Source organism: Haliotis rufescens, unplaced genomic scaffold, assembly GCF_023055435.1.
Source record: "Haliotis rufescens isolate VD_foot unplaced genomic scaffold, xgHalRufe1.0.p SCAF_5, whole genome shotgun sequence".
In the NCBI taxonomy this organism is placed as follows: domain Eukaryota; kingdom Metazoa; phylum Mollusca; class Gastropoda; order Lepetellida; family Haliotidae; genus Haliotis; species Haliotis rufescens.
In genome coordinates this window covers 4,373,266-4,639,830 of record NW_025964223.1, presented here as the reverse complement: position 1 = coordinate 4,639,830, position 266,565 = coordinate 4,373,266, and the positions used below count along the sequence as shown (strand labels likewise).

The 266,565-nt window shown below is 40.0% G+C and overlaps 4 protein-coding genes across 6 annotated transcripts; 1 reads left to right on the top strand and 3 right to left on the bottom strand.

Moving 5' to 3' along the window:
• The first annotated feature begins 19,319 nt into the window (after positions 1–19,319).
• LOC124133567 (small VCP/p97-interacting protein-like) lies at positions 19,320–27,202 on the top strand. The gene is made up of 3 exons (XM_046498008.2): positions 19,320–19,459; positions 23,030–23,188; positions 26,286–27,202. Exons 1-3 carry the CDS (start codon positions 19,400–19,402, stop codon positions 26,298–26,300), a joined length of 234 nt encoding a protein of 77 aa, XP_046353964.2. The 5' UTR covers positions 19,320–19,399; the 3' UTR covers positions 26,301–27,202.
• A 7,860-nt stretch (positions 27,203–35,062) lies between these two features.
• Positions 35,063–179,840, bottom strand: LOC124133566 (sodium-coupled monocarboxylate transporter 2-like). 3 transcript variants are annotated; one of them, XM_046498005.2, is made up of 18 exons: positions 179,484–179,840; positions 110,494–110,758; positions 68,740–69,120; positions 67,963–68,028; positions 62,019–62,070; positions 55,974–56,041; positions 54,926–55,080; positions 54,152–54,292; positions 53,489–53,621; positions 51,143–51,231; positions 47,938–48,053; positions 47,234–47,301; positions 46,055–46,141; positions 40,046–40,257; positions 39,725–39,822; positions 38,054–38,172; positions 37,549–37,619; positions 35,063–35,438 (listed from the first exon to the last, which is right to left on the bottom strand). In XM_046498005.2, the coding sequence occupies exons 3-17, from the start codon at positions 69,103–69,105 to the stop codon at positions 37,563–37,565; spliced, it is 1,827 nt and encodes a 608-aa protein (XP_046353961.2). In that variant the 5' UTR covers positions 69,106–69,120; positions 110,494–110,758; positions 179,484–179,840; the 3' UTR covers positions 35,063–35,438; positions 37,549–37,562. The 3 variants fall into 3 exon arrangements, with proteins under 3 accessions (XP_046353961.2, XP_046353962.2, XP_046353963.2); XM_046498006.2 differs by lacking the exon at positions 35,063–35,438 and having other exon boundaries at positions 35,896–37,619; positions 110,693–110,758; XM_046498007.2 differs by lacking the exons at positions 35,063–35,438; positions 110,494–110,758; positions 179,484–179,840 and adding an exon at positions 90,605–90,718 and having other exon boundaries at positions 35,896–37,619.
• LOC125373003 (uncharacterized protein K02A2.6-like) lies at positions 69,879–72,563 on the bottom strand. Its single transcript, XM_048383785.1, has one exon. The coding sequence runs from the start codon at positions 72,561–72,563 to the stop codon at positions 69,879–69,881; it is 2,685 nt and encodes an 894-aa protein (XP_048239742.1).
• An 11,807-nt stretch (positions 179,841–191,647) lies between the features above and the next one.
• Positions 191,648–255,060, bottom strand: LOC124133565 (ribosomal protein S6 kinase alpha-1-like). The gene is made up of 21 exons (XM_046498003.2): positions 254,867–255,060; positions 254,637–254,672; positions 231,295–231,408; positions 222,035–222,116; positions 219,842–219,922; positions 218,940–219,019; positions 217,954–218,060; positions 216,508–216,688; positions 215,476–215,546; positions 215,005–215,093; positions 214,249–214,416; positions 213,284–213,414; positions 212,491–212,541; positions 210,933–211,007; positions 209,215–209,304; positions 208,059–208,217; positions 207,455–207,616; positions 206,275–206,351; positions 205,380–205,497; positions 203,637–203,771; positions 191,648–202,581 (listed from the first exon to the last, which is right to left on the bottom strand). Exons 1-21 carry the CDS (start codon positions 254,924–254,926, stop codon positions 202,456–202,458), a joined length of 2,193 nt encoding a protein of 730 aa, XP_046353959.1. The 5' UTR covers positions 254,927–255,060; the 3' UTR covers positions 191,648–202,455.
• Positions 255,061–266,565: the final 11,505 nt, after the last annotated feature.

Sequence of the window (266,565 nt, the reverse complement as noted above, 5' to 3'; positions counted from 1 at the left end):
TATATTATATATTTTGTCTTGCACTTTGAATGTATGTATTTTTATACTGCGTGACACGCAAATAAAATACTATCTTATCTTATCTTATGATATCACATCTGTTTGTGGCGATTACACACATATACCTTACACAGAGGAACACGCCATTAGCTGACGGAGTAATCACATCTCTGTGTATCTGTAGTCCCGCAACAATGTCCATTCCCAACTCATTGTGGGATAGTTAAGCCTAACGAGATAGGTATAGCGTATGTTAAAATCGGTAATGGGAACATTTAAAATGTCTGACATAGGTAGCTGAGAAGAATCGAGTAATAAAAGCACATTGTTCTTTCAAGATTTGTAGAGTGACACTTGTGGATGTGCAAATGACAACATTTACGATACACTATGAGGGGGTTCATGTGGTACTATACATAATCACAGATATGCGAAATTATATCATTATTTCTTTCACATCTCGGAATGCCTTGGAAGTTTCCAACGCCGCTCATTTTACATACATTTTGCTTGGGGCCTTTATGTTTATGGGAATTTATGACTCCAAGTGTGTCTTGAAGTTGTAAAATTGGTAGTTATGTTCCGTTGCCAGGCCACCGCCTGCCATATAAACCTTACGCGTGTAAGAAGCAACGCATCCGAAGATAGCTTCCCAACCACCAAATGAACATGGGTTGATATACATGACACATACGACGGAGAGAGAGAGAGAGAGAGAGAGAGAGAGAGAGAGAGAGAGATTGTTTTATATATACACATCTAGATCTATATAAGTACATCTGTAATTTAAAAAAACCAACATAATGTGTAAAATGGTCGCTCTAATAGGGCTTTGAGGGACATAAATAACATTTAAAAAATAAACTATTTTATATATATTTATATTTCACGAGTGTACATACATCTACCTACCTATATATATATATATACATACCTACGTACATAATACCTCCCCACCCCCCATCCACCCAACACACACACACACACACACACACACACACACACACACACACACACATCAACCTACCTAACTAACTACGAATCATACACAAACCTACAAACAAACATTGATCCATGTGTACATACATACAACCATGTTGACATACAATCCGGGAGACTGTACAAAGAGTATAGTATAGTATAGTATAGTATAGTATAGTATAGTATAGTATAGTGATACAATCCTACAGCCACACAACCGTGCATGCAACCAGTGCTTACATCGATGCATATATAACGCCATTCAGTCATACAGCCATATACTCGTACACATATAATACACACGCACACGCACACGCACACGCACACGCACACACACACACACACATATAGAATAGGTCTTCAGCAACCCATGCTTGCCGTAAAAGGTGACTTTGCTTGTCGTAAAAGGCGACTAACGGGACCGGGTGTCCAGACTTTGTTGATGCATGTCATCGATACCAATTGCGTGGATCGATGCTCATGATATCAATCACTGGATAATCTGGTCCAGACTCGATTATTTTGTCATTTTGCAGGAATAATGCTGAGAGCGGCGTTAAACAACAAACAAACAAATCAAACAAATTATTCAGCAGACCAATCAGCGTCAACGTTTAATTATCCGGTCCCGGAATAAATGTTTCCAAGTTATTCACTCCATACAATCAAAACATGACTGAAAGCACTTAATTTCACGTTCTACTTATACGTAGATAAAAGATAGGAAAGGTTCCGAAAAAGTACGTATCCAATCCTTTAACTCCATGCATCGTAATAAACATTTAATACGACCCGTGAAGATCCGGGGTAGAAAAGGTCTTCCTTCCGCAACCCATGCTTGTCTTAAGAGGCGATTAACGGGATCGGGTGGTCAGGCTCGCTGACTTGGTTGATGCATGTCATCGATCCCAAGTGTGTGGATCGATGCTTATGATGTCAATCACTGGATTGTCTGGTCCAGACTCAATTATTTACAGACCGCCATCGTTTAGCTTGAATATTGCTGAGTGCGGCGTTAAACAACAAACAAACAAAACATACACACACACCTGTATACCCATAAAGCTCTAACAAGGAGACGCCGAAGACCCGGGTTCGAATCCGAACATGGGTACATTGTTTGAAGCCCATTTCTGGTGTCCCCCGCCGTGATATTGCTGGAATATTGCTAAAAGCGGCGCAAAACCAAACTCACTCACTCTAACAAGGAGAACTAATCAAGACCTAATCAGCTTGAAGTTGCACCATGTATTTTGGATGATTAATTCACCTCAATAGCGCACCAAATGTCGTGATGACATTATTTTAAAGATGTTACTTTGTTCTGAAAAAATTACAAACACACAAGGCGATTAGCAATCATGTGCGACACTAATTTGATAACTGAAGCTTTTGCCTGCATTGTCTCTGTCACTGAGACTGATAGATATCGATTGTGTTGGTATAATCTATTCTTATCGTATCTCTAAATACGTCACTGGGCGTTGTGATAGATTACCTGTGATCTCTTTGTATACATGCACACCAAACAATATAGATGTGGTAGTTCGCCTACGCTCATTTAAATACATCCATTTGATTGTAATGGATCAGTACCAGCACTACCATGACACTGTGTATAAAGTGCTAGTAATGTACTTGACATTGAGTAGAGGAGGGGCGGTCGGGTAGCCTAGTGGTTAACGCGTTCGCTCGTCACACCGAAGACCCGGGTTCGATTCCCGGCATGGGCACAGAGTGTGAAGCCCATTTCACGTGTCCCCCGCCGTGATATTGCTGAAATATTGCTAAAAGCGGCGTTAAACCATACTCACTCACTCACTAGAGTAGAGGAGTAGAGGATAAGTAAGACAGTTATTATTAAGACAAAAATGAATGCAATTATTCTAAAAAAACACATAAAATGTTTATAACTGTACTGTGAAGTAGGAGGGTGCTTTTTTTCAATTACTCACTGGCCATCTTGAAGAAGGTGTAGACTAATGCTTAGTCTCTGAAAATATATAATTATATAGTACTTGAAGATGAGCCAATACCCGAAACAATCTAGCGGCAAAATCCCTTGCCGCCTGACTTTCTGGATTTTGAATAGAGACTAGCTATGTTTCAGCTACATCTGAAATTTGTTGTATTACAACTATGAGTATAATATTTTGTTACGAAACACAGCCATGTATTTTCTTGTGGCTGACAATTTCATTTTTTCAGCATTCAGAACAGTCAATTAGTTGTTTCAAGCATTTTCGTGGACAATTATTTTTTTAGTAGTACTAACTACACTGGTATAAGAAAAATAAACGTGTTATTTTACACTCTACTCTTCAGGGAAATGTAAATGTTACATCGAAGATAAATTAATAAATATTAAAATCCGTTCATGAATTCATTGTAAATTGTATCTGACTGCAAACTCTTGTTTAAACTCTCGTGTATCTGATTTTTCATACAATGTTTTACTTCAGTGTCGACAACTGTGTTTTATACAAAATATCTACCTTAGTATTTACCACTGACTGCAGATTTTAATGGATGACATCGTATGACACCTGGAGCGGTATTAATATAGTCTTTACTTGTTTACCAATACAGCATCACACATTTTGTGAAAAATATGTTTAAAACAGAAATTTACAAATGCAATTTTCGCATGTCAAAACAAACAAAACTTTACTGGGAAATTTCTATTGCTTGTCAGTGGCAGCTAACTCATTGAGGCTCTCGTCAAAAGAGATGTCTAGATTGACCTCCCTTTGTTGTTGTGCTTGGAAGCTACTTCCCGGCGCTTGACACCTTGGTTACCCTCTTCTACATTCGTGACCAGCTCGTGTTATTCCGGGACAAGCCGAATAGCGACTCGTGCCCCTCTCATGGCCATTTTTGCGACCGGCTTCCGTCTTAGCAAAAACGGGCCTACTGAAACCAATTGTCAACTCGTTGCGTAAAGGTCCTCATATATTATGTTCTAATTCGCTTCGCTCAAACGAACATAAAATATTTACCATGTACAACATACGCATCTCAAGGGTTATGCCTACCGCAGCTGACAAGCGAGCAGGTTTATTAACAATCACAAATAAATACACTTGTCAAACTCGTAAACAGTCTTTCAAGTCGAATCCACGACTCCGTCAAAACCGCGTCCGTTTTCAGTTACCTGAAATATACAATTCCAAACTAAAATTGTGACCAAAGCAAACGTGATGTAACACGTTTTGCAGTTGTTATTCAGAAATTTTTGAAATTATAACCATGATATACTTATCTTAAATTAATCTTCATCTGTGACTGTTTTTTCCTCCGTTTTCCTTGGCTCAGTTTTGGGTCCCAACTGTAACTTGACCAGCAACTTCCCACATCATACCAAACACATCGTATCACTCAAATAAAAGGATCTGCCCAACGGCTCAACTTTGCCCAACGGCTAAACCTCCAATACTTTGTAACCTCAAATTCTTGAGCCAATATTTAGCAAGATGTAAAATCTGCTCGCCTGTGTAATGGGAAGACCTCGAATGGTTCAACACAGAGAGTGAACACTACACGTCACCTTCCCCCCGTGACTTTGTTACACTACATTCACGTGCAAGGTACCTGGCTGCGGCAGGCAAACTCTTACCGTATTTAACCCATAATAAATTAATTTACACCATATATTATATATATTTCAGATGCAATTTAAAGCACATCGGGACATGCGGAATTATACAATATGATTGAACACGCTTAACTGTGTCTTGGGTATATGTTTAGAAGCAAGGCATATGTAAAATCAAAAATTATTTCTGAGGGATTCTTTGACGAAAAACTTGAAATCATACGCGTATTCTGATTGGTTTGTCGTATTTTTGCACAAAACATTCATCGATAGGGGGACGAGTCTTCTTGCAGGTTACGGAAAGGGGCGAGTGGTGACAAATGCCCCTTTGACAGAGCTCCGCGAACGGCCTATTGTTATAAGACGTTTGCTGACAGTAGTTGATTCACTTCCGGGACAAATTACATTAATCGACTAGTTTCAAGAGGTGACTGTTTCTGGAAGGTTGCTGTATAAGGGCAAGATTAGGGCGACTCGAGGCATTCTACGACTTGCGTCTTATCTTCATGTTCAGAAGATATTATGACACAGGATATTCCTGACGACTTTGTGTAGTGATGCAATGTTCTAAATGCACGTCACTGTATATGGGTCTATAGTGTACATACTGCCAACTAAGACTGATGCGTGCACATGGAACTTAAAATAAGGGGATCTTTATAGTATCTAATTTAAATAACATACTATCTTCAAAAAAAGAAACGCACAGGTAGTATGTAGTTCATAGAACCTGCCTACACAAAAAAATCAGGCATATAATTGGATACATATTATTGGAAACTGTTGGTGGACTGATATTCGACAAACGGTGCGTCAAAACGCAGCCGTTGTCGATTTGCAATGTCTTAAACGGCATTGTTTTCACACTTGTTAACAAATGCCATGGAGGAAAACAGTAAAGCAAAATGCACGTACAAGTTATGGCATTCGTAACTTGTGGTAGTGGCTATAGAAAGGCAAGCCAAAAATTTGTCATTCAATTGTCAACATTTTTCAAGTTCGAAAATGCCGAGACTCAGCGCTGCCGATCGGAACATCGCCATGGGACGTATCCAGAGAGGGGAATCGCAGTCTTCTGTTGCACGCCACTTCAACGTCCACAACAGCACCATTTGCCGCCTTTGTTATCGATACACACAGTTCAAGTGCACCCCGTCCGACCAAGAGTTACCATCCCTGCACAGGATCGCTACATTCGACTGTTCAACCTACGTCATCGCAATGCCACAGCTACGGAGACTGCAGGACGCATCCCTGATTTGAGGTGGATATCGGACCAGAAGACCAGTTATCGTCCCTGTTTTGCAACAGATCCATCGACAACGACGCTTGCGTTGGTGCCATACCTTACAGCAATCTCATTAAAATCAGACCTTAGTTCTCGCTACCGCTATGAGTATATGTATTTATTGTAGTTTACAGTGGCCTTAACATTTTGTGGAAAATTTACACATTGTTTAAAACAGAAGTTTCCCTATACTCCAGATACCTACTATGCTAATGTCTTACAGAGTAAGGGTGTGATGATTCCATTCTGCAACGTTATCCTCTAGTCTGAAGCCAGAGTCCAGTAAACTTCTGTTCGGTCTAGTTATCTCAGCTAATAATCGTCCATGATAACATTAAAATCTAATGAAAATGGTGTTAAAAGACATGTCCAGGCTAGTAGGTGTGTTGCGTGTCAGTGGCTAAAATACTATTATTTCTTATCAATGAAAATGAACATAACCAGCTCGTATTACACAAAACATGTATTGCATTCAATGCATTGATATATTATGTTTCTATTGTGTATCCAAAGAAAACGATTCATGTGTGAACTTTGACCAAAACAACCTGTTGTTTCAGTTACCTATTGGCTGAATAGGTAGAAAAAACACTTTTGATATTAGTGATCGTGGATTATTGTCACAACTCCTGTGCTCCTTCAAATTATGTAGACTGATGTTAACGTAACAGGTTATGTTGTTCCATCCATATTTAACAAGTTTCCTGTTGTCACTTGAGAATAATATACACCCTTACTAGTACAACATTAAATGAAAGTAAGTGAATGTTCATGTGTTAAATATCTTTATGTCACTTGGCATGATACATAGAAGTTTTGTTATATTTTAATCAGAATCAGATAAAACTGTTATTTGCTATGTAATCTGAAAATATGAATGCCGAATAATTAAGACAAATACATAGTATGTTTTCACGCCACTTTTAGCAATATTGCAGCAATATCACGGCGGGGAACACCAGAAATTGGCTTGACACATTGTACCCATGTGTGTAATCGAACCCGGGTCTTTGGTGTCATGAGCAATCGCTTTAACCACTGGACTACCCTACCACCCCACAAAATAGGACTGACTGGTCCAGACTTGATTAATTACAGACTGCCGTCATAAAGCTGGAATATTGCTGAGTGTGGCGTTAAACAACAAACAAACCAAACCAAACAACAAAATAGACATATTCTTAAATGTTAACGAGTCCTGATCTCCTACTGCTAAAGCCCCCTGTCGTGATATTGCTGTAATACTGCTAAAAGCAGCATAAAAAAACATTTCTAATTCCTCATTCGGACTGCTAAAAGTGTTTAGATTGCCAAAGACTGGAGGAGTGCAACAGTCAGATCTGATTTTAATCGTGACAATAAGACACACATACAGATGTATCAATGCAGTTACAAATCAATGTCAAAACTATCATCAAAGTCTGAAATGCATTGGTAATCGACGGTGACGTCACTGTCTGCACTGTCATTTGCATCCTCACAACCATCTATTGAATGAAACATGTCTTCAATCGGCAGAGAACTGCACACACCACAAGCACAATGTGTTGCACAAGCATCACAACATGCATGGACTCGAGTAGTTTCCTTCAGTTTCTCCATGTCTTCAGGGTTTAAGAAGGATGACATGATGGCTTCTCTTCTGCACCCTGTACACATAGTAATTTCTTAAACTTCCTTCCCAACATTTCGTAAATGGTAAGAATTGTACAATAGTAGGGCTGCAGAAGGTTTGCCATCTCTTCCAACCAGCCCGATTTCCTGAAGTAGGTCAACAAGTGTGTCGGATAGGCCAAACACTACTACACTGTAAAATGAAACAATGTCAATACCCATTCCAAGTGCACTTGCGGCAATCACCAATCGGAGGGTACCTGTTGGACTTCTTAGGCCTTCCATGATCTTATCCTTCTGCACAGAGGGAGTAAGTGAATGGTACATGTCAACCAACTCTAGATCTACACATTCAGGTATTTCGGTGGTGATGTATTGAAATAAACGTGCGGTATCTTTGATTGTCCTGCAGTAAATAACTGCCCTGGGGAAAGCTTTCTGTTTAGTATTCAATCCATCCACAAGCCAGCACATTGCAATTTCAATAGAAGTATGGACCTTTGATACGACAAATTTAATGTTTGGCTTGTTAGGGCTTACTGAAATTTCAACTGTATCTGCTTTCAAATTCAAAACTTTTTTCACTCTTTTCCTGATTTTTAGAGTGCATGTGACACTTAAGGCCAAAACATTGGCATCAGGAAAGAGGGAACGTAGCTCCCCAATGTAGGAAAACCATTTTCTGAAGGCTTTCTTCCCCGAATCATCAGTATCTTCTCCCCTGAATATGAAAATGTTAAAAAATGAAAATGAAATTTTCTTTTAAATATATCCACAGTTAATGGTCATAAACCATGATGAAATGGAAATCTGCTTATAATGGCCCTCAGGATATTACACTGTATTATTAATTAATATTCATGAAAACCTGTCTGTCAATGACAGAAATTACAGTATTATCCCTTATGCAAATGTATGGGTTATGTAACTACAGTGACTGGAAAAAAACACCCGTTATAAGTAATAGTAGATCCAGACATTATTTTAATCACAATGCAAACTGTTATTTATTTGAATTAACATTTATTTGTAAGTACAAACCTTTATAGGCCGCTGTAATATCATCGATATTTGTCAGTTTTTCCACTTGATCTTGCATCAGAGAAACCAGCGGTGAACAAACAAGAAGCTTCTCGTCAAAATGATCATCTATCTCGCGCTTCAATGGGATAAGCATCTGAAACGGAAGAGACTTTCCATATCCTGTGGGAAGTCCTGCCATGCAATCTCGGCCATCTATAAGACACTCCAGAATTTTCTTTTGTTCGATTTTCAGATTTGGAATCGAGTACTTTGTCAAAATAGTTTCCAAAGCGTTGTCCGGTATGGAAGTCGCCATTTTGAAACCAGTGCCATAAAACTAGAGAGAGATGCTTCCTGATTGGCTAATTTCGACTTCCTGTTGGACATTTGATTGGTCGGTCGAAGTTCGCGAAAGGTCGTTCTGACATGACCCCTAATGGGATGTCTTCAGATCTTTGTTTAGCGGTAGCGAGAACTAAGGTCTGATTTTAATGAGATTGTACCTTACAGCCTTGGAATTTGAGAAACTTGAGACGAGTGTGGATTAGCGATAAATCACGATTTCTTCTTCACGGCGAGATGGAAGACAACGTGTTTATCATCGTCGAAATGAGCTTTTTGCCCAACATTGTTCACGTGAATTCGGTGGAAGTAGTGTCGTGGTGTTGGGGGCAACATCCTACACCACGAGATCTGACTTGGTTGTGGTTCATGGACATTTGACAGCAAATCGCTACATGAATCAAATTCTTCAACTTCACCTTCTTCCGATCATTGACCACCAGAGGGAGCTGTTTCAACAAGACAACGCTCCACAGGACACAGCTCGTGTCACGATAGACTACCTTCATAATGCCAACATCATCGACTTGCCCTGGCCGTCGAGATCTCTAGATCTCAACCCGATCGAACACCTCTGGGATGAACTCGATCGACGTGTACGTCAACGTCAGAACACATCGCAGACACTCCCACAACTGGCCAAAGCATTACAAGCAGAATGGCGCAGAATTCTGCAGGCCTTATGTGTCATGACAATGAACAGTTTTCAATGCCTTTGTGCGTATGACTATCGAGCTCCAAAATTTCATATTTTTATCGATGATATTAATTAAGTATTAAATTTAGGTACAATAAATTTACTAAAAATCTGTGCGTTTCTTTTTTTGAAGGTGCATTATAATATTAATATTCTCTCCAAGTTTGGGAAGGATAAAGTTTCGATGATGAATGAAAATCATTCCACAAAATAAGAGTAAGATATCCCGGTACACAATGATTGGGTAACCCCTACAGGACCTCAAATTCATGATCAACGGACAGAGGCATGCAGTGATGGACACGATATGTAGGGGTGTTTGAAAGTCTGCGTTTAGAGCTTGGCAGAATCACATCATTGTCAGAGAGCACAACCACATTTGCTACTGGGGATTGCAAGAACTGAATACACTTATGCCCCTACAGCGTCAAAGATGTCGTTTGACGAGCAAACAGATGCAGAACACACAGGAACACAGGTTTCTCCTGATTGCAGCAAGACGTCATCACTTTGCCACCACACACAGAAATGACCTGCGGAACGGCAATGGTGTTAACGTTCTATTCAGTGCGTAATCATCTCCGTAAGGTTGATCTCCGCTCACGGAGCGCATGCATTCGCATCCCACTTACCCGGCATCACAGTGGGCACGTTTTGTTTGGTCTGCAGATCATGTCCAATGGACAGACCAGGGCCAGGTCACAAGCTCCGACGTTCATGAAGTTTGGCCCTCACTCTATGATGGTTCACACAAAGTGAAAGTCAGTTATTTATTGTAAATATTCCTGTTGATATACTTGTTGATTAGTGTCAGATTTAATAAAACGTGTGAGGGAAACGTCTACTTCTGGCTTCAGCAACTGCCAGGGAGGAGAAGACAAAAGTCGGTAACTAGCGATAATATCCAGATCTAAATTTGCAGCATTAATATGAGATTTCAGCCGAATTCCAAGTGGAGGAATCAGCTTCGGTTTCTTCTGATACAGTTCTTTATGGCGAGGATTAAAAACGTAGTCATAAGCAGGATTGGAGGGATTGGAAAGTAAGTTAGTAATATATTGGAGAGACAATTTAGTACGGCGTTGTTTTAAAAAGGGTTCATCAGTCTCAACATAGAAGCTGTAAACCGGAGAAGTTCGAAAAGCACCAAGACAAAGTCTTTATCATTGATAGTCCAGCTTAGAGCGAATTAGAGATCTATAAGTGAAGGAGAGTTGTCTGATCCCTCCCCACTTTGCATTTGAGACAACGTTTAAGAACTCTAGGGCCTTCAGGCATTTTGTCTTTAAATATTTAATATGTGGCAAAAAAAAGTTAAATGATGGTCGAAAATTAATCCTAAAGATTTGTCTTTTTTTACAATCTTGACTGGAGTGCCATCTAAAAAGAGTTCTGGTTCTTTATGGGCTTTATATTTCCGACAGAAATGTATACAATTGGTCTTGGTCTGTGAAAACTTAAAGCCATTCTCAAGACACCATTTATGAATTTTATTAAGACACAACTGTAATTGGCGTTCAAAAGTATGCATATTCTTACCACGACATGAGATATCATCCACAAACAATAAGCCATCAATAGAGTCCTTTAAAACTTTTGATAGACTATTTATTTTTATACTGAACAATGTGATAGACAAAATACTGCCCTGTGGAACCCCTGATCCTGATTATAATGATCAGGTTGATCCAACACAAACTCTTAAAGTCATGTAAATCTTTAAAAAATCCATGTTTCCATGTCGTATCATAAGCTTTTTCAAGATCGAAAAAGATAGATACAGCATGCTGGTTATTTACAGTGGAATTGTTAATGAATGATTCTAAACGAACCAGAAGGTCAATAGTACTTCCATTTTTTGCGGAAACCACATTGGATATTGGTAATAAGATTATTGGTTTCTAAAAACCATACTAGACGATTATTGACCATGCGTTCCATGGTTTTACAAACGCAGCTAGGTCGATAGTTAGATGGATCAGTATGATCCCGGCCAGGTTTTGGTATAGTGATAACAATGGCATTGTGCAAAGAAGAAGGAAAGTGTCCAGTTGTCCAAATATTATCAAAAAAAAATTTAGAAGTGTAAATGTTCAAGGAGCTGATAGTGGATATTATCAGCCCCTGTTGTGGTATCATGGGCTTGCGCTAAGGCTTACTGAGCTCATGTAGTGAAAATACTTCGTTGTAGTCTTCAACATTATCCCAATTATAGTGAATAGTTTTCATTTCTTGTTGATTTTTATGTTTCTGAAATTGGGGATTATGATTGGATGATGAATTTTGTCAGTTAGCAGACCATTATCATCTTTAAGATGATAGACGCCAGAATTTGAACCCTTCCCTTTGATTTTTTGTACCATGTTCCACACCTTTGTCATTGGCGTACGGGAATTAATCTTTGATACAAAGTTTTTCCAAGACAAAAAGGGAAGCGCAACCAGTGGCTTTGTCACCTGGAGGTGAAAACGAATGATACGAATTGTACTGACGAAAATCAAATTTATCTGTATTTTTCAGGTGTGTTTCCTGTAAGATAAAAGCTGATGGTTTAAAATCTTATGATAATAACTGTATATCATTAAAATTGTTCCTAGGTCCTCTGCAATTCCATTGTATTCAATTAGTAGCTCCACTCATGGAGGTTCAACTGGGGTACGTGAACGAGTGGAAGGGACATTCCCATGTACTGGGAGGGAAGGAGTGGCCTCCATGTCCAATGGTTCAAATGGATTATGAACCGATACAGGGCATGCAACAGAAGGCTCCTCCAAGTGCTGGGGGTGTTCTGGCCTTTCTCCTATTTGCTTTTTATTCGTTTTCTTGACAGATGGGCTTCGTTTAAAACTGTTTTGAACAGTATTTCAGTTACATCACAGCATGTCAGCTTAATGTGTAAGGAAAACCCAAAGTGTTGTAGGTCTTTGACCTAAATTACCATGTTGGTGAAACCCACAAGCACAGGTTTGGTGCTGTCAAACCCAAAAATATAATCAAGTCGGCCAGTTTTGACTTGACAAGTGTTTAGTGTGTAAAGCTGACAGCTGTTTCGTTGAAAATACTTTTAACAAATTCTATCCATTTATATTATTGATATTTCCAAGGTGGAGGCCATTGTGAAGTCATCCTTGCCACTAATAAGTGAGCAACATTCACTGAACTGACAACCATAATCCCCCATTACTAATCTCAACGCCATCAGATGTGTCCAACGGGCATTCAAGCCAGTGAACACCTGCGTCGCGTGTCTGTTACATGCGTTCTCAACGCATCAGTTTTATTTCATGCTCATCTTCAATACTCACCCACAACAGGGGACTAGCAAGGGTTGGATTGTTTCCACCTGTTTATGTACAGATTCTGACGAGAATCAGTCGAGTGCTGTTGCGTCTCGCCCTCCGAGAAGGTTAGTAATGGTGGGCCCCACTACCCATTGCCTGTACTGAATCTGATACTCATGCTGCTACTACGCGCCGGGGTAGAACAGAATCCAGGTCCTGGGCCACGTACAGGGATAAAAGATGACCAGGGACCCATCACCCGTGGTAATCCTCGCCAGTTACGTTTGAAAACAGACGGTGACTCTGTAAATCTTGATTCAGTCATGGACGCCTTGAAAAAGCTCACAGACAAGGTTGACGATGTCATGAAATCGAATATTGAATTCGGATGTAAACTTGATAAGATTGACTCAACTCTTGTATCTGTTACTACTCATTTCCGAGGTGAAATTAAAATGTGAGAAGTTGGAATCGGAAAATGAGAAACTAAGAAAATATGTGTATAATCTTGAAGATAAGGTTGATTACCTCGAGAATCAGAGCAGCAATATAATCTTCCATGGTGTAGCCAGGGCGGCGGATCCCGAAACATGGGTGACTGTGAGAATGTAGTACGTGAGATCATTGAGGATAAAATGGAACTGGATGAACCGCATACTTTTATCCTCAGAGCCCACAGAATCATTAATGGAAAAGCGATCATAGCAAAGATACGGGACGACCATGATAGGAAACAGATATACGAAGCGGCAAAGAAACTTAAGAGTTTCAATATGTGGATTACGGATGATTTTTCAAGATTGGTCAGGGAAAAGCCGAAAAACCTTAAACCTATGATGACGTAAGCCAGGGAAGAAAATCGGTTCTGCGCGTTGATAAACTGATTATTGATGATCAGGTTTTTACGTATGATGTCGACAAGGAAAGTTTGACAGAATTGGACCAGCGTCGGGGTTCCCCGGCGACCGGGCCCACAATAGCGACATTGACAACGATGATTACACTGTGTCCGTGAGTGACTGTCAATTTGTTAAACTTTTTGAGTTTATGTCATGGAACATTAATGGTTTAAGGAGTAAGTTGGATAATGCTGAAATTGATTTTTGTTCACAGTTTGACATTGTGTTTATGTGAATTACAGAGACTACAATCCGCGAGGCGGTGTGGTTGTATGTGTTCGGTCTGAACTTGAGACCCGTGAAGATTTCGGGGTAGAATAGGTCTTCAGCAACCAATGCTTGCTGTAAAAGGTGACTACGCTTGTCGTAAAAGGCGACTAACGGGATCGGGTGGTCAGGCTCGCTGACTTGGTTGATGCATGTCATCGATCCAAGCTGCGTGGATCGATGCTCATGATATTAATCACTGGATTGTCTGGTCCAGACTCGATTATTTACAGAACGCCGTCATATAGCTTGAATATTGCTGAGTGCGGTGTTAAACAACAAACCAACCAAACTGAACTTGAGCGCTATATTAAGTATGTTTGTCTAGATTTCATCGATATTATATTGGTAGTTTTTTAGAAAGGTTTGTTTAGTCCATTGTATGATTACATCTTTGTATTTACATATATACATCCTACTGGCTCCTCCGTGGTAACAGATGTTAGAACACTGTAAGGCATAGAGTATCTGTAGCAAAGCTTTTTTTATATATTACTAATCGTTTTACAAATTGGAAGTTTATAGTATTTGGGGATTCAAACGCAAGGTGTGGAAATCAGTCCGATTTCGTTGTACATGATGGGAATCGGTACATATACTACTCAAAAGAAGTTAAAGAACACCAGATATATAATACACGATTTAGCAAATTGGTCATGGCATTATGGATTATACCATTACTATCATCTAACATTTGGCAACATGTTGTACCACGTCTGGGGTATTGCTGGTTCTCCTGACACTTTCTGGAAACACTTCTGCTAGTCATGCAAATGAATTGAAAACATGAGCAAAACACAGGAATATTGTCGCCAAAACACAACGCTGCACCAACACAATTTTCATGCTCAGCATATGAAAGTGGTGATGTTCATGGTGCACGTGCATGCTTTCCCTTTAAGAAGGCGATGACGATGATCGTGTAATCACACTTTCCAAAACCATGCCACAGAGACGACATCTGACTGATGTTGATTGAGGACGAGCTATTGGTTGGCTCCAGGATGTCCTTTCTTTACGTGAGGTGGGCAGAAGATTGCAGGTGTCCCCCTCTGTCATTCACACCCTTTGGCATCGTTTTGCTGCCACTGGCAGAGTGCAAGAGCGACACCGTTTTGGACGGCCAAGGTGTACCTCACAACGTGATGACTGATACCTGGTTCTCCAAGCACTCAGGCAGCGTACATCAACAGCAAACAACCTCAGGTTACAGTTAAGGGCTGTCAATAACACTGTCGTTAGTGATCAGACGGTGCGAAACCGTTTACGAGCTGCGAACTTGAGAAGTCGACGACAAGCAGTGAGACCACCTTTACGTCCAGTTCACAGAACAGCACGTCTGGCTTGGTTTCGACAACATGTGCGTTTGAACAGACAGCAATGGTCTCTTGTACTGTTTACAGACAAGTCGCGATTCTGTTTGCAGCTCAATGATGGAAGAATACGGGTGTGGCGTCGTACTGGAGAGAGATTCACTGATGCCACAGTACGTGAACGTGTCGCTTTTGGTGGGGGATCAGTGATGGTATGGGGAGGATTCAGTTGGAATCACAGGACTCCTCTGTACCATATTGTCGGGAATCTGAATGGTGCCAGGTACTGTGATGAGATTCTTGAACCCCTGGTATTGCCCACACTTAGTCAGATTGGTCAAGGTGCTATCCTTCAGGACGACAATGCAAGACCCCATCGCGCTCGGATTATCATTGACTATCACACACAAAGGCAGATTACCGTTATGCAATGGCCTGTTTATTCGCCAGATCTGGCGCCCATTGAACATCTTTGGGTTGCCTTGGGAAGAGCTGTTCAAGCTAACCATCCACCTCCTGTTAATCTCCAGCAACTGTTAGGATTTCTTCATCAGGAATGGCGAGCAATTCCACAGGCAACACTGCAGCAGCTTGTCCGATCTATGCGCAGAAGATGTCAGGACTATTGCTTCCAGGGGTGGGCATACCCGATAGTGAAGGAACAGGATTATCCTGAACTGTAGTGTGTGACTTTTGATTTATAGGGTACATGCAGTTCATATTGTTTTGCTCTGGTCAGCTGTATGCCAGCGTTTCTTTCGTCAATGAAATGTCATGATTAAATACTTATCTTTCCCAATCAGTGTTTTTCCCGTGTCCACGATTTATTTTTTTGAGTGATTTTGATAACTTATTTGGGTGTTCTTTAACTTCTTTTGAGTAGTATTACATTTGAGGATATGGACTATGTGTCTGATTCCTTTGACACTCCCAGACGAAACCGTGATAATATATGCAATGAATATGGAAAGGAACTCCCAGATTTGTGTTCAACTCAAAACATTCATATGTTGAATGGGAGATGTTCGGGTGATACAGAGGGTAGCTTTAAATGTTTTAAAGGAGACGAGCAAGTTTGGTTGATTACTGTTTATGTTCAAGTAACTTATTTACAAGACGGTGTGAGTCTGATCATTTTCCAATTGTTGTGTCATTTCAAGTACATACTGACCATAGTACAACGGAGAACGAGGCAGAAAACGAGGAAAATAATACATCGTCAGATATACTAAGATATGTTTGGAAGGACGCTGTTATTGAAACTTTTCGTCAGTTTGTAGCTGATATGTTATCACCTTATGTATCAGACAGTGACAGAGACCAGGTTCTACTTAATATCGAGTCTGCGGTAGACAAATTAGTTGATGTATTTCATATGAGTCCTGTTGTCTTTTAAAAAAGAAGTATAGTACTGTTTGCCGGACTAAGTATAGTAAGAAGTGGTACGATGATGAGTGTATGAAATTAAAAAGACAAAAGTTTAATAAACTTGATTTATTCAGAATCTCAGGAAGTAAGGAACTTTGGAAGGAATATTTTGTAATTAAGAATAAATATAGAGAACTGTGTAGACATAAGAGATTGGAGCATGATGAATATTGTATAAGTGATTCGGTCAGTAATAGCAAAAATGGTAAGTCCTTTTGGAGACGCGTCAACAATATTATTTCTTCACCTTCTGTGACAGGTGGCCCTGGTATTAGCAATGGACCGAATATTTCCAGCATGTTTTTAATTTAACTGATATACCTGTGGATGGGGACAATCTGGATGAGGCAGAAACTTTTATGAACAGCCATGATATTAATGAGTGCAATTACTGAAACGATAATGGTATGAATAATCTCCTTGATGCTGATATAACTGAAGAAGAAGTATCATCAGCTATACATAACTTGAAACTGGGTAAATCGGCTGGACCGGATGGAATCCTTCCTGAAATGGTGAAATGTTGAAGCACTTCAATCATACCATACTTAACTGTAGTTTTTAATAGGATTATGCATAGTGGGGTATTCCCTTACGAGTGGGCAAAGGGTATAGTAGTTAAGAAAGATACTATAAATGATGTCAATAATTATAGAGGAATAACGCTGATGGATGTATTTGGAAAGTTGATGACAACAGTATTAAATGATAGCTTCAAGACTTTTGCGGACGCTTATGATACAATTCCTGAAACAAAGGCAGGATTTCGAAGCGGATACAGTACAATTGATAATATATTTACATTACAGTGTTTAGCTCCAAAATATCTCTCTTAACGTCGGGGAAGATTTTATTGTTTGTTTGTTGATTTCAGTAAAGCGTTCGATTCGATTAACCGAAAGCTCTTGTGGTATTCATTAATGAAAAATGGAATACACGGTCGTTTATTGGTGGTTTTGAAGGATCTATACTCTAAGATTCAGTGTGCTGTCAGACATCAAATAACTCTCTTTAAGGTTATTTCGAATCACTGAGTGGTGTTCGACATGGCTGTGTGTTGAGTCCGTTTCTGTTCACGATGTTTATCCTTGAATTACAGTCTATGATAGAAAGTAGTGATTTGCGAGGGATTCTTTTGGAGAGGAGTTTATAGACATATTACTTTTACTATATGCAGATGATTTGTGTATTTTCGATGACACAGTAATAGGTCTGCAAAGAAAAATGGATATTTCATCCAAATTTTGTAAAATGTGGGGACTTGAAATTAACATGTCTCAAACCGAAATTTTGGTTTTGAGAAGAGGTGGTACTTTAAGGTATGATGAACGATGGTTTTTGTATGATAAACGTATCAATGTTAGTACTTACTATAGTAATCTGTGTGTTCTGTTTTCAAATAGATTGTCTTGGACAAAATGCATTGATACCCTCAAGATAAAAGTCAATAAGGTTTTGTTTGCCATTAAACAATTGCAGTTTCACTTTGTAAATATACCAGTTAACATTTTATTTAAATTGTTTGATATTAAGATAAAGCCCATTCTTCTTTATGGTGCGGAGATCTGGGGTTGCAAAGATAGTCAAATTGTCGAAACTTTTCATACTACATGTACTAAGTTTTGTAAATTTGTTTTAAGAGTTGGTAAATATGCATCAAGTACAGCAATATTAGCTGAATGTGGAAGATATGGTTTGCACGTGGATTATCATATGAAGTGTGTTAAATATTGGTGTAAACTGATTAGAATGAACAGAGACCATATAATTATATGGTCTCTGGAATGAATGATGAAAGATGTCCCCGACAGTGTTATTTGTTAATGAAGAAGCTCGATGAATGTGGTAGAATTACTTGGGCAACTCATGTTAACTATTTACTCGACATTTATGGATTTGGTTATGTGTGGCACGAACAGAATATTGGTGATGTTAATTGTTTCTTGCAGCTGTTTAGACAGCGTTTGTTGGATTGTAACAAACAAAGTGTACAGATGAAAATTTATGAGTCTTGTAAATTAAGGTATTATTCACACGTCAAAATATTGGATATGGAATATTATGTCACAGCTTTCAGAAATAGAGACCATAGACGTGTGATGTGCCTGTTGAGATTAAGTGAATTGCCTACGCGGAGTAATCTGGGCAGAAGAGAGGATATTGTTTATTCACAACGCTTTTGTCGGCTATGTAACAATGGTTGTATTGAGGACGAAGTCCATTATGTGTTTGTCTGCCCGTTTTACGCATCATTATACAAAAGTATATTCCTGTAAGATTCTATAACAATCCATGTATTAAAGAATACTTTTAGCAATCTCTTAAATAGCCAAAATGACTATACTCAGAAATGTAGCTAAGTATTTTAAGGAAGTTCTATTACTACGTACAAAGACCTAATATTATACCCTTAGTATTGTTTTCAATGTAACCTGTCTCAATTGTGTGTTACTATATAACTGAAATGTACATGGGCCAATGGTCTCCCATACATGAATAAACATATGCTTTTGTCAACTGGGGTGTGCGTGCAGCTACGCCTGTGAGTTACCTCCCCTTTAAAAACCGGATGTTTACAACTTTTACCGGAAGTAGATTCCTGCTGAAAAATTACATTGCTTCAGAAAGGAAAGTTACAAGTGTGAACCGCGTTTGGCGGACAGGAGAGACAATGGGGATGTGTCTGCCATGTTTGGGTGGCTCCGTTGAGGATTACGATCAGCCGGATCCAGTGAGTACATTGTCAGGTTATCATAGTTGCCTGTTTTATTAATAGTAATAATACAAGTGACGGCAATGGTCGATTGTCCGGATTTCGATCAGCGTACCTTTCCAGACCCGGAGTGGTGCCCCGAGAGAGGGCAGGGTCTATGTCTGATGTAGATCAGTGCTCAGTGAACCATCTACAAGGCAGGTCGGGAATACCCTCATATTGGCATTTACTACGTCAATCTAGGGTTAATACTCGAAACGACATAATGTCTGAGTCTCTTTACCGCAGTCGGCGTATATGATGAACACGGTGCCATGGTCAATTAGGTGCCCTGTTTTCGAACATTCTGTTGTTCATGTTCAGTCGCGTGCACAGACGATCAGTCAACACTGGGTTCATGTGAAGCATCCGTAAACTTTCATAACAATAGGTCGTCATTAATAATTTGGTGCCCATGTTATGATGAAAAGGAAGACGCAACTAGTATGAACGTTTCTGTAAAACAATCTAAAATATATTACATGATATTATGATTTGACAAACATTCATATTTTGTGAATAGGTTTTAAACTTTTAATTACTTTTGGAGTTTTAATGATGAGCTGCATGAATATTATCTGACATGGAAACCCCGCTTAAGGATCAACCATTCAGGTGTTAGAAACCAGGTGATGTCACTCGAGTGCAGTGTAAATTCACACACAAGGCAATGGAGGTCAGGCCTTTAATCGAAGACTCTTTTCTATCGATATATTAACTGAATTCTATTGTTAGAAGACATCGCCTGTCGATATGAACACAAATTTAAGTTTAACTGATCCCTCGGTATAGGAGCCCTGTCATCTTAACGGTTCGAAAATATGGTACATCTTTGAGAGGATATTTATAATAACACTCATTTCTGAAATCCAGAAACTCTCACTTTAGATCTAATAATTGGTTATGTTGCACATGCGTTCTTGTTTTAAGGTATTTTAAGGTTTTCTAGACAAAATGTTGGTTAAAGGTGAGGATTGTATCTATCATTTGTCCATGAATGAGAAGAGAAAAGGATCATAACACAACCACACTAACTGACAAAACTTTGACAGGTTTCCCAAGTGAAATATCTCCAATTAGCTGGGGTTACACACTGACTGGGGGGTGGGATACACAGACACTGAGGTACAGTACAGTGATGTATTATACCTAAGGGTGAAACAATGCAGCAAGGTCACGATATGATACATATCGCCAAATCGCATGGAAACTTTTTGACAATAAATATTTCAAAGCAAGTTTTAAAGATAAGCTAGCTGTAGACACATGTTCGTTGTGACAACTTGAAACACTGATTAGAACACATTTGGCTATGTCTGACTGACAAAAATGCCAGGGATCATTAAACGAGTAGTTAGTAATCTATTTCAGCAAGTGTATCGTCTTGTATCAATACAGAAAAAATGTACTGTGTGTCGTATTGTCACATGAAAACTCATGGTCCCCTTTCAGCCCTATTTGTACCCCGATCTGTAGTGATCCCAACCTGCTAGGATGAGTGTGGCGTTCATGGAACGCTGTTACAGTCTGGTCTCCAGCATGAACGCCTGCTTAGTTATTGATAGGCTGTATTACAGTTAGAGATGTTGTAGTATAATATGTAATCATATCATTGCCATGTCCTACTTGTAGTAATGTAAACTATCTTCTGTGTCTGTGTTTCTGATATACATGACATATCTATGGAAAAAAAACATATCATGTATGTGTAAATTAATGGAAAGGTAATATACAAAACACAAATTGGAAAATAGGCTTACCATATTCGACGTAATAAGCGCCCACGGCGATATTTGCTAATATATTGGCTAGTGAACAATCCCAATTAGCACCCCTTCCAATTGATCAATGTACACAAGACTTATTTATTCGCGTATAATATGCACTCATGTGTTATATGCACCGTTAAATAGGGGGAATTAAATTCTGGAAAAATATATCTGTCGTACATAAACATTTCAGGCTGTCAGCAAAAACCATGAAATTTGTCTTTCAACTCTGTTTTTACACCAAAATAATATTCTAATAAGAGACTCCTATTTCTAATTTTGAGAGCACCCAGGGCGCTTATTACGTCAAATATGGTATACTTCATATTGATGACATTATGCATTATTCCATGCCAACTCCAATGTTGCCACCTGTGCTGTGGTGGTTGTCATTTTCAGAACTGCAGATATTGTTTATTACACTCGCCCAGTTGTGTTAGTCCCATGCAATGGTCAACAAGAGCATATTTTATTATTTTATGTCCGATTCTAAGTCCATGTAAAGACCCATTTAGACAATCAATCAATCTTCATGGTACTGATGAGTTCAAAGGCCAATAGTACATCGTCTGGGGCGTGTTACAAATTCATACATTTTCTTAGTTTCATAGCATGATAAATGAACATTGATAAATTTCTCTATTTAGACTATCCTGTGTATAACGTTCCATGACTTTAATCACTTATTATGGGATGAAAAGGGGGGAGTGGTCTCATTAATAGGACTGTATCATATTTTGCCGCCACACCCTAGCCACTGTGACACTCCCCCCCCCCCCCCCCCAATTATAATTGACCAGTTCCTTAGATAATGTCCAGATTTAGCCTTTTTTGTTTTAAAAATAAGAGTGAGAGAGCTGGGTTTAACACCTCTTTGAACAATATTGTAGTTATATCATGGCATGTTGGCTTGATGTTGGAGGGAACCTGAAGTGACGCAGGTCTTAGACTTTTTCATGTTTTTTTAAAACCCAAGAGCATGCGTATGGTGCTAACAAACCCAGAAACATACTGCACACTTTTTTAAAAGAAAATACAGCTGTTTGTTTACCGGAAATCGCTGAAGGGGTACAGTGTAAATTTTTTCTGCGGATAACATTCGGAAAAGAAATTTCAAATATACTGAATCTGCTAGAGGGGGTACGCATTATACTTCGGTGCGCACTATACTCAAGAAAATACTGTAATTGGTGCGAACCGGGATTCATACCCACAATGATGGATTTCTGGCATGTCCAAGGGATGCGTGCTACTCTGTACATGACTTGGGGCACGGGTGGCCCAGTCGTCCAAGGTGTCGCAATTCTTTGTGCAGAGTTGCGTCCCCTGGGCATGCCAGAAACCTACGATTGTGGGTTCGAATCCCAGTTCGCCTATATTTTGTTTCTAGGTCTGTCAGGTCCGTGCTTACCGAAGTGGTAAACGTCTGAGACCTGTACATAACTGGGCCACCTGTGCCCCCTTTTAAAAATAACTGTGTCATATTTTCTTGTCTCCCCCACACAGTTGTTATACGTTTTGGCATCCCCTTTCATGACCCCTCCTCAATCGCACTGGATCCCCTCCAGAATAAATGAGGGGCAGTCGGGTAGCCTCCTAGTTAAAGCGTTCACTCGTCACGCTGAAGACCCGGGTTTGATTCCCGACATGGGTACAATGTGTGAAACCCATTTCTGGTGTCCCCTGCCGTGATATTGCTGAAATATTGCTAAATGCGGCATAAAACAATACTCTCTCCCTCCAGAATAAATGGTCAGTCTAATAATATTCAATTATTCAGGAAACAAGAAGACAACAGCAGGCTGAGGCAGCAATCAAACGTCAGCGGGACAACGAGTCGAGAGGGGTGAAGGATGCTGAGGGGCTGAAGAGGAAGCAGCAGAGAAAGGAGGAGATCGAGAAGAAGGCGGAGATGCAGGGAGGAGATAATGCCATGAAGGTAGCTAAAGTTGCTCATACATTCCACAGTCTAGGAGTCGAGAAATTTTGGGGCACTTTTTTGTTTTTTGTGTTTTAAGTTCGACTGACTGGAGACAAATGCCACAATGAGAAAAGCCTGACAACAATAGAATATTATAGAAACTATGAACTGTATTAAGGTTTTTGGTTTGGTTTGTTGTTTTATGCCGCACTCAGCAATATTCCAGCTATATGATGGCGGTCTGTAAAATAATTGAGTCTGGACCAGACAATCCAGTGATTGATATCAAGAGCATCGATCCACGCAATTGGGATCGATGACATGCATCAACCAAGTCAGCGAGCCTGACCACCCGATCCCGTTAGCCGCCTTTTACGACAAGCATAGTGGCCTTTTATGGCAAGCATTGGTTGCTGAAGACCTATTCTACCCCGGATCTTCACGGGCACTTTATTAAGGAGTATAGATGAAATACATACTAGTTGTGTCACATTGTGGCCACATGTATTAACATGATAAAAGGGAATGAAGTAAGCTGTTTATTTGAAGGAAAAGTTCGCAGTGAAACAAAATGGGATATTGAAATTTTGAAACAACTGTGATTTACAGAAAACAGATATTGTGTTGCTTTTCCGGCAACCAACAGCATCAAACAAAAATGGTTTCAATAATGTGTGCTCCATAGAATTTTTACAACTAATAAATTAGCACTTTTGAAGATAAATCTGTTATAAATCTGTTATTTGAACATACGTATGTGAAACCGCTGATAGCACAGCTTAATGAAATGGATAGAAAATAAATACTGACACAAAATTGAAACTATATAAACACAATGTCATACTCAGTTTTAAGGAAAAAGGAAATGACGTCATCAACTTAATTTGTATTTTAACTCAAATATACATCGACAAAAACATATGTATCACTTTCCAAATTGTAATGGTCTTAAAATTATGTTCAGTTCAACAAGTTCATTGTTTATTCAGAATGCAAATATGGAAAGTTTGCGACCTTCTGGTCCTCCTCATGTGACAACCTATTGCCATTCCTGTTGGATTTCCAGGGCTATCTTATAGGTCACACCCTATTTGTCAGATACCTTAAAATCACAAATGCCACGGTTGAGTTGTCCCACTATCCAATGCTTGTTACCAAAGTCGTAAAATAGATAAGTCCAGACCATACTCAATTTACCAGACACCTTGTGTATGTAAGACTTTTAATATACAGTCAAGTCTCGTTAATCCGACACTTTTTAATCCGACAATCGGCTTTATCCGACACTTATGATGAGAACCCGATTAAATCAGTGCTATTTAGACCCGTTAATCCAACAGTCTCACACTCCGACTCTGACAGACCTCATTTGCAACAAATTACTGAAATCCCTCATTAATCAGTCTTGTTAATCCGACCCAGTGATCAGCGTACTCCGTGGTCATCTGCCAGTGTTTTGATGCAAGACGAGTTGGCTGGTGGCCAGATTTTCACTTGTATGTTTCAACACTGTGAATAGAGGTTATCCCGCAAGTGTGTTTGGGGATGGTAAATATCCTGCATGAACATTGTATTTAGCGAGCCTTGGCAAGCTAAATACATCATGACATGGTGTTTATTCCTAATACAGGATATTTACCATCCCCAAACACACAAGCGTGATCATGGTGATAGCCTCTTTATCATATAATGCCGTTCTTTAATTCCGAAAATCGCTTTCCCCCTCTCACAAACATTACCGAAACATTGCGAGTTTTCCTGGAATGCGTGCATTAATATTTATTACATCTCAGGGTAAGTCAGTCGGACAGTGACAGTCGCCAATATAGTTCCAACTGAAATCTGTTTCTTATGCAGTGGCTAAGCAACATATACGCAAAACAACAATTGCTTTTACTTGCCTTTCGCGGCAATCCATCGGTCTGTCCGCTAGAGTAACTGTCCTTTGTCAAGGGGAAGCTACTCTAGTCATGAGAAGTGACGGCCACGTTGTTGACAGTCGGCCTGTCCTGTCATAACATTAAGACGTGCAGTCAGATGTACACACAGCGTCAGAACGAAACAAAAACAAGGTAACAATTCAAACATATTTCATCCAAATCCAACTATTTTAATTTATGGAAAAGGTGCAGAAGTCTACAAGCACAGATATGGCTACTGATCCCACTTGGCTAGGCCTCGTGCCCTCGCAAAATGGTTTCGAAATTTATATCTCCAAAGTTGCCAAAACTTATAAAAATGCCTTAGCTATGTCACAGTTAGACACTGATTTTCAGTATATTAGACTGTTCTTTTGATAATGATAGCAGTTATCCCTGTAGTTTATCCAGATTCCCAATGGTTAATGCTGACTCGATCGCCTTATTACAAGGGCGACGCCATGTTTGTTTATAAACACTGAAAGTAATCCCTACTTGACCTTTGATATTTGCATCTCTATCCGCATATGACCCCAACGGTTATCGTTTTTTTCCGTTGGCTTTATCCTGCCGAGAAACCTAACCATTATATGATAAATAGGATATATCAACTCATAAAACCACAACTGGGGTATCAGACAACTGGGGTATCAGACAACTGGGGTATCAGACAACTGGGGTATCTGACAACTGGGGAATCTGATAACTAAGGTATATGACAACTGGGTTATCTGACATTTGGGGTATCTGACAACTGGGGTATATGACATTTGGGGTATCTGACATTTGGGGTATCTTGACAACTGGGGTATCTGACAACTGGGGTATATGACATTTGGGGCATCTGAGAACTGGGGTATATGACATTTGGGGTATCTGATAACTAGGGTATCTGACAACTGAGGTATATGACATTTGGCATATCTGACAACTGGGGTATATGACATTTGGGGCATCTGAGAACTGGGGTATACGACATTTGGGGTATCTGATAACTAGGGTATCTGACAACTGGGGTATCTGACAACTTGGTTATAACCTCTTGCAAGATGTTGTCAGATCTTCACTGAGAGGTTTAAATGGCACAGGAGTAGCCGACCTGATTCTAATGAGATTGTGTTTGCAAACTTGTGTTAACAGGTGAAAAGCTGGCTTAAACTGATTAAATAATGTGTTTACTTTTTCTATTTTTACAGTGGCAAGTCGGATGATCACACCAGTTGCCTTGACAACAGATATGTTCCATCAGCAACACTTCCAGTGTAGACTTTGAGATGTCTACACATTTGTCGTACAATATTTCTATGTTTTCATAGCCCTATTGGCCTTTCTTCTGTGATTGTTCTTAGTGAAATGTTGAAATTATTTTCAACCCATGTTCATATGTTCTTGATCATGTTGACGACAGTGTTTCCTTGTATTTTCATAACTTTTCTATCATATTTTGATAATATCTTATCTCATATCTGAAAGGTGATGTGGTAACATATTTTCTTATTATGCAGTCATAGAATTTTAATTTGTTTCTGTAGTCAGAAGATACAATTAATCTTCTACAAAGTCTACCCCAATGTTAAATGTATACCATTGAGCAGAATTATTTTGTTATGCTTATTTCAATGATGCTAGATTGCCACAATGTTATTTGTATTGAGAGGACTAGTTCCAAGTTTTGGTTATTTACGCCAGAAATGAAGGGTTCGGCAGAACTCTGTGACTATTTCAATGTTCCTCAACCCATCAATGATACACACACACCAAATAAATCAGTTTGGTTTTTGTTATCCTAATTAATATATCATACTCCTATCTAGTTTGGCAAGGGTGGAAACTGGACTTTTATGGTCAGTTAACTCCCTTGCCTTGGGAAGATGCATACTCCAAACATACTCAGTTTCAAAGTTGTCGAATCATTGGAGCTAGTGTCACACAATAAACCACCAAGGTGTTTCTGTCCATCATACATCTATTTATGATCTAAATAGTAATGGGGGGCACGGGTGGCCCAGTCGTCTAAGGCGCCGCGATTAGCTGTGCAGAGTTGCGTCCCTTGGGCACGCCAGAAACCTATGATTGTGGGTTCGAATCCCGGTTCGCCCCGATTATGTTTCTAGGTTTGTCAGTACCATACCCGTGCTCGTGGGTTTCAACCAAGTGGTAAACGTCTGAGACCTGCATCACTTCGGGCTTTCCTCCCACATTAAGCTGACACGCCATGATATAACTGGAATACTGTTAAAAGCGGCGTTAAAACCCAACTCACTCACTCAAGATTTATTATTCATTTTGATCAAACAGGTAATGACTACTCCATAAAATACAGAAACAATGTGGAAGTTTCACATATATCTTCAATTATATTTAGAAATTTGTAAGTAGTTCGACAGTGTACATGACATTTTAGAAGACACTGTGTGTATACTGAAACAGTATGAGGTATGAGGTTCATATCCTTGAACATCAGTTTCGCGTTAATGTGATCTCGATTCACTTAATCTCCACTGTCATTTCAAGGTATCCCTATTGGTACTAGTTTCACTATTTCACGTGACTATAACATTAAGCTGACACACCGTGATATAACTGGAATACTGTTAAAAGCGGCGTTAAAAACCCAACTCACTCACTCTAAATAGTAATAGGGGAGAAACTCAATTATCCATATCCTTTTTCTCCTTAAGAGCCCCATATTTTACGAATATCTTTGTTGTGATATTTTTGGAAACAAAGCATAAAAGCTGGAAGAAAACATTCAAACTCAAGTTATACACAAGGAAGATAACTCTGTGTGAAATTATCTTTAGCTCTTCACCAAATGACCACCATCATGGATATTTAAGGATGGTGATGGGTATAAAACTGCTATGGGTTTTCCCCCTAAATTAACAGTTGGTGTTAAAACGTTCTGAGTCATATTTTGACCTTTATTAGCTGAGGTAACTGGACCCAACACAATTTTACAAGACTTGGGCTTCGGACAAGGAGCTGAAGTTGCAAACAGATAGGGTAGGAATTTAGGATATATATCGTAGTAAAGAGAACAGGAAGTTTGATAAACATGTAGTCACCATTCGATGAAAATTACTTCTTCCCCTCAAGCAGCTTGACTTGGTAATTTGGATCCCAATAAAGGATCACTGTCTTCAAACTATGTTCTGGTTTCAAGATCTGATGTAAACCTTATGGTCATGCATTTTGTATTAAGGAAGAGAATATGTGGATGTCAACTTCTTTATTATGAGAAACACAACGTTTCGGAGTATATGCTTACTCCTTCCTCAGGTGAATGAATGCCATGAGGCAGAGAGCATATATATGTACATAAAAGGACAACAAAATTAACAAGATAACAAAAGATGGAAAATAACAAAGGGTAGAAACTAACAAGGGAAGCCAACAGATGATTGGCGCTGATGGCTGATTAACAACAGACAACGGAAGCCAACACTTTACATCTTTACTTTGACATCCATATATTCTCTTCCTTATGTGTATCACTTCTAAATGCCTTTCAAAGACCTCATTTGGTATTGTTTATCTTTTTTGTTATTTGTTAAATCTTTGCATTGCCTGTGCCTTTTGTAAAGTTTTTTATCTATGCCATTGCTTACCATAGTAACATGACAACAATCAGTCACATGGAGTTTTGACGCGAACAGTTTCAGCCTCGATTATCCAGTGAATTATCCGTATTATCTTCAATACCCTGGATGCTTTCGAAATCATGGATTCGTTTTGAGTCAAGTTCAAATGTTGCTAAGAGTATCAACCCCCCAGATTTCACTGTCAGTACGTAATTAATACATGCAGTAATATCAGTAGTACACAGCTCACCTTATTGCCTGCAAGGTGAGGCAGCATTGGGGTAGCCTTGTGGTTAAAGCATTTACTTGTTTTACTTGTCATGCCTGAAGACCTGGGTGTGATTCCCCACATGGGTCTAATGTGTGGGGGCGGTCGGGTAGCCTAGTGGTTAAAGCGTTCGCTCGTCACGCCGAAGATCCGGGTTCGATTCCCGACATGGGTACATTGTGTGAAGCCCGTTTCTGGTGTCCCCCGCCGTGATATTGCTGGAATATTGCTAAAAGCGGCGTAAAACCATACTCACTCACTCACTCACTCTAATGTGTGAAGCTCAGCAATATTTCAGAAATATTGGTGGCGGTCAGTAGATAGTATATAATCGAGTCTGGACCAGACAATCCAGTGATTGACATCATGAGTATTGAGCATACAATGACATGCATCCTCCAAGTCACATAGCCTGAGCACCGATCCATTTGGTCACCTCTCACCTAAAGCATAGGTTGGATCGGGTGATCAGGCTAACTCACTTGGTTGCTGCATGTCATGGTATCCCAATTGCATAGATTGATGCATATGATGTCAATCACTTTATTTACAGGGGTTATTTTGTATTGTGCAGCATCAAACAACACACACCAGTACCTCGTACTTGTACAGTGGACAGATAAGGTTGTGATGCTTGTTTATTTACTGTTTGATAATGGCATTTAGATAATTTATAAAAAAGAGGTACAGTGTATAGAAAAGAAAAATTTGTCCATCTTTACATTTGTATATGTGTTTTGTCACTGCAGGAAAACAGAAGTATCCTATGTTAATCTTCACTTAACTGATTTGACATAAATGGCATATGTGTGTACGTCCCCAATCTCATTAAAATCAGATCTTAGTTCTCGCTACCGCTACCCATTACAAGTCACGTCAGAACGACCCTCATCCAACCAGAGTGTCGCTTACCAGATCATGAAAGTGACAGTCGGAATGTGTTTTCTAATCATGCAACCTCAAAATATTTAACAGGGGGTATTCCGAACGACAGTTACGGGTTTTATGATCTATACAATTTAGGCCATCTATAAGCCATTCCAGAATGTTCTTTTGATCAGTTTTAAAAGATTTAATCGAGACTACGTCAATATATATTTCGAAGCGTAGTTGCCAATTTGAAACTAGTATCGTAAAGCTCGAGAAAGCTGCCTTCTGATTGGCGAATGTCGATCTCTTGTCTGTCATTTCATTGGTCGGTCAAAGTTCGCGAAAGGTCGTTCTGACGTGACCCGTAATGGGATGTCTTCAGATCTTTGTTTTGCAGTAGCGAAAACTAAGTTCTGATTTTAATGAGATTGGTACTTCCCAGGAACAAAATTCACCGTATCTGTGTTTTGGAATTCACTATTAATTACGGTATTGGGAATTCTGGTTTGAATCTTATTCACTAGATTAGATTCCTTGGATCTCAGTTGTTTATAATGATGTTCAGTTTGTCGCATATGCTTAACCAAATTTATTGGTCTAAAACAGTGTCGACATTTGTAAATTTATTTGTTGTTACAATAATACTGATATTATCTTTCTGATTTGAAGACCAACAGTAACATGTGCCCTATAACTCCCAATTCCTTTCTGCACACACAAGTTAAGGCTTCAAGTTAGGATTTATGGGTAGGAAAACCAGTGGTACCATAATGGTTTGGGATTAAGACGCACTGTAAATGAGATGCTCAATGGCCATCTTTAAAATAGGTGTTGGATCCTAACTGAAACAAGAGAAATTCAATATTGATTCAGTGAAGCCCTATTCCTCCAGACAGTCGTCCACCTGTTGTTAGTGTTGTGTCGAGACTTTCGGGTCGACTAACAAGGTATTGCAGACACTTATTTCTTGCTTTGGCATACCATTGAGGGTGTGCTCTCATCGACTTGATGTTCTAATAAAGACACACGTTGCTGCCTTATGTTGAAGCAGACTTGGCTGAGTGTAGAAATTACGATTTCGCCAAAATGGTTTTAGACAAATTTGAATGAATCTTTGTAAAGGATATTAATGAAATGGATTAAAATCATAAAGCCAGAAAACTGTTTCCAAAACGAACGCGTGGTGGCGGGACTAGGTCGCATACTTCACTGCAGGCTTGTTGACATTTCAGGGATTGAAGCTGCCAGCAGTAATATTTCCGATTTGGGGGAAAATCTTAACTCGTGAACACCTGGTGTCGTCACTATTGGAGAGTGATTCATAAACATATGGTCATGATATTGTTGTAATCGTACAATCAAGATTTCTTATGAAATGGAAGGGGCCTTGTCGCTTTTTTTATTATCGTCTGCATGTATAATACTCACACCCCTCTCAGCTGTAAGTTTGGAAAGAATGTGTGCATTAAACACAAGAAAATACGTATTGAGAAAGGAAAACAATTTCGTATTTTATAGGGCTTGGAACTGGTGTAATACGCGTCTACACCATGGCGTCTCAGGATTAGAACAGGCCCCGAGTATTCAATGGCTGTAGTATGCTGCGATGTTTTAAGTGGTCACACTTTGATTGGCTTTCCTTGTTCTGGTTCGGACGTTGCTCATAATGTTATTCGCTGGTTTGTCGGTGTGAGATAGCTTGAATATTGCTGACTGCAGCATCAAACAAACAAACAATCCTCTGGTGCTTTAGATTTCACTCAGACATATAACAAGTTGTGTCAGTATCAGTATTTAGTACTGCAGTGCTCTATGTACTCTACTGTTTTCTATGTCTACGAGTTCATATTGTTACTATTCTTAAATAAATTCATATGTTAAACTATTTATCCTTTGTTTGTTGACCGCCGGCGTAATTATTGAATCTATGGTCAGAGAAAACCCATTTCACGATTACTTAGCATAACATGTCACCTGTGCAACTAGAATTAGAATTGGGCAGCGATTGAGTCACATTAATGCATATTTTCAAAGATCGCAAATAGAGGTCATATTTGGATTTTGAAAACACGGTGCTTGGATGCACGGGTGAGGGACGGGCGGTTCGTGATGGATAGAGGACGCCAAGGCTGTTTTAGACACACAAGACTGTATTTCTGTTGGTCAAGCACATGGTCAACACTCCTGGCTGAAGGCTGCCATTTTGGTACAAATGGAAATTGAGATGGTAAAGGAAACGAAATCGAGTATAATGAAAGTGGAACTAAACAACGTAACGAAATAAAAAAACCATTTGTGCTCAAAAGGCTTTCTGACAGATTTCACTGGGACGTTTGGGGACACCGATGGCCATGGCGTCTAAGGCACCGCGATTCCCTGTCCAGAAGCGCGTGCGTCACCTATGATTCAAATCCCGGTTCACTCCGAATGTTTCTAGGTTTGTCATGACCATGCTCCTTTGTGTCGCAGCAACCCATGCTTGCTGTACAAGGCGACTATGCTTGCTGTACAAGGCGGCTATGCTTGCTGTACAAGGCGACTATGCTTGTTGTAAGAGGCGACTAACGAGATCGGGTGGTCAGGCTCGCTGACTTGGTTGATGCATGTCATCGATCCCAATTGCGTGGATCGATGCTCATGATATTAATCATTGGATTGTCTGGTCCAGACTTTATTATTTACAGAACGCCGTCATATAGCTGGAATATTGCTGAGTGCGGCGTTAAACAACAAACCAACCAACCAACCTTAGGTCCACCAAAGTTGTGAACGGTCTTTCGTCCCATATAAAGATGCCATGCCGTAATGTAACTGAACTATTTTTCAAAGTGGCATTACACCAAACCCACTCACTAACGAAAAAAGATCTTCATGTGTTGAGAACAAGTTGTGCAAGTGTCAGCGATGCATGTTTACAATTCAACTGTACCCTACATTATATTCTTGTTGCTATTGTACGCATTTGTGGAAGACCGATTCACAAGAACACTACCTTAATTCCTATTGTCAAAACTCAGAAGTAAAATTTTATCAACATAACAAAGACATATTGGCAGAGAAAGAATATTTAATGGTGGAATACAGGAAGTAAACCTTGTGGACGATAATACATTCTATAAAGAAGATACTGGATACATTGTGATAATCTAAACAACATATCTATGTGTAAGTTGTTTCAAAACATTATTTTGCTTTCGCTCTGCCTTTTAAATATTAAAGTGTCAGACAATACCGTTATGTATGCTGTGTGCATAATAGGGTCACAAAAAGTAAGATGCAGATGAGAAAACGAGAAATCTTAAAGTGGGACTGTGCTCGGCCAAATTGGCACCGGAGGTCATTGATATCGCTAACACTTCGTTGGCCAGTATTCTAACTCAAGATCGCTGTGCAGAGTTGCGTCCCTTGGGCACGACAGAAACCTATGATTGTGGGTTCGAATCAAGGTTCGCCCCGATTATGTTTCTAGGTTTGTCAGCACCATACCCGTGCTCGTGGGTTTCACCGAAGTGGTAAACGTCTGAGACCTGCATCACTTCGGGCTTTCCTCCCACATTAAGTTGACACGCCGTGATATAACTGTCATACTGTTAAAAGCGGCGTTAAAACCCAACTCACTCTCTCACTCTAACTCAAGATTTGTTATTCATATTGATCAAACAGGTAATGACTACTCCATAAAATACAGCAACAATGTGAAAGTTTCACATATATCTTCAATTATATTTAGAAATTTGTAAGTAGTTCGACAGTGTACATGACATTTTAGAAGACACTGTGTGTATACTGAAACAGTATGAGGTATGAGGTTCATATCCTTTCGCGTTAATGCGATCTCGATTCACTTAATCTCCACTGTCATTTCAAGGTATCCCTATTGGTACTAGTTTCACTATTTCACGTGACTATAACATTACACAACACAAGTTGTCGGTATAAATACATGTCTGATATCAATATATCTAATTTCTACGAACCATAAAAGGCTTTTGTCAGAATCGACCATCATGTGTTAGAGACTATAATCATACGGAGAGAGCTGTCTTTAAGTTATCTATTTTACAAGGTACATTAAGCATTGGTTACGCTTAATATCACGGCAACCGTATAGATATCCACACCAGTGTTATATTTTGTTAAAGGAAAGATGCGATAGAAGACCCCTCAACTGGCCAACACATGTTAAAGTTCTGCTCCTTCGTAATGGACGTGGAACAGTATGTAAGACATGTTTAGGAGAACACTTTCTTAGTAAAGTACAGATTCTAGTAGTTTTGGGGGTTGAGCCCAATCCGTGATTCGATTCAACGTTGTCAGAGCGAGGCATCTAATCGCCCGCACACAACGTCAGCGATCTAACCCACTCAGCCACCGAGGCTTCCACAAAAATGACAACTGGTAGTCTAGATCACGTACTTTGTGTTCCACTCTGACAAATGTAAATTGGCACGGCTCCCATGGCCGAAAGCTATGAATACACAATGCCATTTAGAAAGTGATCAAATGTAACAAATGTTATTATTAGGATTACACTTTCTTAGTAATGTGCAGATTGGATAACACTTCCTTAGTAATGTGCAGATTGGATAACACTTCCTTAGTAATGTGCAGATTGGATAACACTTCCTTAGTAATGTGCAGATTGGATAACACTTCATTAGTAATGTGCAGATTGGATAACACTTCCTTAGTAATGTGCAGATTGGATAACACTTCATTAGTAATGTGCAGATTGGATAACACTTCATTAGTAATGTGCAGATTGGATAACACTTCATTAGTAATGTGCAGATTGGATAACACTTCATTAGTAATGTGCAGATTGGATAACACTTCCTTAGTAATGTGCAGATTGGATAACACTTCCTTAGTAATGTGCAGATTGGATAACACTTCATTAGTAATGTGCAGATTGGATAACACTTCATTAGTAATGTGCAGATTGGGATAACACTTCCTTAGTAATGTGCAGATTGGATAACACTTCCTTAGTAATGTGCAGATTGGATAACACTTCATTAGTAATGTGCAGATTGGGATAACACTTCCTTAGTAATGTGCAGATTCTAGTACTTTCTTGAGTTGAGTCCCTGTCGACCCAGTATCGTTGTCACAAGAGGTTGGTTGGTTGGTTGGTTTGTTGTTTAACGCCGCACTCAGCAATATTCCAGCTATATGACGGCGGTCTGTAAATAATCGAGTCTGGACCAGACAATCCAGTGATTAATATCATGAGCATCAATCCACGCAATTGGAATCGAAGACATGCATCAACCAAGTCAGCGAACCTGACCACCCGATCCCGTTAGTCGCCTTTTACGGCAAGCATGGGATGCTGAAGACCTATTCTACCCCGGATTCTTCACGGGTCCACAAGAGGTTGGAGATGAAATATTGTTCCTTAATGTATTCAAACAATTGTTTACAATATTGGCAAGGTATACTTAATACATAAAAACAAGTAGAATTTTTTTTTTTTAAATCTTTGCTTGAATGTAAATTATACTTGGCAGATATAACTAACCTATACCACAGGAGGACATTAAGTAAATTTCATTGACTCCGAATACAGAAATGTTGTGGAAGGCTTTGTGATTTAGAAGTCATGTGTCCAATATGTCTCATACCTGAAACAGAATACCATGCCCTGTACAGTAAACTACGTTTATAACGAACACACTTATAACGAACAGAAGGATATAACGAAGTGCTTTTGGTCCTGCCCTTTTGCTATATATGCTGTGCATATGCTAATAACGAACTCAGGTTATAACGAACTAAAATTAGTGGTTCCTTTGACTTCTGTATAACCGTTGTTTACTGTATATGAAATAGAACGTAATAAATTAACTTGCATAAGCAATAGTGTTCATATCGGTGTGTTCTTCAAATCTAAACATAAGGAAATCATGCTCGAAATATAAAACATTGTCTATACTATATTCCATTCTAAAGGAGATATGTGAAAGTTAAATTGTTTGATAGGCATTACTTAGAAGTTGACGAATGACAAGGTAGAAACAATTTTATGGATAACAACTTCTGTAAAACTGTGAAAAGCGACGTTTCGGTATAGATTCTTACACCGTTGTCAAGCAAGACTGAATGAGGGACATAGTACAGAATATATATAGTAGATGGAGGATTAACAGTAACAACAATTGCATACAGGAGTGGGATAACATAGGTAGGTGTTGACAACAAAGGGATGATGCTGTGACAACACGGTGGACAGAGAACACATAGGTGGAAGCCAATAGGGACATGAAGCCAATAAACAGGATAAATGATTATTGCTTGATGAGTTCATAGTAGGCGGATGGGATGAAATAGCCTTGATCTCTGTTGATTGATGACTTGTGGCTATGTGGCTTGTGTACTATGTCCCTCATTCAGTCTTGCTTGACAACGGTATAAGGATCTATACCGAAACGTCGCTTTTCACAGTATTAAAGAAGTTGTTATCCATAAAATTGTGACTACCTTGTTATGTGACAGTTGTATATCCTGCCTGTATTCGTTAATCACTTTTTCTGTAAAATATCTACAACACATATCAGATATGTGTTTGAGCCCTGTTAAGTGGTATTCCGGATGCCGCAGAGTAGGACGCCGGATGCCATGAAATGTAGATCTGGTACCGATACCAATATTTCAAAAGCCGGGTGAAAATCCCAGGCTAATCTACGTATATCAGCTGTGCACACTGATATGACTCAACACAACCTGCTCACATCCCTGCTCAAGACTCACTAATGGAAAATACGTGTTTCCTTTAGACTAACAATAATACAGGACACGGATTGCCTGTCACGCTGAGGCGAGGCAACCACTCTCCAGATCACCCAATGCATCAGCCGAAACATTTTACAGTCAGTTCACAACTTAACATGGCTGTCAAATGATTTTTTCTTAGGTTCTTTATTTTTATCCATGTAACTTTACAACCTTCTCGAGATTTGAATCGGACCACAAACGACATATAATCATGTCTAATATTTTGAGATGTTACAGTCAATGTGTAAAATGACTCCAATTTCAAAACGCCAAAATATTTAAGACATTTTACTTTTATTTCTGCATTTATTATATCATGATAACGAATTCCAAACATTTGTATGCTCTATTTCATACCCGAGTGACTGAAAATGATAGGCTTAAAAGAAAACAAAAGTCAATCTATATTCTGAAAGTTCTTTTGACTTCTTATCCCAGCATAATTAATCTAGTGTGATGTTTTTTAACCTCCTTCAACTTCTTTATAACTGTTAGTCAATCATTCGGAAAAAATATTTGCAAAATGACCGAGTAGTCAATTTACACATTGACTGTAACAGACATACCGTACTTGAACATAAATTTGGACCATATGCTGATGATATAGAAATATTTCTAGATGGGACATAGGAAAGTGCAGCTTTTGCTAATTTTAAGGATTATTCTAATAAATTTTCTGGATTATAAATTAATATTGATACAAGTTTACTATTGGCAAGCTGTAACATAAAAATATGTCGGGATCTGAAATAAGAGTGGCACAGGGGACTAATAATATATGGGTAATCAATACACAAAAGAACATGTTTGAGATCAAATGTTAGGAGGACAGGATATTAACATTGATTCTTTAGTATATGTCTTCACTTCAACCTCCATGAGGGAGGACCTTTGATAACTCTAGCATCTTTCCACTAAAACACAATCCTACATGGAGCCAATATTGGAAACCATGTATACCATATTTGAACATATCAGAAGCCTGAATCCTTCACGTCGGTATCGCCGTTGACAGGCGCCGCTTGGTATTCCTTGAAAAGATAAAAAGTTAGTTAGAATCGATTGCCTTGGGTGTAAAATAACATAGTAGCAAATAGGGTAGGAAGGCAAAGTGTGTGTGTGTGTGTGTGTGTGTGTGTGTGTGTGTGTGTGTGTGTGTGTGTGTGTGTGTGTGTGTGTGTGTTTTTCTTGTGTTTTCTGTCTAAAACATGTACTGCCACACATGCTTTAAATATTCTAACAATCACAACTTTGCATTTGTTACTTACTTTTGTTTATATCCTTGTTTGTAAATGTCTGTGCATAAATGAGTGCATACCATCCTATCACTGTCATCTTCCGCGGCAATGGGCCCACGAATTCAGATTGTTTCATTCAAAGGTTGTTATTATGATTCAGTATGAGTCTGATTAAGCCTGAACAGTAAAGGGTATTTTGCAAAGTCATGGTAGATTTCTCATTGTACCTGTTCTGGTGCACTGCATCTAAAGACAGACAGAAGGCTCTCCGGCAGACAGGGGCAAATTACGTCCAGTACCGGATGGCTGTACTTAGCCGCTCCAGGTGGTCCTTTACAAAACCGCCCTGGAAAACAAAGGAACTGAGTGAATGAACAGACGTTTACCAGATTTGTGAAACCCAAAATCACGGATATGCTACTGACAAACCTAGAAACATTATCCAAATGTCAACCAAAGACAGGGCGGTCGGGTAGCCTAGTGGTTAAAACGTTCGCTCGTCAAGCCGAAGACCCGGGTTCGATTCCCGACATGGGTACTATGTGTGAAGCCCATTCCTGGTGTCCCCTGCCGTGATTTTGCTGGAATATTGCTAAAAGCGGCGTAAAACCATACTCATACTCAACCAAAGACTGATCTAGCGTTACCGGCTGGATCTGGGGTTGTCGTTGGCGCCGACCATCTCATCCAAAACATGTTCTATGAGGAGTGGTCTGGAGAAACAGCCGACCATGGCAGTACAGCAATATTGTTCTGCCTCAGAGGGTGTGTTACAACACGTGCAACATGTGGGCGGATGGTCATGCTGCAACGTCACGTTACGTCCCTGCATTTGCAATCAGGGTAGAACATGATCTTGAACGATGTTGCCCCCGTGGCGTACGCCGGATGTTGTGTTTCCTAAACCGGTATCGTACGGTTCTGCCACTAATTGGTCTCAACCCAGGATTTGTCATAGGTGATGTGGCAGTTTTGTCTCGATTCCCAAGATGCACCAACCAAATATGGTTGTGACATCGCACGTGGGCGACCGGCCCGTGGCAAGTCGTGAGTGTTGCCCTGCTGTAGATAACACCACCAAAGAGATGATGTGTTTCGATGAACAGCACAATATCTGGTAAATTCGTTTTGCGCCTTTCCCGTTTGCAGCAAACCCACGACGCGTGGATGTTGCTTTTCAGCAAGCTGTGGCATTGCGTGAGCGTTATTTTGAAACAAAAGTGTTTTTATGACCACCTGATATAGCTAAACAACGACTGTGTGAACATCATACTTCAAACAATAACGCAAACATCCAAATTAAACGCTGTGCATGAACATGCACATGCACGTGTAAATTGTAAATCAATCTAAAGTCGAGGAGATGTCTTCATGAATATGTATTAAAAGATGCATAATGTAATTTCAGAATCAATTTTCTCTTGTTAAAGTTTATATTAAGCATCGTTACTTTTTTTCCGCTAGTGTATACACACACACATTGGCATATTAATGTCAGAGTAGACAAAATGCCAATTTTGTCTTTCTCTTTTCTGATGAAATCTTTACATCCGAAATTTCTTAAAAACCCTTTTAAAAATGAGTGAGTGAGTGAGTGAGTTGGGTTTAACGCACTTGGAACAGTATTCCAGTTATATCACGGCGTGTCAGCTTACTGTGGGAAGTGATAAAGGTTTCAGATATTTACCACTTTGGTGAAACCCTCGATCACAGGTGTAGTTCTGACATAGAAACATTATCGGAACGAACTGGGTTTCAAACCAACAATCATAGGTTTCTGACGGGCCCAAGGGACCCTACTCTGCACAGCGAATTGCGGCGCCTTCAAATTTAATTAAATTAAAACCCTTAATTGGGTATTCACTTTTGGTCATTATACTGAATAGGAGCATACATACGAGTAGCAAGGCTCACTAGTACTCCGATGCCGACGGTGACAGTCATTCCGGTAGCAGTGTAGTTGAGATAGGATAAATCATATATTGAATAGTAGTTTCTGCAAAAGAAAATATAAGCAATCTGAATTTTCGGGAACAATAATCCGTTCATACTTAACAATACCCATTATTCTAACTCAGCTTCAAACCCCGGGAATTTATGTACACGAGCAATCGAACCCGCGTCTTTGGCACGCCAATCGAACACTCGGGGCACTGTTCCTTCGCTCTTTAAATTACACGAGATGGCCTTATCTACAAAAAGCAATGATTCCCACCTACTTTTCAGATATTTCAGATTCACTAGCTTGAACGATGTCGCCTTTGGTGATGTTGTAAACACTTTGTAGATCTGTATTGTTGTAACCAGTTGTCTCCCAGTTGCAACCGTCGACGGAGGTGTAGGATGTTGGCGTTGACACCCCGTTCACATAGGCACCGATACCAATCCACAACATGAACGCCAGGGAGGTAAAGAAACCAGCGGTGGCACCCTATGTAACACAACAGAAAACTAAGGGTCTGCTTTGAATTAAAAAAACCCAACATTATATGTTACATCGCCAAGAACAATGAAGAACGAAGCGTCGTTTATTTCACGATAAAACATTATTCTATCAATCTTAATTTCTGGAGATTCGTAATTTAAATACGGGTAAATGTTTTTAAAGCTTCTACAATTTATTAACATCCTTAAAAAGGCTGCACAACATTTTGCAAGCCCTCATGGTTAATTCTCCCTGCAGTGTATTATTGTACGATAAATAACTCGTCGTTTATTTCTGAAAATAGTTTGGGAGAGAGCATTATGTTTAACGCCAGAACAAGAAATATTAAAGCTATTTCAAAGCAATTTGTATGCACTCCATGTCATGAAACCCAGTGCTTTGTAGAGTGTGTGGTGCGTAAATGAAAGGCCAGAAAGGCCTAACAAGCAATTAATTGGGTTTGTGGGACCTCTTTGAAGATATGGGTAAAGTATGTCAATACAGGTACAATTTGCGCGAGATAAATGTGCGCGAGTTATGGCGTAAGGCAGATGCGCCACGCCACTTCAAATATTGAGTCACGTTTCCATGTCTGGAGGTTTATGGAAATGTTCATGTGCGCTCCTAGCAGAGTAGCACAGCACAGCACAGCACAGCACAGCACGACCAATAGGTCATAGCTCAGTGCGGTTGTCTCCCAAAACAACTACATGCCATAATCACTACATGCTACACTTGTCACGTGAAGATCCGGGGTAGAATAGGTCTTCAGCAACCCATGCTTGCCGTAAATGGCGACTATACTTGTCGTAAGAGGCGACTACCGGGATCGGGTGGTCAGGCTCGCTGACTTGTTTGATGCATGTCATCTTTTCCCAATTGCGTAGATCGATGCTCATGATGTAAATCCCTGGATTGTCTGTCCCAGACTCGATTATTTACACATACCGCCGCCATATAGCTGGAATATTGCTGAAGGCGGCGTTAAACAAAAAACAAACAAACATGCAATTCCAGCAATATCACGGCGGGGGACACCAGAAATGGGCTTCACACATTGTACTCAAGTCGGGATTCGAACCCGGGTCTTCGGAGTGACGAGCGAACGCTTGTACCACTAGGCTACCCGACCGCCCCGTATGTTTTAAGACTAGTCCATATAAGGATGAAGGGAGCAAGCAGGGAATTGGCTGCCAACTGGACCATTAACTCTGTTGTAGACTGTAGTGCTCGTGGCATGTAGTTATTTTGGAAGGATGCCCTCATCCACGGAATACCGGCATTTGCAGGAGATCAAAAATCAATGGCATGTACAGATACTGTGTTGTCTGTCCTCAATGAACATGCTAAATTCAAAACGTGGCAACCATTGGACAAAATACACGCGCACAGACTTTCGTGTTAAACGTGTAAATGCAAATCGCCCTCCCCCAATGATTGCTTAGCTACATTCGTCTGACGACAAAGTTCGTACCTTGAAAGCGAGACCCACATTCAAGGAAGGGGAACTTGGAATTTCTAGTGACCTAACGTCACGTCAACGTCAACGTCAACAGCTTCAGGCACTTAAGGGCACCAACACTTTTGGGTATTTCAAAGATGGTCGTTTGATGACAAAACCCCTCACCATCGAAACAACATCAACAACGTTTAGCACTACAGACACGACACGAGAAAGCCGATCTTTTCATAGAAGACCGGATGGAAAAACAGTGTCACATGCTTCTATCAGCTAGGATATTGGCCGAGGCCCGAATAGTTTTTCACAAGATCCTAACACTATCAACACCGGTGTTACGTTAAACGTTGATTGTCCAAGCGAAACATTCACCTTTCCAAGTTGGAATATTAACTGACTTCGAAACAAAATTGATGATGCTGATTTTATATCATACTTACAACAATTTAAAATAGCATGTCTTGTGGAAACTTTTGTGGACTGTAGTTTTGATAATAACTGTTTAGTTGGTTATGATATTTATTATAGTCCAGAAATAAAATTATCTGACTACGGAAGGCTGTCAGGTGGTATTTGTGTCCATCAATCCGTCAGTAAATTTTGTATGTTAATTAAATCAGATGTAGATAATCTCCTGTGCTTGAACATATCAAAAGTGTTACTTACAATTGACATAAATGTAAACTTGCTATGTACATATATACCACCAGCTGGTTCGCCGTATTATAGCCATATGGTCTCAAATCATGATCATCTTGAAAAGTTTATATTAAATAATCAGTCGCAGCTTAAAGATTCTATCAGTGTAGTCTGTGGAGATATGAATGCTCGTACTGGTCAACAAAACAATCCTCTAGTCGATATACAAAACGATTTTGTTCATAGTAACTGTCCATTCCCCGAAGATGAAAACGTATGTGTTGGAGATCGGAAATCCCATGACACCGTTATTAATAAATTTGGTCAGATGCTGCTAGATATGTTGTATACATTTCAGTTGTTCATTGTCAATGGGAGAGTGTATGGGAATACCCTTGGAGAATTTACCTATTGTGGAAACCAAGGTGCGAGCGTTAATGATTATTTTATATGTTCCCCCGATTTCTTCGATTATATTAAGATGTTGGATATTGGCGATCGTCTAGAATCTGATCATTTACCTTTTGAATTGACTTGTAGTTCCCTCATATGAATCAAACATATACCAAATTAAAATATGAGGGTGTCACTAAGAAGAAACTAATATGGAATGACCAACTTTCGAACAACTTTCTGAGCAAACTACAAGAAAGTATAACATATTTTAAACAGTTAATTCTAGATAAACTTGATAATAATATTGAGGGGCCAATTGATGACTTTGTTGAAATTATGCTAAATTCAGCAGCTTGTATGAGAAAACAATTAAAACTGAACATGGATAAAACTAAAACTTTTAACTATGGATGTAGAATTGCAAGGCGTAACGCCCGCAAAGCACTACGAAGATTTAGAACTGAGAGAAATATTGCGAAAGTAGGAAGAAATATAAAAAGTTGCTCTCGGAAATACATATTTGATATGCGTAGACATAGACAAGACTAACTGAAAAAGTCTATGAACAACCCTTCTGGGTTCTGGAAACAAGTACGATCTCTTCAGAATAGTTCTTCTGCTACAGATAACATAACAAAGTCGCAGTGGCTTAGTCATTTTAAGAAGGTTTTTTCAAATGATGCAATATTCATTATGACAATTGATGATATGCAAAATTATTTTAGTGAATGCTACACGGATGTTGATGAAGTTCTGCTAGATTCACCGATTGTTGAAAACGAAATATTAGATACGATAAATCACCTCAAGAAGGGAAAAGCATCTGGTCCTGATGATGTAGTTATCGAAATGTTGAAGTGTTCTAATTTTGAATTTATGCCTTTTCTTTGCAAATGTTTCAATAAGTTATTTGAAAATGGAGTTTTGCCCAGCAATTGGTCATGTTCTATAATAATCCCCCTCCATGAAAAAAAGGTGACAGGAGTGACTCAGATAACTATAGAGGTATTTCATTAATAAGCATTTTAGGAAAAGTATTTACTACAATATTAAACAATAGAATTTCTAAATGGGCGACCATGCGTGATAAGATTCCTGAATTTCAAGCTGGCTTCAGAAAAAGTTATTCCACCGTAGATCATGTATTTACACTTTATGCACTTATACAAAAAACCTTGTATGTGGCATATGTAGATTTTAAAAAGTCTTTTGATTCTGTTAATCACTTTAAGCTATGGACATGTCTACGAAAAGCTGGTTTACGTGGGAAAAAGGTTTACTATTCTAAAATCAATGCATTCTAATGTGAGATCATGTGTTCGTTGTGAGGATAGTTTAACAGATTTCTTTGATTGTCCTTTGGGCCTAAGACAAGGCTGTATTTTGAGTCCGATCTTATTTTCATTTTTCATTAATGAATTATATTACGAAATAGCTGCCAGTGGTAAACATGGTATCCAAATGTTTCCAGATTTGAAAGAAATATTAATGTTACTTTTCGCAAATGATGTCATCCTAGAGTCAGATACTGTTGTTGGTCTACAAAGACAATTAAATATTTTTTTTTGTACATACACGAAAGAATGGAAATTATCAGTAAATTTGGAAAAATCTTAAATTGTGATCTTCAGAAAAGGCGGTCCAATATATAGCGTCGAAAGAGAGATGGTCATTCGATGGTCAGTTAGTCAATATAGTAGATCACAACTCATATTTAGGAATCTAGTTTTCACACACAATGCGTGCAAAGAAAGCTTTAATAAGTGTAATGTCTACTGCTCATAAAGTTGGATCGATGTCACCTAATATCTTCTTTAAGCTTTTTGATACCCAGATACAACCAATTTATTGCATGGTTCTGAAGTATGGGAATTTCAACGTTATGACTGTTTTGAGAAGGTTCTTTGTGTCGGATCTTCTACAACAAATTGCATGGTTTATGGTGAATGTGGTAGATACCCATTATATATTCAGATCAGATGTTTAAAATACTGGTTTAAAATCCTTCATATGCATGAACAAGGTCTCCCCAATTTAGCTTATAACACGCTTCTACATTTAGATAACATGGGAAAGAATACTTGGACATCGCATATAAGAAATCTTTTATTTTCGCTTGGTTTTGGTTTTATATGGCTATGCCAGTCAGTTGGAAATGTAAATATGTTTCTTAATAAATTTCGGAATCGGTCTATAATTATGTTCTACCAAGAATGGCACTCCACTTTAGAGGATAGTTCACGTTATGAATATTACAAAACTTTCAAGACTTTACTTCAACCAGAAATATATTTATCAGTACTCACTACGGAAAACTTAAGAAAACAGTTAATTAATTATCGACTTGGTTTGCTAGACCTATTTGTAAAAGAAGGAAGAAAATTGTCCATTGAAAAAATGAAAAGAATTTGTCCATTGTGTAATCAAGAGATAGAAAATGAGTTTCATTTTGTGTTTGTCTGTCCATTTTACAATGATCTCCGAAAGAAATATTTAAAAGATTATTTAACAGCAATGTCACCGATAAACGCCTTTGTAGTTATGCTGAGGACAAAGAACGAATCAAATATATTAAATCTTTCTCTTTATATTAAGCATGCATTAGCCAAAAGAAATGAATTAATCAAACAACGTGTATATCCCAATGTGTAACATTTATGATTGTATCTATATGCCTAACTCTTTCTTGTATATGGGCCGGGGGCCTTTTGTACAATAAACTTCTTTTGACTTTGACACCCCACAGCTTGTGTGGCCCTGGATTTGTTTAGAATGTCAAACACCCAGGTACTGCTTTTCCCAACCTATTGGAAACACCCTTAGTTCAATCCTATTGGACATCTGTGGGATAAACTCGATCGTCTTGAAGCATCCAACAATCTCACCAACTCTTTGCAGTGAGTGAGTGAGTGAGTGAGTTGGGTTTAACGCCGCTTTTAACACTATTCCAGTTATATCACGGCGTGTCAGCTTAATGTGGGAGGAAAGCCCGAAGTGATGCACGTCTCAGACGTTTACCACTTCGGTGAAACCCACGAGCACGGGTATGGTGCTGACAAACCTAGAAACATAATCGGGGCGAACCTTGATTCGAACCCACAATCATAGGTTTCGGGCGTGTCCAAGGGACGCAACTCTGCACAGCGAATCGCGGCGCCTTAGACGACTCGGCCACCCGTGCCCCCCGCCGCCAGATGACAAAGGCTACCAAAGTGATGCCATTTGACTTTCGATGATTTGCGATATTATTTATATTAATCGATATGTATATATTAATCGATATGTATATATCTCATGTCCTGTACGTACAACAGAATTTGCGCAGGGACAGAACATTCCGAGGACAAAGAGTCCGAACAGTGGGCCATCCATGATGCTCTGTATCGAGTAGCACATCTGAAAGTAAGTAAATGCTATTATTATCCATCACGTTCAATAAAGGTTAGTGAACACAACTCCATAGAGATCGCACTGTGTAATGCAGACACTATTATGACGTAGTACAGCAACCCATGCTTGCCGTAAAAGGCGACTATGCTTGTCGTAAGAGGCGACTAACGGGATCGGGTGGTCTGGCTCGCTGACTTGGTTGATGCATGTCATCGATCCCAATTGCGTGGATCGATGCTCATGATGTCAATCAATGGATTGTCTGGTCCAGACTTGATTACTTACAGACCGCCGTCATATTGCTGGAATATTGCTGAGTGCGGCGTTAAACAACAAACAAACAACAAACACTGTCGGCGCTTTGATAGCACCGTGAACTACTCGCCACATTTGGTAATATAAAAGCAAGGACTGGTCGGCTTGTAATCAGCATAATGTGTCTGAGTGGGTAAACCATATTAAACAGTGGCATGGTATCTCAGTGTGCTTGCACAAATAAAACCGACATTTATCCGGACATCCGATGGAAATGCCCTAAAACTTTTAGAAAGCTTAAACACACACACACACACACACACACACACACACACACACACACACACGTGTATGCATTTCTCTATATTAAATGAGTGAAATAATCTTTGGACGCGACGTTAAGCCCCATTTCACCTCATCCCTCTTTCTAGACTTTCAGGTAAGTTAAGGAGGGACCAATCTGTTTCCTTACCTGAAGGACCGCCTCCAAGGTCTAGTGGTAGAGCGTCCGCCCGGAGAGCGGAAGGTCCGGGGTTCGATCCCCGCCTGCCTCATACCAAAAGACGTTAAAAGATGGTACTTGTTGTTACCCTGTCTGGCGCTCGGCATTAAGGGGCTAAAACAAGGACTGGTCGGCTCGGAGTCAGTATACTGTGTCTGAGTGGGATATTCATGTTAAACTGCGGCATGGTATCTCAGTGAGCTAGCACTATAAATCGGCATTAGTCCGGACTAGTACAAGCAGCCACACACACAAACACACACACGTGCATGCACGTCGCTATATAAGTGCAATAATCTTGGACGAGACGTTAAACCCCATTTCACCTCACCCCACCTTACCTGAAGAATATTTCCAAAGGATGAAACGAGGTAGGCGACAGCTAAACTCACTGCTCCACACAGCAGGACTACAAGAAAATGATGACATTTGTCAACAGTCTCCATGCGGCGGAACTAGGATTACATGGGTTAATAGAAGTCACCATCCTTACTCACACTCCGGCGCAGTGGTGACGTAGCATAACACCACTGCCACAGGCTAATTTGCATATCACGTGACCAGACTTTTCTCTTGTTTGCAAACAGGCGCGTTTTATTCTGAAATCAGAACATACTGGCCAAACGCAAGCCCTTTGGTGCGCTTTACATATTGTTTTGCATAATTATATAGATATGGTACTACAACTACAACGGTGAGGTGCATGACGGTATATCTTTACATCAAAGTGACGTTATCGCTAGCTTTCCGTATGGCTTCGATGACAGCACGTGGAGCCGTACAACCAATGTAAACAAAGGATAACTACACAAATGGAAATAGTACTTTTCGTTTTAGGATATATTATCAGTGAAAGTTAACCATTCTATGACATATGTTTATTTAAATGTGTAGAATTGTAAAAACTGAAACAGATGAAAAACACATGCAATATCTTGAATGGACTGTGAAAGATGTGACGAATTGTCGCATGGCGTGACCCGTGACAGAGGTACTATGGCGGCTGCCGACTTCAGGGAACTCTGGGTAGGAGAGTGATCCTTACCAAGGCATTTGGAGACAACGGTGGCCCGGAAGTCCGTGATTCTTGTGCAGCAGAAAACCCGGATGTAATCTTCGAGAATGACAGCTGCCAGGGCGTTGAGACCTGACGAAAGGGTGCTGGAAAAGGGAAAAATTGGTCCTTAAATCTCATGGCTATCATAACGTCTTTACTGGAATATTTTTAATCCTATTACAGTTGACTACGGTTATAACGAACTCGAGGGGGCCACTAATTTTAGTTCGTAATAACCGTAGTTCGTTATAAGCATACATACAGCATATATATAACAAATGGTCGGGACTAAAAGTAGGCTCGTTATATCCGTCAGTTCGTTATAAGCGTGTTCGTTATAAACGTAGTTTACTGTATCTGTAGATTCGATGATTTCCAATGATCCGTTCACATGTTTTCACCCCTACTTTCCCGTTAACGGCCAAAGAAATATGTTTCGGCGGGTAACTGAGACTAGTTATTCTCTGGCATTAAGGTTATATTTACTTGAACTGGGTCGATGTTTCTGCTGGTAGACTGACGTCCCCCAGTTGATCATAAGCTCAGTAGCATGTATTAATTCAGCCATCTACAGTCAACAAACTGCCCACCCCCTGCCACACACACACGCAACGTTTTCATTTGCGCAGTGGAATCTCTGTACTTGTTAACAGTACTGGCAACGTCTTTGACTTTCATATATTAATGCAAGGTTAAGCACATTTCTCGTAACTATTTCAAACGAGAATTAAACGCTAATTTGTTTCGAATTAAACTATCATTTTAATCGAAGTACCCATTTTATTCACAATGGATGCTGTATCACTGTCTTTTTAAGATCCATTGATGTAATTCTCATGTACTGGACCTGACCATGTATACATTCGTCTGTGTTAATGGTGTCTGGATGCGATGTGTATGTACTTTTTATGTCAAAAATATCACAAGACCATTGTGAAATTATTTTGTTTATAATAATAAGGTAATGTAGGTTCATATTTACCCTGGACACTGATCTCAATACTATAACAGGTCTTGTGAAGAAAAACTCAGGCAACAAATCAACCCTTATCTTTTTGTGTAAATTTCCAGGTGCCATCGGTAGAGCAGGATATGTGTACCCTTTTCGCGAACACCCGGTATCATCACTGATTTTCGGTGATCAATTAATATAATTTTCATCGCTAGTTTGCCTTTTACGCCGAATGGAATCTGTTTAGGCGGATAACAGAGACCTTTCTTCTCTGGCGATAACGTTGTATACAAGACGACCCCCCCCCCCCCCCCCCGCCGTTATGGTTACACAAATTGTCGAGCTTGAATCGATTTCTATTCTGTTCATTCCTATATGTTTCTTTCAACTCAAACAAATATGTTCAAATCATAATATCAACGCCAGAGAATAATCAGTTTCCATTATCTGCCCCTAAATAATCCGTTGGGCATAACAGTAAAATAGTGATGAAAATTATATACACAAAGAAAAAAGTTAAGCACACCCCTATTTCTGAACCATAACAAATGGCAAAAATCATGGCATGGGATGATTGACCACATGAGCTGGGCGATACCAATGTCACCGGACAGAACAAACATTTCACAACAAATAAAGACGATATTGGTGAGTTGTGATTGAAATTTACTGACAAAAACATCATGGTAACACAGGTACTGTTTTTTACCTTAGACAATACCTTAAAAAAGTATGGAGCTAACGAGTTACGTTTGATGTTTCATGTGAAAATGTTCCTTAACGTCTCTACTTGACATGACACGTGAAACAGATCAGTAGCGGGTATAACCTCCACTTGCCTGGATGACGCATTCCACCCTACGTCTCATGCCTCCAGTCAGACGTTGGATCTGTTGATTGGTCAACAACAACCACTCCTGATGCAATGCTGCTTCCAATTGGCGTAAATCTTGTACAGGAGGATATCGTGCCTGTATGCACCGCCCCAGAATATCCCAAACATGTTCAAGGGGGTTCATATCTGGGCTCGTTGCTGGACAGGGTAGAGTCGTTATTGCATTGGCCCTCATGTATTCCACGACTGCATGCGAACGATGAGGACTGACATTGTCATCTATGTACTGCGGTCGAGTAGCAAGAGGGTGGTTGTCAAAATGAGGAAAGACGACTGGCCTCAAAACGTCCCGGATGGACTGAGCCCCTGTTAAGTTGCCCCTTATGGTGACCAAATCCAACCTGGAAGCATGAGAGATACACCCCCAAACCATTACCGAGCCCCCGCCGTATGCAACAGTCGATTTAATGTTCCTGGGGGTGTAGGCCGTGTTCCGGTGCCTCCAAACTCTCGTTCTTCCATCAGTGACCTGGAGCAGAAAGCGACTTTCATCTGACCAATGGACTCGTCCAAGTTCTCAGATTCCAGTTCTGTCGCGCAATACACCATGCTAAACGAGCAGCTTTGTGGTGATCTCTCAACAAGGGACGCTTTAGCCCTCAGTCCTGCTGCTTTCAGCCGGTTCCTGACGGTTCTGATGCTGAAACGACGATTGGGCAACCTCAGCTGTTTACGCGAGTACTTGTTAACAAGGGTTCTCGGTGTAGGAGACGAAGAAGGTCCCTGTCTTCGCGATGTGTTGTCACAGGGGGTCTTCCGGATCTGGGACGGTCCTGTACATCACCGGTCTGAGCATGTTTCTCGACTAAACGGTTTACGACAGTGTGATGATACCCCAAATTCCGACCAATGGCGTTACAAGACATTCCTGCGTTCTGAATGCCGATCATTTGCCATCTTGTGGCGTTTGATAATCGCCTTCGTGCCATGGTCACACAATGTCACGGAATAACTGTTTAAAACCGAGCTTAAGAAAGCAATTGTAACGTTTTGATATACTGCTTTAAGAGATACCGAGAGAAGCATGCTGCACGGGCATACCATACATGTCACGTGAGTTTTCGTCACGCATGACTGATTACATCATCTCGAGAATTCTTCCCGTAATTTTATCTTTCCTGACTGTTTCAAATATCGGGACCAAACAATAATGAAATATATTAGAGTGTGCTTAACTTTTCTCTTTGTTTATATATATGGATCATTGAATAAAAGTGATAAGGTGAGGGTAAGCAGTGAAATTGATGCCATTGATGAAATTTGTTTCGTCGGATAATCGAGACTCTGTATTCTCTGGCGTTGAGTTTTATATATTCATATATTCATTGTGATGACTGAAACCTTACCTCAAGCTCCCGCTAAAGATGCATGCAAGGAAGATGCCAGGAAGCACTCGAGTGTTCACAAATATGTCCATTGCAAACAGTGGAAGGAGCTGAATCAAACAGTGATATCATCTTTTGGGCATTTAGAATTTAGATAGAGATACAGACAAACGTGTATATTTATTTTAGGTACCTACAATCTTAAATCGGAAGGCATTAAATATATCAGTACAGGTGGAACGCTACGATCATACACTCGGCGACTTATGAGAGACAATATATACATGGTAAAATACTTAATGATTAAACACATGAATATATACACTCTGCCAAAAAAGAAACGCAAAAGTAGCAAAATCGTAAATATCTGAGAGAATTGCTGAGATCCATAAAAAAAATAATATAAAAAATGAATTGGTAATTTCTGCATGATTGGGATTGAATTGTGTAGAAAGTATTAGGTACTACAGAAATTTGGTGAAAAACACAACCACGTGAGTCTGGTGCCGAAACACACCAACATGACATGCACGTGCATCACATCACTTGTTGGGTTATAAACGCGTTGGGTTTTCATTTGCATGCGATCACAATCTTACAGCAAGTGAACAGCGGAAACATGCCACGACTGACGGAAGCCCAACGTAACCACGCCATCGCCCGACTGCAACCAGGAGAATCATCTTCAACTGTAGCCAGGTTTTTCCACGGTGCACCAAGCACCATTTCAAGGCTTAGGAACCGTTAGCAGACACACGGCACAACACGTGACCTTCCCAGATCCGGTCGACCACGTGTCACTACTAGCGCACATGACAGATTCATACGGATACGTCATTACGTGAAGGGGGGCACGGGTGGCCCAGTCGTCTAGGGCGCCGCGATTCGCTGTGCAGAGTTGCCAGAAACCTATGATTGTGGGTTCGAATCCCGGTTCGCCCCGATTATGTTTCTAGAATTGTCAGCACCATACCCGTGCTCGTGGGTTTCACCGAAGTGGTAAACGTCTAAGACCTGCATCACTTTGTTGACATGCCACGATATAACTGGAATACTGTTAAAAGCGGCGTTAAACCCAACTCACTCACTCACTCACTCACTTACGTGAAAGAACCACCACTGCCATCTCTACAACTACGGCAATACCAGGACATTTGTAAATACACTTATCTAAAAGGCTTGTTATTTATTGCTGTTGTCGCATATTTTTTACCGACTGTATTGACTTTTATGACTGTAAACCTTATCCTGTGTCAAGTTCAATATATTTTCTTAATCATTCATTGATCTTGTGTGGTTAGTTTCTGATATCCAAATTGGGTTCTATGGGTACCGATGGGTTGACTTAGGAATCAACATGATGTAACAAGTGAATGAATTGTTTGATTCAAATTATGGAGACGACACAGCATGGTCTGGTGCACTTGGGGCTTTCCTCCTACATTAAGCTGACACGCCGCGATATAACTGGAATAATATTAAAAGCGGCGTTAAACCCAACTCACTCACGCACTGATGCTCATTTTATGCCAGGGTCAAAACGACGTTGTAATGATACCATTTGTGAAGGTCAGACATTGTCCCTGTGAAATCAGGAGATAAACATACTGTGCTTTCAATGTAGAGCTAAGTAACAAGTTGATTGAACCGCGCTTAATTGAATTGGAAACGAACACGCAGCGGGATGTTTCAAATGTTGAATTTACCACGGTTCCGCCTGTTCCGTCTTTAACTCTTTACAGTGTGTTCTGACTTCTAATCGTGAGTGAGTGAGTGAGTTGGGTTTAACGCCGCTTTTAACAGTATTCCAGTTATATCGCGGCGTTTCAGCTTAATGTGGGAGGAAAGCCCGAAGTGATGCAGGTCTCAGACGTTTACCACTTCGGTGAAACCCACGAGCACGGGTATGGTGCTGACAAACCTAGAAACATAATCGGGGACGAACCGGGTTTCGAAACCACAATCATAGGTTTCTGGCGTGCCCAAGGGACGCAACTCTGCACAGCGAATCGCGGCGGCTTAGACGAACGGGCCACCCGTGCCCCTGGCGTACATTATATAGTTAACCTTTAAATCATTGCCTAAATATCTGACTACTTTGACACGAAACTTTGCAGAGCGTTATAACGCCAGAATCCGGTTTTTTTCGTGTTTTGTATAATTTTGTACATATCCGCACTTCAGTGCATATATTGCCTTATATTTAGGTCCGTTTCATACAGCGATCTTGGCGCTGGGACAAAAAGTGTTAATGAATGCGAGTTACAGTAGTAGCGCTAGATGACCATTCGGAACGAGAACTGAAGATTTATAGGATATAATACCGTCATTCAACACGGAAAAAGGCCATTGCGTTATAGAGCTCACCTCATCGGAACTAGTAATGAGGTTCTGGAATTTAAGGGGGTCACAGTCTCTGTAGAAAGCGTGAAGAACCACCCCTGTTAGTGTGCAGAACGTCACAATTACTACCAGGCCTATAGAGCTCAGCCACAGCGCCCTGAAGTGTACAATATATTGGGATAAATTTATAACATAGAACACATGATCAATAGCTGGTTTGTTTATCAACGCCGCACTATTTCAGCCATATGACGGCTGTCTGTAAATAATCGAGCCTGGACTAGACAATCCAGTGATTAACACCACGAGCATCGATCCACATGGGACACGATGACATGCATCAACCAAGTCAGCGAGCCTGACCACCTGATCCCGTTAGTCACCTCTTACGACAAGCATAGTCGCCTTTTACGACAAGCATAGTCGCCTTTTACGGCAAGCATAATCGCCTCTTACGACAAGCATAGTCGCCTTTTACGGCAAGCATAGTCGCCTCTTACGACAAGCATAGTCGCCTTTTACGGCAAGCATAGTCGCCTCCTACGACAAGCATTGTCGCCTTTTACGGCAAACGGGTTGCTGAAGGCCCTCCTGTCTCGGGACCTCAAGAGGTAGGAGTTTTAACCACCGTTTTGCCTTGCATAATATTATCTGAGTTTACGGTAACCCATTGATTGAGATACTCACGTTTTGGCCTTCCTGAGGGTCGGGCAGGACATTAGTCTCTGTACCTGAGTCTGGTTGACACCTAGCTGGGACATCCACATGATCCCGCCCCCACAAACAACAGACCACACCGAGTGACGCACCCCCGGGTTGGGATCAAAACTAGAAGGATTATAAACATGCATAATAATTATTTCATACAAAATAAGATTACCCTGAATTGTGGTCAGAACATACACTTTAACCCTTTCTTTATGTCTCATAATCTAACTATTGATAGAAATGATACGGTAAAAATGTCACGGAAAGAACTAAGAATCGATGAAGTATGTTATTGTCAAGAAAAGAGCTATGCCTGAATGTCACGAGAAACAGGACCCTTGAAGATGCGGGGTAGAATACGTCTTCAGCAAACCATGCTTGCCGTAAAAGGCGACTATGCTTGTCGTAAAAGGCGACTAACGGGATCGGGTGGTCAGGATCGCTGACTTTGTTGAATGTAGTCGATCCAAATTGCGTGGATCGATGCTCATGATGTCAATCACTGGACTGTCTGGTCCAGACTCGATTATTTATACAGACCGCCGTCATATAGCTGGAATATTGTTGAGTGCGGCGTTAAACAACAAACCAACCGCATGAGTGCGCATGTGTCTTAACGATATTTCCGAATTTGAAAGCAAAGAAGTCTTTTCAGCATATTACATTTGTTTCGGGTTCTTCAGGCATTCTTGATGGTCACAATACGGTTCTCGTCGTCTCTTCCGAAGGTTCCAGTAACAAGAATCTACTCACTCAAAGAACCGTAACCGTCCCCTCTCTTCAGCAATTCTCCATGCATTCGTTAATCCCCCAACTGCCAGCGACCCCTGAACTAGCAGAGACACCAGGCCAACAATGATGACAACCGTCTGCAAACTGTCTGTCCATAGCACCGTCTTCATGCCGCCCTGGAAATATAAGCGACAAAACACTTTCCATGATCATAAGACATCTAGTAAGAGTCCATTGTACGATTACTACCATGCCACGATCATGCGGTTTTAAAACATTATTAAATAGTGATGATATAAGGTGTTTGCAAGTAGGTGAGCAAATGTGTATATCCAAAATAAAAATAAAGACACCACAAATATTCTGTGGGAATGGCAGAATTTGATTAATTTTCGATTTGTAAAAATACATTATCTGAATTGGTAGGGGATCGTACAATTCAAATTGTCGGTATAATGCAATTTCCCTTATTGAAGAGAAAAACGTTTTTTTTATATTAAGAAAACCGATTTCCATTCACCCAACGTCAATTACTGCAGTGTTTGTTGCATACACTACGTTCGTTCATCATCCGTGAATGCATGGGGCCACATTGCGATACAGCCGCTATTTTAAACCAACTGTACAAGCCATGACGAGGCTTTAGCCAGAGAAAAAACAGCAAAATGTTCAGGCCAATCAGCGATCAGATTAAATCGATACTATTGTTCGTGTAGGGTGTACCATCTGTGCTACACTTTGCTTCATATCATTTGGCTTCCATGGGTTTACACAGACTCATTTCGTTTTGTGACCAAGCACATGCCAGACGTACAGACAGTCAGACCAAGCATATGCCAGACGTACAGGCAGTCAGACCAAGCACATGCCAGACGTACAGGCAGTCAGACAAATCGACTAAGCACATGCCATGTGATTGAGGAACGTAGGTATACAAGGCCATGAAGTATGGACTACGTTCTCGCTGGGAAGATGGGTTTTTCAGACGAACTGTTCTCACTGAACATCTGGTTCTCCACATTTTACACACATCATGAATATACCAACAAATTCACTAACTAGGTCCTACCAGAGCGGTGTAGAGGGTCACTATGATCCCTACAGTTGAGATGGACAGCCACAGGTCAAATCCAGTCACTGAAACAAATTTCAAGCCACACTCAAAATGTTTTTGTCCAAAGAGGTATGAATTCAAGTGATCTCGAATTCAATAAGTTACCAACGGGGCAGCTAAGGAAGTTCACGGCTGCACCATGTACCTCCGAACACACGATATAAATATTGGAAATGTATTTCTAACCTTTCTTGATTACCAGGGCATTGACATGTATCTTCATACTGTTATTGTCAATCCGCCACGACAAATGCTCGGGCCTCCGACTTAGAATAGAAATTCTCTAGCTCATGAGAGTAATTTCATTCAATTTCATTAAAATTAGATCTCTCGAATGGCGCGATTCAGGAAATGCATCCATGGATGATGGTTCGGGGAGGAAATTGTGGCAACCGTTGGACGGGATTTGTAATCATCTGTGGCCAGATCTACAGGGATGACGTGCTCCAACCCTGGGTGTTACCATTCCTTTGTCAACAGGAACAGGCACCACCCTCACAGCACGACAGCGCTAGACCACAGCTAGACCGCATGCTGCAGGTGTCGCCCAGGAGTCCTTGGCTGCGGACAACCTCGTCCTTCTTCCATGGCCAGCTCGCTCACCAGAATTCAACCGATTTATCACTTCGGGGATCATCTGGATCGATCTTCTGATCATGTATGGTTACAGGATAAAGAAATCATGTGAGAGAATTTAAGAACATTAACCAAATGCAAATCAAGGTCATAATAAAAAACATTGCGAAATATTTTCATTACCAACCAAAAATATACCTCATTTCATTACATTTTGAACAAAAATGCCCGAATTAATGATGATGACTTCAACTTGCAACTGATTATACACACACAAATTCAGCTAAATTCATCAGGTCATTTTTAAGTGGAATTTGTGAATGTTTATAACGTAAATAACCATTTACATATTAGTAATGTGCCTAATCCACACCCTAAAGCATGCTCAGAGCGTTTTATTTTAACCATGGCAAATGGATCAGTGTGTACTCAGTTTTTATTCTGAGCACCCTGGGGTGTATGCAACCCAAACTACCTATGAGGCGCTTGGATAACTTGCGTCAGACAAGGCATCACCAGAAAAACCATCAATGAAAACGTTTAATTTTCGCTCAATAACTTAACACATATTTGTCCAAATCAATATGAGCCCGTGGTTAGTCCAAATGGTCTTGACATCAGCAAGGAAATCAAGGAAGATTTACAGAGTGAAGACGATCCATCTCATGTGAACAAAAAGAGTAGTGAGCACAATCTTGTGTTAAACGCTATCCTGAGATTTATAAATAAAATTTATATTTATCAAGAAAATAATCGTGAGACAGTTATTCTTGTGTAAAATGTACCAGGTGTAGATTGACGTTTACCATTGTCAAAAAAATGTTAACTGTGTTGTTGCTGTGCCAAATAATTGGCATAGGGCTAAAACTAAATTTGTTTTCTCAACAAATAAATGTTATGTGTTAATTGTGTTGTCTAGTGATGGTTGGTTCAGTTGGTTTCAACAGTTGTAATAATATATACTTGATCAATAGAGAAATTTTAGTGGCTTACTACATGCACAGTGTCTCTACTCGTATTGTCCCAAAACATCCATCATTATAACACAGACTACCATATATTAGAGCAGTACACAAACGAAGACTGAAAGCTAATTAAAGCTAATTTATTTAACAACATATACATGAACTAAAACTGACAATATCACCCACTCAAAATGGCTGTCACATTATCATTTCTCTAAAAATGTACACCACATTCACACTTATCTAACCCAAAACAGACTTTTGTCATGTAACAGCTGATAACGCCGAGAAAACACGTGTGAGGCTGTTTATTTATGAGACGTAGAAGAAGACTATTATTACCCCATCTATAAGACAAAGCAGCTCTGTCGTCTCAGTAAGACGACAAACTGATACCTTATACCTGGTTTCCACTCTCTTGTTTCCAACCTCACATGTTCAGCCGTGAGAAACTAAAGGTACAATTTCACTGAATACCATGAATAATACTGTTACAATCAAAACTGTATAACACGAACAAGAAATGTTTTTGCATAACTGTTTATTGGATTTTTAAATAAAACAAAATACAACCTGAAAACGTCATTGCTACTCATTCCCCTCTGTTCATATATGGCGTGCTCGTCATGTTGTGCATCTGTGCTAGAAATAGCAAACATTTTGTACCATACTTAAGGCTCAGTTAGGACTGTAAGGAGAGCATCAGAACGTTTATCTGGAAGAATCGTGAACACACCTCTGGACGCTAATGATTCTAGAAATTGAGCTTTTTCCATCCACCTATTGTCTGTAACATTACATATTGCCTACTTATCATCCGATTAGTCTTTGTCCCTGGCAGCTCGACGAGGTAAAGGCTGCTCTTGAACTTCCGGATCTTCTGGTGCCACTTCAGTCTCTTTCATATCTTCTTTTTCTACTAGAGGTGCCTGTGCTTTAGTTTCTGACACTTTTCTTCAACAGCAGTTTCCGAGACAATCATCTGGGATCATGCCTCTTCTATTCCCTCCCCATCTCAAGCAGATTACTGGTCTTTCAACTTCTAGATGATCGTCACCACCTTGTTGAACTTCCGCCATGACTTCCAGCTCAGCTGCAACATCAATGGATAATGTGGGTAGTCCTGAAGCAGCTGAGTCTGTACTCAAGAAAGGGACTTTATCAATAAGCATGAGGTCAGCTTTGGTTTAATCACTCACAGACTTCGACTTGTCTTTTGGTATACAAGGCATAGGCTGGGGTTGGTCTTTTCTCAGTAACAAATATTCTCAGAACTGTAAGAATTGGATCAGCAGGTTTTGCTTTCTTCCAGTCGATGCTGCTCATGTCATGTCATGTCACAGAATCACTTGAAACACTGAGAAGTTCCATTAGGTTCATGCATGATAGCGAATTACAGATTACAGCTCTGATAGAATACTCTTTGATCTCCTGTCTTTCATAAACAGTATCCTGAGTTGCAGATCTGGGCAGTCTAGATAGATAGGGATTATTGTCTGTGTATACTGCAAATGAATGACCATACAGATCATCATGAAATTTGTCGGTGATGGCCCACCTGAGTGCAAGAAATTCTCGCTTGTGTGTTGGATAATTATCTTCAGAGCACTCTGCTTGCATGGGCGATCACTCTCAGTTTATCGTTCTGCTTCTGATAGAGTACTGCTCCTTCTACTAGTTGACTGGCATCTGTGTTCAAAAGTTTAAAAAGCAAGGAATAATCCGGAAACCCTAGTATCGGTGGTTAAATTTATCCTTCAATTCCTCAAAGGCTTTGTCATGTTCCGGTTCCCAGATAAACTCCTTTGCATTTAACAGTTTGCCCTTTTCATTTGAACTTGGCATTAAGTGGGTTAAAGGCTTGGAAACCATAGCAAATATTGGAACGAATCGCCTATAGTAACATGCGAATCCTAAGAACTGGGGAAGTTGGCGTCTTCTAATTCCTGATAACTTCGATCTTGCTCGGGTCAGTTTCTACTCCTTCCTCAGATATGAAATATCCAACATACGTCACTTTTCTCTTGAAAAATGAGCACTTGTCGGGAGCTAACTTCAGATTTCGTTATCTGAATCTCGGGAAAACCCTGGTAAGTCTATCAATTTGTTATTCCAGCATGCGAAATAATCAGATCGTTGATATAAATGCAGCAAATGGAAACTCTCCTATGCTTAACAGCTATTGAATGACCCAAGTTCAAGTCATTATGAGAGGAACATCTGGACATCCTGATATCAATTGTACTCCAAGCTGACGTTATTCCTCAATCAATGACTCATCCAATTCAACTTTCTCCAGTATGGATGTGACTTCACAAGATGGGTGACAGAGATCATCGTCTGCAATAATAACTGTTTGAACCTCACAGAGTATTGCCTTTGGTGGAACAACTACCGTCCATGTAGTTGCATTGGGAAGATTGACTTCAACTATGTCTGGCAACATCGATTCTTTATATGGATGAAGGTAACGGTTGTCATCGAATAATGCTTCTCCTTGTCAATATATTCCTGGATGATAAGGCTACTACTGTTGGCTGGTACGACTATGTCCATGGTCTCTGCACTCTTAACAAGTCCAGTTTGTCTTTGAAAGTTTTCTCTCCGATAACACCATGTTGCAAAAAGTAAGATACTATGGAGTGTGGATGCTTGACTCCTGCAAGAAGGTTGGTCCATTGTGATCTTTACATCTAACAATAAGAGGTGTCCATTAAAGTACATGAACCCTCGCAGTATAGCTACTTGTAGGAACAACTAGAAGTAAACCTGGCAAACTGTCCTCCTCTTGTAACCGTGGAGCAAAAATATCTACTTGTATAACACCTAAGTACAGAAGCATATTTGCATCTGCACACTCAATGTGTACGACCTCATCAGTAGTTGACATAGGAATGTGAGACAAGTTATTCCTCTAAAAATCCTGACAGAGAGTAGACACTGTTGAACCAGTGTCCAATAGAGCTGTGCAGTTAAATCCAGAGATGGACACATAAGCTTCACGAGCATCTCCAGCCAATGTGGTGGGGGTTTTGATCTCTGTCTTTGCTGACCCATGGGTTGCTGAAGACCTATTCTACCACGGATCTTCACGGGTCTATAGTATTAGTGTATTAGACAGTACCGTTAAGTACCCTCAAGAATTTTGAAAGTGTATGTCACAGTGACAGAGTGAGTGTCAAGTTTGTGAAGGGTGATAGGGTGAAGCTTGTTGAATGGGTGTGAGTACGTAAGCTGTTATTTATTAGTATATTTGTAACAGTTCTTGATTTGGTGGTTTTAGCTTATTCCACGCATCTGGTTGATGTTCCATGCTCTTCGTGATGTAACCATGAGATGCAACACCCTTCATGATTGTTTATGGATTTATTACTGAGACCCATCATTGTTGGCCACATAAAACACATTGTTAGGATTCAGGCAAGCATAACACATCATCGCAAACATACACTTTCACTTGACAAGTTCAATGTGTAACGCAATCGTTTTCGCAAATCCCGCACATTTCACCACATCGCATTCTTCAAATCATAACATGTGCTGTCACCCTCACTTCCGTTCAAAGGAACATAACACGTCCTCGCATACCGCTAATATTAAAATACGCATTGCCATATTGTAACACTTAACATAAATCAACCATTAAATCTCCCAACATTACAATATTTATCTAATACATTTATTCTAAATCTATTTTTCGGTTGTGGTATTACTTCACGCTGCGACAGGTTACATTGATCTACTTCTGATGTCAAAAGATTTTCATCAAGTTTTCTTCAGGCTATGACCTTGGACATGACTGTTTATTGTGTAAAAGGCGATGTACGCGATATATATGCACGGTATAATGTCCCCGTCTATAGACAAACGCTAAAACATCCGCATTTACATAAGTTGCTTGATAACAGCAAGCAGCAACAACCTGTTGTGGTGCGACGCACCCTTACCTGTACATGGCTCTTGACGAGGACTAGATTGACATTCGAATAACCTAGAGTACTTACATTCCGAACCCGTGAACATAAGGTAAGACTAGGTCTTCATCAACCCATGCTTGCTGTAAAAGATGACTATGCTTGTCATAAGGGGTGACTACCGGGAGCGATGCATGTCATCGTATCCCAAATACGTAGATCGATGCTCATGGTGATAATTACTGGATTGTCTGGTCCAGACTCGATTATTTACACCCCGCTGTCATATAGCTGAGTGCGGTTCAACAATAAACAAACAAACAAACTTACATTCCGATGAATGAAAGCAGAAATATTGTATGTGCAATAGTCCATGGATTTATGCAAAAGCAAGAGTGAAAACAGGTCATGTATATCATAGTGGTAAGAGTTTATAAACAGTGTAGAAAGTAACCTATGAGGATTTGGGTTAGAACAAGAATTGCTGATTTATTTACAAGCCAGAAGCTGGAATTGTTTTGATTGCCATGTAGACAAAATCTCACCTGAATAGAGCGCCAGTGAGGGTGCATACAGCACGAAAGCCATGTACAGCAGCTGTGAATTAAATATTAAAACATGATACTCAAGAACATATTGTTTAGGTGTCAAAAATATATAGGTGTTTCGTGTTTGTATAAAAAAGCTTTTAAAACAATCTGACAGAAGGTCGCATTGGGATGCATTGCAGTCAGTCCCATATTAGGGGAAGGTTGATTTAGCGAACAATGGGATGGAATGTGAACTTTAATGATTCCATGACGTCACGTCAAGATATGTGCTACAATAACTTAAGAATTTAACGTCGACTTAAGGATCTAAATTTATAACAATAAAGTGAAATGATATCTGAAACGGAAGGGTGTCACTTATTATGTGACTCAGAATGATAACAAAGCATCTTAAGCTGATCGAGCGATTCCTATTATCAAGACTGCTATGTATAGATACTTGACGTACAAGAAAACGTATCACTACCTGGATGTACTATAAGACTACTACTCAAAGACTACAATCACAGACCACACAGATGATTGAACCAAAGAACACCTACTGACATGTATACCAAGAAAAAAGATGCTGTGTGGAAAGAACAATACATTGACACACTAATCAAACCTGTCAAAACCAAGAGCCCAAACACAGCACAAGCCCACGAACAAACACTTAACTTAAAAGCTGGAGATCAAGTACGACTGTCTCATTTCAAACATAATTTTAAAGAGACTATCAAGAACTTTTTTATCATTGATTTAGAGATGATATACCTACTTATCACCTGACAGATATGGCAGACGATCTGGTTCAAGGCAGTTTTTATGAAATGAAATGTAGAGAGTTGATAGTATATCGCGAGTGGAAATCATTAAAAAAACAAGAAGAAGAGCAAATCAAAAGACATCTTTGCATCAATAAGAAATTTAGAAACTGGATTCCAGAAACCAATCTACCAGATGTATAAATAGTGTGGTCAAGAAGGTAGAGTTCAGTTTATATGCAACCATCGATGTGTCAGCATGCGTATTTGATCCACATGTTCCAAGCAGTATGTCTGGCCTTAAGACCTGATACGACATATTCGCACAGGACATTCAGAGGAGAATCTCCAGCAGCAGCAGGTAAAAACAAGCATCAAATACTCATATCCCCCGCCAATACGACATGTCCGGTTGTGTGCAATGCATTAGCTCCTGTGAACTATGTTCACTGGATCTTTTTGTAAATGGCCTAATTGCAGCAGTAAATATATAACTATAGAATAGAATATGTAACTGTATGTGTAATGAGTAAGGATGGGACGTATGGACGAACAACTTCTTTATTACAATTAGGAGCGATGGTTTCGGTGTAGGTTCTATCACCGTTATCAAGCAATTGAAGTACAGAGTATGGTTGACAAGAATATATACAGGATAGGAGGCAGTGTTTATACAGTTGGGTGGGTTTAAGATCAGTGACTCTGTTGTATTTGTAATGAGTTGTGTTATTACTTTAACACTAATGAGAGAAGTAAGGGAGTTCTTACTTTACTTAGTGATCAATGAGCGCAAGGGTCGCCATGAGGTGTACTGAGAAATACAGCGCCAATTATCTGAGAGATCCTGAAGTTTCTGCATGAAGTAAGGCAGTGAATGCAACAACCGTGTCCTTGACATTTTTGGGGGACCATACACAAAAGCAATGCAGAACTTGCCAACAAGAAAGGAAATATTCAATACTGCAAGATGACATTATGTGCCAAGTTTGGTGAAGAAATATGGTACGGTTTTCAAGATCTGCTCCGGAAACGAGGACTACCGCTATTTTCAGTCTAAGACAAAGTCGTTGCCATGGAAACTCATATATATATTTTTTTAAATCCCAAACTATCAAAAGGCACCAGTTCATCACTAGACCTATCTATGTGCCAAGTTTGGTTAAGATATCTCTCATGGTTTTTGTGTTCTGCTCCGGAAAAGAAATGTGACGGATGGACGGACGGACCGACGGACGGCACCCATTCCTATATCCCCCTTCCACTTCGTGGTGGGGGATGATAAACGGCTATGTGTTCATGAATCACTATCAAATAGCAATGAAATCAGGTGTTCGCGAAAGGTGAACGGATCCTGCCCCACCGGGGGCTCCCGTCACAAACACATGCAAATGCAAGTCAGTTGTCCACCTGAAAAAAACCGGGAACATATGGTACAATTCAAAATAGGGAATTGCATCGGACATCTTTTTTGTCACTGATGCGTCAAATTTGGAAATGTCCTCCACATGTCTGCCATAAGACTTTTTGAAAGCTTTACTGATGCTTTGAATGTTGTAACCTGGATCAAACAACTTCTGAGCAAGAGTCGCATGGCACTCTTTGAAATCTTGATGGAAAGAGCATGCTCGATTGTCTTTCAAAAATTGCGAAATGTAGACACCAAAGGCTTGAGCTGTTGGAATATTGCTCGACATGAAGGGAAAGTTGCCTATTGGAAAGTTGAAGTCATCCCCTTGTCATACAGTCTTGTTGAGAGTGTTTTGTCATCTTGAATCGGTATGCACAGATCTAAGTGTGTAACAGATGAGGCGGCCTGACTGATTTCCTTTATTTCTAGTTCAGAAATATCATAGATATACCTGAAGCTTAAGTTAAACTTCTTGGCCAAATAACCTTGTTTTGACTTAGCCAATCCGAACAGAAATTCCGATTCATATACATAAAGAGGTGAGGTGAAATAGGGTTTAACGTCGCGTCCAAGATTATTGCACTTATATAGCGACGTGCATGTACGTGTGTGTGTGTGTGTGTGTGTGTGTGTGTGTGTGTGTGTGTGGCTGCTTGTACTAGTCCGGACTGTTGCCGATTTATAGTGCTAGCCCACTGATATACCATGCCGCAGTTTAACATGAATACATCACTCAGACACAGTATACTGACTCCGAGCCGACCAGTCCTTGTTTTAGCCCCTTAATGCCGAGCGCCAGACAGGGTAACAACAAGTACCATCTATTAACGTCTTTTGTATGACGCGGCCGGGGATCGAACCCCGCACCTTCCGCTCTTCGGGTGGACCCTCTAGCACTAGACCACGGAGGCGGTCATATGCATAAAGAAACAGATCCACAAGAAAGGGGCACAATTTGTGCCCATGCCTTAATGTCTAACCCCAAATTGTACGTAGATGTTATCAGTGAGGAAGTCCAGCATTCCACATATTGTTTTCTCAGTTAACTTCAAATGGCAATTGCTTTTATTTTTCACAAATTGTTTTCCCTGAACCTCTGTAAATAGATACGTAACTGTTTCTCTGTTCACAACGTTTTGTTACTAAAGCTCCATCGATCAAGGAATGAAGGTTTTCCTTAAGTTTGTCATGTGAGATAGTGGTGTCCAAAGTTGAAAAATCCAATGCTTTGACGGAATGGAACTTGGTTCTTTTCTGAGATTGCAAAGTCAAGCATTTCCTTTTAGTTTTTAAGAACCAACCTCGTATTAATTCCACTTGTCTCAAATACTTTCTGTGAATAAAAGGAAAGTCCTTCCTTGATTAAATCAAGGTTTATTCTTCCTCAGTTAACATTCTAATCTTATATGGGGCATTTGTAACGTGTTTTATGTGTAGGGTTTGTCGTAGGAAGATTTATAACTTAATCAACAACATGTCGATTGTTGCAGTGTATCACTACTTCTCTGAGCTCATAAGACAAGAGTTACTTCAATTGTACCGTATTTAACAGTTATATGCGCCTTTCATATTTATACGAAAGTCCATAAGGACCCTAATGGTATTTTGATTTTTCTCTTTTTAACGTCGTAATAACGAGAAAAAAGTCGTAATTAAGTGTTTTACAATGCTGATGAAAGTCACCGTGATATAATGACAAAGTAATAAATAGAATTTTATTATAAACTATATTTTCTCGTAATAACGAGTTTTGAAAAGTCGTAATTACGAATATTTTCTCGTAATTACGAGTTTTGAAAAGTCGTAGATACGACCTTTTTCTCGTAATTATGACTTTTTTCTCTCTCTCGTAATTACGACTTTCAAAAGAGAAAAAACCAAAATACCAGTATAGCCCTAATGGGCTTTTGTATATTTACGCTACAGTATTATTTGATATGTCCTTTTTACCAAGTTCATTGATCAAACAATTAATGTAACGTTGGTGATGCTAACATATAATGGTTATGTTATTTGAGGCCTTGTCAGTTGGAACAACTACAAACTTTTCATGTAGGGCAGACAGACTTTGGATGACAGCTGGCTGTTTGGGCACATTCTTCGACAGAATCCATAATTATTTTAAATTTTGGTCCTAATTGGTAAGAAGTTGCTCGCGGTATTTTGGTCCATATTTGAATAAATGACGAAGGTTCTTATTGTCAACAATAGAGAAGTCACCTGTGATTATACGACATCTTTCCCCCTATTACTCATCCCCACGTAACATTCTCAAACCAAAAGCAAATAAAGTATGGCGCATGGCCTAGAATGCACTTTCTTCTTTCATCAAGTGGACAATTATGTATCGTATCATGTATTCATTCTCTGACGAAAATATATATCAGCGTAAAATAATATAAATTTCAATTAAAAGAAATTTATTTGAAATTATATAATGCATTTTTCCATACAGGTCCTTGAAGTCGACTAACTCCTCGACTTTAAGGTTGTGATTCACATTTTGCCCGTGCATGTTAATACACGGCGCACAGTTAATATTGGTTGGGCTGGTTGGTTGGTTTGTTGTTTAACGCCGCACTCAGCAATATTCCAGCTATATGACGGCGGTCTGTAAATAATCGAGTCTGGACCAGACAATCCAGTGATTGGTATTATGAGCATCGATCCACGCAATTGGGATCGATTACATGCATCAACCAAGTCAGCGAGCCTGACCACCCGATCCCGTTAGTCGCCTTTTACGACAAGCATTGTCACCTTTTACGGCAAGCATGGTTTGCTGAAGACCTATTCTACCCCGGAATCTCCATGGGTCAGTTAATATTGTTGCCTGTTGGTTGGAGCATGACACTCTTTTCAATGTGAACAGCACACAATGATAGTTAAGCTCTCAGGTGCTCATAAAAAAAATACGTTTTTGTTTAACCGTAAATAACGTTTACGCAATGCCATGGCTTGTTGAAAATACGCGTCGTAAGTATGCTGCGAACAGGAATGGCACAAAACGAAGTTGCCAGACATTTTTATGTTCATCGAAACACAATATCATTTCTTTCAAGACGTAATCTACTGCAGGCCTACACTCATGACTTGCCACGGGCCGGTCATCCACGTGTGACGTCACGTCAACTAAACAACCATATTCGGCTGGTACATCTATGGAATCAATACCAAACTGCCACATTAACAGCTCGGGCCATTCCTGGGTTGTGGCCAATTGGTGACACAACCCTACGCGGCCGGTTGAGGGAGCACAACACCCGACCCAGACGTCCAGTGATACGCTGCGATGGTCGTGCACGGGTCTACAGGCGTACAGGACAACGTTTTGGCGACGCTTGCGTTACTCAACGTCGTCAGTATGGGAGTGAAAGTGTAATGATATGGGATGGCATCAGAAATAATGGGAGAACACAACTCATGATTGTTAATGGCAATTTGAATTGCGTATGCTACCTGACATTCGAGATCATGTTCTACCATCTGTGCAAATGCAGGGAAGTAACGTCACGATGCAGCAGGAAAATGCCAGCCCACGTGTTGCCCATACATTTGGTGTAATGGTCTTTTTGAGGCAGCATAATATTCCTGTACTGACATGGCCGGATGTTACTCCAGGCCTCTCCTCCATTGAATATGTCTAGGATGAGATGGAATGACACCTACGACATGACCAGAACACGCCCGCACCTCTGACATAACATAATATATGCTGTGCAGTTACGTTTTCCCGCTAGTATAGCTTTTGTATATACATACGTCCAAACATGTTACCACTTACCACTTGTATGATCCAGTTGAGAGACGCCAGTATCCGCACTCGCTTCCCAAATCTAAGCTCGAAGTACTGTTAAAAAATATTCATTGCTTGCTCAGTATCAATATACGTGACGATAGAGCGTTGGGAGAGTTTCACCAACAACGCATGTTTGCAGTTATATAGCAGACTCGTGTAGCACACATACTGGTAAATTTTCTTAAAAAGTTGTGAAATGTATGTTTGATTACATAAAGAAATTAAAATAAATGACATCAATTTTAAGGATTTTCGAAATATACCAATGTTTCGGGAATTTGAAAAATGAAGTACATAAATTTGGCGTATTTCTTTCAAGAAGATGATAAGTACCTTAACAACGTAACTTGGTGAATGAAGTGATAGCTGTACCATAAATATCAATGACCACTGAAGCAATGCATAGTAATTACAACATAGTTACAGGATAGAGATACAGGTCTAAATAGCGGGATGTGCCGGATATTATAACACCAGCGGACTTGTACAGCCCGAGACGGAAGGAATGTACACACCACCCCCCACCACCCCACCCACACCAAAACATCTCACATTTTTTCATGACTCTCCTCAATAAAATTTCCATGAAGCCCCCCCCCCCCCCATACACACACACAAACAGGTCTCCCCTATAAATGACCAATCCCCTGTTCTCTCTATTTCTCTATTTTGTCAGACCCCAAAGTTGTTCCGTCAATGTATACAGTCTTTAGCGACTTAACAATACTTCCCTTCTTTTCTACTTCTTCACACCCTTCTTACCTCATAAACACTTGTGACCCCGAGCCTGTACAGAAAGGGTATAAACAGATGCGCCGCCCCTGCAACAGCTATGATCATGCCCACAGCAAGCCACCAGAACATTGTGTCGTGGTTGTACACTTCGGCCGGCATCCCAAGCAACGTCAACGCCGAGAGAAACGTCACCGTCACGGACAGGGCAACAGGGACGGTGCCCATCTGGCGGCTTCCCACCAGGAAGTCCGAAGGGCTATTCTTCTTCCTGTCTGTGACGGCATGGTAGAAACCGACGCAAGCTGGGATCAGGAGGGTACACCCAAACACAAGGTAGTCCTCCCAGTGGAGAGTGTTCTTTGTGCCACTGTTAATACTGTATCTACCCTCCATTGCTTTCTCCTACAACTGCAACAATTTATGATTTTATGATTCCATAATTCCGTTGTAATTATGTGCCGTCTCGTGTGTCACTTTCAATAGCTATAACACGCGTCAACGTGTATATTATAATACCATACATCTAATGTTACTTTTTTCTGGGTTGTGAGATTATATATGTTATGCAGCTTTTTGGCAATATTCCAGCAAAATCGAGGTGAAAGTACACGGGAAATGGGCTTCACATAATGTACCCACGTGTGGAATCGAACCTAGGTGTTCGGAGTTATCCCAACGCTTCATTGGTTTGTTTGTTTGTTGTTTAACGCCGCACTCAACAATATTCCAGCTATATGACGGCGGTCTGTAAATAATCAAGTCTGGACCAGACAATCCAGTGATTGATATCATGAGCATCCATCCACGCAATTGGGATCGATGACATGCATCAACCAAGTCAGCGAGCCTGACCACCCGATCCCGTTTGTTACGTGCTGTGTATACCACGTAACATCTCCCTTCCTTTGAGGAAAACAAATAAAGTAATTAAACCTTTAACTACAGGTACATTAATCCAAGAAATGAGTGACATTACCGAGTCGGTCCATATACTGGGATACAGTATGCAGTTCACTATAACATTCCGTTAAAGCACTTTCCCATAATTCCTGAATTAAAGTTCGCTGTCAACTTGCAATGACAAAATTATAAGTTTTAACTAAACAACATCAGAAACACATTATTATTCCAGTCTTTGGAAAACTGTTAAAGAACACATCCAAGAATTACAAATCAAGCCGTTTAACTGGCTTGACTACTCTCCCAGACTTTGTCTTGAACATGTCAGATTTTGGAGATGAGGTATTCTTTGGAACATCTCTTGTTGGAATGACAGAATCAGTCTGAGTATTAGAGAGGTTAGCACTAGACTGAACACATTGCTTATCCTGGATAAGTTCATCATCTCTAGATCTTCTTGGCGACTGGCAGTTTGGGAATGTTGGAATCTCAAGATTAACATCATCCTCAACTCTAGACTTTCTGGCAAGACGAAGTTGTTGTCTATTCCGTTTGAAACAGTGACCATTATCTGATCTCACAGAGTAGGTTCTTGGCTTGATCTCATCTGTCACAGTAGCTTCATTCCATTCCTTCCTGCCGGTTTGAATGGGTTGCATTCTGACAGTATCACCAACCTGTAAGGGTTTGAGAGGTCTTCCAGAGTACTTCCGGTTATGTCTCTCAACTACAAGCATCCTTTTGTCTTCAAGTTGTTGCTTGTCATCCGGACCAGAATCATGTTGAATAGTCTTTAACGTACAAGGAACCTGAGTACGTGTTCGGCGACCAAATAGTCTTTGGGCTGGACTTGTTTGTACGCCTTCAGTCGGTGTATTTCTCACATTCAACAATCCCAGGTAAGGATCCTCTTTAGCAGCTAGACATTTCTTCATCATCCTTTTAGCTACTTTAACGGCAGCTTCGGCAGCACCATTAGCTTTACTGTTACCAGGGCTGGAAGTTTCATGAGAGAAACCCCAAGACTGACTGAACTTCTTGAACTTCTCACTGGTATACTGAGGTCCTCCGTCACTGATGACGACTTTAGGTATACCATGACGAGCAAAGTGGTGCTTCAACTTGGTAACCACAACATCAGAAGTGGTTTCAGGCAGAAAGTCAATTTCAAAGAAATTGCTGTAGTAGTCAGTAGTCACAAGGTAATTCCTACCTTCAATGGTGAAAATATCTGTTCCCACCTTTTCCCAGGGATGATCAGGAATCTCATGCATAATCAGAGGTTCTGGTGATTGCTTATCACTGAAACGAGCACAAATATCACATGACTCGATATACTGTCTTATGTCACTTGACATCAAGGGCCAGAACACAAGTGTCTTTGCACGGCGTAGACAAGAGTTTATCCCCATGTGACCAACATGAAGTTTTCTCTTGATCTCATCTCTCAATGCAAGTGGGATGACAACTCTAGGTCCATGAAGAATTATCCCATCTTGAATGGTGAGTTCGTCTCTGTAACTGAAGTAAGGAGTAAGCTCAGAGGACAGATTCTCCTTATGTGTTGGCCATCCTTCCATTATAGTTGATTTCAACTTGGTGAGGGTTTCATCAGATGCAGTTGCAACTCTAATGTCATTCATGAGCTTGTCCTTGATCGGGAGATGATAGACATTATTCACATACACAGTTTCAGAGGAAGGTTTGTCAGGCAATGGCGCTCTGGAAAGTGTATCAGCAATAGGAATAGCTGTTCCAGGTAGATACTGAAGATCGAACACATATCGCTGGGTCCTCAGTAGCAATGACTGCAGTCTATTGGGAGCTCTAGACAAGGGCTTCTTGACGATAGACACTAGTGGCTTGTGATCAGTTATCACAGTTACACTTCTACCATATGTGTAATGGTGGAATTTCTCAAGACCAAAGGTCACGGCGAGCATTTCCTTTTCTATCTGAGCAAATCTTTGCTCAGTGTCAGTTAGCGAGCGACTGGCATAAGCGACAGGCTTTCCCTCCTGCATTAGTACTGAGCCAATGCCATGTTCACACGCATCATTCTCAACTGTCAGCTCTTTCTCTGGATCATAATATGACAATACAGGTGCCTTGGTAACCATGTCCTTAACCTTTTGGAAGGATTCCTGTTGAGAACTGGACCATGTCCAGGCAACATCCTTTCTTACAAGGTTACGCAGAGGAGCTAGCACATCAGTTAAGTTTGGCAAGAACTTGGACAAGTAGTTCACAAGACCAAGGTAACGTCGAAGTTCTTCAAGATTTGTTGGTGGAACCATGTTTTGAATTGCTCGGACCTTCTCGGGGTCAGACTTCAAACCATCTTTGGTTATCAAATGTCCCATGAAGGTGATTTCACTCAATCGCAGTTCAAGTTTTGATGGGTTCAGCTTGATGTGGCTCTCGCGACATCTTGCTAGAAATGCTTCAAGATGAGCATCATGTTCTTCTAGGTTCCGACCATGAATCAGCACATCGTCAGCAATACAGACGATACCTGGTAGTCCATCAAGGGCTTGAATCAACTTCTTTTGGAAGATTTCTGACGACACAGAAAGACCAAATGGCAACCTGAGAAATCGATAACGACCAAAACAGGTTTGAAAGGTCGTAAGAAGACTTGACTCCTCATCGAGTTGGACATGCCAGTATCCAGATGACAAGTCAGCTTTGGAGAAAACTCTAGACTTCCCTAGCTCATGTAGGGTATCTTCAAGCACAGGCAGAGTGTAATGCTCTCTACAAAGGGCTTTGTTTAGTTCTTGCGGATCCAAACAAATTCGAAGTTCACCTGATTTCTTTTGCGTAATTGCGATTTGGTTTACCCAGGGGGTTGGCTCACTGACAGGCGCAATCACACCTAACTTCTCCAGTCTGTCTAACTCAGTGTTCAACTTTGAGCGCAGTGCAACAGGAACACGACGGTTTGGCATCACAACTGGTCTCACCGCACTATCAACTGACAGGTGAACAACACCACTAAAAGTACCAAGTTTACCATCCAGCACATCACTGAACTTTTAAGTAACTTCAATATTGGCAACACGCTCAATATTCTTCTCATGAATTGTGACTAAGTTCATGAGTGTAACAGTTTTGACACCTAGGAGAGGTACAAAGTTCTCTTGCACAACAACAAATTCAACAGAATACTTTTTCTTGTTAGCAGGATTCTGAACAAGAATGTTTAGGCAACCAAGAGGAGTGACGTCAGTCTCATTCCACATCTTCAACTTTTTAGTTGTAGGTTTCAGACTCTTCAACTTGTCCTGGACAATAGAAGACGGAATGATATTAACAGCAGCACCAGGATCAATAGTGAAGACGACATCTCTTCCCTCCACAGTCATTCTACATTTAGCAGGCTTGTCCGTGTTTGAATCTTCATGCACAGAATTTATCCAATCTTCATCTGGAAGCTCAACATTGTTGACTTTGCTGTATTGCTTCTTACTGGGACACTTTGGTGCAAAATGATTCAGCTGGTGACACTTCGTGCACTTTTTTCCCCATGCAGGACAACTTTTACGAGCCATGATATGAGAATAACCACAGAATTTACAGTCTCTTTCATGCTGAGATTGAGGTCTCTGACTTCTCGATGGAGAATTCATCTTTTGACTTGAACGAAGAGGCTTCTTTTGCCTTGATCTCAAAGAGTCTATTGCAACTCTATTGATAGGTTCAGGTCTGATCAACTTTGACTGAACTGACGCATTTTCAGTGGCTTTACAGATGTCGATACATCTTTCTAGAGTGAGGTCCCTCTCTTTGAGCAGTGCTTGCTGAGTGTCGGGATCTCTTACTCCAAGGATGAGTCTATCTCTTATTATTGAAGAGATACAATTCTGACAATAGTTGCAGGTTTTCACAAGAGAACGGATTGATCCTAAGAAATTTTCAAATGTCTCTCCTTCCTTCTGTTTTCTGAGATTGAAGACGTATCTCTCATATGTCTCATTAACTTCACCAATAGTGAATGCTTCGAATTTGTCTAGAATTTCTTTGACAGTTCTCTCAGCTTCTGGTGTTTGAAAATGGAATCCATTGAAGACTTTTAAGGCTTCATCACCAAGTGTGTTTAGGAGCAAAGCTACTTGATATTCCCTTCCATATCCTGGCAGGTTCACAAGTATAGAATAATTGGTCCATTTCTGTTTGAATGATTTCCAATTTTCAGCAATGTTGGATTCAATAACAAGGGGTGATGGAGGTTTTATACCACTAACAGGCCGTTGAGCTTGAGGAGGATTGTCGGCCATATTTGAAGACTTGAAGCAAGGCTAGACAATCAGTGACATCACTGCTGAGACATTTGAATGATAGCAGACGAACGCACGTGGTCTGAAACACCTCGGCTTCCATTATAACATTTCAGACATAAAACTGACAGAAATAGGTCGTGGTATCATAGAGGAGTGAGAAAGTCACCTGCTGCCACCATGTTACGTGCTGTGTATGCTGTACACATTATTGGATAGCCATAGCCAACTCAGGTTAAAGCATCAACGTTTATTATAACTTGCATGGCTGACATACGCCAAGGGAAGCAACTCTTGTCACAAGAGTGCATACCACGTAACACCGTTAGTCACCTTTTACGACAAGCATAGTCACCTTTTACGGCAAGCATGGGTTGCTGAAGACCTATTCTACCCCGGAATCTTCACGGGTCAACGCTTCAACCACTAGACCACCCTATTGGTGACACTCCCTCCACCATATGGTACGACCTACTGCACGCAACACACCGCCGTTCGTTCACCCCTTCGGCGGTAAACACGTTGTCTTCCATCAGCCCTGATTCCATGAGCCCTGAGACTCCTGGTCACTGTTTGTCGACTAACCCTGTCACCTAAGGCCTTTGTCGCCGATGACGTCACTGTCAGGAAGCGATTTCGGAGGTGCAAGGTACGCAAGTACCGGTCATCATGGGGCGTGGTCACCCTGGGTCTGCCTGTTCTTGGCCTGTCAGCGATCCGCCTTGTCTGTCTGTAACATTGCATCAAGTTGGTAACGGCAACACGGGAGCAACCGAAGGTTCGTGCAATATGGGCGTGAGTGGCCCCCATCTGTACCATACCCAAGGATCGTTCACGTTGTTCGACTGTAAGTCGTGGCATTTCTTTTGTGTTTTTTTAATTATTGTGGATGTCTAACTTGACGTTGCAATCGTTTTATACCCTTACCCGCACGTGCATTTGCAGTTGTCCGTGGTGCACGTGTTTTTCACTTTTTCGCGTGTTATCTCGCAAACATGTAACAGACGATTAACATTTTCTGCATACACTATTGTTGTATTTAGGTCATGTGTTTTAGGTAGACTTCATCAAAAAAAAATCATACTTTGTCTGAAATTTATATTTTCAGTTGGTAAAGTTTCTTTTGGACGTCAGTTTATATTAAGATAATCAACATACAACTGCAAAAGTAAATCCGCAACCTCAAAGCTTACAAATATACCCCTTAGACCAGAGTTCTGCAGCATTACTTGATATATTGTTATATACATGACAAAGAAACAAAGGACCTAAAAGCACAGCCTTGTCGTACACCACTAAGGTATTCAAAAATATTCCCCAATTGATGATTCGGAATGCGGAACTAAAGACAGAAGTTTAGAATACACATTTCTTAATACTGAGATTAATCAGACCTTCACACCTTGTCTAAATAACGAATACCAGAGCAATGTCTTTTAACATGTATGCCTTTTTATATCAACCAACAGACAATAAAATTGACCTTCACTTATAGAAATATACTTCTGAACTAAACATTGTAAAATTTTAAAGTACATACTAGTATGTTATCAGTCGTGCAATAACCTTTGCCAGATCCAGTTTGTGCCTCTAGGATGATATCATGTAAATCCACAAATTGCTGAAGGCTATAATTAACAATAACACAAAAAGCACACCCATCAACGATTAACCACGATAATTATCAACTGATTTACATCTTCCTTCTTGTGTTTGTTGTTTAACGCCGCACTCAGTAGTTGTTTAACACTTAATAAAGCTTTGGAATAATCAACGATCCCAATGCAAGGATATCAGTACTTTCTGTCATGCCTAGTACCATTTCCTACACAATAGGACTGCTATGTGCCATGTGCACCAGAAGACAAATTAGCACTTAGCCAAAAAATATAAGAAATTAATTTATTTTTTTCATTTCATGTCTTTCCCATAACGCTATGCTTCAATGCAACAAATGCAAAACAGTTATTTCAAGTTACAGGTGTGTGAAAATTGTGTGAATATTCACTGAAGGGTTTGTTGTTTAACGCCGCACTCGGCAATATCCCAGCTATACGACGGCGGTCTGTAAATAAGCGAGTCTGGACCAGACAATCCAGTAATTGATCTCATGAGCGTCAATCCAAGCAATTGGGATCGCATCTTCCCGAGGCAAGAGAGTTAACTGACTTTTAAAGTCCAGTTTCCACCTTTGCCGAACTAGGCTGGAATTCCTGGGCTCGATCGTAGCGCCACCAGTGGCTATTACGAGTTATGTCCTTTCTATGCCCCTCCAATTGACCAATCAGATTTAACCTCTCGTATCACTTGCATTTGCTTCAAACAAAACGGTGGCGCCCAGTCAAGACAATCTAATCGATAATCAAGATCTATATTGTGATAAAACGAGTCTTACATCGCGAAGCGCATCAAATCACGTGAGCACCTCCATCAAAAACATGAAAAGATTTAGAAAATATCTATTGACAACGAGTTAGCGGTGTACTTGCTTTGCAAATCCTGCAGTCGACCGAAATCTGCATGACACTTTACGAACCGGATTTCGATTTCGGTGCGCGATTTTGATTGGACTATGCATAGACTCGTTAGTCCAGCCAAAATGTAACTCCATAATACCAGCCTAGTTCGGCAAGGGTGGAAACTGGACTTTTATAGTCAGTTAACTCTCTTGCCTCGGGAAGATGTTGGGATCGATGACATGCATCAACCAAGTCAGAAGGCCTGACCACCCGATCCCGTTAGTCGCCTCTTACGACAAGCATAGTCGCCATTTACGGCAAGCATGGGTTGTCGTTCTTGTGAAGAGGAACAGTAATACATTTTGTCCATTCTTATGGATTAAATACCAGTTTGTAAAACATGATTAAATATGCAAACAAAATTAGGTGACAATAAATGAATACACCAGATCATCTCATCCCTTATATTATGCCATCTGGAACTGCAGCCTTCCTACACTTCAAACCTTTTACAGCAGCTTCAATCTTCTCTTGAGTAATGTCTTTATTCAACATTTTATCAACATCATTACAGCAATCGTCACCAAATGCAGCTGACTATCATGAATATGAATTCATTTTTAGTATAATTAATAAGCTCTACATTGACATCATTAATGTTTAAAACATCCTTAAAATAATCTGTCCACTGATCCGAGTTTATTGTTAAAGTGTTGGTGCGATAACCTGTTAGTGATTTTACTTTCCCATAGAACCCCATACAGATCACAAACTCAATAATTCAGCTTTCTTTTTTCTACACAAATGTCTATAGTCGCTTCGTACTCAATATTCTAACAATGTGTCTTTGTCACCTTTTATTGTAACTCCTTCGTGTTCGTATTTATACATTCTTGAACATACCAAAAACACGGTTTGGGTTCTTAAACAAAGTTCTGTTGAACCTTTAGACCACAAGCTACTGCACATGTTGGAAGATTACATGTTATTTTATCCACAACAAGATCTATATTTATGTTTAACAGTTCACGATACTGGACTAAACAGAAGTTAGTTAACAGCTGACTCAAGCGGTCATACAATGTCTTTTTAAGACTCTCCCTCCTTGAATATGTCAGTGTACCACTATCCGCTTCACAACTAGGCCTATGCTCTGTGGACCGCCTCCGTGGTCTAGTGGTAGAGCGTCCGCCCGGAGAGCGGAAGGTCCGGGGTTCGATCCCCGGCCGCGTCATACCAAAAGACGTTCAAAGATGGCACTTGTTGTTACCCTGTCTGGCGCCCGGCATTAAGGGGCTAAAACAAGGACTGTTGGCTCGGTGTCAGTATACTGTGTCTGGGTGGGGTATTCATGTTAAACTGCGGCATGTTATCTCAGTGTGCTAGCACTATAAATCGGCATCAGTCCGGACTAGTACAAGCAGCCACACACACACGTGCATGCACTTCGCTATATAAGTGCAATAATCTTGGACGCGACGTTAAACCCCATTTCACCTCACCTCACCTATGTTCTGTGTCAGGTGTCATCGGGCAGCTAACATTTCGGTAGAAAAGGATCAGAGTCATCTCTTGTATGAACATTAAAGTCAATTAATCTAGAGAACAGATCAGCTGAACACAAAATATCATCTACCTTACTGGCACCATTTTCTTTACAAAAAGTATATGATCCAAAATTATCCCCTGGTTTTCTACCATTCAGCATATGTACCAACGGTACAACAAATCGTACCATAGGCGTTAATGACCTCATGTTTTGTATTTCTAGACCAAAGGAATCATTTGAATAATTTGAAAAAGTTTTCGAAACTTGGAATCAATTTATTGTTGTCATTAAAATGTAGTCACCAGGAAGTATGACATCATAATTAGGATATTCAAGGAGTACCTCTGATAGGCACTGTTCTAGGTAATATATGCCTTCACATGGTCTGTTGTCTGTTAATACTGAAGTATGACCAGGATGAACATACGCAAAGAAAAAAGATCTCGTGAATCAAATATTAGAAACATAATGTTTGTATAACGGGTAACAACATTAAATATTGTACCCTGTACTAACGATCGGAGAGTACCGACCGCAACACCACTTCTAAGGTTGAAATCCCTGTAGTTAGTTATACAGAGAAATTTGGAAATGCAGCTTCAATATTTGGCTTTGTGCAGTTACTCCACACATCTAAAATTCCAAAAATATCACTATAAGATACAAAAGATACAAAATCATTGTCCAGGAGTTTATAATTAAGCCCGTTCACGTCCCAACACAGAGTAGAGAATGTATTGACAAAATCAGTTTCAGTGCATCTCAGGGCCAGGCAATGGAGATTCTTTGGACAGTAGTACGTGCGGATACCTGCGCACGAAAGACGAAGGAGGAAACATCTGGCAGCTGCCTTATGTCAAGATCATAGGTAAATCAGAAGTGACAGCTGTGTATGCCACACCTAGAATTATGTGCAGCCCTTACTGTGGCTTAGCTAGTTGACGTGTTCTGCAAGGAATTAACTTTACCAGCCCAGAGAGTGACATTGTGGAGTGATTCTATTACAGTACTTGCTTGGCGACCCGTGAAGATCCGGGGTAGAATAGGTCTTCAACAACCCATTATTGCCTTAAAAGGCGACTATGTTTATCGTGAAAGGCGACTAACGGGATCGGATGGTCAGGCTCGCTGACTTGGTTGAAGTATGCCATCGTTCCCAATTTCTTGGATAGGTGGTCATGATATCAATCACTTGACTGTCTGGTCCAGACTCGATTATTTACAGACCGCCGTCAAATAGCTGGAATATTGCTGAGTGCGGCGTAAAACAACAAACCAACAAACAAACTTGCTTGGCTGAAGTCAGAATCACGTTGATACAAAGTATACGTTGATGAACGAGTATCAGAAATTCAGAATGTTACAGACTGGGCAATATGTAGACACACACAGAAATCCAGAATGTTACAGACTGGGCAATATGTAGACACACACAGAAATCCAGAATGTTACAGACTGGGCAATATGTAGACACACACAGAAATCCAGAATGTTACAGACTGGGCAATATGTAGACACACACAGAAATCCAGAATGTTACAGACTGGGCAATATGTAGACACACACAGAAATCCAGAATGTTACAGACTGGGCAATATGTAGACACACACAGAAATCCAGAATGTTACAGACTGGGCAATATGTAGACACACACAGAAATCCAGAGTTTTACAGAGCGGGCAATATGTAGACACACACAGAAATCCAGAATGTTACAGACTGGGCAATATGTAGACACACACAGAAATCCAGAATGTTACGGACTGGACAATATGTAGACACACACAGAAATCCAGAATGTTACAGACTGGGCAATATGTAGACACACACAGAAATCCAGAATGTTACAGACTGGGCAATATGTAGACACACACAGAAATCCAGAATGTTACAGACTGGGCAATATGTAGACACACACAGAAATCCAGAATGTTACAGACTGGGCAATATGTAGACACACACAGAAATCCAGAAAGTTACAGACTTGGCAATATGTAGACACACACAGAAATCCAGAATGTTACAGACTGGGCAATATGTAGACACACACAGAAATCCAGAATGTTACAGACTGGGCAATATGTAGACACACATAGAAATCCAGAATGTTACAGACTGGGCAATATGTAGACACACACAGAAATCCAGAATGTTACAGACTGGGCAATATGTAGACACACACAGAAATCCAGAATGTTACAGACTGGGCAATATGTAGGCACACACAGAAATCCAGAATGTTACAGACTGGGCAATATGTAGACACACACAGAAATCCAGAATGTTACAGACTGGGCAATATGTAGACACACACAGAAATCCAGAATGTTACAGAGCGGGCAATATGTAGACACACACAGAAATCCAGAATGTTACAGACTGGGCAATATGTAGACACACACAGAAATCCAGAATGTTACAGACTGGGCAATATGTAGACACACACAGAAATCCAGAATGTTACAGACTGGGCAATATGTAGACACACACAGAAATCCAGAATGTTACAGACTGGGCAATATGTAGACACACACAGAAATCCAGAGTGTTACAGAGCGGGCAATATGTAGACACACACAGAAATCCAGAATGTTACAGACTGGGCAATATGTAGACACACACAGAAATCCAGAATGTTACAGAGCGGGCAATATGTAGACACACACAGAAATCCAGAATGTTACAGACTGGGCAATATGTAGACACACACAGAAATCCAGAGTGTTACAGAGCGGGCAATATGTAGACACACACAGAAATCCAGAATGTTACAGACTGGACAATATGTAGACACACACAGAAATCCTGCCCATGAGTACTCGAGTCTAACTGCTGAGAGAACGTATCAGCAAATCTAGGTGGAGAGGTGGGCCAGGTTTCTAACACCAGATAGCCAGTTGCTCCTGTGAAAATAGACTCTGACAATACAGAGATGAAGAAATCTGTTATGGTTATCTAAGACAGTGTTTGTGGATGCAGCTCAGCTCCAAGATGCAGAACAGTAGACTTCCAAGGAAGTGTACATGGCTGATGTTAAAGAGTCCCTTGATGGGGCGGCCTCACCAGGAGATGCTCAACCTTTGACTGCTGAACTGTCATCTCCCAGGAATTCACAGCACTAAAATCATGTAAACGATTGCCGCCAGAAAGCAGAATCCTCCAGCTTGACCTTATTATTGATGCATAATCAGATCTGAGTAGGAGAATGCCCGCAGAGAGCCGAACCTCTGAATACAGGGACCAAAAATCCAATTCTTCTCGATCCACTATGTTGATCATCCGGGATAAAAAATTAGATACTCTTACACAATGGTCAAGAGATAGGCTACCATTTTGCACTGCAAACACGAAAACGTCGGGTTTTTCCGTATATGGTCATTGGACGGAAAAACGATATATTTTGACGTTTTCAAACCATCGTTCTTCCATCCAAATAACGTCGTTATTTGACATCGGAACTTACTGGGAGAGAACGATATCATCAAGCTCCTCCCTTTCTTGATTGACATTGTCAATCAAGCAACAACGTCTACCGGTATTTCTGCTTCTCAGATTTCATTGGTCAGTTCTCGCGTGTTAGATTACAGCCCCCAGTTTGACGCTGCACGCTTAGCGGAAGTACCGAAATCAATCGTTCTGCGCATGCGGATTGCTTAATGCCTAGTCCAAATTTTCCGTTCTGTGGATGCGCGATTTCGCGCATTGTTTCCACTATGTCACCACTATTTGACAATGATTCATAAACACAGTCTCGTGATAAGTTCGGAATCGTATAATGTTGCCTTTTATTGCACGTACTTGATCGGCACGCATTTCCCATTACCTAATACAATGATAACCGTTATAATTTTAGTCAAAATAATTAGGAAAGCGCAAGGCTCAGGAACGTCTGAGTATAGGAAAGGGATTTATACTTTCGAAAGTTATATAATCGTCAAATACGCAAACGAATATCAACCGGCTTTTAAAACTTATTTTTGTAGAAGGTGATCTTAGTGTATATTGTCAGATATTATATGCATATACATTTTTCCGATATTGCTTATTTCAATGTTTATTAATAGTTTTAAGGTTCGTCCGCCTAATTGACGGGATTCCAATTTCTCATTTGTACATGGCACTTAAGCAGTGTCCTGTTACTGTAAACAGATTAGTTTCAAATTCCAAACTGGTGATGTCTATTCAGACTAATTCCTAGTCTCTAAAACTGTATAGTTTTGAAAGATACAAGTAACTCCATTTAAATTGAAGAGGAGACCCAGTTATATGAGAGATTCCGAGATGAACCACATCAGTCTGATACACCGTGATATAACTGAAATACTGTTCAAAGTGGTGTTTAATGCGATCATCGCACTGTGGCTCTGCAACTGTCCAAATTGTGTTGTGATGTTATTTAATATGTAAAAGAAAGCATATAACACGTCCCATTCTAATTCGGGAAACCCCAAAGTCCAGAAACTCTACGGTCTTTGCCCAGTCTCGGCCTGCCCATGGGCGAAGACTGGCCAATGGGCGAGAATATATTCCTTTACTTAAAACTCATGTTTTTGTTTCGCAAATACATTAAATGTATTCATTTAAGTATCATGACACAAAATTTAACTCATTTTAACTTAATTCAACTATTTTATAGCGATATTGAAATATTTCGCCCATGTGCGAGAAAAAGGTTTGGCCCATCGGCGAGAATATTTTCCTTTGCTTAAGAGTTTTAGTTTCGCAAATACATAAAGGTGTTATAAGCATGACACATGATTCAACTCATTTAACCTTAATTCAACTATTAAAATATTTCGCCCATGTTTTCGTCAGTCCCTTTAAATAATTAATTAATTGTGTACAAAGTATATTGTATCATGTGAAATATACTATACTATATCATTACATTACTATTTAAAAAGGGCCTTTGGTTAGATGTTTCCTTTACAGAAGTTTTACAAATTTCACCTTTTTTACATATTGCAATGATCTTTAATGAACCCGGCCTTACCTCTCAAAACGTTATACATCACCCTGGGAAAGTAAGTGACACTAGGTATGCAATATACAGGTACACGTGCGCGTATTTTAATGGAAACAAAAAACGATTTTTCTTTCATTGCATAACGTCTGGCTGAATATCTCACATTCTAACGAAATCTCGAAATAATTATTTAATTACATGCGGTGTCGAACTGACCAATGGGAATTATGTTTACAGGTGATTGAGGAAAACTTGAGTGAATATTATAACACTAAAGCAACTTTTAAATGCATTGTTACTTTTGGTATGAAAATGGTAACAGTTCAGAAAAAAACAACAGCCTTCTTATGATAATTACAGTGTCAGCCTTATTTACAGGTGATTCTACAATACCTGCTCTCGGTCAATTACAATCTGCCACACCACGCGTGAATAAACGGTTATGCAGGTGTTGCTCTGGGCAAATACCTAGCCTTAAAATGTATATTTTTTTGTGGATACATGTTTTACAAATTTTCGTTGATATGTGGATATATTAAGCACAAAGACAAAAAAAAGTTTATGAAAGATGAATTAGTGCCTTGATATATTCAACGAGATGTGTATCATCGTTTAATGGGGTCATTCAATAAAAGTATGTTTGGAGGAGATATCAAAGGAGCCGCCCAATACACACAATGTCGTCCGGTGAACTACCACCCCACCCTGTCCATAAGAGTTATGTAATCGGTACACAAATATATTTGATGTGGTCAGTGTGGAAGGAGTTTGAATTACGTCCGCCACTGGCCACAGAAATCCTCAAATTATAGTAACAATCAACAAGGTCAATGCCGTAATATTACCTAGCGACGCACGTAACAACGACTGTCAATCTGTCTGCTACAGCTACCATCGCATCATCCCTGTCACAACTGGCGTATTAACAGCTTATTCAAAATATTAATTGTAGAAACGTCGTTAAGAGACTAACGTATGTCGTATACAGTCCTCATATTTGATTAAAAAAAGTAAGTTAGTCAACTGGGAATTCAACTGGTTGTTACCTTCCTTATATCAGCTAACAGCCCTGTTTGTGAAAATATTTACTAGACATAAGATTTAAAGACTAATAAAATCAATTATAAGACCGCATAGACCATAAAACCGAATAAAATATGTCTTGGTATCATCTCTTGTGTATAAGATGATGGTAATGACCTGAAATGTTATAACGTAAGATTAGGACGGAGAAACATAAAAGTGTTTTATAATACTTGGGAACATGAGCAATAAGATGTAGCAACATAAACTTGCATGGAATAGGGAAAATGGTGAAAACAAATTGAAATAGTTTTAATAAAACATTATTGTACTAAATGACTTGCAAAAGCGGTGCCCAAAATTGCTTGACCGTGTTATGTGTGTTGAAGACTGACGAAAAGCAAGTAATTGTCATGCTGTACGCATGGTTCCATATACAAATTCAGATATACAACCGGTATGAAACTGAGAACTGAGATGCCAAATACAACCTGCATTCACACACGGAAGCAATATACTTGTGTGTATGCCTTCTCCTCTGAAAAATGTATCACTAAAGTATTTGCATTGTAATAAATATAGTAATGATAAAACTTGGTAATTTGGTAGGTCTCCGACAGATATGATTTTCAGGGGTTTTACACCTTTGATTGATACGGGTTACGTACATGTAGTCTAGGCACTGTCTCTTATTATCTGCTTGTTAGAAATGTCAAATATCCTGTTATAGCACTGTTCCTAAAATAAGGCACTTTCTTTTATCGAGTATAAATAGTTGATTCGTCTTGTCACGCAGTCATTTTTACTTGATCGAATGATTTCCACAAAAAAATCCGGCAGAGAGTTTTGTATTTTATTATATACATGTATTGTTAATTGTAGAAGATGCTTACATCACTGTATCTCAGAACGCAAATCTGATAACATTCAAACATGTAATTAGTACATATTGAATTGTTACATATAATTTCCTGCATATTCCTTTTTGAACAAAAAGCCTACATGTATACTGAAATCGGTGTCCACTTTTAAAAGGCTATTAGTGCAGTCAGTCATGGTAAATGGAGAGACAATAATGTGATTAAATATAGTCTGTTGCAGAATATGCGGTATAAGTGTAGTCATTTATACATTTACACATTACACATCTACAGATGAAATACACGATATGATACGGTGCAAGAACAAATTAAGATACGGTTTCTATTAGAAATAATTATAAAATTATGGATTTAATTAGCATGTTTGAATTTTCAGGCCAACACGGTTCAGATACAGCATCGGCATACTCAACTGGAGTTCATTGTTTGACTGAGCACACTTGTGTCGGGGTTGCGATTTTTTCTTCTCTTTGTTGGCAGCCTGCCACCAACCTGAATTTTGAGAAAGGTCTCAGCATGGAACTGTTAATTTCTTCTTAATGATGTCTACAAGCTTACAAACTTGTAGATGTTGGGTCGGTTAGGACCAAACATCTTCAGCTCAGAGTGCCACTCTTCCCAGTGTTAGTGGTCCTGGAACCCATAGTGTCAAAAGGGTTTTGCACAATACGTCCATCAGATTCTACTGTCCAGCAACATTGTCACTGAATTTCAGAACTCTGGCATGATATAATAATCAAAGATTTCGAAGGTGAACGAGGGGAAAGGCAGACGCACGTGGATTTACTCTCAGGTTATTATTGTCTGGAGTTCACATTTTTGGTCATTTCATATACTAATTGAACAGAGTTCACCTGCACATGTTCACTTTAGTGAGACAGACTGTAACCAAAAATGCAATGAGCTGTAGCTCTTAATCCCTTATAACAATGACAACAACAACCAGGGTGAGGACACAGTAAGGTTAAACCGTGTCCACCAGACAATCTCAGGTGGCTAACGCCATATCTCCCATCAAGTCAGCTCTATTTTTAAGCGTATAATTATTTTTTTCAACATTTTGAATAAGAGGAATGAAAAAAAATCATATTTAACAAACCTACACATTACCAAATACAAAACTTTATAACCCTTTCTAGACTTCGTTCCAATTAACCTGGATCATTCAACTCGCTCGCGCAGGTCGTATACGACTTTAAAGTGAATACATCTACTGTGTACAAGTAACTTTTAACTGTATCATATATACTCATGATAAGCAATTATTTTCGTTCCTAATTCGAATGAGCACATTCTGAGGCTAAATCTGCAAAAGGACAGACAAAATATTTCCTTGTACAATGCAAACGATACAAACGTAGCGGCTGATTATAGAGACAATGATTGAATAATCTGCAATATATCATTTGTTCTCGTTCAATCTATTGTACATATTGAAGTGATTGTAAAGTTTCAAAGGAGTACTAAAATGTTGTGGTATTATGAATGAATTTAGAATATGAATAGCGAAAAACAGTCACCATATGGGATGTACATGTATAACTTGTCTCCCAACACCACGCTTGTGCCGAGGCCCATGGTCATAAAACTAATCGGTCCCATAAAAGGAGCAAATAGTTTCGCAGATATCCCTAATCATAAGACAGACCAGTCAAGTGTGACCAGTGTACCTGCCTGGTCTTACCTCCTAATTACTGAGCTGCCCAATACTGTCATACTGTGGGCAGAGTAAGCTGCTCCAACTCGTTGAGTGATACAGATTAACCAGATTATGATTGTGTTTGTAGATTGTGTTTGTAAGTTGCGTTTAATCTGTGTCGGGTGACGTGGCAAGATGGCGGGAGCAGGTGTGACACGAATTAGCTCTCTCACATTTCATTTGATTATCATCTAATGCCACGTCCATGGAGGTGTTATCAGAGCTATACCGATGCAAAATATGAACAGCTATGACTAAACCACCCTCAAGCCAAAAGAAAACACGAAAAAGAAAGAAAAAATCTACCTCGCCTAACACGAGTGCGAATACAGGGGACACTCCATCAAGCAAGCGAACCGCCGAGATGGACGCAGCTAACGCCGTGAGACAATCTCTTGAGACAGCCTATTCATCTCAAGTTCATCACCAACAAGTATTTACACCACACCAAGGTCAGTTTCAAACGTTTGCCAGTCCCTACATGCCATCTCAGATACCCCTACCACAGAGCCCAGATACGTCAGCCATCTTGGCCAAGCTTGATCTCATTGACAAGAAACTCTCAAAACTAGACGCTATTGAACAAGATGTGCTTTCCATCAAAACAAACATGTCCAAACTTGAACATAAAGTACAAGAAATAGACACATTGAGAACGCGATAAGATGATATTGCGGAATCTAACCAATTTATGAGTGACTGTTTCGACACGTGGACGACGGACAAGGCTATGATAAAAAGCGACATGAAGGCATTAAAAGATCAGATTGGGGATTGTGTTCCAAATTTATCAAATTTGAAGGCAGAAAATCTCTCGCTGAAAGAATCCTTGATTGATCAACATTATCGCTCAATGCGAGATAATCTAATTTTCAACAATATACCTGAGACGGAACCGGAGGCGACTCTTGAACATTGTGAGAAAATTTTGAAAAACTTCATTAAAGAACATCTGGATCTAGACGCCGAAAACATGAAGTGTATACGAGTCCACAGAATCGGCAGGCCCCTACCCCCAAGACATGCAGGAGATACTGTCAGGCCCCGTGCCCTGATAGCAAAGTTTATCAACACGAGGGAGAGAAATTCGGTGAAGGCAGCAGCAAATAAATTGAAGGGTAAACCCTTTCTATCGTGGAGCAATTTCCTGAAGAGGTGAGCCAGTATAGGCGAGAAGTGCTAATGCCACTTTAGAGAGGGGCTCGACAGAAGGGTAAGCAAGCTTACATTGTGGTTGATAAGCTGTACATCAACAGATTGCTTCAGGACGTTCACACCCCACCACCCTACAGGACACCCCACCACCCTACAGGACTCCCCACCACCCTACAGGACACCCCACCACCCTACAGGACACCCCGCAAGCAATCTGGTCAAGCATAGGAATGGGACGGTGGACACGAGTTCATGAGTGACTATTTTAGTATTTTTCACACCCATGCTTACAAGACTCTGATCCTGGTAAAGACTTTAGCCCCTGGGGTAAAAAGTCTAGATATAGCAATAGGACTAAAATTTCAGAACAATCTGATAACTCAGCTGCCTCTGCTGTTCACAACATAACTTTATTTATTAATTACTCATGTACTGACAACTATAATCCTCTTGGTGTTTCAGGTCTACCTAAGGATTGCCCGTCTGTTGATGATGTGGTGAAAATTGACCCTCTTATATCACCCTCTGATGTAAAAATAGGTACAGTTACTCCCACCCAAACTGATAATTTCTCAGAAAAATCTCCTTTTCATATGTGTGGGGCTCCAAATGATCACTCCCAAACAACTGACTGCATGAACAAGCAAGTAAGTAACAAGGACAATGATCTTGCTAAATATAATATTATTGCAAAAATTTGTAATGCAGAAAGTGAATCTCCCCCAGGAGATTATACTAGTGATAATAGTCACTCTATTTTATCATCCTCTGATGTTACAAATGGCACAGTCACCCTCACCCAAAATAATGTACTTGCAACAAAATCTACATTTTATATGTCTGAGTTTCCTACTGATCACGTGCACCCCCAAACAATTGATTGCATAAACAAGCAGATAAATAATAGGGCCAATGATATTGCTAAACATAATAACACTGCAGAGAATTGTATTCCAGAATGTGATTATTCCCCAGAAAAAAACACTGTTAATAAAAGTAAAACTATTGAAGCAATCAGGCTGATGAGGTTGATGATGACATGTTGAAATGTGACTCTAATACACCATGCCCTGTCGTTACATATGACACAGTCAATCTTATCCAAAATAATTTATTACAAACAAAATCTATATTTAATAAGTCTGAACCTCTCACTGAACACATCCAAAAAATTGATTGCATAAACAAACAGATAAATAATAGGGCCAATGATATTGCTAAACATAATAACATTGCAGAGAATTCTATTCCAGAATGCGAATATTCCCAAGGAGAAAACATTGACAATAATAGTAATACAAATGATGCAAATCTGGTTGATGATGATGATGATGATGATGTGTTGAAATGTGACTCTATTTTATCATCCTCTGATGTTACAAATGGCACAGTCACCCTCCTCCAAAATAATGTACTTGCAACAAAATCTACATTTTATATGTCTGGGGTTCCTACTGATCACCCCCAAACAATTGATTGCATAAACAAACAGATATATAATAGGGCCAATGATATTGCTAAACATAATAACATTGCAGAGAATTGTATTCCAGACTGTGAAGTTTCCCAAGGAGAAAACACTGGTAATACTAGTAATACAAATGATGCATATCTTGTTGATGTTGATGACGATGTGGTGAAATGTGACTCTATTTTATCATCCCTTGATGCTACAAATTGCACAGTCACTCAAATCAAAAATAATTTACTTGATACAAAATATTCTTTCCATATGTCTGAAGTTCCTTCTGATTACCCCCCAAATAATAGGGCCAATGCTATTGCTAAACATATTAACATTGCAGAGAATTGTATTCCAGAGAGTGAATCTTCCCGAGGAGACAATTCTGGTGATAACGATAATACTAATGATGCAAATCAGGTTGATAATGACGGAGGTGATGATGATGATGATGATGATGATGATGATGATGATTTTACAGAAAGTGATCATGCTGATGACCCTAAAATAAGAAATGATATTATTATAAATAAGTTAAAATTCCTAAGCTTAAATGTGTGTGGACTTAGAAAACGATTAGGGTACAAAGAATTTAATACCTTGCTCAAAAGTAGAGACATAATATGCCTTCAAGAAACAAAAAACTGATTCCTTGGATGACTTACAAATTGACGGATATACTCTATTTCTCCAAAATAGATCAGGAGCCCTGAGAAAACCAGGGGGATTAGGTATAGCAATTAGAAATAAATATGTAAACTATATCACTCCTACTGAGGTAAAGTGTGAGCATATTCAATGGATTAAAATTTGCAGAAATTTATTTCACTTGGACCAAGACTTCTACTTAGGCAATGCCTACATCCCGCCCGAGGTGTCAAAATATGTTACTGCTGATACGTTCTTTGAAATAGAAAAATCTATACTTGAGGTATTCTCAAATAGTGATTATGTTACAATCATCAGTGATTTTAATGCAAGAACAAGTGATTTATGTGATTATAATGTTTTTGATAAATATATAATTGATGAATTTGATCTAGATGTAAATGAGATAAGAAAAGAAATTGAGCCTGAATCTATACTGGATGACTTGAATTTGCCAAGGGTGAGGGGCACGCAGGATAGATTCAAGATAAATAACTTCGGGAATAAACTGATTGATATCTGTAAAAATCTGAATTTATTTACAGGAAATGGACGACTGGGTAGGGATAGACTTAATGGAAAAACAACATGTAAGGACAAAACTGTAATTGATTATGTCACTGCTTCTCCAATGTGCCTACCCCTCTTTATAATATTTGACATACATGAGTTCTCTCCCCTTTTCTCGGATGTACATTGTCCACTCACATTCTCTCTGACTGTGTCAATACGTATACCTAACTTAGAAAACCTGGAACCCCTTCAACCGAATAACATACATAAGGTATTGGATAAACCAAAACGTTACGACAGCAACAAAACTGACTTATTTCGCCAAAACATAAATATTGAACAAATAAATAAACTCACCCAACTAGCCCACGCAGCGCGTATCCAACAATGTGACCCAGTTTCCGTAAACAATCTCGGAGACAGCATAGCGCACGTGCTAACTGACGCTGCACGTGCGGCATTTGGTGTAAGAAGCTGTAGTGGGGAAGCTGTGTTACGTAATAAAACTGATAAACCATGGTTCGGAAATGAATGCAAAAAGGCAAGAAAAATGTTTAACAAAGCCAAACGTCGTTTTAGGAAACATAATACAGTAAAAAATAAAAGTGTTTACCGACAGCATTCGAAAGCTTATAAACAATGCATGGACAAACATATACGAAATTATAATAACCAACTGACCGAAGCTTTTCGCAAAAATATCAAACAATCGCCAAAAGATTTTTGGAAAATATTAAATAAACAACGTACATCGGAATAGAAAAATATACCGGATATTACTAGCTTTTTTGAATTTTTCAAAAAGATAAACCAGAACCCTAAACAAGATGAAGATGATTTTAATGAACATATTTTAGGCGGGAATGTAAGTGACTGCAGTATTTTGAATGATGATATCAATACCGATGAAATTTTAAAGGCAGCAAAGAAACTTAAACGGAACAAAGCAGCAAGTCTTGATAACGTAGAAAACGAGTATATCATTGACAGTGTCGATTTATTAGCCCCTTTATATACTGAATTCTTTAATTTAGTACTCGCCCCTGGTATTTTCCCTGAATCATGGTTAACAGGAATAATAAAACCAATTTACAAACAGAAAGGTGATCCATCTGACCCAAATTCGTATAGACCGATAACATTGCTGAGTTGTTTACAAGTATTCTAAATGACCGACTAAAATTCTTTTTAGAAGAAAACGATCTTATAACATCAGCGCAAGCTGGCTTCAGAAAGAGTTTTTCAACGGCAGATAATGTATTTGTTATTCATATGTTAACACAGATATTAAAAACCAAAAAGAAAAAAACTCTACTGTGCCTTCATAGACTTCACAAAAGCATTTGACACTGTCTGGAGAACTGGTCTTTGGACTAAAATGTTAAAAACAGGCATAAAAGGAAGATTCTTCAATTTGGTTAAAAATATGTATATGAACATAAAATCATTGGTAAAATCAAATAATACATTATCTGAGTATTTTCCATGTAAATCAGGTGTACGACAAGGGGAAAATCTGTCCCCCCTTTTGTTTTCAATCTTTCTCAATGACCTGGAAACCTTTTTAATCGACAACGAATGCGAAGGAATAAGTAAGTGAGTGAGTTGGGTTTTACGCCGCTTTTAACAGTATTACAGTTATATCACGGCGTGTCAGCTTAATGTGGGAGGAAAGCCCGGAGTGATGCAGGTCTCAGACGTTTACCACTTCGGTGAAACCCACGGGCACGGGTATGGTGCTGACAAACCTAGAAACATAATCGGGGCGAACCGGGATTCGAAGGGACCCAAGGGACGCAACTCTGCACAGCGAATCGCGGCGCCTTAGACGACTGGGCTACCCGTGCCCCCGCGAAGGAATAAGTATCGATTGCTTAACGGATAATGAGGCCCAGGTCTGGATACATTTGATAGTACTCCTATATGCAGACGACTATGTACTTTTTAGCGAAACCCCGAAAGGTCTACAAAACTCATTAGATGTTTTTCAAAGTTATTTTATAAGGTGGAAACTAAACGTAAATATATCAAAAACCAAGGTTTTAATTTTTGGAGGAGGTCCGGCTAAATCTTCCAAAAATATTTTTTTTTTATATATAAACGGCCTCTGGAAATAGTTGATACATATACATACCTAGGAATAAAATTCCATAGAAACAGAAGATTTGTTATGGGAATAAAAGCTCTGATTGAAAGTGCAACGAAAGCGATGTACTGCCTATTAAAAAGAGCTAGAAATGTAAATCTACCACTCGATTGTCTCCTAACTGCTTTTGATATTATAGTTGCTCCAATCCTTTTATATTGTTCAGATGTATGAGGGTTTGAAAATTTAGAAGTAATAGAAAAAACACACTTAAAATTCTTGAAACTTGCAGCCGGATTAAGAAACTCAACGCCAAATTATATGGTATATGGAGAACTTAACAGGGAACTAATATATATTAAACTGTTTAAACGTATAATAGCTTATTGGCACAAATTGACCTGCCAAAATGGCATAAATAAAATATCACACTTTCTGTACCGCTACATTATTTCTAAATCTGAGAATAACAAAACTAATTTTCCATGGATAGTGTGTGTTCAAAAGATACTAAATGACGTCGGACTAAGTGAAATATTTCATAAACCATATATATGCTCTACAAATTGGCTAGTTTCAACGGTCGAACAGATACTTAGGGATCAGTTTATGCAAAAGTGGAGGGAAAGTATGGAGTCGAGTTCAAAGGGTATATATTATAAACACTATAAGCAAAACCCAAAATTTGAAAACTATCTGTTACTCCCTAAAGGCAACTATATGCCGATATTAAAATTTCGTACCTAAAATCACGATTTGCCCGTTGAGACTGGCCGATGGTAGAATATACCAAGAGAAGATAGACTTTGTCAACTTTGTGATTCACTCTCGGTTGGAGATGAGTTTCACTATCTTTTCAGATGCGAAGCTCTTCTCCAACAAAGAATTCGGTATATTCCCAAAAAATACTACTTGTGGCCAAGTATTTCAAACTCTGTAAAACTGTTTCACCCAAAAGGCTAAAAGATATAAGAAATTTGTCCAGATATATTGTATGTCTATGTAAGTTATTAAGAAAGAACCGTTGACCCTGTCACTTGTCATGTTGATATCTTTTTGTATTTTCATATGTATATATATATAGCTGTAAACGCTCATGTACCACCGGTGGTGGTTTCTTTGAGAAATAAACTGAATCTGAATCTGAACAACCCATTTTCGGCGTTAAAGGGCGACAGCGCTTGTCGTAAGAGGCGACTACCGGGATCGGGAGGTCAGGCTCGCTGATTAGGTTGAAGCATGTCATCGTATCCCAATTGCGTGGATCGATGCACATGATGTCAATCACTGGATTGTCTGGTCCAGACTCGATTATTTACAGACCGCCGTCATACAGCTAAAATATTGCTAAGTGCGGCGTTATACAACTAAAAAACAAACAAAACTTTGAGGAATTCACAACAATCACTATGACGAGGTATGCAAATCTTGCAATCAACCTGAATCCAGTTACTGGAATGTTTCTCCTTCTTAATCTAACGTTATAACATTTCAGGTCATTACCATCATCTAATACACAAGAGATGATACCAAGACATATTTTATTCGGTTTGATGGTCTATGCGGTCTTACAATTGATTTTATAGTCTTTAAATCTTATGTCTAGTAAATAAACTGACGTCCAAAAGAAACTTTACCAACTGAAAATATGAATTTCAGACAAAGTATAAATTGTTTTTCGATGAAGTCTATCTAAAACACATAACCTAAATACAACAATAGTGTATGCAGAAAATGTTAATCGTCTGTTACATGTTTGCGAGATAACACGCGTAAAAGTTAAAAACACGTGCACCACGGACAACTGCAAATGCACGTGCGGGTAAGGGTATAAAACGATTGCAACGGCAAGTCAGACATCCACAGTGATATTGAAATACATAAATTATATAAATAATATTAATAACAATAGAAGCAACTGGATGGAGTCCATTAAGAGCTTATTAAACAGGTGTGGTCTTTCTGTAGTTTTTAATTAACCAGATTCTGTAAGTCACGGCTGGTTAGTCTCAAAAATTGAAAACATTTTAAAAGATCAATTTATTCAAAAATGGAATGTCGATTAAACTACAAGCTCCAAAGGTTGCAACTATAGAATTTACAAAACAAATTTCAAACTTGAACAATATCTTCTCTTATCACCAGAAATCTTTACTCAAATTTTAAAATTAAGAACCCTAAATAATAATTTACCGATTGAGACTGGCCGCTGGGAGGGAATCTCACGCGAATATCGCACATATAAGCTTTGTACCTCCCCTGCCATAGCCGATGAGTTCCACTACCTCTTTAGATGTGAATATTTTGACCAGCAAAGAAAAACATTAATTGATAATAGATATCTAAACTGGTCAAACATTATTTCCTTTGAGCATTTGATGTCAAATATGAGAACTTACAATCTTAAAAAACTGTCTAAATTTGTAAAACTATTACTTTCTGCACTAAAGTAAAGCACTGTTGCCATTAGATCACATTGTATTTTTGTATATATGTATGCTATTATGTTGCTCATATACCACCGGTCGGCGGTTTGAGTTAATAATAATAAAGAAGTTAAAAAAAACACAAAAGAAATGCCACGACTCACAGTCGAACAATGTGAACGAGCCTTGGGTATGGTACAGATGGGCGCCACTCACGCCCATATTGCACGAACCTTCGGTTGCTCCCGTGTTGCCGTTACCAACTTGATACAACGTTACAGACAGACAGGGCGGACCGCTGACAGGCCAAGAACAGGCAGACCCAGGGTGACCACGCCCCATGATGACCGGTACTTGCGTACCTTGCACCTCCGAAATCGCTTCCTGACAGTGACGTCATCGGCGACAAATGCCTTAGGTCACAGGGTTAGTCGACAGACAGTGGCCAGGAGACTCAGGGCTCATGGAATCAGGGCTTTTAGACCATACAGAGAACAGCTATTGACAGAGCAACATCGTCGTCTGCGATTGAGATGGGCCCGGACTGTACGACGTTGGCAACGACGTGATTGGCAGAGGATTGTCTTCACTGACGAAAGTCGATTCTGTATGTTTAGGGCTGATGGAAGACATGTTTACCGCCGAAGGGGTGAACGAACGGCGGCGCGTTGCGTGCAGGAGGTCGTACCATATGGTGGAGGGAGTGTCATGGTGTGGGGAGGGATCTGTGGGCAGGAGAGGACACCGCTGGTCATCGTTGACGGAAACTTGACAGCTCAGCGTTACATGGATAACATTCTTCGTCCAGTTGTCCTCCTACCATTTCTCCAACAGCATCCACGTGGTGTCATTTATCAGCATGACAACGCTAGAGCCAATACAGCCAGAATTGTCACTAACTTCCTCGCAGCCAACAACGTCAACGTCCTGCCGTGGCCGGCACGCTCACCCGACATGTCCCCCATAGAACACCTCTGGGACTTGATGGATCGTCGTGTTCGACAACGACCACACTCTCCAGCCAACCGGCAAGAACTGATCTTGGCCCTACAAGAAGAATGGCGTCAAATCCCACGTGACCTCATCAGACGACTGACTTTTTCTGTGCGTCGAAGAGTTTTTGCGTGTATTGAGGCATTTGGCGGTCACACACGCTACTAATGACTTGTTATTGAACGTGAGCGATTGTGTATGTACTCTGCCTATTGTCCATGATTCTGAAAGCTCGAGTTTTGTACCACATCCAACTTTGAGGGGCATTCTCGGTCGCGGTATGATTGTCATTTTCAGTGTTAATAATGTTGATATATTGATCTTCTCAATACAATTTACTTCATGCATGTATGTTTTGTTGTTTTTGAGGAAGAGTGATTTCAAACTCTGGTAAAGTTTCTTTTAGATGTCAGTTTATTTTCACAAACAGGGCTGTTAGCTGATATATAGAGGTTATCACGCGAGTGTCTTTGGGGATGGTAAATATCCTGCATTAGGAATAAACATTGTATTTAGCGAGCCTTGGCGAGCTAAATACATAGTGTTTATTTCTAATACAGGAAATTTACCATCACCAAACACACAAGCGTGATAACCTCTTTATCATATAATGTCATTCTTTAATTCTGTGCTTCAAAATCGCTTTCCCTCTCTCACAAACATTACCGAAACATTGCGAGTTTTCCTGGAATGCGCGCATTAATATTTATTACGTCACAGGGTAAGTGATGTGTCAGTCGGACAGTGACAGAAACCAATATAGTTCCAACAGAAATCTGTTTCTTATACAGTGGCGAAACAACATATACGCAAAACAACAATTGTTTTTAATTGCCTTTCGCGGCAATCCATCGGTCTGTCCGCTAGAGTAACTGCCCTTTGTCAAAGGGAAGCTACTCTAACCCTAGTCAATGAGACGTCACGGCCACGGTCAGACGTTGTTGACAGTCGGTCGGTCCTGTCATAACGTTAAGAAGTGTAGTCAGATGTACACACAGCGACAAAACGAAACAAGGTAACAATTCAAACATATTTCGGCCAAATCCAACTATTTTCATTTGTGGAGAAGGTTTCAAGCTGCAGATATGGTTACTGATCCCGCTTGGCTAGGCCTCGTGCCCTCGCAAAATTGTTTCGAAATTTATATCGCTAAAGTTGCCAAAACTTATAAAATGCCTTAGCTACGTCACAGTTAGACACTGATTTTCAGTTTATATGACTGTTCTTTTGATAATGATAGCAATTATCCCTGTAGTTTATCCATATTCCCGCTGGTTAATTCTGACTCGATCGCCGAATGACAAGGGCGACGCCATGTTTGTTTATAAACAGTAAAAGTAGTCCCTACTTGACCTTTGATATTTGCATCTCTATCCGCATATGACCCCAACGGATATCGTTTTTATCCGTTGGCTTTATCCTGCCGAGAAACCTACCCATTATATGATAAAAGGAATGTAACATCCAGTTGAGGACTGAATACGACGTACGTTAGTCTGTTTACGACGTTTCTACAATTAATATTTTGAATAAGCCGTTAATACGCCAGTTGTGACAGGGATGGTGCGATGGTAGCTGTAGCGGACAGATTGACAACCGTTGTTACGGGAGTCACTAGGTTATTAGTACGACATTGGCCTTGTTGATTGTTACTATACTTTGAGGATTTCTGTGGCCATTGGCGGACGTAATTCAAACTCCTTCCACACTGACATCGCATCAAATATATTTGTGTACCGATTACAACTCTTACAGACAGGGTGGGGTGGTAGTTCACGCGAAACGGACGACACTGTGTAAAATGAGCGACTCCTTTGATATCGCCTCACAACATACTTTTAATGAATGACCCATTAAACGAAAATACAAGATTCGTTCTCGTTGAAAATATTTATCAAGAGACCAATTCATCTTTCATAAACTTTTTGTGTCTTTGTGCTTAATATATCCACATATCAACGAAAATATGTAATACATATATCCACACAAAAATATACATGTACAGGCTAGGTATTTGCCCACAGCAACACCTGCATAACTGTTTATTCACGCATGGTGTGGCGGATTGTAATTGACCGAGAGCAGGTATTGTAGAATCACCTGTAAATAAGGCCGACTCTGTAATTAGCTACAACGTACTAATGAGAATATGAGAATTATCATAAGAAGGCTGTTGCGTTTTTCTTATCTATTACCATTTTCATACCAAAAGTGACAATGCATTTAAAAGTTGCTTTAGTGTCACAATATTCATTCACGTTTTCCTCAATCGCATTGAAACATAATTCCCACTGGTCAGTTCGACACCGCATGTAATTAAATAATTATTTCGAGATTTCGTTAGAATGTGAGATATGCAGCCAAACGTTATGCAATAAAAGACGAATAGTTTTTTCCATTAAAATACGCGCACGCTAACTGTATATTGCATACCGAGCGTCACGTAATTGCCCAGTGTGATGTATCAACGGGACATAAAATGGGAAATGAAATAGAAACTACCTAAACTGTAATGGTGTGGAAAATAACGCCAATGAATTGGAGTACACGCGCATGAATTCGTATGATAAACTGTCAAAACGTTTTGAGAGGTAAGGCCGGGTTCATTAAAGATCGCTACAATATGTGAAACAGGTGAAATTTGTAAAACATCTATAAAGGAAAAATCCAACGAAAGGCCTTTTTAAATAGTAATGTAATGATATAATATAAAGTATATTTCACATGATACAATATACTTTGCACACAGTTAGTTGATGCTTTAAAGGGACTGACGAAAACATGGGCGAAATATTTTAATAACGCCGTAAAATAGTTTAATCATGTGTCATGCTTGTAGACAGACCTTTATGTATTTGCGAAACTAAAACTGTTGAGCAAAGGAAAATATTCTCGCCGATGGGCCAAACTTTCTCGTCCAGGGCGAAATATTTCAATAACGCCGTAAAATGGTTGAATTAAGTTATAATTTGTTAAATTATGTGACATGAAACTTCTAAGAACACCTTTATGTATTTACGAAACAAAACCACTAGTTTTTAGCAAAAGAAAATATTATCGCCAATGGGCGAAATATTTCAATAACGCTATAAAATAATTGAATTAAGTTAAAAATGAGTTAAATTATGTGACATAGCTTTTCTCGCCCATGGGCGAAATATTTCAATAACGCTATAAAATAGTTGAATTAAGTAAATTTGAGTTAAGTTTTGTGTCATGATACTTGAAAGATATACATATATGTATTTGCGAAACAAAAACATGAGTTTTGAGTAAAGGAAAATATTCTCGCCCATTGGCCAAACCTTTTTCTCGCCCATGGGCGAAATATTTCAATATCGCTATAAAATAGTTGAATTAAATTAAAATTAGTTGAATTTTGTGTCATGATACTTGAATAAATACATTTAATGTATTTGCGAAACAAAAACATGAGTTTTGAGTAAAGGAACATATTCTCTCCCATGGGCCTGCCCAGGGGCCTACCCATGGGCCAGTCTTCGCCCATGGGCGACATAGTATAAATATTGAGTTTTTGAACAATTTTTTTTTCATTTTTTCTTCCTTGGCATGTTCCCATGAAAACAGCATGTTTATTTTTGTAAATACCTTTGACCGAGAGTCGGCAAAGACCGTAGAGTTTCTGGACTATTGGGTTTCCAGAATTAAAATGGGACGCGTTATATCCAATTATCCAATTGATTTGAATAGAATATACTTGCGTCAGTGTATTTTATTAACGCCCAAAACTGTAATTTAAACACATATAATAACAGATCATATACACGCATGGTGCCTTGAATTACTACTAGCTTTAATAGGCCATCCCGGAATAAAATAGTTCTCACAAAACCGAGGAACATCTGTTTTAGTTTTTTTTACAAGAAATGTATTCCAAAATGTATCCCCGTTAGATGAGAAGGTCTGTTAAAGAATTACCTCAGTAAGTCAATCACAATGACAGAGCGTCGTAATACATTTCCATCAAGTACAATACGTCAAAATGGCCGACACGATAAACGTGACGGGGGGATATTTCCGAAGTTGTCAATTAGCCTGTGGCTATTTCAAGCCTTTGTCATCACTGATCAATTGGCCGATCATTGAAAGGTGATTGTAAAGATGTGTCAAATAGATACTTAGGTAAATTCATAGATTTATAATCAAGGTTTTGACCCGGGTTTGGGAACTTGATTATACCTTAATAAGAAGAAGAGGAACGGTTACAGTCAAGCAGTTTACTGTCAGTGGTGTTGTGTACTGACCAGTGGAGATGCTTGACTTTTATAGTAATCGCCTCGTATATTTTGACTTTGAGTGATTCCCTAGTCAATTTATTGTGCATTGTCTTCATCTAATTCTTGATCACCGACGATACGTCACGAGGTAGTGATGCTGTATTATTACATAATAATAACTTCTACGCCGGTGCGACTACGGCCTCTGGACAATAGAATTCATTGAGCGCGATGGGTTTGATGGATACGTCCATCTTACATCACTGTAGCCTGCTATGTAGCTGTCAGTGTTCAGTGTGACACGTGGACGTCTACAAGATTTAATTGCTTGTAGATATGCTGTAGGTAATGAAACCTTTATGAATATTCTAATTCTATTTTTATTTAGTTAATAATTACATCAGAAAACGCTAATACTTACATAACATATTGGAACAATATTGAGTGTATTTTACACTGGTATAATTTGCTGTAGATTGTCACAACGATAGTTTGGGGCGGGGGGGGGGGTCGTTTTTTTTCTCTAGGATGGGTTGTAGCGAGGGTATCCTTGAATGGGCATGCAACCAAACTCCCTGACTTATCCCAGAGTAAGCTAAGACGCTAAGTTCAAAATTAAAGGGTCTAAATGATGATAAACAACGCTTCTGTATGAATTCGTACTTGGGAATTCCCAGGGATTTTCCCAGGAATGTGGAAGTAGTCAGTGTTTACGTCATTTCAAGAATACAGTCACGTGAAATGGAAAAGCCGTATATCTTCTAAACTTCACATTAAAAAATTAGTTACTCTAGTAACCAAATGAAACACAACCCATTATCCGATAGAGGTAACTGTGCATAGCGGAGGAATATGTTATCACAATAAACTTGGTAACATGGTTTGGTGTGACTTCTTGGCGCGTGTCTTAATTCCATTAACATGTTACATCTCCTAAAACTGGCTTATCAGCAAATCTCGCTGCACTGCGCGCGACAGATACTAGAGCAAGGCATGCCAGAAATATGAAACCTAGGATTGGCCATTAACAGTTGTTCAAGGCGGAGCAAAAAGCATCGAATTTCCGTCCATTTTACGCTAGAAACATTCGACCCTTTTCCGGACACTTTCTAGACGCTCACCAAGTAATAAATTTTAATGAAGTTTTAGTCGTTTTTCCGTCCAATAACCATATACGAAAAAAAACGACGTTTTCGTGTTTGCAGTGTTCGTACACATGGAAACTGGAGAATGGTGAAAGAAACGACACAGAGCATAACAAAAGTCAAACTAAATGATGAAATGAAATAAATGAAACATTTGGGCTCAAAAGGCTTTCTGACACGGCCGCCCCTAATTTAGTCACTAAACTTGTTAATATCTGATGGAAGTCGTTCAACTCTGGAACCAGAGTCAACGAACATCATCAGCACATTCAGGCACATTCTTTTATGTTGACAGTGGCAGCGCAAAGACATTCATCTGTTCCAGGGTAGATTTTAGTGACTCTACCAAGAGACCACTCTTAAAAGAGCTGAGGACCAGCTAACTTCATCCATTTTCAATGTTTGTCTTTGTTTCTGCCATTTTGCACAATGATGAAACCCAGGAAGGTAAAAATTGGACAAAGTGTTCCCAAATGTGGTCGACCAGAACTTGACTGTGACGCCATCTGCGTCTGCTTAAAGGTTCTTGTGGAAGACAACTTGTGGAAGAGAAGCATCATGTCAGCCTATCAGCTGGACGTTTGGTGTAACTGGTTTGGTTGGTTTGTTGTTTAACGCCGCACTCAGCATGTGTTAAATGCCCCTTAAGAGAGTCAGAGTCTACTTTATGAAGGATAGATAAATCCTCAGAGAGTAGATCACTAATTTCTAAAGCTGGCAGATAATTTTCATCAGAGGAATATAGTCTTTCATGGAAGGATTTAGCATCTGTCAAAATTTCATCAGACCCATAATAATGGAGCCATCAGATCTTTCTACTTTCTTCACAATCTTACTGAAAAAGTCTGTTTTCAAAACCACAGAAATATCTACAAACTATCTCTCCTTCATCTATCCACTTAGCTCTAGATCTAAAGTAGATTCCTTCCATTTTCTCTTTCTTCTTAAAATCAAAATTTTCAAAATCTTGAGAACTTGTTATTATCTTTTCCAAATCTTCATTTTGTTTTCGAATAGTTCCATTCCATTTTTTGGATTTTCTTTTCTTTAAATATGATAAATAGGAAATTGATTTCCCTCTTATTTCCATCAACAAATCCCCAAAACAACTGGTCCAAAATTCTAGACTGAATATCACTTCAACATATTTTACCAATATTATCAAAATTATGTACAAGGGCTGCATATTGTTGTTTGACATTTAAGACTATGTTTTTAACAGCAGAGACATAATTTTATCTTTCAAAAGTGAAGATGTAAATTTCCAATATGAACTATCTATTTTGAACAGAAGGGTCACGTCTTGGTGTGAGGTCTATGGTAAAATTGCAGAGTCCCAGGCTGGTTTTCGTCATGATTACTCCACCATAGATAATATCTTTATATTACAGTGTATTATCCAGAGATATATTAGTAAGCGTAAGGGTAGGGTATATGATTTGTTTGTCGATTTTGCAAAAGCCTTCGACAGTGTAAACCGGATGAAATTATGGTCAGTACTAGCTAATAAAGGTGTCGCTGGCAAAATGATAAAAGCTATACGGTCTATTTATACAGCTGTTAAGGCCAGTGTTAAATTTAAACATACATTTTCTGAAATGTTTCAGTGTCCAAGAGGAGTACGTCAGGGTTGTGTGTTAAGCCCCCTTTTATTCTCGATGTTTATTAACGAACTAGCTGCTGAAGTTGAACAGAATTCTGGACCAGGAATACAACTTCATCCTGATATTACAGAGATATTCCTGTTATTATTTGCAGACGATATTATTTTAATCTCAGATACTATAGGTGGACTTCAGAAGCGTATTGATATTCTAGAAAAATATTGTAATGATTATGATCTAGATGTCAATTTGGATAAAACCAAGGTGGTTGTTTTTAAGAAAAGCGGAGTGTTGTCAAGAAAAGAGATTTGGTACTATAAAGGTCTAAAGTTGGAGTGTGTGTCCTCCTATAAATATTTGGGCGTTACTTTTACGAGAAGCCTGTCCTGGTCAAGTCATTTTTCTAATGCTGGTCTACAGGGGAAAAAAGCAATGTTTGGAATTTTAAAGTCATTGATAAAAATACATCCTCTTCGATATGACTTATATTTTAAAATATTTGATATGAAAATAGTCCCAATTTTGCTCTATGGTTCCGAAGTCTGGGTTCTACACCAGAATGATGAAATGGAAACTATACATACATTGGCATGCAAGCGCTTTCTAGGTGTCAAATCGTCAACACCCAACAACATGGTTCGAGGTGAATGTGGGCGGTATCCATTATATATTTATGCATACGAAAGAGTTATTGGTTATTGGATAAGGTTATTGAGTATGTCCGATTGTCGCTTTCCAAAGAAATGTTATTATGTGATGCTTCAGGCAGAAAGTAATGGTAAAATTAATTGGGTATCAAAATGTAAATTTTTATTGTTCCGTTTGGGTTTTGGCTCTCTATGGGAAAACCAGTGTATAAGTCATCCTCATTCGTTTTTGACAGAATTTATGTCGCGTCTGAAATGTAGTTATGAACAGGATTGGCATAGTCTTCTGGTAAAGGGTAGTAAATCTTTCTCGTATCCTCTATTCAAGGTATCGTTTGGTACAGAGTTGTATCTTAGCTGTATGACCGTCAGTAAATTGAGAGTGGCGCTAGCTCGGTTTAGATGTTTTTCGCATCAGCTGTGTGTTGAAACTGGGAGATATGCTGATATCCCACGTAACAGAAGACTATGTTGTGTTTGTAATGCTGGGTATGTGGAGGACGAGTTTCATTTTTTGTTAGTTTGCTCCGGTTATAACAAGATACGCATGGATCACTTACCACAGACATTTTATGAATATCCGACCATACAAAAATTTAATATCATTATGTCTACAACTGATTGTAAATTAATTGAACGTCTAGCTATCTATATCTATCAAGCGATGTCACTTCGTAGTACATTATTGCCACAACAATAACAGCTGTGTACATCACGTCCATTGTAATACAAATGTAACTATGGGCCGATGGCCTACACTTACGAAAATAAACCGAATTGAATAATATGAACTTCTTTCCTGCTTATTAAACGCCAGGGAAATATTAATAGGAGAATAAGCAGCCAGGGAAATATTAATAGGAGAATGATCTGTTCTGTAGCCAGCATTAATGCCAGAAGATTGCACATAAGGATACAGTGACTCAGATACAAGAAAAGAAATCCAGACGAGCCTGCTTGAGTAGAGTCCTCCGCCATGTTAACTCCAGAGAATCAGGGTTATGATCCCTCCATACATTAATTAAATTCAATTCACCTATCACCTTTAAAACCTGTTAAAATTAATTAGGCTTCAAAACTTAACATCTGTTGCATCGGGAAGGTTGGGGAAAACAGCAGATACAGTCTATGGATAGGTTTATAACAGAGTTTATGATAAGATTGAAATGTATATATGAACAAGGCTGTCATGCCTCACTAACAGGTGGTTTTAAACATTGACCTAGGCATTGTCTAAAACGTCATTCTATGTGGAGCCTTTTATAAGTGTATTCCAGTGGAGACTTATATAAATGTATTTCAGGAAATAAGATTCGCCGAGAGGTAGCTCTGTTCCGTTGTTGTTTCCATACATTATACAAAGAAACGAGTCGATATGTTAAAAAACCAAGAGACGAAAGAATTGGTAAAATAGGTAATTCTGGACATATAGAAAATGGGTATCACACTTTACTTGTTTGTGAGGCTTTTGCAGTGCTGCATCCAATTTATCTTCATAAGGAACACTATGCTTGTTTGTTTGTTTGTTGTTTAACGCCACACTCAGCAATGTTCCAGCTATATGGCGGCGGTCTAAATAATCGAGTCTGGACCAGACAATCCAGTGATTAATATCATGAGCATCGATCCGCGCAATTCGGATCGATGACCTGCATCAACCAAGTCAGCCTGACCACGCGATCCCGTTAGTCGCCTTTTATGACAAGCATAGTCGCCTTTTACGACAAGCATGGGTTGCTGAAGACCTATTCTACCCCGGGGAACACTATGCACATCCCAAGCCACAGAATCATAATTTATTAGTCTGTTGATAACATTGATATTGTTAGACAGTTGGCAATGTTTGTATTCTACGGAATGCAATTGTATTATATGCAATGCAATTAAGTTTTGATTGTTGTTAACACCGTATCCAACATTGTCAGCTATATGAACAGCTATGTTGAATATGATTATGAATTGACCTTCCAATAAGTAATAGAAGTGTTAACACGTTAGGGTATTTAATTACAATCGTGATTATAGATTCAATTTAATTTTCTTTTTAAAATAACATTGATATTTTCTATATTAATATACCAGGGTATTCATATCCCGGTTTCACCTGTTTTCGGCGATGTACGAAAAGTGCACGGTAATATTATACACGTTCAAATAAAATCAATTTTCTGTTTATGGCAACAATCATCTGTCAAAGGATGTTCACTCACATTTTACTGACGACACTCTTCAAATTTAGCTGTCGCTTCCCGCCATTACTGCAGTGGCCAATATTTTTCGGCGATGACGTTTCACACGAAGCATGTATGGTGCACCGTTGATAATAACCAAAATTATGTTTTATACACAACACGTGAGTGTTTTTGGTGAAAATACGATGGAACTCAACGTAGTTCCAACAACAATTAAGAAATATTAAACTAGAAAGTGTTTTTACTCGTAAAAACATATGTCTCCCCCCACTCCCCTAACCCCCATTCATTCGTTTACTTCACGTTAAACCCCATCTGTTCATTCCCACAAAATTAATTCACAATATTTTAATTCTAGAATTGCTTTGAATTCAATAATATTGAAAAGATCAAATTCTTAAATTTCATTATAAGCAAAAGACACAGAAATATTGAAGGGGTGTTGAGTTTAGTTCTGAGACAAAGCCCATCCCAATACAGAGTCTAAGTTAAACTTGTCTCCATAAACAAGAAAAAATAAAATGTGAAAAACTTCTAAATAGCAAGAAGCACCACTTCACGGCTGGGTTAATGTGCACAAAGTTACGCGAAAAAATATTAAACGGTTTCTGAGTTATGGTCAGGAAACAAAGCTTACCCCCATTCAGAGTCTATGTTCAACTTATCTCCATGGAAACGAGAAAAAATAAAAATGTCAAAAATCTCTAAATAGCAAAAGGCACCACTTCAGTGCTGGGTTAATGTGTATACACAGTTTCGCGAAAAAATATTAAACGGTTTCCGAGTTATGGTCCGGAAACAAAGCTTACCCCCATTCAGAGTCTATGTTCAAGTTATCTCCATGGAAACGAGAAAAAATAAAAATGTCAAAAATCTCTAAATAGCAAAAGGCACCACTTCAGTGCTGGGTTAATGTGTATACAAAGTTTCGCGAAAAAATATTAAACGGTTTCCGAGTTATGGTCAGGAAACAAAGCTTACCCCCATTCAGAGTCTATGTTCAAGTTATCTCCATGTAAACGAGAAAAAATAAGAATGTCAAAAATCTCTTAATAGCAAAAGGCACCACTTCAGTGCTGGGTTAATGTGTATACAAAGTTTCGCGAAAAAATATTAAACGGTTTCTGAGTTTTGGTCAGGAAACCAAGCTTACCCCCATTCAGAGTCTATGTTCAACTTATCTCCATGGAAACGAGAAAAAATAAAAATGTCAAAAATCTCTAAATAGCAAAAGGCACCACTTCAGTGCTGGGTTAATGTGTATACAAAGTTTCGCGAAAAAATATTAAACGGTTTCTGAGTTATGGTCAGGAAACAAAGCTTACCCCCATTCAGAGCCTATGTTCAACTTATCTCCATGGAAACGAGAAAAAATGAAAATGTCAAAAATCTCTCAATAGCAAAAGGCACCACGTCAGTGCTGGGTTAATGTGTATACAAAGTTTCGCGAAAAAATATTAAACGGTTTCGGAGTTATGGTCCGGAAACCAAGCTTACCCCCATTCAGAGTCTATGTTCAACTTATCTCCATGGAAACGAGAAAAAATAAAAATGTCAAAAATCTCTAAATAGCAAAAGGCACCACTTCAGTGCTGGGTTAATGTGTATACAAAGTTTCGCGAAAAAATATTAAACGGTTTCTGAGTTATGGTCCGGAAACGGTGGGAACGCCGACGCCGACGCCGACGCCGACGCCGACGGGAACCGTGCCAAAAACAATATGTCTCCCTCCATTCTGGGGGAGACATAATGAGTCACTCCAACTGGAACATTTGAAGATACTTATGAATTTTACTCTTATACTGTTGGCACCGTGGGCACAAAGAATTTATGTATGAGTGCGGACAAATCGTAACTTCGTGCAAAATACTAGATGCACCCAATGTCAACATTTGCTGCACTCTGCCCACTTCACCAATGTGAATGTGTTAGTGTACCGTAAGGCGTCAGGAGTGAATTTCCCGCAAACACAACAGACATGGTCACGTCTCACTGTCTGTGAAACTGTCACTAGGTGGGACTACAGGTGCGCGCGTAGCTTTGGCAGCAGTACCCGCGTGACAAGATCTCTTCCCCTTGGCTTTGTTGTTATTGGAAGAATTGCATTTTCCCACAGATATATCCACGCCTGATTGGGATGGTCAGTGCATGGATCACGTTGACTGTCCCGTGTCCCCTTACGCGGATTCTGTTTGCCTACTTTATTCTGTTTATCCCGATGCGCTGTAATTTTGTCAAGTATTGTCTGGTCAGTTATTGCTTTCCCACCGACGATTTTACTCAGTGTATTTCTTGGTTTAAACGTTTTCACATTCTTCAAGACTTCGCCACCCCGACATTCCAGAAAATCTCGTGCAGCACAATTAGTATTGGCAACAGCCGCATTTCCTTCCGAATCAGACGGCCGGGGCCTGGTAAAAGACCGGGCAGGCATGACAAGCAAGTCATCAACAACCTCTGAGTTGAACTGGTGGATTCCAGATTTTCTGAAGGAATAGGCATCAAAGTGGAATTGAACACTTTACATGTTATCCCGCATATGTCGTGTTTACTGATGGCTCTCCCGGAATTTTCTCTAAGAAAGGAATGACAGGCTCTAATCCAGGTGGTCTCAAAAGGACCGTAACACCCGATATCAAGCGGTTGTAAAAGGTGACTGGTATGAGGTGGAAGAACAAACAATATGACGTGATTTTGCCTCGCCCATTCAATTAAACCAAGTGACACGTGACTCTTGTGGCCGTCGTATAATATAAGAACGGGTGAATCTGCGTCACAAGCTGGGAGGTATTTCGCCAAGTGATCCTTCATGTAGGTGCTGAATACATCCGTATTCGACCATCCTGTCTCAGACAGTGCCAGAGGCTCCAGTTGTTCCTTCAGACAACAGTTCTTCTCTCATCCGTTGACCAGGAAATACAAAATAAGGAGGAACATTCCCGCCAACTGCACTGACAGATGCAATCATTGTGACGGTTTTCGACTTCCTCGATGTCACTGTCTGTGCCTTGCAATTGACACCGGCAACAATCTTGGGGGTGTAACGTCGGTAGAGAGGCCTTTCTGTGTTTCTTTATGACCTGTGATAGCTCTTCAAAAACCTCGCAATGTTCTCCTTGGTCGCCAATCTCGCCCTTGCGGCCTCCAGTTTGCGTGGTTTCTGGACTTAAAGTTCTGGCCATCTATAAATGAAGCTGTACAACCACCGTAAACTCAATGGATGAGAACGATCCCGATATCCCAAGTGGACAGCATAGTCACTCGCAAGGTTGATTGTCTCCTGACGAGTGTAATCATAGCCATAACCCGAATGTGACTGGCCAAGAATGATTCTGTGTTGCTGTAAATAACGGCATCGGTCCCGACTTGACTGTGTCGAGGCTGACATTTCCGAGAAGACGGTCTTTAAGTGTTGAAACTGGAACACCCCGCCTAGCTGCAACCCTCTGTGCAGATACATTTTCTTCGGTAACAAGTTTATAGGCATTATCCAGGTCATCAATGCTGATATTGGATCTATAATGACCACGAACGGTCTGAAAGAACATAAATAACTATCTTGGAACCATTGGAACGAATGGTAAAATAGTATAGGAGATGTCCCGAAAACGTTTCCATACTTTTTTTTAACCGCGTGGCATCTGATGACTTCAGTCACGTGATGTATTGTTGACAAACATGGTTAACCTAGCGATTTCCATATGGAGCCGATTTTTTCGAAACCATAAAGCAATGATTTGTCTAAATGAATAATTACGTTTGATATATTACATCTAATAACATGATGCATGAAATGTAATAATGTGGCAATACAGATTTTTTATTCATGCACCGATTGTCTTTAAATGTAATATCCAGTTATGTATGACTGTTTAATAATCTCATACCAACTTTGACTGGAGTAGGTCCAATAGTTTTTTTCAGATCAGAGTGCAATCAGAGTGACATATTCCTATTCGGCTTCGGTCTTAAAGTTAGTGAACGTGGTGTTTTCAATTTCTTGAAAATAATTAGATCTACTCGAGTTGATATTTCTGAATGAACAATGGTTGTTTTTTCTCGGATACTGTTTGAACATTATATATTGAGGATATTTCATGTGTCGAGTGAAATATCATGTTTCTCTCACCGAGTGACGGGGGGGGAAGGAGATATTTTCACGAGTGGCGAGATGAGAGAAACATGATATTTCACTCGACACATGAAATATCCTATTTATTATATACTTTTGGTGTAGTTGTCTGCAGGAAGATTAAATTATTTCATTACAAATGTAAAACCTTCAAGCGTAAATTCTCCCTACATAACACACATAGACGGTTTTCCACCCTCTGTAAGTACGACTAAAAATGTAGTTCCGTCTTTGGTAAATCTTAAAAAATATAAACAAAAGTAACCAAAAATATTTGATGTCACTAAAATTCTTTAGTATAAATTTGGATATGATTATATACAAAATCAACTTCATCAAAAAATAAATTTCAAATCAATGAGACGGTTGTTCGAAGCGAAAGAATACACGCAATTCAAGTAACAAAATGGCGCTTTGCGAAACGTAAAGTATCGACTGACAAATCAGAAGAGAAATTCACAGTTTAATACAAATCATTTTCAACAAAATAACAAACGGTAAGAATCGGTATTAACGACATAAATGACCATCTGTCATTATATGACTTGTCAACGTTGAACTGACGTAAATCAACAGTTTGTGTACGAGCTGTCTCGTGTAGGCCAACATAGTTCCGTCAACGTGTCATGTTCACTGCAGTGAAATATCAGGTGTTATGTTCACTGCAGTGAAATATCAAGTGTTATGTTCACTGCAATGAAAATATCACTTTTCTCAACTTCAGAAAACTCAGTCTTTCACACTGAAGTATATAATAAAACAAGATATTAATTAAACACTTACCTCTATATATATTCGAGGAAAACAGTATTCCGATGATGGAGCTTGTGCTTGTGTCGCGTCGTCTGCTAGTAAAGAGGCGCAAAAAATGCAGCGCCCTCTATGAGAAGCTGTCAATTAATTCCGCAATGCGACCTAACGTTGTAACAACGTTGGGCCAACGTTGGGCCAACGTCCGAATACTATCTGGGCATGAGCTTACCTCTTGCTGAAATGTGTGGTCTTTGTCTATGCCAAATCCCAAGTTGAACAAGGTCCAGACACCAGCCTACAACAAATAGTTGGTATTATCTGACACCAGATGTTGTTATCAAGCAATACTCTTCTCGTAAACAACCATTGTTTTAAATGTCAATGCCAGAGAATATTAATTAACCAGCCAGATTAACCAGATTAATATGCAAAGTTAAGCTGAAACCGCGATCTCTTAGTATTCATGTCTGCAAGCTGTGACCTTTTCCCATGTGTTTGTACGTGTATTGAATTGATATCTGGAACGGTTTCTGCACACGAAGTAGACATTTTGAATTTTAGTTGTGCACACAAAGTTGTTTCATTTTTCAAAGTTTGCCTGTGTTTGTTTGAAGGGAAGGTGCAGTCGTTATGTATCTACTTTGTCGAAGCGCACTGTGAAAGACGCATCAAAATGAGGCAGCGTATATATTCACATATATTTGTACCGACTATCATCAACCAAGCATACACACGAGCTAGGACAGGTACCTTGCATCATTAAATCATGTGTTCGTGTGCTGCATAACGACCAAACAGTGATACATGTCTATGTTTCAATAAGCGAGTTCTTGTACTTTTGTGCATGATTCACTAGAGTAGAGTTCTTGTTTACATGGAGGCCCGTGGAGATCCGGGGTAGAATAGGTCTTCCGCAACCGTGCTTGCCGTAAATGACCACTATACTTTTCGTAGAATTCGTAGAATTGGTAGAATTGGTCTTCAGCAACCCATGCTTGCCGTAAAAGGTGACTACGCTTGTCGAAAAAGGCGACTAACGGGATCGGGTGGTCAGGCTCGCTGACTTGGTTGATGCATGTCATCGATCCCAATTGCGTGGATCGATGCTCATGATATTAATCACTGGATTGTCTGGTCCAGACTCGACTATTTACAGACCGCCGTCATATAGCTGGAATATTGCTGAGTGCGGCGTTAAACAACCAACCAACCAAACCAACCAACCAACTTGTCGTAAGAAGCTACTAACGGGGTTGGGTGGTTAGGCTTGCTGACGAGGTTGATGTCATCGTATCCCAGTTGCTTGGATCGATGCTCATGATATTAATCACTGGATTTTCTGGTCCAGACTCGCTTATTGAAAGACCGTCGTCATATAGCTGGAGTATGGCTGAGTGTGGCGTTAAACAACAAACCAACTAACAAACCATTCTGTCCGAGCTAACTGTCATGTACACATGTTGTAACTAATAGTGTGATAAACAATACAAATATGAAATATGTCATCATAAATAGTGTACTTTGCACGACAAATAGTAAACATCTTATAATTTAAAATGTGTACTAAACAATGAAACATGAATTTTGTTATAATTTTATTGTGCCTCACACAATAAACGATATTTCAGTCAGTGTAACAGCTGTTGTCGAATGTTGGGGGTTGGGGGTTATTCCTGCGAAATGCTGTTTCAAAAACGCTTAATTCCTCGTCATATGCATATTTATATTTGGAATGCATGTTTATGAAAAGAAACAAAATTCAAGAGGGAGTTATTTCTTTAACACTCCTACCAGGTGAAAGCTGTCATTTATTATCCACACAACGAAGCAGATTTTAGTCAACCACACACTACCCGCCATCTACATCAACAGCTATCTGCCGGCGTTCTGTAAATAATTGAGTCTGTTCCAGACAATCCAGCGATTGACATCATGTGGATCGATGCTCATGATGTCAATCACTGGATTGTTACAGACCGCCGTCATCTTGATGGAATATTGCTGAGTTAGGCGTTACGTAACAAATAAATACATCAACATTTCATGATATTTCTAGAAAGAAGGAACGTTAACTGTCTTTCAGTAATGGTTGGTTGGTTTATTATCTGAACCAACCAACAAAACAAACAAAACTTCACCATCTTTCCATCACTCACAGCTGCTTCAGCCTTTGTCTTTCCACCACTAGTCTTTACCGTAACACATTTTGGTGTTTCAATAATTTTGCATAAAAAGTACAAGTTTATCCTAAAAATTGCTGAATTGAAATAATTAATTAGAATTGAAAATTGAACAGAGAGTAATTTACTTTGTTTCTTTATAACTTTTCAAATGAAAAATGTCCTTACAATAACAAAATATGTCTTTACTGTAACACATTTCTTATAAAAATCATGTTCCGACAATGTTGCACAAAATAATAAAATACAACTTTGTCCTTCAAACTGCTGAATTCAAATATTCAGTTGGAATGTTGAAAAAGAACAGAAAATAATTACTTTGTTTCTGTATAGCTTATTAAGTGAAGAAAGTCATAACCGTAACAAAATCTGTCTTAGCTGTAACACATTAAGTGTTACAGAAAAGCTGTTACGGGAAAGACAAACATTAGATAAAATATATGTTGACTAATTAATGGTCCCTTCATAAACATCCGGGGTAGAATAGGCCTTCAGCAACCCATGCTTGCCGTAAAAGGCGACTATGCTTGTCGTAAGAGGCGACTAACGGGATTGGGTGGTCAGGCTCGCTGACTTGGTTGATGCATGTCATCGATCCAATTGCGTGGATCGATGCTCATGATATTGATCACTGGATTGTCTGGTCCAGACACAATCATTTACAGACCGCTGTCATATAACTGGAACATTGCTGAGTGCGGCGTTCAACAACAAACCAACAACCAAACGTTATTGAACTGCTACCACATGCCGAGATTGACAAGAAATCAGTGACACAAAGCCCTTGGACGATTGCAAGCTGGACAAACCGCCCGGCAAGTAGCCAATGCATTTCAAGTCCACGTAAGGCCCATATACAGGCTCCAGCAACGGTACCAGGTCACCAACACTACAGATGGCCGACCACGTAGTGGAAGACCAAGGGTCACCACCCGACGTCAGGATCGTCACACTGTGCGGCAGCATCTTCAATTTCGCTTTGTTACTGCTGCGGAAGCTGATCGACAGACCATGGGGACACACCAGCGACACATTAGTGCGGACACCGTGCGTCGACGATTGACGAGCAGACACCTCCATTGTCACAGGCCACACCAAGGACCCATTCTGACACCACGGGCAACACAGCACCAGCACTGGCACCACCAGCAGTGGCGAAGAGTCCTCTTCTCAGACGAGAGCCGTCACTGAATCTCAACAGCAGATGGCACAGAGAGAGTCTGGCTACGCCGTGGGTAACATTATTCGGATGCTTGTGTTGTTGAGAGAGACTCGTGGGGTGGTCCGGGCATCATGGTGTGGGGTGGAATTGGTCTTGCACAGAGGGTCGGTCCCCTGGACTTCCACAACATCGGTCCAGGGAGAGGTAATGGTGTCACAGCAGCTCGGTACATTGATCTAGTCTTGAGACCACACGCCGTACCTCATTTGGCACGTCGCCGCAACCACGACTTTCAGCATGATAACGCCCGTGCCAACTCTGCGAGAGCAACAAAAGACTTCCTTCAGCAGAATGGCATCAGAACCATGCAGTGGCCTTCCCTCAGTCCCGATTTAAATCCCACTGAGCACCTGTGGGACGAGATTCAAAGAAGGCTGAATGACGCCCGACCAAGGCCGACAACTGCAGCTGCACTGCGTCAGGCGTTCCTGAGAGTGTGGGCTCAAGTGCCTGTGGCTTTCATCAACCGCCTCATCCATTCCATGTATCGACGTTGCACGGCAGTCATCAAAGCACATGATATATAATCACACACGAAATACTGACTTGTGATTGCCATTTTCTCAGAGACTTGTGTTGTGTTTCACTTTAAGAACATTTGACACTTTAATTTCAACCCTGATGATCAGTTTTGCCAAGTTTCATCAGTTTCATCTTTTTAATATGTCTCAAAGTGTGTTTACAGTGTTTGGACATAAGCTTTCTCATATATCCATCCATGGTGACGTTTCTTTTTCGGTTCAGTATACTTTGAGAGATCTGTATGTAATCCATACAATAAAATATTGTTCATTCATTAAAATATTGATGGACTTTTTGGTAGGCACTTGTGGGGAATTGTCCCACCCCATTATACATTATAGGTGAACAAAGGCATTGAATTTATAACATTGGGTAATAGGCATCGTAATAATGAAATAAAATCTTTGCGTAGATCGTACTGGCGTTTATGTCATAAAGAAAAAACGAAAAACCGTGTTTTCACGAATAGACGCTAATGGCGGTCTTTCTTTGACATAAATAATTCAACGCTGGCATGGAGTCAACCCACCAACACAACCAACTACACCTATGGCGAAGGGGGCAGAGTTGCGTCCCTTGGGCACGCCAGACACCTACGATTGTGGGTTCGAATCCCGGTTCGCCCCGATTATGTTTCTAGGTTTGTCAGCACCATGGGTTTCACCGAAGTGGTAAACTTCTGAGACCTGCTTCACTTCGGGCTTTCCTCCCACATTAAGGTGACACGGAAACTGGAATACTGTTAAAAGCGGCGTCTAACCCAACTCACACACTCACTCACCTATGGCGAAATGACACAAGCGGTTGGATGATATCGGATGAGTTCGAGATATCGTGGGTACAACACGTGATGCACATGTGAACGGGTTCATGTTGATAGTGGGTTTCAGCTACACGTATTTGGCTGAATGTTTGTGTGGGAAATAATACACGGTTGGAACAATAAACGTGATAAGAATTATTTATGTTGGTCAAGTGGTGAAACAGCTCCACATAAATAGAGGTCTAGAATATTAATAGAAATCGACAAACATATTTTTCTTTTAACGACTTTCTAAATACCATTATGTACCATCCATTATACGAAATACACCTTTGTGATGTGCTTTCAATTGCAAGTGTGAGTGAGTGAGTATGGTTTTACGCCGCTTTTAGCAATATTCCAGCAATCTCACGGCGGGGGACACCAGAAATGGGCTTCACACATTGTACCCATGTCGGGAATCGAACCCGGGTCTTCTGCGTGACGAGCGAACGCTTTAACCACTAGGCTACCCGACCGCCCAAATTGCAAGTGTGAAATGATGCAATCGGTTGAATATATCTAAATGTACCGTGTAAAAAGGTGTTGAAATATGTTAGCTTGTCAAACGTATTCAAATGTATCTTCACACGCAGCCCTTTATCTATTAATATTTATATGTTTCATAGCGCCTTTTTAAGAACAAACAATTAAGCATTAAGAAACCAGACACTTCTGATGTTCAATCTTTAATCTGTAGGTTTGTTAGTACAGACACCTTTTATACCTCTATGTGAACCGGTAATTTGTGTAAGCACGTGTTACTTGTCATAAGACAAAATGGGCTTTTTTTTTACCCAGATTAGCATAGGGCAATCTAATGTTACACCTGCTCGAGTATCTAGTAAACCGGCACTCATACACTGGTCATATTTGTCTGTTCTTTAAATTGTTTGTCATTACAATAAACTACCACAACATCAAGGGAATGGATTATGAAGCGTTAGCGTCCATATAAAAAGAATTAGGGGGGACCGGGGATAAATGTAACACGGGACATTTGTAACAAGGGTCATTACTCTCAGAAGAAAAGCACAAGCAAGTGTTAGGTTATGTCGAGTTACTTCCCTTAGCCTTCCTGTTAAGGACAGCCGGCCATGATGGGGCAATCGCCACAAGGAAAAGAGCAGTGAACAATATTCAAATTTTATGCAGGCAAGTAAAAAATTCCAAAAACATCATAACATTTTTTTCATGTATGTGTATGTGGATAGTTGTGTGATTAAACTTTTGAAATGGAAACTTTTCACATTGCGCCATATTTTGAAGTAGAAATTGTGTAACTGCCCTATGCGGTAGATCTGTGACACGGGATGAAACATGGACGTCTATATTCGGGGCAATTGTATCAATACGTCCAATGCAGTTTTACGTCAATGCATATATATTTACAGTATGCTTGTCGATGGCCTGGATTGGAATATTAGTGGTGGACCTTTTCTGACGCAGCTGTTTAAAAGTGGCAATGGATTGCAAAGTAGTTCACGAAGACTGGAAACAAATTTTCTTTGTCTGTCTCTAACGAAACTTTTTCTGTCAGAACCAGATGATGACTTGCAATGGGAAATCGTTTACCTTTCAATGAACCTGGTGACTAATACATCCCATTTTGGTGTGATGTCTGTCCACATTTTGAAGGACCTTATCTTGTTGTATGAGAATCTATAGGAACCTCTATCTGTGCTTCAATGTGATCTGCTTTACTTGAAAAAGATCGAACCACTTGCAACCTGTGACGTCCAATGTTTGCCAGGAATACCACTTAATAGTCTAGTGTGGAAGATCTAAGAAATTACTAGTGAGCGTGAGCGGAGAAGAAAAACGGATCGGGGCAAAAGCTTATTTGAAGCTTCGAAGGCTGTTTCCTATGGGCAGTCAGTCAGGAGCGTCGCTAGTGACTTCGATCAATGTCACGTTACTCTGGCGCGCTATTGCAACAGAATTAAACTGAGTAAACCAGATCAACCTCCTCCAGAAATGGGATATAAACCTCACAACAAGGTATTTCCGAACGAAAACGAAATGGAACTTGGCAAATACCTGAAGCGCGCAGCAGATATATTTTACAGATTAACCCCCAAAGATGTTCTGAAATTAGCCTTTGAATGTGCAAATACCTATGGGTTAAAATATCCACACGTTTGGAATGAGACCAAAATGGCGGGCAGTGACTGGTTCGCAGCATTTATGAAGCAATAAGAAAACCACAAGCCACTAGTCTAGCACGAGCTACTTCGTTCAACAAAACAACTGTCGGTGAATCCTTTGACAACCTTGCTAAGGTGCTAGGGCGGTAACGCTTTCCACCACAAAACATCTACAACATCGACGAACCTGGTATTACAACCGTACAGCGTCCGAATCACGCTTTTGCCGGAAAAGGAAAGAAGCAAGTCGGCGCTCTGACATCACAAGAGAGGGGAACTTTGGTCACATGCGCAGTAGCACTTAATGTAACCGGGAACAGCATATCTCCCATGCTAATCTTCCCGAGAAAAAACTTCAAACAACACTTTATAAGAGATGGACCGCCTGGATGTGTTGGAACTGCTTATGGTTCAGGGTGGATGCAAGAAGACGACTTCGTAGAATTTCTAAAGCACTTTCAAAGCCATGCTAAACCATGTAAAGACAACCCAGTTCTTCTCATACTGGACAACCATGATTCTCACCGTTCCATTCGATCTCTGAATTTCTGCAAAGAAATGGGCATCGTACTTCTTTCACTGCCGCCGCATACGTCCCATAAACTGCTGCCGTTTGACAGGGCCGTCTTTGGTCCGTTTAAAAAGGCTTCAAGCAGATGTTGCGATTCCTGGATGCTAGATTGTCCTGGTCAAACAACATTCCTGAGATGGTCCGTGAAGCATTGCTCTTGGCGGCTACACCAAACAATATTATGTCTGGATTTCGATGTACTGGGATTGTCCGTGAAGCATTGCTCTTGGCGGCTACACCAAACAATATTATGTCTGGATTTCGATGTACTGAGATGGTCCGTGAAGCATTGGCCTTGGCGGCTACACCAAACAATATTATGTCTGGATTTCGATGTACTGAGATGGTCCGTGAAGCATTGCTCTTGGCGGCTACACCAAACAATATTATGTCTGGATTTCGATGTACTGAGATGGTCCGTGAAGCATTGCTCTTGGCGGCTACACCAAACAATATTATGTCTGGATTTCGATGTACTGAGATTGTCCGTGAAGCATTGCTCTTGGCGGCTACACCAAACAATATTATGTCTGGATTTCGATGTACTGAGATTGTCCGTGAAGCATTGCTCTTGGCGGCTACACCAAACAATATTAGGTCTGGACTTCGATGTACTGAGATTGTCCGTGAAGCATTGCCCTTGGCGGCTACACCAAACAATATTATGTCTGGATTTCGATGTACTGGGATTGTGCCTTACAATAGGGACATACTTGAAGAGTTTGCCCCATCCCACGTTACAGATCGATTTAATCCTATTGCAGATCCGCGTGCTTGTGTGATGCAACGAACTCTGGACAAACCCGTCCCTGATACAACAGCTGCTCCTGATGATCCTATCAATCTGACTTCAGCTGTTCCTAGTGATCCTCACCCTGGAACTTCAGCTGTTCCTGATGACTTTGTCCCTGGGCATTCAACTGCTTCCAATGTTCCTGTCCCTGGGCATTCAACTGCTTCCAATGTTCCTGTCCCTGGGCATTCAACTGCTTCCAATGTCCCTGTCACTGGGACTGCAGCTGTTTCTGATGATACTGTCCCTGGTACTTCAAGTCCAAATCAATTCTCGCCAGAAGCTGTTAAACCATTTCCGAAGGCAAAGCTGACACGCCTGTCAAACGGATCTTGATAAAAGAGAAACTAAAGGAAAAAGAAAAGAAGAAACCAAAACTAAAACTAAACCGTCTGGCGTTTAAACAAAGGAAGAAGCCCGTTAAGTGCGATTCTGACAGTGATTCTGATTCAGAAGTGAACGTTTGCTTGGTTTGTTGTGACACGTTTTCAAATAGTCGTCCAGGTGAAGAAAGGGTACAGTGTTCTTCATGCAAGTATTGGGCTCGTGAAGAGTGTACATCAATACAAGGATTCTTCACTTGTCAGAACTGTCAATCAGAGATGATGATGAAAGATGAATGTAAATTTGTTTTCCGTTCAAAGTTAATTCGTTTCATCTTTCTATTTAAGTGTATTTTCAATATTAAACGGTTTGTTACATTTGACTCTTATGTGTTACATTTGATCCATCCACCCGTTACAACTGACCCATGGTTGAGTACGATTGTAACACTTGCAAGCATCGCCTTTCATCCGAAATAATTATGTAACGACGGGACATGGAACCTCAAATGATACTGAATTTTAAAGCCACTGTGATGATGTTTCATTCAGCATTAACAAACTTGACGAGAGTTTTTCTGGTGTTGATTTGCATTAATTTAAGTTGCAAATGTTACATTTGTCCCCGGTCTCCCCTACTCCATATAGAAGATCATGTTTTTAATGTGTCACACTTTGCACTAAAACAAATTGGGTACAAATAAAATTATCATACATATATGTAAAAATGCAAAGTCCAGTGTATGAAGGCTTATTAAAACACACAACAGCAGTTTTTCTCCCAATTGCGTGGATCGATGCTCATGATATTAATCACTGGATTGTCTGGTCCAGACTCGATTATTTAAAAAAGACCGCCGTCATACAGCTGGAATATTGCTGAGTGCGGCGTTAAACGTCAAACAAACAAACAACAACATAAACGATTTTCTAGAGGGGGTATGGGGCGGTTATAACGGCCAAGCACAACTTCAAGAGGAAGGTACCACGTCGAAACTTTGGTAAATGCTACGGTTTTCCCTCGAGGAAATGTTTTCCATATTTTTCAGTAAAATGTACATTTTTAGGAAGTCGATAGGTGCGCAATTCGTTGCCATTAGGCTTACCGTTGTCTTGCCACAAGTAATCATTCCAATTATTAGTTTCCCTTTGTAACAATTCATCCTTTATACTGACAAAGCTTAAACGACATGTTTGTGATTTCAATATCCGCAAAAATTAGAAAGAGTGGTTGACCACTTTAAAAGGTTTACGTTTGGGAGTCAGGAATTGTAGTCTACGCCAAAAGCGCACAATTTCAACGTGGTATCTACGAAAAAACACGAAGACCATTCCCTGTGGACCAAATTGGGAGTCTTTGCCCAAACACCAAAGAAAAATCTACAGGCTCTATTTTGCACTGTGTTGAGACAAGTGTACTGTTGGGTACCCCGTGTACCCACACTGACTGTAACAGAATTGGCAGTACAAGACTGTCGTACAGTTTTTTAATAACGTTGTTAGGCGTTCCACCAAAACTGTTAAATTTTACAACTATCGTGGTTAAAGCCTAACTAGCAGATTTAGCCATTTCTGTGCAGAACAATTCATATCAAGATATTCATTAACCCACAAATCTAGATATTTGTACATAGGGGAGAATTTTATAGTTGTGTCTGACCAGGTCAAAACAGAAGTAGACAAAGAACAGTAAGCACTTCTAAAATCGACAATTTTAGTTGTGTTAAAATTCACACACAGTTTCCATCTAGTGAACCATGCCAGGATGATGCACAATCAAACATCTTTTGTAATATATCTTTTTATATATCTGCTTATGTATAGCACAGTCACAAAAACAAAACACTTTGGTCATATTTAGCGATTTCAGTAAAGCGTTTGATATTGTTTGACACAATAGCCTAATGCAAAAGTTCCAAAAATACATTTTTCCCAATTTCAGAAAAACATATTCAAAATTGGTCGTCCGGCCGGGGATTCCAGATTAACACGAGAACAACATTGGCCCATTATTAAAAAACATACATGTCAAATGAAGAAGGCACAATGAAGAAATTATTCTCACAAATCCGCTTATCGAAATCAAACCTTGCACTGCACCTCTCATATTGGTATAGAAGCTGTATCCCTAATCAGAAAAGAATCCATGAAGTACTTTTTAAGTTATAGGTCGCAAAAATGTTGAAGTAGAGAAAATTCCTAAGTTCACGAAATGAAAAAAGTCATATGTTTTCAGATTATACACATATCAAAATCATACTATACACTGCAACTCTTCTATGGAAGAAACTATTCCCTAAATGTGAAAAGAAGTAGTTGCATAGTTACCAATATCGAAAACAAACTTCGTCCTCTCCTTTTGGTATAGAAACTGTACCCCAAATGAAAAAAAGGATCCATTAATAGTTTTCAAGTTATAGGTCGTACAAATGTTGAAGTAAAAAGGTTTCATAAGCTACCTCGAAATGTGTCTTTATACCAATTAGGGGCGATCGGGTAGCCTAGCGGTTAAAGCGTTCGCTCGACCCGGTTTCGATTCCCGACATGGAAAATGTATGAAGCCCATTTCTGATGTCCCCCGCCGTGATTTTGCTGGAATATTGCTAAAAGCGGCGTACAATCACTTATACTAATTAATGAAGTAATTCACAGTGAGTCATTGTACAACTTCTAGTTGCCAATTAAAACCTGCATATTAATCTTTTGTTCTACTGTTTAAACCGAGGTGCTAACATGACCACCACTTTCTTGCCACAAATATTCACGGGTACAACATTTTTGCAGCATCATTACTCAGGTCTGACAATCAGTCCTAAGTGTTTATGAGTCATAAGGTTAATTCCCAGGACGATGACCACCTGATATTTTACTAATCCCCTACCGGGACGTCGTGCGAATTTTTCTCGAAATTAATCAGTGTCTTGCTCAATCCGGATTGAGAGGGGATCGTCGCCAAAGCAAAGAGTAAATAATTCAATGTTCACCAAATCAGATGCATTATTACAACGCTTACATATCCTATATGGTTTAAACATATTTATTTTCAAAAAAGTGAGAAAATGGATTGGTAAACAAGCGAAGCGCTTATGTTAATACCGCTCCATTACACATAGGACATATTGCAATAAATACATAAATGAAAGTTAGATGTAACAAATAATTTGTACATGCCAAGCTAGATGTGTATTTACAATAAATCTATTTGCAGTTAAGATCGCTGCAGCCAAGCCTGAGGCGACTGTGAATGATTTGGCATAATCTGCTTCCATAATTTAAATCCCAGTGTATACCATTATCTCCCTTTACGTGAAGCAAATTCTTAAATTGTGTAACGGTCTCTGCCCCCGTTAGGTTTTCTGGTAACATATTCCAAAGTTGTGTTGTAGCTGGTATAGATGAAGAAGATGTTTGAAGATTAGTTTTATCCTTTAAGTCATAATTTGTGTCAAGGATGTGTCCTCAGCAAGAAGTCTTATATTACTATGTGTTCCTTCAACAATGTCATTGATATAGATAATAAACAATAATAGTCCTATGACCGAGCCCTGTGGCACACCTGCCAAGACAGCTTTTGGATCTGAGCTATAGCCATTTATAAACTACCTTTTGATACTCGTATCGATTTTCTTAGTAACTATCAAACCATCTCAAAAAATTCCACAAATACCATAATGGTGTAGCTTATAAATTATTCCTTTATGCCAAACTTTATGAAAGCTTTCCTTACGTCACAAAATACAGCTCTAACTTCCTTACCTTCATCCAAAGCCTTTGCAATAAAGTCATATAAATATGTTAACTGATTTAAGGTGGAGAATCCCTGCGTGAATCCAGATTGTAGGTTAGTGAGCACATTATTATTCCTTAAATATTTGTACACATGTTTAAATATACAATTTTCAAATATCTTTGCTAAACAACTTGTGAGCGCAACCGGTCTGTAATTTGTACATTCATTCCCCCCTTCCTTCTTATGAATAGGAATGATAAGAGCTTCTTTCCACAGTGATTGAAATATTGCTCGTTTAAGAGAGAAATTGAATAGTTTAGTAGGGATTTGGGCTAAACTGTTAGCTGTGTTTAAAGTACTTTATTTCCAATACCATCAGGGCCAGTTGCCTTTGTCGTGTCCACGGACAGTAGTATATCCCTAACTTCATCTTCCATCAAAATTATATTTAGAAATGGATTTTCAACTTTATCTAATTCTTCGGGTGGAAGGTGCATATCAGGATTACATATGCGAGATTGGTCCACAAAGAAGTTATTGAAAATATTAGCAATATCCATGGAATTATCATACAACCTATCCCCAAATAGAATCGGGGGAAAGTTGTGTTTTGCAGTTTTAAGTTAAAGAAATTCCTTTACTTAACGCCACCAAGTCTTTGTACCATGAGAACTATTTGTTACAGCATCAATTTTAGATGATGTGCCTTCTTTGCCTTACGGACATAGTCGACTACTTTATTTCTTAACAGCCTAAAATTTGCCCAATCAGCTGGAGTATTACGTCTTTTAGCTTTCTTATGTTGGCGATTGGAACGTATTACATTATTGATCCACTGTGAATCCTTTGATTCACATATCATATATGATGGTATAGGTTCATGTACATTACATTATTGATCCACTGTGGATCCTTTGATTCACATATCATATATGATGGTATAGGTTCACGTACATCACATTATTGATCCACTGTGGATCCTTTGATTCACATATCATATATGATGGTATAGGTTCATGTACATTACATTATTGATCCACTGTGAATCCTTTGATTCACATATCATATATGATGGTATAGGTTCACGTACATCACATTATTGATCCACTGTGGATCCTTTGATTCACATATCATATATGATGGTATAGGTTCACGTACATCACATTATTGATCCACTGTGGATCCTTTGATTCACATATCATATATGATGGTATAGGTTCATGTACATTACATTATTGATCCACTGTGGATCCTTTGATTCACATGTCATATATGATGGTATAGGTTCATGTACATTACATTATTGATCCACTGTGAATCCTTTGATTCACATATCATATATGATGGTATAGGTTCATGTACATCACATTATTGATCCACTGTGGATCCTTTGATTCACATATCATATATGATGGTATAGGTTCATGTACATTACATTATTGATCCACTGTGGATCCTTTGATTCACATATCATATATGATGGTATAGGTTCATGTACATCACAGTTTGTAGCTAATGCGTCATGGGTCGAGGCTTTCTGAGTTAATTGAAATCATGCCAATACACGTCTTTTTGTATGCTCGCAGTGTTCAGGTATTTTTTATGTATGTTCTTACTGTTACAGGTGAAATTGGGTTTAACGTCGCGTCCAAGATTATTGCACTTATATAGCGACGTGCGTGCGTGAGTGTGTGTGGCAGTGTGGCTGCTTGTACTAGTCCGGACTATGCCGATTTATAGTGAAAGCTCACTGATACCATGCCGCAGTTTAACATGAATACCCCACTCAGACACAGTATACATACTCCGAGCCGGCCAGTCTTGTTTAAGTCCCTTAATGCCTAGCGCCAGACAGGGTAACAACAAGTACCATCTTTTAACGTCTTGTAATATGACCCGGACCTTCCGCACTCCGGGCGGGCGCTCTACCACTAGACCACGGAGGCGGTCTCTGTTACATGTTGGTGAATCACAGGCATACACTATAATTGAGGAGGTATTTACGTGGGACGAACTATTTGAAGTGTTATTAAAAAGACATGACTGTCTGACATAAGTCTGACACCAGCATTAGTTGTGTTGACAAAGGAGAAAATATTGATCATGAAGTACTTGTGAATTTTCATTCTTTGAAATGTAGCATGTTTACAGCCTTACACATGCTAATATAATTCAAACGATTCACAATGGCGAAAAGACGTGACTATTCTATTTCAATCTGTTGATTTTTTAAAAATTTCGAACACTCACTTTTTACATGTTGTGCTGTGACAACCCGAATCAATTTAAACACCGTAGTCGTACAAGTGCGCACATGTCACGTGACAACATACCTTACTCTACGTCTGTTTGTGCGTGTTGATACTTGTGTGAGATCGAAATGAGATCTTTTATCGTGTTGTGCATGATACGGATATTGTGTAAAATAACATACTCACTCAATCACTAACCTCTAAAGGTGTCACCAATACCTGTATTTTAATTTTGAATGCCTATTGTGTCATTGTCATTGTGACTGTTCAGAATACAGGGAAGCTGTGTGTGTGTCAGCGGACCGTTGTCTGTTAACTATAGAAAATAAATAAGATGATGACTGTTCACAATACAGGAAAGCTATGTGTGTATCGGTAGAATGTTACGTGGTAACTTATCAGCACAAAGAAATGTGAAAAAGAATTATGACTGTTCAGAGAACAGGCAGGCGGCAAGTCGTTCCGTTGTAACTATACAGACAAATTGAAACAAACGTAAGTGTGCCGACAGAATGTTTTGTGGTTACTGTACTGTCAATTGACACGTTGGTGACTGTACAGAGGACTGCCGGACTATAAGAGTGTGGGACATTGTGGAAGAGAGTGGCCATGCCAGGAAGTGGAAGGACTGAACTCTTAACCGTGACATTCTGAAGAAATCAATTGTATTGTGCAACATTCCAAACGGATCAGGTCTCCCATAGGTACGCCATATTATAACTTTGTATTAAATACAGATTGCAAAAAGAACACGATCCTTGATAAAAAAAAATCTCCCCGGGGTAACACGGGGAAGATAAACAAGAATGTGTCCTCAGCACCCCATTGCTGGTCGTAAAAATCGACCAAATTGGGCAACCTGTTTGCCGTGGGATGCGACCCTGTGTTGGCAGAGGAAGGGAGTCTGGTGGTTGGGGGCGACGGAACTGGCAATAGTGCTCCTTAGTCCAACACACCACTTGGGGGACGGGGGTAGAACGGGCCCGATTCTATCAATCGGCTGGTCATGTCATTCCCTGTGCAAAAAGTATTTCACTCACACTATTGGTATTTAAAAATAAATCTATTTTAAATGTTTATCATATCTATCAATCTATAAATCTTGCTTAGAGCCCTATGCTCATAAGGCGGTGGCTGACAGGTGTTTACATTGTTCACTGTATCTTCCACCTTCCTCAACTATCTGTCAACCAGATCTTCAGACTTTGTACGATCAGCTCCCGAAGCCCTGTATCATCATGGGCGATTTAAACGGTCATAATCCCATACGGGGGGAGTTCTGACAGATTCAAATATTTTAAATGAACTCAAATGGTCTGTCCATACTTATACTTACAACTATCAATCCGTCTGACGAACCACCTTCAATAAGGTGGAAGTTTACAAAGGTCGAATGGTCTTTATTCCAAACACCATTACTGAAAAACTAAAACCTGAAAGTTTCAGGAATGTTCCTGATCCTATACACCCTTTTTCAGATCTATTAAATGCTATTGGAGACGAAGGCATTCCTAAGTCTGCAAACCCTCACATACGTAAACCATGGTTGGATAATAATTGTAAACATGCTAGAAAAAATAGGAAGAAAACTGAGAAATATTTCCGCTGACATCCCACTGTCCACAACTTGAATAACGTTAACATCACGGGTGCCAAAGGGAGACGCACCTTTAAACAAAATAAACGTCCATCTGGAGGAACTATGTATCCAAAATCAATTCCCGCACACCCATGTCCAAGGTGGGGAACATGATTCAAATGATTAACGTCAAATGCTCCAAATCTGGTGTTCACCATCTCAAAAATGGTTATACACTTTAAACCACTAAATCTGAAATTGCCAAAACACTTGGTAAAACTTTGGCAAACAATTCCTCATGTTCCAACTATAATCCTCAATTTTCAGAGGTTTCAAAAACAGCAGGAAAAGAAAAAGGTAAATTTTAACTCTGATAATGGTGAGGACTATAACGAAACATTTTCACTCCATGAATTATATACTGCCCTAGGGCAATCTCATGACACTGCAGCAGGAGCCGACAACATCCACTATCAGCTCCTGAAACACTTGCCCGATTCATGTTTGGAAACGTTACTTACGTATATTTGATGAAATATGGACAAGCGACAATTTTACTCCTTCGTTGAACAATGCTATTGTTATTCCTATTCCAAAGCCTGGACGGGATCATACAGATTCATCCAATTACTGTCCAATATCATTATCTAGCTGTGTTTGTAAGACCATGGAGCGCATGGTCAACAATCAATTAGTCTGGTACTTGGAGACCAATAACCCCCTGGTGACATCCAGTGTGGTTTCCGAAAAAAGCAGAAGTACCATTGACCATTTGGTGCGTTTATTAAAAATTCCATTGTCAACAAACAACACACTGTATCAATCTTTTTCGATCTAGAGGAGACATATGATACAACGTGGAAACATGGTATTTTAAAAGATTTGAATGAATTTGAATTGTGGGCCAAATTACCTCAGTTCCTATATCAATTTTTAAACAACAGACAATTTCAAGTACGAGTGGGTTCTACCCTGTCTGATCATTTCGATCATGATCAGGGCGTCCCCAAAGGCAGCATACTAACAGTCACACTTTTCAGCATAAAAATTAATAGTCTCACTAAAGTATTGAACAATAGCATTAATGGTTCGCCTTTTTGTGGACGATTTTAACATTTCGTGTCGTGGTAAGAATATGAATACAATAGAAAAGACAGCTACAGCTCTGCCTTATCAAAATTAAAAAATATGTGAACGAAAACGGAATCAAATTTTCTATATCCCAAACAAATTGTATTCACTTTTGCCGTACATTTTTTTAGATGGTACTCCTTTCAAGGTAGCGGAGGAGGCCGAATTCATGGGCCTCATATTGGACCGTCATCTGACATTCTTACCACACATCAAATATCTAAAGGCAAAGTGTCTGAAGGCTCACAATTTGTTAAAAGTCGCTTCAAATTCCGAGTGGGGAATGGCGGCGCCCAGACAAGACGATCTGATCGATAATAAAGATCTGTATTGTGATAAAACGGGTCTTATATCGCGAAGTGCATCAAATCACGCGACCACCTCGATTAAAAACATGAAAAGGTTTTGAAAATATCTGTTGGCAACGAGTTGGCGGTGCTCCTGCTTTGCAAATCCTGCAATCGACCGAAATCTGCACGACAGTTTATGAACCGGATTTCGATTTCGTTGTGTTAGTCCAGCCAAAATGAAACTCCATAATACCAGCCTAGTTCGGCAAGCGTGGAAACTGGACTTTTAAAGTCAGTTTACTCCCATGCCACGGGAAGATGAGTTCAGGTGTGGGTCGTACAAGTACACGTGCGGGATATACAGTGCTACAATTACACTACAGAAATGTGCGATTGAAAAAGAAAACCAAAATGTAACTCATTTAATTATCCCCGCCACGAAGTAAAGTGAAATTTTACACACTGACCTTACTGGTGACGTTCGTAAACCAGTTCCAAAATTGGTGCATTAATTTTATTTTTTTACAAAGTTATGGTCCTTGCTCCATGCTTTGCATACTGCGTCAAACGGGGACACGTTTTCTTAGAAACTACTTAAGTTGTTACATGAGTGAAAGTTTGCATGTTTAGCTAAGAAATCCAAATGACACACCGTTGGCTCTGTCGTTTTAGACGGCGCAGTTCTCCCAGACGTACTAGAAAACTATGATCGCGTGTTCGAATCCCAACACTATACACATACATCACTTAGGGATTTCCTCCCACATCAAGCTGACACGCTGTGAAATGACTGAATGTTTGAAATAACTGAATAACTTCTAGCACATCACAGACAGCTTAGGTCGTAAATACACGTGCTTTGAACATGGTATTCAGCATGAAAAACTGCCAAAGAAATGGACAATTATTATTGTTATAAAAACTCAAAGTAAGCAGTTACTACTGAAAGTGCGACAACGCGACAACGCGACTTTTGGATGAATTGGTTAATTTTTACACTTCCTTCTTGTTTTGGAATGGGCGAAATGCGACAATGCCACAACGCGACGATGGCCCTTGTAGTATTCCCATTCCAATAGATATATGGATGAAATCATCTCGACTCTATGTAAAATGGTAACTTTTATAACAAAATAAAAACTATTTGGCGCCATGATTTTTATATTATAAATTAATCGAATGCGGTTTTTAAAATAATATATTTCATATCAAAGCATTAATCCCTATAAGTTTTCAAAGGAAATTACAAATGAAACGTTTCTGTACCATAAGCAGACATGATTTCGAGCTTTGAGGTGCACAGTAATAAAGCCGATTTTCTATGAATGTGAAGGAACGAACGCCCGTTCAAGATAGATTCTGTCTACCAGTATTGTTTTTGACCAACAAATCGTCTGAAAACCTTTTTTCTATATACTGACATACATTTCATATACTTACGAAAGATGGCTTGATTTGTAGCTCGTTATCACGTTATAGAAAGAGCTGTGTTACTTTGCCGCTGGTGTTGTCACCACAAGCCAAGCTACTGAACACAATATTCATTTTATTCACGCTCAGAAAAAAATTGATAGCTTTAAAGCCACGTCACGTTAAGCAAATTACACATTACATAGTACTGTCGGTACAACGTTCAACGGCAAGATTGGCGCTTCTGGTTGGTTAAAATGTACCGTGCGACCCTATGCTCTGAACGGTGTATTACAAAGGGTGTTTCCATAGTGGGGGCGGGGCGTTGTATGTTGACATGCGGCAGGCAACGAGAAGCAAACGATGTGTCAAACGGGGAATATTTCATACACTTTAGCCGTTATGGTTATATATTCGTTAGAGGAATGCCACAAAGAAATACTCCACCTTTGTCCTCAACCCAAACCAAGGCAAACTTTATTAGTTAGAGGAATGCCACAAGGAAATACTCCACCTTATCCTCAACCCAAACGAAGGCAAACTTTATTAGTTAGAGGAATGCCACAAGGAAATACTCCACCTTATCCTCAACCCAAACCAAGGCAAACTTTATTAGTTGGAGGAATGCCACAAGGAAATACTCAATCTTATCCTCAACCCAAACCTAGGCAAACTTTATAAGTTAGAGGAATGCCACAAGGAAATACTCCACCTTATCCTCAACCCAAACCAAGGCAAACTTTATTAGTTGGAGGAATGCCACAAGGAAATACTCAATCTTATCCTCAACCCAAACCTAGGCAAACTTTATAAGTTAGAGGAATGCCACAAGGAAATTCTCCACCTTATCCTCAACCCAAGCCAAGGCAAACTTTATAAGTTAGAGGAATGCCACAAGGAAATACTCAATCTTATCCTCAACCCAAACCTAGGCAAACTTTATAAGTTAGAGGAATGCCACAAGGAAATTCTCCAGTTACTGCAATAGCAATCATCTGTACCAAAGTGCTACGCCTATCGCTTATCCGAACACATGCATTTTCTCGAATATTGTCCGGATTACGAATTTCCGGATATCTGAATCTCTTTTTCACTTATCCTCAACCCAAACCAAACCAGTTACTGCAATAGCAATCATCTGTACCAAAGTGCTACGCCTATCGCTTATCCGAACACATGCATTTTCTCGAATATTGTCCGGATTACGAATTTCCGGATATCTGAATCTCTTTTTAACTTACCAGAGTCCCCCCCCCCCCCCCCCCCCCCCCAATTCTACTGAGGAATATGTGAAATGTTTGGCAAAGGTATGATTTATGAAATATCGACCGATTTATAAATACAATACATTGTGCTGTACAGACATTCACGGCATGCTGTGACAACGGATTTAAATATTGGAACGTGCATATGTAGCCCAATTAAGACCATACACTTGTTTGTGACCTGCAACATGTCAAGCAGAAACAATTAATATTGATGTTTAACTTAACCAGATGACTCATCGCTTGAACTCATTCATACGTGAATGAAAAATGTAGTTTAGATAAAATGCACGAAGAATCCTTTTCATGTGCACAATTAATGATAAAATATTTCACATTTTTATATTTATCATATAATGGGTAGGTTTCTCGGCAGGATAAAGCCAACGGATAAAAACGATATCCGTTGGGGTCATATGCGGATAGAGATGCAAATATCAAAGGTCACGTAGGGACTACTTACACTGTTTATAAACAAACACGGCGTCGCACTCGTCATTCGGCGATCGAGTCAGAATTAACCATCGGGAATCTGGATATCTGGGCATTAGGAATAAACACTATGTATTTAGCTCGCCAAGGCTCGCTAAATACAATGTTTATTCCTAATGCAGGATATTTACCATCCCCAAACACACTCGCGTGATAACCTCTATTAATTATATGTATATATTCTGCACATATTTACCATATATTCATAATTATTTCTTTACAGTTACAACATTGAAATGTCATAATTACCCATCATGTCAAGGCCAAGCTGACCTAGCAAACCTAATTGATATCAACCATATGCTATCGCCAGTGTCTACTTAAAATCCAATCTTTTGATTTCTTTACCTGTAAATTCCGTTAATGACCATTGTGTAGATATCCAGACTATGTAATTAACGCAGTTACCACCGTGTCACGGTCACGTGACACATCCTATAAGAACTCGTTTCGGCCTGTCCAATCAAATTCCTATTAGTAAATTACCTAATCTATTTCAACCAACCAAAATCGTAATAAAGGACACATTGCATGTTTTGCCCAATCAAGAGAATTCCGACGTTGATCAGTGGTGTTTCCAGTAATCTTGAAACTATAAAAAGAGGTCCGTGATTTCATATCAACACATTGAACCTCCCAAAAAATACAGGAACATCTCTTTGACTGATCACTGACTCACGGAATTCTCCCTTCTAATTTAAGGTAAGCTCACTTGTACAAACTCCATTATTTATGTAAAAATCAGGATAGAAATTTACTATTTATGATGAATAGAAAGTGGCAAATATTATGTATTTTGAGTATTTCTATATAACCTCTGCATGAATATTGTGGTGCATAAAATCTCAGCAGAAGTGAAGCAGGTCTTAGATGTTTACTACCTCGGTGAAACCCACGAGCACGGGTGGTGCTGACAAACCTAGAAACATACTCGGGGCGAACTGGGATTCGAAACCCATAATCATAGGTTTCTGGTGTGCCCAAGAGACGCAACTCTGCACAGTGAATCGCGGCGCCTTAGACGACTGGGCCACCCATGCCCCCTACAATGACATGTATCTGTTATTGTTAACACTGTGTTTATGATCTGTGTAAAATCTTTCACGGCTGCTAAATATTGCGTTCACAAGTATTTGAAAGTACAGTAAATTATAATTTAACTTAAAATTTCAAGTTAGTATCTAATAAAACAAATGGCCCAAAACGGCTTCCATAGTTTTCAAAGGTGTGTCTGGTTTTAGATGTCTGTCAATTATATTGGCATTTGGTTATATTTGTCTAGAATTTCACATGGATTTCATTCATGGTTATCTTGTTATAGCTATGGTTTCCTGTAATGCTGGATCATGAGTATTGTCTCATTCTGGAACCAGGAAGAAACTTGTTTATCACCTGACCCTGATGTTTAGCTTCTCACTGGCTAATTGCAAAGCTAAGATAGTTCCTCTTAGATACCATAGTACCAATAACATTTGTGTGAGGAGAAGCTACTTGTGATATGGATGTAAAATTTATATATATTCTTCCCGTTCCTAGATTGTTATACATTTTTTCAGGGCCATGGCTAAATGATTATATGACTACATAAATCAATCAATCATCTGAATTAACACCATCACAATCTTACAGAGAGTCATGTTCATACTTGGCGCCCTAAAGCAGTTGTAACATCCTTTAATGTTTAGAGAGTAAACTGCAGCTGAGACAAAATGGAGACCAAATTACATGACACGTTTGTACTAGTCACCTGAAACTGCTCATCCGAGTGACCTTCCCTCCTGTGACATCTGCAGGTCACAGAGCATGTAATTTTCTATTTTATACAAAATGACAAATTCATGTAAAGTCATGCAAAGTACAGTTAAACGCATGACAGCAACAATTTACATGACTCATTATACAGCATGCCTTACAGGCATCTTCACGATGTAAGTTTAATAGTGCATTTGGTTATAATGCCAATAGCACAACCTGTGTACGACAATTGTACAACATGTATACAACAATAATGAACATAATGGGCAAAGATGAGTACCGTCCATGATGTAATAAATGTGTTTCCTTCACATTGTCTGTAAATCTTTTACGTTGTAAGTAAAATGTTACCCAGTGAGGATGTAGCATGTGATGTTCATTTGCAACCATACCTGAATATAATTTAGCAGTGTATTGCATATTTTATATGTTACATTTTTAAATATGTGCAACCCAGTTTAACTATAGGCCCATGTTTTGGGTCCTATTTGGAAGCAGTTATCAAAAACATGATGCCGAACCATCTGTGTCAATATGGGTTGAAAGCAGAACGTGTTCCGTAACCATGGAGATCACCAAACACTAAATACGCAACATGGGGTTGTTTTTCCGCTCCTCATAAGGGGGCACGGGTGGCCCAGTCGTCAAAGGCGACGCAATTGGCTGTGCAGTGTTGCGTCCCCTAGGCACGCCAGAAATCTATGATCGTGGGTTCAAATACCGGTTGCTCGTGGGTTTCACCAAGGTGATAAAAATCACCGACAGGCTTCCTTTCGGCCTTTCTTCCCAAATCAAGCTGACACGCTATGATATAACTGGAAAACTGTTCAAAGTTGGGGTAAACCAAACGCTCAAACGTCATTCCTCATGAAGGGCGTGTTCACATTTCTATACAGATCTGATAGTAGGTCCTCTCACACGACCCATTTGATCAAACAAGTGTTCAATTCGGTTGATATCTGGACATCTTGCTGGCCATGGAAAAGGGTCAATAGTTTCCTGGTGCAAACGATCCAGCACAAGACCAGGTGTTCGCGAAAAGGTGAGCGTATCCTGCCCCACTGGGGGCACCTGTCACACGCACATGCAAAGGCAAGTCAATTGGTCACCTTAAAAAACACGGGAACATATGGCACACGTCAATATAGGAAATAACATCGTACATAATTTTTGTAACTGATGCGTCAAAACTGGAAATGTCCTCCACGTGTCCACTATAAAACATTTTGAAAGCTTTACTGGGACCTTGAATGTTGTAACCGTGTTTAAACAACTTCAGAGCAAGAGGTGAATGACGCTCTTTGAAATGTTCGTACAAAGAGAATGCTGAGTTGTACCTCAAAAGTTGTGAAATGTAGACACCAAGGGCTGGAGCAGGAATATTGCTCGGCATAAAGGGGACGTTGACTACTAGAAAGTTGAAGTCTTGTGGAGCGCTCTGTTCAAATATGTATCTTCTGGCATGAAAATGCACGAAATGGGGTTTGAATTCGATGGGGCTTAACTTTTGCCCAGGTGAACAGATGCAGTGCAACCTTAACATTGACACTCTAAGGTATGAGATGTGGTTTACAATAAAGTATTTCGACACAGTTCAATATCAACTTCTGACAAAATGAACAAAATGACAGATCTTCAATAGTTCTAGCATAGCAAGAAAAAGCAAGGCTTTAATCACAGCCTTGACTTACACCAGCATAGATATATCAGTCATTTCACAATTTTTACTTCTTACAGAAGTACTTACATTAGTGTACATGTTTTGTACACTTTAGTGGCATCAATAACGGCAACATCTAAACTGACAGCATATGGAACGTATTAACCAGTGCCACAAATGGAAACATAATTTTCTTAAATTGTCTTGATAGTTTTGAAACAAGCCCTTAGGAGATTTTGATGAGGATGTCACCATTTAATGAGAGAAACTGGAATACACATAGGTCTCGACCAAGATAACGCATTATGTAAATATTGTATCCGACTTCATATTAGAGTGGTTAAACATAAATATCGTTTCTTGCTCATATGCCTTTCTTTAACTGACCTTAGGCAAATACATATTCAACGTTATTTTAATTATACTAAACCTTCAATTTAGTCGTTTGTAAATCTTATGGTTTCTAAATGTAATATTACAATTGTACCGCTATCCAAAAACATATTTACAGCAATGAAGTTTATTAAGTCTTGCATCAATATTTATATCATTGGTTTGGTTTTATTATTACAATGTTTATGTACTGATATGGGGCTCTGGCAATGAAAAACTGAAAACTGAACCACTTCATTATATAATGGGTAGGTTTCTTGGCAGGATAAAGCCAACGGATAAAAACGATATCCTTTGGGGTCATATGGATAGAGATGCAAATATCAAAGGTCAAATAAAGTTAGCTGTACCAGATGACTGTGCAGCAATTTTTTCAAGGCCAGGAGAAAGTTGAAGCTGAGCTAGATCGACTTGAACAGTCTGGTATCATATCCAAGGTTGATTTCAGTGAATAGGCTGCACCCATTGTTCCTATCTTAAAAAGAAATGGCCAGGTCAGAATATGTGGAGATCACCGTGAACCCAGTGCTGCAAGATGTGATGCACCAAATGCCAAAGGTAGAAGATTTCTTTTCAAAATTGTCAGAAGAACATTATTTCACGAAGATAGACCAGAGACACGCATATCTACAAATGGAAGCGGACGATGAATAAAAAAGATACCTCACTACAATCACTTCCAAAGGACTTAACAGATATAACAGGTTGCCTTTTGGTATCAAGACAGCCCCTGCTATCTGGCAGAGAACTTTTGAGTAAGTGTTGCAGGGCATTCCAGGTACGGAAGCCATATTTTTAGATGACATCATCATCAGTGGCAGAACAGAAGAGGAGAAACTGTGACGACTAGAGCTAGTGCTGCAACGTCTTGTAGCCAATGTTGACAAATGTGAATTTGCCTAGGACCAAATCGAGTATTGTGGCCATGTGATAGACAGAGAGATACTCCACAAAATGCACAAGAAAAAGAAAAGACACAAGTCATCACAAAAGCTCCCATACCTTTACATGTATCAGAGTTGCGCTCTTACCTAGGATTAGCAAATTACTACCATTGTGTCTTACCTGACCTTGCCTCAGAACTCAGACCAGTGTATGAACTGCTAGCCACAGATATGGATTAGCAGTGGTCGACTGCTTGCGAAGCCACTTTCAGCAAGTCAAAGGAACTTGTGACTTTTGATATTGTGTTAACCAACTATGACCCAACCCTGCCGCCTAGAGTAGCTACTGATGCTTCGCCCTACGGAATAGGGGTCGTCCTATCACATGTGATGCCAGACAACAGTGAGAAACCAATTTTGCTTCACGAGCACTGAGTAAGTCTGAACGAAATTACTCAGATTGAAAAGGACGCACTGGGACGTGTATGGGGTGTACAGGAATTTCACCTGTATGTATATGGAAGACAATTCACTATTCTGACAGAGAATAAACCACTGGCAGTGATAATGAGGCCACAAAAAGGTATTCCGGCTATGGCAGGTGCAAGGATGCAGCGTTATGCATTATCCCTTGCAACTCATGACTATACAATTGAATACAGAAGTACTAAAAATCACAACAATGCGTATGGATTGTCATGGTTTCCACTTGGAAATGAAGTTGAGATTGATCAAAATTCAACCGGAGAGTAGGATGCAGTGGATTTGTTTCACAATGAACAGGTTTAGTCATTGTCCATCAAGTGTGAAGAAGCCACAGCAACTCGTCGAGACCCTGTTCTCGCACGGGTTTATGACCACACAATGTCACCTGAAAGGCTTAAACAGTATCATAGCTGAACTGTCTATTCATCAGTGTTGTGTTATGTGGGGTGTGCGCATTGTGGTTCCCGTAATGCTTCGGGAAAATCTTCTGGAAAAACTACACACAGGTCATTTGGGGGTAGTAAAGATCAGGGATGTGAGCAGGTTTTCCCGAAAAAAGAGGAAAAGTCTAGGGGGTTCTGGGGGCATGCCCCCCCCCCCCCCCCCCCCCCCCCCCCCAAGAAATTTTTAAAACATTTGATTGCATTTTAAGCAATTTCGTGCAGTTTGGACAACATTCACATCAAGAAATGTAATAAGTCAATGGCAAAAGTCAATAAGTCAAATATACTTCACCGCAAAAGAAACGCAATTTCTATTAACATCTGTGATACAAATCATATTAGCTCAGATACATTCTGTTGGGGAACTAGGTGTAAGTAAACGTTTTCCTGCATCACATCCTTGCCTGAAAAAGCAGCCGATGTTTCAGGTCTGACAAAAAACATTAGCGCAAACGCAACCTCACAAAAGTCAGTGGTAGCGGTTGCGTACATTCCTCGTGCAAATCAAGATGCACGTGCAGAATGAGGTAGCAGCGCTACATTGTCCTCAGACCTTTCTTTAGCCCGTCACTGACGCCGCATATTTCAGCAACATAACGCTCGTCCCCATACAGCTAGAGCCACCAGAGAATTGCTACAGAGACATGCATAACATCATCACCAAGGTCTCAATGATCTCTACCAAGATGGACAACCGCAGCAGCTTTTTTACGCATATGGGCCCAGATTCCCCAAGGCCTTCATCAAGCGCGTGGTGCGCTCGATGAACAGAAAATGTTTTGCCATCGTTAAGGCTTGTAATGGGCATACGAGATACTGACCGTAATCCTACAAATTGCTGGGTTATATGCCGTTGCCCTTAACTGAAAACGCTTAAAACCATTGTTAACACTGTGTTTATGATCTGTGTAAAATCTTGACATTCACGGCTGTTAAATATTGCGCTCACAAGTGTTTGAAAGTACACAGGTAAATTATAATTTAACTTAAAATTTCAAGTTAGAATCTAATAAAACAAATGGCCCAAAACGGCTTCCATAGTATTCAAAGGTGTGTCTGGTTTTAGATGTCTGTCAATTATATTGGCATTTGGTTATATTTGTCTAGAATTACACATGGATTTCATTCATGGTTATCTTGTTATAGCTATGGTTTCCTGTAATGCTGGATCATGAGTATTGTCTCATTCTGGAACCAGGAAGAAACTTGTTTATCACCTGACCCTGATGTTAAGCTTCTCACTGACTAATTGCAAAGCTAAAATAGTTCCTCTTAGATACCATAGTACCAATAACATTTGTGTGAGGAGAAGCTACTTGGGATATGGATGTAAAATTTATATAATTTCTTGCCGTTCCTAGATTGTTATACATTTTTTCAGGGCCATGGCTAAATGATTATATGACTACATAAATCAATCAATCATCTTAATAACACCATCACAATCTCACAGAGTCATGTTCATACTTGGCGCCCTAAAGCAGTTGTAACATCCTTTAATGTTTAGAGAGTAAACTGCAGCTGAGACGAAATGGAGAGCAAATTACATGACACGTTTGTACTAGTCACCTGAAACTGCTCATCCGAGTGACCTTCCCTCCCGTGACATCTGCAGGTCTATTTTATACAAAATGACAAATTCATGTAAAGTCATGCAAAATACAGTTAAACGCATGACAGAGCAACAATTCATATGAACATAAAACGTAACTCATTATACTGCATGCCTTACAGGGATCTTCTCGATGTAAGTTTAATAGTGTATTTGGTTATAAGGCCAATAGCACAACCTGTGTACGACAATTGTACAACATGTATACAACAATAATGAACATAATGGGCAAAGATGAGTACCGCCCATAATGTAATAAATGTGTTTCCTTCACATTGTCTGTAAATCTTTTACGTTGTAAGTAAAATGTTACTCAGTGAGGATGTAGCATGTGATGTTCATTTGCAACCATACCTGAATATAATTAAGCAGTGTATTGCATATTTTATATGTTACATTTTTAAATATGTGCAACCCAGTTTAACTATAGGCCCATGTTTTGGGTCCTATTTGGAAGCAGTTATCAAAAACATGATGCCGAACCATCTGTGTCAATATGGGTTGAAAGCAGAACGTGTTCCGTAACCATGGAGATCACCAAACACTAAATACGCAACATGGTGTTGTTGTTCCGTTCCTCATGAGGGGGCACGGGTGGCCCAGTCGTCAAAGGCGACGCAACTGGCTGTGCAGTGTTGCGTCCCTTAGGCACGCCAGAAATCTATGATCGTGGGTTCAAATACCGGTTGCTCGTGGGTTTCACCAAGGTGATAAAAGTCACCGACATGCTTCCTTTCGGCCTTTCTTCCAAAATCAAGCTGACACGCTATGATATAACTGGAATACTGTTCAAAGTTGGGGTAAACCAAACGATCTCACGTCATTCCTCATGAAGGGCGCGTTCATATTTCTATACAGATCTGATAGAAGGTTCTCTCACACGACCCATTTGATCAAACAAGTGTTCAATTCGGTTGATATCTGGACATCTTGCTGGCCAAGGAAAAGGGTCAATAGTTTCCTGGCGCAAACGATCCAGCACTGACCTTCAGTAAGACCAGGTGTTCGCGAAAAGGTGAGCGTATCCTGCCCCACTGGGGGCACCTGTCACACACACATGCAAAGGCAAGTCAATTGGTCATCTTAAAAAACACGGGAACATATGGCACACGTCAATATAGGAAATAACATCGGACATAATTTTTGTCACTGATGCGTCAAAACTGGAAATATCCTCCACGTGTCCACTTTAAAACATTTTGAAAGCTTTACTGGGACCTTGAATGTTGTAACTGTGTTTAAACAACTTCTGAGCAAGAGGTGAATGACGCTCTTTGATATGTTCGTACAAAGAACATGCTGGGTTGTACCTCAAAAGTTGTGAAATGTAGACACCAAGGGCTGGAGCAGGAATATTGCTCGGCATAACTACTAGAAAGTTGAAGTCTTGTGGAGCGCTCTGTTCAAATATGTATCAACTTGCATGAAAATGCACGAAATGGGGTTTGAATTCGATGGGGCTTAACTTTTGCCCAGGTGAACAGATGCAGTGCAACCTTAACATTGACACTCTAAGGTATGAGATGTGGTTTACAATAAAGTTTTTCGACACAGTTCAATATCAACTTCTGACAAAATGACAGATCTTCAATAGTTCTAGCATAGCAAGAAAAAGCAAGGCTTTAATCACAGCCTTGACTTACATCAGCATAGATATCAGTCATTTCACAATTGTTACTTCTTACAGAAGTACTTACATTAGTGTACATGTTTTGTACACTTTAGTGGCATCAATAACGGCAACATCTAAACTGACAGCATATGGAACGTATTAACCAGTGCCACAAATGGAAACATAATTTTCTTAAATTGTCTTGATAGTTTTGAAACAAGCCCTTAGGAGATTTTGATGAGGATGTCACCATTTAATGAAAGAAACTGGAATACACATAGGCCTCGACCAAGATAACGCATTATGTAAATATTGTATCCGACTTCATGTTAGAGTGGTTAACATAAATATCGTTTCTTGCTCATATGCCATTCTTTAACTGACCTTAGGCAAATATATATTCAACGTTATTACAATTATACTAAACCTTCAATTTAGTCGTTTGTAAATCTTATGGTTTCTAAATGTAATATTACAATTGTAAAGCTATCCAAAAACATATTTACAGCAATGAAGCTTATTAAGTCTTGCATCAATATTTATATCATTCGTTTTGTTTCATTATTACAATGTTTATGTACTGATATGGGGCTCTGGCAATGAAAAACTGAAAACTAAACCACTTTCTTATATAATGGGTAGGTTTCTTGGCAGGATAAAGCCAACGGATAAAAACGATATCATTTGGGGTCATATGGATAGAGATGCAAATATCAAAGGTCAAGTAGGGACTACTTTCAATGTTTACAAACAAATATGGCGTCGCCCTTGTCATTCAAAGTCAAAGATGTTTATTGTATCAAAGGCCATCGGCCCATATACAAGTTCAGATAAATACAGTGGGTGAGAATTTACAGATTGGGAGATACAACAAAAATTATATAAATATAACATTCATTTAACAATCGGTGATAATCATGAGGACTTTCTAGGGTGAGGTAATTAAAATTATGAATTTCCACTCAACATGTTATTTCGTAGTTCCATCCCATGTTTTACAAATAAAGACAGTTTAAACATTACATCGGCATCATTCGATGACAAAATAGAAACAAAAGCTATTCTACTTGTCTTAGATAAGAAACATTCTGGTATATATTTAGTACGTAATTCTGCATAATAAGGACATTCAAAGGTAAAATGTATTTCGTCTTCTATTGCAGAGTTACAGAATGGACAAATTCTTTGTATTCTTTCAAGTGATATATTCCGTCCATAGTTAATCATAAGTTTTGACAAGCCAAGTCTGTATTTAATATATCCATTTCTTAGGTGACTATTTGTTAAAACTGATAGATATTTTTCTGGCTCTAATAGAGTCTTAAATGTTCTGTACAAATCATAACGTGAACTATTTTCCAAGTTGCATTGCCACCCTTGATAGAACATATTTATTGCTATTTTACGAAAATCATTTAGAAATAAATGTTGATCACCAACAGATTGGTTAAGCCATATATACCCATATCCATGTGAGAATAATAGTGTCCTAATATGCGATACCCATGTAACCTTACCGATACTATCTAAATGAAAGAGCAAGTTATAAGCTTTTTTCGGAAGCCGATGTTCTGGCATACGGATGATATTAAACCAATATTTTAAACACTTTATTTGTGAATTAATGTAAAGTGGGTATCTTCCACATTCTCCATATATCATATTATTTGGTGTTGCTATTCCAACGCGAAGAAACTTTTTACATGCCAGTAGGTGAATTCTTTCTAAACATTCATATCTTCGGTAACCCCACACTTCAGATCCATACAATAAAATTGGCTGTATTTGAGTATCAAATAATTTGAAAAATACTTTTGGAGTAATAACTCCAAGTTTATGTGAAACAGACATTATATTAAGTAAAGCTCGTTTCCCTCGCAGTGATAAGTCAGATACACATTTGTTCATATTTAGTGTTGAATTAAACATTATGCCGAGATACTTATAACCATTAACTACATTAATTTGTTGTCCATTTAAGTACCATCTTTCCCTAAAATTTAAAGGACCCCCTTTTCTGAATACTATAATTTCTGTCTTATCTAAATTTACAGATAAATTCCATTCCTTAGTATATTTATCTAATACATTCAACTGATTCTGTAGACCAATAACAGTGTCAGATAGTAAAATAACATCATCGGCAAAAAGGAGCATAAGAAGTTCAAGGATGTCAGGATACATCTGTATACCATGCTTGCCGTTACTTGAGATTTCATAATATAATTCGCTTATGAAAAACGAAAATAACAGAGGACTCAGTATACATCCCTGACGTAAACCAGATGGGCAATCGATAAAATCAGTAACACCATAATCACTACGTACACATGACTTGATATTTGAATACATTGATTGTATTATATTAAACATCTTCCCTTGTAGTCCAGCTTTTCTTAAACAACACCATAATTTATAACGATCAACTGTATCAAATGCCTTTTTAAAATCAATAAAAGCAACGTAAACCTTGTGTTTACGACGTGTTAGACATTTTTGAATTGCAGCATATAATGTAAAAATATGATCTACGGTTGAATAATTTTTTCTAAAACCAGCTTGAACTTCCGGTATCTTATCTCTCATATTTGCCCAGTTAGTAAGCCTGTTATTCAAAACAGAGGTAAAAATTTTCCCCAGAACACTCATTAATGAGATCCCCCTGTAGTTGTCAGGGTTTCTCGGATCGCCTTTTTTATGTAGAGGGACTATTTCTGAACAAGACCAACTGTTTGGAAATATTTGATTATCAAAGAGTTTGTTGAAACATTTATGAAGAAATGGCATAATATCTAATTGGGAACATTTAAGCATTTCTATCAGCACTTGATCGGGCCCGGCGGATTTTCCTTTTTTTAACTTATTTATTGATGATGTAATTTCATGTTCAGTTATCGTAGAATTTAGTATGAATGCATCAATATCTGTAAACTGATTAGAACTGAGTTCATTTTCATCATCTAAGTGAGGAGAAAAAACATTGTCATTTGCAAAAACCTCTCTAAAATGGCACAGCCATTCTGCTTTCGTTATATGATTCTTCTGTCTGGGTTTGTTTTGTAATGATCTTATCTGTTTCCAAAAGCTAGATTGACTATTTATGCTTCTATGCAATCTTTCAACTGATTTCTTTCGTGAAATGGATTTAAATTTTCTGCAACAAAATTTATAATGATTTCTTTGTCTACAGTACACAATTCTGTTAGCGACTGTTCTTTGTGTTCTAAATCTCCTAAGTGCCCTACGTGTTTCTCGTTTCGCTTGTCTACATTCTAGACTTAGTGGTTTGTGATTGGCAAATTGTGGATTATGTCGTATTGTCTTTTTCATGCAGTTAGCAGAGTCTAATACAATGTCGACAAAGTGGCTAATTGCGTTTTCAATAGCATTATCAATTTCTTTAAGGACCATTTCTTTGTTTTCAGTAAAATTATATCTCAGGTTATCAAGAAACAAACTGGAGTAATGATCATTCCATACAATTTTCTCTGATGCTTGTGGATCCATACATGAATCATTATTGCACCTCTTACCCATATTTGGAAATCTACACATCAATTCTAATGGAAAGTGATCAGAATCAGATCGATCACCGACAGTGAACATATTGATAAACTGAAAAAAATCTGGTGAACTTATAAAATAATCGTTCACACTAGATCCATGTTGGCTACAATAAGTAAATTCCCCATTGGTATCACCATATACACGTCCATTTACGATGTAAAGTTTAAAAACATAGCATAAATCCAACAACATTTGACCAAATCTATTTACAACTGTATCCTGTGAAGTACGATCCTCAACAGGGTCATCCTCCTCCTCAGGGAAAGGGGAGGTATGATTGAAGCTATCATCATTATTGCTAATATCAGGGTTATTTCTCTCACCTGTTCTAGCGTTCATATCTCCACAGATTAAATTGTATGAATTTGAAAACATTTCATCATTATCTATTAAGAATTCTTCTACTTTTACAATGTTACTATTGGTGTTTACATGATTATAATAAGGAGACCCCATTGGAGGGATATAGGTACATAACAAATTCACATTTTTGTCAATTCTAAATAAATCTTTAGATAACGAGAGACCAATTATGTTGTCTCTATCTGCTTGTATAACATTACAGAAACTACTCAGTGATTGACGTACACACAGACAAATACCACCTGATAAACGTCCATAGTTGGATAACTTAACTGCAGGACAGTAAAAAGTATCATATCCATGTAGCCAATGTTTTCCTGGAATATTTACAACAAATGTCTCAACAAGGCACACAATATCAAATTTACTGATGTAAGTTAAAAAGTCAACATCATTTATTTTGCTGAGAAGACCACCAATATTCCAACATACAAAGGAGAACGCGTCTCTGTTGACATCAGTAACACTGTGAGCGCGAGTATCACCGGTGTGCACATCGGAGGTTCCTTGTGGGAGATGATCCGGGCCATGGCCATTGTGCTATTTCCCAGGGCGCGACTTACTTCTGTTTGGTCGAAGTCTGTCCGACATTCGGTTTTCTGAGTCTTGATTTGTAGATCCACGTTGGTCAGCCGACGTACGAGGCATCGTAACAAGCTTGCCATTCTTGAAGAAGCCGAAATTTCCCGTTCCTTTTAGGGCTTGCAATTGTTCGCGTTGACGCGTGGTTAAATCACTTCCAATTCCAAGTCCATTCGATTTAAATGTCGCTCTGGCTTTCAATGTTCGTACCTTGTCGTCGGAGAGTACCAGTTTTGCAATTATTGGTCGTGGTCTTTCACTACCAGGCTTCTTCACACCGAGGCGATGGGCGCGTGCAACGTCAGTCGGTTGCCAAGTTTTGAATGTTGCGTTTTCATTAAGTACGGCGATCGCTTTTTCTTTACAGGCTATAGATTTTTCGCCTTCATCTTCATCAACACCATAGATAATGATATTATCTCTTCGGCTAAACGACTCGAGTTTATCAAGTTCAACATCAATTTGCGAAAGTTTGTCATTTATGATATCCACTGTCTCAGCAACCGCATCGACGTCAGATTGCATTACGTGGTTCTCAGCTTCAATTTTCTTCATGTCTGATTTCAGTTCCGAAACTGATTTTTCTAGATTGTCACACTTAGTTCCGATACTTTTGACTTCTGTTCTTAGATTAGAAATGTCGTTACCTAGGTCGGATTTGACGTTTCTCAGTTCGGTAAGGATTGCTTCTTTTATGTTGTTAAGATCTTGTAGGGTAACAGGCCCGGGGTTTGTCTCCACGTCATTTGCACACAGTAGCATAAGCGCTATGACACGCTTGGGTAGCATGTGCTCGGGGTTTGTCTCAACCTGATTTGTAGACAATAGTATAAGCGTCATAACACGCTTGGGTAGCTCGTGCATCTCACCTGGATCGCATACATTTCGTGTATGGGTCAACATCATGCAGTATGTGTTTGACGTGACGTCACCAAAGGTGTTGGGTGATACCTTGTTCAAATCACCAATAATATTATGATGATCATATGTTAAGTCAACAAAGTAGCTTGCAAATATCCTGTGATATTTAACACATAACGTTCCCAAACCCATGGTTAGACTGCAGACAATAGCCACACTCAGAAGTCGATATGCGAAGCTCATACCTGGTGTCCATCTTGTCTCACCTGTGTAGCGTTCAACCTTGTCGACGTTTCTATGTCCACGGGGAGGGATGAAACACCCGATCCTTGCTCGCCAAACATCGAGCGTTATACCCATAGTGATCTAGATGCAGATTTGGATGCAGAGTTGTATTAGTGAGCCATCTTTTCGACAATATTCACAATTTTGTAGGACAGCTGAAACCTGCGACTTCTCACCTTCACACCTCACCTTCACGCATGCGCACCCATCATCAAGAATGATCTATCGGGAATCGGGAATCGGGAATCGGGACAAACTACTGGGCTAATTGCTATCATCATCAAAAGAAGAGGGTATTATACTGAAAATCGGTGTCTAACTGTGACGTAGATAAGGAATTTTATAAGTTTTGGCAAATATGTCCGAACTGTTACCTTGTTTCATTTTGTCGCTGTGTGTACATCTGACTGCACTTCGTAACATTATGGCAGGACAGGCAGACTCAAAACAAACGTGACGTCTCATAGACGAGAGTAGCTTCCCTTTGATAAAGGGCAGTGACTCGTAACGACTGATGGATTGACGCTAAAAGCAAATAGAAACAATTTGTGTCCTCAACTGTTAATTTGCTGATAAGTAGTTACGCCACTGTATAAGAAAAGGGTTTCATTTTAAACTATATTGACTGTTGTCACTGTCCGGCACATTACTTGTACTGTATTAATGTTATATGCATAATCATAATCCGATTGCTCCTTTTGTACAACCCTGCGCGCAGGCGCTTTCGTCGTAAAACCCCCGGCCTTTCTGCCGAGATCTAAATATGGCGTGTTTTGTCGTCTGCTTGCATGGCACATGGTGCCTTGGTAGTACACTAAACTGGCGACGAGGATGGAATGAAATACCCCAGAGGTAAACCCGTCCCACCTGATGAACATTTTTCTGTGAATATTTCATGTGTAAGCCTATATATTCGTTGATATTAGCAGATTTAGGACACAGCCGGACCATGTTAGTCAACGGGCGAAACTACTTCGTGCTCGTTATCTATTTGTTGTTACTGATTGTGAAGTGTTTCGCACTTGACAACAGGAATATGGTGGGCATCATAGGTCCACTGGAAATGTTTGAGCCATCTTAGAACTGTGGTCGACATATGTTGAAAGGGCAGAGCCTTTTTTCGTCGCCAACGATGTTTAGAATGAAACACGTGTAGCGACTAATATCAATCTCATGCATGGGATCTGAGACCTATTGATCACTAAAGAACTTGTGCGCCCCCTTGTGGAGGATGAATAAAAAAGATACCTCACTATAAACACTTCTTAAGGACTTGACAGATATAACAGGTTGCCTTTTGGTATCAAGACAGCCCCTGCTATCTGGCAGAGAACTTTTGAGTAAGTGTTGCAGGGCATTCAAGGTTTAGAAGCCATATTTTTAGATGACATCATCATCAGTGGCAGAACAGAAGAGGAGAAACTACGTCTAGAGCTAGTGCTCCTAAGTCTGGCAGACAGAAATCTTGTAGCCAATGTTGACAAATGTGAATTTGCCTAGGACCAAATCCAGTATTGTGGCCATGTGATAGACAGAGAGAGACTCCACAAAATGCCAGAAAAGACACAAGTCATCACAAAAGCTCCCATACCTTTACATGTATCAGAGTTGCGCTCTTACCTAGGATTAGCAAATTACTACCATTGTGTCTTACCTGACCTTGCCTCAGTACTCAGACCAGTGTATGAACTGCTAGCCACAGATATGGATTAGCAGTGGTCGACTGCTTGCGAAGCCACTTTCAGCAAGTCAATGGAACTTGTGACTTTTGATATTGTGTTAACCAACTATGACCCAACCCTGCCGCCTAGAGTAGCTACTGATGCTTCGCCTTACGCAATAGGTGTCGTCCTATCACATGTCATGCCAGACAACAGTGAGAAACCAATTTTGCTTCACGAGCACTGAGTAAGTCTGAACGAAATTACTCAGATTGAAAAGGACGCACTGGGACGTGTATGGGGTGTACAGGATTTTCACCTGTATGTATATGGAAGACAATTCACTATTCTGACAGAGAATTAACCACTGGCAGTGATAATGAGGCCACAAAAAGGTATTCCGGCTATGGCAGGTGCAAGGATGCAGCGTTATGCATTATCCCTTGCAACTCATGACTATACAATTGAATACAGAAGTACTAAAAAGCACAACAATGCGGATGATTGTCACGGTTTCCACTTGGAAATGAAGTTGAGATTGATCAAAATTCAACAGGGGAGTTGGATGCAGTGGATTTGTTTTACATTGAACAGGTTGAGTCATTGTCCATCAAGTGTGAAGAAGCCACAGCAACTCGTCGAGACCCTGTTCTCGCACGGGTTTATGACCACACAATGTCACCTGAAAGGCTTAAACAGTATCATAGCTGAACTGTCTATTCATCAGTGTTGTGTTATGTGGGGTGTGCGCATTGTGGTTCCCGTAATGCTTCGGGAAAATCTTCTGGAGGAACAACACACAGGTCATTTGGGGGTAGTAAAGATGAAATCTTTGGCGCGCAGCTCCTTGTGGTGGCTTGGAATTGACAAGGAAATTGACCAAGTTGCCAAAAGCTGTGAGCAGAACCAGAAAATGCCCAAACTGACCTACCTTCATCCATGGGAATGGCCGTCAGCACCATGGTGAAGGGTCCATATCGAGTATGCGGGCCTTTTCTTTGGACATATGTACATGTACCTTATAGCATTGATTCATGCTCAAAATGGCCAGAAGTGGTACTCACCAAAACAACAAAATCGGATAGAACAGTGGAGATCGTACGTTCCATACTCTCCAGAAACGGTATACCTGAACATATCCATTCGTAAACGGGCCACAATTTGTTCAAAAGTTGCACATGCAACCAGAAATCAGACAACAGCATCATTAATGATGGCGAGGAACCTCAGAACTCGGCTTGACTTACGGAAGCCAAATATCAGACTAACTGTCAAGACACAGCAGTTATAACAACAGTCGGGACAACACGAGACGAGACAGTCAGATGTGCAGTGCGAGAGTATTCCAATGACACTAACTGGACACATGGTGCAGTCACGAGGGACCCCTTATGTATCAAGATGAAACCACTTCTGATACATGTGTGAGACGCCACATTGATCAAATATATTCAACAACAAAAGTTCCTGTGACAACAATATTTTAGTGTATTTTTCAAACAAGTAAAGTTTGGTTTTCAATATTGTAGTACATGTATGGAATCAAGTCACAAAAACGCTACTGCTACAGAAAAGTATGCATTCCATGCAAAAGTTGACTTTTATGCAAGCACCATGCATTTCACTACCCAAGAATGGGTATAAAAACATGTGCGTTAACGGGATTCCATAGGCATTGTTTAGCATCGTGCTGACAACAACAGTTACGCAATTATTCAACATTACGAAATGCCACGCCTGTCCGAAAATGAGCGTCTGCGAGCCATTTGTATGCTTGAAGCAGGATCGAATCAAAGTGATGTTGCAAGACAATTTGACGTCCACAGAAACACCATTTGGTGTTTATGGCAACGATGGCAACAGACGAATGCAGTCAGAGACCATCCTCGGAGTGGCAGGCCACGCGTAACCAATAATCGACAAGACAACTGGATTCGAACAACACACCTACGAAATCGATTCCAGCCAGCAACAGTGACTGCAAGAAGCATCCCTGGCCTTCGACGAATCTCTTTACAAACCGTACGTCGTCGCCTCAGATGTGCAGGGATTGTCGCCAGAAGACCCTCCAGACGTCCCATTTTTACAGGAAACCACCGTCAAGCACGTCAACACTGGTGCAGACAGCGATTATGTTGGACGGCCATGCAGTGGGGACAAGTTCTATTCACTGACGAGTCTCGTTTTCACCTCAGTCACAGCGATTGACGGATTCGAGTGCACCGACATCGAGTTGAACGTTACGTCAATCATTGTGTCATGGAAGAAGATCGGTTCGGGGGCGGCAGCGTTATGGTATGGGGTGGGATTACAGCAAGACAGAGGACCCGTTTGATAGTGGTAGAGGGAAATCTCAATGGACAGCGCTACCGCGACGAGATCATCGGCCCTGTTGTTCCACCGTTTTTGCGTCGTCATGGCCCAGGCATTACCTTTCAACATGACAACGCCCGGCCTCATATTCCTCGACTTGTTCAGGATTCTCTTCAACAAAACAACGTGAATGTCATCCCCTGGCCGGTTCGCTCCCCTGATCTCGCACCAATCGAGCACATGTGGGATGAGATGGATCGGCGCCTTCGACGTCAACCACGTGTTCCACAGACACTCCAGAAACTTCGAAACATGCTCCAGCAGATATGGACAGATATCCCACAGGAGTTTGTGCGACGCCTGGTCCATTCCATGAGACGAAGATGTGTTGCAATCAGAGGTGGACACACACGCAATTGATTTGTAAATTGACATTTTGGCATGTTCATGTGGTGTTTTTTATGAAATCACGCACTTTCTGAAGTCAGTATGGCAAATTAAACCATTTGAACACTTACAGGAGTCTTTAATCTGTTGCAAACCGAAATTGTTTCAGATTTGGTAAAAAACATAACTTTGCATTAAATCTATTCAATGTCACAGGAACTTTTGTTGTTCAGTATATATAGTTCGGGGTGACCTTGGACAAAGACAGTTCAGGCAGACCTTTGGATCTTAACACACCAGTCCAACCAGACTCACAGTTCGTGCCTCAATCTGAAAACAGCCAAACCACAGAAAGCAAGGCCTGACTTGGTGCCATTGGTTAGGCAGTCCGCGAGAATTCGCAAGTGTCCTGAGAGACTTGATTTGTGACTTTACAGTGTCTTTTCATTCATAGAGGTTTATCACTAATTGACAGTTAATCGTGTTACTCCTTATTTGAGATACATTGCGTGAGTTAAGATTTGACAAAAGATCTGGCGGGCAAATGACAAAGGCTGATATATAACGTACTCCACAAGGGAATTGCAGGGAGGAATTGTACTGTATTGATGTGATATGCAAAATCATAATCCGGAGTAATGACTGCTCCTTTTCTACGCATGCCCTTGAGTAAGAGCGCCGGCCTTTCCGCCGATATCTAAATATGGCTGGTATATGGCTCGCTGACTTGGTTGATGCATGTCATCCATCCCAAATGCGTGGATCGATGCTCCTGATGTCAATCAATGGATTGTCTGGTCCAGACTCGATTATTTACAGACCGCCGTCATGTAGCTGGAATATTGCTGAGTGCGGCGTTAAACAGTCCATTAGGCAATCCATTGATTGACATCATGAGCATCGATCCACGCTATTGGGGTGGATGACACGCATCAACCAAGTCAGCGAGTCTGACCACCCGATTCCGTTAGTCGCCTCATGCGACAAGCATAGTCGGCAAGCATGGGTTGCTGAAGACCCAGATCTTCACAGGTTTGTGCGAGATGGGAAGAGATTTGTCGGGCACAAAATTGAAGAATGACATTTTATGATAAAGGGGTTATCATGTTTGTGTGTTTGGGGATGGTAAATATCCTGTATTAGGAATACTCGCCAAGGCTCGCTAAATACAATGTTTATTCCTAATACAGGATGTTTACCATCACCAAACACACTTGCGTGATAACCTCTATAAATGAAAAACGTATTTTGTAAAAGGCGTTGCGGTTTCCCATAAATACCGATTGCAATAAACGTAAAGAATATCCCCAGAATGAAAAAAACACCTTTCAATTTATTTTAATATATCTTTATCCATTATCTCCTTATATATTCGCGTTATGCGCTGAAATTTTGGCAATAATGCTACGCACTAATACAAATATAAACGGAATTAAGATCGATGAGATAGAATATCTAATTTCCCAATTCGCAGACGACACATCTCTCATATTGGATGGAACTGAAAATTGTCTCCAAAACACTATGCCAACTCTTCAAACATATGCGTCTTTTCAGGCCTAAAAATTAACACACGCAAAACGCAAGTGCAAGGCTCACAACGCTTCTCTGATGAAACAATGTGAAAAAGTTTGAATTTAGATTGGTCAAGAAAGATTTTTACTGTTCTCGGTATTTTTACTCACAATTTCGCAGAAATGGTAGAGAGGAATTACAAAGACAAACTTAAGTTTAAAAATCATCATTAACTCTTGGTTAGCACGTGACCTGACCCCATTAGGTCGAATTACTGTACTTAAAAGTCTAACTTTACCTAAACTAACCCACCTTTTCTCGAATGTACCTAATCCAATTTAAAGGTTTATAACAGAACTCGAAACACTGTTTTCGTTTTATACGGAAAAATACACCAGACAAAACCAGTATAAATATTACAATGAAACCTTATGAACAGGGAGGTATAAGAGTGCCTGATACTAAAAATTCAATCAATGCTCAAAAGATATCTTGGATTAAACGTTTGTTCCATTCATATCCACACTCTAAACTTACCACTCTTTTGATTAAAAATATAACTCCAACACAAATTGATTTTCTGCAAAAATGCCAATTCTATATTTCGGAAAAGGTTTTTAATGATAGGACCAATGTTTTCTGGAAAGATGTTCTGTGTGCACAGGCAAACGTAATAAGAAAAAAAGGAAATTCTATCAAAGAGGAAAAAGATATATTATCTCAACCTTTATGGCAAAACACGAATATAGGAATCGGGAACACTCCGGTATGATGTATTAAATCATATTATAACTGTAACAAAGCAAAACATATTCAAATCAAACATTTCCATCTCCATACCTAATTTCCCAAACATCAAACAAGAAATAACCGATTCATACTACATCGACAGAAAGATATCATATTCACAATGAATATACACACAGTTCATTTTGGTCTCTGTCACCACCTATTCGTATAAACCCACGAATTTGCACAATCCAACAATATGACACTGGAATAGTTTTTGTTTGTTATCATCTGTATATACACTTTGTAACTTGTATGTATTTAAGATTGTATGGGGACTGTATTCTGTAAACTTATTGTTTGTGTACTCCAAAAAGAAATAAAATCACAACAACAAAAAAAGGTTTCCTGGCGCAAACGGTCCTGCATTGTGCGACTTCAGTAAGACTTGTTGTTGTCATCAATGACTACGGATAGTAAACGAAGAGGATGGTTGTGAAAATGTGGGATCACACTGTGTTCAATGATCTCGTTGAGGTAAGGTTACATAGGGACCTGTGTATAGAACCCTGTGTGTCAGTCGCATAAACTAACCCAAATATCGTGGGTTTCGGAATTTTGTGGTAGGTAATGTCATGCATGAATATAATCCAATCGTGGATACGCTTGAACGTTTAAGCGATGGACTTATGAAAACTGCAATAACGCTGCTGTACGCTTTCTCACATACTGACTGCAGACACATCTGGACAGAGATGAATGAACCCTGCTGTATTTTTGCTGATGTCACTGTGAAAGCAATTACATCGAATTACGTCTTGAAATAAAAGCCATGTACTCCGACCCGTGGTACCGCGGGATTCATCGTATCGTATGTAGTTCATGCGGGACTCGCCTCTTCGTGGCTGTCTATTAATGCAAATCAGTAACAAGGAAGTACTCGCTTCTTAAACAATTTCAATTTCCTCGGAATGTTCCGCCTGCTGTAAGTAAGGAGTTATTTACGCGTTGATACTTACTTCTGTGGTTGGTAGAATTATGTGCTGTTTTTGTCCAATTCGGACCTCCATACACAACTTTTCCCTGTCCCGCGATACGATGGAGTTCTCTCCCTAGTCAAACTGAGAGCGAGGCCCGGGTTTTACTCGGCGCTTCTAATGCATAGTTAGATAAAATGAGTGACATCTGATATAGAGAACACGAATAATCATAAATGGTAGTGAGTGCATTTTGTTCCGTTTAGCGTACACAGCAAGTATCGCGAAACCCCGAGGTTGCAGGCAACATCCAATGGTGCATAAATTGTAATCAACAGAAAACATTTTATCATTTGTTATGATCGGTAGGTCATCTAATAAAGTAATGAACTTCAGCACAATCAGTTTGACGAACTGGCAAGAAAGATGAAAAGAAAGCTAAATGAATATATGTCCGCCTTAATTAGCCCCTAATTAACATATATCATGTGTCGGCATTATTAATTCCATTAAAAAAAGTTTCCAACATCGGTATTGTTATGTTTCGTTTCATTAAATTTATTTAATAATGTATGTATATATTTACACAAAGAAATACAGAAAGCACATCCTAATATATTTCAATAATCGGCATGCATTATGCAGGAATGTCTTGTCTTGCAGGAATCATCACACTGTTGTAAACTGTTTAGTCGAGAAACATGCTCAGACCGGTGATGTACAGTTGGTTTGTTGTTTAACGCCGCACTCAGCAATATTCCAGCTATGTGAAGGCGGTCTGTAAATAATAGATTCAGGACCAGACAATCCAGTGACTGACACCATGAACATCGATCTACGCAATTGGGATCGATGACATGCATCAATCAAGTCAGCGAGTCTGACCACCCGATCCCGTTAGTCGCCTCCTACGACAAGCATAGTCGCCTTTTACGGCAAGCATAGTCACCTTTTACGGCAAGCATTGGTTGCTGAAGACCTATTCTACCCCGGATCTTCACGGGTCCGAGGCATAGTAAGAGACAGAGCTCATTGTCTGGCGGACATGTCTGAGGAGGAGATAGTTGCTGAACTCCAAGATCAACATCTTACCTCTGTAAAACGATTTACTGTCAAGAAAGAGGATGGTAGGATTGAACCCAGCAACCCTTACCTGTTTACATTTGCGCTGTCATCTGTGCCAAAATCAATCAAAGCTGGTTATTTCAATATCGAGGTAGAGGTGTATAACCCCTCTCCACTTCGATGTTATACAAGTCAAAAGTTTGGACACGGATCCAAATCCTGCCGTAACTCTCCTCATTGCCCTCGCTGCAGTGAGGATTACCAAAACACGGATTGTGCCAATTGTGAAGGAGAACATCTATCTTCCTCCAATTCCTGCCCTGATTGGCAATCACAAACCAAAATCCTCAAATTAAAATATGAAAACAATATTTCCTTTTTTGAGACTAAAAACAAATTCTCAACCAGACTACATCTAAGCCATCTCCTAATATGACTTACTCAGCTGCTGTCTCAAGAAAACCACAAACAAGTTCTATTTCATATCAAACTGATCTCACAACCTGAACAAATCTGAAATCTGAACAACCAGTCCCATGGTCCCCGGTATGGTGATCTCCCTTCAGTGTCTGACGATTTCTAGCCCATTTTTTATATTGTGGTGTTCATTAATGCTTACTGTTTTTTAATATTCTCAACTAGTTTTAAATCAAGTCTGTGATATTCTAGTTATTCTACTGTCCATCGTTGACAGCTTTTTATTTAGTCTACATATATGTTTCATAAATGTAACTTCTCGTCACGATATGGCTGAAATATTGCCCATGTGACGTTAAATAATAACTCACTCACTCACTCACTGAACAACGAGTGAACACAGTTGCCGTGGAAACTGATTCTGACAGTCAGTCTACCATGACAACATCTTCTTCCCAGAACGTTTGTCAGTCACAGCCCGAGGTTGCAAATGAAACAGTGAAAACGACTTCATCGTAAAAGATCATCCAAGATCTCATCTCCTGAATATGTGCCCGTATCTGTTGAGGTTCATAACTCCTTTGAACCTCTTGAGATGGAGAACACAGGAATAGGTGTCAATCTTCCTCACGTACACGGGAAAGATCCCCCCATAGAACCTCCATGAACCAATCTCCTATATTAATTCAGTGGAATTGCAGAGGACTTGGGAATAATTTTAATGAAGTTCAGTTACAAGCACAAGTTTATAAACCATCGGCATTTAGTTTGCAGGAATCTTATCTTAAGAATACTGATGAATTTGAAATGCGTCAGTACAAGTCATATAATTCTTTTTCCCCACCAGGTGATAAAGCCACTGGGGGTGCTACAATTTTGGTGAGGCAGGCATTATCAACAGCCCTGTTTCTCTTAACTGTAATCTTCAGGCTGTTGCTATCCGTCTTACCTTACAAATGACCTTCACAATTTGTTCCTTATATATTTCTCCATCCTCAAATCTTCAGCTGTCCGATCTTCAGGATTTATTTGACCAGCCCCCTAAGCCCTGCATAATCATGCGTGATCTTAATGGACATAACCCTCTATGGGGAAGTTCAATTACTAACAGTAAAGGGAAAATCCTTGAAGATTTTTATTTCTAATAATAATCTTTGCATATTCAACGACGGCTTGAACATATATTTACATCCTGCAACTGGTACGTATTCTGCTTTAGATCTGTCAATCACAGATTCTAACATATATAATGAATTTGAATGGTCAGTCCATGATGACCTTTGTTGAAGTGATCATTTTCCGGCAGTAATTACAGCCGTTAATCCCACTGATATTCCACTTTAGCTGAACATTCTTCTTCGTCAAATTATAATCCAAAGTTTCAGAAGTATCAACAACAACAAGAGAAGAAAAAAGTTAATTTTAATGGCGGAGATTATATTGAAGTTTTGTCACTACATGAACTACACACTGCTTTAGCACAGGCTCATGATACTGCAACTGGAGCTGATGATATTCATTATCGGCTCTTAAAACACTTGCCTGAATCTTGTCTCACAATACTACTGAATATTTTTGATGATATTTGGACTAACAGGACATTTTCCTCCTTCGTGGAGAATTGCTATAGTTGTACCCATACCAAAGCCTGGCAGGAATCATACGGATCCATCAAATTATTGACTTATTTCGCATGGTGCGCATGGTGAATAATCGGTTAGTTTGGTTTTTAGAAACCAACAATCTGATTAGTAATATCCAATGCGGTTTTCGTAAAACCCGAAGTACAACTGACCATTTGGTTCGTTTAGAATCATTTATTAAAAATGCTTTTGTAAATAAACAGCATGCTGTATCTATCTTTTTCGATCTTGAAAAAGCTTATGATAAATTTTAAAAGGTTTACATGACTTTGGTTTAAGTGGCCGTTTGCCTCAATTTGTATCGCAGTTTTTAACAGTTCGTGTTGGATCAATCCTGTCTGATCATTATAATCAGGATCAGGCACGTTATAGGTATTAATAGGACTGGAATGTCATAATGTGCTACTGCCAGGGATCTTTATTTACAGAACTAAATTGAGAAATCAGTAAATAATTACACGATCAATGAACAATCAACAACATCTATTGAAACACACGTGGCTAGGTAACAATGACAAGAGGCAATACACTGGGTCGAATATGTGGCAGCAATAACACATAACAGGCCCTATACACACGAATATCCAGATTTTGTTACAGTCAGTTGTCCAGACTGAGGCACTTTCTCCGATCTTGAATCCAGGAAACAGTATTGGAAACAGGCAACAAGTCGAATATTCCCTGTATATATCGCGTCCGCACTGGGCAAGGAGATGAGGCGCACGTATGGTGTTGATGTAATTGTTATAGTGCAAATCATTTCTATACTTTTATTTTAAAAAGTGCAAACCATTTCAATACTTTTATTTTAAAAAGTGCAAACCATTTCGATACTTTTATTTCAAATAATGCAAACCATTTCAATACTATAATTTAAAACAGTGCAAACCATTTCAATACTTTTATTTTAAAAACTGCAAACCATTTCGATACTTTTATTTCAAATAATGCAAACCATTTCAATACTATTATTTAAAAAGTGCAAACCATTTCAATACTTTTATTTTAAAAGTCTAAACCATTTCAATACTTTTTTTTTAAAAGTGCAAACCAATTCAATACTTATATTTAAAATAGAGCAAACCATTTCAATATTTATATTTAAAATAGTGCCAACCATTTCAAAACTTCATGTATCTAAGATACCTAATTGGTTCAATATGTTTCCATGTGTATCGAAATTCAGTCCCCCTTTGTCTGTTTAATACATTCAGCAAACATGCGGCGCATCCCCTCTTACTGAAAGTCCGACCCGGGCAGGACCCTTAAACTCCAGCCCTATCTATAAATGTCAATTAACACTTCGTCACGTCGCCTGATCTTACGTTTGCACGTGGGTCAATGACCTTGCCCCACGTTATGTAATCCCTCTATCTACAAAACCTGACTGGCATGGTCATTCAAGGAGACGGGCCAAGATCATCCGCAGAAGCGGGTCTCCCCACCGGGGACACTGGTCACTCGGTCGCGTGTGCGTCTGTCCCATTATTATCAACTTGTACCCTTTCGACATATTTCAACCTGCCACAATAAACATGGCTGTCTTCTGTCATCACCTTATGCTACCATCTTAGGGCGAACACTTGCGCCCTTGGGACCCGTGAAGATTCCGGGGTAGAATAGGTCTTCAGCAACCCATGCTTGCCGTAAAAGGCGACCGTGCTTGTCGTAAAAGGCGTTGACCTGCCTTAAATTCCTTCGGATGAATTTTGCCCGTCATTTCACAAGACCCGGTAATTGAACGGGCCAATTGCCCGAGAAATTACATTTTGATTCTATCCGAACTACATAACCAGAGGCTCTGCCATGATAAAACCGAGTTCGTATAACAGAGTAATGAATCAGTTAACTTGCATGATAACATGTTTCTTTGTTTGTTTCTTTGTTTTATTGTTTAACGCTGCTTCAGCAATATTCCAGCTATATGGCGGCGGTCTGTAAATAATCGAGTCTGGACCAGACAATCCAGTGATTGATATCATGAGCATCAATCCACGCAATTGGGATACGAAGACCCGACCTCCCCTGGTGATCAGGAGTGAAAAATGACAGGTAAACATTCAGTTGTTCCAGCAAAGCACATCAACAGAACTCGTTTCCCTTCTATTCTTGAAACATACCAGGTGAAAATACAAATACAAAGAGTCTTGACTTAACACATGGTCAGCAGGTGATTAGTCTGCCGTTACTGGTGACGTGAAAAGATGATCTTGCTTTACAGCGTTTGTTGAAAATAACTCAACATTTTTGTATTATATTTCTTCGTTTGTTTGTTGTTTAGCGCCGCACTCTGCAATATTCCAGCTATATTACAGCGATCTGTAGATAATCGAGTCTGGACCTGGCAACCCAGTGATTGATATCATGGTTTGTTTGTTTGTTGTTTAACGCCGCACTCAGCAATATTCGAGCTATATGACGGCGGTCTATAAATAATCGAATCTGGACCAGACAATGCAGTGATTGAGGTAATGAGCATCCATCCATGCAATTGGGATCGATACATGCATCAACTAAGTCAGCGAGCCTGACCACCCGATCCCGTGCGTCGCCTCACGACAAGCATAGTGGCCTTTCAGGGGCAAGCATAGTGGCCTTTCACGGCAAGCATTGGTTGCTGAAGACCTATTCTACCCCGGATATTTTTGTATTTTAAGTTTCATACATCTCAAATGATACACAAAGATCCTTTCGCTAGTAGGATCAAAATAGCATAGATATATTTAATAGTACCTTAAATAGTGTAATTGACTATTCTAAAAGTAAAGAACGTAAGTTAATAGCATATTGAATTTGAGTACAAGTCAACATATATAATAACCCATGTACTGTTCACATTTTTAAATTTTCCGTTTTCCGTTTTTAAATCTGACCTTTGTATTACTTCTGTATGGCATCTCATTAGAATCCGCCATGAATTGTTATATGAATGCATATACTCACCAGTACTGTTTTTCGAAAATCCAAGTGACAGTCACCATGAAACACACATGATTCGAATCGTATATCCAAAAGTGCACGGGTTTTTCAATTCTAAGATATGTCCTTCACATAAACATCTCACGAGAAACCGTCATAAATTGTTACGCGAATGTCCATGCTCACCTGTATTGTTTTTAAATCCACGAGCCATTCCCCACGAATCATTCATATAGGATATCCCTTATTCTTTGCACAGCCTTGACCACACGAAACAATGCCAAAGAAAACTGTGTTATACCGTACCCTGTGTAATAAAAAATAACCGGTTCTATATCCTATAGTTGGTTGGTTGGTTTGTTGTTTAACGCCGCACTCAGCACTATTCCAGCTATATGACGGCGGTCTGTAAATAATCGAGTCTGGACCAGACAATCCAGTGATTGATATCATGAGCATCGATCCACGCAATTGGGATCAATGACATGCATCAACCAAGTCAGCGAGCCTGACCACCCGATCCCGTTAGTCGCCTTTTACGACAAGCATAGTCACCTTTCACGGCAAGCATGGGTTGCTGAAGACCTATTCTACCACGGAATATTCACGGGTCCTATATCCTATAGCAAATATGAGCTTATACGTCCTTGTGACGTTAAACTTTAACTCACTCACTCACTTATACGTCCCTCGACCTTGTTTAGAGATAATACGCCAGAACAACTCAGTCTCAGGAAAAAATTGTAAACACATGTGCGCTTATTTCTGACCTTAACAATGAGGGGAAGTCGACAGTGGACTTTGTGTGAAATACCTCGATATTTCCGTGTCAACACGGGCTGCTGGTTTGGAAGACCCGTTAAAGATGTTGTGAGTGAGTGAGTATTGTTTTACGCCGCTTTTAGCAACATTCCAGCAACATCACGGCGGGGGACACCAGAAATGGGCTTCACACATTGTACCCATGTCGGGAATCGAACCCGGGTCTTCGGCGTGACGAGCGAACGCTTTAACCACTAGGCTACCCGACAGACCCCGTTAAAGATGTAGCTGAACCCAGCTGAGAAAACGTTTTATCATTTTGAAATTCGATTCCGTTTATGAATATAAATGTTTGATAAAAAGAACCACAAAAAGGATTAAGTATATACTCCGAAACGTTGTTCCTCAAAATAAAGAAGTTGACATCCATAAATTCTCTTCCGTATGGGTATCACTTCTAAATGCCTTTCAAAGACTAGAACTAAATATATAGGCGAAATACTTGCTTGTTTTAGCCACAGTACGAGTTGGAAGCCTCGCGCGTCTGACCGCCTCGTCATTGGTGTGGTTTGGTTCTAAGATGAAATATACTGAGTCAAATTATAAACTTCACATTTTTAAAAGTAATCCCATATATGATATACAACGGACAAATGTATCAGAGAAGGTAATTTTTAATCATTAATGTCCAAAGAAGGATTTTAATTAACGGTGGTAACCATAATTTGCCATTACTGTTAAAAACACAATAAGGGCCCACAATGATAACTGGTCAAAATGTTAAAATATTAGGATTGTGAGGTTTTTAATTTGGTTCAGTATTTATGAATCGCGCACGTCGAATTAACAACCGTTTGTGTCTGGGATCGGTTGTACTCGAACTTATAAACTGTGTCAGAACAGATAGATACGCCTCTCACTTTTACTCACGGCTAACCGGTTCTCCAGTAATCGCCTGACAATGGCTACCATTCCCAACGACCCGTGAAGATCCGGGGTAGAATAGGTCTTCAGCAACCCATGCTAGCCGTAAAAAAAGACAATGCTTGTCGTAAAATGCGACTAACGGGTGGTCAGGCTCGCTGACTTGGTTGATGCATGTCATCGATCCCAATTGCTTGAATCGATGCTCATGATATTATTCACTGGATTGTCTGGTCCAGACTCGATTATTTACAGACCGCCGTCATATAGCTGGAATATTGCTGAGTGCTGCGTTAAACAACAAACCAACCAACAAACGACTCCCTCCAACCCGGTCCGTCCAGAGAGCGGAAGATCCGGGGTTCGATCCACGGCCGCGTCATACCAAAAGACGTTAAAAGATGGTACTTGTTGTTACCCTGTCTGGCGCTCGGCATTAAGGGCCTAAAACAAGGACTGGTGGGCTCGGAGTCAGTATACTGTCTGAGTGGGGTATTCATGTTAAACTGCGGCATGCTATCTCAGTGGGCTAGCACTATAAATCGGCAACAGTCCGGACTAGTACAAGCAGCCACACACACGCGTGTATACACGTCGCTATATAAGTGCAATAATCTGGGACGCGACGTTAAACCCAACCTCACCTCACCTCACCTCACCTCATTTCACCTCACCAACCCGTACTTGGCTGAGCTTTCAGCTGCAGACGACCACACGAGAGAGGTAGCTCATGTTTATGGCGGATGACTATGTGCCCCTTCCGCGGTAGTTAGTATGTGTTTTTCTTGATTGTGTTGGGACGGTGGGGTAGTCTAGTTTTTAAAGAGTTCGCTCGACACGCCGAAGACCCGGGTTCGATTCCAAATATGGGTACAATGTGTGAAGCCCATTTCTGCTGTCCCTGCCGTAATATTGCTGAACACGGCGTAAAAAAAACTCACTCAAAGCTATTAAGTACAACGTATTTCAGGACTCGACCGAATAAGGTTTCTCACCACGGCAACATAACCGACGGATGTGCTTGGTCGAAATTTAGATTTTGTCCGATTTCGTTCAAAAGTAACACGTAATACTAACATATTTTTTTGTTACTACTTTTTGAAAAGTATACGTCCTTCAAATGTCTTATTGGGTATAGTTTGAGGCTCCAAATTCTACGATGACAACGAAACAGTCCTCCGATTTGTCATGAGATATAGGTGTATATATTATTCGATTTCTTTCAATTTGAAGTGTATGTGTCTTTCGGTACATCTGACTTTCCCGTAGACGTTTTTTTTAACAATAAAAACGGAAGTCCTCTGATTGGTCAACATTTAGAAGATTGACCCTGTGATCGGTTATTAAACCGCGTATGAGTGCCCTTCCTAAAAAATGGTTCAATACAATAACCTCATTCAGAAATCCAAGATGGTCTTCACAGTCGACATCTTATCACTGTTGTGTACGAAATGCCTTCATTTCCATTACCATTGTGTTACCATGGCAACGGAACGAAATTTTCCGATTTCGTTCAAATTTGTTTAATTGAAATGTTGTGGGACTTCGAACTCAACCACATAGGTTCTGTTTTTATCGTGTCAAGGGAATGGATGCCTCTGATAGCTCCCTTAAATACTCTACACTATTTCAAATAATTTCAGATAAATAAACAGAGGTTGCGATTATGTCTCACCCCTTGCATATTGCTGGGGTACGCCTGGATATTCATTAACATTATCATACGTGTGCGGGAGGTATTTAATTCCCCTAAGGACAGTTCTAGTTAGCTTAAGGTTTTTCCATACCTGCAAGATCGCCAAAGAAAAAACTTCGTTTTTGGTATTATATATAGTTTAAACAACATATTGTTCAGGCTCCATGTCGTATTTACATGATGATTTCTGCGTATTCCCGTGGTCTTATACAGGTAACTGGATGAAGAATGTGGATTAGCATAATCTGTACCTGCATCTCCCTATTTGACGCTGAAATAAAGTACGTCTTATCCCAGAGTAAAGAAGAGCCACACACAATCCAGTCGTGCGTTACTCCATTGCGATGTGATTTCAATTATATTACAAGTTGATCGAGTGATAACTAAGGTGAGGTGAGGTGAAATTGGGTTTAACGTCGCGTCCAAGATTATTGCACTTATATAGCGACGTGCATGCACGTGTATTTGTGTGTGTGGCTGCTTGTACTAGTTCGGACTGATGCCGATTTATAGTGCTAGCTCACTGAGATACCATGCCGCAGTTTAACATGAATACCCCACTCAGACACAGTATACTGACTCCGAGCCGACCAGTCCTTGTTTTAGCCCCTTAATGCCGAGCGCCAGACAGGGTAACAACAAGTACAATCTTTTAACGTCTTTTTGTATGACGCGGCCAGGGATCGAACCCTGGACCTTCCGCTCTCCGGGCGGACGCTCTACCACAAGACCACGGAGGCGGTCGAGTGATAACTAAAAGTAGAGACCTCTCATAATAGATCACAAAAAGGTTAAGGATGAGAATACAGACGGTTATGTTGTATATCACTCCATAACCAAAACAAATCGTCCAAATTAATCCTAATACACTCTTTAAAAAAAGAAACGCGTCCGTAAAATATATACACATGCACAAAAGTTAAGCGCCACCCACCATATTTGTGAGCTGTTACTTTTGGCACTTAATGATGACTATTATAACGAGATGTACGATTGTTATAAGCCGTATATGTAAACCTCATGTGATGCAAAAGTTGTCCCAAAGCAAGTTTATCTTGTGTTCCAAAAGAATATGAGCAGAATGGAATTTGACCGAAGCCAGAAATTGAAGGATTAGAAAACATTGAAAAACTTTTTTTTTGTCATGTAACTGTCATGATATCAGCAGACTATATCAGATGTCACATAGACACCCTAGGAAGTACAGAGTCTATTGCAAGACAGAAACGTCAGTATCGTGTGTATGATCCACGGACATTGACCACAGCTTCAACCCTACGCCTCATACTCATTACAAGTCGTCGAATGCTTCTCTGAGGCAAACGGATCCATTCCTCATGAAGTGCGGCTTCAAGTCCAGCGAGATTTTGAACTGGGGGATCACGATGTCTTATTGTCCGGCCAAGAATGTCCCAGAGATGCTCAATCGGATTAAGATCCGGACTACAGGCCGGCCAAGGAAGAGTGGCAATAGCTTCTTGACGCAAATAAGCCAAACACTGCCCGAGATCTGTGTGTTCTAGCATTGTCGTCCATGTAAACAGGTCTTGTCTGAAGAGGATGGTTGTCAAAATGAGGGACTACCACTGGACGAAGAACGGCATCTTGGTATTGTTAGCCATTCAGGTTTCCACGAATTGTCACCAGCGGAAGTTTGCAGCCGAAGGAAACACAACCCCATATCATGACAGACCCCCCCGCCACATGCTAAGGTCTTCTGGATGTTCCTTGGTGCAAAACGAGTGTTACGTTGCCTCCAAACACGTATTCGACCATCAACGGTTTGTAGCAGCATTCGACACTCGTCAGACCAATGGATCCTTCTCCAGTTGGCCAGGTTCTATCGACTACGGGCACGACACCATATCAGACGATTCCGCATGTGCCTCTCAGTCAGTTGAGGACGTTTTACTGGTCTTCTGGCGTTATAACCAGCCGCTCTGAGGCGACGCCTTACGGTCATCGTCGAGAGTCTCTGATGGGTAATCCACTGCAGTGTTAAATCTGTTGAAGTGGCAAATGGACTTCGACTGACTATCCTGAAAAGACGTCTATCCTCTCTGTTAGAGGTCTTTCTTGGCCTACCAGACCTATGCCTGTCATTGACATCATTGGTTTGACCATGTTTGACAATCAAACGAGTGATAACACTGTGATGACGACCCATTTGTCTTGCAATGGCCCTGCATGACATGCCAGCATTTTTCATGCCTATCACTTGTCATCTTTCAGCGTTCGTTAACTTTCTCCTCACCATGGCTCATTTTCAACCTCTATTGGGAGGGGAATCTCACACAGGAACAAAATGCAACCACGTGTCTGAATCTTGAATTTCACTATTTATAGGGTAGGGGAACTGCAGCAACACCTATGAATATGGTGGCGCTTAACTTTTGTGCATGTGTTTATCTAACGTTCCCGCTGCAAGACATTTTAAAACTTCCATGTAGATTTTTAGTAAATTTATTGTACCTAATAAAGTCGATATATACTGAACAACAAAAGTTCCTGTGACATTGAATAAGATTTAGTGCAAAGTTATGTTTTTTTACCAAATCTGAAACAATTTCGGTTTGCAACAGATAAAAGACTCATGTAAGTGTTCAAATGGTTTAATTTGCCATACTGACTTCAGAAAATGCGTGATTTCATAAAACAAACATGAACATGCCGAAATGACAATTTACAAATCAATAGCGTGTGTGTCCACCTCTGGTTACGATGCAAGCAACACATCTTCGTCTCATGGAATGGACCAGGCGTCGCACAAAGACCTGTGGGATATCTATCCATATCTGCTGGAGCATGTTTCGAAGTTCCTGGAGTGTCTGTACATGTAGAACACTTGGTTGACGTCGAAGGCGCCGATCCATCTCATCCCACATGTGCTCGATTGGTGAGAGATCAAGGGAGCGAGCCGGCCAAGGGATGACATTCACGTTGTTTTGTTGAACAAGTCGAGCAATATGAGGCCGGGCGTTGTCATGTTGAAAGGTAATGCCTGGGCCATGACGACGCAAAAACGGTAGAACAACAGGGCCGATGATTTCGTCGCGGTAGCGCTGTCCATTGAGATTACCCTCTACCACTATCAAACGGGTCCTCTGCCTTGCTCTAATCCCACCCCATACCATAACGCTGCCGCCCCCGAACCGATCTTCTTCCATGACACAATGATTGACGTAACGTTCACCTCGATGTCGGTACACTCGAATCCGTCCATCGCTGTGGCTGAGGTGAAAGCGAGACTCGTCAGTGAATAGGACTTGTCTCCACTGCATGGCCGTCCAGCGTAGATGCTGTCTGCACCACTGTAGACGTGCTTGACGGTGGTTTCCTGTCAAAATGGGACGTCTGGCGGGTCTTCTGGCGACAATCCCTGCACATCTGAGGCGACGACGTACGGTTTGTGAAGATATTCGTCGAAGGCCAGGGATGCTTCTTGCAGTCACTGTTGCTGGCTGGAATCGATTTCGTAGGTGTGTTGTTCGAATCCAGTTGTCTTGTCGATTATTGGTTACGCTTGACCTGCCACTCCGAGGATGGTCTCTGACTGCATTCGTCTGTTGCCAACGTTGCCATAAACACCAAATGATGTTTCTGTGGACGTTAAATTGTCTTGCAACATCACGTTGACTCGATCCAGCTTCAAGCATACCAATGGCTCGCAGAGGCTCATTTTGGGACAGGCGTGGCATTTCGTAATGTTGAATAATTGCGTAATTTTGTTGTTTTTCTGAGTGGTTGTGTTCAGCACGATGCTAAACAATGCATATGGAATCCCGTTAACGCACATGTTTTTATACCCATTCTTGGGTTGTGAAATGCATGGGGCTTGCATGAAAGTCAACTTTTGCATGGAATGCATGCTTTTCTGTAGCAGTTGCGGTTTTTTTACTTGATTCCATACATGAACTACAATATTGAAAACCAAACTTTTCTTGTTTGAAAAATACACTAAAATATTAGTGTCACAGGAACTTTTGGTGTTGAGTATATTTAATTCGATATCAAAGATACAAATATGAAATTTTGGAGCTCGATAGTCACATGTTGTCGGTGTACAAACATGTTCATTGTCATGTCACATAAGGCCACAAGGTTGCGCTGAACTCAGTATCTCGTGTGACCGCCCCGGGCAGCAATCACGGCTCTGCATCTCATCGGCAATGGCTGGATAAGTGTATGAATTCTGTCCTGCGGAATCTTGCGCCATTCTACTTGTTACGCGTTGGCCAGTTGTGGGACTATCTGCGGCGTGTTCTGACGTTGACGCACACGTCGATCGAGTTCATCCCAGGGGTGTTAGATTGGGTTGAGATCTGGTCAGGGCAAGACGCTGATGTTGGCAATATGAAGGTAGTCTACCGTGAAACGAGCTGTGTGCGGTGGAGCCTTGACCTGTTGAAACAGCTCCCTCTGGCGGTCAATGATTGGAAGAAGGTGAGGTTGAAGAATTTGATTCATGTAGCGATTTGCTGTCAAATTTCCCTGAACCACAACCAAGTCAGATCACCAGGTGTTGGATATGGCCCCCACCCCATGACACTACCGCCACCGAAATTGTCGAATTCACACGTACACAATGTGGGGCAAACTCTCATTTCGACGACGATAAACACGTTGGCTTCTTTCTCGCCGGTGAAAAAGAAAGCGTGATTCATAGCTTAAACACACTCGTCTCCAGTTTCTCAAATTCCAAGGCTGTAAGGTATTGCACAAATATACTTTAAAACTATGTTTATTATAACAACTATATTTGGAGTGCTATGAAATAATTGGCATTTATTCATGTTACATTTTACATAATAAAGAAATAGAAGATTTCAGCAGACTTTTGTAACAGTTAGATATATAATACGTTCGCCTACTGTTTACAAATAAGATGATCTATACATACAAGTAGTTCAGAGTAGTTTTAAACAGTGACGGTAAAATAAATTTATCGTGAATAGAGTCAAATATGAATATATACAATTTAATATTTATGTTTCTGTTATGTCATGGTAGGGTGATTCTGAATCTCAAATATTGCTTGATATTGTTTGACAAACAGTTGTATGCACTGTCCATCGTGATACTTCTACTTAAGTATATAACAAAAGATGTTTGTTTTGTCATTTGACATGCCTTCATTGTGAACAAGGATTAGTGTGACAGGATAACTAAGTTTGTCATCTGGTATAATGCACTTCCTCGATTATCATAATTAGAACAGAGTTTGTAACTAGTTATATCCGGCCTCCAGTTAACCAAGACAGTTAGCATCAGCGGAGAGTGTGAGCAACTGGAGAAGAGGCGAGCAACTCAATGTGTTTTTTATGAATTTATGGAATTTTAATAAATAAACGAACACCTGTCACAAAAATGCAGTCGAATATGAACACACAGAATCGCAGATTTTTCTATCGTACATTTGAGGGTAAACGTGAACAAAGCTGTGCAGGATGCCTTACAGAGATTTGACTTCAGAATACACAATGAGCTCAGCTAAGTTTATTAATGATATGTTCATTCATTCGTGCAATAGATATGGCAATCATGAGCGCTGACTTTTTATGTGTTCGCAATAGAACATTTGAAAGAAATAAAATTTACTTACAAGACTAGTACACAACAAAGTGAATATTAAATAAATTGATTCACGATATGACAACATGAAATCCTATATTTGTTTGATGAAACATGTTTAAAGCAATCCAAATTGTATAATCATTATTATAAAATACAGCATGTTTATATATGTGTGTCACTACCCCTCTCACGTCAAATAAATAAATGTATAAAAATGTTTTAAAATATTTCAAAATCACTATTATTTTTACATTATAACTGACACTATGGAGCTTAGCATGTCGAGCCAACAAACTATTGTATATATGTTCACCCATAGAATTTCTGTTTAATGTGTTTGCGGTGGGGTCCAGACAATTCCCCAAATGGACAATTCCAAATACTACTGCGTAAAATATTAATGTCAATTTGGAGAAAACTACCAATTGGATTAAAGCAAGTACAATTTAATCCAAGGAAAACATAAACTATTCAATTTCAAGTTAACGTCGTTAGAAGTTATGTACAAGCATATATTGCCCATATGTGTGCTCCCATATTTGGGATAATTGTACCAAAGAACAAGAATCAATCCTAGAAAGTTTACACTTAGATTCATTATGGACTATTTGTTGGGCGACAAGGGATACAAGTCATGAGGAACTTTATAGAGAAACTAACATTGCCAAAAGAAAACACTATTTCACAAGATTGAAAACATCTCTACTGTTCGTGATTACTTTTAAAGAAATCGAACCAATTTACAGGCTACAAGTTGCTGAACAGAATGCTGTGCCAAGTCATTCCTTCCTGATACCATTAATAATTGGAATAGTCACCTGATATAGAGGATTGTACATGCCCTAACAACTATATTTTAAGAAAAGATTCATCTTTCTATTCTAAAGGTTAGAGTTTGAATTCAGTGCTTTATGGGAAACAAAATCTGTCAATTTAGCTATTTTGAATTTAGTCCATTTGTACATCCTACGTTCTTAAGAACTAATTCATAATTTAAGATATGTATTAATTATTAAAGAGTTAAATAGCTTTTCTTAATAATTGAATACCTTTCCATCAAATGCACCAAACTGTTGGACACTTGTTTGTGTTCTGTTTTAATGTATGTATGTATTATGTTTTATAATATGTATGTATATATATATTAACCAACACATATCAATATTACTTGATAAGTATAATTTTGTCTCTGGAGCAGTTTTTAGCAATCCCGATTCATTTACTGAATAAAAAATATGTTAAAAGCATGAACAATTTCCCACTCACAGTAAGACATCTCCCAAAATACCACTTTTTTGTTTTTGTAGGAATTAATAAGAGAAAGTTTGGTTGGGGATTTTTGGGATGAATGAATACAGACTGCCATGTTGTCAGAGTAGATCTGTAGATCTTAACTATCACCGGGTGTGACCATGTAGACAGGATTTCATTCGGGTTTCTGATTTTGACAATTACTCCATCAGCATACTAAGTATTGGTGCTTGGGGATATAAAATGTAACAGTTTGTTATCAGAGGATATTGATAGTGAACTTTTAGTACCAGGTAGATATGATATCTGTAGGACATATGATCCTTTCTATCTCTTTGTCAAAGGATTGTGGGTATATGTGTGGGTAATCCTCAACTTGATGGCAGAAAGTCACTCAACCAGTTCATGATTGATTTAAACAATATTTATTTCCAAGAAAAAAGAATGGGATTGGTGTACAGGTTCAACCTATTTAAACACCTCTCGCTACAAAGAACATTTAACAATTAATAAGAGTAAACTGTACATAAAATAATAAATTTAGATTGATTGTGCCTATTGTTGCAAATATTATGATGATATACAAGTCACACACAAATACACAAATACACAAATACACGCATACATAAACCGGTACATAAACAAAAAGCATACCAGCATATCACACATACAAACAACTATTTGATCGATGTAATCGTTATGAAGACACATTTAGACTTTAAATCTTTTTGATTTTGCAATGAACAAATGGACAGATTGTACAATAGCAAAGTTAGTATCAGTAGATGTTGTAGCATTTCCATATAATACTGAATCCAAGTCATATCCCTTTATATAGTAGAACATATTGTTCCGAAGATTGCAGTAGTGGCGACATGAAAAGAAGTAATGTGTATGATCCTCATAATGATATCCACAGGAGCAGGTAGTAGAATCATGAATATGTCTATGATATTTGTGTGCATTTAAATCACTGCATCCTAATCTGAGCCCGCTGAGACATTAGGAGGAACAAGATTACATAGATATTCAGGGGCCAACTTGTTAACTATTTTGTAAAATGTTTTTAATTTGTGAGATTACCGTCTTTTGGATAAGGGTGTAAGGTTAGTTTCAGAGTATAGAAACTCGTGGCTGGTACCACGAGTAGCTCCACATATTGTTCTCAGTGCGTCTAAATTTAGCCTTTCCAATACCAACGCTTGTTCTTGCGAACAGTTATCCCATACTTGGTCACAATAGTCGAATATTGGTAAAATAAATGATAAATATATATTCTGTAACGTTGTTTTCTTGACAAGCGGTATTTGAAAGTTCTAAAGCAGTTTATCATTGGGCTTACTTTATCTACTATATTATCTATATGATTTGACCAGAAGCCATCTTGCTGTAAAATTAGCCCTAGGTGTTTGTGCGATGAGACCTCTGTTATTGGAGTACCTTTCATTTTAAGAACAGGTTTTTGACTTGGGTTACTTTTTCGTGAAAACATTATGGTTTCGGTTTTGTGTGGATTTAACGTTACTTGCCATTTATTCGCCCATACGGATATCCTTTCTAGATCAACATTTAAATTAATCGCTGCTGTGTTAGGATCATCGACAATAAATATAAAGTGACGTATCGTCTGCAAAGAGACGTATATTACTGTCTATATCATCAACCAGGTCATTTATAAAGATCAAAAACAATAATAGTCCAAGGACCGATCCTTGTGGAATACCTGCCGTGATAGATTTTAACTGTGATTCTTTACCATTAATAACCACTTTTTGTATTCTATTTGATAGATAACTGTCAAACCATTTCAACAACTTTCCTCGAATTCCACATGAAGATAATTTATTAAGTAAGCCTGTATGCCAGACTTTATCAAAGGCCTTGCTAATATCACAAAACACTGCCCTTACTTATTTTCCATTGTCCAGAGCCTTTGAAATAAAATTATACAGATCTAATAATTGGTAGATAGTGGAATCGCCTGGTATAAAGCCTGACTGGAGATTGCTCAGAATGCTGTTGTCTTTGAAGAAGTTAAACACATATTTATGGATACATTTTTCAAATACTTTTGCCAAACAACCTGTTAGTGCGATTGGTCTATAATTACTGCATTCATTTACATTTCCTTTTTTGTGAATTGGCAATACAGATGTCAATTTCCATTTTGATGGAAAAACAGAATATTTAAGTGACATTTTAAAGATTAATGATAATGGGAAGGATATGCTTTTAGCAGAAACTTTGATAAGTTTGTTATTTATACCGTCAGGTCCGGATGCCTTGGTTGTATCAACAGAAAGTAAAACATCTTGAATTTCCCCTTGGGGTGAGGACAATATGGTCCAATGTGTTAGAACACTCAGTACTTACAGCTGGCAATGTTTTTGACGGGAATTCGACTGTCGTTTGTGCCTAGAAGAAGTCGTTTAAAATATTAGCTTTACATACATCATCATTATAAACCTTATCTTTAAATATAACAGCTTGAAAGAGAGTATTTGGATTTTTGTTTTTTTAGAAAGCGCTTCACCTAACTCCACCAAGTTTTAGAACCTCGGGAATTATTAATTTTTTCATCTAATTTTTTGCAGTAATTTTGTTTTGCAACTCTAACAGAGGTGACAACTAGATTTCGTAATTGTCTGAAGGTTTTCCAATCTGAGGGATAGTTTCTTTTTTTTGCAGTTTTATGTTTACGGTTGCATTTATGCATTAAACGACGGATCTCATTGTTCATCCACGGATTGTCCTTACTTCTTACCGTAATAATGCTACTGGGGACGTAAACGTCGTAGCCTTTACAAAGTATTGAAGTAAATTCTGTAACTGCATCATCTACTCCATTGATATTTATTAACTCTTTCCAATCATTACCATTGAGATCTACTAATAACCCATCAACATCGATAAGATTATGATTAAATATTTTTCTGGTATATACAAAACATTTTGGTTTAGGTATATTAATTCCTACGTACACTGGACAATGATCACTACAAACAGGGTCAAGCACACCGAAGGTCGTTACAATACTATAACGTGATACAAAGATCAAATCAGGTAGCGTACTAGAATGGTAGGTTATTCTAGACCACATGCCGATTGAAGATATTCAATTTTTTGTTTATTTACTCCAAGAAAATCAATGTTAAAATCTCCTGTTATAATTGTATCAATATTAAGGTATATGGCATTACCTAGATTTGTCATTGAGATCCCAGTATGACTTGCTTTTGTCTGCTCTATAAACATTTCCAATTATTACACTACAATTTTGGGATATGACCTGGATCCATATCGCCTCGAGTCCAATTATAGTTAATTGGTCCATGTTTTTAACGTGTAAACTATTCCTGACATATATTGCAACCCCACTACCTCTAGTGTTGCGATCTAGGCTAAACGGTAAATGATAGCCAGGAATAGAGACTTGGCTATCGGATTGCCAGGATGTAACCACGTTTCTGTAATACAGATAATATCATAGCCTTGAAACTCAATAGCTAAGAGGTCTATCTTATCCTTAAGACTGCGTACATTTAGTTGAACTATGTTCAGATCTGATAGTCTATAAGGGCCTGGATTTGGGTGGATATCTCCACAGCAGAGTAACATAATCATTTGTAGGATAGCGTGGTAGAGAAGATGTGATCTATATAGAATACCCGCATTACAAAAATGTAAACAATTATGGAATGCATGCGTGTTCTTTGAGTACATCGCTGTTGCAAATATGCCCACCGACTGCCTGTAATGTACAATATCAACCCCCATTATCGAAATTCATTTCAAGCCAAGTATTATATACTGACAGACAATCGGTGGTTGGAAGTGAAAGTGTGACGTCTTCAAAAATACATTTGAAAATAACAGTGATGATATACAAGGTAATATTTGCACAATAGGGACAGTAAAACACAAGGATTTGCTCGGGAAAATGTAAGTGATAAATATTGGTAAATTGAACAGAAAGAAGAAAGGATAAAATCAAAGTCACCATAGTTTGGTGTAGAGTAATGAGAAACTAACTGAGAGGGGGACATAATATAAGATATGTTTTCATAACAGATTGTGTGAACAGAAGTACTAGATAGATTTAATATAAAACAAAAATAGATAGATAAATAAAATAATAATATAAAGATTATATCCATAGTTATCAATAAGCTAAGCTCACGCCCGGGGCAAGTCTAGGTTCTGGCACGCCTGGATTAATTGCTCGGACTCGGCACGTGCACATGGACTGACTACTGCGTGTCGCATGTGCAAGAATTGGACGCCTGTCGCCTGCTGTGCCTCCTGTTCAACGGAGCGTGCAATATATATATTTCTAACTTGTGTTTTGTCGTCATGGCGCAATTCTATTCAAAATTCCCTACTTTACTTATTGAAAAGTATATAAACAATTCTTGACTCAGTGGTATATTATTTTACGAATTGTAAGGTCATAAACATGTTAATGATTTATAAATGTAACCGTAATGATCCGATATGTTTAACAGATATCGTGTTGTATGACGCAAATACTTAGATACGGATTTCTATCAAATGATAACATGTCTTTTTAGTGGTATTTTTTTGTACTTTCATCCCACTTTTATCCTCAAAAGCGCAATCATATTCTTGTCATTTTTTTATTTAATACGAATTACGTTACATTCATGTTACTTTGAATATAAAGTTGTTACAGACCCATGGACTGACTAGGTTCATTACATGTCATAAAAGTGCCGGGACATAATGTGGTGGCAATACATTCTCTAATTTTAATACCTGTCACAAAGGGACGGCCCATTTGGTCTTGTGCTCTGGGAATATGTTACGCAATATGTGTATTCACGAAACAACATTCAACAAACTATTTTCTTATTCCTGTGATGTTGGTGTCCTTTGGCATCAATGAACATGTAAGTAGATACAACACGGGTGGATTGATGCATTCGTACTTGGTATGAATAGATGAATTATAATTCGTTCTTAACCGCGTGCGAAATACGCATATAGTCGGAAAGCGCAAGTTAAATCCCCAATCTGGAACGTTAATTTATTGTGACTAAGGCTAATCCCTTACTTCCAGATATTAATTGACATGTCTCACCAACAACTCACAGGGGATCAATCCTTGTTTAAACGCGAGATACAGTATACTGCAGGTTAACTATACTAATTAACTAATTGAGGGTTCAATGACATTGTTTACTTAGTGCTTAAATGGTTGGGTGCTTAAATAGTGACACATAAATAAACTATTCTTCTTCTTTTTGTTTATTTTCAAGATGCTGTGTATAACTTCCTAACCAGCTAACATATGTAATTTCTGAATTCTGTTGGAACGATAATTTGGTATTGGGCCGCAAGAGCGAAACCTAGCCATAATCAACTCTAAAATCTCTTCGCTTTCGTGAAGCTACAGTACGACTGGTCAGGCTACAGTAAACATGGGATATTGCTATACCGGGACTCTCAAATTACAAGAAAAACACAGAAATGCGTATACCGTAATCACAGTAGTAATTTATTAGATGCTGAAGTATAGTATAGTTGCACAAAAGTACTCTACATTTAACAAATTTAATAACTCTAATATTTCATAGATGTACATTATAATTTCTACAAAAACAACAATAAATTTATATCGTAAAATATAATGGTAAATACATAAATACATTATATAATAAATTTGCGGTTGCTAGGCATACACGTTGTGTTCAAGTCATTCACTCAAAGTGGATCAGGTCACCAACGTGTAAGAAGATATCCTCGTCAACAGACTCTGACGCAGCGTGAGACGACACCCCACTACCACAACCACGCACAATGAATACAGACGAACTGGTAAAACAGTCGCTAGAAACAGTGTACACTCCTCAAGCTTACCCCCCTATACACCCGATGTATGCTTCGGGTCAGCCTCAATACCCGCCTGCACTTCTGCCATATCCACCACAACACACGCCTCAGCAGTCTACCTCTGCCATGGAGATGGCGGCCAACATGGCTAAACTGGATAAACTTGACACGAAACTTTCTAAGCTAGATGTGATTGAAAAGGATGTGTCAGATCTCAAATGCAACGTGGCTAGACTTGAAATTAAAGTTCAAGAGCTTGACTCCTTAAGATCACGAGTTGATGAAATTGACAAATGCACTACATTTCTAAGCGGAACTTTTGATGAATTCAGAAGTGAGAAAATAAAGATGCAAAGTGACATAAAACTACTACAGGACCAGATGTCCAAATGTGCCCCTCTCCTACACGACATAGAACAAGAAAACATGCAGCTATAGAAACTGTGATTGATTTTAAATATCGCTCCATGAGGGACCTCATTTTCTCAAATATTCCTGAAACAGTGGCGTCCCCTTCACTTGAAAACTGCGAAAAGGTGCTGAAGGACTTCATAAAAACAGAATTAGATATCAATAGTGATAGTCTACATTTCAAACGAATGCATAGGATCGGCCGACCCAATTGACGCACAGAAAACATATGTTCATAGCACATGTAAGCTTTGTACCTCCCCTGCCATAGCCGACGAGTTCCACTACCTCTTTAGATGTGAATATTTTGACCAGCAAAGAAAAACATTAATTGATAATAGATATCTAAACTGGTCAAACATTATTTCCTTTAAGCATTTGATGTCAAATATGAGAACTTACAATCTTAAAAAACTGTCTAAATTTGTAAAAATATTACTTTCTGCACTAAAGTAAAGCGCTGTTGCCATTTGATCACGTTGTATTTTTTGTATATATGTATGCTATTATGTTGCTCATACGACCACCGGTCGGCGGTTTGAGTTAATAAAGAACTTGAACTATGAACTATCTAGTAAATCTCCTCTCCTCTGTTTGAACAGCACGGGCGCTAATCTAAACTACGGTAATCCGGTGTTTTTATAGCAATTACTCATTTCTCGCTTTCGTAGGACAAATACCCCAACTTGGGTTTTCGCTTTACTGATACTAGGGAAAATTGGATTTTCGCTAACCAGGCACGACACCGATAATTTAATATCTAATTTAGAAAACATTATATAAATTATCGTCCCTCACGCAGAAAAAAACAAGCATGGAATACTCCGTTCATTTTCGATAATTGGGTTTGCATAAAAGAGGCGATTTAAGCAATTTAAGCAAGTTTTGTGCCTTGTGTAATTGTAGATGAAGAAACACAACAAATACAATTCGCATTTATATAAGTAAAGCAAAATATCAATTAAATCTGAATAAGTCAATGTGTAAATTTCTTGTTCTAAAAAGTACAGGTATTAGTATTCATATTCCACTTGTAAATAATTTGGATTTGTAACATTTTTTTAAATTTTCTTGCGTCGGTTGTACAATACATTTACAGTCGTAGTTTGTTGACTGAGCCTCCAGAAATATTTTAAACATTGCATTTTTAGCAATTTCGTGCCGTTTGAACAATATACCAACAAATGTAGTAAGTCAGTGGCAAAGTAAAGTCAAATAAACAAAGATGGCGGATGCAGTAAAATTTCGAAAAAAATGGGAATAGCTTCAGCGCACCAGGTCTGCGAGCAATACTGCTACAAACGTGCAATGTCTGACCCTTTCCCAAGTTAAAGCATATTGAGAAAAGCTTACCTTGTACTTACTTACCTTTTGTAAAACATGAGACATCAATACAATATACATCCCCGTGTTATGAGTTTTCGGACGCTGAATAAACATTCGTAGTTTTTTCACATGAACAACTGTAAAACATCTCATTCATTTATAAAAGACAACGTTATCATAAAAACAAGCCATGATCGGAGTATTTACAATTTCTGTGCGATGCCACACCCCTCGTTATAGTGCAAGTATTCGTGATAGAATACTTATGATGTCCGGAAACTTAAGATCAGACAATAATAGTATTGTGTTATGAATAATAATAAAGGCATGTTTGGTGCTGAAAGCTCTGATCAAAAACAGGACAATCCGCGACGGTTTTTCGGAGTATTTTCTTTTAAATCTTTGATTATATATATTTACGCGTAAGATGAATTTTCCGAGGACTACTGTTTAAAAAAACTCGATTTTCCGCGGAGATTTCACATTATAACAATGTATACCTTACTATTAAACCGTACAAACCAAATTCAACACTTTTAAGTAATAATGATATAGCTTTCATCCTCTGTGCAATCAGTTGGCTAATCTGCTATGCGCACGAGAGCATGCTACAAATCACTTCGCGGTATCCCGTACAAACCAATCTGAGCTCAGCACAAATCGATTTCAACACTTTCAAGTGATTATAATAAAGAAGTCACCGCCAATGCAATCACCTCCGACTGCTAATTGGCTCTGTGCATTTGACCATAAAGTCTACACACATACTTGTTCTGTTTTTTGCAAGGTATCTAAACTAAGCGGCAAAAGAAAGTATAGGTGAGCAATTTGTTATTTTTTCTAAAAACAGCGATAACTGGTGGAAAGTGGGTATTGGGAATATGACTGCCCAGGAACAGGAACCAAAAACACCCACCCGAACGCGCCACCTTTGACGGCACTCGTGCGGGGACAAAAAATATGGCATAAACTGCACGTGCATGTAAGCTGTATAAATGCGTTCGTCTGCAGGGTATAACCACACGTGATGAAAGCACACAAAAGAAATGCCACGACTGTCACAGGAGCAGAGAGAGAGAGAGAGCCATCGGTATGTCCGAAATGAGGGGGAACACAGGTCAAAATTGCCAGAAGGTTTGGTTGTACACCATTGACAGTAGCCAGGCTGATTCAATGGTACAGGCAGACAGGGAGGACACAGCACAGGCCTAGAACCGGACGACCCCGAGTGACAACACCACTGGAAGACGGTCAGATACGGCTCATTCACTTGCGAAACAGATTCGTAACGGCGACGGCGACGGCGAAGGCGACGGCGACGGCAGCAACAGCGTTGGGACATCCCATTAGCCATCGCACAGTACTACGACGACTTCGTGCTGCTGGAATCCGAGCGTATCATCCTTTCCGAGGAATGGTACTGACTGCCCAACATCGACGCCTGAGACTGCGATGGGCGAGGCAGGTTCGACGCTGGCAAGTGAGAAATTGGCGTCGAGTGCTGTTTACTGATGAAAGTCGGTTTAACTTGTTTGGAAATGATGGCAGAGCACGAGCTTATCGACACAGAGGGGAACGTTTGGCTCCGGCGTGTATTCGAGAGGTTCATCCATTCGGCGGGGTAGGTGTGGGGCGGTATTTGTGGAGATCAGAAGACTGACTTGGTGATCATACAGGGAAACCTGAACGCTGTGCAGTACAGAGACCAAGTGTTGCAGCCAGTTGTGCTTCGGTTCTTACAAAACCAACAGCAGGGGACATTGTTTCAACACGACAATGCCAGGCCCCATACTGCAAGACTGATTCGGAACTTTCTAAACCAGCAGAACGTTGACGTTTTGCCCTGGCCTGCCCACTCATCCGATATGAATTCTATTGAACATGTGCGGGACCATCTTGACAGACAGATTAGAGCACGCCATCAGCCTCCCGTCAACAGACAAGAATTGCAGCAGGCCCCGAGAGACGAGTGGCAACGGATTCCAGTCCACGTCATCAGAAGACTGACGTCATCGATGAGGCGGCGTATCACAGCATGCATTCAGGCAGCTGGAGGTCATACACGCTATATCACGCTCCTCTCCCCCAAAATCACATACAAACGTTGATCGAATGGATAGCGCGTATTTTTGTGCTTAAGTCACTTGGACATTGTTTAGCTTCATAAACTGTTCATAAAAACATGTCAGACATCTTTGACATCATTGTTGACTTAGTCTTATGATATGATGTAAACATTAGGGGAAATGAGCTCAAGTAAATACAGAAACAGAGGGTCTAAAATTGCCACAGTGTTAAGGCCGAAAGTCTTTTTAGGATTTAAATTGTGATTAAGGAAGTAGAGGGTATAGAGAGAACAAGATAACAAATCTTAACAAAACCTACCTGCCAAACGAGTGCTAGTTCGTTAGTTTCCGTAAGCCTAACGACTGTATGATTCCCAATTAGATTAGAAAGTCACAAACTGTGATGAACGCAGCGTGTGTTCGATGAAGATGAATTACAGCCCCTCAGATCTGTTTACTGAATACACCTTGACCAATGTTCAGGCCGCCCATAGTTTCGAGGAATTGCCCGGGCTACTCTTCATGGTTTCGTTCTCAGCAAATTTATATGAATGTATATGATGCCTCATCTTCATGTACTTTAATAATGCAAATCGACAAAGAAGATGTACAGATGCCTCGACAACATTTTTCACACATGAATGAGTTCAACCTTGGCAGTCTGCTGGTACAGGTAAACATGGCTATTAATGGTCATGTGTGTCAGGTTGCCCTAACCTCGCTGTACACAAAACAAGTGCATTGTCTAAACTAGGCTACGTATGCAGTTCTTCAGCCGTTTCAATAATGCAGTGCGCTGTCACAGCATGCTGTGTAGGTCTGTTCAGCATAATGTATTCTATTAGTGTGTCTCAGGTTCAGGCTTCTAGTCGTCCCAGACAAAAATTGAAGACGTAGTTTCTTTTAAAATGTATTTATTTGCCTGTAACATGAAACGTCAACATGAGAAAAGTGTTGATTGCTGTCGGCCAATCCTACCAGGCTGACAGGTGACAAATTACTGTCCATATTATACTGAGTCAAATTAAAAACTTCACATTTTTAAAAGTAATCCCATATATGATATACAACGGACAAATGTATCAGAGAAGGTAATTTTTAATCATTAATGTCCAAAGAAGGATTTTAATTAACGGTGGTAACCATAATTTGTTCCAAGCACCTTCGGTATTCGGTAATAACATCAACAGTTTAAATCATAAGTCCCAAGCACGAGAATCTGATGACACACAAGTTCAGTAGCGTGCATGGCCACCATGTGCGTTGACAACTGCCACACAACGCCTTCGGAAGGACCTTGTGATGCTTGTGAACACATGATTGGGAAGACGACGCCATTGTTGCTGCAAAATGGTGCCAAGATCTTGTAAATTCTGTGGTTGGTTCTGGAGAGTGCGCAGACTTCTGCCAAGAGCATCCCAGACGTGTTCGATGGGATTGAGGTCGGGAGACCTTGACGGCCAGTCCATGACGTTGACTCCCGCATTCTGAAGGAAATTCCTTGTCAAAATTGCTGTGTGGTGTCTGATATTGTCGTGTTGGAAGATCAAACCGGGTCCATGTGCTGCCATAAAAGGCAGAAGTTCTGGTGCCAGTACCTGGTCGCGGTAAGCAGCAGCGTTGAGGTTGCCACGGATGACAAGAAGCCTGGAACGTGCATTGCCACAGAAAGCACCCCACACCATGAAACTTCCGCCTCGAAATCTGTCAACTTCCTGTACACAACACCGGGCGTAACGTTCATGACGGCGCCTCCACGCCCTCGCCCTACCATCAGCAAATCGAAGATGAAATCGGGATTCATCACTGAAGACGATTTGATTCCAATTCCTCTGAGTCCATCGTAAGTGTCGCTGTGCCCACAATTGACGTTGACGTCTGTGTAATTGAGTCGGAATCGGCCCGCAGTATGGCCGTCTTGCTTGAAGGTGAGAAGTTCTCAGACGGTTTCGAACAGTTTGCGCACTGTCTAACCCTAAACTGTTAATTTCTGGTTGATGTAGCCGTCAAAAATCGGTTACGGAGGTGACGTAAGACAATCTGACGATGCTCTGCATGTGACGTCACACGTGGTCGACCTGGCCGAGGGCGATCAGCAGTGGTACCCGTTTGCTGTAGACGCGTCTGTAAATCATAAACAGTCCGTCGACTACAACCCATTGTCCTTGCGACTTCAGCTACGGACGTTCCCGTCTGCAACATGCCGATGGCACGTCCACGTTGCACATTTGATAGGCGTGGCATGACAAATGGCCGTAAAGACTTTTGTTTTCTTGTGTTTTTCTTTTTTTGTTAATGACTGCTAACAAGTATGGCTGAAAATCAGTGCGGTATTATGGCCACGTGACCAGTTGCACGTTAAAATACACTTTTGCCACTATATTGCTGTGCACATGATTTTGATCGATTCACCTGCACTAAAACGGGTGTAATCTGAAGACAATACGTGGCCATTACTGTTTAAATACACAATAAGGGCCCACAATGATAACTGGTTAAAATTTTAGGATTGTGAAGTTTTTAATTTGGTTCAGTATATATATGATGTATATAATAATGATAAGAGTAGTAGTGTAGGTAAGGGGGGAAATAGCATGAGTGAGTGAGTGAGTGAGTTGGGTTTAACGCCGCTTTTAAAAGTATTCCAGTTATATCATGGCGTGTCAGCTTAATGTGGGAGGAAAGCCCGAAGTGATGCAGGTCTTAGACGTTTACCACTTCGGTGAAACCCACGAGCATGGGTATGGTGCTGACAAACCTAGAAACATAATCGGGGCGAACCGGGATTCGAACCCACAATCATAGGTTTCTGGCGTGCCCAAAGGACGCAACTCTGCACAGCGAATCGCGGCGCCTTAGACGACTGGGCCACCCATGCCCCCGGAAATAGCATGAGACCGCTACACCCATGATGGGGCCAGATTTATACCCCAATACTGCCACTACAAGAGGGGAATTTTTTCTCTCTTCCATTAAAATGATTATGCTATTCTACGATCGACATGACATTAAGCTAAGACGAATGCCCCCAAATAGGTGTACTCCCAATTAAACATTTGATGTACATAGGATATATAAAAATGCCAAAAGCATCCCTACAAAGAGAAGCATACACCGAAATTCGTCCGGGCACTTTATCTGTTCGAGCAGCAAAACAGAAGTACCACATTTCACAAGCTAGATATATGCGAATTCGTGGAAGCCCAGAGGAGCAAGAAACGAAACAAGAAGTATTGGAGGCCTATGATTCTCTCAGAAACAGATACCCTTTTTTATTCCTATCCGATAGAGAGAAACAAATCTTGGAGTATTTAGGGTATACTTTCTACGAGCGGCACCAAATCCCAAAGCAGTTTCTAGAGTTTCCTGTCCTGCAATCGAGTCTGGCAAGATACTAGATTTCGTTTTCTTATAAAACAGACAACAAAGCCTAGGCAACTGCGTATCATTTCCTCTAGAGAAAGTGAAAGAAATCCACACAACCAATGCAAGGGACTGTCTAACCACTTGTCCTACACCACCAAGCATCTTTGAGGATCCTACTTCCACTTGCAAATGTGGCACCACAGACCACTGCATCGATAGCAAGAAATGGATAAACAGATTCACCACCATACCACCACCAGAACAGCGGCTGCCCCTAGTAGCTCCAGACCAGATAGCAATCCCTAGTTTAATATAGAAAATCGGTACGACAATGAGTGTGCTGGGTGGTGTATCCAATTATCGATACTTACCAAAACTCTAGCAGAGCAGTGCCAATGTGGAAAAAACGACTGCATCTTCCGAAGACTAACAGGTGAAGGTGACTTCCCCGATCCACCGGGGAAGAATCCACCAATCCTACAAATACCAAACCACAGCGGTCCAACAGATCTAGAACTATTACCAGCGCCACCCATTTCCAAACTTAGGAAAGCATTACCAGAGCGCCATTTTCTGCAGGGCTACCAGGGTTTTCGGCTACCTTTTCTCCCAAAAACCTAATATCCCAAAAAGTAGTGGAGAATTTACAATTAAACTTTGGTAGCCCAATGTATATAGAGCAACTTTAGAGACAACATTCCAAAGTATGGGTCTGCGAACTGCAAAATCTATTGCGCAAAAACTATTGCTAGAAAATGCATACCAAAGCAACCTAGTGAGGTGAGGTGAAATTGGGTTTAACGTCGCGTCCAAGATTATTGCACTTATATAGCGACGTGCATGCACGTGTATGTGTGTGTGTGGCTGCTTGTACTAGTCCGGACTGATGCCGATTTATAGTGCTAGCTCACTGAGATACCATGCCGCAGTTTAACATGAATACCCCACTCAGACACAGTATACTGACTCCGAGCCGACCAGTCCTTGTTTTAGCCCCTTAATGCCGAGCGCCAGACAGGGTAACAACAAGTACAATCTTTTAACGTCTTTTTGTATGACGCGGCCCGGGATCGAACCCTGGACCTTCCGCTCTCCGGGCGGACGCTCTACCACAAGACCACGGAGGCGGTCCAAAGCAACCTAGTACCAAATATTGCAAACGTAGACTATTTGGCAGGAAATCTCGGTAGGACAAATCTACAACCGCTAGAAGGTCTACCAACATTTGTGGACGATTTGTATGTGTTTGGGTATCTCCAATGCAAAGAATGTGTACACAAAAAAGGAAAATTGCTATGTACGGGAAAAGATAGTTCTGTGCAATATATAGTATCGAGAATATCTGCAGCAGTACCAACAATTATGAGAGAAACTCCAAATGGGGAACGAAGAGGACATATACATACAACAATTTTGCATACTATATCTGCACATCCTGAAACCAAAAATAGTGCCATACTGAGTACAATTGCAAGAATAGAGCAAGATACAGAGCAGAAAGCAAAAAAGAAGTGGGAAGAACTATATCCAGAAAAAGAGGCACATGGCTTGTTTGTGGCAAAGATAGATGTTTCCGAAATATCTATAGATGAATTGCTTGCCTCTTTGCCAGACTTTGAAAGACAACTACTAGCACACAGCTATGGTTTGTATTCTATAGACTACACGAGGGACTTTTCTGGTACACTGGATAGAGTAGCTCTCGTCGAATATCTCTGCAAAGAATATGGTTTCCGAGAACAAGGCGACCTCACAGCAGCTATCCAGGAAAATACTCCAATTATTCTCGAAAATACAAATAGAGTTGGGAAAAATGTCTGTGCATGGCTGCATACCTACAATGGCTATACAACAAGAACAAATTTCTACAACAAAGTCGTGTCCAATTTCGAAGCAGGAGAAATACGAGAACAACTTGGTGGACACCTTGCAGACTATGTGGACTGTCCAAACAAACATTTGGGAAAGACATTTCTACGAATAGTTTCCACAACGCATTTGTTTGTAGTACAACCACCCACAAAACAATGGGAAAATCTTGCTGGTTGTCTAGATCGTTGCTTTGTGCTAGCAGATCGCCCACAAGGAACTATATTTGCAGCTTGGTATGTGCATACAACAACTGGGAGAATAGCTGGAGTACGAATTTGTCCAACAACAAAGTGTGTAGAAGACGATACAAAATGGAATACAGCTATACAATGGACCATGGGAGATTTTGGCTTCCGAAACGGCCCAATATTCCGAGTAGAAATTCTATCCGCAAATGGTAAGGTGTGGAACTAGGTCCTCTATATTGCTATACAAAAACAAAACATACAAAAACTATCTTGTGTGCAAGCAAAAAACCAACACAACTACACAAAAACGCAATACATCCAAACGTTCTATTGCCACCCAAAGAAAAAGTAGAGTGGGAGTGGAGAACAACAAAATGCCACTTTATAGGTAGAGATATGTCCAAATACAAACTACAAAGTATACACCATGTCCACAAAGGATACAGGAAAATATCTATAAGACATACAAGAATGTCTACATACAGAAGAATGGAAAAGACAAGCATGTAACTATCTAGAAGAAAAACGAAAGCAAAACCAATCTTGTGGAGAACAACAAAAAAAAGAACTAGATCTTCTATCTTCCCTATTGCGCCAAAAGCAAGAATATACACAAATTTTGGACAATACACGAACCTTGGTAGAGGTATATACTACGAATTCCAAAAACAAAGAAAATAGCAGAAATAGACGAAAAAACTGTTTGGGCTATACTAGGATATCGAAGCCAAAACAAAAATTGGTCCTCCTACAGAGTTGTAGTTGTGCCCATAGAAGGAGGAGAAGTTGTTGCACTTTGGTCGAACAAACAACTCGCAAAAGTGCTAGACAAATGCCACGACTTTGTAGAAAGCCATGTAGACAGATTCGAAAGAGAAATTTGCTGCAGCCCTAGAGATATGTTTCTCGTAGAAGAAAATAGAGCAGAAAACAACCCAGAGAAAGATGATACTGAACAAGTAGGATTGTATATATGCATACAACCTGCACAACAATTCTATTCTAGTAGGGGTACAATCTCTTGGAATCCTATTTCTGTAGAAGAAGCACCAGACCCGCAAAAGCGAGCAACTTTGCAAGAAGCAGCTCTAGAAAAAAAATACGAGAAAATAGAAAGCGAAGCCACATACAAACTACTTCTAGTACATGCCCCACATACAAACGAAACAACAAAAGTTCTAGACATGCCAACAGGAGAGTACATTTATAGAAAATATACCACTACAATCTATAGAGGAAACAGAAGAACATTGCTATTCCTATTGCCAGTTGGAGAAGATGGAGAATCTACTACAGATGTAGAAATCCCAGTATACGGCTATTTCCTAGAAAAAGAAATAGAACCAATTGGAGCTCTAGAGGAAATAGCTAGTCATAAGCTTTGCAAGATAGGAGAATGGAAAACAACAACAAAGAAGAAAGATAGAATAGTGCATATAGCAGCAACAAAATACAAATAGCAACACAGAAAAAAAACCCACAAATATGCACATGCACAAAAGATAAGCGTCACCATATTCATAGTCTCTTGATGTCACGTGTGGGAATCAGAAATACGAAATATGATGGTGTATGACTGAATTAGGCTTCCATAGTTTCATGAACCCAAATTTGTCCAGATACCACAAGGAAAGCGTGCTTTACGTGTTGCTGCAGTTCCCCAACCCTAAAAATAGTGAAATTCAAGTTTCAGACACGTGGTTGCAGCTCCTGTGTGAGATTCCCCTTCCAATAGAGGTTGAAAATCAGCCATGGTGAGGAGAAAGTTATCGAACGCTGAAAGATGGTAAGTGATAGGCATGAAAAATGCTGGCATGTCATGCAGGGCCATTGCAAGACAAATGGGTCGTCATCACAGTGTTATCACTCGTTTGATTGTCAAACATGGTCAAACCAATGATGTCAATGACAGGCATAGGTTTGGTAGGCCAAGAAAGACATCTAACAGTGAGGATAGACGTCTTTTCAGGATAGTCAGACGAAATCCATTTGCCACTTCAACAGATTTAAGACTGCAGTGGATTACCCATCACAGACTCTCGACGATGACCGTAAGGCGTCACCTCAGAGCGGCTGGTTATAACGCCAGAAGACCAGTAAAACGTCCTCAACTGACTGAGAGGCACATGCGGGGTCGTCTGATATGGTGTCGTGCCCGTAGTCGATGGAACTTGGCCAACTGGAGAAGGATCCATTGGTCAGACGAGTGTCGAATGCTGCTACGAATGGTTGATGGTCGAATACGTGTTTGGAGGCAACGTAACACTCGTTTTGCACCAAGGAACATCCAGAAGACCTTAGCATGTGGCCGGGGGTCTGTCATGATATGGGGTTGTGTTTCCTTCGACTGAAAACTTCCGCTGGTGACAGTTCGTGGAAACCTGAATTGGCAACAAAACCAAGATGCCATTCTTCGTCCAGTGGTAGTCCCTCATTTTGACAACCATCCTCTTCAGACAAGACCTGTTTACATGGACGACAATGCTAGACCACACAGATCTCGGGCAGTTTTGGCTTATTTGCGTCAAGAAGCTATTGACACACTTCCTTGGCCGCCTGTAGTCCAAATCTTAATCCAATTGAGCATCTCTGGGACAGAGATGATCCCCCAGTTCAAAATCCTGCTGGACTTGAAGCCGCACTTCATGAAGAATGGATCCGTTTGCCTCAGAGAAGCATTCAACGACTTGTAATGAGTATGAGGTGTAGGGTTGAAGCTGTGGTCAATGTCCGTGGATTATACACACGTTACTGACGTTTCTGGCTTGCAATAGACTCTGCACTCCCTAGGGTGTCTATGTGACACCTGATATGGTCTGCTGATATCATGACAGTTACATGACAAAAACAGTTTTTCAATGTTTTCTAATCCTTCAATTTCTGGTCTTTGGTAAAATTCCTTTCTGCTCATATTCTTTTGGAACACAAGATAAACTTGCTTTGGGACAACTTTTGCATCACATGAGGTTTACATATACGGCTTATAACAATCGTACATCTCGTTATAATAGTCATCATTAAGTGCCAAAAGTAACAGCTCACATATATGGTGGGTGGCGCTTAACTTTTGTGCATGTGTATATAATTTTTTGTGCAAAGCCCTACAAACTCTCTAACGATTTTACCGCCTACTTCATTTTTCATCACACCGATGGCTTTGTGCCTGTCCATGGAATCCACTGGATGGTTTCGAGCATAGTTGGACATGTCAAATAGTTCTGGATTCGTTTTTAAGATTTTGCACGATTTTGATTCTTCAAAACCAGAATCTTATCTCATGTATTTCGATGGCAACAATTTGTATGGGGCAGCTATGTCTATGCCTTTACCACAAGGGAACTTTGAGTGGGTGGAGGGTAATGAAGAATTAGAACAGATCGACTGGCTCAATCTTGATCCTGAGGGAGACATGGGCTATATGTTAGAGTGTGATCTAAAATACCTGTGTGATCTACACTTTGCACATCAGTCTTTGCCCTTAGCACCAAGGAAAGAAAGCATCCCCTTTTTGGATTTCTCTCTCCTTATCATTAACATCAACTAGAAGAGTTTGGGATCAAAGGAGACAAACCTACAAACTGTTTTCTACCTTAAACGACAAGACGCACTATGTTATTCACTTTGGCACTCTGCAGCTCTATTTACATTTAGGTCAGAAACTTGGCAATATTCACAAAGTCTTGAAATTTTCTCTATCTCGATGGATGAAACACTATATGGATTTCAACACTAGAAAACGGAAAGAAGCTACAGCTGAAAGTCCACAAACATTTTCTACAAATATATTTGGAATTACAATCACCGGGTCTCCTGATCAAACCAACTAGATTGGTGATGAGAACGTGATGAGACAGTGGTGGAACATTTGCTTCTTCTTCTTCCACTTCTGACATTAACAACAACAGATCTATATGACGTTCTTTGGGAACTTCAGCTGTTGTTTCACTGATTCTCAAAGGAAACACATTATTTTGTTCGCCTTCATCTTTGTCTTCCGTTACCTCATTGAACTCATAGACATTAATTCTAAGATTATTTGCTTTTTCAAATTTAGAAATGTCTTTTAAGAACATAGGGAAGTGACATTTCTTCAAATCTTACCGATCCATGTGGTCTACGTAGTGACCGACTTGCTCCCTGACCTGATCTGATCCTATTGGATAGAGGTGTGCTAATACGCATCACATGAGGCACATGTCGTCTTCTATGTTTTGAATATTTAACAAACTTTTTTTCCAACGCTGGAGGAAGAGGAAGATAGGAACTTCCACGAAAAGGTTGAAATTTGACTACAGATAATTTTATGGAGAGCTTTTTCGAAATTGAGGTTGCTTGACTCACCTTCGTAATTATCCATATCTTTCATAATTTTATGTATAGCTTCCGTATACATCATGTCTAAATCGTCGGCTGCAGTAGCCGGTGTCATCTTAGTTTTAAAAAAGGACTTGACATTAGAAGTTTGACCATCAGTTTTACTAAATTTAAACTGAGTACAAAGCCGCCATTTGATGGAGCGCTTTGAATCTATCTACGTTGTTAAATGCTCAATTGCCTCAATTTGAATTTTTGCCAAATAGTACATTGGATGGTGGCCGTCAAGACCCTCAGGGATGAAATTTTATTCTCGTACCAGCCCATTAATAGCCTGTCGCACGCACCCCTGTGGTGGAGTCTCATTCACTTTTCTTCTACGTTTAGATGTTGAGGCTCCATCACTCTGTTCCGATGCTCTGGAGCGTTTGAAATGAGTTTTTACGTGTTTGTTTAATACGTTTGTGGAAGAGAACACTTTGGAACAGGTACGACAGGTAAAGGTTGGTTTTGTGTTAGAGATTGGAGAAGCTGTGCTCGTGCCCGCTCCGAGGATGGTCTCTGACTGCATTCGTCTGTTGCCAACGTTGCCATAAGCACCAAATCGTGTTTCTGTGGAAGTCAAATTGTCTTGCAACATCACGTTGACTCGATTCTGCTTCAAGCATACCAATGACTCGCAGACGCTCATTTTCGGAAAGGCGTGGCATTTCGAAATGTTGAATAATTGCGTAATTTTGTTGTTTTTCTGAGTGGTTGTTGTCAGCACGAGGCTAAACAATGCATATGGAATCCCGTTAACGCACATGTTTTTATACCCATTCTTGGGTAGTGAAATGCATGGGGCTTGCATAAAAGTCAACTTTTGCATGGAATGCATGCTTTTCTGTAGCAGTTGCATTTTTGTGACTTGATTCCATTCATGTACTACAATATTGAAAACCAAACTTTACTTGTTTGAAAAAGACACTAAAATATTGGTGTCACAGGAACTTTTGTTGTTGTGTATATATTATCCTCACTTCAACGCTTATTGTAAAAACTTTTTACAGTAAGGTGTAATCAGCAACCTTTAAAATACGTAAACAATTTTACATAAAGGGTTATCTTGCAACACTGTGTGAAATTGTTAAGGATAAGGTATAATACGCAACCTTTAATGTGATTTCTCTTTTTACACTCAGCGTTGTAACAAAGCCCTGCTACCCTTTTAGTAGTGGTGGGCTCCATATAGAGGTGGGCTCCATAAAGCCAGAGAGACAGTCAGGCGCAGCGAACACGAACAGACAGCAATGCAGCCAGAAGCCTGCAAGCCAGACTAGCACTAACGCCAGTACCATGGGACTAGCTCTGGTTACGCCTGTAGTTTGTATGTTGTTTAAAGCCGCACTCCGCAATATTCCAGCCATATGACGGCGGTCTGTAAAAAATGGAGTCTGGACTCTACATTTCACTGATTGACATCATGAGCATCGATGTACACAACTGGTATACGATGACATGCATCCGCCAAGACAGCGAGCGTGACCAGTCGATCCCGTTAGTCGCCTCTTACGACAAGCATGGGTTGCTGAACATCTGTTCACCCCTCGGCCACGTGTCAGGATTTGTACGTGCGTAGAAGTTGCCCTGTTACGCAGGTTTTGTTCAACAACGTCATGTCGGGTTTATTTTGCCAGAAAAGAAATAATCGAATGGACAGTGCATATTTTCTCTTTTATGGCATGTGCCTTTCATAGATCTAAAGCTTTATGTCAAGCAAACATTATCTTATTTTCCATACTCAGTAGTGGGGAAATGTACCCAGACACATGCAAACAAATAACTTGAAGCTTTAGCTGTTGTTTAGCAAATATTGCAGCTGTATGACGGCAGCCTGTAAATAATCGAGTCTGGACTAGACAAACCAGTGATCGATATTATGAACAACGATCCCCGCTGTCACACAATTAACCAAGTCACCAAGCCGGACCAGCTGATCTATTTTGGCATCTTACACCCAGCAGTTTGCGGGAACCTATTCTAACCCTGAATCCAAAACTGGCTGCGTTGATGTATTTGTTGTTTAACCGTAAAATTCTGCAATATTCCAGTCGTATGACAACAGCATGTAGATAATGGAGTCAGGACCAGATAACTCAGTGATTGAAACATTTGCACTGATCCACACAATTGGGATACAATGACATTCAACCAATCCCCAAAGGTCCATTTCCATAATGAACAAGGCAAAAAGTGAGCAGGGTTCACTAATAACCTGACTTCCACCCCAACATGAGTTCAAAACATGAAAAATGTAATATTTCTCTGAAAATGAACTCATCGAAATCAAATTTTGCACTGTACCTCTCCTCTTTGTATAGAAACTGTACCCCCAATCCAAAAAAAGAATCCATGAGGTAGTTTTCAAGTTATAGGTCGCACACAAATGGGGGTATAATTATCCCAACATGACATGCAATCAGTAAGAGGCGACTAACGGGATCAGGTGGTCAGGCTCGCTGACTTGGTTGACTCATGTCATCAATCCCAATGTCAATCACTGGATTGTCTGATCCAGACTCGATTATTTACAGACCGACGTCATCTAGCTGGAATATTGCCGAGTGCGGCGTTAAACAACAAATAAAAACATGCAATCAACCAAATCACAGACTGATCACCAGATCTGTGTGTTGCTGTGGAATCCACATGGCGCAAAAAATGAATGAAACCATGAATAAAGTATAACAAACACATAAGGTTAAATATACAAGAATATTTATTTCTTGTCTTTAATACATGAAGATGTATCAGACAGTTTTTCATAATGGAAACCATACAGTCCTAAGAAGGGAAGAAGCACCAATCTAGTCATTCTTCAAGAAACATGGCTTACACTTGTTGAGCACTAGGACTGAAGCACTATGTAGAGAAGCTAATTGTCGACCAAAGGTGGGATCAAAAGGCACACCACACACTGAGTGATGTTTACATTGGTGCTACAGGCTTAGACCTTTCGTGTTCCTTTCATAACTCAATGAAGTAGAAATCTGAGTTTGAGTTTGACACAGTCTTTGTCTTGGCAAATCAACACAACTTGAACGAAAGAAAAGTAATGTGTTATTGTTTTCAATGCCGCACTCAGCAATATTGCAGCTATACGACAGTGGCATTAAATAACCGAGTCTGGATCAGACAATCCAGTGATTGATATCATGAACATCAAACCATGTTGTTGGTGTACGATGTCACTGAATCTGACCATGAGATACATTTTGTCACTTTACGACAAGCATAGGTTGCTCATTCAAAATGATGATGCCTGTTATCTGTGTTGCTGTGGTGGGAAAATCTCATTTTTTTTAGGCAAGAGGTTTTCCCCATTAAATGTCATCATATATGTACCTGAAAATCTGGCCAACAAATCTTTGCTTTGAGCAAAACACCATATGCATATCCAAATGTATTGTTAAGCACTCTAAACCATCAAGATTTCCATTTTTCCAGCAGCACCAACTTAAACATCTCCCAGATAGTGAGAGGCTCTGTGCAAGTCTGGAAGGAAATACACAGCAGAGATTATGCAGGAACAGATGTATGTACATATCTGGCACAAATCAATACATATTGCATATAGAGGTAAGAGCAGTTATCAAAGGTAATATTCTGTTATCCTTAGAAAATAATTTATATATATATATAACTGTATTTAGATGATGCAATCTGATACATCATACCTACAGATGTAACAATAATTAAATTCCAACTGGATCTCTAGGTTGAATATACTCTATAAAACTATTACACAACTACCAGTAGTGAAACTGAACCACTATTTTGTATAGAGAACCACATTGTGTATCTAAAGTAGCCATATTTTGTATTAAACCACAGAATCAACTAAGTGTTGTTGAAACAAGTCCTAGAGAAATGCTAATTTTCTTATTCAATGTGACCTTACATGCCTGAACATTGGTTCCTAATAGTTGGCCAAGAGCATGTTGATCTACATTTATTTTATGTTCACAACTTTGTTTTGTTTATGGTGAGTGAGTGAGTGAGTGAGTGAGTGAGTGAGTGAGTGAGTTTGGTATTACGCCGCTTTTAGCAATATTCCAGCAATATCACGGCAGGGGACACCAGAAATGGGCTTCACACATTGTACCCATGTCGGGAATCGAACCCGGGTCTTCGGCGTGACGAGCAAACGCTTTAACCACTAGGCTACCCGACTGCCCCCATTTTGTTTATGTGCAACGTAGACTACACTTCAGACATTCCAGAAATATTGAAAATGTCAACTTTATGAAATTTGCATACAGATGTTTGGATGGTTTCAAAACAAAATAAATGATAAGTCCACACATTTGTAAAGTTATTTAACATTCTGCATAATCATGACAACTATTCCTTAGTCAATTTGAACAATGGAGAAGGAAGTCCAATATTACGAGCCTTAGAGTCACAACAAACACCATACAAGTACATCAAATTCCCCTGTGGTCCAGCCACAGATTTGCATATTCAGTTGGTGTACACCATTCTTAGAAGCTATCCACAACTACATGGTCACTCAACACAGAACTGCTACATAGCTGAAAAAAGGCCACATCGCTTGCAAAATGTGCACGATCTTCTAGGACAATACTGACAGAATAATCTACAGCATAGCTGACCTACAGTCAGTCAAAATAAATGCAAGTAAAAATCTTACATATATTGAAAATTGGGCAGTAGAAGCATTGATGTACGAGTCCTTGTGACCAATCAACTATGACCTTTTTACTCATGGCTTAGGCTATTACCATGGCACTTGTTTGCTTTACCCTAAAGCAAGGAAACAGAAACTCAACACAAATAAAACAAGTGTAAACTTAAATAATTTCATAATTGTACCAAATAGTTATGGTCCCTAAAAAATAAGACATTGATACAGAAAATAAGACAAGAGCCAGCCATATGAAGATACTAATAGCTTAAAAGCCACAAATTGCTTATCAGCCTATACGGCTGCCTATCTAATTGTATAAAAACGTATGCTGCAGAAAACCTTTTTCTTTCTCCCAAAACAGCAAGAACTCTGATGTAGAATGTTCTTTACTGATGCAAATAAAAATGCCTGAGAACCAAGAATATGTTCAGTTGACTAACACGGACATCCCTGCATCATGAGTCAAAATGGAATAACAGCAAATGTGATGTAGTAGCTTCCAGTTTAATTATGTTGGACTGACAATGGTAAAATCAGTCAATATTTCTTTTCAGCAAGATCATATTCCCAAGTAGAATGCCCTTCAATAAGTGTGTCCCTTGTACAGATATGTGGTATTCCCACGGACTTCAGTATTCTGGGAAGGTAGGAGTTTGAGTTATAACTTTTGTCAACCTTACTGGTCCAGACAAGCAAACACATATCTTGAACATGTTCTGTAATCCCAATAACAAATTCAAGCAATGATGATAAGCCAATCAATGTACATCTATAAGATAGATTTGATAATGTGCTTGGTCCATCTCTACAATCTACTGCATATCACCATGTTCATTCCTGTTAAATGTGTGAAGAATATTTTCAAAATCTGGGATCAAATCAAACACACATCTAATCAATTTCACATAAACCAACAAATGTCTTTGAGCATGAAAACAGGATTTCAACACCCATGACCAAGTCTCAGCGCACTGACATGTCAGGGCTAACAACTGTAGGTGAAATGTTTCAGGAGAAAAAGGAGAACGTATTAAGAGACATGTCTTTCAGCCTTTTCACAATACAATACTTTCAAAACAGTTACTGGATGGTCCAAAGTAGAACAAAAAGGGTGAACATAAATTGAACCCTGTTTCTTCTGATAACAATCCACAGGTACCAACTTGACAATCATTTGGCTAAACACATTAAGACAATCAAACATTGTTTCTGGTAATCAGTATATCCTCTTGGAGAACAATGACTACCACACACACACAGATTACCTCACTGCTGGGCTGCAAACATCCTTGATTAACCAGGGAACTGCATCTCCATCATGATAAATATTCTGTACTCATATGCTATCACTATGCTATGCTACTAATATGCCTTGTTCCAAGTTGGATTTAAATAGCACAAGGTTAAAAATAGCAGTCAAACCAAATTACTCTCACAAGCGGGAGAAATTCTGTGCTAAGAAAAAGGGGAAATAGGGGTGGGGACATCACTTGCAAAATGGTGGCGAATTAGTCCAGGGTATTTATCATAATGGAATGGAGACAGAGTGCCCTGGGTAATCGAGGATGGGTTGCAAGTAAAATACTTTGATCCATACATCTTGATATCCCTATTACTTTCTGTGCTCACCACAATACACACTTGAAAAACAATTATTATAAATACTAACAAATAGTCATTGGACTGCCTAAATTCATTGGAAATGTACAAAACAGGTTAACGATGAACAAGCAAACTCTCCTTGCTCAAGTTTTACTTTGGCCAGTAAAGGATTATGCAACACTCAGCACATGCCATTATGAGCAAGACTGAACCGACCTACATTAAATAGGAAGACTTGATGTACCAAGTCTCTGTCACGTTTTAGTAAATGCGCACTTTAAACATTGTTTAACACAAGATATTGTCAATATAAATGAAGTCGTATGATATGGAAACCAGGTTGCATCTAGAGATATCCATCACCTACATTGCTGAACAAACTTGTTTGAAACCGTTAAGAATCTTATGAGTACCTCAGAATAAAAAATGGTGGATAAAGAAATTGGTGCCTATAGTTTTAAAGTTTGAAGTGTTTCTATTTGGCTTTTTTTTTTTTTAAATAATTAAAAAAAAGTAATTTCCAAATAAAAATCACCAGTAATGTTCTTAAAGTAAACTGGATGGAGATTTGGTGAATACTGTTTTATTTAATGTCTCCATATCTCAATTACTTGAGGTGATTGTGTGGCCAGCAACCTACATCCACCACCAACCATCAACCTGATTGCAAGAGGACAATCATGATAAATATCTTCCTCTGAAACTTGAACAGCCAACAATGGCAAGAGAAGATAAAGCCGGACAAGAAATGAGATCACCTGATTAAAACTCTGAATCAGTGGGTGGATGCAATATGAACTGTACAACATACACGACCATTAAACACCTGCCAGCTAAACGGGGCACTCAGATCAAACAGAACATTGGTAACAATGGTAATGAATAGTAAGTTTTTGCCATGATTGTACAAGAAGTGAGTTTGTTTTTTAGCGCTGTTTTGAACAGTGTTTCGGTAGAATCAGTGTCATGTCAGCTTGTTATTGGAGGAAAGCCTGATGTGATGCAGGTCATGCATGTTTATCAGTTAGGTGATACCCACGAGCAGGGTGCTGACAAACAGAATCGGGGTGAACCAGGATTCAAACCCACAATGATGGGGATGCTATTCTGCACAGCAATTTGCAGGACCTCAGATGACTGGGTCATCCGTGCCCCCAAATAGGAGAATGAAATTTGGCAGAAGTTTGTACATTATTTGTAACAGCATACAAATACACACACACCAAAAACATGGACTTTGTCATTCATGGGAAGAGCTTTAAAAGGAAAGAGGCATTTCCATGTTAAATAGATCAAACCATTGCACACACGAAGTTGGGCAGATTAAACTACTGTTTTGGAAAATAGAAAATCATGATAAAGTATAAGCCATTTCATACAAAACATCAGCCTTAAAGCTAAGCAAATACTTATAATACTGTCAACATCGATTCAATCTCTTTTAATAAGGTTTGAGGACAGATATTTAGGCCAGTTGTGGATAAATACCCTCTTGCATTCATGTGGCAAAACCAGAACTAACAAAACCACATACCAAACTGCACAGCACTGTAAAAGCCAGCATGTTGCCATTTCTGATTAGCAGAAACCTAACTTGTTTTCATCTAAGTGTAACTAAGGAAGCATTAAGTTTTCATCAACATCATCATTATTCAAAACCTTCACATCACCCACCTGCCTCCAAATTAGTTTCAGCATCCTAAAACTAACAGCAAATCCAAGGCAAAACGAAACATCAATATACATGTAACAGAATGGGGCATTAATAAACACAACATTAACACAAAACACAAAGAAAACAGGATAACAATAAAATTTTGTCTTCTTAGACAATAATCCTTATCACACTGATAACTGTTTTAAAAAATCTGAGTAATTATCAATAATGTATATACATAAGGTAAACACAATTATGGGTAGATAAAGCACTATTGTAATGGTAGGCGATTCACGTATCCTTCTCGCAGACAAAACGACAACCTCATTTGACTACATCACATTGCCTCACACACTATTCAGCAATTGTCATTATAGTCATAGCAACAGATTAAACTTCACAATGAAGCCATGAATTCCACTTATCGCTTACTTCCGAAAAAGTAAAGGTAAAGAGAGCAGAGTGAATGGTGTGTAACAAGTCGGAGATAATAATGTTATGTAAGGCCATTTTTGTTATTTGTTGGACCACTAATTTACCAAAAATACAAAAATTTAGTTTTTTCCCCAACAAGACACACACGAAAACCATTTGTGGTCACTCAGTAGCTTAATAAAATCATCAATATCAATACTACAATACCCAATTTTACATTCACTTTTCACCAAATTGATAATTCATTATTTATGCAGTGCACAATAAATCAGGAGTTCTGTCCCTTGTCTTTGATCAAAGGTTTTTGTGGAAATTACCTCCCTTGGCCTTTCGAGATTGCCAACATTTAATGCACATGAGTTCGAAAATTGGAGGTACTTCGGTGAGGTATATGTAAATGCTTTTTCCTCTCTCCAATTTCTGACTTTGGTAGAAACATCTGATCAATAAATAAAACAATGTCCTAATGATGGCATGTGTGAAAGTGTGCGCCTGACAACCTAGCCGTCGTGTGTGGAACAACCCATGACGTAATGGTTCTAAGGCAGACACAGAATTGGTCGTCCTACAGACAAATCACACCCAGCCACCATTGTGACCATAAAATCCCCATTTTTAACATCTCTCATGATCAGTGGATGTGCCTCAAGAATCTGATTCACATGAACTACAATTAAATGCCTTTATAGCAAAGAAAAAACATTCTACGTGTATCCCAACCAATCAAGCAAATACGTTCGTCAGACAGCATTGGGAGTGGTAACAACATCATATTTCAGCCAATAAAAATTATTGTTTGAGCAAAGCCATGTATTTGTATTACAATTGTAATATCTAAACATGGAAAAGGACAACTACTCTAAATTCATCTTGTGTTCATAACGTGGAAAAAAAATCAAATCTTGAAAGCTCAATGCTAGCTGCAGATATGTTCAATAAAATAGCTAGACAGACATACAACAGATAAAAAAAAGTTGGTCTGGATTGTGCAAATATATTCAGGTTTTTCTTGGTGACAATAGTTTGCAGGTCACAAACTATAGGGAACTTCTTCCGAACCATGCTTTTCACCCAACACATAGAAAGTGATGTTGAACTAGGAAATGTTGGACAAGTAAATCTGAATGAAAAACGACAGAGCTGAAGAACAAAGAGTTCCTCACTTTTTAATAGTCGACAGGACACCAGGAAGAGGAATGGTCCAGGTGGCCTCAGACAGGCCATGTGATGGCCACAGCAACACATTTGTCAATAAGAAAAAGCAACGGCTGAAAAGTACAAACAATTGCTTCTCTCATGTTTATACTATTGATGACAGAAGGTCTAATTTGCAGGATTGTCACATTTTGGTTTAAGTCTGAAAGCCGAGATGAATTGATTCAATGGGGGTGAATGTCGCTGATATATGCTGGTGTCACAGAACAAAGGCTGCAGTCTCAGCCCAAATGTATGTCATCACTATTTGCACCAGAGTAGAACTACCAAATGGCGTCTCACATCTCTCAACATGTGTCTGCTGTTTTCTTGATAAATCTTCACAGATCTGGTCAAGGTACTGAAGAGGAAGGTGCACATCTGACACAGCCATACCAGTTTAAAGTAACTCACCAGTATTCGCTCTGTGAAACATACTTTCTAAATTTTAGGGTTATGACTTCTATTCTTAACCTTTACGAACTTTAGTCTTAACTATGCTGCATGTGGATGTTTCTCATACAGAGCTTTAAACATTATTCCAGCAATAACGTGGCAGGGAATACCAGAAATGCATTACACATTGTACCCATGTGGAGAATCAAACCCAAGATTCGTCTGACAAGCAAACACACAAGGCTACCCACTAGGGCTGGGACGGGTAACTCGGGTACTCGGGTCGGATGGGTACTGAGGACCCGGGTACCCACAGGACTACCCGGACCCGTGGTTGGTCATGTGATATATTGTTTAATGACAAAAATGATCTTGCTATATGTTACACTACAAGTCACTCATGTTCGCATTTTTCTGAATAAAGATAAAACTTCAGTCAACGTCAGTGTACGCATGAGCAGATCGATTAATACGTGTATCTAAATACAATTTGTCCAGGGCTACAGTAAAACTATGACCAATCGGACATTTTGTACCTTTATCTTGAGACTAACAGTGGGTACCCGGTTAGGGTCGGGTAATAGGTGGGTGGGTACCCGGGTAGTGAATTTGGACGCGTCCCAGCCCTACTACCCACAGCCCATTTCTTATACTGCATTCCATGTCTGATGTACGAGGGCAATCATAGAAATGGAAATTTGTCTCAGCAATTACATCTGGCCACATTGTCCCCAAACCATGTCTTCTGTGTTGTCCTTTGCCAGTAACAGCACATACAGTAAAGGGATGGGAAATTGAATCCATGTGGCTTCCATTGGAATCAGCCTATAAGATAATTCTATCCAGCTAGTTCTTTTGTATAAGAATTCTTGTAGGTACATATTGAAAACTCTCTTCCATGTTATTATTACCCCGTTAATTGTAAAGCGTCCAACACAATTACAATGAACACAGACATACAAGCACATGACTTAATATCATAGACATTCAAATGTAGTCTCAAGGCAATATTCCTAGTCTGGAGGAGAATGTGTTTGACAAAAGAGCTAAATGGAGACAATGATGAAACAATGGTCTTATGGGAATGACTGTAGCTCTTAACAGAATCCATATCTTCAACTCCCAACTACACTCGAAGGTATTTTCAGTAAGCAGCAATGTGTGCAACCAATGAACAATCTACACTGCCACGACTTGCTCTAGCATCTATAGGCATATGACCAGATCTAAGATAAAGTTATAGGAAGTATATGGTAGATAAGAAATTATTTGATTTTATTCATATATGCAGATGGTTACATAGTTTTGTTAACAACATATGCTTATGAATGTACAGCCTATGTACAAGTCTGATAATGACATACAGTTCATGGAAATGTGAAGCTAGGTATATTGTAGGGTAATAATGACACACGTCATGTCTATGCAATAAAAACAAAGTTCATTATCAGCAACATGTTTTCGTGCACGCTTCATCTGATTGGTGCCCTTGTTTATATAAATGGATTATGCATTTGTGGGCTTGTGAGTTTGATTAGTATTTTCATCACAGTTTGAAGAAAAATGCCTGCCATTTGGCAGCTGATGATATTGACACAAACCTGTTCCTAGGAGGTCTTACGGTTCATGCAATTCTACGTCAAATTAGGCTAAGAAAATGAAAACAATTGGTTCTCGTGCAGTCAGTCTAAATACGAGTGGGGCACTGGTGTTAGATTTATTATGTTCACATCAACAGCCTATAACGTCAACCCAAAAAGACAAAATGGGATAGTTTTTGTCAGCATATTTTATCTCAATATGTCTTGTGACATGTATCTATCCGTCAAAATTATACAGATAATAGTTCTTATTTTCATCGATTGTTACCATCCTTGGGGTTGCAGAAAGTTTTTGAAAGCAGCAAACGGATTGCAACCACTTGAACAAAATTCAATGTCAGGATGTTGAATGGAATATGTACACCAAGTTTTGGCTTCATCAGTGAAGTGGCAACATGAAAACATATTTACAGAGGAGTGGGTGATGCCCAATGAAGAACGGCCATGAACACTGCCCACCAGGAACCTCAGTTAAGTAGAACTAATAAGAGACGGCCATTGGTCCATTCCAATGTTTGATAGGATGTTACCCTGGGTATTGGTATAGTAAATAGAACTAAATCCTAATACTTGAATGTTTTCATGACTGGAGAATGCCTGAGAACCAACATTTCTTTTTCAGCCTTAAAACACCTCTGATGTAACAAGCATGGGTATACCATGGTTACATTGTCAACATCATGATAAGTCTGATATGTAAAATTAACTACATTTCTTTCACCTTTCATCAAACACAAGATTTTAATGTTGAGCTGACATACTGTTATCCATGTAGACTGGAGCTCTGCTTACCGACACATATGTCCTAGGGGATCAATAGCTTCCACAGTGTACAGAGCCCCGTCTCACAGGAGGAGCACAGTGTTACAACCACCTTCTCAAGACTACCCACCAGCTCAGCTGTGGAATCCAGCCCTGTCTCACAGGAGCCCCATGTTACAAACACCTTCTTAAGATTACTCACAAGCTCATCAGAGCCCTGTCTCACGGAGCCCCATGTACCAGTTCATCTGTGGAACGAGCCCTGTCTCACGGAGCCCCATGTACCAGTTCATCTGTGGAACAGAGCCCTGTCTCACGGAGCCCCATGTTACAACTACCTTCTCAAGACTTCTCACAAGCTCATCTGTGGAATCCAGCCCTGTCTCACAGGAAGAGCCCCATGTCACAAACACCTACCCAAGACTACCCACCAGCTCATCTGTGGAACAGAGCCCTGTTTCACAGGGGTCCCATGTTACAACTACCTTCTCAAGACTACCCAGCAGCTCATCTCTGAACACAGCTCTACGGAACGCTAACTTGTTTCACACGCTTTTCTTAGTGTGTATTAGTAGATTCTTTTTTAACTTTGGTGTTTCCTCCTTCCTCTGATGATTGGTGAGATGACAAACTTGGTCAGTTCAGACACGAATCTCTACTCTAGTCAGCAGAGTTCTTCATCACAGTTTCAGGTTGTCACAGTTGATGCCATGACAGGTCAACTTGCTCCTGTCACTCACAAAACTCTTACATAGCTCAGAACACATCTAACATGGATAGGGTCAAATGGCATTAGCACACATCGGAGAAAATACTTCTCCCATTATGGAGATACTGGCTTCATTCAGTTAGTTCTCAGGAATACATCATCTAACAACATCTGAAAATAAATACTTCAAAGCACTCATATATATATTAGTTCTGTAAAGAAGTCTGAATGGAAGAATTTGTCAAGGGAGAGAACTGTGACCTTTTCAGGCAGCCAATCAGAGTGGGCAGGGCTTTGTCTGTATATCAAACAACAGCCAGCGTAACTCAAACCGAATGACCAAAGTCAAGTAGTTGTCCAATTGTATTTGACCAATGTAACTCCATGCCTACTGCCCACTGCCTGCTCCAGCTGGTTGGCTGGCCTGCCTGCTTCTCCTCCTGACTACGTTGTATAGTGACTTATACTGATGAAAGTGCTCCATGGTGAGGGTTTATGGAGGTTATACCGCTGTTGAACTCTTGGGTTTGTTCTTTCCCCTACGCTGAGCCAAGCGGGAGGCACCTACTGGTTCTAGCACAGGTTTGGGGGCATTGCTCAATGCTTTGAATGTGGCTGCCACTGCTCCCTGAAAAGGCAAACCATAACTGTTACATTCCAGCTTTATGACGGTCTTTATGTCAACCCAATAACTGACATTGTGAGAAATGATCCATGAACAATGGAACCTAATCGATCAAGTCACCGAACCTGACACCTGATCCATCTAGTCGCCTCTTACAAACAAGTAACTGGGGACCAATCCCAATCCAGAATCTCCATAGGGACCAGAGTGGCTTTGACAAAAATATAATTATCATCACAAGCAAACTGTAAACGTCTTTCAAACATTTCTCCTGCCACAATGAAACTGTATACAGACTGTCAGGTGTGGACACTATTGGTCATATGCAAATGGTCCAGAGCTCTATTCAGACTTGTGGTTTATGCAAAATATCTAGATTTCTGAATAAAACTGATACAGTCAAGTCCTGTATTCCGACATGGCTGGTTACATATGAATATATCGGATTAACGAGTATGTCGGATAAACGAAATTAAGTAGCACCAACATTCGTCGGTCATAGTTTGCGAAAGGTTCTTCTGACATGACCTATAATGGGATGCCTCGGCGATAGCAAGAACTTGTATCTGATTTTAAAGAATTGAGGTAATCTAAGCATGTGGTTAATGCTGTTTTCTTTACTTAAAGCATTAATTGTTTATTGTTAAGCAAAGTTTATCTCTGCAGCTTTGTAATATGCAGCTACCAGCCAACTCGCCTTGCATCAAAACACAGGCTGTGTACTCGCGGGCAGATGACCATGAAGTACGCCGATCAGTGTGTCGGATTAACGAGACTGATGAATGAGTGATTTTGGTAATTCGTTGCAAATTAGGTGTGTCGGAGTCGGAGTGCGAGACTGTCGGATTAATGGGTCTAAATAGCACTGATTTAATCGGTTCCCATCATTAGTGTGGGATAAAGCCGTTCATCGGATTAACGAGTGTTGGATTAACGAGACTTGACTGTACCTAGTTTCACCTGTCTCGGACTAACAGACTTGTGGCCATGCCTAACCCCTGTCAAAGGCAACTGTCACCTAGGTCAACCCATCAGAAGAAGCCGAGACTTTCCAGTACCTTTAACTGTGCATCTTGAATTGTGAGTCTAAAGTTGGGTAAGCTATCTCGTTGTGCTATCCAAGGGTTGTTAAGCACCTGTGTGGCAGTGAGTCGGCGATGGGGGTCGATGTGCAGCATGCGTTGAACCAGATCCTGCAACATGATGAGTGACTGCATGAGTGAGTATTTAACACTAATCGAACAGTATTTAAGTTATATCCCGGGCTGATGTGAGAGGAAAGACTGAAGTGGTGATGGTTGTAGACATCTACCACTTTGGTACAACCAACAGGTATGACCAAGAAAAACTTAGAAACATAATCAAGACAAATCGGGGATTTGAATTTATGATCATAGGTCTCCCACATACCTAGAATGATGTTGGTCTGCTGCCAATTTGCAGTACAGTTTAACTTTGTTGGTCCAAAACATTCCTGAGAAATCTTGCATTCTGAATGCTTATTGTGATGTCATCAACAAACTTGTCAATCCAGAAGACTTCAATGGACACAGTACCCACTGACAGGATTTCTGTGTGTAGGTTTAACATTGAATTTTTTGTCATTACAGCCATCGTTATGTCCTTTATCGCTCTACATTATCAAGTTGCATGAGCAATACAATTATCAGGCTCAGCCGTCGTAATGTCCTTTATCGCTCTACATCATTAAGTTGCATGAGCAATACAATAAAGGATGATTATCAGGCTCAGCCATCGTTATGTCCTTTATCGCTCTACATCATTAAGTTGCATGAGCAATACAATAAAGGATGATTATCAGGCTCAGTTAGCCGTCGTTATGTCCTTTATCGCTCTACATTATCAAGTTGCATGAGCAATACAATAAAGGATGATTATCAGGCTCAGTTAGCCGTCGTTATGTCCTTTATCGCTCTACATTATCAAGTTGCATGAGCAATACAATAAAGGATGATTATCAGGCTCAGTTAGCCGTCGTTATGTCCTTTATCGCTCTACATTATCAAGTTGCATGAGCAATACAATAAAGGATGATTATCAGGCTCAGTTAGCCGTCGTTATGTCCTTTATCGCTCTACATTATCAAGGTGCATGAGCAATACAATAAAGGATGATTATCAGGCTCAGTTGAAAACATTTTTACCAACTATTAGATCTCTTTCCAATCTCATAAAAATTAGATCTTAGTTCTTGCGACTGCTCAACAAAGATCTGAGAACTCCCATCACAGATCATGTCAGAACGGCCTTGGAAGAACTGTGACCGACCAATGAAATAAATAACAAGAAGTCAACATTAGCCAATCAGAAATAGCTTCCTTAAGCTTTACGGCACCAGCTGTAACTGGCAACTTCCATTAAAGACTTTGCTTCTAAAAATAGTTTTACAAATTTGATTCAAAAATGGAAAATGGAACAAAAGAACATCTTGCAATGTCCAATAGATGGCCGAGATTGTATGTATAGCAGTACTTCCCACGGATTATGCAAAGTCATTCAAATGTTATACCACAGAAGCAAGAGATAGACGAAGATGATTTTGACAGAATCAGTCGTACAGCCCGTAGCTGTGGTTGGAATACCCCATGTTAACCTTTTCAAGGTTACATGTTTATACTTTCCCGATCTGGTGACTCACAATGACATGCCCTCAGATCTTTGTTGAGGGGTAGCGAGAACTAAGGTCTGATATTCATGAGATTGATTTTGTTCAACATTCCTGCTATTTATGGTGGTGGATCAGTAACCCAAATGATAAGAAATAAAATAAGTCTAGCTCACCTTAGCAGGTGCCGACACGGAGTCCCAGTTCCCGCCTGATAATGTGAACTTTCCTTCCCCTATCCGTGCTAAAATGTCATTAGGTGTGTCATTTGGGCCATTGGCAAAAGGTGTGTGTCTGAAAATTGAAAGCATATTTCAATAAAAGACAAAATGGAAGAGAAGACGAAAAAACATGTTGTAAAAACTGTCTTAAAATTTTCCCTGATACGTTTTGTTTGGAACAATAACAGCATCTTGGTGAAAACGATGCAGAAAAAGCCCATACAACAAACATAGGAATCACACAAGTCAGAAAATCACCTAAATGTGGTCCCAAGCTGTGTGCAACTTTTTGCAATTTGTCTAAAAAGAGCCTGCTACCAGAAATATGCCCCAAGAATAGGAGCAGTGAACCGTTTGACCTTAGCAATTACAATGTTTACCTGGAAAACCTATTGTCTAATCCAATCTGCATTGCCATCCTTGCGGAGTTGCATCCCCTGTTACATGGTTAATGCATCCAACATCACTGATGTTGCTAGGACTGCCATATTGTGAGGTCCCTTACTAGGGGTGATTGCTAAGTTTCTGAGCCTCACATGACCTAAGGACATTAAAGTGATTTATTTATGATTTATTTATGACTTTTATGATTTATTTATGATTTTTATGATTTTTATGATTTATTTATGATTTATTTATGATCTATATGGGGCTCAGAACTTGATTATCAACTCTGGTTTGTTGTTGATGCAATAGCCATAGTCAGGGTTAAGGTTCTCAGTTCCAGCCCAGTCAAATACAATCCTTACGCTTCCCCCATTGTGGACATTCTTCCCCATTAAAGTCACCTCAAATGTCAAGCTACTGAGGATCTGTCATGCAGTTCTCCAATGATAAGACCTACACTCACCCAGCCAGCATGGTGTAGAGCAGGACACCAAGACTCCAAATATCACACGCAGCATCGTACCCTTGTCGCTTCAAAACCTGAAACAGCAACGAATCGTCACCATAGCAACTTGATTATGTTGAGGTTTTATGCAGTTAGCAATATGGCAGTTGTATCAGCATGGATGATTACCCACAATCACCCTTGTAACTGCACCCATTTCTGAGTGAGCCTTTGTGGCAAGCACTGAAATCTGAGGACCAAAACTCCCCAAAGGAACACTATAATGTAACATTTTGCCATCAAGGTACATATGACACACATGACATATCTTAAACACACATAATATTACAAGCAAGGAAGTAGATTGATTGTTTGTTTTTTAACGCCGCACTCAGAAATATTCCAGCAGCTTAAAAATAATCGATTCTGGACCAGAAAATCCACTGATCGACTTCATGAGCATCAATCTGTGCAATTTGGATACAACATGTTTACAATGATATACATCATCCAAGTCAGCGATGCCTGTCTACCCGGCAAACAGCATACACAACCTCTATTATTTTCACAATTCTATTCACTGACTGACTTAGAAAACACATGTCATCAATATCAAAGTGGGCTATAAACAATCCGGTACGGACCAGGCAAACAAGTGCTGATGGCATGGGTAGCAGGAAGGAAACCAAGTCATGCCGGGATGTATCTACTTAGCTCTCTGGGCAGGCAAACTGGGCCAAAAAATACTTGCGTTTAATACTGGGTGTTTTCCCCCTACCAATTTCTAATTTCTGAGGTATTTTAACATTGCATTCATAAGCATAAAAACCTCTTCCTCCCTATTGGTCATGTTATCAGTAAATACAAGTTTCGTCTAAAAAGCTATAACATTAGTTACAACTATATTCTAAAACACAAACTAAATTCCAGTTCAGGAGTTTTTTACTGAGTGCAGAATCGGCAACACCGGAAGCACTCGTTATATCTCCAACATCATCATCATCATCATCAAACCGATAATTGCTGCAGACTTGAGGCCAAATATTGGCGTCTGTGCAGGTCAAGATACATACTCTCCCCCCACCAATCACGCCAGCACATTTCCAACCATGTCACTCCTCACATATAAATAGTAAGAGACCTAGAAGCCCAATAGGGGCCATCCTGAGTGATAATTCCATGGAGACATGACTGTTACCTCTGGTGCCACAAAGTTGGCAGTGTAGCATGGTGTCATGAGCAAGCCATTCTCAGCACGCAACTGTTTAGCAAAGCCGAAGTCACATATCCTCAGGCTTTCTGGGGATCCGGTATCATCAGCATACAAAATGTTGGAAGGCTTCAAGTCTCGATGGACAACCTATAACAGGAAATACCCAACATGTTACAGAGACATTCAAGGTACAACAGCTTACTCTCAACACTTTTGACGGAGTGAGTGTGTGAGTGAGAGTTGGGTTTAAGGCCGCATTGAGCAGTATTCCAGTTGTATCACAGCGTGTCAGCTTAATGGTATACAACTTTGGTAACACTCATGACCACGGGTATGGTGACAAACCGAGAAACTGGGCCACCCATGCCCCCACAGTATTATTGTTAACCTGCTACTGCCGGTCTGACCAGCAATATGTGTAAATCACTTTACACATCATGGAATACAAAACACTATTTGTCCCAAGCATTGCAATACAGACACATGAAGTGAATATTTCACAGATGAATTAATTCACCATCTAATGATTGTTCGTAACATCCAGACATACATAAAAAGCAATGCAAGAAATGATATCTCTCTGACTCACCCCATTCTTGTGAAGATATTCCACTGTTTTTGCAACAATTTGTAACACAGCACTGGCTTCGCGTTCAGAGAAGAATTTCTGTCGTAGAATCTTGTCAAGTAGCTCCCCACCTCTCATTAGCTCTGTCACCATGTACACCTTGGTGCCATTGTCAAACACCTAAACAGACATGTCAAGTTTTAAAGAACTTTGGCGCCAACATAAGAAACAAGGGCAACTTTCCCATTTCGCATAATGACATGGTTCATACATAGCTTGAGCCACTAATTCAAGGCAAAGGTCAAACCTTTCAAGCAGTGTTCCCGTTTACCGGAAATCACAAGTTTTTTACCGGGAAAATTACGCTTCGACCGGTATATCATGTGACTGCCAGTCCCTTTGGACCGGCAAATAAAGTACTTATAAATCTTTGTTGTTGAACAAAACATTGGTGATATTCATTTTTCGAACAAAGTCGGCTTGTCTGTTACCATCAGGGCTTTTACCCTTGTCTATTTCTAGGGTAAATATACAGTTGTAACAACTTCGTCTCGAAATATTAAAAAAAGAGAGAGAAAATTGTGACTGAAGTTTATGTGAATGATGTATAGATCTAAGTTACTTCAGAGATGACATCTATTACTGAGCATGAACTTGAACGATTTAAAACCAAATAATTTCCATATGTTTTTTTATTTGTTGAAAGTTGGGACTGTCAAAAATGAGGGGGGACTGGTAATTATTAGAGTTGCCAGTCCATAAGGGCTGGCAGTTTCAAAAGCCAGCGGGAACACTGCTTTCAAGGCTAAAATTAACAATGATTAAGATCGAAGTAAGATTTATTAGAAAACTTTACTTCCTTGTCAGAATGCCCCGATTTGTACATCCAAGTACACACGCCAGTTTTGAAATATCTTATTGAGTTACGGACTATTCTTGACACATTATCAGAGCAAAATATGATCCTGATAATGGTGATTTATTTACAATAGTTAACAAATTTAAGGCCTTTTTAGGCATGATATCAAATTGTAAGGCCTTTTCAAAGCAGACTTTGATTCAAAGCCTTTTCAAGCATGTACCTGAGTGCATGAATGTTAGCTACTTGTAGCAATCCAACACCTAGCCACAAGGATTCCCCACCGCCCCTGCTTCAGAGTAGAATACAAATACTTACATCTCGTAGTGTAATGATATTGGCATGGTGTCCAAACCGCAAGAGAATCTCTACTTCTTCTGAAGGATCCCTCTTCTCCTTGTCCATGATCTGCCAATACAGCACCAACAATGACAATTGCAGCCCAGGTATATGAACAGTGGGACCCAGGAAACAAACACACATAGCATTCACAGCTATTGTTAGGGCTGGGAAGAGTCCATTTTACAGTAGCCCTAGCAAAAACTATATAGATACACGTATAAAACCATCTGATCATGCATACACTGAAGATGACTGAAGCTTTATCTTTACTCAAACATATTAAAGTCAGAAGGAATGAGTGTATAGTCAGGAAGAAATGCAAACATTCCCAACTTGCAATCTCATTAAAACAGATCTTAGTTTTCAGTACCGCTAAACAAAGATCTGAGGACATCACGTCAGAAACGACCTTTCACAAACTTTGACCGACCAATGAAATGACTGACAAGCAATCGACTTTAGCCAATCAGAAAGCAGCTTTCTCAAGCTTTACGACAAGTTTTAGACTATCGACTACGCTTCGAAACATATTTTGACATATTCTCGATTAAAAAATTTAAAACTGATAAAAAGAACATTCTGGAATGGATAGATGGCCTAGATTGTATGGACATAATAAAAAAAAATCTAACTGTCCTTTCAGAATACCCTCTTAATTTTTTCGAGGTTGCATGATGAGAAAACACATTCCGTCCGTCACTTTCATGATCTGGTAAGCGGCGCTCTGATTGGTTGGATGATAGGTCGTTCCGACGTGACCCGTAATGGGATGTCCTCAGATCTTTGTTTAGAGATAGCGAGAACTAAGATCTGATATTAATGAGATTGCGCAGCTTGTAGTATAACCATGGCGTCTTGTTTTTGTCATTATATAATCTATATCATGATTGACTTTGGGTCTGTGTAGTCCTGTGGGTACCCAAGGACATGAGTTCCCCATCCCAGCCCTAGTAATTGTCATACAACGTCTCTTTAAAGAACAAATCTGATTTAAGCGTTAATAAAACAATTTAATTCCACCTATCCAAAAGGAGAAACAAGTGTATGTTTTCTGTAAACTCAGTATTATTCAACCATCACTGAAGGTTGTAAATATCAATTTGGGTCCAGCAAACCAGAGGTTGATAGCATGAACAATCATTCATGGCATCAGGGTGCAAATGAAGGAGGAATGTGTGAGTGAGTAAACGTTGTATATCAGTAATTTCCCCTATATTCAAGCTATATAACACTAGCCAGTAAATAAGCAAGTCTGGACCAGTCGAACCAGTGACTGAAAGTATGTGCAACTATCCATAACATAGAAGGCAATCAGCCTAGTCTGTGACACTAACTACTCCATTTCAATGTTTGTTTGTTTGTTGTTTAGTGCCGCACTCAACAATATTCCAGCTATATGATGGCGGTCTGTAAATAATCAAGTCTGGACCAGACAATATAGTGTTTGACATCATGAGCATCAATGAATTGGGATACGATGACATGCATCAACCAAGTCAGCGAGCCTGACCACCCGATCCTGTTAGTCGCCTCTTACGACAAGCATAGTCGCCTTTTACGGCAAGCATGGGTTGCTGAAGACCTTTTTTACCCTGGATCTTAACGGGTCCCATTTCAGTGACAGCCTGCAAGGTTCCATTGTACTGTGGAATCTCATCGAGGGGAAACAGAAGGAGGAGCTGCAACAAACATACCTTGACTGCATAGCTGTTCCCAGTCATCTTATGCACACATCTTTTACACACTGAATAGGAGCCTATGCCAATATCCTGGAATGAAATATGAATCAGTAGAAAAAAGCACACAAATTGGAAAAATTGATGATACACATAGAAAGTTTTCACTGATGAAATCAGTCTGTCGCTCAGTGAGTGAGTATGGTCTTACGCAGTTTTTAGCAATATTCCAGCAATATCATGGCAGAGGACACCAGAAATGGGCTCACACATTGTACCCATGTTGGGAAATCAAGCCCGAGTCTTCCGCAAGACGAGCGAACAATTTATCCATTAGGCTACCCAACTGCCCCAACTGTCGCTCAGTGGAACGTACCTGGCTGCATCTACCCCACTTTGGAAACAAATAAAAATTGGTCAAGTAAGCTTTGCTTCAAATCATCTTTTTATGAACTTTTTATGCTTATTTACAAATGTTATCATACACTTCAACAAATGAATTATACTTTTGAACTACTATCAAATAACAGGCAACAGCTGACCTCTTCAATATTTTTCTACAGTCTTGATCACTTAAGCAGTGCAGTGAAAGTTTTTAATGCCCCTAGCTACCCAAACAATTTACCATCACTTCTGGCTTAATAAGGGACACACATACCCAATGTAGTACAAAATGAAAAAAAAGACATTTGCCTTTGAAACTACCAAAATAATAAAATTATAAGCACTTCCTGTTTAATGACATCACTGTTTGCAAACACACTGTGAATGCAGTACAAATGTATAACAGAAACACGCATGCCCATAGCTGCACTAACAAGGTTTTAAGCAATTCCCAGTTTAATGACAACATTTCCAGATAGGGGGAAACATAGCCTAATTCTTTATTACTTGGAAACAACTAGAGACCCTAGTTTACCCAAGAGATCATGTACAGTTCAACTTAGTACATAAGCTTCGAACTGAGTGACCTTGATCTTCAAAAAGATCCGATTTCATTCGAGAACATTACTGGTTGCAAACAGGCATGGTGTTACCAGGATGAAGTCTCCATACATCCTGACAATACTTCCTGAATGAAATGACAATCAAAGTGACCTAGACATTTGACACAGCTCCGACACATTACAGGAACTGAGATACTCAACGTCTATTATAACTGATTGGAAATTGCTTTGATTTTTCATGAATGAATCCTAAATATCCTGCCATTTGAGCCATATTTCGTAACGTGACCTGTGGTTACCTATTTGTATATACAGTAAACTATGTTTATAACGAACACGCTTACAACGAACTGACAGATAAAACTAACTGTTTTTTTGGTTCTATTCATTTGCTGTATATACGCTCATAACGAACCTCTGCTATAACGACCTAAAAATAGTGGTTGCTTTGAGTTCGTTTAACCGTAGTTTACAGTAGATCACCAAAAGACTGACAAGATAGATACCCAAGATCATGTATTCCAAGTTTCATCACATTCGAATCATAAATACTCAAGTTTCCTGTATACACAAGGTTTTTTTCACATCTAATTCACACTCAAATATCATTTGAAGGCCTTGTTACTTACTTCTTTCAGTTCATATTCATCTGAAAACTTGCAGCTCTTCACACCCGGTAACTGAAACCCAAATGTGTGTAATAAACAGTTACTCAAAACAAAAATTAACAGAATAATATGTTTTTCCCTATGTGATAGTATTGATATATAGCGAAGTTATTGCTAACCATTGCGATACCATATGTAAATAATTCCATGATTAAATATACACAAAATACCAACATTCTGGTTTTAATTCGAACGTTGGGTTTTTAAAGAATTAATTCAGGATATCACAGGGGACACCAAGAATGGACTTGAAACATGTTAAACATGGCTTGTTTGTTTATTTTTTGGTTGTTTAACACAGCATTCAGCAATATTGCAGCTATATGACGGTAGTCTGTAAATGATCAACTCTGAAACAGATAATCCAGTGATTAACACCATGAGCATCGTTCTACGCAATTGGGATACCAAATCTGCAAGCCCGACCACCCGATCCCATTAGTCGCCTCTTATGACAAGCATACTCGCCTTTTACGGCAAGCAAGGGTTGCTGGAGACCTTTTCTAACCCAGATTTTCACGGGTCAAGATCTACATAATTGGGATACGATGACATGCATCAACAAAGTCAGCGAGCCTGACCACCCAATCCTGTTAGTCACCTTTATGACAAGCATGGGTTGATGACCAATTGTAACCAGATTAACCATATGGTGTATCTGTGCGTTGAGCCAATGCTTTAACCACTAGGCCGACCACCGATGCTTTCATTCCTGAAACTAAAGGGTACCAGCCAATGCAAAAGAGGCACCTACCTTTGCTAAATTTTTCTGATTATCTAGAGGATTGTTTGGTTTGATGTTTTCATCGAGTAAAGCAGGGGCTACAAAACTAAATCCACGGAACAGTTCATGAGCAGTAGCACTGGGGGGAATGCCGGGGGAATCTGCAACAGACAGCATATATACCCATGAACACATCATTGTACAATACCTGTCCCACTGACGTTTTACAGTTGGCAGTGTCAAGTATGACGCAATGGATGAAAATATGTACTTTTTCAATACTAATTTTCACTACTAATTAAAGTTCAGTGTAACAGCCATTAAAGTAAACATTTAAGGTATGAATCGATATTTTTTACTTAGTTTGCGACTGTGATCGATACTTGTAGCGGGAAGAATATTGCTAAGGAAATCAGAACCACAATTTGTTGCAGTATCTCTCACAAGGGGTGGTGAGTGAGTGAATGGTGTTTAATGCTGAAGTCACGCGGTCTGTAAATAATCGAGTCTGGACTAAACAATCCAGTGACTGACATCATGAGCATCGATCCACACAATTGGGATACGATGACATGCATCCGCCAAGACAGCGAGCCTGACCACCCGATCCCGTTAGACGCCTCTTACGACAAGCATGGTCGCCTTTTACGGCAAGCATAGTCACCTCTTACGACAAGTTAGTCGCCTCTTACGAGGGTTGCTGAAGACCTATTCTACCCTGGATTTTCACGGGTTCCCTGCAAGGGGAAATGAAGTGAGTGAATGGTGTTTAACTCTGAAGGCAGCACCATCCCTGCAAGGGGAAGGGGAGAGAGTGAATTGCTGCAACTAACAATGGACAATATTTGTAATTGGTGAGGGATATATGGGTTTACTGCAACTTGGAACACTATATATCTGTTGGCAATTCTTTGTACATAAAAATATCACTCTTTGTCTTTCATTCTTTCCTATTTAGGAGTTTATTAAGAATACATATCACAAATATACCCTACCTTTTGGTGTTCTGTTTGTGAATTCTTGGTCAAAGTAGAAGACTTCGTCAGTTTGCACCACAGCAGGTTTAAATGGCGGCATGACTGCACGTTTGAAGAGGTTCTCCCAGTCAATGGTGCTGAAAAATGCATGTTTCTTGATATCCTCTATGCCATTTGGCAATGAACCTGCAAAGACAAATGATCATCCATGGCACATTCTCTTGATGGAATAAAAGTACACTGATGTTATATCATGACCTTATATCATGAATATACTTATATAAATTTGCAGTTTTAGAATTGACTCAGTTGTATGATGTAGTTGTTTTGGAGGAATTGAAAAAATAAATAATTAAATCTTACATATCTACTGAATATTGTTACGGATGGAAGCTTACTAATTGTCTACTTAAGTGTATTGAAACATCCATATCATGATCATACTTATCATAGCCACTAGTTTACATACCCAGACATGCTAAATTTCTAAACTGTATCTAATATGTCACTGAACGTCTAAGAATTATGAGTAATATCTCACTGATTCCTGATTAAATAGAACTTATTTATAAAACTGTGTGCAGCAAATCCCATGACTGTCGGGTATTACAACTATTAACAGAGGGTGCAGGTTGTTTAATGATGAAATCAGCAATTTTTCAGGGAAGGACATTAAAGTCCATGAAAAGTCCATGAAAAGTCCATGAAAAGTTCACAGAAAAGTGACATTGAAGAAGCTATAATTAAGTAAATATTTCGTGATGCAGTTCTTACCAAGTCTGTTGACAGGATTTCTTTTAAATAATGCCCGTAATAAACTCTGAGCTTCTGGACTAAGAAACTGTGGCATGCCAAGTTTAGCCCTGAAATCAACAACAGGTAAGGTTATCTCACATGTGGAGTGTTAAATACTGACACACATCTTACATCAACTGTACATAATACAAAAGACTCCTGACTGTCTCAGGTACATTTGTACCAGTGAGTGGAGTTTTTTAACTCCACGATCAGCAATATAAAAGCCATATCACAGCTGTAAATAATCAAGTCTGGACCAAAGAAATCGGTGACAGAAAGCAACAATCCATGTTACCAGGTCATTATGACATGCGATCAGCCAGACCACCGAGCCTGACCACCTGATCCAGTCAAGTGAAGTCCTCATTTAAAACATAGGTTACTTAGGACCAACTCAAGTTCGGAATCCTCATGGGGAAAGAGAGATCTCCTGAAAAGGTTTCTTACTTGAGAATTTGTGTCATAGTTTCTTTTCTGTTTGCACCTTGGAAAGGCAAAGCTCCTGTCAGCATTTCAAACTGGAATGAATAAGCATACAATGCATGCAGAAAATGGATGTGGATATTTGAGAGTAATTGTGAATGAGTGAAAATGATTTTAAGCCACTTTCAGGTTGAGAGCCTGAATGATATCGATTAAATAGTGCTCTGAACAGTATATCCAGGATATCACGGCCATCATCCTCAGGGTGAGATAAGGCCAAAGAGATATCACCACTCTTGTGTTACGATTGTGTCGCAGTGTGTGTAGGATGCAGACAGACCAAGGACTGAAATCTAAGCAGATCTGGTACTTGAACCAACAGCCAGCAGATACTGGTACTGTAGTACTGCGTTAGAAATTGGCACTAGTCCTGTAGTCCTTGCCAAACTGCTCAATAGTTAAGATAACATAAGGACTAGGAGAAATTTGCCATTTTTAAAGGTTTTGCTATATGTTATCATTATAAGGACTAAATGGACTGAAGGACTACCCCTGTAGTGGGCCATCTACCCATGTCAGTGAACCACACCTGCATAAGTGACTAAACACAAGCTGCTATACCTCAGACACGCACTGTAACCCCACAGCGGCACTGACAGGGTGATATATTGTTTGTTGATTTACTTTGCACTCAGCAATATTCCTGTACAGCCTGTAAATCAGCATGTTCAGACCAGACAATCCAGTGACTGATACTGTGAGTATTATTCATGCCATAGGCGTAAGAAGACACACTAGCAACTAAGTCACAGAGTCTGACCACCTGATCCTTATAAGGTTGCCCTTACTAGACCTTAGTGTAGGTTGCAGAGGACTAGGTTGCAGAGGACTAGGCCCCAGCGTAGGTTGCAGAGGACTAGGCCTTGGCGTAGGTTGCAGAGGACTAGGCCTTAGTGTAGGTTGCAGAGGACCTTAGCGTAGGTTGCAGAGAACCTACTGAAAGCCAGAATCCCTGAGGGAGAAGGGTTGATAGACAGATGGACTCTTTTAACCTACCATGAGCACCCCGTACGACCACCAGTCGGCCGCAGTGCCATGGCCCTTCCTGTTGACCACCTCTGGTGCCATGTACTCCACTGTCCCGCAGAAAGAGTAGGTCTTCTTCTCATCAAAAATTGATTCCTTGCTTAGCCCAAAGTCTGTTAGCTTTATGTGACCTTCACTGTCCAATAGTATGCTGAAAGAATAGAGCAACATGGTTATCAACAGCATACTGTGAGAATGTGAAAGTGGCACTTTGACAGCATTTTGTTTGTTTGTTGTTTAATGCTGCACTCAGCTATATGATGGCGGTCTCTAAATAATCCAGTGATTGACATCATGAGCATTAATCCACGCAACTGGGATCGATGATGTGCATCAACCAAGTCAGTGAGCCTGACCACCCAATCATGTAAGTCGCCTTTTAGGGCATGCATGGGTTGCTGAAGACCTAGTCAACCCCGGATCTTCACGGGTCAGCAATATGGATGTGGTCCATACATGTTCGTGTCATAGTAGTCTTCTTTGTCTATAGATTTCATTGTGAAAACAGACTATGGGATGTCTTGGTGGTTTGTTTGTTGGTAATAGCCACTAAAAACAACATTCAGGCCAAATGACATCTGTATATTATCAAGGCAGGACAAGACAATCCCCATGTCCCATGACTTTGTGAATGGCTCACTCTTAACCAAGTCACTGAACCTGACCAACCGACCCATTAAGTCTCCTCTTACAACAAACCGACATTGGAACCTGGAGTCACAGGGTCCATGTATGAAGTTGCAGGGAACATTGTAGTCAAGATGTCAAGATTCACGAAAGAATTGATACTCAGAGTGTTGTATTCAGTATCAGGTACCAACCTTTCTATCAAGATATGTATTCTCAGTAGTCCTAAGAACTAAAAAAGCAAGAAATATCTACAGGTCCTGTTGTCCTCTTGTGTTTGTTTGTTGTTTAACACCGCACTCAGCAATATTCCAGCCATATTATATATTCTAAACATATTCTGTAAATAACTGTGTCTGGACCTGACAATCAAGCGACTGACTTAATGAGCATCAATCTCCGCAATTTGGACTCGATGACATGCATCAACCAAGTCAGCAAGTCTGACTACCCGATCCCATCAGTTGCCTCTTACGGCACGCAAAGTCGCCTCTGACAGCAAGCACAGTTGCCTGTTATGGCAAGCAAGGGTTACTGAAGACCTATTCTCTACCCAGATCTTCAAGGGTCAGACCAAACAATGTCAACAACGAAAATTCATATCCCTTCATTCTAATTCTGCAGATTTTCATTTTCTACTATCAGAAAAACACCATAAAAACAACTCCCTAAAAATATAACATTATACTGCCAGACATCCATCTAATTCCTTGTACCGTTCCTTGAGAACATTTACCAGACTGGTGCCATCAGACCTGTGTTAGTGTCACACACTGGTAAACCCCTTACTTTTCTGGCTTGAGGTCCCTGTATATTATGCCCACTCCGTGGAGGTGATCCAGAGCTAGAGCCAGCTCTGCTAGGTAGAATTTGACATCTTCCTCCGTAAACATGACCTGAAAATATTGTAGCACAATCAAATATAGTTTTCCCAATTAAATATCAATCATCCTTGTCCTAACTCTGATAGTAAGTGAGGACTTCCCAACTGTACCCATGTTGGGAATCAAATCTGGATAATCCCTGTGATGAGCAGACACTTTAACCACTAGCCTACCACCCTAATATAAGATTTATGGGGTCCCATGGTTAAAATATACTAATCAGCGCTTGACAAGGCTATTCTGAGTGCCCAGTTTGGGTCTGAACGATTATTTGGAAGTGTCATACAAACAGAATCTACTATTGCAGCAGAACTGAATCGTGTTTGGCTTCAATGAAGTTAATTAAACAAAAAACACATGATTCAACAATATTTTGTCCACTAGTTTTAAAACAGGATACAAAATGCCTGTACCCTATCAATTGTTGAGTAGAATAGATAGCAGAAAATCACATGACCCTTATATTTCCAACACTGTTAGAGGTGGTGCATGATCATCTGATTCATGTACCATATTCGACGTAATAAGAGCCCCTCTCTAATAAGAGCCCACTGCAATATTTGCTAATATATTGGCTAGTGAACAATCCCAATTAGCACCCCTTCTGATTGATCAATGTACACAAGACTTATTTATTATTTATGTGTTATATGCACCCTAAATTATGGGCAATTGAATTCTGGAAAACTATATCCATCGTGTATAATACGCACAGACTTTTCTTTTGTATCATTCCAGGCTGTCAGCATAAACCACAATATTTACGATCTTTCAACTCTTTCTTTTTTTCTCACCAAAATTATATTCTAATAAGATATTTCAAATTTTGAGAGCACCATGGGCGCTTATTACGTCTAATACAGTACTCATGATAAAGGCCTTGCCACATACCTCTTTAGAGAGACGTGTGAAAAGGTCCCCGCCACGAAGAAACTCCAAAATCAAGTAGAGTTTACCTTCTGTTTGAAATGCTGCAAAAAAGAAGGCATACAATATCAACACAGTATTCATATAACTTAACAAATGGGTGCAGAGTGTGAGAGAAAGAAGGAGTTGTCTTAATGCTGCTTTGCACAGTATTTCAATAGTATCAGTTTAAGGTTGGACAAAATATCAAATGAAAGCAAGTTCATTAGTTGCTGGGTTTTTTCGGGTTAATGCCACACCTGGCAATATTCAAGCCATATCACGGCAGTCAGTAAGTAATAAAGTCTGTACCCAACAAACCAGAGATTGATATCATGAGCAATGTCCACCAGAGACATCATGGAATGAAACAAAATGACCCAAGTCCCCTCCTTGGACAAGATGGATTGCTGTGGACCTCTTCTAAGCAGGGTCTCTTCAGGGATCTTAGTGAAGCATGTCGTGAAGATCCAGCCAGGGTCAGCAACCCATGCTTGTTGTAAGAGGCTACTTAAGGACTCGGTGGTCAGGCTTGCTGAACTGGTTCATGGCTGTCATTGTATCCCATTTGCGTAGATCGATGCTCATGATATCAATCACTGGATTGTCTGTCCAGACTTGATTATTTACAGACGGTTGTCTGGCAGCTGAATATTGCAAGATGAATGCAGATGTGAAGGTATTGAGATCAAAGACTTCATAAAATAAATTGTTTACAGATTCCCTCAATCCCCTAAAAAGTAAAAGTGACAAGAGACATACAATCTGAAAAGCATGATTTTTTTAACCGATTCTTAACTGGCATGTTTACCACAACGAAGTTGTGCATATAATCTAATGGTAGTTTTGACCAAAATGAAAAGAGAGCTATTTCAAACTCTACCTACCATAGTGTAAGTGAACGATGAAAGGATGATTAACATCTGCCAAGATGTCCCGCTCCATTTTGGTCCTTTGTCGATCACGGACTGTAAAAAGACATAATGGTAAGCATGGAGGCATCCCACTGATTTTACAAAACATAAGATGTAGCTTCCATGCAATAATGTTTGTCGAAATCATAAAAACATAACATGGTAATGTATGTAATATGTTCAAATTGTGCATTATGTGTTCTGAAAATGTTCAAGATATTATTATTATCTAAAATCATCCTGTGGTCATCCACTGGTAGAACATCTTATGATCAATAAGTCTCTGGAACATCCCTGTTCTATCACCGCTGATAGGGAATGGTGGACTGAAGGATGGTCTGACAGGTCACACCCTGACAGATCAACCCCAGGTAGATCATCCCCTAAAGCAGATCATGTCAAGGTAGACCATCTCCTGACAGATCATCTCTAGGTGGACCATCTCCTGACAGATCATCACCAGGTGGACCATCTGATAGATTATCTCCAGGTAGACCATCACCTGACAGATCATCTCCAGGTAGACCATCTCCTGATATATCATCTCCTGACAGATCATCACCAGGTGGACCATCTCGTGATAGATCATCTCCAGGTAGACCATCTCCTGACAGATCATCTCCAGGTGGACCATCTGATAGATTATCTCCAGGTAGACCAACACCTGACAGATCATCTCCAGGTACACCATCTCCTGATAGATCATCTCCTGACAGATCATCACCAGGTGGACCATCTCGTGATAGATCATCTCCAGGTAGACCATCTCCTGATAGATCATCTCCAGGTGGACCATCTCCTGACAAAACATCACCAGGTGGACCATATCCTGACAGAACATGACCAGGTGGACCATCTCCTGACAGAACATCACCAGGTGGACCATATCCTGACAGAACATCACCAGGTGGACCATCTCCTGACAGAACATCTCCAGGTGGACCATATCCTGACAGAACATCACCAGGTGGACCATATCCTTACAGAACATCACCAGGTGGACCATCTCCTGTCAGAACATCACCAGGTGGACCATCTCCTGACAGAACATCACCAGCTGGACCATCTCCTGGCAGAACACCACCAGGTGGACCATCTCCTGATAGATCATCTCCAGGTGGACCATCTCCTGATAGATTATCTCCAGGTGGACCAACTCCTGATAGATCATCACCAGGTGGACCATCTCCTGACAGATCATCTTCAGGTAGACAATCTCCTGACAGAACATCACCAGGTGGACCATCTCCTGACAGAACATCACCAGCTGGACCATCTCCTGACAGAACATCACCAGGTGGACCATCTCCTGATAGATCATCACCAGGTTGACCATCTCCTGACAGATCATCTCCAGGTGGACTGTCTCCTGATAGATCATCACCAGGTGGACCATCTCCTGACAGATCATCTTCAGGTAGACCATCTCCTGATAGATTATCTGCAGGTGGACCATCTCCTGAAAGATTATCTCCAGGTGGATCATCTTCAGGTAGACCATCTCCTGATAGATCATCACCAGGTAGACCATCTCCTGACAGATTATCTCCAGGTGGATCATCTCCAGGTAGACCATCTCCTGACAGATCATGCCCTGACAGATCATCACCAGGTGGACCATCTCGTGATAGAACATCACCAGGTAGGCCATCCCCTGACAGATTATCTCCAGGTGGATCATCTCCAGGTAGACATTCTCCTGACAGATCATCACCAGGTAGACCATCTCCTGACAGATCATGTCCTGACGGATCATCTCCAGGTAGACCATCTCCTGACAGATTTATCTCTAGGTGGATCATCTCCAGGTAGACCATCTCCTGACAGATCATGTCCTGATAGATCATCACCAGGTAGACCATCTCCTGACAGATTATCTCCAGGTGGATCATCTCCAGGTAGACAATCTCCTGACAGATCATCACCAGGTAGACCATCTCCTGACAGATTATCTCCAGTTGGATCATCTCCAGGTAGACCATCTCCTGACAGATCATCTCCAGGTAGACCATCTCCTGATAGATCATCACCAGGTAGACCATCTCCTGACAGATCATCTCCAGGTGGACCATCTCCTGACAGTATACCCCTGGATGACCATCACCTGATAGTTCAACTCCAGGTAGACTTTCCCCCACATAGATCATCCCTGGTGTCTGTATGTACCTTTAAGTGTGGCTTTCTTTAGCACCTTCATGGCATAGAGAGTCCCAGCATCTTCTCCCGTTATCTTCCTCACAAGGAAAACCTGGCAAAAACAAATAGTCATTCCTGAAGTTATTTCAACCAACCATGCCGCCAGTGTTAACATAATCAGTGATTGTGACCATACCTGAGAGAGTAGATCTATACTGCGCCTATAGATGTGAAGGACACACTAACCTCCATCACGGCTATCTCCGAATAACGCTTGTCATGAATCTGAACAATTGATCCAGCATTAAATGTGTTTTCAAAATGGTAACATTTTACATTTCTGTGTCTTTACACATAACAAACTTTGTTGTCAGTGAACAAATTCAGTGAACTAACATTTTTGAAGCTACCAGGCAACAATCTACCCCTTCTACGCTGGTGTATACACAACAAAATACAAACTGTAATGTAAAGTTTTTAGTTTTAGTAGGGAGCATTCACAAAAACGCATTCACAAAAACGGACCCATGAAGATTCCGGGATAGAATAGGTCTTCAGCAACCCATGCATGCCGTAAAAGGTGACTATGCTTGTCGTAAAAGGCGACTAACGGGATCGGGTGGTCAGACTCGCTGACTTGGTTGATGCATGTCATCAATCCCAACTGCGTGGATCGATGCTCATGATATTAATCACTGTATTGTCTGGTCCAGACTCGATTATTTACAGACCGCTGTCATATAGCTGGAATATTGGTGAGTGCGGCATAAAACAACAAACCAAACCAAACCACAAAAACGACTAACAGATTGGTCATGAAGTAGGTCAAGGGGTGCATATTGGAGCAGAACACTTAATACAGCAATTGCAGTACCCTTTCAGAAAGATACCCTTTCAGATTTATTTTGTGAATAATGCTGTTTGTTCAGCTTTAAAGTACATTCATCATCATCCTCTTCCTGTAACACAGTTTTGTGGAAATATATTATTTATAAGCACTTCATGCACTAAGAGTTTTTTCTTAAAATGTGCCATGACAATTAAAACTGTGCCATCGTCACTGTAATATAAGGAAATTCAAGCCCAGGATGCATATAAAATGGCCTAATGATTCTACCCAGAATGCATCTCATCTGTCAAAGTGTGTTTTTAATGATGATTGTTATCGAACTGCTCATACTTTTTTATCAAGAAAATAATTTCCTTGAATATTAATTTCTGATTTCATTTTTTTTTATGGCTACAGAACAACCAATGATTTTGCACACCTGGTAATAGAGGTTTGAGAAGGAAGTGTCATAATAGACTGTACCATGCAACAAATGATGCCACTGCATGATATAAAAATATAAATACTCCCCTGTCTCTTCAAGTTATATTTAAGATATTAATTTACAATAATGACTGTATTTGTTGAAGTCCTGTTTCACAGTGTGACAACTGCCAGTTTATTCATTGGTCAATCCATCATCAGTCCACTGATCTCATTTGTGTCTTTTAGCCATAATTTCTTGACAACATTTCAGAAAGAGCCACCAACACTGCACATAAACTGAATTATTACATTAGCTAAAAAGGAATAACAAGGCGAACATTTATAATCTTGTTTTCATGGCAGCATTGCAGACTATTGTTGTAGTGAAAATGTCAAGAGTTTATGACCAGTTACCTACAAAGCCATGACAGGATGCATAGACTTACTACTTAGATAAGTGCATGTGTGTGTGCATGTGTGTGTGCATGTGTGTGTGCATGTGTGTGTGCATGTGCGTGTGTGCATGTGCGTGTCTATGTTTGTGTCTCTATTGTCTCTGGTGGAGTACTGGATAAGTGTAGACAGTTACGACCAGTGAAAGGGACATAACTCTACGCAAATATGAAAATCCTGCCAGTAACATGAATAAACAGTCTGTGGACATTTGGTCACTTTACAAAACACTCAGCATAACGGGTGACAAAACTCATTTGCCTTTGCGCAACGAAGCGCGAGAACTGATTTCGTCTGCTTGCCCTAGTTATTGCCCTAGTTATTGCCCTAGTTATTGGGAGTTAGGTGTCACAAATCAGCCGAATTGAACAGTGGGCAATGAGAAAATATTGTAAAAGCATCAAAACATTGGAGAAGTTGGCAAGAATATTTTGTCATACCTAGGACAACAATCAGTATTATTAGAAAAAATGGGCGAGTACGTTCGGTGGACAATTTGGAATGAAATGGGCAGAGGAAAACTTTTGGCATTAGAGTTGAGATGGAACTTTCACGGAAAAGCAACTTTGCAAGCAATTACTTACATAACAAGTATTTGTCACAAAGTGACAAAATGTCCCCCCGCCTGTATATACATCATAGTACCAAATATGAAGACAATCCAGCAATAAGTTCTTGAGATATTGCGGCAACACCGTTTTCCAACTCCAAAAACAGATTTGCCTGCTGTGACCTTGAAAATGGGGTCAAGGTCACCAAAACCGACTGGTGTCTGCGGAGTCTGTATATACACCATAGTTCCAAATATGACAAGTATTTGTCACAGAGTGACGAAATATCCCCCGCCATATACACCATAGTACCAAATATGAAGACAATCCAGCGATTAGTTCTTGAGATATTGTGGCAACACCGTTTTCCAACTCCAAAAGCAGATTTGCCTGCTGTGACCTTGAAAATGGGGTCAAGGTCACCAAAACCGACTGGTGTCTGCGGTGTCTGTATATACACCATAGTTCCAAATATGAAGACAATCGAGAGGTTTAGTTCTTGAGATATCGCGGCAACACCGTTTTCTAACTCTAAAAGCAGATTTGCCTGCTGTGACCTTGAAAATGGGATCAAGGTCACCAAAACCGACTGGTGTCTGCGGAGTCTGTATATACACTATAGTTCCAAATATGAAGACAATCCAGTGTTTAGTTCTTGAGATATCGCGGCAACACCGTTTTCCAACTCCAAAAGCAGATTTGCCTGCTGTGACCTTGAAAATGGGGTCAAGGTCACCAAAACCGACTGGTGTCTGCGGTGTCTGTATATACACCATAGTTCCAAATATGAAGACAATCCAGTGTTTAGTTCTTGAGATATCGCGGCAACACCGTTTTCCAACTCTAAAAGCAGATTTGTCTGCTGTGACCTTGAAAATGGGATCAAGGTCACCAAAACCGACTGGTGTCTGCGGAGTCTGTATATACACCATAGTTCCAAATATGAAGACAATCCAGTGTTTAGTTCTTGAGATATCGCGGCAACAAACAGGTGGGACGTACGTACGGACGGACGTACGTACGGACGGACGGACGGACGGTCGTGAATACTATATCCCCCGCTTCGCGCTTTCGCGCGGCGGGGGATAAAAACAATCCAGTGTTTAGTTCTTGAGATATCGCTGCAACACCGTTTTCGAACTCCAAAAGCAGATTTGCCTGCTGTGACCTTGAAAATGGGGTCAAGGTCACCAAAACCGACTGGTGTCTGCGGTGTCTGTATATACACCATAGTTCCAAATATGAGTGAGTGAGTATGGTTTTACGCCGCTTTAAGCAATATTCCAGCAATATCAGGGCGGGGGACACCAGAAATGGGCTTCACACATTGTACCCATGTCGGGAATCGAACCCGTGTCTTCGGCGTGACGAGCGAACGCTTTAACCACTAGGCTACCCGACCGCCCAGTTCCAAATATGAAGACAATCCAGTGTTTAGTTCTTGAGATATCGCGGCAACAAAAAGGTGGGACGTACGGACGGACGTACGGACAGACGGTCATGAATACTATACCCCCCGCTTCGCGCTTTCGCACGGCGGGGGACAATTAATGAGGGAAAGGAGGTAACTTTCTGTAAAAAGACTGGAAAAGTGAAAAGAATGGCATATCACAGACTTGTGAAGAAGATGGCGCTGCGTGATGTTAACAAACAAAACATGTGAAGTGGTGTAGGGAAAGACAATTATGGAGGTAAATGACCACTGGGGAAAGTTCATATTTTCGGATGATCGCCAGATTGTGGTGTTTGGAGGAATGACAATGAAATCAACACGGACATATTACTGATACTGACGCCTTAAAATGTACAGTTGAAACAAACGGATACTTATATCATAAATGCCATACTTTGACTCATTAAAAGTCATACTTGTTGTAGGCTGACTATTATATGTCAACCTAAAGTTTTTGCAAATCTGCAGGAAGTCTCAACGTTGATCAGTTAAATTATTCCATACATAAAAACTATCCCACAATAGCAATCAGCTCTTCCAAAGTGCTTCTCGTATGGTTATTGCTATTTCCAGGGGAGTTTACGAGAAAACAGAACTCTTTATTTCCGCATATAAAATAATGCCTAGCAGAACAAGAAATACAATTCAAATAGTAAATCATCCTTTCTGATATCTTATCTAAAATTTCACATTTGTATTGACCTAAATTCCCTGAAGGGATACAATGTAGGTTTTTTACCAAGCATAACAAGATGTTGACCGATAGTGCTCGGTAAGTCGTGTATACACTACTCAACAAAGGTACATGTCAGTCTGATTGCATCTCTTTATCATATCCCTTGTTCTGATATTGCTCATGGGGTGAATGTCTGGCAAGTGTACTTTCTCGAAAATGTGTGTTGGCAAATTTTAAAATGTCCGGTATGCACTTTTTCATATCTGAACTGAAGTATTGGCTATGATAAAACTGTTTTTTCACTGCTTCACATTTGTTTTGTTTGTGCTCACGTTTAGTACCTTGTGTGTTGAGGTACATTTTTGGAACATATGTATATTTGGGAAAATTGTAGCACGGGTTCACCAATACATCTATACATCCAGATTAAATCAATAAAACCAATTTGTCTAATCATGAACCAGAACAGAATCAAAACTGTTTCCCTTGAAATTCAACCCACCCTTAACCCAGTAGGAAGCTAATTGGATCAGTTATTGTGTCAATAAATACCATTCAATCTTGAAATGCCAGAAAACAGATTGGGTTGGAAAGGCATCAGTTGCTATTATTTACTCATTTCAATGCTCCAGAATGGAAGAAGCCTATTTAATACTAGACCTGTGGCCATGGACTTAATATCCGTCACAGGTATATATCTGATATATAGAGAGTTAATACCTACTGCTGGTGAATATAAAGTTGATATCTGTCGTTGAATATATACAATTAACATCTCCTGCCATGGCTTCCCGCATCAATCCTGCACTTTTATCATATCACTGTTGTCTCCAACCTGGGCTGGAATCCTCCAAGATTGTATATCTCACATCCGAAACAGAACCGGATCAATATCATAACAACATGCGCCATGAAGCAGAGGTTCAGCAGCCATAATCCTTTGCCATGTTGACAATTATTCTTTTGTCTCAGAAAATAGAAATCTAGTTCCAACATATTAAGATTTGAAACTTGTATTGAGTTCGTTATTAAAAGAATTTGGCCTCTCGGCTACTAAAACAAAGTAAAATCTTGCATTTCTTGTATAAAATTTCTATGCTAAATAAGCAGTCAATGTTTCATACTTCTGAGAACGTAGTCACAGGAACATTACCTACAGATAGAACTGTTTAAATATACTGCTAAAAAGAAGTTAAAGAACACAAAACATATTCACATGACTCCAGTTAATCTGAAAATACTGGTAACACAAAGGCTTACAATTGTTGGTACCATATTTATTTGCGTTATAATACACGCTCATTAATAATACCCACTACTAATTATGGGCAATTAAATCCTTAAAAAAATATCGCTAGCGTATAATACGCAGAGCCTTTTCCTTAGTATCACTTCAGGCTGTCCGACGTGGAGATCGCAGATTAGGATACGGTAGTTGTTTATGATTCATAGTGTGAATAAACATTTATAGAGTGTAATGCGCACTAAATAACTACATCATATCCCTTTAGCGTATACAGGTGAACAAACAGGCATAACAAACTAGGTCAGTAAAAATTTGAAAATTGAGGTGAAACATTTCGAGACATGATGATTAACCATTTAAATTGTATTTTCTGCTCTCCAAGGCAATGTTATATATGTAGAGATTAAGATTACTGTGTGTATTTTCTCATAAATTAAGCCAGAAATAGCAATCAGCTGTACACACGTTTTTTCCCAAGCTCCTTCCCAGCGTGTGACTCCTTCGTTATGCCCTTGGTATACCGGTAGTACAAAAGCACCGTGAACGGGCTACTGCTGCGAGGAGCTGGGTTTTTTCCCAATCTAATGGTATTTACGTAATTCTAGAATGTGTTTTAACCCCAAAACATGCCCCCCCACCCCCCCACCCCCAATTTTTTTTTATATACTAGTTCAAGTTTTTACTGTATATGTGTTTGCAAATCCGAAAAACAATTCTGGAAAGAAAATGGTTCATGCACAAATATTCATTAGCTGTAGAGTTTTGGCGGGAAATAAATACTACTTGTTTGAGACTTAGTCCAAATTGTTTCCATGGAAACACAACAAACTAAAAATATGTAAAATTGAAAATATAAGGGAAATAGCTGAACATGTGGTCAGTGCACATGTATAGTTTCATACAAAAATATTTATTTGTTTTGAGAGTTGTAGCTCAGAAACGAAGCCTAGAGTTGTTTGAGATTTCAGTCCAAATTGTTTCCACGAAAACATAACAAAAGAAAATTTAGAAAATTTCAAAATTAAGCTTATGACCAATACATATCCCAAACTTCGTTGAAATATGATGAACATTTTTCAAGATATGGCCTAGAAATGAACCCAACCCTCATTTGAGACTCAGTCGAAATTAATTCCATGAAAACAATATGAACAAAAAAAACATAAAAACTTGAAATATTTCAAAATGGCAAAAGGCACCAGTTAAGCTGATGAGCAATCCATATGCCAAGTTTGGTTGAAAAACATTAAAAGGTTTTCAAGTTGTGGCTCGGAATAGGATGGGAACGCCGATGCCAACAGGGAACCAAGCCAACACAATATGTCTCCCCTCCCTTGGAGGTGTAAGGGAGAGAGCGATGGAGGAGACCTAATTACCCATGATACAACATCAAAGAATTTTGATGCATTAGTCAGAAGAAATTGTATCTGAAATTATCATTTCATGAGAAAAAATATATTCCAATAGCATGTCAACTTTTCCCTTAACTTTTTCAGTGGGTAGGGTTCTACGCAGTTTGTAGCACTATTCCAGCAACATAAGGTCTTCACACATTGTAATCATGGGGGAGGGGGGGGTTGGAAATCAAGCAAACCACTAGGCTACCCAAGTAAGCTGTGTCAGCTCACTGCTTAATGTTAGGCTTGTATAGGTAGGTGCACCTGGTGAATGTTGACATCCAAACGTTGTTGCACAAGACTAATGGTACCTCGCCAGCTGGTCTGCTTTCACAAAACATAATGTGTGTGTATGTGTGTGTATGTGTGTGTGTGTGTGTGTGTGTGTGTGTGTGTGTGTGTGTGTGTGAGTGAGTGAGTGAGTGAGTGAGTGAGTGAGTGAGTGAGTGAGTGAGTGAGAGAGAGAGAGAGAAAGAGAAAGAGAGAGAGGGAAGAGGCCTTGATGTCTGCTCCTTAGTATTGAATCTAGAGACCCCCTCAGCATCTAACAGTCAACATTAGGCTTATGACAAGCTTGACTTCCATGCTTAATTGGGATCACTGTTACTTCTGTATCGATGTGTAAGTACAATGTGTAATCTAGGGCAAGTACAGGCTGCCACAGCACGGCCGAGACAGCACTACTACGTCAGGTTTTAACAAACTGTTCATTATCAGCAAGAAAGACAGTCAGCTGTCACGATTTGGCCGCACACATCAGTTATGCCAGTAATGTCAGGAAATTCATGCAACTCCGACTCAAGAATTAACAGATGTTACTTGTCTGAGGGGCCACAGGAGTAATTTGACTAATATTAAAGAAAGCTCCCAGTATCTGGCTGCTCCTGGTGTCGACCTCCCATAGTTTGCCAAAGCTTGAGTACTAAAATCATTTTGCATTACAAGGCATCATGCTCTGATCATTAATCGATTCATGATCAATCATAAATAAGAACAGAATAAGCATATATACGACTCCAAAGAAGTAAAGAACACACAATTCTTTCATATTACTGTAGTTATTCTGTCATGGTAGGACAGACTGACTAGAGTAATATGAAAGAATCAGGTGTTCTTTAACTTTTTTTGAGTAGTATATTGAGTGAGTGAGTTAATATGGTTTTACGCCTCTTTTAGCAATATTCCAGCAATATCACGGCAGGGGACACCAGAAATGGGCTTCACACATTGTACCCATGTCGGGAATCGAACCCGGGTCTTCGGCGTGACGAGCGAACGCTTTATTCACTAGGCTACCCGACCGCCCTGAGTAGTATATTGTCCTCCATCTAAATGACAATAGTTTAAACAGCACACCTACTTAAATGATATGTTACTGAGAGTAGTGAAACTTTCAACCCAAACACATCTACAGGACACTGCAGCAGCAACGGCAGATGAAATTTGTCTGTCATCCAACCATTGATGCTTTACATTCAAATTTATTGTTATTGAAAATGAATTAATATAATTGGAAAATAATCAATCACAGATTTCAAGATTGATTCCTTGGTTGGCAACTGAAACCAATCAATACCTGAAATTGATCAACTGGAACAATACTACCCCTCATCTCCAAGTAGGTTGTCGTTCTTACACCGAGGAAATTATCAGTGAGTTTATGAGGTTTTACACATCGGTCAATATTACAGTTATATTACACCTGCCTGTCAGGATTATTCAGCCAGGGCCAAACGTCTGTGCACGTTGATGCACAATTACAACTGAGATATGTGTCTTGATCCAAAGACTGACTCGTCTGTTAGAGGCTAGTGAAAATACAGACGGATGAGTTATTGTCTCAGAAAATGTAGTTACTTTATAGCACAAAGCACACGATAAGCTGGGTAGAAGTGTGTCCAATGGCATCCAACATTTGCAAGCAAGCATACTACTCGACTTTTGAAAGGAACACTATAATAATCCTACAAACTAAAAGTAAAAGCTAATGAAAATGTTTATTTCCAATGGAAATGTGCACTTGTGTTGAAAACTCCATTCAAGTGATTAGTTAAATTCACTCCCTATCTGACTCTCAGATAAAATCAAAAGTTGAGTTTAAAAACATGTGCATCGTCTTCTTATCAAAATAACGCAAAATCTCGGGCCAGAACGTATTGCCACCTCACACTTACCTGTAAACATGGTAAAGATCCACAGGTATTGTGTTAAGTTGGATGCCTGGATTAAGTTTGACAACACAATATTGTAAGAACTCACCTTTCCAAAGGACCCTTGTCCCAAAACCTTCAACAGCTCAAAGTCTACGGGATCAGCTTTCACGCCTTCCTTTTTCACTGTAGTCAACTCTAATTCAATCTCACAATTGTCATTCTGAAACAAACAAAGGTATTCTTCAAAACTACAGCTAGATTAAATCTAACAATAAGTAATAGTTATGCCTGTGTTGAATCATGTCCATTTCATCAGGGCTCCCTGTAATAAAATAATCACTTCAACCATGTGCAACTTGACCTTAAAATCAAGTCTTGTCAAACTTGACCGTACAATCCAGTAGATTCAACATGACCTTATAAACAAGTGTGGTCAGGCATCAAAATTTAAATTTTTACAAAGTAGCCATATGGCTCCGAGTATTTTTTTTCAGATAGCCAGTGGGACAATCAAGAAGTCAAGCCAATATTGTAGGTAGCCAAAAGCATTTGAAATTATCTTTATCAAATAACTATGATAATATGTACAAGTTACAACACTAGTCTTGTAAATTGTATCTTAATGGAAAGAGTACTTGAATTTTGTTACTTGTGACTTGAATAATGTTGTAATTTATGTTACTAGATGATATATATATCATATAGAGGTATATCCTCGCTTATCCAATGACCATTGTCAACTAAACTGAAGTATGAATTAAATATTAATTTTTATATATTTTGGTTCATTGTCGACTTTAGAAGGAATTATTTGCGAGTACAATTATTAGCAGATGTGTTTAACAATATCAGCTGTTAATTATTTTTGTGTCTACAGATGTGAAGCAATAAAATTTAGTCGCCACAAGATATTTTTCTAGGTAGTCATTTGGCTACCTCTGAATTTTAGACAGTAGACAAACTGAAATTTAGGTCGCACTGGCGACCGTTTTAGTCGCAACTTTGAGGCCTGGTGGTGCAGCATAAAATAGTAATTCAATCTTAAATGCAAAACATTGCAAAATATTGATGTCAAGTTGTTGTCTTAAGGCAGTGCCACTTCTAGCAATATTCTAGCAAAATCACAGCAGGGGACCCCATTGAACCTATGTTAGAAAATAAATGGCTAAAATCACTAGGCTACCCAAACACCCTACAGAGTTACTGAGTGATTACTGTTGGTCCAGCATGTTCAGGATCCAGGCATACAACAGACAGCCTTATTGTAAGCAGGAGCGACAGATAGACAAGACAATGCCGATTAAAGTGCCATTTCTACCGCGTTCTTCCTAAGCACATTTGAGCAAGGTTATAGTGAACATGGTCAAGTTAGTGAAAACTTGTGGCTGTAAACAGGAGTACGTAAATCAACACCGTCCAGTGATCACACCATGAAATGCCATCCTATCTTCTACCCATTTTCAGTATAAGTTATGTGTCATTTCATGCGAGATCGGTATGGGATTTGCTGGTAAGCAAAAAGGGGGATGAAAATAATGAAAACCAAATCTATGTCCTTCTTTCTGAAAATAAGTAGGCCAATGGGCCCAGTTTGCTGAAACATGGAAATATTCCTGCATGAAAACAGAAACTTGGGCTTTGAACTGGTGTCTAGGATTGGGTGGTCAGGCTCTGTGACCTGGATGATAGCCTGTCATCGTACCCAGAGAACTTGGGCCCTTACTCACAGTATCGGTCACTGGATTGTCTGGTCAAGACTCAATTATTTACAGGCCACCATCATATAATTGGAATATGGCTGAGTGTGGCGTTATAGAAATTAGAATGAAGGAAACCAAGATTGATAAAGTGGATAATATGACCAAGGGGGTTCTTTCCATCCACTTGTTCATGGATCTTGTCAAAGGATAGTTCTGGTAGCCTTTACAATACAATAAAGTCACAATCAAAATAATATATTAAAACTTTTCTTTATTATTGAATTCCCATGTCAGTATGGGACTAGTCATCTTGCAGGTCTCAGAAATGGGAGATGGCTGTCATCTGGTCAGGATTAATACAATCTGGTCAGGATTAATACAATCTGGTCAGGATTAATACAATCTGGTCAGGATTAATACAATCTGGTCAGGATTAATACAATCTGGTCAGGATTAATACAATCTGGCGAGCCTGGCAGGCAGGACAATTTGATGATTAATTCATGGTATCTAGAGCTCACACACAGAGGAATACTGCCATGATTGCACTGAACATATATATATCATCTCTGTACTCAATACCACCCTAGGTTTCATGCCAATCTTCGTAAGTAAAATTGCAGCTACATCATGGCAGAAATCTAGCATAGGCTGTACATACTGAGCCGTGGCAGCCTGAACATAGGGTTTGTTACTTACAAGTCAACATCCATGTCACAGCTACTCCACGTGTCAAGCCACCCCGCTATCCATCCATGTCACAGCTACCCCACGTGTCAAGCCACCCTATATCCTACTATGTCTGAACCACCCCACGTGTCAAGCCACCCCGCTATCCATCCATGTCTGAACCAACCCACGTGTCAAGCCACGCCGATATCCATCCATGTCACAGCTACCCCACGTGTCAAGCCACCCTATATCCACCCATGTCTTAACCACACCACGTGTCAAGCCACGCCAATATCCATCCATGTCACAGCTACACTATGTGTCAAGCCACCCTATATTCACCCATGTCTAAACCACCCCACGTGTCAAGCCACGCCGATATCCATCTATGTCACAGCTACACCATGTGTCAAGCCACCCTATATCCATCCATGTCTGAACCACCCCACGTGTCAAGCCACGCCGATATCCATCAAAGTCAGAGCTACACTATGTGTCAAGCCACCCTATATTCACCCATGTCTGAACCACCCCACGTGTCAAGCCACGCCGATATCCATCCATGTCAGAGCTACACCATGTGTCAAGCCACCCTATATTCACCCATGTCTAAACCACCCCACGTGTCAAGCCACCCGCTATCCATCCATGTCTGAACCACCCCACGTGTCAAGCCACGCCGATATCCATCCATGTCACAGCTACCCCATGTGTCAAGCCACTCTATATCCTACTATGTCTGAACCACACCACGTGTCAAGCCACCCTATATCCATCCATGTCACAGCTACCCCATGTGTCAAGCCACCCCGCTATCCATCCATGTGTCAAGCCACGCCGATATCCATCCATGTCACAGCTACACCATGTGTCAAGCCATCCTATATCCATCCATGTCCTAAACCACCTCGTATGTCAAGCCACCCTATATCCACCCATGTCTGAACCACCCCATGTGTCAAGCCATTCTATATCCATCCATGTCTTAACCACCTCACATGTCAAGCCACCCTATATCCATCCATGTCTTAACCACCTCACATGTCAAGCCACCCTATATCCATCCATGTCAAGCCACATTCCTCCAGTATTACAGGCACCCTGATATCCTCCAATGGCTAGTATAAATATACTAGAAATATACCAGAAGTACCTTTTTAACTGAAACAATCTAATGACCACACAAAGCTGTAGGGAAATGCTGTCTTTAGAAATTTCTTCCTAATACAGGCAGATCAGTCCTTTAAAAGCCAAGTGCATCCACTGTTATCTGGCATTAATCATATTGGCTACCATATTCCCACTTTGAGTATCACTTTATGGTGAACAAAGAGCACAAGGGACCAATTCTACTCAGAACTCTCCACCGGGAGGAACTTTCGTCAGCGTGTCAAATAACCTTGACTGCTAACTTGATCACCATGCCAGGCTGCATAACCAACCACTCACTGAAACTTGACTGAACTGTGGGACACAATGGCTCTCATGGTAAAGAATCATTGATGCAACATATTGAAGTTTATAGTCACATCAATTGATTAGGATAAAACATTAAAAGGTAAGAAGAAACTAATATTCGTGGTACAACAAATAAGGTAGACATGGTAGAATACCATCATCGTTAAAGATAGCATTCGGTTATATTCGTATATACAAAGAAAGATTACTAATACTCTTCAGGATTACATCTAGAGAATAGAAGAACAAAGCAATGATGTAGCGGGGACTCCAAACCAAGAGTCCTTGGCAGGCAAATTGGGAAAAAAGCTTACGTTTTGCAAAAATTGTAATGGTTTTAATGAGTTCCTATTTTCTTAAATTCCTAAGTATTTAATGCCCCAGCCTTTTCAATACCTGTGTAAAATCACAGAAAGTATGTCACATACCTCACTATACCCAAAAGTGATGGTCATAAAGCTCGAGTACAACTGACATTATGATCAATAATCAAATGACATCTTTCAGTATTCCGAGGACGTGAAACTGTAATGGTACTTTTATATAGGTAGTGTAGTCAGAGCTTTTCATAGGAGCTTTTGGAAATGTTACATATATTTTCAAAAATCATTATTCCATGACAAACTGGCAAAAGTAATAAAACAATTCCTGCATTTCTGTGTTTGTCTTTTAATAAACACTGCATTATGCATGTTATGAGCAATGTCAACTCAATTGAGTTTCATCAAGGACTATTGAATGGTTTATGATGGATTGTTGATAGACTGTTTATTGTTTAACGCCGCACTCAGCAATATTCCAGCAATAAGATGGTGGTTTGTAAATAATCAAGTCTGGACCAGACAATCCAGTGATTGACATCATGAGCATCGATTCACACAATTGGGATACGATGACATGCATCAGCCAAGTCAGCGAGCCTGACCCCCCAATCCCGTTAGACACTTCTTACGACAAGCACAGTTGCCTTTTACGGCAAGCATGGGTTGCCCATGACTTATTCCACCCTGGATTTTCACGGGTTTATGCATTATGCATTATGCTCTCATTTGAACCATAGTCTTAAGTTATTGACTGAGAAATGCATTTTATCTTAGAAATTCCTGAACAGCAAAAGGTACCAGTTCTAACAGTTTAGGAGTTAAGCTCTGACAGCAATCCCTTTGCTCATAACATAATCCAACTTAACACTGAAATGCAAAAATAATTTTTTTTTTAAAAATACACCATCAGTAGGATTAATCAAACTTGTGATGTTTACACTTTTTCAAAGCTATTTTAGTACTTGTTGGTTCCATTCCCGACATGGGTACAATGTGTGAAGCCCATTTCTGGTGTCCCCTGCCGTGATAATTTGCTGGAATATTGCTAAAAGCGGTGTAAAACCAAACTCACTCACTCATTAGTACTTGTTGCACTGGTTTTATAAAAATTTACTTTACATGCTAAAGGCCTGCTTAATTTTAATCTGACTTTTTGCTTTGTCCGACAATCACACGCAATGGACTTTTAGTCAGGCACTGATTTCCACATCCCAGGATTATTACTAATTTCATCACATCTAAAACCAGCAAGAGTACAATTCTGTCATCTCTATAACAGTAATCAACGTTAATTACATCCATCAGCTTCATGCTGGCATTTCCATAGTGAATTAATAATAGCTGTCTGCAACCCCATTCTCCACAACGAGCCTGTACAACAAATCTATTATTGTGATAAGTCGCTGGCTACATGCCACACCACCACCAACATGAACAAAATATTTACATACGGTATTACTTTGAATACATGTTGCTTAGTTATGTTGTGCCTGTATTTACAAATACTAGTCTGGAACATGCATAATTGTCATAGTATCCATTGTTGGAAATTTAGGGAGTGTCTTTGATGTTTGCTTGTATGGTGTTTGAGGTGAGGTGAAATTGGGTTTAACGTCGCGTCCAAGATTATTGCACTTATATAGCGACGTGCATGCACGTGTATGTGTGTGTGTGGCTGCTTGTACTAGCCCGGACTGATGCCGATTTATAGTGCTAGCTCACTGAGATACCATGCCGCAGTTTAACATGAATACCCCACTCAGACACAGTATACTGACTCCGAGCCGACCAGTCCTTGTTTTAGCCCCTTAATGCCGAGCGCCAGACAGGGTAACAACAAGTACAATCTTTTAACGTCTTTTTGTATGACGCGGCCCGGGATCGAACCCTGGACCTTCCGCTCTCCGGGCGGACGCTCTACCACAAGACCACGGAGGCGGTCGTATGGTGTTTGAATCAGTGGACCCTCTAAATCAGGGGACCCCCTAAATCTTAAACTGTAACACTAGGGTTATGACAAGGACCCCTTGGTTTTCATATTAATTTTAACATTGGTATCTTTGAGTTTGTTGAATATGATCACAGGTATTGGAATGGAATAATTTTCTTGGATTCACCTGGGTGTACCTATTTTCGAGTCCAAGGGCAACTCAGTAGTACATATTCGGGTCCGCGGCATGTACTTGAAGCGGGTGACATGCGGTACGCTTCACTAGATTTCCAAGAAAGTGAGTGGGTGAGTTTGGTTTTACGCCGCTTTTAGCAATATTCCTGCAATATCACAGCGGGGCACATCAGAAATGGGCTTCACACATTGTACCCATGTCGGGATTCGAACCTGGGTCTTCGGCATGTCGAGCGAACACTTCAACCACTGGGCTACCCGACCGCCCCTCCAAGAAAGTAACTGATGTCATATCAATGCACATGCTCTGAAGCAAGGCATGATAGATTCAACTTGTGTATTTCTTACCAGAAATGTTGGTTATATCAACAAAAAGCTATCAACAATTTCAATTCAAACATTTGTATATAACCATACATTTGTGTCCCACAATTATTTGTGTATCGGAGGCAATATTTTGCATCTGGTACAACCTTGAATGTTTCTATTTTGGAATTAGATAACATGGAATAACACACATGACGAAAAAAATGGACCTGCACGCCCTCACATAAAAATACAAATAATCATTTTCAAATATATTCACAAATTAACAAGGAATCATCCTAGATATATTACAACATTGTCAGATGATTGTGTGACTGTCTTAAACCGGTCTGATTGCCACTTTTAACTGTCACCAATGTTAACCTCACCTCAACATGCTCAAAGTCCTGCAGTTTTAGAGTAGATCAGTATAAAAGGAACAATAACAGAAATCAGTAATGAAAAGAATTTAGAAAGATTTACTCCTATATTGTATGGGCCGGCAAGTCAGAATATTCCAGAAATATCATGTCAGAGGACACCACAAATGGGCTTCATACACTGTAGGGGAATCTAACCCAGGCCTTCGAGCAAATGCCTTAACTACTAGGCTACCCCACCGCCCTACTTGTCAACGACTTAAAGATCATGCATACACATTTCACAGAGTGACACATATTGATTTGTCCTGTGCACAGAAACAACAACTGAAACCAGGAAAGGGTGAAGAACATTTTCTTCAAAATGTACGACATTGCTGTTCATCACGTCGATTTTAAGTGATAATAACCCATCCTTTGTGTGTGTACTGGTTGCCATTTTTCAGGCCCAGGTATACGTTCTACACCCAATTCATTTATAACCCTGAGATAAGATTGTGGGTCATGACTGCTTACATGGCTGAATCACATTAATCAAAAAAGACTGGGTATGTAAGACCAGTAATGTGAGTTCAGCCTCGGTAAAACAAAAAACACCCTTGATGACACTGACATTGGTCCACATTTTTTATCAAAAAGTTATTCTCAAGGAGACTTGTGCTCCTGCAGTACAAGAAAATGTGTCTGTTTACTTCTGATGTAGAAATAAAAGAATCGTTTTCGGGAAAGTACGACTAAAACTTCTGAGATTCCAAGGGAAGCCTTGCACTGACTGTGAACTATGCTCCAGAAACGAAACTACCGATGAATAGACATGGATAGACAGACACTTTACGTAGGAATTCAGAACTCCTGGATCGAAACAGGTAAAATATGTCAAACTGCAGTTGGAAGTAGGTAATCTACTCATCCGAGTTTCATCAGTCCGGGTGCACAATCTGGCCTACTGATTCCGATATCCAGCTTGTGCCCAAAACATTTGAGTCTACAACCTTGAACTTGGCTTTATCATCATTTTCTGTAGATTTACGTTTACTTGACTCCAGCTTTGTACCAGTGACTTAAGCCCCACATCCAGAACACAGCTGGCCATAAATAGCTTAATGATGCAGCATAAAACAACATTCCCTCACTCCCATAATTAGCTGCCTTTCACACACGCACAAAAAATGCCCATAAACCCCCTGGAGTGGCTTAAGAATTGTGCATACTGCCAATACTGCAGCTCATCAACATGTTGATGGTGAACTATTTTTAGCCTCCATTGGAAGTACTTCCCTTTTATAAATGAACCTCACAAGGCCAATCTGATGCATACATACACAAAGGAAATCACTACTGCGACACACTTTGTACGTCCACCAGGACTACAGTCTTGAGATAATATATGAAGGCGTCATGTTAATAAATCAATCACTATGGACAGATTCAGATAAGCTGGTCGGCTTTCCCTTTGGTGTTAAATATTACCACACAGCTGCCCACAGATCAGAGGGTGTTTGTGTTTATGGGTGACAGTGTACCAAATCTTTGTCAATACAAAAATAATCGTTGCCATGCGATCCTATTCTGGTTTAGAACTGGTGGTAAAACTGTGCGTTTGTGTTGAGTTATTTACAGATCATTGCAGGATATTACTATTCAATGACATGCCTAGCAGCTAGACTCTTCATCAAAAGACAAACATTCCATATTTCATTGACTCTTATTCATGTACACAATGATCCTGTATCCACATATTGGATTGACGCCTGCGGGAAAGTACGTTTACTTTTGTGTCCTTCATTGAATGACTGTTGTTCAAAGCCAGTGTGTGCACTATTTCTGACACAGCACAGTAGTCTATAAGGTGTGTGATCAACGAGAGTGACACAATCAATCTGAATCTTCCCATGTCAAAGTCAGATCATGGGTGGGTGGTTGGGTGGGTGAGCGAGTGAGTCTGTTTTAAGTTGGTTATATAGCAATTTTCCAGTAATGTGGGAGCCAAGTACATCAGAAGGCTACGAACTTTGTGGCCATGTTGCAATCGAACCCAGGCCATTGTCGTAACAAGCAAACACTTAAACCACTAAGCTTAAGAAGTAAGTTTGTTTGTTTTTTAAGCCACATGCAGCAATATTCCAGCTATATGATGGTAGTCTGTAAATAATCAAGTCTGAAACAAACAATCCAGTGATAGACATCATGAGCATCAAATTAGCCAACTGGGATATGATGACACGCATCAACAAAGTCAGTCGCCTCTTACGACTAGAGGGTGTTGCTGAAGGTCATATCTAACCCAGATCTTCACAGGTAGCTGAAGAATTGAAACAGCAAGTGTTAATACCACCTAAACTGCATTTAAAAATTCATTCCTAACCTGATCAATGATGAATAATAAAATTAATACTGTGATGTTGACGGTTAAAATTTCACATCTTTAAATTCACCATCTGAATAATAACTTGATTAAGCAATTTGCAAAAACATTGCTCCACCACCTATACATGCACTGATATGTGTCATTGGCGTGACAAACAAACGCTTTAAATCCATAAGTTTAGGAAGTTTACTTATGAAATACCTGTACCCAATCAAGGTCTAGTATACACTGCTCGTCAACTTAGAATCAATTATGTTCCAAGGCGGTGGTATCTTGTAGGATCTAAACCTTATGACCTATAATCAATATATTCAAAATTTCTAAGAGAGCATGAAGAAGAAGTGTCATTATTAGATTATAAAAAGATTCTACTCAATAATGTAATGCTCAAACTCCTTCTCATCAGTGTGTGGCTAAAAATAATAATGCCGATTTGACGTTAAATTATCACTCAATTCTGCACCCCACCACCCCTGCAATTTTTTGCAAGCCAGTTTTGCACAAAGTAATAAAAATTTAAGAGAATCAGATAATTTGTTTTTTATTTCTTTATTCATTATTCTTTATAAACAATCGAACACTGTGATTTTTTAAAATGTGCAGATGAATGCACATGCGGAACAGGATTAGTCAGATGAAACTGGGAGGGTTTTGAACATTATTAAAGTCCTTATACAAACGGTTCTTGCTTATGACAAGTACAAGATTCAAGGAACAGTTCTAAACCCCAGGGGGCGCTGTATTCTTGAAAGGAAACTGCAGTTATTCTGAGCCACTAAATGATTAAACACTGGCTGGTCCTTTCAAAGCATCACCGTGTCCAGGCACTGGTCATTTGGTTGAAAATCTCACATTAGTATGCAGTCCGCAAACTCCAGTTAAAACTAGGCACACCATTTATATCTTCATTACCTGCTGAGCTGGACTGCTCATGAATTTACAATGTCTAGACACACATAGTCCTAGGAGTACGGTAGCATTGTTAGGTTGTTATTCCACACAGGATTATTAGCTAGTCCCATTGTCATCAGTGGTCATTGACCTTACAGATCCTGTGTCTCAAGGGGTTTTGAAATCACCAACAGGCAGTTCTCTCCGGACACAATTAGTGAGTGAGTGAAAGCTTAACGCCGCAGTCAGCACTATTAAGGCTACATCACAAGGGCCTGTACCTGACTGTCAGCATGAGGAATGATCCATGCCATCAGCCAAGTCAAACAACATGAGCACCTGATCCATTATTGTTGGCGTTTAGGACAAGCATGAGGGAACCCAATCTGAACAAGAAATCCCCACAGGCATAACAACAATAGGTACAAGGGAAGGTGCCGACCTGGAATCATGAGGTACAGGGATCCTGTCTTGACCTGGAGTCCCCTGGAGTCCCCATAGGGAGACAAGCATGAGGAACAGGGATCCTGTCTTGTCCAGGAGTCCCCATAGGGAGACAAGCATGAGGCACAGGGATCCTGTCTTGACCTGGAGTCCCCATAGGGAGACAAGCATGAGGAACAGCGATCCTGTCTTGACCTGGAGTCCCCATAGGGAGACAAGCATGAGACACAGGGATCCTGTCTTGTCCAGGAGTCCCCATAGAGCAAGCATGAGGAACAGGGATCCTGTCTTGACCTGGAATCCCCACAGGGAGACAAGCATGAGGAACAGGGATCTTGTCTTGTCCAGGAATCCCCATAGGGAGACAAGCATGAGGTGCAGGGATCCTGTCTTGACCTGGAGTCCCCATAGGGAGACAAGCATGAGGCACAGGGATCCTGTCTTGTCCAGGAGTCCCCATAGAGCAAGCATGAGGAACAGGGATCCTGTCTTGACCTGGAGTCCCCATAGGGAGACAAGCATGAGGAACAGGGATCCTGTCTTGACCTGGAGTCCCCATAGGGAGACAAGCATGAGACACAGGGATCCTGTCTTGACCTGGAATCCCAACAGGGAGACAAGCATGAGGAACAGGGATCCTGTCTTGTCCAGGAGTCCCCATAGGGAGACAAGCATGAGACACAGGGATCCTGTCTTGACCTGGAATCCCCACAGGGAGACAAGCATGAGGAACAGGCATCCTGTCTTGTCCAGGAATCCCCACAGGGAGACAAGCATGAGGAACAGGGATCCTGTCTTGTCCAGGAGTCCCCATAGGGAGACAAGCATGAGACACAGGGATCCTGTCTTGACCTGGAATCCCCACAGGGAGACAAGCATGGGGAACAGGGATCCTGTCTTGACCTGGAGTCCCCATAGGGAGACAAGCATGAGGAACAGGGATCCTGTCTTGACCTGGAATCCCCACAGGGAGACAAGCATGAGGAACAGGGATCCTGTCTTGACCTGGAGTCCCCATAGGGAGACAAGCATGAGACACAGGGATCCTGTCTTGTCCAGGAATCCCCACAGGGAGACAAGCATGAGGCACAGGGATCCTGTCTTGTCCAGGAGTCCCCATAGAGCAAGCATGAGGAACAGGGATCCTGTCTTGTCCAGGAGTCCCCATAGGGAGACAAGCATGAGGAACAGGGATCCTGTCTTGACCTGGAGTCCCCATAGGGAGACAAGCATGAGGCACAGGGATCCTGTCTTGTCCAGGAGTCCCCATAGGGAGACAAGCATGAGGAACAGGGATCCTGTCTTGACCTGGAGTCCCCATAGGGAGACAAGCATGAGGAACAGGGATCCTGTCTTGACCTGGAGTCCCCATAGGGAGACAAGCATGAGACACAGGGATCCTGTCTTGACCTGAAATCCCAACAGGGAGACAAGCATGAGGAACAGGGATCCTGTCTTGTCCAGGAGTCCCCATAGGGAGACAAGCATGAGACACAGGGATCCTGTCTTGACCTGGAATCCCCACAGGGAGACAAGCATGAGGAACAGGCATCCTGTCTTGTCCAGGAATCCCCACAGGGAGACAAGCATGAGGAACAGGGATCCTGTCTTGTCCAGGAGTCCCCATAGGGAGACAAGCATGAGGAACAGGGATCCTGTCTGGACCTGGAATCCCCACAGGGAGACAAGCATGGGGAACAGGGATCCTGTCTTGACCTGGAGTCCCCATAGGGAGACAAGCATGAGACACAGGGATCCTGTCTTGACCTGGAATCCCCACAGGGAGACAAGCATGAGGAACAGGGATCCTGTCTTGACCTGGAGTCCCCATAGGGAGACAAGCATGAGACACAGGGATCCTGTCTTGTCCAGGAATCCCCACAGGGAGACAAGCATGAGGCACAGGGATCCTGTCTTGTCCAGGAGTCCCCATAGAGCAAGCATGAGGAACAGGGATCCTGTCTTGTCCAGGAGTCCCCATAGGGAGACAAGCATGAGGTACAGGGATCCTGTCTTGACCTGGAGTCCCCATAGGGAGACAAGCATGAGGAACAGGGATCCTGTCTTGTCCAGGAGTCCCCATAGGGAGACAAGCATGAGGTACAGGGATCCTGTCTTGACCTGGAGTCCCCATAGGGAGACAAGCATGAGGCACAGGGATCTTGTCTTGTCCAGGAGTCCCCATAGGGAGACAAGCATGAGGAACAGGGATCCTGTCTTGACCTTCAGTCCCCATAGGGAGACAAGCATGAGGAACAGGGATCCTGTCTTGACCTGGAATCCCCACAGGGAGACAAGCATGAGGAACAGGGATCCTGTCTTGTCCAGGAGTCCCCATAGGGAGACAAGCATGAGGAACAGGGATCCTGTCTTGACCTGGAATCCCCACAGGGAGACAAGCATGAGGCACAGGGATCCTGTCTTGACCTGGAATCCCCACAGGGAGACAAGCATGAGGAACAGGGATCCTGTCTTGTCCAGTAATCCCCACAGGGAGACAAGCATGAGGTACAGGGATCCTGTCTTGTCCAGGAATCCCCACAGGGAGACAAGCATGAGGCACAGGGATCCTGTCTTGACCTGGAATCCCCACAGCGAGACAAGCATGGGGAACAGGGATCCTGTCTTGACCTGGAATCCCCACAGGGAGACAAGCATGAGGCACAGGGATCCTGTCTTGACCTGGAATCCCCACAGGGAGACAAGCATGAGGCACAGGGATCCTGTCTTGACCTGGAGTCCCCATAGGGAGACAAGCATGAGGAACAGGGATCCTGTCTTGACCTGGAATCCCCACAGGGAGACAAGCATGAGGCACAGGGATCCTGTCTTGACCTGGAGTCCCCATAGGGAGACAAGCATGGGGCACAGGGATCCTGTCTTGACCTGGAGTCCCCATAGGGAGACAAGCATGGGGCACATGGATCCTGTCTTGTCCAGGAATCCCCACAAGGAGACAAGCATGAGGAACAGGGATCCTGTCTTGTCCAGGAATCCCCACAGGGAGACAAGCATGAGGTACAGGGATCCCATCTTGACCTAGAATCCCTACATGGCAGGTATTTTTCCATCCTGTTGTTACTTAAAACCTCAATTGTGTGATCTGAACTACTGCCCTATTCAAGTGTTGTCACATTCACTATGTCCACCTGGTAAAACATTCCTATATAGCACATCTGCACATATCTTGAGTTTGTGTCTACCTTTACAGTACCTTTTCAACAAAATAACATTATGCTGAACAGTAGGTGATCAGTGAACTATTTCGGTCTAAAGATGTTGATAATAGAGAAAATCCCAGCTCTTGAGGGAGAGTGTGTTTAAGTGTCGTGCTAATCATGTTCATCCCAAATGGAAGCAGATATGACATCGTAATAATACTAAAAGCATGTACCTCTCACGTCTAGAGTAACTAGAATCGAATTACTTCCAGTTTTTCGATGTCATTTAACTGTCATTTTCATGGTGTGTGAGTAATTTGGTTCAGTGCCACTTTGACCAGTACATATCAGTCATATTACCTACCCCATGTCAGACCATGAGGATGTGGGTTAGAAATGGTCTTTAGTTACCCATGCTTGTCGTAAGAGGCGATTAACGGGATCAGGTGGCCAGGCTTGCTGACTTTGTTGATGCATGTCATTGTATCCCAATAAAGCAGATCAATGCTCATGATGTCAATCAGGATTGTCTGGTCCAGAATAGATTAATTACAGACAGACGTAATATAGCTGGAATATTGCTGATTGTCTGGTCCAGAATAGATTAATTACAGACAGCCGTCATATAGCTGGAATATTGCTGAGTGCGACGTTAACCCACAGACAAACGCCATGTAGCTGAACGTAGCAAGAAATCCAAAAGCAATGTAGTACGCCTTAGAACTGTAAATCTTCAAAGCAAATTACAGTGTCCATGACAGTCATGACACTGGGTGCCAAGCTCTTCCATAACCCGAGGTCACAAGAATGAAAACTTCAAGGGATAGGGATAGGGATAGGGACAATAGATATATATATCTTATTCTATTTCAATATACACTTGACATGTTATGAGAATCAGTTTTGTATATCAAGGAAAGAAAAAAATATCCCTATGAAAAGTGAATTAGTACATTAATTCAACAGATATATTCTACTGAAGTATTTCCCCAGTGGTAGTTCATAATTAATCCCCTGGTTATCAAACTTCTGCATTTTGATTTCAGGATTTACTTCTGCCGAGCCTGCATGTTCTTCATGTTCATATAATATCCTGTGCTGCCAACCAACAGATTCTAGCAGATGCGCCTAGCACCAAGATTGGAGAAACAATTGATGAAGCAGCAGAGTTAATGTGAAGTCTCAAAACTCCACACTCCTTCCATTACACAAGCATAGAAATGTAATGGCACCCTTGCCACGCTGACCTTTAGTCGTCTGCGACAAGTATACACAACACTATCCATGATGTGGAGGGACATCTATTCAAATAACCAGCCAATGGCTAGTCCAGATACGGCCATATGATTCTTCGTACTTGGTAAAATGCCATGTAACAGGGCCTTATTCTAATGGACAGTTAAGGGTATTTGCAGACATAAAATCAATACTAATACAATTAGCTGCAGCTGGGAAAAGGATTTACAAGATGCAACCAAACACACAGTAAATGACACTTGCTTTATGAATGGGAACAATAGGCCTGTGGGGAAGCTGCCTTGCTGTTTAAAATACATATATATATAATATAAAGATATATATCTGACATAACGTTTAAAACAACTGAACCTACGGACAAGGCCTTAGGCTATCACACAAAGTTGTTGTGCTGCACTGTAAATGCCAATTAAAAGAAATTTAATAAAGTGAGTGAGTGAGTTGGGTTTTACGCCGCTTTAAACAGTATTCCAGTTATATCGCGGCGTGTCAGCTTAATGTGGGAGGAAAGCCCGAAGTGATGCAGGTCTCAGACGTTTACCACTTCGGTGAAACCCACGAGCACGGGTATGGTGCTGACAAACCTAGAAACATAATCGGGGCGAACCGGGATTCGAGCCCACAATCATTGGTTTCTGGCGTGCCCAAGGGACGCAACTCTGCTCAGCGAATCGCGGCGCCTTAGACGACTGGGCCACCCGTGCCCCCGAAATTTAATAAAGAGGCCAGATCGAAACATATACACATGTATAATGGAAGTTAACTTGGCCCATTCACTGTATTTGATTGTATTCATACATTTGCTTGTTATCTAATGCTGCACTTGGCAAAAATATAGATATCATAAAGGACAAAATGTTTTTCAAAAAGCGCATGAAATATGCTGAAAGATAAGCACCTCTTGCCATACCCTTCCACAAAAAAATTGCTGTTTCTCAAAATTCTGATGAAACATTTGTTTTATTTCAAAAGTGACGTCACATTAAAACACAGGAAATGACTAATCAGTGATTAAATATAATGACATGTTTTGTAAGAGTTCCATGGCAACAGCTCTGACAACTTCTTAAACGTCCTCCTCTGCTTCTCTGCATTGCATGATGTGAGTCGGTGAAAACAGTACATATGGCTGCAACAAATACACTAGGAGGCCAATACGATACGTATCACTAACATAGGGTAACGATATACAAATATTTATTCACAAATAGAATAACAAGTCTACAGTTGATGTATTATTTATTATATTCAGTGAAATAATAACAAAATAAATTATTATTATCGTTTGACCATGTTGACAGTGTTACTTATTGTTATTATTTTATGCATTTATATACTGCACTGATCCAGATACTAGGATCTGCCTAAAGCGAGCAACAATGAAAACTGACCACATTACTGTCAAACTAAATACATAAAAATGTCATTGAAGACACCTATGCATATAGGTTCTCATGGGTATTTTTAGGTACAGGGTATGTAAATGCACATGACTGCATCTTTATGGTTGCAGAAAAATAGTCATCGCTGGCTACAATGCTACCTTTGTAGTCCAAATAATTGATGACTGTTATAGACAATCAGCCGTTTAACCGAGGTGGAGTTGCAGATGACCAACACAACAGTACATGCTCACCCTTCTTAACACGATCTATGCCACAATGGCCTCCTCTAGCATCAGATAGTTTGAAAAATTAAAATATTGGACTTGTTTATGAAGTTATAGTGTTAAATAAAAATTATCAAGTATTATGCGCATTAAAAAACTACATCGTATCGTATAAGTTTGAGATAAAACATCACCAGATGTGATTTCCTGTTCTGCTAGGCATTGTTTTATATACAGAGATTAAGATATCCATGTGGATTGTCTCATAAACTAGCAATCAGCTGTATACACATCTCTCCCAATCTACAGGTGATTCAGTAAAAATATACCCAATAATATAAGTTCAAGGAATTTTGATGCAATGCTTGGAAGAATTGTTTTTGAAACTGTTATTTTATCAGAAATAATATATTATGTTATCATATCTTAGTTGCAGCATTTACTATATATAATATTTCAAATAATTACAACCATAGTCTTAGCACTTTGGTCAGCTGATTGCTACTGTCGGATTTTTTTTTAAGTATGGAACAATTTTGACCAGTCAACCTTGAGATTTCCCGCCCAATATGCACTTGATTGTGAAAATGTTATGTTGACATATACTAGTCTGACTGCAACAAATATGACTTAATGAGTTAAAAGTGTGTGTGTGTGTGTGTGTGTGTGTGTGTGTGTGTGTGAGACAGAGAGAGAGAGAGAGAGAGAGAGAGAGAGGTAACAAGAAGTACCATCTTTTAACGTCTTTTGATATGACGCGGCCGGGGATCGAACACCGGATCTTCTGCTCTCCGGGCGAGAGCGCTACTACTAGACCACGGAGGCGGTCCAACTGACAAAAACGACATCTGTTAGGGTCAAATGTGGAAAGAGATGTAACTATCAAAGGTCAAGTGGGGACAACTCTCAGTGTTTACAAACAAACATGGCGTCGCCCTTGTCATTCAGCAATCATGTCAGAACTAACCATCGGGAATCTGGAGCAACTACTGTGGTAATTGCTTTCATTATCAAAAGAAAAGTCCTAATATACTGAAAATTAATCTCTAACTGTGATGTATCTGAGGCATTACCTTGCAATACAATTTAGCGTGAACACAAGCTAAGTGGATCAGTTTCCAACTTTCCATAGCTGTGCTTGTAAACCTCTGCGGCTTGGAACCTTTTTCCCAAATTAAAACAGTTGGATTTGGCCAAATGTCCGAACTGTTACCTTGTTTAGTTTGGTCGCTGTGTGTACATCTGACCGCACTTCATAACTTTATGACACGACAGAGAGACTAAAAACAAACGTCACGTCTCATTGACTAGGGTTAGGCTTGCTAAATACAATGTTTTTTGCTAATACAGGATATTTACCATCCCCAAACACTCTCGCGTAATAAACTCTATATTCTAGTGACCGCGAATAACACATTTAATTCATGAAGGGATACAGTTCGATACACTGAAAATGTGAGTGAATCATAACAGCACTGGTCTTGAACCAACCTTTCATCAGGTATTGATGGTATTTTAGACACTTATCAAATGGAGATCAATGTCATATACAGTGATCCCTTGCTATTGTGCTCTTCAATAAAGCGCTACCTCGGTTACTACGCGCCGTAACGCATGGCTCCCAAAATTTATGTACAACATTAATACTGAGAGTTTTACACAGACATGATTGTATTGTTGTTCGTTGTTCATTTGCACATAACGCTGCTCATTGCATAATCAACCGTTTATCGCTGAATGGAGTTCTAATAATCTGTTTGAAAACATCCGCGGCAAGTCCTGGATTGTTTTACAAGTTAACTTTTCACACTATATATCCTTTGATCTTAGAAGCGCATACATGCAATAAAAGAGAACCACAAGCGAAGTTTATATTCTTAATTAGGAGGCAATCCAATTTGAGGCGACACTGTCAACTCACATGTAGTTGCTGTCATAACACGGCGGTCATTCCTTTTGATTCGGATCAAGTAACCGTATCAAACCAATTGATCTGGCTTGAATGTGTATCTATATTTGTATGAATGTGTATGAATGCGCATAGTGCTGGTCAAAACTCATGTTTTCCGTATTTTCAGCAACATGACCAATCAATGCCACTGAAACAATCTGTACTTGTGTAATGAACTGTGATTGGCTCTTCATTCATAGCGTCTGTTACTACCATTTCTCTGTTCTACTATTCTCATGCAAGTAGACTACATTTTACATTGAATGTGACAGTTAAGGCTTGTAAATAATAACAAATGGCGAAAACATAATGGATATATATTATTACACTATGAACGGTAAACAATTTGTATCATTGCAATGTGCGAAACAAGGCGAAGATCGTGAGATTGGCCGAGCGCGCTCCCCCGCCTCGGCCTCGGTTTAACGGCTCATCGTCTATAACGCCCACCAATTATTTGGACCCCATTGGTAGCGTTGTAGCGAGGGACCACTGTATCATGATATTTATATATGTAGACATGGTCAATATTTCCTAAAGATACATGGACATAACCATGGTAACATCATAGTGTTTGTTTGTTTAATGCCGCACTCAGCAATATTCCAGCTATATGACGGTGGTATGTAAATAATCGAGTCTGGACCAGACAATCCAGTGATTGACATCATGAGCATCGATCCACGCAATTGGGTCAGTGAGCCTGACCACCCGATCCTGTTAGTCGCCTCTTACGACAAGCATAGTCGCATTTTAAGGCAAGCATGGGTTGCTGAAGACCTATTCTACCCCGGGTCTTCACAGGTTGTAACAACACAGTGAGTGAGTGAGTAAGTGGGGTCTAATGCAGTTTTTAAACAGTATTCCGGTTCTATCATGGCATGTCAGCTTAATGTGCTAGAAAAGCACAAAATGAAGATGCAGGTCTCAGACGTTCACCACTTTGGTAAAACCTAGAAACATAATCGGGGTGAACCGGGATTCCAACCCACGATCATACGTTTCTGGTCTGACCAAGTGACGCAACTCTGCAAAGCGAAGTGCAGCGCCTTAGACAACTAGAAAGCTCAGCTAATAGGTCTCTGTATAACACTGAAATCTACTGAAAATTATGCCAAGTCCTCAGTATGTCAAGGCAACTAAGAACAAGTTTTACAAACCGGTATTTTCTCATCTCTCCAGTTCTCGATAGAAAATTTCACTAAACATGACAAATAACAGTATTGTGATGGTTATTGATATGCTCACACTTGAACTTGCATTAGTCAAGTAAACAGTGTCAGCCATGAGTCAACAGCTGCACAGTTATCTCCCTTTCTGGTCGATCAGTGAGTTGGTTTATCACATTCACTGATGACCTACCTCTCAGCATGCTCATCAATGTATTTCTACTGAATCTGAACATGCAAACAGTGACCAAACACAACACAATGCCTTGTTTCCTGGTACCATCAGATACAGGCCTTATATTTACATGACTGCACAGTAGCAGCAGGTCACAGTAACATGTTATGACATTTTCCAATAGAATAAAGGCCAAACAAAGGTGTCTTTTAGTGAAAATTGAGCTCTAAGCATCTTCGTCTTTATTGGTCCTGTTATCAGTGATATACAAGTTACCTCTGCAAAGCCATAACATTAGATATAACACTATTAACCTCTATTGGGAAATTATTAATTTAATTCTAAAAAAAATAACTGATATTTGTTGCAGACATGGGACTGAACATTGGCCTTTGATTTGATCAAGTCTAGATAAACCTGTGAGCTAACATGAATATTTCTGGAACATTGTTTACGTTTAGGTCATACATGTTGTTTAAAAAGAACAAAAGGAATTTGCAGACAACAATCAGCATTAGAAATTGGAACAAGTCCTATCGTCCTTGCCAAACTGCCCAATAGTTAAGGTATCATAAGGACCTATAGAAATTTGCTATTTTTAAGGGTTTTGCTATATGTTATCATTATAAGGACTAGTGGACTAAAATAGTTAGTTTCTATCGCTCCAACAATGCTACCTTCATTGATACAATGTTTAAGTTACAGAGCTGCTATGATCTCAGAGAAGATGGCCAAACTGTGAACGTGTATGACAAGACTGTGGACAGATGTAAAGCATGATATGATGACGACTCTAGGAATGACTAGTCGAATACTTCAATTAGAAAAATAGTATCTGAAACTATTACTTTATCAGGAATAATATATATTCCATTATCGTGATATTTTAGATGCAGTATTTACTACATATATATATTTCACATAACCATAATCTTAGCAATTTGGTTCAGCTGAGAGCTATGGCCGGATTTTTGATTATGTATGGAACAATTTGACCACTCGCCATTGAGATATCCCTCGACTGTGAAAACAGTGTGTTGACATAAAACAGTCAAACTGCATGAAATATGAATTTTAATGAGTCAAAGTATGACATTTATGATATATGTATCCATTCTCTGACAACTAATTTTTGTTTTAAGGCGTCAATAGCAGTAATCTGATCTTAGTTGCTGTAAATAATGGTGAGTCTTCTATATTACAGTAAACAATATTGAACGAAATTTTGAATAATTTTTAAAATAAAATATATTTAAACCAAAGTCCAGATATACAAGGAACAGATTTTTTTACAGGTACAACCGGTGTTTAAGTGCTCATGGTAATCAGCTGGTATTGTCTTTGCGTTTGGGGAGCAACATCATGTCACTGTCAGTGTAAAATTAAAAATGGATGGAAATGTACATCATGTTATTGCTTAGGTTGAAATATTTCAGTGATATTTTATAAATAACAGACAAGTTCAACATGTTCAAGCATAAAACACTCTTTTTTTAAAAAAAAACAAATAAATATTCAATTCTCGTGAAAATAACAAATTCAATTCATGAAAGGATACAATTTGATTCACCGAATATACGATCGAATCGTAACAGCCCCAGTAAACATGGTAAATAATATTTGTTGTAATTGTCAGGCTTGATCACATGAAAAGTTTCGGGATGGGACAGTTCTAGAAGGCTAGCTGTACCTTCATAATAGTATCATTAGGCTGATCAGAGGCCTTTTTCCATGTGACTTGTGGCTTATCTACATGCCTAGTTGTGAAGACCGAATTATGAAGAACACAAAGTTTCGGAGTATATGCTTACTCCCTCATAATTTAATGATCGATCGTGCAGGGGTACAAACTAACATATTTAGTCCACTAGTCCTTATAATGATAACATATAGCAAACCCTTAAAAATGGCAAATTTCTACCTGTCCTTATGATACCTTAACTATTGGGCAGTTTGGCAAGGACTAAAGGACTAGTGCCAATTTCTAACGCTGTCGTGTGTGGTCATTTACCGATTCCACAATACAGTTCTGTACGTACAGATTCTGTGCTATCCTTTACGTTTCATTTGGAAATCAACTCATGTCGAAGGTATTAAACAGTTCTTCAACTTGATTTCAATCCTATACCGCCTCATAAAGTGTTCTTTGTGTGCCTTGTGGTTTATCATAGTTTATGAGCATGATGAGAAGATTGTGGAACATTTTACACAATATTTTTTCTTTCCTCTATGTATTGGCTGATATTTCCAAATGTGTGTCCTATTATCATGATTATGGCATAGATAGATATCTATGACTTTTGCTGCAGATTGGGGCTGAACATCAGCTTCTGATCAGGTCAATAAAAAACCCTTGTCAGGGGTTCCAGATTAGGGTCAGTCAGGAAATCAGAAAGATATTATAGTTGCCTAAGTGAGTTAGTTACAAAACCAAAAATGCTGATGTAGCTGAAGTACACAGCAACTAGTGTCGCCTGGTGAACACAATCAGTCATCCCTGACGATCAAGTCAGAGGTAAACAATGTCTGGCTGTCATCAACCCATCCAAACTATTCACCTCGCCCACATCAAATTTGACACATGAAGCTTGCAAAGTAAATCTTTAAATCCTAGTCAAATGGACTCGTATGATTAATAAATCAAAATTACTGGTCAGAATTGAACATGATCATGATTATATATAGTAATTATGATGTACTATTAATTGGTCAAACTGTGAAGAAAAGTCTAACAAGTAAATAGCAGTAGTTAACACATGATGATTGAAGCAATCAATTTTGTTTCCCACATACAAGCTTGTGATGTCACAGTGGGTATAGTATACATGGCAAAAAGATTTACTAACATGAAGCTTCACTGGGAAAATTTAAACATTTTACAACTTTGTTATTCTTAATATCAAAAGTAACTTTGTCTCTTAGTCACTGTTTCTAGTTCAGCAAGAGTGTTGTTCTAAAGTTATGTCAAAAGTAACTAGTTACTTTGTTGTGATCTCAATCCAGAATTATAAAATCATATCCTATGGAAGAAAATGAGCAAAACAAGAATTCATTCTTTTCAGTGACAACAAATTAACACATATTTAACATTTGTAACAAACAATTAACAAAATCATAAATGTGTAAAGAAACGATTCTATCCCATAGTTAAGTCTGAAATCTACGTTCTTCTGTTGTGCATACGGGTGAGGCTTGTTCAATGTTTACTCTTTCAAGGCAAACATGTTCCACATTCCACGCCCACACTCGTACCCCATAAATACTTTACGGTGTTCAATGCCTTTATTGTTATGGTCACTTGTCGATTCCATAAGCATTGCATGGTCGTTGTCTGGCAATTACTAAGGTATTTGACATACCGACATTCTAAAATAAACATTCAATAAAAGTGACAAGCAGTGGTTTGCCATGAAATCCGAGCGCTAACTGGAGCGAGACAACTCTCGTCAGACAACTTACCTGATCATCGACGAGCATATCCTCTGTACTTCCTGCCTGTGAATAGACAAAATTGGAAGTGTAGAATTAACAAGCATCCATACATGTAAAGCATGGAGTCGTAGTTATTCCGGGAAAAGAAGACGCGGAGAAAATACCGGACATTGAGACGCCGCATTCTCAAGTAATACACGGACAGAATGAGATTCAACAGTTTGTATACTAGTGAAATCCACGTGTGGTCGTGTTACCTCATTGTCTTGGGCCACTTCCATACGCTTCCAGGGATCCGCTAACGGAGCCAACGGCATCTTGGGGCTAAAGAGCGGAATTTTGACAAGTTTTTAAATGAACTTCCAAACTACAGAAGAGTTTGCAATTTTCTGACCCTCAAGCCGACCAATATGGCGGCTGCATCAGGAAGAGGCAGTGAGATCCCACTTCCTATGACGTAGAACACAACATTCCACACGCGCGAATGAATGCTATGCTGCTTACCCAACGTGAAATCGGAGTTTTGCGGCAAGATAAGGAATTGCTGACGTGGTTGCGATAATTAAAACTTGCACTCCCGAGTTCTATCACTCTTTCCAGAGTGTATTTTTAGCGTGCTGCAACGAACACATACCGGTACCTTATTTTGTTTTGTAGTAAAGGCATCCGATATTTATATAACATATCACAGCCGGTTTCAAGAGTGTTTATAAATATGCGTTTGGACCAAAGCCCATATGATTTTTTAAATCAAAATATTCCGACAGTGTTAATGTCATTACTGAACAGATATCGTCTGAGGCTGCTAACAGTTCTTGTCAATATTATACACAGCAGATCGACACTTAGAACGAGCGCCACGTATAGTCCGGGAGAGTGAGTGAGTGAGTGCAAGTTTTACCGCTGCATTGACCATAGCATACGCACGAGGAATTAGATTCTCTGTCCCGAGTGAATTAGTATTGTGCGAGCTGAGGAACATTCAACATTGATTCTCGAGGCACAGATAATCCGTAGCTGCTAGTACGTTATTTTTATACTCCTCTATATTTCTGATTGTTTGTTTGTTTGTTGTGTAGCGCCGCACACAACAATATTCCAGCTATATGACGGCGGTCTGTAAATAATCGAGTCTGGACCAGACAATATATTAATCCAGTGATTGACATCATGAGCATCAATCCACGCAATTTGGATACGATGACATGCATCAGCTAAGTCAGCGAGCCTGACCACCCGATCCCGTGAGTCGCCTCTTACGACAAGCATAGTCGCCTTTTATGGCAAACATGGGTTGCTGAAGACCTATTCTAGCCCGGATTTTCACGGGTCACATTTCTGAGAAAATATAGAGACATATATGGGTATTCTGGTCTCAAATAGAGACATCAGTTCAGTTCGCCTACTGCTGGAGCGACGTCACATAAAATTGTTTGTGACGTCATCTTCAATATGTCCGTGCCCCTGTGATTGTTTGTTTGTTGTGTAACCCAGCACTTAGCAATATTCCATTTATTGCCTCTCGCGGCGTTAAAAAACAGACAATCGCTCAATCACTGACACGGACATATTGTGGGAATTATATCATTTATATCACGGCGTGTCAGTTAATGTTGGAAGATGTCACTCAATGCTATTAAGCATGCTGTTTGTTTAACGCCACATTCCGCAATATTCCAGCTATAAAGTTAATGGCAACCTGTAAATGATCGAGCCTGGACCAGATTATCTGGTGATTGATATTGTGAACAAGGATCGACAACAATCAACCAAGTCACCAGATCCATTAGGTACGAGCATACCCGTGAAGATCCGGGGTAGAATAGGTCTTCATCACCCCATGCTTGCCGTAAAAGGTGACTATGCTTGTCGTGAGAGGTGACTAACGGGATCGAGTGGTGAGGCTCGCTGACTTGGTTGATGCATGTCATCGTATCCCAATTGCGTGAATCGATGCTCATGATGTCAATAACTGGATTGTCTGGTCCAGACTCGATTATTTACAGACCGCCGTCATATAGCTGGACTATTGCTGAGTGCAGCGTAAACAACAAACAAACAAACATTAGGTACGAACAGCATTGGTTGCTGGGGTCCTCCTCTAAGCCGGAATCCAAACCGGGAGCGATTTCTGTAGACGTTTAGAACCTTTATACGGAACTGATAAATCACAATGTGATAAATCAAGGACCAAAATCGGAATATGTCTGATATTCGAACACATTACGAGCGAATCCTGGCAACTACCACCAGTTGGTTTGGTTTGTTGTTTAACGCCGCGCTCAGCAATATTCCAGCTATATGTCGGCGGTCTGTAAATAATCGAGTCTGGACCAGACAATCCAGTGATTAATATCATGAGCATCAATCCACGCAATTGGGATTGATGACATGCATCAAACCAAGTCAGCGAGCCTGACCACCCGACCCCGTTAGTCGCCTTTCACGACAAGCATAGTCACCTTTTACGGCAAGCATGGGTTGCTGAAGACCTATTCTACCCCGGAATCTTCACGGGTCTCTACGACAAGTAGTGTATTGGGCGGAAAGAATGTTTTTAGTGAGACGCTTCGCCAGTTTACTTTCATCCATATATGGAGTGAGCTGTATGCCAGAAACATTGCATATGTAGTGTGACATTTCCCTGTGTTAAAATGACATTTCATCGATTAACAGCGACAAGAGGAAGGTTATTTGGATAAACTGGTTAATCTTGTCAAATAACAGGTTATCGCCTTTCATATCCTGGCAAACTAACCACGGTTGTAGGATTGGCATTGTCGTGACTATTTTCTCAGGTGGCGTGATGATGTGAACGTATAATATAATCATAGGCTCCAAATACACATCTGTTTATTTATTTCCGTCCTATGTTTGACATCGAACATCCACGATTTAGCATTCACGTACTCAAAATCGCCCTTGCAAGTAGCTCTTTGTAACTTGTTATTTTACGACGACGGAATAAATATTTTATATCTAATATATATTTTCTTGCAGGTAAATGCTTGACGTCATAATGTGATTTGACAGCACATGCTGAGATCCATGGGGTAGGTTTCCCTTAGTTTGATACATTAGCACGGGTGGGTTGGGTTGGGTTGGGTTGGGTTGGGTTGGGGCGTGTGTGGTGGGGGTGGAGGGGGGGTTAAGCGCTGTCCATGCCAATTCTCTCTGGACAGTAAAAAAAAAATGGGATCTCACCCGAGTGCACGATTCAGGCAAGTTGTCGGCCCTTTTAATTAATACTTTCAACTTTAACTAATTTATATCATGCACAGAGGAGGACACGGGTGGCCCAGTCGTCTAAGGCGCCGCGATTCGCTGTGCAGAGTTGCATCCCTTGGGCACGCCAGAAACCTATGATTGTAGGCTCGAATCCCGGTTTGCCCCGATTATGTTTCTAGGTTTGTCAGCATCATACCCGTGCTCGTGGGTTTCACCGAAGTGGTAAACGCATGAGACCTGCATCACTTCGGGCTTTCCTCCCACATTAAGCTGACACGCCGTGATATAACTGGAATACTGTTAAAAGCGGCGTTAAACCAAACTCACTCACTCATGCACATGTCTTTTGTATACGACATTCAATGATAAGTTCGATAGTTTTGTATTTCCTTTTCACTTCATCAGGCGCGATAGCGACAAGCTTTTCAGCGGGAAATCGACATTATCAGTTCATACTAGCTTCCTCTTGTGTCAATCTTAGGATTATTAGGCTATTTTGGGATTTGTTTAACTTGAACCTTTCTGTGATGAATATATCCTGAGGTGTTTAACAAAGGATAACCTCTACGAGTCGTTAGAAGTTGTTTTACACTGTGTAGGTTATTGATTTTCTTCTATAAGGGGCGGCGGGGTAGCCTCGTGGTTAAAGCGTTGTCTCGTCACGCCGAAGACCCGGGTTCGATTCCTTACATGGGTACAATGTGTGGAGCCCAATTCAAGGTGTCTAGGTTATTGATTATCCTCTATAAGGGGCGGTCGGGTAGCCTAGTGGTTAAAGCGTTGGCTCGTCACGCCGAACACCCGGGTTCGATACCTTACATGGGTACAATGTGTGAAGCCAATTTTTAGGTGTCCCCCACCGTGATATTGCTGGAATATTGCTAAAAGCGGCGTAAAACCATACTCATTCACTCTCTTCTATAAGCTGACTGTCGTGGTTGTTTTAGCTTGACAAGATCTCATTTATACCCTGTTCCTGCCTTTCAAATTGCAATAATCCAAAGATGAGGTCATGTTGAGGTTGGTTGGTTTGTTGTTTAACCCCGCACTCAGCAATATTCCAGCTATATGACGTCGGTCTGTAAATAATCGAGTGTGGACCAGACAATCCAGTGATTGATATCATGAGCATCGATCCACGCAATTGGGATCGATGACATGCTTCAACCAAGTCAGCGATCCTGACCACCCGATCCCGTTAGTCGCCTTTTACGACAAGCATAGTCGCCTTTAACGGCAAGCATGGGTTGCTGAAGACCTATTCTACCCCGGTTCTTCATGCTGAGGACATTTATCTTCTATGAAGGATGGCAGTCATTTTTCTTTGCTGTTACTGATTACAGTAATTTCGTATCATATGTAGTGACAGGCTTTATTTAGGCTTGTACGTCTTCTGATAGATTCACACATTAAATCATGTTTTCTTTTGACGTGGAAGCTTGAAACTAAAGGGCTGGTGTTGAATGACACACGTACATAGTTAATTGCCTCGGTGCCCATATGGTTCTGAAAGAAAAAGAAAACTATGTCAAGTTGGCACTAAAACGCATGAAAGAACTTGGTATATGTTACATATGAAATAATACCACATGGTCGTATACGCAAGGTAAACCGAGGACAATCTCATCTTAAATCAGATCTTAGTTCTCACTACCGCTTAACAAAGATCTGAGGACATCCCATTAGACCGACCTTGCGTGAACTTTGGAGGCAGTTTTCTCGTGCTTTACGGCATTAATTTCAAATTGGCGACTACGCTTCAAAACATATTTTGGCATATTCTCGATTACAAATTTGAAACCCGAACAAAAGAACATTCTGGAATGGTTAATAGATGGTCTAGATTGTATGGATCCAGTCGTTAAACCCGTAACTATCGTTCGGAATACTCCTTGTTAAAGTGTTCGAGGTTGCATGATTAGAAATCACATTCCGACTGTCACTTTCATGATCTGGTAAGCGACGCTCTGATTGGTCGGATGAAAGGTCGTTCTGACGTGACCCCTGATGGGATGTCTTCAGATCTTTGTTTAGCGGTTGTGAGAACTAAGGTCTGATTTTAATGAGATTGAACCTAGGAAGAATCCTGTTAAATAAAAGCGACAAAACCTTTTCCATACCGACAAGAAATCTCTGGAAAAAACAAAGTCGACCGTACGACTCCGACCACATCATGAGCATGTGTTTATGAAATTCCTGCGTATCCTGCCCCACGGGTGGCACCCGTCACAAACACACACTAAAGACAAGCCAATTGCCCATCACGAATCTGTACCATGAACTTTTGACTCGACTCTAAAGCCTAAAGACATGTTCATTCCTCTTTTGTACTGAATTCAAAAGCTCCATAAAAAATCCATACAAAAAGAGATATATTGCTGGGTCCAGCACATTACCACATCACTGTCTCAAACGTTAACTGCGATACAATCAAGGGAGGACGTCTTTCTTTATATTCACAAAACGCATTTGAGAGAAATGGAATTAATATAATGTTGATTCTCAAAAACTCAGAGGACTTGCTTGAAATATTGGAATTTCAGAAGACAACCCAGTTCAATTATTTCAAGACATTTGATTTTGCAACTTTGTGCACACATCCCATCTAACACAACAATTTAAGGGAAAACTTCATTTCTTGATCCATGGGGCATTTGTTCTAAACGTGGCAGCCATGGGTACATATCTACCTTCATAGGTTCAGGACAAATTGTCCAAAGTGAAAGCAAATGCCACCTGAAGTTTACGGAGAAAACAACATGTGACATGCTAGACTTCCTCATTGATAACATCTATGTGAAATTTGGGGGTAAGACATTTAGACAAAAAGTAGGCATCCCCATGGTCACTGCTTGTGCTCCCCCTCTTGCTGATCTGTTATTGTATGCATATGAATCAGAATGTCTGCTCGGATTGGCAAAGTCAAACAAGGTAATTTTGCCAAGAACATTAACTTTCAGGTATATCGATGATCTGATATTATTCAATAACCATTTCCCTTGATTTACCCACCTGAAGTAGAAATTAAGGAGGCACGCGAGACCGCTTCATTTATTTAATATGTAGATCTATGCATAAATATTCAGTTACAAAACACCCTACACAAGACTATATGACAAGAGGGATGACTTCAACTTTCCAATAGTAAACTCTCCCTTCATGTCGAGCAATATTCCTGCAGTTCCAGCCGTTGGTGTCTACATTTTACAACGTTTGGGTACAATTGAGAATGCTCTTCCACCAGGATTTCAAAGAGCGTCACACAACCCTTGCCCAGAAGTTGTTTGATCAAGGTTATAACATCCAATGTCTCAGAAGAGTCTTCTTGGTAAACACGTGGATGACGTTTCCAAACTTGACGCATCTGTGACAAAAAGAATGTCCGATGTAATTCCGTATTTTGCCTTGTAACACACGTTCACAAACACATGCATATGATATACTCGGAAATATTTCGCGGGGATATATACTGAACCAAATTAAAAACTTCACAATACTAAAATTTTAACATTTTGACCAGTTATCATTGTGGGCCCTTATTGTGTAATTAAACAGTAATGGCCACGTATTGTCTTCAGATAACACCCGTTTTTGTGCAGGTGAATCGATCAAAATCATGTGCACAGCACTATAGTGGCAAAAGTGTTTCACGTGCAACTGGTCACGTGGCCATAATACCGCACGTGTTTTCAGCCATACTTGTTAGCAGTCATTAACAAAAAAAAGAAAAACACAAGAAAACAAAAGTCTTTACGGCCATTTGTCATGCCACGCCTTTCAAATGTGCAACGTGAACGTGCCATCGGCATGTTGCAGACGGGAACGTCCGTAGCTGAAGTCGCAAGCACGATGGGTTGTAGTCGACGGACTGGTTTTGATTTACAGACGCGTCTACAGCAAACGGGTACCACCGCTGATCGCCCTCGGCCAAGTCGACCACGTGTGACGTCACATGCAGAGGATCGTCAGATTGTCTTACGTCACCTCCGTAACCGATTTTTGACGGCTACATCAACCAGAAATTAACTGTTTAGGGGTAGACTGAGTGCGCAAACTGTTCGAAACCGTCTCAGAACTGCTCACCTTCAAGCACGACGGCCATACTGCGGGCCGATTCTGACTCAATTACACAGACGACAACGTCAATTGTGGGCACAGCGACACTTACGATGGACTCAGAGGAATTGGAATCAAGTCGTCTTCAGTGATGAATCCCAATTTAATCTTCGATTTGCTGATGGTAGAGCGAGGGTGTGGAGGCGCCGTCATGGACGTTACGCCCAGTGTTGTGTACAGGAAGTTGACAGATTTCGAGGCGGAAGTGTTATGGTGTGGGATGCTTTCTGTGGCAATGCACGTTCCAGGCTTCTTGTCATCCGTGGCAACCTCAACGCTGCTGCTTACCGCGACCAGGTACTGGCACCAGAACTTCTGCCTTTTATGGCAGCACATGGACCCGGTTTGATCTTCCAACACGACAATGCCAGACCCCACACAGCAATTTTGACAAAGAATTTCCTTCAGAATGCGGGAGTCAACGTCATGGACTGGCCGTCAAGGTCTCCCGACCTCAATCCCATCGAACACGTCTGGGATGCTCTTGGCAGAAGTCTGCGCACTCTCCAGAACCAACCACAGCATTTGCAAGATCTTGACACCATTTTGCAGCAACAATGGCGTCGTCTTCCCAATCATGTGTTCACAAGCATCACAAGGTCCATGCGGAGGCGTTGTGTGGCAGTTGTCAACGCACATGGTGGCCATACACGCTACTGAACTTGTGTGCCATCAGATTCTCATGCTTGGGACTTATGATTTAAACTGTTGATGTTATACCGAATACCGTAGGTGCTTGGAACAAATTATGGTTACCACCGTTAATTAAAATCCTTCTTTGGACATAAATGATTAAAAATTACCTTCACTGATACCTTTGCCCGTTGTATATCATATATGGGATTACTTTTAAAAATGTGAAGTTTTTAATTTGACTCAGTATATATATATACCCCCGCCAAATATTTCCGAGTATATCATGTGCATATATATGTCGGCCATTGGTTAATGTGTTGTTCAAAGGTATACTCTTCAAATGTGGCAATGACAAAATCAAAGCAGAATGATTTTTCAGGTGCTTGTGACATTTCATTGAAAGTAACAAACAGGATGACCGATGCCGTCTACATCTTTCTGTAACAATACACCAGCAGCACCAATGTCACCTGCATTAATTTCCAGCTAACATTTCTGAAAATTGGGTGTTTTCAAGACTGGAGATTTAATGAGCATGGCATATACTCTGTCAAAAGCTGCCTGACAGTGATTATCCCACAGAAAATGTCACTGAGGCCACCAAATTAGTGAAAGGGTTCACTACATCTGAGACATTTTGACAATTCTTTTCTTGTAACTGGCCACACCCAGAAATCTTATAGTTTCTTTTTTATTTGTCAGAAATTTTCAATAGGTTCTACTTTCGCTCTTATCAGCTGTACTGCCATTATAATCCCCCGCCACGAAGGGGGATATAGGATTGGGTGCCGTTCGTCTGTCTTTCCGTCCTTCCGTCCGTCACATTTCGTTTCTGGAGCAGAACACAAAAACATATTCATATTGAGTCGCATTATTGACTAGGGGCCAGCGGTCGCATTCTTTTGGAGACGCATCAATTTCACGATTTACAGTATTGTCCCATCCAGACAGACATTGAGCAAGTTGATCCTGCCTCTACATCAAAGAGGTACGGTGTTCCACAGGCTGTCATTCTGAATTTAAGCCACACTGTGAATTTGCAAACTCTACAAAAGTATCACCAACAACCCTTTTTTTTGGCTGCCTAAATGTTTGTATATATACTGAACCGCAAAAAACCCGTCACCATGCACAGATATATGAGAAACCTTATTTGTCCAAATACTGTAAACATACTTTGAGACATATCAAAATGATGAAACTTGGCAATACTGATCATCAAGGATGAAACTAAAGTGTCAAATGTTCTTAAAGTGAAACGCAACACTAGTCTCTGAGAAAATGGCATCACAAGTTAGTATCTCGTGTGTCCGCCATGTGCATTGATAACTGCCGTGCAACGTCGATACATGGAATGGATGAGGCGGTTGTTGAAGGCCACAGGCACTTGAGCCAACACTCTGAGGAACGCCTGACGCAGTTCAGCTGCAGTTGTCGGCCTTGGTCAGACGTCATTCAGCCTTCTTTGAATCTCGTCCCACAGGTGCTCAATGGGATTTAAATCGGGACTGTGGGCAGGCCACTGCATGGCTCTGATGCCATTCTGCTGGAGGAAGTCTCTTGTTGCTCTCGCACTGAGGGCACGGGCGTTATCATGCTGAACTCGTGGTTGTGGCGACGTGCGAAATGAGGTATGGCGTGTGGTCTCAAGACTTGATCAATGTACCGAGCTGCTGTGACACCAATGCCTCTCCCTGGACCGATGTTCTGGAAGATCACAGGGCCTACCTTCTGTGCAATTCCAATTCCACCCCACACCATGATGCTAGGGCCACTCCATCAGTCTCTCTCAACAACACAAGCATCCAAATAACGTCCCCCACGGCGTCGCAAGACTCTCTCTCTCTCTGCCATCTGCTGATGAGATACAGTAACCGCTCTCGTCTGAGAAGAGAACTCTTCTCCACTGCTGGTGGCGCCAATGCTGGTGCTGTGTTGCCCACTGAAGACGGTTCTGGCGATGACGTGGTGTCAGAATGGGTCCTCGGTGTGGCCTGTGACAGTGGAGGTGCCTGTTCGTCAATCGTTGACGCACTATGTCCGCACTAATGTGTCGCTGGTGTGTCCCCATGATCTGTCGAGTAGTTTCCGCAGCAGTAACAAAGCGATCTGAGAAGATGCTGTCGCACAATCTGACGATCCTGACGTCGGGTGGTGACCCTTGGTCTTCCACTACGTGGTCAGTCATCTGTAGTATCGGTGGTCTGGTACCATTGCTTGAGCTTGCAATTGTCCAAGGGCTTGGTGTCGCTGATTTCTTGTCAATCTTGTCATGTGGTAGCAATTCAATAACAAATGAATGTTATCCGTTCTAGGTGGATTTTTATAGGGCAAGAAATGGGGGAATGCATGCAAGTTACCATGGCCGTTGCCGTGATGCAATCGGTTTTATTGTCACTTGCTTTGATTTTTTATCATCAAATTTCATTTTTCCGGACAAGGTAATGTTACATTTTAGGAACTTTAACAAAAATTACCCAGATATTTAAATGACAACTTTTCATGCAATGTTACTTGGTTCTTTCTTTTGCGGTTCATTATATATATATAATAGCTTTGCTTTTTAATACTCTTTGCAAGAGTGAGTGAGTGAGTATTGTTTTACGCCGCTTTTAGCAATATTCCAGCAATATCAGGCGGGGGACACCAGAAATGGGCTTCACACATTGTACCCATGTCGGGAATCGAACCCGGGTCTTTGGCGTGACGAGCGAACGCTTTAACCACTAGGCTCCCCGACCGCATCCTCTTTGCAAGAACATTAACCATTATAACAAAGTATTATAACGATTTATATAGCGCATCTTATCATGATACTCCATGCAGAGTTCTCAGTCATATGCGCTTTTGACGAAGATTGTGTTGACCGGAAGCTGCTGATTTCTTCATTCCATAGAGCAGCGCCAGCTCTGCTCTTTTCCATACATTGTTGTTAGCATGACGATCATAATGCCCGTGCAGGCTGGAAAAACCTTGTAAGTTCTTGAAGGTACAAATGAGCCAAACCATATACTGAGTTGAGGAACAAATAGGTAGCCAGTTTAGGTCTCTGAGGACCAGTGTTACGTGGTCGCGCACTCAACATCGTGTGATGAGCCTGGCAGGAGTATTTTGCACACGCTGTAGCTTGTCCAGATGATTTTGCTGAATGTCATGCAAGAGACTGTTGTAATAGTCTAATCTTGAAGTGAAATATGCATGGACTAAGCATTTGACTCCTTGTCCACATACATCCTGATGTGTCTGAATTTCCGTATATACGGGTAAATTTATATAGTCATTATTTCGTTTTGAATGAAAATCGTCCGGTAACCGAGGTTTCCGGATATCTGAAGTCCGTATAAGCGGGGCACGACTGTAGTTCTTTTCTGATGGTAAGCACTTTTGCAGATGTTATTCACATGGTTTCTCAAACCGATGATTGTGACAAAGGTTTGACTGCTGGAGAGAGCTATGTGTTATCAGCATACAGATGAAAAATGAGATCAAGAGATCTTATAATTCTTCCAACTAGTAGGGTGTATATAGTGAAAAGAATTGGGCCAAGAACAGATCCCCGTGGCACTCCAAATTTCAGCTCATTTCCATTTGATCTCACTCCATCAATTATCAATGACTGGTAGCGTCATGTGAGATATGATGTGATAGAGTCTCACCAGTAACACCACCTTTGACTCCAGCGCCATGAGAAGAGTTCGGTGGTCTTGTGTGTCAAATGCTGCTGGTGGATCCAAGAGGACAAGAATCGCCCCTCCCTTGAAATCAACAGCATGATGTAGGTCATTTGCACACATAGCAAAGCTGTTTCTGTGCTGTGACCAGTCCTGTACGCCGAGTGCAGGACATCTCCATAATTGTTGTAATGTGTGTGGTTATGCAGTCTAGTTGCTACACCCGTTCAGTCAACATGGAAAGGAAAGGTTGATTTCTGACTGGGCGATAGTTCTTAAACACATCTCGATCCAGTAATAGCGTT

Coding starts and splice junctions, on each gene's coding strand:
- LOC125373003 (XM_048383785.1), bottom strand. CDS start 72,563: ATGCCAAACCGTCGTGTTCCTGTTGCACTGCGCTCAAAGTTGAACACT.
- LOC124133567 (XM_046498008.2), top strand. CDS start 19,400: ATGGGGATGTGTCTGCCATGTTTGGGTGGCTCCGTTGAGGATTACGAT. Junction 19,460..23,029: donor ATTACGATCAGCCGGATCCA/GTGAGTACATTG, acceptor TCAATTATTCAG/GAAACAAGAAGACAACAGCA.
- LOC124133566 (XM_046498005.2), bottom strand. CDS start 69,105: ATGGAGGGTAGATACAGTATTAACAGTGGCACAAAGAACACTCTCCAC. Junction 56,042..62,018: donor CTCACTGGCGCTCTATTCAG/GTGAGATTTTGT, acceptor AATTTGTTTCAG/TGACTGGATTTGACCTGTGG. Junction 48,054..51,142: donor ATCTTTAGCGGGAGCTTGAG/GTAAGGTTTCAG, acceptor TCCCTTTTCCAG/CACCCTTTCGTCAGGTCTCA.
- LOC124133565 (XM_046498003.2), bottom strand. CDS start 254,926: ATGCCGTTGGCTCCGTTAGCGGATCCCTGGAAGCGTATGGAAGTGGCC. Junction 222,117..231,294: donor GACAAGGGTCCTTTGGAAAG/GTGAGTTCTTAC, acceptor TGTTTTTGCCAG/GTTTTCCTTGTGAGGAAGAT. Junction 203,772..205,379: donor CCGTGTCGGCACCTGCTAAG/GTGAGCTAGACT, acceptor ATCATGTTGCAG/GATCTGGTTCAACGCATGCT.